Here is a 280,491-nt window from a genome sequence, read left to right as displayed (position 1 = left end):
GATAAGCTCAGAGGTCTCAGGGGGGAGGGCGAGAGCCCCGGAGGTTTTGAGGAAAGAAATGGGGCATTGTATTACAAAGGGGCACTGTATATACCCGAAGGTGAATTGAGGGGGAGAGTACTCAAGCAGTTGCATGATAGCCCCACGGCGGGACATTTTGGGCAACACAAAACCATGTGGTTGGTTACCAGGGAATTTTGGTGGCCTAAGGTGAGGGAAGATGTAAGGGAGTATGTAAGAGGGTGTGACCAATGTCAGCGAGCCAAAGGGGAAAGAAGGGCGCCGGCAGGGTTATTAGAACCTTTACCCACACCAGAACGGCCTTGGGAAGCGATATCAATAGATTTTATGACGGATCTGCCAAGGTCCAAGGGGAAAACAGCCATCATGGTAGTAGTAGACCTGTTAACTAAGATGTGCCATTTTGTAGCATGCTCACATGCAGTCACAGCGGAAGAAACGGCGAAGTTGTTTGTGGAACATATCTTTAGGTTGCACGGGGCTCCCTCGAGGGTGATCTCAGATCGAGGCAAACAATTTACTTCCAGGTTCTGGAGGAAGCTCATGAGCTTGCTACACGTGGAAGTTAATTTTTCAACTGCCCGGCACCCTGAAACCAACGGGCAGGCGGAAAGGGCAAATGGCATTCTTCAACAATATCTTAGGTGTTATGTCAATGACAGAGAGAACGATTGGGTCGAAAAGTTGGCGTTGGCAGAATTTGCCTACAATAATGCGGAGAATGTGTCCACAGGGATGAGTCCCTTTTTGGCTAATTACGGGTGTCACCCCAGGGCATTTCCAGGGGAAGGAGGGGAGAGATGGAGCGTTCCAGCGGCTGAACATTTTGTAGAAGAGATGGAAGCCATCCATCAGCAGCTCCAGCTCAACTTAGAAAGGGCCAAGGCACAATATAAGAAGCAGGCAGACAAGAACAGAAGGGAAGGTGAAACCATAAGGGTGGGGGATCAAGTGTGGTTGTCAACCCAAGGGTTGCCGTTCAAAGGGGGTTGTAAGAAACTGAGGCCCAGAAGATTGGGACCCTTTGAGGTGATTCAGCAGGTCAACCCGGTAGCTTTCAAACTCCGATTACCCAACCACATGAAATTGCACCCAGTGTTCCACAGGTCGTTACTGTCACCATACAGGGGGGGACGTGAAGGGGAGCACGTCAGGGGACCAGCCTTGGAAGAGAGGGAACGCCGCAACCATGTAGCGGAAATCCTCGATTCCAGGTGGAAGGGTAATCAGGTGGAGTATTTGGTGGCGTGGGAAGGGGAACCGGAGTCAGAAAACACCTGGGTAAGTGCAGAGGAAGTCAATGACGAGGTTTTAACAGAAACGTTCCACCAAAGGTTCCCGAGGAAACCTCAGCCTATAGCAAGGTTTAGGAGGGAGTATTTCGGCACCACCGATGAGGAAGAGGAAATGGAAGGGTTCGCGGAGTCGGAGTTGGAAGATGGAGTGGACTCTGATGACGAAGAGTACCTAGAGAGTAGGAACAGCAACAAGTGGAAGGAAGTGTTCGCGACGTCGGAAGATGAGGGAGGTTCTTTCAGGGGTTTTACCTCCTCACCGCCAGTAGGAGAGGAGACGGGAGGGGGTGAAGGGGGCCCTGGAGGGGAGGTGGATGTCAGGGAACTGACATCTAAAGCGCCGCAGGTGCAAAGGCTCCCTGAGGTTGAGAGAGCAGTAGCAGCGGAAGAGGGAACCAGTAGAGGGCGAGCAAGAACTCCAAGGGAAAGTGAGTCGGAGGGATGGCTCAGAGACGCTTCAAGCGAAACCAGTGGGGAGGTCTCAGGACCTCCTATAGGGACACCCACACCTCGACGGAAACTGTCACGCCGAGAGGCCAGACGACGTGTTTCCGTTAAGGAGCTTTTATGTTGGAAACGTTTCCGAAAGCAGCCACTTTCGGATTCTACTAGTGATTGACGCAGCCATGCTGGAGGGGCTCCGTCACAGGCAGAGGTTTGAAAACCTGATCAAACTCTGAGGGACTTGCATTTTACGCACAAGCAGCTCATCGTCCCATCACAGGCAGCTTAGGCAGTATGTGTGAATCCCCCAGAATCGCTCAGTGGCCTTCACAGCCGAGTGGGCTTTGAACCTGGAGCTCTATAGTAATTGCAATATTTTAACCCAGAAGTTGGAAAACTCTGGCCTCCAGGCCCCTGTCTCCAGCCAGCCACCATGTGCTTCAGCAGGCTACATCCCCTCCATCATAAACCTGCCCCACATCCTCCTTGAGGGCCTTCGCCCCAGGTGTCCTCAAGCTATAATACCATGGAATAGCATCTAACACGGGGATTAGGCTCCGAACTCAGCGCCTAAGGCAAAAATTTCGTATAGTCAAAATTACCCTTGGAAATCCCTTAAACTGCCCATAAAGCACACTGCGGTACACACCTGTATACGATGAGGATGAAACAATGAAGAGGGCCGCTGTACACACTCGGGCGATTTGTCTTTCTGTTCTCCTGACATCACTGCAGAGGGGTCACAAGGGTCTGATGCCGATCCGGCAGAAAACGGTCCAGGCTTGCGTGATGGAGAGTGAGTCACACACAAGGCGGTTGGCTCTATGTCCGCGCGAAGAGTCGGTTGCGAGGGCTCATCCGCTGCCGGTTGTTTTTTTGAGAACAACATGGCGACCGGCAACTGCTGCTGCTGCCTCTTCAGCTGCTCAAACATTTCTCGGTAGGGCCTCAAGGCTTCCGCGATGCCATGTGTGATTTTGAGGCTCTGCTCCATGGAGGGATCGTATTCCGAAATCAAATCGTTCAAGCGCTTTGCCGCTTGAAACACCTCGGCAAATTTGGGAAGGTTCCAACTTGCCGGCTCTTCCTGCTCGTCATCTTCCTCTTCCGATTTTATCAGGTCCTCGGGCTCTTCGCTAGCCGACGTTCCTCTATGGCCCTCGATTAATTCTTCTATTTCTTCCTCAAGGATGTCGCTGAAGCCATCGCCGCCCAACTGCCTGGCCACCCGAACGATACGCTCCACTTCGTGGTGAATGGTTGGGAAACCCCTGAAATCATTCACACATTTCTTCCACAGGTTTCGCCAACACGCATTGACCGTTTCCGGCTCGATCGCATCCGCGGCTTGTTTGACATAAGTGATGCAATCGGCGATGTTGAAGGACTTCCAACGCTCGGCCGCGCTGAGGCTGGGATCGGCGTCTAGAGCGTTGCAGACCCGTGAGAACATAAGACTTGTGTACTTGGCCTTGAAGCAGCGAATTACGCCTTGGTCGAGAGGCTGGATGGCGGAGGTGGCGCTATGGGGCAGAAAGACAACTTCGACGTCGCTATGCGCAAACCGGACTCCCTCAGGGTGGCCAGGAGAATCGTCGACAATCAGCAACACCTTAAAGTCGATTCCTTTCTCCTCGAGGTACCGCTTGACCTCCGGAACGAAGCATCGGTGGAACCAATCCAGGAATATTGCTGCCGTCACCCAAGCCTTTTTGCTCGATTGCCAGAACACAGGCAGGAGGTGTTTGTCCTTGCCTTTTAGGGCACGAGGATTTGCAGAACCACAGAGCAGGCCGGGCTTTATTAAATGCCCGGCTGCGTTGCAACAAAACAACAACATCACACGGTCTTGGGCCGCCTGTCTTTCTGCTTTCGAAATGTACGTGCGGCTGGGCATTTTCTTCCAGAAGAGCCCCGTCTCGCCAGCGTTGAAAACTTGTTCCGGGAGATATCCCTTTTCTTCTATCAGTTTCTTTAACTGTTTGGAGTAGGGTTTCGCTGCTTGTTTGTTGGTGGGGGCAGCCTCGCCAGGGCTGTGCCCGTTTTTCAGGTTGAAGCGGTTCCTGAAGCTGTTGAGCCAACCTTGGCTGGCTTTGAACTCCTTCTCGTCACAAGGCGAGGTAAGAGGCTTGAACAGCGCGTACAGGTCAAGAGCTTTTTCTCGCATTGTGTTGCCGTCGACGGGAAGGCCTTGGCCGCTCATGTCTTCCAGCCACAGGTACAAGGCCTTTTCCGCCTTCACCAAAGTCTGATCGCGAACCTGGCTCGTCACCTTAGCCGTGATGGGAGCACCCGAGGCCACGGCTTGACGGATTTCTCTCTCTCGAACTTTAATGGCACGGATGCTGGATTCATTGCGGCCGTATACGCGGGCCACTTGGGAGACGGACATGCCGGTCCTCAATAAATCCAACACGGCCACTTTCTCCTCCAGTGTCGGAACAGATCGCTGCTTCTTGCGCTGCCCTCCGGGTGACCTGCAGGCAGCTAGCTTGCGTTTAGGGGCCATGGGATATGATGAATACTGTCCTTGAAGGACGGCGTGCTCGGCCAGGAAATCGCACTCGCGCTCACCCCAAGACGGCTCACTAGATGGAACCGCCCACACTTGGCTCTGACAGTCGCCCACGCCTTGTTTCGACAGGTACATGGAGTTGAATTCGTGCGCGTTAAATGCGCTTATGACGTCGCTCCACTGTAATGCCTTTTGCTCGCCTGAATAGAGGACGGAAAGATGCCTTGTATGGAACGTAGATGGACATCTGTTGGCCCGCCCACTTTTAACTTTGGCTCCACCCACTTTGTCCCTGGCCACACCCTCCACTGGCATGAGGCCCCCAGAAGGCTGCCACAAGGGAATATGGCCCTTCGCTAGAGGGTCTTCCCACTTGTGTTCCATGGGGCACCCCACAAATGCTCCACAGAGGCCTAGAATCCCTTTTAGGGACGGGGCAGAAATCCCATTCTGTTCCCATTTAAAGCCAAATTTATGCTTCCTGAGACAGTATGAGAACATAAGACGCAGCCACCCTTTGAAATGCACACTTTGAAATCCACTGACGTTTAGAAAAAGGAATATATGAGGTAAAGGTGGGCATAATAATCAATACGTTTGCGAAAATAGCATGCCAAAATGCAACACAGTGGCTTGCAAAAATGGGTAGGTTGGTCAAAACGGCGGGCAAATTTGTGTCTTATTAGGAGAAATAATTTCCAAGAGGATTTTTTTTTTTTAAAGAAACGAAATTGGCAGATTTGCTGCAGGAATGTGGAGAACGAAATTGAAGGTCAGAAAAATAAGAAGAGAAGCAAAATTGCTGTGTCCTCCCATTCCTAATCGCAGTAGATGTGGTCACACTCTCAGGCACTTGGAGGGGGAGGGATAGGAAATGAAACCGTTTCAGGCAACTGCTAATTGTTGAGGGTCGGGGGGTGGAATAACCAACTTATCCCAAGCCCCTTACCTGTGTGTGTGTTGGAGATCACGGTTTCATCCAGCCCCTGAGAATCAGGCACCCACATGTCTTCCCCTTGCTCTAGCCGGGAAATGAGGTCAGGCTTGAGGACTGGAAATCCTTCTTGGGAAAGAACAAGGGGGGAAATCAAGGTCACAATTGGCTGACTGGGTTTATATATATATATATACAGTATGTGTGTTTTTGTGTGTGACTAAGCCTATTTAATCTTTCATTTTGCCTGGCTGCAAATTTTAATTTTTATGCAATTCACTCTTTCCATTAAACAAAACAACAGCAGAAAAGGAAGCTTACACACATGTACTATTTTCTCCCCTTTCTCCCTTCCTTTATTTCCTTTCATTACTTCTTTTCTTTTCTTCTTCTTTACTGAGGATTAACTGCAAGTTATGCAAAGGGAGAGTTTATGCCAAGTCAACTTTGCTGATACAGTCTACGTATAAAAACTCTGTATACGCCTAAAGGTAAAGGGACCCCTAACCATTAGGTCCAGTCGTGGCGGTTGCGGTGCTCTTCTCGCTTTATTGGCGGAGGGAGCCAGCATACAGCTTCTGGGTCATGTGGCCAGCATGACTAAGCCGCTTCTGGCGAACCAGAGCAGCACATGGAAACGCCATTTACCTTCCCGCTGGAGTGGTACCTATTTATCTACTTGCACTTTGACGTGCTTTCGACCTGCTAGGTTGGCAGGAGCAGGGAACGAGCAACGGGAGCCCACCCCGTCGCAGGGATTCGAACCGCCGACCTTCTGATCGGCAAGTCCTAGGCTCTGTGGTTTAACCCACAGCGCCACCCATGTCCCCTCTGTATATGCCTATTTGTCGCTTAATAAGAAAACAATCCATACGCTCTTATAAGGGAAGCCCTTAGCTCAATGGAACAGCATCTGCTTTGAATGCAGAAGGTCACTGGTTCAATCCCCAACATCTCCACTTATGGCTGGGAGATATCGGGGCCTCTGGAGAACTGAAATATTGCCTGAAATACTGGAGAGCTTCTGCCAGACAACACTGAGCGAGGTGGACCCGTCATCTGACTCAGCATAAGACATTTTCCTTTGCTTTCAGCCATCATTTCAGGATGAATGAATGTTTAGCCATAATTTCAGAATGAATGAATGTTTAGCCATAATTTCAGAATGAACGTTTGGCTGTGCAAAGCCAAAATAATTCAGAAAATGCATTTACATTCTTAGGCAGACCGCAAGGATTACCCTATACACCAGCATTCCCAAACCTGGTGCCCTTCAGATGGTTTGGATTATAGCTCCCATCAGTCCCAGCTAGTGTGGCGAATGGTCAGGGATGATGGAAGTTGTAGTCCAACGATATGGTAGGCCAAGGCTGCTCTACAACCTTGGTTACGCTTTCCATTTTAAGATTTTATCAAGGCACCGCCACCTTCCTTACCCAGCGAGGACACATTCCCATAATTCTCCAGCATGACCTCCCGGTACAAGGCCCTTTGGACCGGGTTCAGCAGAGCCGCCTGCCCTTCTGTGAAATATACGGCCACGTCTTCAAAGGTCAACGGGCCCTGCAAGAACAAAGCCAAATCTGAGGGACCCGAGGTGGCAGACACGGTTCCCCCGCTTCCCAATTCTTCCTCAAAACAACCCTGCGAGGTAGGTTAAACGGCTGAGACGCAAGGACTGGCACCAGGTCAGCCTGTGAGCTTCATGGCAACTTGAATTATTAAAGGTAAAGGTACCCCTGACCGTTAGGTCCAATCGCGGACGACTCTGGATTTGCGTGTTCATCTCGCTCTATAGGCCGAGGGAGCCGGTGTACAGCTTCCGGGTCATGTGGCCAGCATGACTAAGCCGCTTCTGGCAAACCGGAGAAGCACGGAAACACCCTTTACTTTCCCGACGGAGCGGTACCTCTTTATCTACTTGCACTTTGACATGCTTTCAAACTGCTAGGTTGGCAGGAACAGGGACCGAGCAACAGGAGCTCACCCCGTCGTGGGGATTCGAACCACCAACCTTCTGATCAGCAAGCCCTAGGCTCTGTGGTTTAACCCACAGCGCCACCCGCATCCCTGGAGACACTTATTTTCCTCACAGATCAGTGGTTCCAAGAGTTTCCTCGGGTTGCTTGTTAAACCAGTCTGGGAAGTGCAGCTCTGGGAAGGGAACTGGGGTCTCCTTGCAGCTGTCTGCGTCCTTAACAAAGTAGAGTTCCCAGGATCCTTTGGGGAAGACACAACAGTTTAAAGTGGTATGATACAGCTTTAAATGCATAGTGCAGACGGCGCCCAAATGATGTGTGCCACATTCTACACTTAGCTGACCATAAAACGCCCTCCTATCAGATGTCGAAGAGATAAACAACTACCTGACATTTAGAAGACATCTGAAAGCAGCCCTGTTCTGGGAAGTTTTTAATGTGTGACATTTTAATGTATTTTTAATCTTTGCTGGAAGCCGCCCAGAGTGTCTGGAGAGACCCAGCCAGATGGGTGGGGTACAAATAATAAATTATTATTATTATTATTATTATTATTATTATTATTATTATTATTATTATATAAAAGCACTTTGCTTAGAAGGCACCCCTTATAAATTTATACGCCTTCCTCTCTTTCTTCCCTCCCCTCCTCTCTCTACCAGCCTTTCCTGTTTTCGTTCAGCGCCAGCCCTACTGTCAAGCAGTGAGACAAGGTGCTTCAGTGGGCAGATGCCAAGGAGTCTTGGCATGTCATTGCAGGACAGAGCTGTGTGGCCCATTTGGCCTGCCCTGGACCATCCAAGTCCATATTTTGCCCTCAGGAAAATACTGTCCCGTCATACTTCAAGTCTGTGTAAGCATCATACATTTAAAGGCGCACTGCTTCCCCAAAAGAACCCTGGGAGTAGGGCAGGGCGATATCTGGTTTTCAACACACATCACCAGCTGAACTACGCAGTGGCGTAGCGTGGGGGGTGCAGGGGGGGCCGGCCGCACCGGGTGCTACATCTGGGGGTTAGGGTTAGGGGGCGCAAATTACTTGCCTTGCCCCGGGTGCTGACAACCCAAGCAACGCCACTGGAACTACGTGATATACCAATATATCACGATGACTTAAATCAGGATGGAACTGTGAAGAGTCAAACGGGAGGGCTGGGCGATCATCTGGTTTCCAACACTGTGATATATCAGCAGCTATATCACGATATATAATGACATCTGAAGGTAGCCCTGTTTAGGGAAGCTTTTAATATATAATAAGTTATTGTATTTTAGTGTTTTGTTGGAAACCGCCCAGAGTGGCTGGGGAAACCCAGCCAGATGGGCGGGGTATAAATAAATAATAAATTATTATTATTATTGTTATTATTATTATTATTTCTGAAATAAGGATGGAGCTCTGCAGAGGCACTAGCCGGCTTCACGGTTTTCCGTATCCTCATCCAAAAATTTCCTACCTGAGCTGACTCCACCAGAGTATTTTCTCCTCTCCCTTCGGAAAAAGGGGAAGATCCAGGTTCAACTGAGGACGTCATTCGGTACTCTGAGGGATCTTTAAAAAAAAAAAAAGATTTCTGTTATTTGCAGGTTAGGGGAACTGAGCTGCATTTTATGGATTAAGAATATGCAAGAATATGCCCCTTACTGGATCAGGCCATATCCTGTTCTCACAGTGGCCGACCTGGAAAACGCAATGGGAAGCCTACGAGCAGAACCTCAGTGCAACAGCCCTCTCTCCCTATTTGTGAAAAATGAATCTCTCAAAAAGTATTTTGCAAATTTCAAAGTGATATTTGATTTCGGGGCAAGGTGGGAGAGAGAATCAAAAACTCAGTCCTCTACATTTTCACGAAAGCAGTGAATTATGGATGTATTAAGTATGACTTAATCAGCTGCCACATTTATAAACGGTTCTGTAAGAACTGTATATGACGGTATATTACAGCAATATACAACTGTATGTGGGAATTGGAAACTGGGGAAAAAGAATTCATACTTTCTTGTGGCACCTTAAAAACAGATGGGTTTACAAGCTTTCAACAAAACAGAGCCGAGCAGTTCTATCCTGTTTCCACTTGCTATTTTTATTTAGTCCACTCCACTTGGTTTATTTAACCAGATGTTTTGGGACTACAACTCCCATCATCCCTAGCTAACAGGACCAGTGGTCAGGGATGATGGGAACTGTAGTCCCAAAACATCTGGAGGGCCAAGTTTGGGGGTGCCTGATTTAAACCAACGACTTGTACATCGACCACTAATAATGAATCATGTGTTGCAGATATTCTTGCAAATTTATCGTGCTATTTTTGCGATATACAAATGACATTCAGAGACCTGGTCTTTTCAGTTATACTGTTTATTATTCTTATGATCCTTGTTTATAAAATCCAGTAAAAAGTTACTTTTTTAAATAAAAAACAACCAACTGGGTTTCTATGCCACCACCAAATTTTGCGTGCAACTTGTTTTGCTGGAACAGATTAAAACATCTCCCTCTTTTCCAAACAAAAAAAATTCCTTCCAGTAGCACCTTAAAGACCAACTAAGTTAGTTAGTTCTTGGTATGAGCTTTCGTGTGCATGCACACTTCTTCAGATACCATGGTATCTGAAGGGCCGAGTTGGCGGATGCCTGGTTTAAATAAACCAAGTGGAGTGGATTAAATAAAAACAGCATGTGGAAACAGGTATCTGAAGAAGTGTGCATGCACACGAAAGCTCATACCAAAAACTAACTTAGTTGGTCTTTAAGGGTATCTGAAGAAGTGTGCATGCACACGAAAGCTCATACCAAGAACTAACTTAGTTGGTCTTTAAGGTGCTACTGGAAGGAATTTTTTTTGTTTTGACTATGGCAGACCAACACGGCTACCTATCTGTAACTGAACCTCTTTTCCAAATTAAGGCCCAGCCAGATGCGGACGGAGGAATGTCCTGGCTTGCTTTTCTGCCTTTTAAAAGCAGGCTGGTCTTCAGAAATCAGTAAGGGAAGCTTTCCACGCCGGGGAAATAAAACGCAGGCAACTTCCAGCAGCCCCAGCCTGCTGCTGCAGCAGGAGCACAGGAGCAGAGGCTGGTCGAAGAAGCTGGCAACCTGGGACAAGAGCTTGCAATTCTCCTCGCCCCCCATTCCTCTCCTTCAGCTGCAACTCACCGGCGCCAGGACCCATCCGGAGCAGGCAGGACCCCCTTTGCATCTCCAGCGCTTCCCCACCACCTGCCTTTGTGCTCCGAAGCTGGGCAAAGGCAAGGGAGGAAGCCCGCCAGCAGGAAAGGCCAGGGCATGCTGGGGATTGTAGTCCCCGCGCCTCCCGGCCCCTTGGAAGGCAAGGGCTTCTGGGAATTGTAGTACGCCATGCGCATTGGTTTGGAATCAAAGTGCTATCTGATGATGATGATTATTATTATTAAACCAACAACTCTCTTTTTCTTTTTTGGGGGAATTTTGCAAATGCTTGCTTGTTCTGCAAGGAATTTTGCAAATGCTTGTTTGTTCTGCAATGTTTGTTGTGCGAGGAATTGATATCTTAGTGTGTCAGCACCCATTTATCTGAAACTCTTGGCTGGCATTATGAGTGGTGTCTGCTTTTTAAATATAGTTTTTGTTTAAGGTAAAGGTAAAGGTAAAGGGACCCCTGACCGTTAGGTCCAGTCGTGGCCGACTCTGGGGTTGCGGCGCTCATCTCGCTTTATTGGCCGAGGGAGCCGGCGTACAGCTTCCGGGTCATGTGGCCAGCAGGACTAAGCCGCTTCTGGCGAACCAGAGCAGCGCACGGAAACGCTGTTTACCTTCCCGCCGGAGTGGTACCTATTTATCTACTTGCACTTTGACGTGCTTTCGAACTGCTAGGTTGGCAGGAGCTGGGACAGAGCAACGGGAGCTCACCCCGTTATGGGGATTCGAACCACCGACCTTCTGATCGGCAGGCCCTAGGCTCTGTGTGGTTTAGACCACAGCGCCACCCGCATCCTAGTTTTTGTTTAGGCAAGCCTTAATCAGAAATGTAATTTCATTATGCCTTTTTGGTTCCGTTTAAAACAACGACAACCCTGTTTATCTGTTTTGATATTATTATTATTATTATTATTATTAATAATAATAATAATAATAATAATAATAATAACAATATTTTTATAATAATTCTTATTATAATCTTTTTTGTTTAACAATTTCAAATAAACATTTTGCAAACCTGGAAATATCCAATGACTTCCCTTCTTCTCTTTCGATGGTTCATTTTACATATCTTACATCCCTGCATATTTTACAATAATCATTCAAATCAATTTTCCACTATTATATCCATAAAGAATCATTTACTCTGTTGAATTTATCTTAATGCTGCCGTACACAACTATTTTCCATATACTCAATAAACATTTTCCAGTCTTCTTTATGAATGTATGTTCTTATTGCTCTCTTATTCTATAGATGATAATATGATTATTCTTTTAAGTCTGTTGGTTTTTTTGCTTCCCTCTTACAGATATTTTATGTAAACTGCCTAGAGACTTTTTCTTTCTGTCAATTAAGCGATATTTAAATTTTGTTGAACAACTTAGATAATAAAAATATATAATATGATGTGTGTAATGAGCTGATCTGGTTGCCTGGAGGCCATAATGGGCCAACAAATTAAGAACCTATGAATGTTGTTGTCAGCATCTGTCTGTCTTGAGAGACAATGGAGTGTCTCTCCATTGTCTGCTGTGATTGCAGTGTAATAAAAAAATTAAGGTCTTATAAATATAATAAATGTTCATAAATGTACCAACCAGGCACATACATGGGTGTGTGGACCACATGTCTGGAGCAGCACGGGAGGACCGTCCTGAAACAATTTTGAGTCCCAAACTGACCAAATGTTTTCTCTGCAAGGAGGGAGGGGGTGAGGGAACCTTCCCATTGTCTCAGGAACTTGGTAATCACCATCTCAAAGGAATGGGCAGACTACCAAGAAAGGCAATCAGATAAGGCAATATCAGAAAACCTGGCAGACAGGAAAAACAACAACATTCAAATTTCTTCCTTCCAGTAGCACCTTAAAGACCAACTAAGTTAGTTCTTGGTATGAGCTTTCGTGTGCATGCACACTTCTTCAGTGTATCTGAAGAAGTGTGCATGCACACGAAAGCTCATACCAAGAACTAACTTAGTTGGTCTTTAAGGTGCTACTGGAAGGAATTTTTTTTGTTTTGACTATGGCAGACCAACACGGCTACCTATCTGTAATTCAAATTTCTGTTGTAGACCACCTGCTCTGTGATGTAGGTATGAGGTTTGGGGGGGGGGGGCTTGAGCTCCGGGGCAGGGAATTAAAAATGTCTATATAAGGGCAAGCACACCTTTGTTCTGGGTCCTCCTCCTTTCCTGTGTGTGAGGGGAGCACCCTGTTGCAACAGCTTTAATAAAGATCAGGCTTACTAGCTGCTTTGCTTCTCAATATTCTCTGGTTGGCCTCTGTTATTTTCTCCTATCGATAGGGAACCCACTTAAGGACTCTATATGGGCTCTTGGATACCCCATAAGGGAAGAAGGACAGATTTTGTTTACAACAGCAGCACCAAAGTGATCTCATTGGGGCGCAAGCCTGGGCAGTGCGTCTGGAGGTCCTGGGCTGCCCAGACGACAGGCCTCACTGATGTGCTCCAAAGGGAAGCAGAGAAAGACGTTTGGCACCAGCTTGGCTGCATGAGTTCCTGGAAGGAGGCACACAAGGTGACGGCCAACAGTGTCAGGGTCTCCAATCTAGATTGGTGTAGCGTTTACATTACTGGCGAGCAGACTTCAAATCCTTCATGGCTTCATTACTAGAGCTCTCCTTATCCAGACTCCACAGGGACAGTTGCTGCTCTTTTAATCAGACATGGATTTAACATTCTTCTTTTTTTACAGAGAGAGGCAATAAGGATGACTGTCCTCCGAGCCCAAAACACCTCCTAGCCTAAGGACTCCCAATGAATCTCGCCTCTTCACAACCCCCTGATGACTCGGCCAAGTGAGCAAACATGGCTGTTTGTTCCACAAATAATTGGGGGGGGGGTGAACTTCTGCATTATCCGGAAACTTCAGTGATCCACACTGAACAATTATAGTTATCAGGGAATCCTGATTATCACTGTCTACATGGTCCCTGCTCCTGCCAACCTAGCAGTTCGAAAGGACGTCAAAGTGCAAGTAGATAAATAGGTACCGCTCCAGCGGGAAGGTAAACAGCGCTTCCGTGCGCTGCTCTGGTTCGCCAGAAGCGGCTTAGTCCTGCTGGCCACATGACCCGGAAGCTGTGCGCCTGCTCCCTCGGCCAATAAAGCGAGATGAGCGCCGCAACCCCAGAGTCGGCCATGACTGGACCTAATGGTCAGGGGTACCTTTACCTTTACTTTTACACCTGCCATATATTCCTGAAGGGCGTCTCTCTAACTTTGGGTTATAAGGATGCAAAAAGAGCTCTGCTGGAACAGGCTGAAGGTCTACAGGCCAACATCCTGTCCTCCCGGGGGGCCGACAACCCCCTCCCCACTTGTGATTCTCAGCAATGGGCATTCAGAGGCATCACTCCCCCCCCCAAGAGCAAAGGTGGAAAACAGTCATCCTCCATGAACCTGTCCTAAGGCCAGCCAAATTTGTGACCTTAATTCGTTTTTGTGGCAGCAGATCCCACTGTTTAACGATGCAGCGTGTGAAGAAGTCCCTTCTCATGTCAGTCCTGAATCTTTAAAGCAGGAGTCAGCAAACTTTTTCAGCAGGGTGCCGGTCCACTGTCCCTCGGACCTTGTGGGGGGCCGGACTATATTTTTTTAGTGGTAGGGGGGTAATGAACAAATTCCTATGCCCCACAAATAACCCAGAGATGCATTTTAAATAAAAGGACACATTCTACTCATGTAAAAACACGCTGATTCCCGGACCGCCCGCAGGCCAGATTTAGAAGGTGATTGGGCCAGAATAATGATAATAATAATAATAATAATAATAATAATAATAATAATAATATAATTTATTATTTATACCCCGACCATCTGGCTGAGTTTCCCCAGCCACTCTGGGCGGCTCCCAATCAAGTGTTAAAAACAGTACAGCGTTAAATATTAAAAACGTCCCTGAACAGGGCTGCCTTAAGATGTCTTCTGAATGTCAGGTAGTTGTTTATCTCTTTGACATCTGATGGGAGGGCGTTCCAGAAGGGTGGGCGCCACTACCGAGAAGGCCCTCTGCCTGGTTCCCTGTAGCCTCACTTCTCGCAATGAGGAAACCGCCAGAAGGCCCTCGGCGCTGGATCTCAGTGTCCGGGCTGAACGATGGGGGTGGAGACGCTCCTTCAGGTATACAGGACCGAGGCTGTTTAGGGCTTTAAAGGTCAGCACCAACACTTTGAATTGTGCTCGGAAACGTACTGGGAGCCAATGCAGATCTCTCAGAACCAGTGTTATGTGTTCCCGGCAGCCACTCCCAGTCACCAGTCTAGCTGCCGCATTCTGGATTAATTGGCGTTTCCCCGTCACCTTCAAAGGTAGCCCCATGTAGAGCGTGTTGCAGTAGTCCAAGCGGGAGATAACTAGAGCATGCACCACTCTGGCAAGACAGTCCGCGGGCAGGTAGGGTCTTAGCCTGCGTACCAGGTGGAGCTGGTAGACAGCTGCCCCGGACACAGAACTGACCTGCACCTCCATGGACAGCTGTGAGTCCAGAATGACTCCCAGGCTACATACCTGGTCCTTCAGGGGCACAGTTACCCCATTTAGGACCAGGGAGCCCCCCACACCCGCCTGCCTCCTGTCCCCTGGGCCATCTGGCCCCTGGGCCTTAGTTTGCCTACCCATGCTTTAAAGGTATTTTTTAGCCTGGTGGTGGGAGCGGGATCAGTCAGGGCAGGCATCGGCTGTGGCCCTTGTCATAGCACAGTGGCCCCCGGCAGCTGCCAAAGAATGTCAGCAGCACCCAGAGCTCTTCTCAAACTGCAAGCATCACCCAGCAGATTTCACCAAGCTTTTACCTGGCTCTGGTTCCTGCAAGAACATCTTTTCTCCTTTTTCTGATTGGAACGCAAGGTCCAGTTTGGGAATCAGAAGCCCCTCTTGGGTTGGGGAGAGAGAGAGAGAGAATGGTTATTATTTGCAGAATCTGGATCCAAGTAATATTCATGGAATTTAGTCTTTCTGGACAATGGACACATTCCTTTTCAAGATTTTATCCCCCTTCTTTAAAAAAAAGAAAAAAAGAGCAAGAGATAAATATGAAAAGAACAACAGAAAATTAAACAGTTACACACTGCTGTGCTAGAACTCGTATTTATTTCTTAGTTGATTGACATGCAGAACAGGGCTTATGAAGTAGTGGCATTTATTTTGGTTTGTGGTTTTCAATGGGTGATATAGACTTATGGACTAAGTTGTTGCATTTTTATCTCCTTATATAAGAATAAAAAAGAAAAATAAACAGATTGTTTTCATAAACAGTGTCCCAGCGGAGTGTATTTAAATCATTCAGTACACACAGATGTACATGCGTGGATACATACATTCACCCAAAGGACACATTTTTATTGTTTATGGGACACAACCTAGCCAAAATGAAGCATCTTAATTAAAATGTTATGAATACCACAACTTACTAGATACGTCTGTGTTTGTGTGTAATCAAAAGCATGGGAAGCAATCAAGGAGCATTCGGTGCTACTTAAGAAAACATTCAGCAAATGCAAAGACCTGGGGACATTAATAATAATAATAATTTATTATTTGTACCCTGCCCATCTGGCTGGGTTTCCCCAGCCACTCTGGGCGGCTTCCAACAAAGATGAAAGATACACTAAAATGTCACATATTAAAAACTTCCCTGAACAGGGCTGCCTTCAGATGGCTTCTGAATGTCAGGTAGATGTTTATCGCTTTGACATCTGATGGGAGGGCGTTCCACAGGGCGGGCGCCACTACCGAGAAGGCCCTCTGCCTTGTTCCCTGTAACTTGTCCTCTCGCAGTGAGGGAACCGCCAGAAGGCCCTCGGAGCTGGACCTCAGTGTCCGGGCAGAACGATGGGGGAGGAGACGCTCCTTCAGATATACTGGGCCGAGGCCGTTTAGGGCTTTAAAGGTCAGCACCAACACTTTGAATTGTGCTCGGAAACGTACTGGGAGCCAATGTAGGTCTTTCAAGACCGGTGTTATATGGTCTCGGCGGCCGCTCCCAGTCACCAGTCTAGCTGCCGCATTCTGGATTAGTTGTAGTTTCCGGGTCACCTTCAAAGGTAGCCCCACGTAGAGTGCATTGCAGTAGTCCAAGCGGGAGATAACCAGAGCATGTACCACTCTGGCAAGACAGTCCGCAGGCAGATAGGGTCTCAGCCTACGTACCAGATGGAGCTGGTAAACAGCTGCCCTGGATACAGATTTGACCTGTGCCTCCATGGACAGCTGTGAGTCCAAAATGACTCCCAGGCTGCGCACCTGGTCCTTCAGGGACACAGTTACCCCATTCAGGACCAGGGAATCCTCCACACCTGTCCGCCTCCTGTCCCCCAAAAACAGTACTTCTGTCTTGTCAGGATTCAACCTCAATCTGTTAGCCGCCATCCATCCTCCAACCGCTTCCAGACACTCACACAGGACCTTCAACGCCTTCACTGGTTCTGATTTAAAAGAGAGGTAGAGCTGGGTATCATCCGCATACTGATGAACACCCAGCCCAAACCTCCTGATGATCTCTCCCAGTGGCTGCATGTAAATATTGAAAAGCATGGGGGAGAGGACAGAACCCTGAGGCACCCCACAAGTGAGAGCCCAGGGGTCTGAACACTCATCCCCCCCCACCACTTTCTGAACACGGCCCAGGAGGAAGGAGCGGAACCAATGTATGACAGTGCCCCCAGCTCCCAGCCCCTCTAGACGGTCCAGAAGGATGTTATGGTCGATGGTATCAAATGCCGCTGAGAGATCCAGCAGAACTAGGAAACAGCTCTCACCTTTGTCCCTAGCCCGCCGGAGATCATCAACCAGTGCGACCAAGGCAGTTTCAGTCCCATGATGAAGCCTGAATCCCGACTGGAAGGGATCCAAATGGTCCGCTTCTTCCAGGCGTGCCTGGAGTTGTTCAGCAACCACTCGCTCAATCACTTTGCCCAAGAATGGAAGATTTGAGACTGGGCGATAATTGGCCATCGTGGCCGCATCTAAAGATGGTTTTTTAAGAAGCGGTTAAATAACCGCCTCTTTCAGCGGGTCTGGGAAGGCTCCCTCACAGAGGGAAGCATTCACCACCCCACGAAGCCCATCGCCCAGTCCTTCCCGGCTAGCTTTTATAAGCCAGGATGGGCAAGGATCCAGGAGACAGGTGGTTGGCTTCACTCGTCCAAGCAGCCTGTCCACATCCTCGGAGGTAACAGATTGGAATTGATCCCACACAACTTGACTAGACAGGACTCTAGCACTCTCCCGCCCTGGCCCTGCTCCCACGGTGGAGTCTACTTCTTCCCGAATCTGAGCGATTTTACCTGCAAAAAACTTTGCAAAATCATTGCAGGAGATCATGTGGCCCGTACTGGGCCCCGATGTCGCAGGTGGTTCCGCTAAATTGTGAACCACCTGAAAAAGTCTCCTGCTGCTGTTTTCTGCAGATGCAATAGAGGCGGTGAATAAATTCTTCTTCGCCGTCGCTATCGCCACTTGGTAGGCTCGACGTTGAGCTCTAACCTGTGTCCGGTCAGATTCGGAATGAGTTATCCGCCACCGGCGCTCTAGCCGTCTCAACGATTGTTTCATTGCCCTCAGATCCGTGGAAAACCATGGGGCTGTCCGGGCTCCATGCAATCGGAGAGGGCGCTTTGGAGCCAAACAGTCAATAGCCCTGGTTAACTCCACATTCCAGCGGGCCACCAGGGAATCGGCTGAAAGGCCATCAACATGGGATAAAGCATCCCCTACCACTCTCTGGAAACCATTTGGATTCATTAAGTAACGGGGGCGGACCATCCGAATTGGTCCCACCTCCCTGCAGAGGGGATGGGTCGCAGAGAAGTCCAGTTGCACCAGGAAGTGATCTGACCATGGCACTTCTTTCGTTTCACTTTTACTTAGTGTCAGATCACCAGCATCCATAGAGGTAAACACCAGGTCCAAGGCATGTCCGCGGCTATGGGTTGGGCCAGACTTATTCAGGGACAGCCCCATGGGGGCCATGCTTTCCACGAAGTCCCGAGCGGCCCCTTGTAAGGTCGTGTCGGCATGGATGTTAAAATCCCCTAGGACAACCAAGCTAGGTGTCTCCAGGAAAACATCCGTCACAACCTGAAGCAGCTCGGGCAGGGAATCCTTGGTGCAGCGGGGAGGTCGGTACACCAAAAGGAATCCTGTACTGCCCCTATTGCCCAACTTCCAGAACATGCACTCGGAAAACTGGGTCTTCCCAATAGGACGTCTGGTGCAAACTAATGACTTCCTAAAAATCACTGCAACCCCCCCTCCCTGCCCACATGACCTGGGTTGCTGTGCGTAAGAGAAACCTGGTGGACAAGCGGCGGCAAGGACAGGCCCATCTGCTTCATCCAACCAAGTCTCTGTTACACATGCCAGGTCAAGTCCTCCATCCATGATCAAGTCATGGATGGCAGTGGTCTTATGAATCATTGACCTGGCATTGCACAGCAGCACCTTCAGGTCATGTGGGTATCCCTTGCTGATTCTAGTATCCATCCGGTCAGGACCAGACCCGGAGGCAGGCATAGTCCTCAGACAACGACTAAACCTGCCTCCTCTGTAACTCCTCCTTCTACCCGTGATCACCGAGATCGGTTGTCCCAGTGCACCCCCCCCCCCCTGTGGAACATGCCCCAGCCATTTTTTAGGCTGGGACCTACTCCCCAGCAGCCCTGACCCCTCCCCTTAAGAACAAAATAACACCTTTAAAAAAACAAAAACAAATAAAACAATACAAACAAAAAACAATAAAAAATACAAAAACATAAAATCAAACAAATTATCAGGCCCAATAAACATCCATCCCACCCCCCACATACAAAAAATTCAAAAGAAAAATTTTAAAACATTTTAAAAGCACTCTGCACCCCTCCAGCAGTAACAGCAACTGTCCTAGTGAGGCCAGTCAGGGCCAACCCTGGGCCAGGTGGTAAGTGGCAGGAAGGAGCAGGGCCCCCGGACACTCACACAGGAGAGTCCTCCTGGGCAGCAGAGCGCAGCAGGAGAAAGAGAAAGATCACGTGGTGACTGAGTTTTTGAGTCATTTCCAGGAAGGGAAACTCCCAGTAGCTGAAAACTGAGAAAACGAAACTTAACTCTGGTCTTCAGAGCGAAGGAGCCATGGCTGCTGCAGGGGGTCACATCCAGCGTCTCCACGATGAAGCCACTTGCTCCATCTGCCTGGAATATTTTAAGGATCCAGTGATCATCGTAAAGTGTGGGCACAACTTCTGCCGATCCTGCTTGATCCAGTGCTGGGGGGAATCCCAGGCAGAGGCTTCCTGCCCTCAGTGCAGAGAAAGAGTCCAGAGAAGGAGCCTCGTCTCCAACAGGCAACTGGCTAACGTGGCAGAAATAGCCCAGAATCTCAGCCTTCAAGAGGGAAAGGAGGAAGGAGGGAAAGGAGGAGTCTGCAAGAAGCACCAGCAGCCCCTGAAGCTCTTCTGCAAAGTCCATGAAGCCCCCATCTGCCTGGTGTGTCGCAGATCGAAGCAACATAAAAATCACAAGGTGACTCCTCTGAAAGAGGCTTTGGAGGAATACAAGGTAGGAGATCCCTGGATCTTGAGGGGGAGAAATAGCTGTGGGTTCTTCTTGGGAGGTTTTCTTCTTAATTCTTAAGTAGGCATGGCATGAATTGGTGGTGGTTTATTTTAGGAGTCATTCCGTAAAGAAACAGAAAAGATGATTGTAACTTTAAGAACTTTTTCTGGCTGTGGTTTTCTAGGCTGAAGAGGTACAGCTGGTGATGAGTATAAAAGGAGAAGTTGCAGTTTGAATTTGCCTGCAGAGAGAGAACACCCACATGCTTTGTGTTTTTGTATAGCTGTAATAAAACCGTTGTTTTAGTGTTTTACACCGGTCTCGTGGTTCTGCCACCAGAAGAAAAACCGCCACCAGAAGAAAAACAGCCAAATGTGCAAAACAGAGAGCAGCAAGGGATCAGTTGCGGAGGGGATGGTGCAGGATCCTCCCCCCAAGTATCTGCTGGAAGCAGATTTAGGAGTGGTGGGGTGGAAGCTCCTACTGGTGGGGAGCACGCTTATTCTGGGGGTGCTGTGGGGCCTGTGCAATGAGGTAACAGCCGGGGGGGCTGAGGATCTCCTCCCATCCCAAATGGCAAAGGACTCAGTGATTCCAGAGTAGCATCTGCAAAGACTAGGGGGAAAGATGACTTTGCCATGACAACTCAGAATTGGGCCTGTGCTATTATACTGTATATAAAAAATAAAATCCTCATTCTGCATCCTGCCTTAGCCCTTCCTCCTCCTCTTCCTCCTCTTCCCACTTCTCCCTGGGACCTCAAGATGGGAAGTCAGGCTAGAACTTTCCTCAGAGAAGTTCAAAGGAGCAAACATGGCTGCCTTTGCTCCTCTCCAGACTAGTTACAGTGGTACCTTGGGTTAAGAACTTAATTTGTTCCGGAGGTCTGTTCTTAACCTGTTGGTGCGCGATTTCCGTTCTCATCCTGAGGTAAAGTTCTCAACCCAGATTTTTCGCTCCATAGGGCGCACCGGACCATAGGGCGCATCCAGTTTTTAGGGGGGGAATCAAGAAAAATAATATTATTTCCACCCCAGCCCCAAAGAGCAGCGTACAGGATGCGCGCAACCTCTCCCTGCTGGAGGGGTTGCGCGTGGCTATGGCACAAGCCAAGGCAGCCAGAGGGATCCATCCCGCTGGCTGTTTTGGATTCCTCTTTAGCCCCACGCAACCTCTCCCTGCTGGGAGAGCTGCGCTGGGCTAAAGAAGCCATAGCCCCATGCAGCCTCTCCCTGCCGGAGGGGCTGCGCGTGGCTATCCCTGAAGCCTGGAAAGCGAGAGGGGTTGGTGCGCACCAACGCCTCTCGCTCTCCAGGCTTCAGCGAAAGCAACGCAAAGCCTTTGGAACATGGAGGGAGTGCTCCCTCTGCACTTCAGACGCTTAGTGTTGCTATCGCTGAAGCCAAGGAGCCTGCATTTGCTCCATAGGACGCACACACATTTCCCCTCAATTTTTGGAGGGGGTAAAGTGCGTCCTATAGAGCGAAAAATAAGGTACTTTCGGGTTAGCAGAGTTTGTAACCTGAAGTGTTTGCAACCTGAGGTACCACTGTAGTTGCACTAGAAAACATTCCCATCCCAGTTCTGCCGTGCTTCTCAACCCGTGTGCTGTGGCCCCTGGAGTGCCCTGAATGATGCTCATGGGTGCTGCTGGCAACCCTGGCCTCTGTCCCTCTTTCCTTCCCTCCCTCCTCGGATGCCATAGCTGCCTCCCAAAGGCTTGCGCAGCTCTTTGTTGCAGCAGCCCTGGTTACAAGCTCCGCTGGCGAATGGTGCCTCTGGGGCTGGCCAGGGGGTGATGGCTGCCAGGAGCTGAGGCGGCCTCGGAGGAAGCAAGCAAACTGGCAAGGGGCCCTTGCTGGTGGGAAGGGACAGACAAGTCCCAGGCTCCTGTGGGGCAGCGGGGGCAGCTCAGAGAGAGCACTCCGCAAGGGAGGGTGTTTGAGAAAGGGTGAGGGGCTGCAAGCTCCGCAAGCAAGGGGGGACCTAACTGGGATCCTGAGCCCCACAGGGACACCGCAGAAAGAAGGTAGTTGGTCAAGGGAGCCAGGGACCCAAAAAGGTTGTACTTTTATTTCCTCCAGTAAACTACTTTGCTATTATAGCAAGGCCATTGGACCCAAGAAGCCTGTATAATATTCATCTCCTCTCTGTGTCTCAAGCAAACCTAAGCTTCCCTTTTTCTTTTCAGGAAGAGATCTGCCACCGCTTGGAGATTCTGAGGAAAGAGAGAGAGGAAATTCTGGCCTATCAAGCAGCCCTGGACAAGGAAAGCAAAGACCTCCTTGTAAGTGCCACTCTTATTACTAGGGAGGGAACAAGCACTTGAAGAATTGAGTCAGGGCTGAGGAGGGATGCGGAAATCTGCCCATTTCAACTTCCCCCCATTTCTCCTTTTTCCATATCAGTTTGTTTGTTTATTTATTATTATGAAAATGAATAAAATGCTAAGGTGGCTACCTTCTTGTACAAATAATTTGATACGTACTTTATCCTCATAAATACATTTGTGAACATTACCTGGCTGAGTCAAAATAGCTAGGAAAAATGCTCCTTGCTTTAGGCTGTCGCTCTCTGTGAAATAGAAGTCAACAGAAAATTCAGTGGAGAGGGCCTCCCCTCAAATTAAAGGTTTACTTCTTTAGTAACTGGAGGTTTCATGTCTCTGAAAGTGTCCTCCCTGTGGAATTCTCACAATTCTCTTCCTGATGTCTTGAAGGCTGAGCACCTTCCACACTCAGACCTCCTCTTTTCTTGCAGAAATTAACAGAAACGGAGAGGCTGAAGACTGTGGAGAAGTTCAGAGAACTGCGCCGGTTCCTGGAAGAACAAGAGAAACATCTGCTGACTCATGTGGAAGAGGTGGAGAAGGAGATTGCAGGGAGAAGGGATGAGCAGCTGGCCAGACTCTCCAGGAAACTCTCCTCTCTTGAGAGGATCATCCAGGAGATGGAGGAGAAGAGTCAGCAGCCAGCGAGTGAACTCCTGCAGGTAAGATGGTGGCAGGAACAGCCCAAGGCTCCAGGAAAAGGCTGTCTCCAATCCTTCATGTGCCCCTTTCATGCATGCAAGGAGTGCAGGGACTCAGTTGATGGAGCCTCTAGTCAGTTTGTAATGGACAGGAACACCTGAGAGACCTGGGATGCTTAACTCACCTGAATGCAGACTAGAGATTCATCTGTGTTCTTGATGGAACAGGAGCTGATCTTCTGCTCTTTGCTGATGCTTTGTCTCCGAATGCCTTTCAGCTGTGGGGGGCTTCGTCTAGGGTGCGTTCAGGCCTCCTTCCGACATGAGCCAGTCTCTTGACCAAGCTTCTCTTCCCGTTTCCTCCACAACTTCTGGATGCAGATCGGCCCCAAATGGTGCTCAGTCACAGTGACCAAGACAGCGGGACTCATCCAGACTGCTGCATGTCCCACCCCTTTCCTCCAGGAAAACCCACTGTTTACTGCTGAATTAGAGCAAACCTCAGCCAGGTTTTCTCCAGACTGACGTTTGCTTTGATGTTGAACTAAGGAGCAGGTTTTTCTTGGGGGAAAGAGGCAAGGCAAAGACAAAACCTGGACTCGTGTTTTCTGGGCACAGGAAAAGCAGAAGTGTGGATGAGCCCAAAGAAACACTGAGCTGTTTTATTACCCCTTTGGAGGCATTTTATGCTGCAGGTGCTTTTTAAATTTCCAGGTGGAAAATAGCATTTGAAATTTGGGAACTTCTATGGAAGACAGTTTAGGACAGTGCCCTGGTAGGATTATCCTGTAGGCTTACTTACGTCTGAATTGCACAATGCAAACTGGATTAAAGTTATTAAATTATAATCTAAGACTAGAGATGGTGTGAATTGTCTCTTGAACCCACAAATGTGAAATTTCCCTAAAATGCTGGTGGGTTTTCATAAGTATTTTAAAGAAAAATGGCAAACTGATGTGGAAATGTGGAGATCTTGAAATCAGAACAGTTAATAATTTCAGAATGGAAAAATAAAACCTGTGAGAAACCAAAACTGGCTGATTCAGCCATCCCTACCCAAAACCTTGGCATGTGCCAGGCAGACTGACATCCGAGGGGCAGGGTCTGAGGGGGTCTTCCTAGTGTGGCCTGTGGTGTGCAGTGAATTCCCTTCTCTTTTTCCCTCTAGGATGTGAGAAGGACCTTGCAGAGGTAAGTGGATCTGGCTCATTTCCATTAGCATCACTCTTTGAAGCTGAGATGCCAGAACCTCAGACATGGCCCTCCAGGGGCTGCAGGGGGGAGACTGTAGGACTCACTCCCTGAGGCATCTCACAGGTAAAAGCAGGGACCCCTCTTCTGAACTTGTAGCCCCCCGATTCTCCCTCCAAGGATCAAGGTCAACTGCCTCCTCCCTCCCTCCCTCCCTCTCTCCCCACATCCCTTCACAAAGGGATGGGGGCTCTTTTCTTTCCCTTGAACTTTCTGTTCATGGACTTTGTGGTAATTTCAAACATCTAGAAGAGAAAGTGCCAAAGATGCTTGGGAAGAGCTCAGGATGTACCAACAGATTTCAATGTCCAACTAGAAGCCCCCCAACTCTGCAAACTCATCCCCTTTGAGGCACTGAGGGAGGGAAGGTCTGTTGGTCTAGAATGGGTGGGTTATTTTTCTTGGGAGCGTTTCCAGCATGAGAGGCTGAAGGTGGAGAGAGGGGGTGAAGGGAGGGTGGAGGTGGTTCTCCTTGACCACTGGGCAGCTTTGGACATCACTCACATCCTCTGGAGAAGCTCAGGGTGGGAGGGATTCCAGGCATTCCACCTCAGGAGTTTGGTTCTTAAGTCCTGGGACCTTCCCAGAAAGTTGTTAGGGGGTAGCAGAGTTTGAAGCCATGGGAGCCCTCCGGTGGTGTCGCTTGGGGTTACATCTTGTCCCTTGTGCTGTTGAGCATCCTTATGAAGCCACTGACAGCCGTCCTCAGGGGTTTTGGACTGAGGTCTCATCTGTGGTAGAAATAAATCTGTTGGGTAATAAACTTCCACTTTGTTCATGTTATTGAATTCTCCTGCAATAATTAGGGAGATGGGGCCACAATGGGGCCATTCGTTGTTTTTCTTTTCACCAGGTATGAGGAAAGAGAGAGTCCAGAGGAGCCACTGGCTTTCCCTCCAGAGCTGAGGAACAGGATCTTGGAATCCTGTGAACTAAATCACCTTGTGGAGAATACAATGAAACAATGGAAAGGTAATGAAAACTGGCTGCCAGGATTTCACACTGGGAATTCTATTACTTCTTCAGAACTGAACATGCCAGGCTCTTATTGCATGGAATTGAGTAACCCCAGGATACCTTCCTTCTTGGGGCTCCAGCCTTCATTTCCTGTCCCCCAGAATGGCCCATGTATATTGTGACGCTGGATCCTGTAAAGAAAGCCTGGAGCAGAGTGTAGAGCAAAGTCAGGATTTTTTCCTCCCATGTGCATCTGTTTACAGTTATACGAAACCTCCTTTTCCTTGTGGGTCCCTCTCAACCCAATCTGGGGTTGTCCTTTTGGAGGTTCTCCTGCTCTGAATGGAGTCAAAGGGCATTAAGAAGCCCCCTTCTGCCTGAGAGCTCTGCCAATCCTTCCTCATCAAACTTCACTTCTTACGTTTCACAATGTTGTTTTTAGTTTTTTTCTCTCCCCCCCCCCTTTACTTTGTCCCAATTTCAGGGACAAAGTTCAGAGACCAGCAGGATTTATGCTGAATGTTTTTATTATGCTATTTGGAAGCTTGCTTTATGATTGCTGTGTTTTAAAGCTTTAGTTATTTTCATAGATTCTTCCTATGATTTTCTTGTTTTTAATTATTTTTCTACTATTTAATAATAATACTAGAATTTAAGGATGCTACATTATGAAGTGTTACTTTCGTACGGAGATTTATTTCAGGTGGAAGAGTGTTGGCCTTACACTTTATATCTTTCTGCTTCCTCAGATGCTCTGCTATTCTGTGAACAGATTCAGAAAGGTAAATTTCCAGGAGAGGAACAATTTCACAGGAGGCATGGGGACTGATATTTCATGGGTGTTGAACCGTCTGTTCTGCAGACTTTGGGACCCCCTTCAATGGCGTCACTCAGGGTAACAGTCCTCTAGAGGTGTTTGGGTTCCTTGTCTATCCCATGAATGAACTGGGAGAGGGTTTGAAGGCTCGGACTGGGGGCAGAGCTTGGCCCTGCGAAGAACCTGCTCACCAGTCTGAGTTCCATTTCTGCCTATAGACCAGTGGTGGCCAACCTTTTAGGGACCGAGTGCCCAAACTGCAACCCAAAACTCACTTATTTATCGCTAAGTGTCAACACAGCAATTTAACCTGAATACTGAGGTTTTAATTTAGAAAAAACAACTCATACATTAACAGCTTTGATCTTAAAAGAAATTCACAATAACATAGCTTCAGAAAAGAAACAACTTTTTACTGAAAGGTAAAAGTTTGTATTTGGCAGGCTTTTGAACAATTAATGTGATTTTTGCTGTTGTATGCATGTTGATAATTTATCTAACCTTGCCTCATACTTTGTAAGTTTGAGAGCAACACATGCAGCACTCAAGTCATCTGTTAGTCTGTTTCTGGTGTCAGATTTTATATAATTCAAAGCTGAAAACAGCTGCTCACAAACATAAGATGATCCAACCAAAGTAAGGAAAGCAATCCCAAGTACTCTGATTGATTTAAAATTATTTGGCAAATAATTCCACACTTTAAGGATTTCATTTTCAGAACTATCTGTGCTGTCTTTTGTCATTCTTTCTATCTTCTCAAGTGTTTCACGCAGGTCACAAAATTTATTTTTCCAGACAGACTATTATCCTGGTTTCCCCCTCAATTTTATAGATTTTGCTTTATTTCATAAAATTTATATACTGTTTGATTGTGGGGAAAAGCACAGAGCATTAGACTCAGATCTAAGGCACCTGGCTAAACTAATCTGCAGCAGAGAATCGCAACAGAGCAGCATCTTAAGCTAGCGACATCCTGCATAAAACCCTTCTCTTGTGGCTGAACTACAAGGACGCTGGCTCAGCTACAAGATCTTGACAAAGGAGTCTAGGAGGGCAAGAGTTAACATCCCCCTGCCCTTAAGGAGAGTCCATATGTGCATGCTTAACAGTTTAATAAATCGTTCTGTGCACAAAGATGTGAACATGAGCCCAAATACTGTCATGTGGCAAGCAAGGGAGCAATATGTATTATTAATGTTATTTTGTTGTTGAAAATTAAGAAGATTGCTACTGGCAATACATCACAGCTTCGAAAGCCTACATAGAGTATTTCAAATGAGAGTTGTCAGTGATCCATGGTTAAAAGAAGAAGTTGGCAAATGTGTCCTCTTTTGTGCTCTTCAAAATAACCCTACACTTGCCCATCACGACTGCCTTAGCCCCTAACTTTTGAGTTGTAAACCCTTCCCTCGTCTTATGGTTTATATTAAATCCAAAAGAGAAGCATGGAATAAGCAGTCCTTTGTAAAATTGCCCTGCCATCTGCCTCCTCTTCCTTGGTGGCAAGGCCTAAACTTACAATATGGCAGGGAGGAAGGCAAGGAATAAACAGGCTCTCCACTTAACACAATTTTCACTTGTGGGCACGAGGGCCCAGAACGTGACCCCCACAAGGGGAGGCCTATATGTGTTTTTATGTTGTATTTTTATGCTGTGAACCACCCTGACCTATGGATGAAGGGCAGTATGCAAATGTGATTATTATTATTATTATTACAGGGGGGTCCTCATCTCCCAGCCCAACCCAGAGGTCCCCAAAGGCCAATTCCCACAGAGATTGTCAGAGGAAAGCAGCTTCTCTCCTCTCCTGCCTCCTCCATTTTTCCCCTCTTTCCCCTTAGATAACACAGAAAAGATGAGTAAAAGGGTTCCTGGGTGGTTTTTCCCCTTAGAAAATGCCTGGGTTGAGAGGAGGGCAGGAACAATACACATCGGCTATAAGAAAGTGAAGGGAACTGATTTAAAATCAAACAAGGAAGATATTTATTCTGTTGAAAGTCTGCAAGGAGTCTCACTCTTGCATGTGATCCAAAGAAATCCCATTCATCTGAAAGGGAATCTGGGTTTTTCGGGATTATTATTATTATTATTTTTTATTATTATTAGGATGTCCATTTCTCTCAGCTGACTCTGCCTAACCTTCTCTCTCCCTCATCTTCTTCCCAACAGCAAATGTCACTCTGGATCCAGACACAGCCCATCCCCAACTCATCCTGTCCGAGGATCGGAAAAGCGTGAGATTGGGAGAGAAACCTCAAGCCCTGCCTGACAATCCTGAGAGATTCAACTTCTTCTCTTGTGTGTTGGGACGTGAGGGATTCACAGCAGGCAGACATTTCTGGGAAGTGACTGTGGGAAGTGGGGGATGGTGGGCTTTGGGGGTCGCCAGGAAGTCTGTGAGGAGAAAGGGCAGCTTCTCCATATTCCCTGAGGGAGGGATCTGGGCTGTGGGGAAGTGGGGAGGGATGTACTTTGCCTGCACCTCCCCTGTTTCCTTTCTTCTGTCCCTGAGGGAGGAGCCCAGGAGGATCCGGGTGACTCTGGACTATGAAGGGGGACGTGTGTCTTTTTATGACGCTGACTCAGGAGCCGAACTCTACACGTTCTCAGGAGCCTCGTTCTCTGGAGAGACCCTCCTGCCTTTCTTTGATCTGGAGGGAAATTATAAAACCCACCTCAGTATCTCCTGAGGAGACGAAATCTGCCTCTCGGGCCCAGCAGGAGTTTCTCTCCAGACCACAGTGACTGACGTAAAAACCATTTACCCGCCAAGAGCAGGTTGGGCAGTTTTCCAAGGGCCCTTTGAGAGGATTCATTCCAGTCAAAATCAGCAGAAATAACAGAACAAAAATGGGTTGCTCTTGCTTTGCATTTTCCTTCCTTTTCCCAGAATTCCCTCTGCAGCTCACTTCTTAAAGAGACAGTCACACTTTTCGGAGTCCTAATAAATTTTCTCACCTTCAATCTTGTTTTCCTTTTGAGATGTCTGATTTGGCTCTTAATCCCAGGGTTGTGGGTCTGAGCCCCAGGTTGGGCAAATGTTTCCTGCCCTCAGGGGGTGGGACTAGATGATCCTCAGGGCCCCTCACATTTCTGCAATTCTAGGAAACCTTCCTCTCCCCAGAAGACCTTATGCAGCTGTGAAAATGCATGCATCGTTGGATTAATAGAGGACTAAAAATGAACCCCTTGACCCATGTCACACAGGATAGCTCCTTGCTCTGGAAACCTCAGACGGGAAGAAAATGTAAAAGAAATTGAACAAGGCATGAGCTTCAAATATCCTCTGCAAATACAGCCTCACCTTCTTTACACTTTGTCAGAAATAAACCCCATTGCATTGAGTGGGGCTTCTCACCTGTTAAAATTAGTGTTTAGGGTTGATGCATTGACGTTCCTTATTTACAAGCCGGATTCTGTACTGCATATCAGGGGCATCAAATGGGGTGTCCTCTGGATAGTGCTGGACTCTTAATCTAAGGGTCACCAGCTGGAGCATCACGTTGAAAATAGCATGCGTGCAGAATTTCATGTCTGTTGAAAATAGCGTCCGGGCAGAATTTTCAAAAATTGGTTAAAATGTCCAGAAAAATCCAGACATATGGTGGCTTGAATCAGCAGTGTTGTGGTTTTTTTGGCAAATTTCCTAAAAAAGTAGCTTTAAAACATTCTCTTTTTTTACGGGGAGATCTTGCTCAACAACATCTGTGTCCGGTAGAGTTGAGTAGAGTTGAGGCAAACATCCCCCACTCAGGTTCTGCTGTCCCGGAAAACGCCATTTAAAGATGGACGCCCAAGACCCCCCACACGCTCCCACTTCTGATATTGCAATGCCAAGCCTTGCAAATTCACAGCCCCCAGTCCCATCCCTAAGCAGCTGCTGACAGACAGTGTAGTGTAGTGGTTAGAGTGTGGGACCAGGACCTGGGAGGCCAGGGTTCAAATCCCTGGACAAGAGAGTTGGTTTCCAGGTGGAAAAATCTAAACTAGAAACAGAATTGCTAGAATCCAATACTAAGACTTTGTCTAAAATGTATAATCTGCTGTTAAAATGGAATACAGAGGATGAGACGGTTAAGTCTGCAATGATCAAGTGGGCACAAGATGTGGGTCATAATATCATGAGTGCTGACTGGGACCAGTTATGGACCACCGGTATGAAATTTACAGCATGTAATGCTTTAAGGGAAAATATTATGAAAATGGTATATAGGTGGTACATGACCCCAGTCAAACTTGCAAAAATTTACCACTTGTCTGATAACAAATGTTGGAAATGTAAGGAGACTGAAGGTACATTCTTTCACCTCTGGTGGACGTGCCCAAGGTTTAAGGCTTTCTGGGAGATGATATATAATGAATTGAAAAAGGTATTTAAGTATACCTTTCTGAAGAAACCAGAGGCCTTTCTCCTGGGCATGGTCGGCCAATTGGTGCCAAAGAAGGATAGAACATTTTTTATGTATGCAACAACAGCAGCAAGAATACTCATCGCAAAGTATTGGAAGACACAAGATCTACCCACTCTGGAAGAATGGCAGATGAAGGTAATAGACTATATGGGACTGGCAGAAATGACCGACAGAATCCGAGACCAGGGAAGAGAGACGGCGAAAGAAGATTGGAAGAAATTTAAGGACTATCTTAAGAAACATTGTAAAATTAATGAATGATGAAACGATGTTGGTTTAGATACTATGTGGTTACTAGCTGTAATGGGCATGAAAAGGAAAAGATGCTGTCCCGCTTCTTTTACACGAAGGGGGGCAGATACATCCCAGCAGCCCTTGAAGTTTTTCAAGCAAAACCTCTGGCGCAGTTACTGTACGGGGCACAAATCTGGACGGGGAACCACTGCTCCAGTCTTGAAACTGTTCAGTCTAAATTTCTAAGGCAGATATTCGGCGTCCCCTCCTGTGTTCCAAACGCAGCATTACGACTCGAGGCCTGCCTTCCATCTGTGGAAACTCGGACCTGGCAGAGAACATTCAACTATTGGCTTCGTCTTAATCTGAATCCACCTGGTCTACTGCCTCTAGTAATGCAAGACCCTCACAAAAGCAAGTGGTTCAAAACTGTGCATCAAAAACTCCTTACATGCGGTCTGCATTCACAGTCCCTACTATCAATGGGCCTCATTAAAGCAAAGAGTCTAATAGGCCAGCGCCTGAAAGACATTGAACGACAAAACAACCTGATTATCTTAAAGAATCTGTGCCCATGGTATACCTACTTTCCCCCTTCTCATTTTGACTCTCCAGCTTCATATTTGTTTAAACTAACCATCCCAAAATACAGACGTGCCTTTACATTGGCTAGATGGGATGTTCTTCCCTCTGCTGTACTCGAAGGTCGTTACCAAAAGACTCCATTTGAAAAACGACTTTGCCCATGTGGAGATGGTAACACGGAAACAGTGTCCCACGTCCTTCTATCTTGCCCCCTTTACAAAGACCTAAGGAATGAGATTATTACTCCACTCATTCTCTCCAACCCCGGCCGTTCACCAGACATTACACTGTATTTTCTATTATCTGATACGGATAGTCAGATAACAGAGAAGGTTGCGAGGTACATCAAGAGAGCTGCGAAATTGAGGGCCACCATCTGAGTGACAGACTTGTTCATCTGACGGACCTCCTTTTGCTTGTTCTTTTCTTCCTTTTATCCCTATTTTCACTTTTAACTCTTGTATAGCTGTGGCCTGTTGGCTTTGCTAATAAAGTTTTGATTTGATTTGATTTGAAAAGAAAGGTAAAGATCTAAACAAGATTAAAGGAAAGGATTTGCTGAATTTATACTAGAAGTTGGAATACAGAAAGGGAAGGTATGAGGAAGTGGGGGAAGTAAGGTTGAAGAAAATAAGGGAATGAATTTATACTTGGTTTTTTGTTTGTTTGTTTGTTTATGCTTTGTATGTTGTTTTGTCTATGTCTGTAAGGTTTTTATTGTTGTTTTATTATATGTGAAACTTTAATAAAATTTTCTTAAAAAACAAACAAAAAAACACAAATCCCCACTCGGGCATGAAGCTCATTGGTGACCTTGGGCCAGTCACGGGCTCTGCCTAGCCCAACTCACAGGGTGGTTGTTCTGGAGATTATAAGAGGAAGGGGAGAACCTGGAGCTCCTTGGCGTAAAGCTGGGATATAAAGCACTCCATTGTGGGCCCCATTTTATGGAACTCCCTCCCAGGTTGCAGTCAGACAGGCCCTTCTCCCTGTTGAACCTACTGAAGACATCATCATCATACTTGCAGGCTTATTTTATATTTTCCACTCTTTTTAATTGTATGGAATCCTTTGCGCACTGCTTAGAGACAATGGCAATCAAGCTGTATAGAAATGGTTGAGACAAATTAAACGGGGCTGGGAAGTTGCTCAGTGATGGGGCATATGCGCTCTGCACATGCTCAGGTGTGCTTTGATCCTTAGCTCGTCGTTACATTCACCCTGCTCAAGGGAACACCTCACTTACCTTCAGCCACTTCCAGTCCCTCAGGAGGAAGCAAGGAACAGGGGTGAATTGGGAGCGTCATTCCGTTGGCTGTGAGGGACAGAAGAGAGGAAGACGACTGGCTCAGGGACAGGGCACAAGCATTGCAGGAAGATCCTGCTCTCCATCCATGGCACCTCCAGTTAAAAAGCAGCCAGATAGCAGACGATGGCAAAAGTCCTCTGCTGCAAGACCCCCTGAGAGATGCCACCAGTCAAGACTGGGTGTTGGCCAGGTGCTTTGCAGACTTATTTTCTGGGTCCTGGGGTGCTTCAAGCAGGAGCAGATACACATCTTGGGTGGCATTCAATGAAACGTATGCCAACTCGAGGTTTAGGACTAGCACAAGGAGACTTTGCCCCCTTCCTCCCCTTCCTGCACACCCAGATCTGCCAGGTAAGGTCGGGGGGAAACCCAGAACAGATTTGGGGAGAGGAGAGGGGGAGAACGTTCCGCCACACAAGGAAGGCTCTTCAGAGTCTCAGGAAAACAGGATGTCCATCCCACTCAAGTGCCAGGTTGACAGAAATACGCACAGACGGAGGTGTTCTGGGAGTCTGATATGCAATTAGGACATTCTCTCACCCTGGAGAATCTGCCAAAATCTTGAACCTGCTTAAAGGTCCTCTGGAAGACCTCCTCCCAATGCCTCCCTTTCCTGCAGGAGTTTTACCCAACAAACATTTTTAAAAATAAAGCCTTACCCAGCAAAATCATGTCCTCATCGCATTTCAGTGCTGTGGTGTCCATGTCCCCATCTCATTTCAGTCCACATAGCTTTGTCTCTGGGGGTTGTCTGGTGAAGCCCCACCTGTCTCAGGGGGCCTGGTGGCTGTCCCCTGAGACGGCATCTGAAACACAGGGAGGAAGCCCTAAGCCAAAGTCCCTCAGCCGCATCCTAGTTCCCCTGCAGTAATGGTTTTTGCAAAAGACAGTGCAGAAAATCGACATGCTTGTGGGGAAAACGACTGCCAGCGCTGAGCACCCTGCTAGCGAATTTCCCACAGGCTACCAGTCAGCTCCTGGGCCACGTTCAAGGTCCCATATCCCCCAAGACCAGGTGACTTGAGAGAGGGGCTTATGCCTTATACACCACGAGATCCCTGCAGTCTGTGGGAGTGTCTCTTCTGCACATCCCCAAGATCTCAGAAGCCCTTTTGCACAGTGACTCTGAGCAGGGCCTTGAGAGTGGCTGCCCCTCTTCTCTGGAATATTGTTCCTGTTGAGATGTGAAAGACGCCCAATCTCTGCACTTTCTGGAGACATTTTTGCTCCAACAGGCTGGATAAATGGCCTTTTAGCACAAGGGTCCACTTGTTATGGTTTTAAACAGTGCTTGGCAGGGGGTTGGACTCGATGGCCCTTGTGGTCTCTTCCAACTCTATGATCCTATGATTCTTTCTTAAAATTGTTTAGATGTACTCTCATTTCCCTACACATATTAAAATACTGCCCCTCAATGAGCCCAGACTTAGATTCACAAAATGTTTAGGGGTATGCGTACCCCTGCATCCCCCAGAAAAAAGTACTGGTTTTAAATGTATTTGCTGTTCTTGTGATTTAAAACTGTTTTCTTTCTTTTTTTTTGTATAATATTTTTATTGCTTTTTCCCAGGGTCAAATACATCGTCAATAATCCAGCAAAAGCGATTTTACAGAAAAGAAGAAAAGGAAGATTATAAAAAGAAAGGAGTTCATATTTTACAAACAGTTTTTCATAATCCACCGGACTTCCCCACATCCTCCACCCCCTGCATCCTTTGCAATAAAGAAAAAATAACAGCAAATTGATACCTTGTTTCCTGTGTTTTTGTACTTTCATCTAATTGTATTTTAGATTTAGGGTATTTGTTATTAGCTCACTTTTCCATCGGTCCTAAGAGTAAAAACTTTACTCTAAACTTTAGTCATTTCACAATCATAACTTAGTTTCCACCATGATCAAAATTTAAATTCTGAAGCTTGTTGACCCAAAACTTAGCAAATTCTCAACATTCATATAGCTTATAATATTTTTGTAAATAGTCCTTAAATTTTTTCCAGTCCTCTTCCACTGCCTCTTCTCCCAGGTCTCGGATTCTGCCAGTCATTTCGGCCAGTTCCATATAGTCCATCAGTTGCATATGCCACTCTTCCAGCGTGGGTAACTCCTGTGCCTTCCAGTATTTGGCTAGAAGAATTCTTGCTGCTGTAGTTGCATATAAAAAGAAAGTTCTATCCTTCTTTAACACTCTCTGGCCCACAATGCCCAAGAGGAAGGCCTCTGGTTTCTTGTGAAAGGTATACTTAAATACCTTTTTCAACTCATTATAAACCATTTCCCAGAAGGCCTTCACCTTCGGGCATGTCCACCAGAGGTGAAAGAATGTTCCTTCAGCCTCCTTACACTTCCAACACTTATTATCAGACAAATGGTATATCTTTGCAAGTTTGACTGGGGTCATGTACCACCTATATATCATTTTCATAATGTTTTCTTTCAAGGCATTACATGCCGTGAATTTCATACCGGTGTTCCATAACCTTTCCCAGTCTTCAAACATGATGTTGTACCCAATATCTTGAGCCCATTTTATCATGGCTGATTTAACTATCTCGTCTTGAGTGTTCCATTTAAGCAGCAAGTTATACATTCTTGAAAGCACTTTCGTCTTAGGTTCAAGTAGTTCTGTCTCTAATTTCGATTTTTCCACCTGGAAGCCAATCTTTTTATCTTTTTTAAAAGTCTCTTGAATTTGGGCATAATGTAACCAGTCTCGCACCTTATCTTTTATTTTTTCTAAACTCTGCAACCTCCAGTTATCTCCAACTTTTTCTATTATCTCCCAATATTTTGCCCAGCCACTCTCCATATTAAGTAGTTTGGGGGCCTTAGCCTCCGTTGGTGATAGCCACCTCGGCGTCTTATTTTCAAGTAAGTCCTTATATTTGGTCCAGACAATAAACAAAGCTTTCCTGACAATATGGTTCTTAAACAGTTTGTGAACCTTTACCTTGTCGTACCACAAGTATGCATGCCATCCAAAAGCGTTATTAAACCCTTCCAGATCTAGGACATCAGTGTTTTCTAATAAAAACCAGTCCTTCATCCAGCAGAAGGATGCTGCCTCATAGTATAACATTAAGTCCGGCAGGGCAAATCCCCCTCTTTCTTTTGCATCTGTTAATATTTTAAATTTTATCCGGGGCTTTTTGCCCTGCCAGACAAATTTCGTAATGTCCTTCTGCCACTTTCCAAAACACTCCACTCTGTCCACGACCTGCAGGGTTTGAAACAAAAATAACATCTTTGGCAATACATTCATCTTTACAGCTGCAATTCTTCCCAACAAGGAAAGTTTTAATCTTGACCAGATTTCTAAATCCTTTTTAATTTCTGTCCAACATTTTTCATAGTTGTCTTTAAATAAGTTCAAATTTTTTCCAGACAAATTAACCCCCAGGTATTTCACTTTTTAAGCCACAATTAACTCCGTTTCCTTCTGAAACCCATCTATTTCTGAAGAGGTCAGGTTTTTCACCAAAACCTTTGTTTTTTGTTTATTCAGCCTGAATCCCGCCACCCGACCAAACTCATAGATTAATTCTAAAACTCTTTTTGTACTAGGCTCTGGCTCCTGTAATGTTAAAACTAAATCATCTGCAAAAGCTTTCAATTTATATTGTTTTCCTCCGACCTGTATTCCTTCCACCAGCTGATCCTTCCTGATCATATTCAGCAATACCTCCAGGACAGAAATAAATAACAGAGGTGATAAGGGGCACCCCTGTCGTGTTCCTTTTTCAATTCTAAACTCTTCTGTCACCACATTGTTCACTATTAATTTAGCCTTTTGCTCTGAATAGATTGCTTCTATACCATTTTGAAACGCCCTTCCCACTCCCATCCCTTCCAAATTTCTCTTCATAAATTTCCAAGATATATTGTCAAAGGCCTTCTCTGCATCTATAAATATTAGCACTGCTTTCGTATTCATATTTGTCTGCAATAACTCCAAAACATCAATGATATTCCTGGTGTTGTCAGACAAATGTCTACCAGGGAGAAAGCCTGCTTGATCTTTATGAATTACTTCATTTAAAACTTTCTTAAGTCTACTTGCCAGGATATCAGCAAAAATTTTATAATCCACATTCAGGAGTGAGATAGGACGATAATTCTTAAGTTGAGTCTTTTCAGATTCCAATTTTGGTATCAAGGTGATGAATGCTTCTTTCCACGATTCCGGCGCCCCCTTCCCCTCCATAACTTGATTACATACCTCCATTAATGGCTGGGTCAAATAGTCTTTTAAAACCTTATAGTACTTGGAGGTAAGTCCATCTGGGCCTGGGGATTTGCCTAATTGCATATTCTGAATGGCACTTTCGATTTCCTGTTGTGTTATTCTATAGTTCAGGGTTGTTTGTTTGTCTTGAGATAATTTTTCCAGTCCGTTACTTTTTATGAATTGATTTATCTCTGCCTCTGCCTGTGGGCCTTGGGTAAACAATTTTTTAAAATATCTCTGGAAACACTTTCTAATTTCTTCTGGTTTCTGAATACTTTCCCCATCAACCTCTAGATTGGTGATGAAGTTCAATTTATGTCTCTTTTTCAACTGCCATGCTAATAATTTTCCACATTTATTTGCTGATTCAAACGATCTTTGTCTCATTTGTTTAATTTTCCATTCAACTTCTTGATTTATCAATTTCGCATATTGTGCTTGGTGAAACTTAATTTCTCTTAACACTTCTTTTGACTTTGGATTGAGTCTAAGCTTCTTTTCACCATCTCTTATCTTCTCTAATATCCTATCTTTTTTCCCATTCCAGAGTTTTTTCTTGATAGAATTTTGTTGGATCAGGAACCCCCTCATAACTGCTTTACTCGCGTCCCAGATTGTTTTCTTATCCACCGAAGTATTCAAATTGATTTCAAAATAATCCTTCAACGTTTTTTGGGCCTTCTTCACAATCTCCTGATCTCTAAACAAAGTGTCATTCATTCTCCATCTGAAGGATCCAGCCGGCGTAAGTCTCAAGTCCATTTTCAAGGCGTTATGGTCGGAGCAGGTTTTAGGGCAGATCTCTATTTTTTTAGTCTTAGGTGCCAGTCCTCTAGTTATCCAGATTTGGTCGATTCTTGTCCATGAAAGGTGGGCCTCAGAAAAGAAAGTCCCTTCTTTACCTAGTGGGTTTTTTGTCCTCCAAATATCAATCAAGTCCATATTGTCTGTCAATTCAAAAAAGGTTTTGGGTAGTCTGCCATCTTTAGACAAATTTTGGTTTTGTGACTTATCCATGTGGGTGGAGACAACCCCATTCATGTCTCCCATTAAAATGATGTTAGTATAGTCTATATGATCCAGCATTATCTCATGCAGCTTTTTGTAAAACTCCGATTTCCCCTCGTTTGGTGCATATACTCCTACTACCAAAAAATTTTCTCCTTGTGTTTGTATTTCAATTGCCAAGATTCTACCTTGTTCATCTTTAAATATAAACTTTGGTGCTAGGTTCTCCTTTGCATAGATCACTACTCCTCTTTTCTTGACTTTGTCTGAAGAAACGAATTCTTGGCCTAGTCTTTTATTAATTAAAACTCTCCTATGGAGCCTAGTCACATGTGTTTCTTGTAAACAAATAATGTCCAATTGTTCCTTTCTCAATATATGAAAGATCTTTTTTCTTTTCTCAGGGGAATTTGCACCGTGAATGTTCCAACTAAATAGCTGCAGAGACATCTTGAATCAATTTGTCAGCCAATAGGGGTGTCTTTCTTGTCGTCAATGTCTGGAGGTGGGAACGGTGTTGAGCCAGACGGAGGTGGTGGCCAGGCACCTGCTACTCCTTTCCGAAGGTCCTCCCCGTAATCGTTCAGGAACTTTTCTTGGTCCTCTGCTGATCTGATTCTCACTTTTTTTCCTTTTGATACTGAAGGATAGTCCTTGAGGGAATTCCCACCTATAAGGAATTGTGTTGTTTCTCAATAGACTTGCGAGGTCTTTATATATGGTTCTTAAATCCAACAGTTGTTTCGGTATATCTCTGAAGATTTCTGCTGTCCTTCCCTGGATCACCAATGTATTTTTGAAATGAAGGCCGAGTATGTTGTCTTTTTCTTGCTTGGATCTCAAAATGACCAAGCAATCTCTTGGTTTATCCTTCTTAGACACTCTTCCCAGCCTAAAAGCGGTGACGATTTTAAAGTCCTTGTCTTCTGCAATACCCCAGAACTTTGATATTTCTGCCGTCAAGTAGCCGATCAGATCTTCTTTCTCAAGTTCTGGTATATTCCTAAGCCTAAGATTGCTTTCCCGGTTTTTCAATTCTGCCATGGACAGATAGGCTTGCTGTTCGTTGATCTGTCTGCTCAGTGGTCTTACTTCTCCTCTTACTTCCTCTATTCTCTTTTTATTTTGGTCTGCTTTTAAATTTGCTTCTTCAGCTAGTTTACGATTTTCTGCTGTTGTTGATTGGAGATTTCCGATTGCCTGTGTGTTTTGAGCAACTTGGTCAGTCAGTTTATTAATTGTAGCTGTCACTTGGTCAAACTTAGACGCCTGTTCATCTGCTTTTTTATTTAAAGCAGCCAGCTGGTCCAATATTTCTTTAGATACTGGGTCCAGCCCTCCTGCGGCCATGTCCCTAAAAGCTGGCTGTTTGGGTTCTCCTTCTTGCAGACCTGTAACAATTGGGACAGATGATCTGCGAGGCTGCACAGGCAGAGTTGATTGCAATAGCTCAGTTTGTTTTGCTTTTTTGGCAGCCCTTGTTTTTGCGGCACCGCTCATTCCACAGCTGTCCATGTATCAAGGTCAAATTGTAAATCCCATGGGAAAGACAAACCGAAACATAAACATCCAGGCAGAAGACTTGCAAAAACAATCAGCAGTTCCCAGAGACTAGGTATTCCACAATCCAGTAGGGGGAGCTCCCCAAAAGTTTAGGAGGAAAAAAGTAGAAAGTTTCCACCATTAAGTTCCCAAATTTAAAAGTTAAAGAAAAACAAAACCCAAGGGGTAAAGCCTTCAAAAGTTCACTTTAAACTTGCAGAGAATAAATGTTCTTAACAGTGGTGCATGCAACAGTTCCTTATTTGTAACCTCAAAAGTAGCCCCAATGTAGCATTAAAACTTTATACACAGTTACTGCAATCTGGTGGTTCTTTTGTATCCAGACAGTCCGAGAGCTGGGTTTTGCAACTTTGTAATCCACAATAACAAGGGGAACGAGGTCGCAGTCTATATCCACTTATAAAGAAAAGTTTGTTGGCTTTTATATACTTCAATCCGAATTTGCAAGGTATACTCCAACTTCTTTTAAAGCCCCTCTCAGCGCTTCAGCTTTATAGCTCTTTGCTTGGTATTTTAAACAGAGCCGGAAGACGGACTTCCTTTTAACGTCTCCCGCTTTCAGCCGAATTTCAGAAATTTAGATTCACAAATCTCAAAAATCTTACTCACGAGTATGTTGTTTCAAATCGAATGTTCAAGGAAGAAAGGTCAGCGCTCATCAGCAGCAGCAGCGCGGCTTCACTTCCGCGGAAAGAGCGATGAACTCACAGCACCGCTACCCCCTCCACGTTCCGGAGCCCCTTACGGGGTCCCTTCTTCGTTTCCGAGGTCGCTCTTGGTGCCCGCCGAGTCCCACGACCACAGGCTCACTCTACCTGTGGGTTTTCTTAGCGGGTCTCCGCTTTGCCGTAGCGGACGACCCTTTTCCGCGGAGCCCCTCTTCACTATACGAAGAGGACCGCCATTGCTGTTTCGCGCCGCCTCCGGAAGTCCGATTTAAAACTGTTTTCAACTGTGTGTAAATTGCCTTGAAACAGTAGTTTACTGATGGTTTAGTGATGGTAATAATAATGATGGTTCTCTTGGCAGATTCCTGTAGCCCAGATACTTCCAGTGGCTCCCAAATTTGGGTGGGGGCCATTGCCTCTTTTGGTTCTATAAACACAAACCCTGCACCCCCCACCCCTACCCTATAAAAAGCCCATAAAAAGGTTGGCAAGACTAAAAGCATCTATTTCAATCCAAAGTTTTTTGCCAGCATGCTAAAAACGGATAAAGTTAGAATCAGCAGCTAGACTTTTAGGACTTCACGGAATCAGGTCCCCCTTGTGGGAATACGCCTGGGGGCACACGCACCCCCCCGGGATTAGACAAACCTCTCCGGGCGTCTTCCTGATGCAGCGCCGCCCCGGGAGGTTTTCAAATATTCATGACGCGCAGTAGTGACACCGATCAAAATAATATGCGCACTCTATCAGCAGAGTATAGCAGAAACGATTGTGGAGCATGAGTGTAGCATTCTAAGTATTTATTAAGCAATATATACAGGACAAAGCAACCATGGCGTCCTCTCAGTTCTTCTCCAAGAGAGAGGTGGTGGTGGTGGGGAACCGTACAAAAGTACAGTACAGTGGTACCTCGGGTTAAGAACTTAATTTGTTCTGGAGGTCCGTTCTTAACCTGAAACTGTTCTTAACCTGAAGCACCACTTTAGCTAATGGGGCCTCCTGCTGCTCCACGCTACCGCCACACAATTTCTGTTCTCATCCTGAAGCAAAGTTCTTAACCCGAGGTACTATTTCTGGGTTAGCGGAGTGTGTATCCTGAAGCGTCTGTTACCTGAGGTACTACTGTACAGCGGAAGAGATAAGACTGACTTCCATTCTCACACTTTCCAAGCCTAGAAAGTAAACACAGACATGTGATATAGCAATCACACATCCAGCAATGGAGGAGCGAAATGCTGACACCCCTTGCTAAATCAAAACTCCCGTCCATTTAGGGCAGCAGCAGATTTTCTCCAATTCAAAAATGACAAGGAAGCCTATGAATGAAAATGTTACAGTATGAATACCACAACTTACTAGGTACCTGTGTGTTTGTGCTTGTGTGTCAAAGGCATGGGAAGCAATCAAGGAGCAGTCACTGCTACTTGAAAAAACATTCAGGAACTGATCTTTAAAAAAAGATCACGTGGTGACTGAGTTTCTGAGTCATTTCCAGGAAGGGAAACTCCCAGCAGCTGAAAACTGAGAAAGTGAAACTTAACTCGGAGCTTCGGTGCGAGGGAGCCATGGCTGCTTTTGAGGGTCACATCCAGCGTCTCCATGATGAAGCCACTTGCTCCATCTGCCTGGATTACTTCAAGGATCCAGTGACCATCCCAGAGTGTGGGCACAACTTCTGCCGATCCTGCCTGATCCTGTTCTGGGGGGAATCTCAGGCAGAGGCTTCCTGCCCTCAGTGCAGAGAAAGAGTCCAGAGAAGGAGCCTCATCCGCAACCGGCAACTGGCAAACTTAGTAGAATTAATTGAGAATCTCAGCCTTCAAGAGGGAAAGGAGGAAGGAGGGAAAGGAGGAGTCTGCGAGAAGCACCAGGAGCCCCTCAAGCTCTTTTGCAAGGAGGATGAAGCCCCCATCTGTGTGGTGTGTGACAGATCCAAGGAGCACAAACACCACGATGTGATTCCTCTGGAGGAGGCTTCCGAGGAATACAAGGTAGGAGATCCCTGGATCTTGAGGGGGAGAAATAGCTTTGGGTTCTTCTTGGGAGGTTTCCTTTTTAATTCTCAGGTCCAAAGTAGGCATGGCATGAATTGGTGGTGGTTTATTATGTAAAAAGCAGCCCAGGGGAAGCCTGAGGTCTGGGATTTGAAGATTTGAACTGGTACCATGGCGGGGAGAGAAAGGGTTAACCTCATCCACATTCCCCAGCAACACTACAAATGTAAATTGCACATACAGTGGTACCTCAGGTTACATACGCTTCAGGTTACAGACTCCGCTAACCCAGAAATAGTTCCTCGGGTTAAGAACTCTGCTTCAGGATGAGAACAGAAATCGCATGGCGGCAGCGGGAGGCCCCATTAGCTAAAGTGGTGCTTCAGGTTAAGAACAGTTTCAGGTTAAGAACGGACCTCCGGAACAAATTAAGTTCTTAGGTTAAGAATGGACGTCTGGAACGAATTAAGTACTGTACTTAACCCGAGGTACCACTGTATACAACTAAGTAGTGTCTCCTTTGGCTAGCAGGATGCTTCCTCATTGCCCTGCAAAGCAGATAGCAGCCAGGGATCAGCTGTGGGGGGATGAGGGACTGGTGGCTAGGAATTACCAGATGGTGCAGGATCCCCCCCCCAAGTATCTGTTGGAAGCAGTTTTGGGAGTGGGGAGTGGAAGCACCTACTGGTGGGGAGTTTCTGGGGGGTGCTGTGGAGCCTGTGCAATGAGGTTTCAGTGGGGGGGGGGGCTGAGGATCTCCTCCCACCCCAAATGGCAAAGGACTCCGTGGTTCAGAGTAGCATCTGCAAAGACTAGAGGGAAAGATGACTTTTCCATGACAACTCAGAACTGGACCAGAACTATTATATATATAAAAAAATTAAAATTCTCATTCAGCTTCAGAAGAAACTTTTAAAAATGCATTTTTATCTCTTAACAAAAATTCACTTGTTCTACTATAATGCCAGCTCTGCAAGCAAGGGGTGACCTAACTGGGATCCTGAGCCCCACAAGGACACCGCAGAAAGAAGGCAGTTGGTCCAGGGAGCTGTGGACCCCAAAAGGTTGAAAATTTCTGGACTTTTATTTTCTCCAGTAAACTACAGTACAGTGGTACCTCAGGATGCGAACGGGATCCGTTCTGGAGCTCTGTTCGCATCCTGAACAGAATGTAAGATGTGATAGCGTGTCTGCGCGTGCACTTATCGCGTATCGCCGCTTCCACGCATGCGCACGTTGTCATTTTGACCGTCTGTGCATGTGCGAGCGGCGAAAGCCTGAAGTAATGTGCTCCATCGCTTCTGGGTCGCCGTGAAGCGCAACCCGAAAGCCCTCAACCTAAAGCGTATTTATCCCGAGGTATGACTGTATTTTGCTATTATAGCAAGGCCACTGGGCACAAGAAGCCAGCATACTATTCACCTCCTCTCTGTGTGTCTCAGTCAAACCTGAGTTTTTCCTTTTCTTTTCAGGGAGAGATCTGTAGCCGCTTGAAGATTCTGAGGAAAGAGAGAGGGGAAATTCTGGCCTGTCAAGCAGCCCTGGACAAGGAAAGCAAAGACCTCCTTGTAAGTGTCTCTATTGTTACTAGGGAGGGAACAAGCACTTGAAGAGTCGAGTCAGGACTGAGGAGGGATGGGGAAATCTGCCCATTTCAGCTTCTCCCCATTTCTCCTTTTTTCATATCAGTTTGTTTATTAATTTATTGTTCTGAAAATGAATCAGATGTTAGGGTAGCTACCTCCTTGTATAAATATTTTGATATGTACTTTACCCTCATAAATCCATTTTTTGTGAACATTACCTGGCTGGGTCAACCATGAAAAATTCAGAGGTATGAATTTCAAAGGGCTGTTCTGTTTTGGTCCCCATATTTTTCCAGCAATTGTAAAGTAGGTAAGTTCACCTCTGAATGCAGCTAAATTGAGTTTATTTCCCATTGTCACTTATTATGTGAAAAGCAGTGAAGGAGAAGCCTGAGGACCTGTGAGCTGAGAGGGTGGAAGCAATTCAATACAAATCCTGATTTACCATAAATATTACTAAAGAGATGTCTTTCTAAATGTGTGCTCTTGTTCATCTTTAGGAAACTGAGGCCACTTTGAACATTTAAAGAAAATGGGGGAGCTATGGGGATAAACTCTGTACTTTGCCCTCCTCTTCCTATGTTTCTGTTGCCTTCCTACACCTAAATGGCCGCAGTCTAAACTGAGGGGTGTTTTACGTCCATGGATGTTCTCTGAACAATTTAGAATTCTGGTTATGCCATGCTCAAAAACATGCAGGCAATATCTATGGCTAGAAAAAAGGCTCCTTTAGGCTGTAGCCCTCTGCAAAATAGAAGTCAACAGAAACAGCAGTTTAAAATCAGAAGTGTCCTCCCTGTGGAATTCTCATAATTCTCTTCCTGATGTTTTGAAGGCTGAGCACCTTCCACACTCAGACCTCCTCTTTTCTTGCAGAAATTAACAGAAATGGAGAGGCTGAAGACTGTGGAGAAATTCAGAGAACTGCGCCAGTTCCTGGAAGAACAGGAAAAACATCTGCTGACTGACATGGAAGAGGTGGAGAAGGAGATTGCAGGGAGAAGGGATGAGCAGCTGGCCAGACTCTCCAGGAAACTCTTCTCTCTTGAAAGGATCATCCAGGAGATGGAGGAGAAGAGTCAGCAGCCAGCGAGTGAACTCCTGCAGGTAAGATGGTGGCAGGAACAGCCCAAGGCTCCAGGAGAAGGCTGCCTCCAATCCTTTATGTGCCCCTCTCATTTATGCAAGGAGTGCAGGGGCTCAGATGATGGCTCCCCAAATCAACACAGACTGTGGAAACTTCACATTGGACTGCAAGCATCTGGCATTGTGTGCCTCCCCATTCTTCCTCCAGACTCTGGGTCCTTGGTTTCCAAATGAGATGCAAAAGCTGCTCTCATCAGAAAAGAGATTTGGGGAGCCATGTCATCAGCTGGTGTTGGTCTACTGTGCTTCGTTAAGTCCAGGGTCAACGCAGCCGTCTACCAGGAGATTTTGGAGCACTTCATGCTTCCTTCCACAGACGAGCTTTATGGGGATGCTGATTTCATTTTCCAGCAGGACTTTGTCACCTGCCCACACTGCCAAAAGTACCAAAACCTGCCCATGGGATTACTGTGCTTGATTGGCCAGCAAACCCGCCTGACCTGAATCCCATAGAGAATCTATGGTGCATTGCCAAGAGAAAGATGAGAGACATGAGACCAAGCAATGCAGAAGAGCTGAAGGCTGCTATTGAAGCTTCCTGGTCTTCCATAACACCTCAGCAGTGCCACAGGCTGATAGCACCCATGCCACGCCGCACTGAGGCAGTAATTGATGCAAAAGAGGACCAAACCAAGTACTGAGTACATATGCATGCTTCTACTTCTCAGAGGTCCAATATTGCTCTATTTGCAGTCCTTGTTTTGCTGATTTCATTTAATATTCTAATTTTCTGAGATTGTTAATTTGGGGTTTTCATCAGCTGTACGCCATGATCATCACAATTATAACAAAGAAAGGCTTGACATATCTCGCTTTGCATGTCATGAGTCTATCTCATATATTAGTTTCACCTTTTAAGTTGAATTACTGAAATAAATGAACTTTTCCACAATATTCTAATTTTCTGAGTTTCACCTGTAAACTATCACATTTTTAAAATGTCTGATAGCCAGGTTCCACTACTTTTCACAGGCTGGGAGTAGTGGCTCCTTCCGATGGTACCCACTATGGAATTAGACTTGAATAAAGTTTGTGTTGTGGATATGCTACTTCCATAGTTTATCATATTCAGCAATACCTCCAGGACAGAAATAAATAACAGAGGTGATAAGGGGCACCCCTGTCGTGTTCCTTTTTCAATTCTAAACTCTTCTGTCACCACATTGTTCACTATTAATTTAGCCTTTTGCTCTGAATAGATTGCTTCTATACCATTTTGAAACGCCCTTCCCACTCCCATCCCTTCCAAATTTCTCTTCATAAATTTCCAAGATATATTGTCAAAGGCCTTCTCTGCATCTATAAATATTAGCACTGCTTTCGTATTCATATTTGTCTGCAATAACTCCAAAACATCAATGATATTCCTGGTGTTGTCAGACAAATGTCTACCAGGGAGAAAGCCTGCTTGATCTTTATGAATTACTTCATTTAAAACTTTCTTAAGTCTACTTGCCAGGATATCAGCAAAAATTTTATAATCCACATTCAGGAGTGAGATAGGACGATAATTCTTAAGTTGAGTCTTTTCAGATTCCAATTTTGGTATCAAGGTGATGAATGCTTCTTTCCACGATTCCGGCGCCCCCTTCCCCTCCATAACTTGATTACATACCTCCATTAATGGCTGGGTCAAATAGTCTTTTAAAACCTTATAGTACTTGGAGGTAAGTCCATCTGGGCCTGGGGATTTGCCTAATTGCATATTCTGAATGGCACTTTCGATTTCCTGTTGTGTTATTCTATAGTTCAGGGTTGTTTGTTTGTCTTGAGATAATTTTTCCAGTCCGTTACTTTTTATGAATTGATTTATCTCTGCCTCTGCCTGTGGGCCTTGGGTAAACAATTTTTTAAAATATCTCTGGAAACACTTTCTAATTTCTTCTGGTTTCTGAATACTTTCCCCATCAACCTCTAGATTGGTGATGAAGTTCAATTTATGTCTCTTTTTCAACTGCCATGCTAATAATTTTCCACATTTATTTGCTGATTCAAACGATCTTTGTCTCATTTGTTTAATTTTCCATTCAACTTCTTGATTTATCAATTTCGCATATTGTGCTTGGTGAAACTTAATTTCTCTTAACACTTCTTTTGACTTTGGATTGAGTCTAAGCTTCTTTTCACCATCTCTTATCTTCTCTAATATCCTATCTTTTTTCCCATTCCAGAGTTTTTTCTTGATAGAATTTTGTTGGATCAGGAACCCCCTCATAACTGCTTTACTCGCGTCCCAGATTGTTTTCTTATCCACCGAAGTATTCAAATTGATTTCAAAATAATCCTTCAACGTTTTTTGGGCCTTCTTCACAATCTCCTGATCTCTAAACAAAGTGTCATTCATTCTCCATCTGAAGGATCCAGCCGGCGTAAGTCTCAAGTCCATTTTCAAGGCGTTATGGTCGGAGCAGGTTTTAGGGCAGATCTCTATTTTTTTAGTCTTAGGTGCCAGTCCTCTAGTTATCCAGATTTGGTCGATTCTTGTCCATGAAAGGTGGGCCTCAGAAAAGAAAGTCCCTTCTTTACCTAGTGGGTTTTTTGTCCTCCAAATATCAATCAAGTCCATATTGTCTGTCAATTCAAAAAAGGTTTTGGGTAGTCTGCCATCTTTAGACAAATTTTGGTTTTGTGACTTATCCATGTGGGTGGAGACAACCCCATTCATGTCTCCCATTAAAATGATGTTAGTATAGTCTATATGATCCAGCATTATCTCATGCAGCTTTTTGTAAAACTCCGATTTCCCCTCGTTTGGTGCATATACTCCTACTACCAAAAAATTTTCTCCTTGTGTTTGTATTTCAATTGCCAAGATTCTACCTTGTTCATCTTTAAATATAAACTTTGGTGCTAGGTTCTCCTTTGCATAGATCACTACTCCTCTTTTCTTGACTTTGTCTGAAGAAACGAATTCTTGGCCTAGTCTTTTATTAATTAAAACTCTCCTATGGAGCCTAGTCACATGTGTTTCTTGTAAACAAATAATGTCCAATTGTTCCTTTCTCAATATATGAAAGATCTTTTTTCTTTTCTCAGGGGAATTTGCACCGTGAATGTTCCAACTAAATAGCTGCAGAGACATCTTGAATCAATTTGTCAGCCAATAGGGGTGTCTTTCTTGTCGTCAATGTCTGGAGGTGGGAACGGTGTTGAGCCAGACGGAGGTGGTGGCCAGGCACCTGCTACTCCTTTCCGAAGGTCCTCCCCGTAATCGTTCAGGAACTTTTCTTGGTCCTCTGCTGATCTGATTCTCACTTTTTTTCCTTTTGATACTGAAGGATAGTCCTTGAGGGAATTCCCACCTATAAGGAATTGTGTTGTTTCTCAATAGACTTGCGAGGTCTTTATATATGGTTCTTAAATCCAACAGTTGTTTCGGTATATCTCTGAAGATTTCTGCTGTCCTTCCCTGGATCACCAATGTATTTTTGAAATGAAGGCCGAGTATGTTGTCTTTTTCTTGCTTGGATCTCAAAATGACCAAGCAATCTCTTGGTTTATCCTTCTTAGACACTCTTCCCAGCCTAAAAGCGGTGACGATTTTAAAGTCCTTGTCTTCTGCAATACCCCAGAACTTTGATATTTCTGCCGTCAAGTAGCCGATCAGATCTTCTTTCTCAAGTTCTGGTATATTCCTAAGCCTAAGATTGCTTTCCCGGTTTTTCAATTCTGCCATGGACAGATAGGCTTGCTGTTCGTTGATCTGTCTGCTCAGTGGTCTTACTTCTCCTCTTACTTCCTCTATTCTCTTTTTATTTTGGTCTGCTTTTAAATTTGCTTCTTCAGCTAGTTTACGATTTTCTGCTGTTGTTGATTGGAGATTTCCGATTGCCTGTGTGTTTTGAGCAACTTGGTCAGTCAGTTTATTAATTGTAGCTGTCACTTGGTCAAACTTAGACGCCTGTTCATCTGCTTTTTTATTTAAAGCAGCCAGCTGGTCCAATATTTCTTTAGATACTGGGTCCAGCCCTCCTGCGGCCATGTCCCTAAAAGCTGGCTGTTTGGGTTCTCCTTCTTGCAGACCTGTAACAATTGGGACAGATGATCTGCGAGGCTGCACAGGCAGAGTTGATTGCAATAGCTCAGTTTGTTTTGCTTTTTTGGCAGCCCTTGTTTTTGCGGCACCGCTCATTCCACAGCTGTCCATGTATCAAGGTCAAATTGTAAATCCCATGGGAAAGACAAACCGAAACATAAACATCCAGGCAGAAGACTTGCAAAAACAATCAGCAGTTCCCAGAGACTAGGTATTCCACAATCCAGTAGGGGGAGCTCCCCAAAAGTTTAGGAGGAAAAAAGTAGAAAGTTTCCACCATTAAGTTCCCAAATTTAAAAGTTAAAGAAAAACAAAACCCAAGGGGTAAAGCCTTCAAAAGTTCACTTTAAACTTGCAGAGAATAAATGTTCTTAACAGTGGTGCATGCAACAGTTCCTTATTTGTAACCTCAAAAGTAGCCCCAATGTAGCATTAAAACTTTATACACAGTTACTGCAATCTGGTGGTTCTTTTGTATCCAGACAGTCCGAGAGCTGGGTTTTGCAACTTTGTAATCCACAATAACAAGGGGAACGAGGTCGCAGTCTATATCCACTTATAAAGAAAAGTTTGTTGGCTTTTATATACTTCAATCCGAATTTGCAAGGTATACTCCAACTTCTTTTAAAGCCCCTCTCAGCGCTTCAGCTTTATAGCTCTTTGCTTGGTATTTTAAACAGAGCCGGAAGACGGACTTCCTTTTAACGTCTCCCGCTTTCAGCCGAATTTCAGAAATTTAGATTCACAAATCTCAAAAATCTTACTCACGAGTATGTTGTTTCAAATCGAATGTTCAAGGAAGAAAGGTCAGCGCTCATCAGCAGCAGCAGCGCGGCTTCACTTCCGCGGAAAGAGCGATGAACTCACAGCACCGCTACCCCCTCCACGTTCCGGAGCCCCTTACGGGGTCCCTTCTTCGTTTCCGAGGTCGCTCTTGGTGCCCGCCGAGTCCCACGACCACAGGCTCACTCTACCTGTGGGTTTTCTTAGCGGGTCTCCGCTTTGCCGTAGCGGACGACCCTTTTCCGCGGAGCCCCTCTTCACTATACGAAGAGGACCGCCATTGCTGTTTCGCGCCGCCTCCGGAAGTCCGATTTAAAACTGTTTTCAACTGTGTGTAAATTGCCTTGAAACAGTAGTTTACTGATGGTTTAGTGATGGTAATAATAATGATGGTTCTCTTGGCAGATTCCTGTAGCCCAGATACTTCCAGTGGCTCCCAAATTTGGGTGGGGGCCATTGCCTCTTTTGGTTCTATAAACACAAACCCTGCACCCCCCACCCCTACCCTATAAAAAGCCCATAAAAAGGTTGGCAAGACTAAAAGCATCTATTTCAATCCAAAGTTTTTTGCCAGCATGCTAAAAACGGATAAAGTTAGAATCAGCAGCTAGACTTTTAGGACTTCACGGAATCAGGTCCCCCTTGTGGGAATACGCCTGGGGGCACACGCACCCCCCCGGGATTAGACAAACCTCTCCGGGCGTCTTCCTGATGCAGCGCCGCCCCGGGAGGTTTTCAAATATTCATGACGCGCAGTAGTGACACCGATCAAAATAATATGCGCACTCTATCAGCAGAGTATAGCAGAAACGATTGTGGAGCATGAGTGTAGCATTCTAAGTATTTATTAAGCAATATATACAGGACAAAGCAACCATGGCGTCCTCTCAGTTCTTCTCCAAGAGAGAGGTGGTGGTGGTGGGGAACCGTACAAAAGTACAGTACAGTGGTACCTCGGGTTAAGAACTTAATTTGTTCTGGAGGTCCGTTCTTAACCTGAAACTGTTCTTAACCTGAAGCACCACTTTAGCTAATGGGGCCTCCTGCTGCTCCACGCTACCGCCACACAATTTCTGTTCTCATCCTGAAGCAAAGTTCTTAACCCGAGGTACTATTTCTGGGTTAGCGGAGTGTGTATCCTGAAGCGTCTGTTACCTGAGGTACTACTGTACAGCGGAAGAGATAAGACTGACTTCCATTCTCACACTTTCCAAGCCTAGAAAGTAAACACAGACATGTGATATAGCAATCACACATCCAGCAATGGAGGAGCGAAATGCTGACACCCCTTGCTAAATCAAAACTCCCGTCCATTTAGGGCAGCAGCAGATTTTCTCCAATTCAAAAATGACAAGGAAGCCTATGAATGAAAATGTTACAGTATGAATACCACAACTTACTAGGTACCTGTGTGTTTGTGCTTGTGTGTCAAAGGCATGGGAAGCAATCAAGGAGCAGTCACTGCTACTTGAAAAAACATTCAGGAACTGATCTTTAAAAAAAGATCACGTGGTGACTGAGTTTCTGAGTCATTTCCAGGAAGGGAAACTCCCAGCAGCTGAAAACTGAGAAAGTGAAACTTAACTCGGAGCTTCGGTGCGAGGGAGCCATGGCTGCTTTTGAGGGTCACATCCAGCGTCTCCATGATGAAGCCACTTGCTCCATCTGCCTGGATTACTTCAAGGATCCAGTGACCATCCCAGAGTGTGGGCACAACTTCTGCCGATCCTGCCTGATCCTGTTCTGGGGGGAATCTCAGGCAGAGGCTTCCTGCCCTCAGTGCAGAGAAAGAGTCCAGAGAAGGAGCCTCATCCGCAACCGGCAACTGGCAAACTTAGTAGAATTAATTGAGAATCTCAGCCTTCAAGAGGGAAAGGAGGAAGGAGGGAAAGGAGGAGTCTGCGAGAAGCACCAGGAGCCCCTCAAGCTCTTTTGCAAGGAGGATGAAGCCCCCATCTGTGTGGTGTGTGACAGATCCAAGGAGCACAAACACCACGATGTGATTCCTCTGGAGGAGGCTTCCGAGGAATACAAGGTAGGAGATCCCTGGATCTTGAGGGGGAGAAATAGCTTTGGGTTCTTCTTGGGAGGTTTCCTTTTTAATTCTCAGGTCCAAAGTAGGCATGGCATGAATTGGTGGTGGTTTATTATGTAAAAAGCAGCCCAGGGGAAGCCTGAGGTCTGGGATTTGAAGATTTGAACTGGTACCATGGCGGGGAGAGAAAGGGTTAACCTCATCCACATTCCCCAGCAACACTACAAATGTAAATTGCACATACAGTGGTACCTCAGGTTACATACGCTTCAGGTTACAGACTCCGCTAACCCAGAAATAGTTCCTCGGGTTAAGAACTCTGCTTCAGGATGAGAACAGAAATCGCATGGCGGCAGCGGGAGGCCCCATTAGCTAAAGTGGTGCTTCAGGTTAAGAACAGTTTCAGGTTAAGAACGGACCTCCGGAACAAATTAAGTTCTTAGGTTAAGAATGGACGTCTGGAACGAATTAAGTACTGTACTTAACCCGAGGTACCACTGTATACAACTAAGTAGTGTCTCCTTTGGCTAGCAGGATGCTTCCTCATTGCCCTGCAAAGCAGATAGCAGCCAGGGATCAGCTGTGGGGGGATGAGGGACTGGTGGCTAGGAATTACCAGATGGTGCAGGATCCCCCCCCCAAGTATCTGTTGGAAGCAGTTTTGGGAGTGGGGAGTGGAAGCACCTACTGGTGGGGAGTTTCTGGGGGGTGCTGTGGAGCCTGTGCAATGAGGTTTCAGTGGGGGGGGGGGCTGAGGATCTCCTCCCACCCCAAATGGCAAAGGACTCCGTGGTTCAGAGTAGCATCTGCAAAGACTAGAGGGAAAGATGACTTTTCCATGACAACTCAGAACTGGACCAGAACTATTATATATATAAAAAAATTAAAATTCTCATTCAGCTTCAGAAGAAACTTTTAAAAATGCATTTTTATCTCTTAACAAAAATTCACTTGTTCTACTATAATGCCAGCTCTGCAAGCAAGGGGTGACCTAACTGGGATCCTGAGCCCCACAAGGACACCGCAGAAAGAAGGCAGTTGGTCCAGGGAGCTGTGGACCCCAAAAGGTTGAAAATTTCTGGACTTTTATTTTCTCCAGTAAACTACAGTACAGTGGTACCTCAGGATGCGAACGGGATCCGTTCTGGAGCTCTGTTCGCATCCTGAACAGAATGTAAGATGTGATAGCGTGTCTGCGCGTGCACTTATCGCGTATCGCCGCTTCCACGCATGCGCACGTTGTCATTTTGACCGTCTGTGCATGTGCGAGCGGCGAAAGCCTGAAGTAATGTGCTCCATCGCTTCTGGGTCGCCGTGAAGCGCAACCCGAAAGCCCTCAACCTAAAGCGTATTTATCCCGAGGTATGACTGTATTTTGCTATTATAGCAAGGCCACTGGGCACAAGAAGCCAGCATACTATTCACCTCCTCTCTGTGTGTCTCAGTCAAACCTGAGTTTTTCCTTTTCTTTTCAGGGAGAGATCTGTAGCCGCTTGAAGATTCTGAGGAAAGAGAGAGGGGAAATTCTGGCCTGTCAAGCAGCCCTGGACAAGGAAAGCAAAGACCTCCTTGTAAGTGTCTCTATTGTTACTAGGGAGGGAACAAGCACTTGAAGAGTCGAGTCAGGACTGAGGAGGGATGGGGAAATCTGCCCATTTCAGCTTCTCCCCATTTCTCCTTTTTTCATATCAGTTTGTTTATTAATTTATTGTTCTGAAAATGAATCAGATGTTAGGGTAGCTACCTCCTTGTATAAATATTTTGATATGTACTTTACCCTCATAAATCCATTTTTTGTGAACATTACCTGGCTGGGTCAACCATGAAAAATTCAGAGGTATGAATTTCAAAGGGCTGTTCTGTTTTGGTCCCCATATTTTTCCAGCAATTGTAAAGTAGGTAAGTTCACCTCTGAATGCAGCTAAATTGAGTTTATTTCCCATTGTCACTTATTATGTGAAAAGCAGTGAAGGAGAAGCCTGAGGACCTGTGAGCTGAGAGGGTGGAAGCAATTCAATACAAATCCTGATTTACCATAAATATTACTAAAGAGATGTCTTTCTAAATGTGTGCTCTTGTTCATCTTTAGGAAACTGAGGCCACTTTGAACATTTAAAGAAAATGGGGGAGCTATGGGGATAAACTCTGTACTTTGCCCTCCTCTTCCTATGTTTCTGTTGCCTTCCTACACCTAAATGGCCGCAGTCTAAACTGAGGGGTGTTTTACGTCCATGGATGTTCTCTGAACAATTTAGAATTCTGGTTATGCCATGCTCAAAAACATGCAGGCAATATCTATGGCTAGAAAAAAGGCTCCTTTAGGCTGTAGCCCTCTGCAAAATAGAAGTCAACAGAAACAGCAGTTTAAAATCAGAAGTGTCCTCCCTGTGGAATTCTCATAATTCTCTTCCTGATGTTTTGAAGGCTGAGCACCTTCCACACTCAGACCTCCTCTTTTCTTGCAGAAATTAACAGAAATGGAGAGGCTGAAGACTGTGGAGAAATTCAGAGAACTGCGCCAGTTCCTGGAAGAACAGGAAAAACATCTGCTGACTGACATGGAAGAGGTGGAGAAGGAGATTGCAGGGAGAAGGGATGAGCAGCTGGCCAGACTCTCCAGGAAACTCTCCTCTCTTGAGATGATCATCCAGGAGATGGAGGAGAAGAGTCAGCAGCCAGCGAGTGAACTCCTGCAGGTAAGATGGTGGCAGGAACAGCCCAAGGCTCCAGGAGAAGGCTGCCTCCAATCCTTTATGTGCCCCTCTCATTTATGCAAGGAGTGCAGGGGCTCAGATGATGGCTCCCCAAATCAACACAGACTGTGGAAACTTCACATTGGACTGCAAGCATCTGGCATTGTGTGCCTCCCCATTCTTCCTCCAGACTCTGGGTCCTTGGTTTCCAAATGAGATGCAAAAGCTGCTCTCATCAGAAAAGAGATTTGGGGAGCCATGTCATCAGCTGGTGTTGGTCTACTGTGCTTCGTTAAGTCCAGGGTCAACGCAGCCGTCTACCAGGAGATTTTGGAGCACTTCATGCTTCCTTCCACAGACGAGCTTTATGGGGATGCTGATTTCATTTTCCAGCAGGACTTTGTCACCTGCCCACACTGCCAAAAGTACCAAAACCTGCCCATGGGATTACTGTGCTTGATTGGCCAGCAAACCCGCCTGACCTGAATCCCATAGAGAATCTATGGTGCATTGCCAAGAGAAAGATGAGAGACATGAGACCAAGCAATGCAGAAGAGCTGAAGGCTGCTATTGAAGCTTCCTGGTCTTCCATAACACCTCAGCAGTGCCACAGGCTGATAGCACCCATGCCACGCCGCACTGAGGCAGTAATTGATGCAAAAGAGGACCAAACCAAGTACTGAGTACATATGCATGCTTCTACTTCTCAGAGGTCCAATATTGCTCTATTTGCAGTCCTTGTTTTGCTGATTTCATTTAATATTCTAATTTTCTGAGATTGTTAATTTGGGGTTTTCATCAGCTGTACGCCATGATCATCACAATTATAACAAAGAAAGGCTTGACATATCTCGCTTTGCATGTCATGAGTCTATCTCATATATTAGTTTCACCTTTTAAGTTGAATTACTGAAATAAATGAACTTTTCCACAATATTCTAATTTTCTGAGTTTCACCTGTAAACTATCACATTTTTAAAATGTCTGATAGCCAGGTTCCACTACTTTTCACAGGCTGGGAGTAGTGGCTCCTTCCGATGGTACCCACTATGGAATTAGACTTGAATAAAGTTTGTGTTGTGGATATGCTACTTCCATAGTTTATTTGACATGGTTCAGACTGATCAATGCATTGTTTTCAGTGACAGTCTGTAGCAGCTGAAGCTGTGAAATGTGCTTGTTGTTGTTTAGTGGTTCAGTCGTATCCGATTCTTCGTGACCCCGTGGACCAGAGCACGCCAGGCACTCCTGTCTTCCACTGCCTCCCGCACTTTGGTCAGACTCATGTTTGTAGCTTTGAGAACACTGTCCAACCATCTCGTCCTCTGTCGTCCCCTTCTCCTTGTGCCCTCCATCTTTCCCAACATCAGGGTCTTTTCCAAGGAGTCTTCTCTTCTCATGAGGTGGCCAAAGTATTGGCGCCTCAGCTTCAGGATCTGACCTTCCAGTGATCACTCAGGGCTGATTTCCTTAAGAATGGATGCGTATGATCTTCTTGCAGTCCATGGGACTCTCAAGAGTCTCCTCCAGCACCATAATTCAAAGGCATCAATTCTTCAGCGATCAGCCTTCTTTATGGTCCAGCTCTCACTTCCATACATCACTACTGGGAAAACCATAGCTTTAACTATACGGGCCTTTGTTGGCAAGGTGATGTCCCTGCTTTTTAAGATGCTGTCTAGGTTTGCCATCGCCTTTCTCCCAAGAAGCAGGCGTATTTTAATTTCGTGGCTGCTGTCACCATCTGCAGTGATCATGGAGCCCAAGAAAGTAAAATCTCTCACTGCCTCCATTTCTTCCCCTTCTCTTTGCCAGGAGGTGATGGGACCAGTGGCCATGATCTTCGTTTTTTTGATGTTGAGCTTCAGACCATATTTTGCACTCTCCTCTTTCACCCTCATTAAAAGGTTCTTTAATTCCTCCTCACTTTCTGCCATCAAGGTTGTGGTATCTGCATATCTGAGGTTGTTGATATTTCTTCCGGCAATCTTAATTCTGGTGAAATGTGCTAGGGGCAGGCATTTTTGTTGTTGTGAATTCTATTCCTGTAAACAACCTTATCTGACGAATAGTACGCAAAATCTCTTAACTGGTATTTGAAGCTTACAGTATGTGTTAATGAGATGAAAGCAAACTAACCGTGGCTCCATTGAGGAAATGTTTGATATACATTGACTTTTAGTGGGTTGATTCATTTTCCACATTGATCAAAAGGTTGACAACTCAGGGGAACCTTTCCTTAAAAAGGTCGACAACTCTGGGAAAGGGGGGGCACCGGAGGGATCTTTGCACCCTGGTGCGGATATGCCCTGCTTGTCCCACCCCTTTCCTCCAGAAAAACCTTGCTGTTTACTGCTGAATTAGAACAAACATCAGCCTGCTTTTCTCCGGACTGTTTGCTTTGATGTTGCACCAAGGAGCAGGTTTTTCCTGAGGGAAAGCGGCAGGGCAAAGGCAAAACCACTTGGACTCGTGTTTTCTGGGCACAGGAAAAGCAGAAGTGTGGGTGCGCCCAAAGAAACACGGAATTTTTGGGACTTCCGGGTTGGCGCCATCGGCAAATGGCGGAGCTCCTCTGATCTCCAGAGGAACTAGCTCCGTGAGATCGGGTCCCGCACTGCGGCGAAAGCGGGGACCCTCCAAAAATCACAGGCGGGTGAAGCCTGTGAACTTGGGGTTTGGCGGGCACCATTTGCGACCCCCCTACTCGTGGGGAGACCTCGATTTTTCGGGTCTCCGGAGCGAGATAGGGCGAGCGGTGCGGTGCTGCGAACAGACTGCTTCTTTCACGGAGTGAAGCCGCACAGCCGTTGCCGGAGAGCACTGACTTTTTCCTATGGACAATTTGATTCTAAAAGCAACTACCCGTGAGTAGAACAAATCAGAAGATTTTAAAAGAAAATAGGGTCAAAAAGGATTTTAATTTGAATTGGAGGATATAAAAGAATTAATTTGGCAGCTACGCGGGAAGGCTCAAATAGGAAGTCCACCTTCCGCTTTTTGTATATAGATCGAAACAAAGACCCTACAAGCTAAAATCCTGAAAGGTTTTGATAAAGGTTTTAATATTCATCGTTTTAAAATGCAAACCCCCCTTTTGAAGAAGTAGGGGGGAAACTTTGAATTTAACAAGCTCTATGAAATCAAAAAACCACAGCTCTGAGCCTGGGAACGGGCTGCCTTTGAAATTTGGAGACTTATTTTAAAAGATTTTTTTTTTTGTTAGAATGGACTTGACAATCAGTAAAAATACAAAGTCTCTTCCGTCCTCTTCTGTTTTTCAAGATGGAGAAAAGTAACTTAAAATTGATACAAATGGAAACTGTGTCCCTCTAGTGGGAGAACTTTGATACTGTTGCAGGAGTGAGTGCCAGCTGGAAAGATAACACTCTGGGAAACTAGAGACTGACCTTGAAACATTTAAAATGTTGCTTACTGAAGAAATTGTGAACTTATTGTTCAAGATAAATCACTCGCTGGAAGAACTACATAAGAAACTCAGTGACAGGATTTTAAAAACTGACAATTGGGAACAGGAAACTCCTGAGCACAGACAAGAAATGAGCACGAAGACTAATTTGTCACAGGAATCTACTTTGGCTGCGGCTGCTGCTACAGAGTCCGAAACATCACAAGTGAGAATGTCAGTCCCACAGAAACAAATTGAGGACTACGAATTGAGGATGCTTAAGACTGAATTTGGTGAAAGTCCGATTTTGAAAATTGGATCCTGGTCTGGCATGAAGATGGAAAGTTGGCAAGATTTTACTACACAAGAACTTGCAGACTGTTGGTGTCGGGAAGAAGTTGGGGGTCTGGGGGCTCTTGGACTTGGAGACATCTTGAAATATGACTTTGGTTTTGGCCATGAAGGTTTAGCTGGACTGTTCAAAAGTGGCGTGAAGATGGAAAGTTGGCAAGATTTTACTACACAAGAATTTGCAGACTGTTGGCGTCTGGAGGAAGTAGGGGATCTGGGGGCTCTTGGACTTGGAGACATTTTGAAATATGACTTTGGTTTTGGCCATGAAGGTTTGGCTGGATTGCTCAAAAGATGCGATTGCAACATCAGGATGGAATTTTCCTGTGATCTGTTATTTGACATCAAGGAACATTAAGAAAACCCGCAGAAGGGGCCTGGAGGGGACTTAAGAGCATCAGACATTAGATTTCCTGATTGAAGGACTACAGGGAATTGACGGATAGGACTGGCAGTGTCTGAAACCAGGGGGGGAGCTGAGGGAAGAAGATTGGAAATTTAAAGTTCTTTTTAAAGTATATATTAAGTTGAAGGTTTATATGAAACTAACAAAAATTTCTTTTGAGGGATAGAAAAACGGAGGATTGACACTTCATGGATTTAGCAGAAATGTTATCAGAAGTTAAGTACTTTTAAGCTTTAGCTTTAAGGTTAAAATAAGGTTAAGAAAACTATGTTATGTATAATTGAGATATAAGAGAAAGAAAGAGGGAAAGGATTTGTTGAAACTAAGGAGGGAGGTGTGAGGAAGTCGAGGAAATAAGTGAAGGAAAGTAAGGTTGTGTTATTGAAATGTTTTTTCTTTTTTCTTTTTTTCTGTATTGTGTTTGTGGTTTGTTTTCTTTTTTGTTGTGTTTTCTGTCTGTATTGTTAAAATGTAATAAAGAGTATTAAAAAAAGAAAAGAAACAGGGAATTGTTTTATTGCCCCTTTGGAGGCATTTTATATTGCAGGTGCTTTTTTATTTCCAGTTGGAAAATAGCATTTGAAATTTGGGGACTTCTGTGGAAGGCCATTTGGGACAGTGCCCTGGTAGTATTATCCTGTAGTCTTGTTTACGTCTGAATTGCACAATGCAAACTGGATTAAAGTGAATAAATTATAATGTAAGACAGTAGATGGTGTTCAGTTTCTGTTAATTGATTCTCATGGGAAACTTGCAGATTCTGGCTTCAAACAATTAACTCAAGGCAGTGTCAATTTACTCTTGGCAGAAAGCCCAGGTCAGCTTGACCTAGAAACTGCTTACTCTGATTGGTTAACGACCAGCATTCAACTCTTAACTAGGGATTGCTAGCTCAGTTTGATGTGAGGTGTGTTAGGAGTAGAAGTGCTGTGTATGGTTTTGAGAGAGAGAGAAAGAGAGGATTTATTTTGCTTTTATTTGAATGCAGAAACTCTGCTGGTTTTATTTTCTCCTTTTTAATAAATCCTGTAAATAGTTATTCTGAGTCTAGCTGACTAGTCATTACTGCCGCAACTAGCTTCTTCGCTGTGCAGGAAAACTCTGCTACGTTTGGGCTAAAGCCAATAGGGCTATGCCTGACACTTCAAAGTTCCATGAGGTTATGGGCATTGTGCTGCCAGCCTGAGTTGCGGTGGTGTCAGCATCAACGGCATTGGTTCCAGTAGTTCCAGAAGTTGTTGTTCCTGGCTGGTTCCTGACCGTGGTGAGCTGGTGACGCAGCGGACAGAAGGACAACAGCTGCAGCGTGTGAGTGCTGGGTGCTGTGGTTCCTGTTCTCTCTCTCGGTGGTCGTGAGTAGCTGGTTCCGGGTTCCAGGGACATCGCTCTCAAGATGGCCTCACAACCAGTTCAGATGGCTTTTGAGCGTCTGAATGACTCCAATTACTTGCTGTGGTCGGAACGCATGCAGGCAGTGCTGCAGAGGGATCGTCTCTGGCAAGTGGTGAGTAAGTTTCCTGCGAAGCCTGATGATGAAGACCTCGATAAAGACCAAAGAGCAAGGGCCACAATTGTCTTGGGGCTGGAAGATTCCCAGTTGCCGTATGTGAGGGGAATCAAGACAGCTAGAGGTGTGTGGCAAGCACTTAAAGAACTCCATGTGCGTGAGACAGCGGTTTCCAAGCTGTAAGACAGTAGATGGGGTGGAATCTTCTATTGAATCCATAAATGTGAAATTCCCTTAAATGCTGGTGGATTTTCATAAGGATTAAAAATAATTGCAAACTGATGTGGAAATGTGGAGAACTTGATATTGGAAAAATTCATAATTTCAGATTGGAAAAATAAAAGCTGTGAAAAACCAAAACTGGATGATTTAGCCATTCCTACCCAAAACCTTGGCGTGTCCCAGGCAGACTGACTTCCGAGGGCCAGGGTCTGAGGGGGTCTTCCTAGTGTGGCCTGTGGTGTGCAGTGAATTCCCTTCTCTTTTCCCCTCTAGGATGTGAGAGGCACCTTGCAGAGGTAAGTGGATCTGGCTCATTTCCATTAGCATCACTCTTTGAAGCTGAGATGCAAGGACCTCAGACATGGCCCTCCAGGGGCTGCGGGGGGAGACTGTAGGACTCACTCCCTGCAGCACCTGACAGGTAAAAGTAGAGCCCCCTCTTCTGAACTTGTAGCCCCCCAATTCTCCCTCCAAGTTTCAAGGTCAGCTGCCTCCTCCCTCCCTCCCCACATCCCTTCACAAAGGGATGGGGGCTCTTTTCTTTCTCTTGCACTTTCTGTTCATGGACTTTGTGGTAATTTCAAACATCTAGAAGAGAAAGTGCCAAAGATGCTTGGGAAGAGCTTAGGATGTACCAACAGATTTCAATGTCCAAGTAGCATCTTGTCCAAGTAGCAGCCGCCCAACTCTTGGCAGCTTTGGACATCACTCACATCCTCTGGAGAAGCTCAGGGAGGGAAGGGTTGCAGGCATTCCACCTCAGGGGTTTGGTTCTTCCGTCCTGGGACCTTCCCAGAAAGTTGTTAGGGGGCAGCATAGTTTGAAGCCATGGGAGCCCTCCGGTGGTGTCGCTTGGGGTTACATTCTGTCCCTTGTGCTGTTGAGCATCCTTACGAAGCCACTGACAGCTGTCCTCAGGGGTTTTGGACTGAGGTCTCATCTGTGGTGGAAATAAACCTGTTGGGACATAAACTTCCACTTTGTTCATGTTATTGAGATCTCCTGCAATAATTAGGGAGAAGGGGCCACAATGGGGCCATTCATTGTTTTTCTTTTCACCAGGTATGAGGAAAGAGAGAGTCCAGAGAAGCCACTGGCTTTCCCTCCAGAGATGAGGAACAGGATCTTGGAATCCTGTGATCTAAATCACATTGTAGAGAATGCAGTGAAACAATTGAAAGGTGATTTCTATTCCTTCAGAACTGAACATGCCAGGCTCTTATTGCATGGAATTGAGTAACCCCAGGATGCCTTCCTTCTTGGTGCTCCAGCCTTCATTTCCTGTCGCCCAGAATGGCCCATGTATATTGTGACGCTGGATCCTGTAAAGAAAGCCTGGACCAGAGTGTAGAGCAAAGTCAGGATTTTTTCCTCCCATGTGCATCTGTTTACAGCTATACAAAACCTCCTTTTCCTTGTGGTTCCCTGTCTGCACAATCTGGGCTTGTCCTTTTGGAGGTTCTCCTGCTCTGAATGGAGTCAAAGGGCATTAAGAAGCCCCCAGTTCCCCCTCTGCCTCCTGCTCAGGCTTCTTTCTCAGCCGTGGAGCCAAGGCCTGAGCCGTCTCCTCCTCAGACGTCCCCCTGCAGCTGCCATATCTAGGGCTTTGGCCTTCAAGATCTCCTGAGAGTTCCCCCATTGAGAGTGGAAGCAAGAGCACATGAGCCCCGAAGAGCACAACTATGCTTGTGAAGAACCTTAAAGATTTGTAGAAGGTTTGTGAGGAAGGAGTTCCCTTTGCCTGAGAGCTCTGCCGGTACTGGGCTGTTGTTTCACAAGTTTTGCTTTAATAATTCCCCCCACCACTTTACTTGGGGAAGATGTGAAGGCTGCCTCCATCTCCCCTCTGCCTCCTTTTACGGGATTCCTCTTGCTCTGCCTCCCCTCCAGTCCTCCAATGTAGTGCCCAATTTAGGGACAAAGTTCAGAGACCAGCAGGATTCATGCTGAATATTTCTATTTTCTTATTTGTAAGCTTGCTTTATGATTGCTGAGTTTTAAAGCTTTAGTTATTTTCATAGATTCTTCCTATGATTTTCTTGTTTTTAATTATTTTTTCTACTATTTAATAATTGTACTTGAATTTAAGGATGCCATGTTATGAAGTCTTACTTTTGTATGGAGATTCATTTCTGGTGAAAGAGTGTTGCCCTTACACTTTATATCTTTCTGCTTCCTCAGATGCTCTGCTATTCAGAAAACAGCTTCAGAAAGGTAAATTTCCAAGAGAGGAACAATTTCACAGGAGGCATGGGGACTGATATTTCATGGGTGTTGAACCGTCTGCTCTGCAGACTTTGGGACCCCCATCAATGGCGTCAATAACAGTCCTCTAGAGGTGTTTGGGTTCTTTGTCCCATGAATGAACTGGGAGGGGTTTGAAGGCTTGGATTAGGGGCAGAGCTTGTCCGTGCAAAGAATCTGCACACCAGCCTGAGTTTCACTCCTGCCTATAGACTAGTATCCTGGTTTCCCCCTCAATTTTATAGATTTTGCTTTATTTCATAAAATTTATATACTGTTTGATTGTGAGGAAAAGCACAGAGCTTTAGCCTTAGATCTAAGGCACCTGGCTAAACTAATCTGCAGCAGAGAATCACAACAGAGCAGCATCTTGAGCTAGCGACATACTGCATAAAACCCTTCTCTTGTGGCTGAACTAAAAGGACGCTGGCTCAGCTACAAGATCTTGGAGAAGGCAAGAGTTAACTTCCCTTCCTTTAAGTAGAGTCCATACATATGTGTCAAATAGTTTAATAAATTATTCTGTGCACGCTGTGGTGTTTGCCCTCCTAGGTGTGTGACATCATACTGGGTCATAAGGAAAGGGTTAACTAAGTGTAAAATGATTAACCAATAGGAACCCAAGGGGAGGAGTTAAAGTTAGAGTTAAGAAGTCAGTCTGGAGTTAGAGAAGGGAGAGGAAGGATAAGTCTGTGGGTTGGGCTAGTTTGATGTGAGAGAGTGAGAGAATCTGTTAAGAGGAGTCAGTTAAACAGTTGGGATAATCAGTTAGAAGGTATTAGAAAGGTATAGGCTGGTAAAGAAACTAAGGTTAAGAAACTGACAAGAAAAATTATCTGAAACCATCAACTTGTTAATGCTTATAAAATAAACTTGTTTATTTGGTTTAATGTTAACAACCGTCTGGACTCTGTGTGTACCCAAAAGAAACGGGTTGGTGGCAGTGGGGAAGCAATCACAGTGGTGGCACAGGGATCAATAGACCGTCAAACGTCCGGGGACCCTGTGTGATTGCCACACACACTTATGTTCACAAACATGTGAATATGAGCCCAAATACTTTCATGTGGCAAGTGAGGGAGCAATATGTATTATTATTGTTATTATTCTTTGGTTGTTGAAAGTTAAGAGCATTGCTACTAGGAATATATCACAGCTTCTATAGCCTACATAGAGTAAAAAGGTAAAGGGACCCCTGACCATTAGGTCCAGTCGCGGACGACTCTGGGCTTGCGGAGCTCATCTCGCTTTATTGGCCGAGGGAGCCGGCGTACAGCTTCCGGGTCATGTGGCCAGCATGACTAAGCCGCTTCTGGCGAACTAGAGCAGCGCACGGAAATGCATATAGTACATAAATACATAGAGTAGGGGTATTTAAAATGAGAGTCATCATAGCGATCCATAGTTAAAAGTAGAAGTGTCCTCTTTCTTGCTCTTCAAAATATGGCAACCGTGGCACTGTGGGTTAAACCACAGAGTCTAGGACTTGCCGATCAGAAGGTCGGTGGTTCGAATCCCTGTGACAGGGTGAGCTCCCATTGCTCGGTCCCTGCTCCTGCCAACCTAGCAGTTCAAAAGCACGTCAAAGTGCAAGTAGATAAATAGGTACCGCTCTGGCGGGAAGGTAAACAGCGTTTCCATGCGCTGCTCTGGTTTGCCAGAAGTGGCTTAGTCATGCTGGCCACATGACCCGGAAGCTGTCTGTGGACAAACGCCGGCTCCCTCGGCCTATAGAGCAAGATGAGCGCCGCAACCCCAGAGCCATCCGCAACTGGACCTAATGGTCAGGGGTCCCTTTACCTTTACACTCGCCTATCATGACTGTCTCAGCCCCTGACTGGTAACCTTTTGAGTTATTCCCCCTTCTCCCAGGGAACTAGTCTTATGGTATATATTAATTCCAAATGAGAAGCTTGGAATAACAGTCCTTTGTAAAATTGCCCTGCCACCTGCCTCTTCTTCCTTGGCGGCAAGGCCTAGACTTCCAAGATGGTTGGGAGGAAGGAGAGACCAAGTGGGTGAGAGAGATGGAGAGCAGGAATAAACAGGCTCCCCACTTAACGCGATTTTCACTTGTGGGCACAAGGGCCCAGAACGTGACCCCCGCAAAAGTGAGGTGAGGCCTATATGTATTTTTATGTTGTATTTTTATGCTGTGAACCACCCTGAGACCTATGGATGAAGGGCAGTATGCAATTATTATTATTATTATTATTATTATTATTATTATTATTATTATTATTTATAACAGGGGGGTCCTCATCTCCCAGCCCAGCCCAGAGTTCCCCAAAGGCCAATTCCCACAGAGATTGTCAGAGGAAATCATCTTCTCTCCTCTCCTGCCTCCAATTCTCCTCTCTTTCCCCTTAGATAACACAGAAGAGATGAGTAAAAGGTTTACTGGGTGGTTTTTCCTCTTAGAAAATGCCTGGGTTGAGAGGAGGGCAGGCACAATACAAACGGATTGAACATAAGTGGAGAAAACTGATTTAAAAACCAACAAGGAATATATTTATTCTGATGAGAGTCAGGTGTCTCAGTCTAGCATGTGATGCAAAGAAATCCCCTTGATCTGAAAGGGAATCTGGGATTTTTGGGTGTTATTTATTTATTTATCAGGATGTCCATTTCTGTGTCTCAGCTGACTCTGCCTAACCTTCTCTCTCCCTCATCTTCTCCCCAACAGCAAATGTCACTCTAGATCCAGACACAGCCCATCCCAGACTCATCCTGTCGGAGGATCGGAAAAGCGTGATATATGGAGACGAAGAGCAAGCCCTACCCGACAATCCTGAGAAATTCAGCCACGAGATTTGTGTGTTGGGATGTGAGGGATTCACAGCAGGCAGACATTTCTGGGAAGTCAAAGTGGAAAGTGGGGAATTGTGGGCTATGGGGGTTGCCAGGATGTCTGTGAGGAGAAAGGGCCTCTACTACTTCAGTCCTGAGGAAGGGATCTGGGCTGTGGGGAAGTGGAAAGGCAAGTATGTGGCCTGCACCTCCCTTGTTGACTCTCCTCTGTCCCTGAGGGAGAAGCCCAGGAGGATCCGGGTGACTCTGGACTATGAAGGGGGACGTGTGTCTTTTTATGACGCTGACTCAGGAGCCGAACTCTACACGTTCTCAGGAGCCTCGTTCTCTGGAGAGACCCTCCTCCCTTTCTTTCGTCTGTGGGGAAATTATAAAACCCACCTCATTATCTCCTGAGGAGACGAAATCTGCCTCTCAGGCCCAGCAGGAGTTTCTCTCCAGACCAGAGTGACGGACATAAAAAACATTTACCCGCCAAGAGCACGTTGGGTAGTTTTTCAAGGGCCCTTAGAGAGGATTCATTCCAGTCAAAACCAGCAGAAATAACCGAACAAAAATGGGTTGTTGTGGCTCTGCGTTTCCTTTCCTTTCCCCTGAATTCCTTCTGCAGCTTACTTCTTAAAGACACACTTCTAACAGTCCCAATAATCATATTTTCCTCACCTTCAATCTTTTTTCCATTTTGAGATGTCTGATTTGGCAGAGCACGAGGCTTTTAATCCCAGGGTTGTGGGTTTGACCCCCATGTTGGGCAAAAAATTCCTGCACTGCAGGGGGTGGGACTAGGTGACTGTCAGGGGCCTTCGCGATGTGTTTAGGGTTAATGCATTGACATTCCTTATTTACAAGCTGGATTCTGTATATCGGGGGCATCAAATGGGGTGTCCTCTGGATAGTGCTGGACTCTTAATCTAAGGGTCACCAGCTTGAGCACCACATTGGGCAAAGATTCCTGCATTGCACAGATCTGGACTAGGTGACCCTTGTGGTACCTTCCAACTCTGCAATTCCATCATTTTAAGTTGGTTGCCATCCAATGGCAGTGAGTTCCATAGTTCAATTATGTGCTGCACAATGAGGGACTTCCGGTCTCTTGCTGTGAGAAATGGCTGCCTCCCACCCGAATGGACTCCAGCTGTGCTAGTAATTCAGGGTTGATATGGGGGTAATTAGCCCTGGCAGACTTCCCAGGGTGGGGGAGGACTGTCTCACAGACCCGCAGATTACCAGTGATCTTTTGGCTCGCATCAAGGTGCGAGCAGCAGGGACGCTAGGTCTAAGAGCACAGCATGGCTGGCACTCTCCAGAGCCACTCCTACACGCAGGAGACACCTGTTTTTTAAAATAATAATATTCGGACAAAAAACAGGCATGTTCCAGATGGAGGAGAAAAAAAGAAAAAAACTGCTAAATTATACAGTCATTGGATGTTGAATTTTGGACTTTAAACAGACTCTCATCTTGAAATGTGGATTAAGGAGGTGAGCAACCACTATCTTTTCATACTTACATCATGATTTGGCGAAGCTCAGCCAGAAATAAATTAATTACTTAAACGAAAACACAACTGGCGAAAATTATTATTGAATGCATGATAAACAGCCCACAATGGAAAACTTTAATGAGAAGTTGGCAAAACAAGATCAGATATGGCAGCCCGGGCTGAAGACGGAAACAAAATGGTGATTATTATTGCGCAGTTTAAAAAAAATATGAATTCTTATGGAAAAGAGCTACTTTGGACTTGGGGTGTATTTCGTTCTAAAATATATCAGCTTGTATGGATTATCTTTATACATGATTGTGGACAGAAATTGTGGACAGAAGGACAGAGAGCGTTGGATCTCTGCCAGCTCTTCTAGGGCCATGAGGAGCTGGGGGGATTTAAAAAATCTTCATATAATATACTGCTGGGAAGCATGTCCCACAATACAGCAATATATGCAGACATATACGGACACCAGCTCATTAAAAGACATCAGAGAGAATTTGTTGATTTGCCATTTATAAACTTTACTTTTGGAACGAGGTCCGGTGCCTTTAATGAGAATTTGATGAACAAATGAGAGATAAGAGGACTGAATACCAAATAATTGGACAGAGAATAAGATGATTTTTTAAAAAATGCCTCTTGTGGGTTAGCAACATGGAAACTTTGCTACAATAGGTGCTAGCCACAGAAACAACGGATGGTCAGACTGAGAATAAGGATTGATAATATTAGCTTTGAATTTGAAAAATACCGAAAATGCAGAGACATGAATGAGGATGATCATCTCTAGACATCTGGAACATGGGAAGTCCCAAGAAAATTTCTATAATTGGAATATATAATTGGTGTATTGTTATTATTGTAATTTGGATTGATTTGCTTTAATTTGTTACTAATTGGAAGATTGTTATTGAAAATGAATAAATTATTTAAAAAAAAAATGTGCTGCACAATTATCTGCTTTTATCTGTCCTTTTATCTCCCAACACTCAGCTTCTTGGAGGGCCAGGACGTCTAGTGCTATGAGAATCTGGAGTGTGGAGCGAATGTGCCCCTGCCTCCCTGCCTCCATCATGGGGACCAGAGCAGGGGGTGCATAGTTTGTCCCCTCCTGGGGCAGGAACAGCGGTGTAGGAAGGGGAGTGTGGTGTGTGTGGGCCGCTCCGGGTGTCCTCACTGAGGGAGGTGACAAAATTCCAGCTGCTCTCCCTGCCCGTCCATGTCCCGCCCTCGCTCGGGTGCTGTGTGTGTGTCCGTGCGGCCATGCTCAAAGCTGTGCTTCTCACGGGGCAAGGCATCCTCCACTGGGCTTCTCCATCTTTCCCCTGCTGTTGCTTTAAAGCCTTTCCCTCAAACTCATGACGCGCTAAGGGGGCTTTCCCCCATGTGTCTTCTTCTTTGCCTTCCTCACTGTATTTTTTTTTTGGGGGGGCCACTCCATTTCGTTTCCTGCCTTCCCCCTGCTACCACTTCCCCCTCACGCCGCCTCCAGAGCTCTAACACCCAGAAGGCAAGGCGGCTTCAGAAACGGAAGCCTACTCCTGTTAATGCAGCCTAGAATAGCATTAGCTGTTTTTGCTGCTGCATCACACTGTTGACTCATGTTCAGCTTGTGGGCCACCAAGACCCCTAGTTCCTTTTCACATGTACTACTAGTAAGCCAGGTGTCTCCCATCCTATATGCCTCTTGCTTGTAGGATGGGAGACAGAGAGGGACATGTGCAGAAAGCAGCCCATTCTAATTTACCGTATTTTTCGCTCTATAGGACGCACCCAACCATAGGACGCACCTTGTTTTACAGGGGGAGATCAAGAAGAAAAAAATTTCTCCCCCTGTCTGCCCAGCGCCCCTTCAGCAAATCGGCAGGAAAAATGGAGCCCCTTCCATTTCTCCTCCCGCTTAGCTGAAGGGGCGCTGCGCCCTAGCTGAAGGGGCACCTACCCTTCAGCGAAAGGAACCCGAAGCCTCCAGAGCCTCCTGCTGCACTCCAGAGGCGGCTATCCGGAGAGCGAGAGGGGTCGGTGCACACCGACCCGTCTTGCTCTCCAGATAGCCTCGAGTTCCTTTCGCTTGTGGGGCTGGCGGTGGGAAACAAAAATTGGGGTGTGTGTGTGAGGAAATCCAGATGGGGAAAGGAAATGGCTGAGGTGTGTGTTTGTGTGACCAGCATTGAACTGAGGCTGTGAGGTGGTTTCAGGTTTCAGGTACTCAGGTCAGCTGGGAAGGGGCAACATACAACAGTTTTATTTCCAGCATACTGCACACATATTTCTCCATGATCACTGCAGATGGTGACAGCAGTCACGAAATTAAAAGACGCCTGCTTCTTGGGAGGAAAGCAATGACAAACCTAGACAGCATCTTAAAAAGCAGAGACATCACATTGCCAACAAAGGCCCATGAAGACTGGATTTCATGCTCTTTATTCAGCTTATAGTGGTGAGGAGGACTGGAAGTTCCCCCAGGATCTCTGCTTTATATACATTATTTACACAATGGGCCCCACATGATTGGCTAATTCCGGGATTCTCCTGTAGGCCAATCAGGTTGTGGATTCACTTCCACCTGGAGCTGGATTGGGTAGCTCCTGCGGACCAATCATACTGCTGCAATGTTCTAGGACCAATCAGACTGCTGCATTCTGAACCCTATAGTTCTAGGACCAATCAGACTGCTGCATTTTGGATCCTATTGTTCTAGGACCAATCAGACTGCTGCATTTTGGATCCTATTCAACTCAGTACATAACAGCCTGTATAGTTAAAGCTATGGTTTTCCCAGTAGTGATGTGTGGAAGTGAGAGCTGGACCATAAAGAAGGCTGATCACAGAAGAATCAATGCTTTTGAATTATAGTGCTGGAGGAGACTCCTGAGAGTCCCATGGACTGCAAGAAGATCAAACCTCTCCATTCTGAAGGAAATCAGCCCTGAGCTCTCACTGGAAGGACAGATCGTGTAGCTGAGGCACCAATACTTTGGCCACCTCATGAGAAGAGAAGACTCCCTGGAAAAGACCCTGATGCTGGGAAATATGGAGGGCAGAAGGAGAAGGGGGGCGACAGAGGACGAGATGGCTGGACAGTGTTCTCGAAGCTACCAGCATGAGTTTGACCAAACTGCGGGAGGCAGTGGAAGACAGGAGTGCCTGGCATGCTCTGGTCCAGGGGGTCACGAAGAGTCGGACACAACTAAACGACTAAACAACAACAAGCACACATATTTGGGGAGGGGTGTTTGTGTGAGGTTGGGCTCTGCTAAGTAGCGTTCGCTGTCAATGTGACATCTCAAAGTAGGCCTCCCCATCCCAAAATTTGAACCCGTGTCAACTATGCTACACAGGCTTAGCAAGTCCTCCTTCATTGGCCTTGATCGCTCAACAGAAGGAGAGGTTTGCACAGGGCCCTTGACTTTTAGAGAACATGCTGCATGCAGGAGGGTTTGCTATAACACACAAACAAAAATGCCACATCTAACAGCATAGGGAGGAAGAGAGACAGGATTGCCAAATGATGGAAGCATGCCTCCACGTCAGCAGCCCGATAAATGGGGGGAAAGACACCTATATCAGCCACCACCCAGAGCAGCTCTTTGCACCTCTTCCCTGTTCAGAATGGAAGGGAAGGCGGGCATCCAGTCCTGGCGTCCAATGGAACTTTGTCATATTGAAAGGGGGCGTGTTCACTGCAGGAGAGGCGGAGTCAGTACAAACAGGAAGTGACTAAAAGCATCTCTTTCAATCCGAAGTTCTTTGCCAGCATGCTAAAAGTGGATAAAGTTAGAATTAACAACTAGACTTTTAGGACTTCACGGAATCAGGTCCCCCTTGTTGGCATACTCCTGGGGGCACACGCAGCCCCCGGGATGAGACAAACCTCTCCGGGCATCTTTCTGATGCAACGCAGTCCCGGGATGTTTTCAAATATTAATGGTGCAAAAGAATATGCACACTCTATCAGCAGAGTATAGCAGAAACTACCGTGGAGCATGAGTGTAGCATTCTAAGTATTTATTAAGCAATATATACAGGACAAAGCAACCATGGCGTCTTCTCAGTTCTTCTCCAAGAGAGGCGGGGAGAGAAACAATACAGAAGTACAGTACAGTGGAAGAGATAAGACTGACTTCCATTCTCACACTTTCCAAGCCTAGAAAGTAAACACAGACATGTGATATAGCAATCACACATCCAGCAATGGAGGAGTGAAATGCTAACACCTCTAGTTAAATCAAAACTCCCGTCCATTTAGGGCAGCAGCAGATTTTCTCCAATTCAAAAATGACAAGGAAGCCTATGAATGAAAATGTTACAGTATGAATACCACAAGTTACTAGGTAACATTGTGTGTTTCTGTTTGTGTGTCAAAAGCATGGGAAGCAATCAAGGAGCATTCACTGCTCATAGCTGTCAATGTTTCCCTTTTTTCAAAGAGAAATTCCCTTATTCCAGATAGGATTCTTCGCAAGAAAAGGGAAAAAGTTGACAGCTATGTCACTGCTACTTGAGAAAACATTCAGGAACTGAAAATATATTTTTAAAAAGATCACGCGGTCACTGAGTTTCTGAGTCATTTCCGGGAAGTGAAACTCCCAGGGGGTGAAAACTGAGAAAACGAAAGTGAGGGAGCCATGGCGGCTGCTGCAAGGGGTCCCATCCAGAATCTTTGTGACGAAGCCACGTGCTCCATCTGCCTGGATTACTTCAAGGATCCAGTCACCGTCGCAGAGTGTGGGCACAACTTTTGCCGATCCTGCCTGATCCTTTTCTGGGGGGAATCTCAGGCAGAGGCTTCCTGCCCTCAGTGCAGAGAAAGAGTCCAGAGAAGGAGCCTCATCCGCAACAGGCAACTGGCTAACGTGGTAGAAATAGCCCAGAATCTCAGCCTTCAAGAGGGAAAGGAGGAAGGAGGGAAAGGAGGAGTCTGCGAGAAGCACAAGGAGCCCCTGAAGCTCTTCTGCAAGGAGGATGAAGCCCCCATCTGCGTGGTGTGTGACAGATCCAAGGAGCACAAACATCACAATGTGATTCCTCTGGAGGAGGCTTCCGAGGAATACAAGGTAGGAGATCCCTGGATCTTGAGGGGGAGAAATAGCTTTGGGTTCTTCTTGGGAGGTTTTCTTTTTAATTCTCAGGTCCAAAGTAGGCATGGCATGAATTGGTGGTGGTTTATTATGTAAAAAGCAGCCCAGGGGAAGCCTGAGGTTTGGGAGGAGGGAGTTGAAGTCTTTCTCTCTTCCAGGGGGACAAAGGGATCTTCCCTTGAAATACTCACAGCAAATTCAAAGAATTGTACTGGGACCGTGGGAGGGAGAGAAAGGGTTAAGCTCATCCACACACCCCAGCAAGGCTGCAAGGGATCAGCTGGGTGGGAGAGGGGAGGAGTGGTGGCCAGGAATTGACCAGATGGTGCAGGATCCTCCCCCAGGTATCTGTGGAAGCAGATTTAGGAGTGGGGTGTGTGGAAGCACCTACTGGTGGCAAGCATGCTTATTCTGGGGGTGCTGTGGGGCCTGTGCAATGAGGTTTTGGGGTGTGTGCTGAGGATCTCCTCCCATCCCAAATGGCAAGGGACTCAGTGATAACAACAACAACAACAATTTATTATTTATACCCTGCCCATCTGGCTGGGCCTCCCCAGCCACTCTGGGCGGCTTCCAAAACAATATTAAAATACCATAATACATCAAACATTAAAAGTTTCCCTAAACAGGGCTGCCTTCAGATGTCTTCTAAAAGTCTGGTAGTTGTTGTTCTCTTTGACATCTGGTGGGAGAATTGGTCAGAATTGGACCTGTGCTATTATACATAAAAAATAAAACCCTCATTCTGGATTCTGCCTCACCCCTTCCTCCTCCTCCTCTTTCGACGTCTTCCTGGGACCTCAAGATGAGAAGTCAGGCTGGAAGTCTCTTCAGAGAAGTTCCAAGGAGCGAGCATGGCTGCCTTTGCTCTGCTCCAGACTAGATAACTTTCCCACCCCAGTTCCACAGTGATTTTCAAGCAGTGTGTTGTGGCACCTGGGGTGCCTTGAATGATGCTCAGGGATCCCGCTGGCAACACTAGCCTCTGTCCCTCCAGCTCTTTGTTGCAGCAGCCCTGGCTACAAGCTCCGCTGGCGAATGGTGCCTCGGGGGCTGGCCAGGGGGTCTTGGCTGCCAGGAGCTGAGGCGGCCTCCGAGGAAGCAAGGAAACTGGCGAGGGGCCCTTGCTGGTGGGAAGGGACAGACAAGTCCCTGTGGGGCAGCGTGAGGAGGTACCCTTCTTTGGGGCTCAGAGACCCATAAGAAGGACTCCTAAGGAGAGGGGAGAGGAGGCTGAGAGAGCTCTCCGCAAGGGAGGGTGTTTGAGAAAGGGTGAGGGGCTGCAAGATCTGCAAGCAAGGGGGGACCTAAATGGGATCCTGAGCCCCACAGGGACACCGCAGAAAGAAGGTAGTTGGTCCAGGTAGCCATGGACCCAAAAAGGTTGTACTTTTATTTCCTCTAGTAAAGTACAGTGGTACTTTACCTCAGGATGAGAACAGAAATCGCGTGGCGGCAGCAGCGGGAGGCCCCATTAGCCAAAGTGGTGTTTCAGGTTAAGAACGGACCTCCAGAACAAATTAAGTTCTTCACCCGAGATACCACTGTACTTTGCTATTATAGCAAGGCCACTGGACCCAAGAAGCCTGTACAGTGGTGCCTCGCAAGATGAAATTAATCCGTTCCACGAGTCTCTTCGTTTTGTGGTTTCTTCGTCTTGCAAAGCACGGCTATTCGCGGCTATTAACGGCTTAGCAGCTTTAAGAAAAAGGAAACAAACTCGCAAGACGTTTCGTCTTGCGAAGCAAGCCCATAGGGAAATTCGTCTTGCGGAACGACTCAAAAAACGGAAAACTCTTTCGTCTTGTGCGTTCTTCGTCTTTCAAGGCATTCGTCTTGCGAGGTACCACTGTATAATATTCATCTCCTCTCTCTGTGTCTCAAGCAAACCTAAGTTTCCCTTTTTATTTTCAGGGAGAGATCTGCCACCGCCTGGAGATTCTGAGGAAAGAGAGAGAGGAAATTCTGGCCTATCTAGCATCCCTGGACAAGGAAAGCAAAGACCTCCTTGTAAGTGTCTCTGTTGTTACTAGGGAGGAAACAAGCACTGGAAGAATCGAGTCAGGACTGAGGAGGGATGGGGAAATCTGCCCATTTGAGCTTCTCCCCATTTCTCATTTCTCCATATCAGTCTGTTTATTAATCTATTATTCTGAAAATGAATAAGATGTTAGGATAGCTACCTCCTTGTATAAATATTCTGATCTGTACTTTACCCTCATACATACATATTTTGTGAACATTACCTGGCTTCGTCAACCTTGAAAAATTCAGAGGTGTAAATTTCAAAAGATTGCTCTGTTTCAGTCTCCATATTTTAGTCCCCATCACGTTTCAATGCAGTTAAATTGCATTTATTTCCCCTTGTCATTTATTATATGAATAGCAGTGAAGGAGAAGCCTGAGGACTTGTGAGCTGAGAGGGTGGAAGTGGTTCAATTCAAATCCTGATTTACCATAAATATTACTAAAGAGTTGTCTTTCTAAATGTGCGCTCATGTTCATTTTTAGGAAACACAGGCTATTTTGAACCTTTAAAGAAAACAGGGCAGCTATGGGGATGAACTCTGCACTGTCCTCCTCCTCCTGCTGTTTCTCTTGCCTTCCTACACCTAAATGGCACAAGCCTAAACTGAGGGGAGTTTTATGTCCCTGGGTGATCTCTGAACAACTTCGAACTCTGGTTATGCCATGTCCCAAAACATGCAGGGAACATCCATGGCTAGAACAAATGCTCCTTCCTTTAGGCTGTAGCTCTCTGCAAAATAGAAGTCAACAGAAACAGCAATGGAGAGGGCCTCCCCTCAAAATAAAGGTTTACTTCTTTAGTAACTGGAGGTTTCATGTCTATTAAAAATCGGAAGTGTCCTCCCTGTGGAATTCTCACAATTCTCTTCCTGATGTTTTGAAGGCTGAGCACCTCCTCTTTTCTTGCAGAAATTAACAGAAAAGGAGAGGTGGAAGACTGTGGAGAAGTTCAGAGAACTGCGCCAGTTCCTGGAAGAACAAGAAAAACGTCTGCTGACTCATGTGGAAGAGGTGGAGAAGGAGATTGCAGGGAGAAGGGATGAGCAGCTGGCCAGACTCTCCAGGAAACTCTCCTCTCTTGAGAAGATCATCCAGGAGATGGAGGAGAAGAGTCAGCAGCCAGCGAGTGAACTCCTGCAGGTAAGATGGTGGCAGGAACAGCCCAAGGCTCCAGGAGAAGGCAGCCCCTTTCATGTATGCAAGGAGTGCAGGGGCTGAGTTGATGGAGCCTCTAGTCAGTTTGTTATGGACAGGAAGACCCAAGAGACCTGGGATGCTGAACTCACCTGAATGCAGACTAGAGATTCGTCTGTGTTCTTGATGGAACAGGAGCTGGTCTTCTGCTCTTTGCTGATGCTTTGTCTCCGAATGCCCTTCAGCTGTTATGCGGAATTGTGAACAACCTGATACTGGAAAAATTCATAATTTCAGAATGGAAAAATAAAAGCTGTGAGAAACCAAAACTGGCTGATTCAGCCATCCCTACCCAAAACCTTGGCATGTGCCAGGCAGACTGACATCCGAGGGGCAGGGTCTGAGGGGGTCTTCCTAGTGTGGCCTGTGGTGTGCAGTGAATTCCCTTCTCCTTTTCCCTCTAGGATGTGAGAAGGACCTTGCAGAGGTAAGTGGATCTGGCTCATTTCCATTAGCATCACTCTTTGAAGCTGAGATGCAGGAACCTCAGACATGGCCCTCCAGGGGCTGCAGGGGGGAGACTGGAGGACTCACTCCCTGCAGCACCTCACAGCTAAAAGCAGGGCCCCCACTTCTGAACTTGTAGCCCCCCCGATTCTCCCTCCAAGGATCAAGGTCAACTGCCTCCTCCCTCCCTCCCTCCCCACATCCCTTCACACAGGGATGGGGGCTCTTTTCTTTCTCTTGCACTTTCTATTCATTGACTTGGTGGAGATTTCAAATATCTAGAAGAGAAAGTGCCAAAGATGCTTGGGAAGAGCTCAGGATGTACCAACAGATTTCAATGTCCCAGTAGCATCTTGTCCAAGTAGCAGCCGCCCAACTCTGGGCAGCTTTGGACATCCCTCACATCCTCTGGAGAAGCTCAGGGAGGGAAGGGTTGCAGGCATTCCACCTCAGGGGTTTGGTTCTTAAGTCCTGGGACCTTCCCAGAAAGTTGTTAGGGGGCAGCATAGTTTGAAGCCATGGGAGCCCTCCGTGGTGTCGCTTGGGGTTACATCCTGTCCCTTGTGATGTTTAGCATCCTTACGAAGCCACTGACAGCCGTCCTCGGGGGTTTTGGACTGAAGTCTCATCTGTGGTAGAAATAAACCTGTTGGGAAATAAACTTCCACGTTGTTCGTCTTATTGAAATCTCCTGCAATAATTAGGGAGATGGGGCCACAATGGGGCCATTCATTGTTTTTCTTTTCACCAGGTATGAGGAAAGAGGGAGTCCAGAGAAGCCACTGGCTTTCCCTCCAGAGCTGAGGAACAGGATCTTGGAATCCTGTGATCTAAATCACCTTGTGAAGAATACAATGAAACAATGGAAAGGTAATGAAAAATGGCTGCCAGGATTTCACCCTGGGAATTCTGTTACTTCTTCAGAACTGAACATGCCAGGCTCTTAGAATCATAGAATCATAGAGTTGGAAGAGACCACAAGGGCCATCGAGTCCAACCCCCTCTTATTGCATGGAATTTAGTAACTCCAGGATCCCTTCCTTCTTGGGGCTCCAGCCTTCATTTCCTGTCCCCCAGAATGGCCCATTGTCAGGGAACTGACATCTAAAGCGCCGGAGGCGCAAAGGCTCACTGAGGGTGAGAGAGCAGTAGCAGCGGAAGAGGGAACCAGTAGAGGGCGAGCAAGAACTCCAAGGGAAAGTGAGTCGGAGGGATGGCTCAGAGACGCTTCAAGCGAAACCAGTGGGGAGGTCTCAGGACCTCCTATAGGGACACCCACACCTCGACGGAAACTGTCACGCCGAGAGGCCAGACGACGTGTTTCCGTTAAGGAGCTTTTATGTTGGAAACGTTTCCGAAAGCAGCCACTTTCGGATACTACTAGTGATTGACGCAGCCATGCTGGAGGGGCTCCGTCACAGGCAGAGGTTTGAAAGCCTGATCAAACTCTGAGGGACTTGCATTTTACGCACAAGCAGCTCATCGTCCCATCACAGCAATCCGAAAGTCTCCGAAAGCCAGCTTGTGCAGGGAGAAGCATCATGAGCAATCCAGCCGGAACCGGGGAAGCAGGAGCAGCTGGAGGAGGTCCAAGCCTGGAAGAAAGGTACAGGGCGTTGGAGATCCAGTTGGCGCTGCAAACGGCGAGGCTTGAGGAGAGGAGGGCTCAGGATGCAGAAAAGGGAAAGGAGAAAACCACCCCGCTCGCCAGAAAGGTGCCAGGATTGGTGCAGAAATTCGGGGGGGATCCCAGGAACTATCATGCCTTTAGAACAGAGATGCAATACGCTCTAAACTTGCAGTTTGATGACTTCCCCGATGAGGAATCGCGAGTGGCGTATGTGATTGGCCATCTCGAATCTGGGGCGAAAGATTGGGTTAGACCCCTGATGGCAGCGAATAATGAGATCTTAAAGGACACGAGGAAGTTTTTTCGTGCCATGGACCTGATGTTTTCCAGCGATATTGAGCAGGGGGTGGTGCGAAGGCAGTTAATGGCTTGCCAGCAAGGAAGCAGATCTGTCCGTGAGTACTGGACTGAATTTACCATGTTGATTCACAAATTGGGGTGGGACCTATCGGCGGAGCCCATCCAAATGCTTTTCGAAGAGGGGCTTTCTTCAACCGTCAAAGATGAGCTTTCCCGGGGCCCCAGGGCGGAGTCTATGGACCAGTTAACCAAATCTGCGCTGGCCATAGGAGCGCGCCAGGAGGCGAGGGCTATGGAAAAGCGGGAAGGGAAAGGAGACCGTTGGAGGGAGTTCCGCATTCCAGACATTCCAGAGCCACCTTTCCCGCCGGCAGAGCCGATGGAAGTTGCAACAGCGCGGGCGCGCGCAGTTTCAAATCCCAGTGAAGGGCGGAAAAAGGAGGGAAAGAGCGCCAAGAGATGTTATCTCTGCCAACAGCCAGGGCACTTTGCCAGAGTTTGCCCACAAAGAAAGGAATGGCAAGGGATGGCAGGAGCTGTTGGGGGAAAGGAAGAGGAAGGCAAGGAGCAAGTAAAAGCCAACGCCTGGCTGCCACCGTTGGGGCACAGCAGCCAGGCCAAAGAGCAATGAAAGTGCCCATGCCAGAACCCCCCAGACCCGCTTTAGTGATAGAGGTGTTACTAGAACTGCCAAACGGACACCCACTAAAGGTCAAGGCGCTTTTGGATTCAGGCAGCTCCTGTAATTTCATGAGTAAGGAGTTTGCAGCTGAGCACCAGATACAGACTATCCCTTTAAGTAACCCCTTGCAGGTGACTACGATTGACGGCAGAGAGCTGTTGGGGGGAGAAGTTAGCCAACAGACTGTGCCGATGATAATGAGAGTGGCAAGGCACACCGAACAGATAGCGTTTAATGTGGCCATCCTGGGAGGAGCGCCCATCATTTTGGGGATGAGCTGGCTGGCGCTACACGATCCGCTAGTGGGCTGGCATCAGAGGGTGGTCTCCTTTGGGTCAGCGCATTGCCTAGAACACTGCAAGGAGGGGAAGGTTTCGGGAGGAGACAGAGTCACCCTAGCGGGGATGGAAGTGATGGACAAAGGGAAGGTGCCCCCGCAATACGCAGATCTGAGCAACGTATTCAGCGAAAGGGAAGCAGACAAACTGCCACCGCATAGACCCTTTGACTGTCAAATCAACCTACTCCCAGGGGCCCAACTCCCAGTAGGCAAGCTGTACGCCATGTCAGACAGGGAGATGCAGGAGCTGAGGGAGTTCATTGACAAAAACTTGAAGCGAGGTTTCATCAGAGAGTCCCGAGCGGTGGGGGGCAGCCCAGTGTTCTTTGTGGACAAAAAGAACACAGACAAACCGAGACTGGTGTGTGACTTCAGGGCCCTCAATGCAGTGTCGGAGCCCCTGGCTTTCCCTATGCCCCGAATTGATGACATTTTGACCAGAGTAAGGAAGGGAAAGATTTTTACAAAACTGGACCTGCGGGGGGCGTACAATCTGATACGCATAAGGAAGGGAGATGAATGGAAGACCACCATGTTTACCCCGTTGGGAGCCTTTGAATACCTCGTTATGCCCTTCGGTCTACAAGGGGGCTCCGCGTGTTTTCAAGCTTTTATAAACCACGTTCTGGGACCTTTGCTCTACAAGAATTGTGTGGCCTTTTTAGACGACGTGTTGGTGTATTCGGAAAATGAGGAACAGCATGTGAGGGACGTTCGAGAAGTGTTGGGCAGGCTGCAAGCCAACCAGCTGTGGGTGAAACTGGAGAAGTGCCAGTTTCATACCAAGGAGGTGGAATTCCTGGGGTACCGCTTGTCAGACAAGGGATTGGCCATGGATCCAGGCAAGGTCCAAGCGGTACTGGAATGGAAGACACCGAAGACCAAGAAGGACGTGCAAAGATTCTTGGGATTTGGGAACTTTTATCGGAAGTTCATCAAGAACTTTGCCCACTTGACGGCGCCCATCACCGACTGTCTCAGCAGCAAGAAGAAATTTGTTTGGACGGCAGAGGCGGATCGAGCCTTTGAAGAACTGAAAAGGGCTTTCGCCTCGGAAGAACAACTTCTGCATGTGGATTTACGAAAACCCATGAGAGTGGAAACAGATGCATCCGACCGGGCGGTAGGGGCGGTCCTTCTTCAACCGGGGAGGAGTGCGTCGGAGTGGAGACCGTGTGCCTTCTTCTCGCGGAAGCTGAATAAGTCCGAGAGGAATTACACGGTGTATGACAGGGAACTACTTGCCATTCACGAAGCATTCCGGAGGTGGAGACATTTATTAATTGGGGCACAACACAAGGTGCAAGTGTGCACCGACCACAAAAATTTAGAGTATTGGAGAACAGCTCGAGTGCTCAACCAACGACAAGTGAGATGGGCACAGGAATTCTCCAAATTTAACTTTGAGATTTGTTATGTGCCAGGCCCAGAAAACGTCAGGGCGGACGCGCTCTCACGCAAACCAGAATATTGGGAAGGGGAGGGGGTGATCGAAGAGAGACATGTCATCCCGGAGGACCGCTGGGTGTGTGGGGCGGCGATGGTGGGGCAACGAGAACTGGTGGAGGAAACGGAAAATGATGAATATGCCCAGGATAAGCTCAGAGGTCTCAGGGGGGAGGGCGAGAGCCCCGGAGGTTTTGAGGAAAGAAATGGGGCATTGTATTACAAAGGGGCACTGTATATACCCGAAGGTGAATTGAGGGGGAGAGTACTCAAGCAGTTGCATGATAGCCCCACGGCGGGACATTTTGGGCAACACAAGACCATGTGGTTGGTTACCAGGGAATTTTGGTGGCCTAAGGTGAGGGAAGATGTAAGGGAGTATGTAAGAGGGTGTGACCAATGTCAGCGAGCCAAAGGGGAAAGAAGGGCGCCGGCAGGGTTATTAGAACCTTTACCCACACCAGAACGGCCTTGGGAAGCGATATCAATAGATTTTATGACGGATCTGCCAAGGTCCAAGGGGAAAACAGCCATCATGGTAGTAGTAGACCTGTTAACTAAGATGTGCCACTTTGTAGCATGCTCACATGCAGTCACAGCGGAAGAAACGGCGAAGTTGTTTGTGGAACATATCTTTAGGTTGCACGGGGCTCCATCGAGGGTGATCTCAGATCGAGGCAAACAATTTACTTCCAGGTTCTGGAGGAAGCTCATGAGCTTGTTACACGTGGAAGTCAATTTTTCAACTGCCCGGCACCCTGAAACCAACGGGCAGGCGGAAAGGGCAAATGGCATTCTTCAACAATATCTTAGGTGTTATGTCAATGACAGAGAGAACGATTGGGTCGAAAAGTTGGCGTTGGCAGAATTTGCCTACAATAATGCGGAGAATGTGTCCACAGGGATGAGTCCCTTTTTGGCTAATTACGGGTGTCACCCCAGGGCATTTCCAGGGGAAGGAGGGGAGAGATGGAGCGTCCCAGCGGCTGAACATTTTGTAGAAGAGATGGAAGCCATCCATCAGCAGCTCCAGCTCAACTTAGAAAGGGCTAAGGCACAATATAAGAAGCAGGCAGACAAGAACAGAAGGGAAGGTGAAACCATAAGGGTGGGGGATCAAGTGTGGTTGTCAACCCAAGGGTTGCCGTTCAAAGGGGGTTGTAAGAAACTGAGGCCCAGAAGATTGGGACCCTTTGAGGTGATTCAGCAGGTCAACCCGGTAGCTTTCAAACTCCGATTACCCAATCACATGAAATTGCACCCAGTGTTCCACAGGTCGTTACTGTCACCATACAGGGGAGGAGGTGAAGGGGAGCACGTCAGGGGACCAGCCTTGGAAGAGAGGGAACGCCGCAACCATGTAGCGGAAATCCTCGATTCCAGGTGGAAGGGAAATCAGGTGGAGTATTTAGTGGCGTGGGAAGGGGAACCGGAGTCAGAAAACACCTGGGTAAGTGCGCAGGAAGTCAATGACGAGGTTTTAACAGAAACGTTCCATCAAAGGTTCCCGAGGAAACCTCAGCCGATAGCAAGGTTTAGGAGGGAGTATTTCGGCACCACTGATGAGGAAGAGGAAATGGAAGGGTTCGCGGAGTCGGAGTTGGAAGAGGGAGTGGACTCTGATGACGAAGAGTACCTAGAGAGTAGGAACAGCAACAAGTGGAAGGAAGTGTTCGCGACGTCGGAAGATGAGGGAGGTTCTTTCAAGGGTTTTACCTCCTCACCGCCAGTAGGAGAGGAGACGGGAGGGGGTGAAGGGGGCCCTGGAGGGGAGGTGGATGTCAGGGAACTGACATCTAAAGCGCCGCAGGTGCAAAGGCTCCCTGAGGTTGAGAGAGCAGTAGCAGCGGAAGAGGGAACCAGTAGAGGGCGAGCAAGAACTCCAAGGGAAAGTGAGTCGGAGGGATGGCTCAGAGACGCTTCAAGCGAAACCAGTGGGGAGGTCTCAGGACCTCCTATAGGGACACCCACACCTCGACGGAAACTGTCACGCCGAGAGGCCAGACGACGTGTTTCCGTTAAGGAGCTTTTATGTTGGAAACGTTTCCGAAAGCAGCCACTTTCGGATACTACTAGTGATTGACGCAGCCATGCTGGAGGGGCTCCGTCACAGGCAGAGGTTTGAAAGCCTGATCAAACTCTGAGGGACTTGCATTTTACGCACAAGCAGCTCATCGTCCCATCACACCCATGTATATTGTGAGGCTGGATCCTGTAAAGAAAGCCTGAACCAGAGTGCAGAGGAAAGTCAGGATTTTTTCCTCCCAGTTATACGAAACCTCCTTTTCCTTGTGGTTCCCTGTCTGCAAAATTTTGGCTTTAATGATTCCCCCCCCCCACTTTACTTGGGGAAGATGTTAAGGCTGCCTCCATCTCCCCTCTGCCTCCTTTTACGGGATTCCTCTTGCTCTGCCTCCCCTCCAATGTAGAGCCCAATTTCAGGGACAAAGTTCAGATACCAGCAGGATTCATGCTGAATGTTTTTATTCTGTTATTTGTAAGCTTGCTTTATGATTGTTGTGTTTTAAAGCTTTAGTTATTTTCATAGATTCTTCCTATGATTTTCTTGTTTTTAATTATTTTTCTGCTATTTAATAATAATACTAGAATTTAAGGATGTTACATTATGAAGTGTTACTTTTGTACGGAGATTTAATTCTGGTGGAAGAGTGTTGCCCTTACACTTTATATCTTTCTGCTTCCTCAGATGCTCTGCTATTAAGAAAACAGTTTCAGAAAGGTAAATTTCCAGGAGAGGAACAATTTCACAGGAGGCATGGGGACTGATATTTCATGGGTGTTGAACCGTCTGTTCTGCAGACTTTGGGACCCCCATCAATGGCGTCACTCTGGGAAACAGTCCTCTAGAGGTGTTTGGGTTCCTTGTCTGTCCCATGAATGAACTGGGAGAGGGTTTGAAGACTTGGACTGGGGGCAGAGCTTGGCCCTGCGAAGAACCTGCACACCAGTCTGAGTTCCATTCCTACCTAGGTGGCAAACCTTTTAGGGACCGAGTGCCCAAATTTATATACTGTTTGATTGTGGGGGAAAAGCACAGAGCATTAGACTCAGATCTAAGGCACCTGGCTTAACTAATCTGCAGCAGAGAATCCCAACAGAGCAGCATCTTAAGAGAGTCCATATGTGCATGTTTAACAGTTTAATAAATTGTTCTGTGCACAAAGATGTGAACATGAGCTCAAATACTGTCATGTGGCAAGCAAGGGAGCAATATGTATTATTGTTATTTTGTTGTTGAAAATTAAGAAGATTGCTACTAGCAATACATCACAGCTTCGAAAGTGAGGGGAGGCCTATATGTGGTTTTATGTTGTATTTTTATGCTGTGAACCACCCTGAGACCTATGGACAAAGGGCAGTATACAAATATAAATTATTATTATTATTATTATTATTATTATTATTATTATTATTACTGGGGGTCCTCATCTCCCAGCCCAACCCAGAGCTCCCCAAAGGCCAATTCCCACAGAGATTGTCAGAGGAAAGCAGCTTCTCTCCTCTCCTGCCTCCTCCAATTCTCCCCTCTTTCCCCTTAGATAACACAGAAGAGCTGAGTAAAAGGTTTCCTGGGTGGTTTTTCCTCTTAGAAAATGCCTGGGATGAGAGAAGGGCAGGAACAATACACATCGAATATAAGAAAGTGAAGAAAACTGATTTAAAAACCATCAAGGAAGATATTTATTCTGTTGAAAGTCTGCAAGGAGGAGTCTCAGTCTTGCATGCGATGCAAAGAAATCCCCTTGGTCTGAAAGGGAATCTGGGGGTTTTGGGGTGTTTTTTATTTATTTATCAAGGTGTCCGTTTCTGTCTCTCGGCTGACTCTGCCTATTCTTCTCTTTCCCTCATCTTCTCCCCAACAGCAAATGTCACTCTGGATCCAGACACAGCCCATCCCAGGCTCATCCTGTCGGAGGATCGGAAAAGCCTGAGTAGGGGAGAGAAACGTCAAGCCCTGCCTGACAATCCCGAGAGATTCAGCGACTGGCTTTGTGTGTTGGGACGTGAGGGGTTCACAGCAGGCAGACATTTCTGGGAAGTCATTGTCGGAAGTGGGGAATGGTGGGGTTTGGGGGTCGCCAGGAAGTCTGTGGAGAGAAAGGGCTATTTTGATTTCAGTCCTGAGGGAGGAATCTGGGCTGTGGAGAAGAGGGGAGGGGAGTACTGGGCCTGCACCTCCCCTGTTTCCTTTCTTCTGTCCCTGAGTGAGGAGCCCAGGAGGATCCGGGTGACTCTGGACTATGAAGGGGGACGTGTGTCTTTTTATGACGCTGACTCAGGAGCCGAACTCTACACGTTCTCAGGAGCCTCGTTCTCTGGAGAGACCCTCCTCCCTTTCTTTCGTCTGTGGGGAAATTATAAAACCCACCTCATTATCTCCTGAGGAGACGAAATCTGCCTCTCAGGCCCAGCAGGAGTTTCTCTCCAGACCAGAGTGACTGGCATAAAAGACATTTACCCGCCAAGAGCAGGTTGGGCAGTTTTCCAAGGGCCCTTTGAGAGGATTCATTCCAGTCAAAATCAGCAGAAATAACCAAACAAAAATAGGTTGCTCTTCTTTTCATTTTCTTTCCTTTTCCCAGAATTCCCTCTGCAGCTCACTTCTTAGAGAGACAGTCACACTTTTAGGAATCCTAATAAATTTTCTACCTTCAATCTTGTTTTCCTTTTGAGATGTCTGATTGGGCAGAGCATGAGACTCTTAATCCCAGGGGGTGAGACCAGAGGACCCTCAGGCCCCTCACACTTCTGCAATTCTAGGAAACCTTCCTCTCCCCACAAGACCTTATGCAGCTGTGAAAATGCATGCATCATTGGATTAATAGAGGACTAAAAATGAACCCCTTCACCCATGTCACGCAGGATAGCTCCTTGCTCTGGAGACCTCAAATGGGAAGAAAATGTAAAAGAAATTGAACAGGGCTTCAGCTTCAAATATCCTCTGCAAATACAGCCTCACCTCCTTTACACTTGGTCAGAAATAAACCCCATTGCCTTGAGTGGGGCTTCGGCCCTGTTATAAATGTGTTTAGGGTTGATGCATTGACGTTCCTTATTTACAAGCTGGATTCTGTACTGTATATCGGGGGCATCAAATGGGGTGTCCTCTGGATAATGCTGGACTCTCAATCCAAGGGTCACCAGCTGGAGCGCCATGTTGGGCAAAAGATTCCTGCATTGTTGGCCATCTCTGCCTCCAGTGGCAGTGAGTTCCATAGTTCAATTATCTGCTGCACAATGAAATGCTTTTATCTGTCCTGGGTAGGACAACACTCAGCTTTCTTGGGGGGCCACGAATTCTAGAGCTGAGGGAATCTGCAATGTGGAGATAATGTTCCTCTGCCTCCCTGCCTCCATCATGGGGACCAGAGCAGGGGGTGGGCAGTTTATTTGCCCACCCGTGCAGCCCGCCCGGGTGTCATCACTGAGAGGGGTGACAAAATGCCAGCTGCTCTCCCTGCCCGTCCATGTCCCGCCCTCGCTCGGGTGCTGTTTGTGTGCCCGTGCGGCCATGCTCAATGCTGTGCTTCTCACGGGGCAAGGCAGCCTCCAATGGGCTTCTCCATCTTTCCCCAACTGTTGCTTTAAAGCCTTTCCCTCAAACTCATGATGCGCTAAGGGGGCTTTTCCCCATGTGTTTTGTTCTTTGCCTTCCTCCCTGTTTTTTTTTTGGGGGGGGGCTCCTTTTCGTTTCCTGCCTTCCCCCCTCACCACGTTTATTAACAAAACTAAGGGTTCGTTTTAGGCAGTTTGCTAGGTAAAAGAAGAAACATAGTCCATAGAAGCAGCATGGGCTAGTAGTCTCTTTCCTAGGAGTCTGAAGCAATGTTCTGTCAGAGGATACAGTTCAACTTTCAAGGATGATCAAATTTATTATTTTAACTAACACAACAGTTTTATTTCCAGCATACTGCACTCATATTTAGGGAGGGGTGTTTGTGTGAGGTTGGGCTCTGCTAAGTAGTGTTCGCTGTCAATGTGACATCTCAAAGTGGGCCTCCCCATCCCAAAATTTGAACCCGTGTCCACTATGCTACACAAGCTTAGCAAGTCCTCCTTCACTGGCCTTGATCGCTCAACAGAAGGAGAGGTTTGCACAGAGCCCTTTACTTTTAGAGATAATGCTGCATGCAGGAGGGTTTGCTAGAACACACACACACACAAATGCCACATCTAACAGCATCAGGAGGAGGAGAGAGAGGATTGCCTAATGATGGAAGCATGCCTCCACGTCAGCTGCCCGATCTTTGCACCTCTCTCCTGTTCAGAATGGAAGGGAAGGCGGGCATCCAGTCCGGGCGTCCAATGGAACGTGGGCATATGGAAAGGGGGCGTGTTCACTGCAGGAGAGGCGGAGTCAGTACAAACAGGAACTGAATAGGAATAGCAAAGAGTCTTTTGTGCATTGTGGATTTTTGAGGGGATATTTACAGAGAATTTTTGCAGGCACCACAGGAGGTTCCAGTGGGTATACCAGCACCCTCAGGCTGCCACATCAGCAACCCCTGACTTAAATGAACATTTCTGGCACTCATTTTCCACTGTGTCCTTGTACCTAAACAAGGGGTGGATCTCAAATCCATCTTTCTCCCTCCGCTGTGAGCACGCCTATATCATAGGGCTGTCATACATATGAAATTTCCCAGAATTTGTCTGCTGAAAACAGCGTCCGGACAGAATTTTCAAAAATCGGTTAAAATGTCCAGAAAAATCCGGACATGTGGCAGCTCGAATCAGCAGTGTTGTGGTTTTTTTGGCAAATTTCCTTAAAAAAAAGCTTTAAAACATTCTCTTTTTTGCGGGGAGATCTTGCTCAACAACATCTGTGTCTGGATTTTCGCTTTTTGGAATATAGCAACCCTACTATATCGTGTCCGCAGTGTGCGACTCCACCCGTGTCTGAGGAGGCTGCATTTTCCCCGCAAGCTCTCCTTTCATCCGGAGCATGTAGAGTTTCTCCCCCGTGTGGAGTCTCTGATGAGCAATGAGGCTCTGGCTCCGGTTGAAGGTCTTCCCGCAGTCCGAGCAGATGTACAGCTTCTCTCCCGCGTGCGTCTTCTGGTGCGTGATCAGGCTCTGGCTCCGGTTGAAGGTGCTCCCGCAGTCCAAGCACTTGTACGGCTTCTCTCCCGTGTGGATTCTCCGATGAGTGATGAGGTTCTGGCTCCGGTTGAAGCTGCTCCCGCAGTCGGAGCACTTGTACGGCTTCTCCCCGGTGTGGATGCTCCAGTGCCGCGTGAGGTTCTGGCTCCAGCGGAAGGTCTTCCCGCACTTGGAGCATTTGTACTGCTTTTCACTCATGTGGGTTCTCTGATGTGTGGTGAGGCTGCTCCTCCAGCTGAAGCTCCGCCCACAATCTAAGCAGGTATACGGCTTTTCGCCCGTGTGGCTTCTCCAGTGTCTTTTGAGGCTTGACTTGAGACGGAAGGCTTTCCCGCAGGCGGAGCAGGTATAAGGCTCGTCTCCTAAGAAAGCATCGTGGCCCGTGGCATCACTCGGGCTTTCCTCACACACGGCGGGCACGTCCCTGCTCTCTCCTGTGGGGATTCTCGGTTGACCTCCAATACCACCTGCCTGGGGAAGTACAGAGTTCTCTCTCCGCCTCTGCGTCGTTCTTTCTTTCCGCTTGTTTGATCCACGTTGATCTCCTGAGCTTTTCTTCAGCTTTCGAAGCTCAGCCTCCTCCAAATGCACCCCATTCATGTGTTCGTCACCTGCTGAAGTAGAGAGATAATAAACAAGGTGGGGAAAGTAGAAAGGAAGAGATGGATTATGGCGATATAATGAAGAAAAATGTGACAGGAAAGGTTTGGGCAAGAGAATAATACTGTCTTCTGTTGACGTAATACCTCATAAAAGAACATAAGGCCTTATACTCAGGGCTTGTCCATACTTTGGCTTATCCCATACCAGCAAAGCATAGGTCTCAGCAGTTTCCCACTATTCCCATGCTTTCTAGCCACAACTCTTGAGTGGTTTTGCGCATGCCCCACTACTTTCCACCAAGAAAACCCTCTTTAGTAATAAGTCGGAGCAAACATGTGGAACGCCCTCCCACAAGATGTCAAAGAGAACAGTATTTAAGAAGCCCACTGAATCAGGCCAGTAGCCACCTAGTTCAACATCCTGTTCCTACAGTGGCCAACAAGATGCCTCCGAGTATCCCACACAACCTTTGTGCAACAGCCACACTCTCCCCACTTGTGATCCTAGGCAACTGATATTCGGAGGCATGTTGCCTCCAACAGTAGGACGCAGCTAGCTTGGCTAGTAGCCCTCTCCTCCATGAATTCGTCTAATCTTGTTATGATTATGAGAGAGCGAGAGAGAGAGAGAGAGGAAAAAACCCTTTTTCTCTACCCACTTTCTCCTCACCATGTGTAATTTTATACAGTCAAACCTCGGATCCTGAATGTCTCCGTTTTGGAATGTTTCGGCTCCCACATGTCGAAAACCCAGAAGTAAATGTTCCAGAACATTTTGGAAGCCAAATCGGCTTCCGGAACAGATTACGTTCGACAACCAAGGTTTGACTGAACAACTACAGTGGTACCTCGGGTTAATAACTTAATTCGTTCCGGAGGTGCGTTCCTAACCTGAAACTGTTCTTAACCTGAAGCACCGCTTTAGCTAATGGGGCCTCCTGCTGCCTCTGCGCCGCCGCTGCACGATTTCTGTTCTCATCCTGAAGCAAAGTTCTTAACCTGAGGTACTATTTCTGGGTTAGCGGAGTCTGTAACCTGAGGTACCACTGTATATCTTGTCTACTCTTATTTGTCTTTTCTCCTAAAGTAAAAAGCCCCAAATCATAAAATCATAGAATTGCAGAGTTGAAGGGACCAACTAGAAATCATCTAGTCATTTGCCCGAATGTGGGGCTCAAACCTATGACCTTGAGATTAGCTAGTGTACCGACTGAGCTATCAAGTTGTTGCAATCTTTCCCCATGATCTTTGCTCCGTTGCCTTGACTCATTTTGGTTGCCCTTTTCTGAACTGTCGCCAACTCCACAATATCCCTTTTAGGGTGAAGCAACCAGAACTGGACAAAGGATTCCAAGTGCAGTCACTTTAGACATTCCCCCCGAGTAGGAACCCCCAAATTAAAGCCCTGCCTGGCTCTTTGTAGTAAGCAATGGATTGTAACAACAGGTCCTTACTTGGGGAGCTGGAATCCCTTTCATCCTCCTGCTTGATCTCCCTGTGGGACTGGCTCTGTGAGGTTTCCAACAAAGCCTGTTCATCGTCAGGGAAGCTGACTGTGATCACGTGAAAGTGCTCCTGAAACAGCAAACAAGGAATAGTTAAATTTGTATAACTCTCAGCCATCGTGCATTCCTGGTCTGGGAAACGCCCAGTAAAAACGTGAAAGCATTTTGAAGCAGTAGCAAAGGGGATGTGTTAGAGCTGCCTGTGAGCTACCAGCCCAATTCATGGGTTTAGTACAAAGCCCAAAATGGTTTGGGGCCTAAGGGAGGGAGTCCCACAATATCAACCTTCCCGGGCTCTACAATCAGCAAGGAAGGCCCCATTGGCAGTGCCGCCTCTGGCTGCCACCCAGTTCGCATTGGCCCATGACAGGGCCTTCTCGGTGGGGTTCCCCATCTGTGGAATGCTCTCCCTGGTGAAGTGCCTCCGTCTCCCTCATTGTCGACCTTCAGGAGCAATTTAAAGGAAGTTTAAGGAAGTTAAACTTGCTTTAAGTGTAAGGAAGCCCGTTTCTCAGCTGATCAAGGCAATTTGAGATGGTGATATGTTATAGCTTCCCAAATGCTGCCAACACAGTGCAGGCAGGCAGAGAACAGTGAGGCAGACGCTGTGCTGGCAGTGGCTGCAATATATCCCCAGTTCAAAAAGTCTGAAACCAGTATCGTGGTTTGACCATCATACCGTTTAATTGCAATATTGCCCAGCTCAAACTACTACCGGAAAAGCTTCTGGCCTAGAGAACCCAAGGTTCCCAGGCTACTCCGAGAAAGGCCTTGGGCCTAGATGCCAGGCTCCAATGCCAGGACAGGCAATGTCCTTATGCCCATTTCGAACTTCTCTCCTTTGCCCTTCACCTGTTCTTCCTCTTTCTTAGCATCTTGCTGCCTCAGCAGGAAATCCTCTGCCAGGTCTACCGCCTGGGAGCAGGTCTCCGGGCCACGCTCCTTCACCCAGCTCTCCATTTCCTGAGGGAGGACGGCCAGGAACTGCTCCAGGATCACCAGCTCCAGGATCTGCTCCTTGGTGTTCCTCTCCGGCTTCAGCCACCGGTGGCAAAGATCCCGTAGCTGGCTGCAAACCTCTCGAGGGCCCTCGGCCTCCCGGTACCTGAGCTGCCTAAAGTGTTGGCAGGGTACATCTGAGCTGACGGCGGCCTCCTCGCTCAGGATATCATGTCTTTCTCTCTTGTGGCCTTGCACCATGGAGTCCTGTTGACTCGGTTTCTGAGCGCATGGCAGGATTTGGGCCAATCGCTCTGCTGCAACTACTTTAGCATCAACGCAGAGAACAGTTTCTGGCAGCGGTGGGATTCCCTGTCTGGAGCAAGGGGCCCGATTTGTCTTCATGAACTCCTGCAACTGAGCTTCATAATGGTGTGACCAGAGACCCACATCTGGTTCTGCTTTAACAGATAGGGCTGTCCACTGACGGCGAAGAGCTTCTCCCATTTCCTCTGATTCCGGCTGGGGGGCAGCTGCCAGCTCATCCTGGGTCTCCTTTTTAAGTCCCATCTGTGCATCCTGAAACTGGAGGCCAAAGGCTGACGAGGATTCATAATCTGTAGTCATTTTCCTCCGACGGGGGGAGAGCCAAGTTGAGGTCAACCTTCAAATCTCACAGAAGGAGGCAACCTGCGCCTGAATCAGAGCCTCCTGAGATACTTTCTTGAAGTCCGTAACTGGAAGCCCTTTCACCTGAGGGAGAAAGAACACAGACAAACAGGAGTTAGACAGTATATTTGCAGGGCCTGTGGCCCTTGAGAAGCTGCTAGACTACGACTACCACCACCCCTGGTCACCCCTGATGGTTAAAGATAAAATAACTGAGCATATAGAAGACCAATTCTTGCTGAAGCAGAAACAGCATGGCTTCTACAAGGAGATGTCCTGCCTTGTGAAGTTTTTAGAGTTATTTGAGAGTGTCAGCAAGCACACTTAGGCTTTCAAAAAGCTTTTACCAAGGCAACTCATCTAAGACTCCTGAGTAAGCTTAGCATAATAATAATAATAATAATAATAATAATAATAATAATAATAATAATAATAATAGATGGCTCCCTATGAAGGATCTTGAAGCAATTTCACAATACTGTACTATATAGATATATTGTGCTTGGGCTATTTCTCATGCATATTTATAAAGTTAAAATGATTTCTGCCTATGAACAACTGCATATCCAAAAACAATTAAAAACCCTTACATATATAAAAGTGGATTTGAAATCCAACACAGGCACAGACTGGTATGATGATGATGACAATGACAATAATAATTTTATTATTTGTACCTCACCCATCTGATTGGGTAGTGATTTGTGGGAGGGAGGTTGGCAAATTTTTAGGTAGCATTCAGAAGGGAGCAACTGGACAGGGCAAGTGGAAGAAAGAGATCTCCTCCAAGAAAGATTGGGCTGAAAACAGAAACGATGGGAAGAAGGGAGAGTAAAACTGATGGTCTTACTGGGGAAGATAATTGGGAAAGTGATAGTAAACACTTTATTTATTTACGCATAACAAAACTGTGTCTTAAAGGTAAAGGTAAAGGGACCCCTGACCATTAGGTCCAGTCGCATACGACTCTAGGGTTGCGGTGCTCATCTCGCTTTATGGGCCGAGGGAGCCAGCATACAGCTTCCGGGTCACGTGGCCAGCATGACTAAGCCACTTCTGGCAAACCAGAGCAGCGCATGGAAATGGTGTTTACCTTCCCGCCTGAGTGGTACCTATTTATCTACTTGCACTTTGACGTGCTTTCGAACTGCTAGGTTGGCAGGAGCAGGGACTGAGCAACGAGAGCTCACCCTGTCGCGGGGATTTGAACCGCCGACCATCTGATCAGCAAGCCCTAGGCTCTGTGGTTTAGACCACAGCCCCACCTGTGTCCCTTAAGCTGCGTCTTACTCCTACTTTAAAAAATGGCAGTGTCCAGGGGAGGGGAATATCTGTGCCACATTAGCGGTGGGGAGCCTCCTTTTACAGCAGCAGTCTATCCCCAAATATTAGGTGCCGGGGGTTTAAACAAGGGCAGACGAGCCATTTTCATAAGAACCTAAGAAGAGCCCGCTGGATCAGGTGTGACCCACCTAGTCTAGCATCCTGCTCTCACAGTGGCCATCCAGAGGCCCCACTGGGAAACCCGCAAACAGGATTCAAGCACAAGACCACTTTCCCCTCCTGCGGTTTCCAGCACCTGGGATCCAGAAACACCGCTGCTTCCAAATCTGGCAGTGTAGAGGAGAGCCCTCTCCTCCACGGAAAGCCGCCTAGGTTGGTGGTCTTCACTGCCTCCTCCATAGCTGTCAACTTTTCCCTTTTCTTGCGAGGAATCCTATTCAGAATAAGGGAATTTTCCTTTTAAAAAGGGGGAAAGTTGACAGCTATGGTCTCCTGTGGGAGGGAGTTCCGAAGTTTAACGATGTGCTGCAGTTGGGAAGTCCGTCCCAGTTGGGAAGTCAGAGGAGGACCTCTGACCTGCTCTGCGCGCCGTTCCCACGTGCACTGCAAGGTTTGCTCCCTTAAGGGAGAGGATCTAGGGGAGAAAGGGGGTGCTTCCCTCCTGCACCCCAGCCGAGCCCCCAGCCCACCCCCTGCCTCTCCTCCTCTGCACCCTGCGCCTTTCCAACACCCTCCACCCCCCCAAGGTCCCTTTATTATTGAACTCGGTGTCAGCTGCTCACCCTGCTCAGAGCTGCAAAGGAGCCATTTCCACCCCTCCAGCGAGGAAGAGGAGTCCATTACTGACCTCCCTTTCCGCCCGCCCCCACCAGCTTTATGGAGCCTCTCTAGGAATCGGATTCTTTGGATTTAACCATTATAGACCCACTTGCAATTCCCTCCGCCCCCCCCGCCCCCATCCCTGCAAGTGATGCCTCCCGGGCCGAATTTCAGGGCTTGTTTGCACATGGATATCCAATGGGAGGGTGCATAAGAACATCGGGTCCCCGGAGTCTAAAATTCCCAAACTTGCACCCCTGCAGTGATTTAAATATTTATTTTATTTTTAAAAAGCAAAACGCATGCAACTTTTTTTAATAAAAAAATGTATTAAAAAAATCATTTAACATCATTATTACAAAATATAAGCAAACTATTGCAAATACACACATCCATACTGTATATATTTCAAATAAGCACATATATATATGAAAAAAGAAGAAATGAGAAGAAAAGAAAAAATAAGAAAAAGAAAAGAAGATAAGTTGGAAGAATTTCTTCCAAGTTTATTCTACAAATAGCTCAACATGAAAAAAGTAATAAAATTTCATTGGTTAGCTTCCATCGCTTACACTGCACTTCCTATATACATTTTAAGCAAGATTGTATCTGTCATTCCGTATTTTTCCCATACATTCTCACACAAATATTGTAATCAATAAGTTTTCTAAATCTTTCATAAATCTATTCTAAACATGCAACTTTTTTTGATGGAGGGGGTTTGGTCTTTTTTTATGTGAGGCTCCCATGACACTGTCAGCTGCATAGTAGGCAAACAGATTTTTAAAAAAGAAGAAAGAAATACAGAAAACAGGGGGAAAAAAGAACCTCACATTTTATTGATGGGTGTTGTTAAAAACTGTTTGCAAATTAGTTACATATAATATTTCTTTTTTTATAAAAGTTTTTTATTTAAACTTTTCAAATTTATACATTTCATTAGTTTTACAATCAATTTAACATTTCAAAATTTGACTTCCTTCCCTCTCTTTCTGCGGTTCCTTACATTTATTTTTTAATTCATTTAACTTGCTCATTTAATTATCTATTGTAAGTATATATCTTCTGTAAATATTCAATAAACCATTTCCATTCTTTCATAAAAAGTTTGTTATATTGATTTCTTATTCTTCCAGTAAGTTTTGCCATTTCTGCATATTTCATAAGTTTTTGTATCCATTCTTTACTGGGATGCATATATTTCTACAGCCGTTGCCAAGAAAAAGTAAAATACAATAAAATGGAGAATAAAGGGAAATATATCTAGCTATTTAATATGATATTTTGTTAGTGCAGTGGTATCTCGGGTTACAGACGCTTCAGGTTACAGACTCGGCTAACTCAGAAATAGTACCTCGGGTTAAGAACTTTGCTTCAGGATGAGAACAGAAATCGTGCTCCGGTGGCAGCAGTGGGAGGCCCGACTAGCTAAAGTGGTGCTTCTTGTTAAGAACAGTTTCTGGTTAAGAACGAACCTCCGGAACGAATTAAGTTCTTAACCCGAGGTACCACTGTATTATTGTGATAGTTTTCCTTTTATTGAATCTTGCTAGTTCCCCAAGAAGCCTGGGGCAGCAGTGCCCTCTCTGCCTACCTGCCTCTCCCTCTTCACACACAAACAATTTATCTTCACAACAACCTCAAAAGGGTGGTTAGACTTTAAGGTAAGGGCTGGCCCAAGCTAATGCAGTCAGCATCATGGCTGAGTGGGAATTTGTTAAGGGCATCTCAAGTTCCTAAATGCTGGAAAATTACAAGGATATCCAATGAAGCTGAATGTTGAAAGATTCAGGGGCAGATAAAAGAAAATACTTCTTTATGCAGCTCTTTGTCAAACTATGGAACTCCCTGCCACAGGGATAGCTTTGAAAGAAGATGAGACAAATTCATGGAGGAGAATGAATGGACTATGCAGAATTAGACAAATTGACAGGAAGGATTCGAAACCTGCGGGACCAAAGATTCTTAGAGGACTGGAGTAAATATTTGAACTATTTGAAAAGCAACTGTAATAAACAGATTACGCTAGTAGAACTGCAAGATGTTTTGTAAGGAGGATTATGCGAAATATTGCAAGGAAGATTATGAAGAGAATATTAGTTAAGGATAATTAAAAGTAATAGAGAAATTAAGAAATGCAGATAAAGAATGGAAAATCTTCAGAGGTAGTTGACAGAAGTCTAAAAAAATTGTATAAGATAAAAATGTATGTTAAATGACTTGGAAATGATATGTTAAAAAATTAATTAAAATGTACATACTGTATATATTTTAAAACATAATGGAGGAGAGGCCTATCGATGGTTACTAGATATAAAAGCTTTGCTCTGCCTCCACCAGTGTTTTCCAAACTTGGGTCTCCAGCTGTTTTTGAACTACAGTTCCCATCATCCCTGACCATCGGTCCTGCTAGCTAAGGATGATGGGAGCTGTAGTCCAAAAAACACCTGGAAACCCTCCAAGGTTGGAGACACCAATGCTTCTGCATGGCAACTGCTGGAAACCACAGGAAGTGAAACTGCTTGAACCCTGCTTGGTGTTTGAGACCAGGATGCTGGACTAGATAAGCTATTGGCCTGATTCAGAGGCTCTTTTATGTCCTTATGTAGAGCAGCTGATCTACAAGGCCAGCTTAAGCAGTATGTGGACTGAGAACTCCCAGAAGCGCAAGCTGGATTTCGAAGGGGCAGAGGAACCAGAGACCAAATTGCAAACATGCGCTGGATTATGGAGAAAGCTAGAGAGTTCCAGAAAGACATCTACTTCTGCTTCATTGACTATGCAAAAGCCTTTGACTGTGTCAACCACAGCAAACTATGGCAAGTTCTTAAAGAAATGGGAGTGCCTGATCACCTCATCTGTCTCCTGAGAAATCTCTATGTGGGACAAGAAGCTACAGTTAGAACTGGATATGGAACAACTGATTGGTTCAAAATTGGGAAAGGAGTACGGCAAGGCTGTATATTGTCTCCCTGCTTATTTAACTTATATGCAGAATTCATCATGTGAAAGGCTGGGCTGGATGAATCCCTAGCCGGAATTAAGATTGCCGGAAGAAATATCAACAACCTCAAATAGGCAGATGACACAACCTTGATGGCAGAAAGTGAGGAGGAATTAAAGAACCCTTTAATGAGGGTGAAAGAGGAGAGCGCAAAATATAGTCTGAAGCTCAACATCAAAAAAACGAAGATCATGGCCACTGGGCCCATCACCTCCTGGCAAATAGAAGGAGAAGAAATGGAGGCAGTGAGAGATTTTACTTTCTTGGGCTCCATGATCACTGCAGATGGTGACAGCAGCCGCAAAATTAAAAGACGCCTGCTTCTTGGGAGAAAAGCAATGACAAACCTAGACAGCATCTTAAAAAGTAGAGACATCACCTTGCCAACCAAGGTCCGTATAGTAAAAGCTATGGTTTTCCCAGTAGTGATGTATGGAAGTGAAAGCTGGACCATCAAGAAGGCTGATGGCCGAAGAACTGATGCTTTTGAATTATGGTGCTGGAGGAGACTCTTGAGAGTCCCATGGACTGCAAGAAGATCAAACGTATCCATTCTGAAGGAAATCAGCCCTGAGTGCTCACGGGAAGGACAGGTCATGAAGCTGAGGCTCCAAGACTTTGGCCACCTCACCAGAAGAGAAGACTCCCTGGAAAAGACCCTGATGTTGGGAAAGATGGAGGGCACAAGGAGAAGGGGAGGACAGAGGACGAGATGGTTGGACAGTGTTCTCGAAGCTACCAGCATGAGTTTGACCAAACTGCGGGAGGCAGACAGGAGTGCCTGGCGTGCTCTGGTCCATGGGGTCACGAAGAGGTGGACACGACTAAACAACTAAACAACACCACCAGCTTCCTCCAAAGAAAGAAGGGAAGAGAAAGAAAGGTGCACATAACCGGAAGATTCCGTTGGTGTTTTACTTCCCCCGTGCGCTCTCCATTTCCTGTCCTCTCTAGGAATCTCTAGCTCAGGCCCTTTAACCCCTTTAGTACCACAGCTGAGTCGATGGTGGGGTTGCATTGCCTTGGGCAAAGCGGGGCAGTAGGGGAACTTCCAACATGGGCAGAACTTGTGCTTGGGACAGATGAGGTGCCCAGCTTTTCAGAGCCTGCGTCATGGCAGGCAGGAATATGAAGGGTCCGGTGGGTCCTCTGAGCATATGCAAAGTGCATTCATTGCCCTTGGGGAGGTGCCGCGCGGCTCAGTGGAAGAGCACGCGGTTTGCATGCAGGAGGTCCAGAGTTCAAGCCCCAGCTTCTTCCAATATGTAATTGCTGCATTTGCAGGGGGGTTGGACTAGATGACCCTGGGGACCCATCACCGCTCTGTGGGGATTTGCACAGCTGAGTTCCTCTGATGAAAATGGGGACATCCTACTCCATACCCTCCAATATTTCCCTTGATAAAATGTGTGTTTTATAAGATCGTGAGGCTAAAGTTGTGCCTCTGGTTGGTTGGGGTTTTTGTGTGTGTGTTTTTTTTACAGGCACATGAAGGGTTACATTGTGAGTGTTTTGGTTCCTAGAGAGACTGAGAAGTTGGGGGTGAAGGGGAAATAAATGAGGGCTGCCCACTTCCTGTTCTGGATGTTCCCCACCCTCTCCAGCCCCTCTGTTGCAGGATACAGCCGGACCAGAAAGAGGACAGCCTCTGTGGGGCTGAAGCAGATCCAGCGCAGTGGGGCAGGATGTGCTGTGAGTTGCATGTGGAGGGGGAAAGGGGAAAGTTTCTAAATGTGCAAGTGGTGCAGAGCAGATGCAAACCCTTGCCCTCTGCCACTTCCGTTCACTTTTGACCTAGATCTCTGATAAAACGGATTTTCGTATGTTTTCCTGTACATGCGTTTCCCTGTACACCACCTCTGTCTACAACTACAGAGTCTCCTCCTCCTCCTCCTCCTCCTCCTCTTCTTCTTCTTCTTCTTCTTCTTCTTCTTCTTCTTCTTCTTCTTCTTCTTCAGTATTTTAGTATTTTATTTCTCCTTCATAAATGCTACGGTTTGCCATTGCATCTTTTTGGCATTTGGGGATGGGAATGGCACTTTCGTGCAATTGGGGTGGATGGGGGGTGAGATAGGGAAAAGTGAAGAGGCAGTGGTTCGATAGAGGATTCTTGCAAAAGTGGGGAGGCTTTTAAGAAGAACGTCTCCCCCTTAATACACATCGAAGTTGTGCCATAGAACATCCTGATACAGTAGATGGATATTTTTAATCAGCCACCAAGCATTGCAATTTGTGCACAAAGAAGAGACATATATGAAGGCAGCTAAGCAGACAACGCTGCCCAATTTAAATTAAAAACCACACAAAACCGAAAGCTCATCGTAGTGACCCTTATTTCTAACAGCAACTCCTAGAAATTTTGCGGGTTTTGCTTATCTTGGTCCACAACGAGGGAAAAAGTCACACAATAATCAACCGGACGTCCTAGTTGAGATAATAATGGGGTGGTAGGTTAGCACTTTACACAAAACTCTGTTTTGGGGTTTGGTTTTTTTTTTTTTACTTAAAAGTTAAATTTGATGTTGTTTCCTAAGGAGTGTCAGGGGTGTGAAACAGCAAAGGTTACTTCAGGTAGGATTGTGAGCAAGCATAAAATTATGGAATTAACCAGGTGTGTAAGCGAATGGATTCAAAGGAAGAAGAGGTATTACCGAGAATCACTTATCTAATAAGAACACTGGGAGTGTGATTTCTTTTATTTATATAAATATATATATGTTCCTTCTTTTTGTGCCATATGGTTAGAGGAAAGAACTTGGTTTATTGCATTTGTACCTCACCTCTTCCTGCAAGGAGCTAAAGGTGTGGCCTACATGGGTTCTCTTCCTCCTCATTTAATCCTCACAACGACCCTGCCAGGTAGGTCAGTCTGAGAAGCAATGAATGGCCCAAGGTCACTTAGTGGGTTTCATGGCTGTGGGGTAATTTTAACTCTGGTCGCTGAGGTCCGAGTCTGATAGTCGAACCACTAACAGCTCGCATCATCCCTGACCTCTGGAGGGCTGCATAGGTCAGTCACGCTGAGTTGGAGTGCTGGACTAGGAAGAGGGAGACACGAGTTCAAGTCTCCACGTGGCTGTAAAGCTCATTGAGCGACCTTTAGCCTCTCACGTTCTCTTTCAGCCTAAAGAGTACTTAACTGGGTTGTTGAGAGGATAAAATGACAAAGGAGATGAGCATTGGTGCATCTATGGACTATGTAGGGCCATTGGTCCATCTAGCTCAGAACTGAAATGTTCTTCCCATGATGTTGCGCAGGTGCTAGATCCAGACAGCAGGCCCAGTTTAGCAAAGCGCTTTTAACTGGTACCCTTGCCCAAGGGCCTGAGGCTTTTCAAAGCTTGCCAATTATATTTGCCGTTGTGCACGTAGAAAAAGAAAAGGTTCAGTCTAGCTGCACAAGCTCTGATCATGAAGAAAGTGACTGGAGGAAAGGGAAAAGTTGAATGAGCACACTCGGAAAAAAGGCAAGGCCTTCTCAGTAGTGGCACCTACCCTGTGGAACACCCTCCCATCAGATGTCAAGGAAATAAACAACTATCTGACTTTCAGAAGACATCTGAAGGCAGACCTGTTTAGGGAAGTTTTTAATGTTGTTTTTCGCTTTATTATTGTTATTATTCTGGTGGGAGCCGCCCAGAGAGGCTGGGGAAATCCAGCCAGATGGGTGGGGTATAAATAAATTATTATTATTATCAACATGGAAAGCCATCTTATCTCGAGCCCTGCATGGAGATGCCAAAGATTGAGAACAGGATCATGCAAGGCAGATGCTCAGCCTGAAGGCAAGGCTTAAAATATGGTTTCTCTTTCAGAACGACTCAACAGCCAAAGCAGCTTGGTTTGGCTTATTTATTCCACCTTTTGTCTTCTTCCTTAAGGGAAAAGAAGTTCCTTTCTTGCTGGCTGGAAATTTTGCTGAATCCAGCATAAAGTCACAATTTGACCGGAGTGACTTGCAGACCATCGACAGATCCTGCTGGTGTGTCCTGGAGGAATCAGCCTGGCGGATGAAAACATGAGATGCGCTTATTTTAAAGGAGGTGTGACTGATGGCAAGGTCCTCCCTGGCACCACCTGTGGTACATCCACAAAGGCACAAGTCTCTCACATATTGGATAAGAAGGAGTAAACTCTTTGTTTAGCTCTTTTTTTAAGGAGAAGGCTACAAATATTCTGTTTGTTTGTTTAAGGCCTGCAGGTCTCGATGTGGGAACATTTCAGAACCCTTCTCCTTCCAGTGATGGGCTTTCCAGCTTAAAATAACACTTTCTACGCTCTCTGTGGACATTGCCTCCGGTGTTCCAACTCCGTCGGACAAAATGGCTGCCGAGCTGAGGGCCGGCCGAGTCATGAGTCTCCCTTTGCAGAACGTTCTAGAACACGAGGCGATCCCTGGCGCGAAACTGAGGGAGGGATCCCAAGCGGGGCTTCTGGAATCCGAAGGGGAACGGGTGGTCCCTCGCGTCATCCAGGTTGGGACCATCGGGGAGCTTCTGGGCTGGGTGGCCCCCCAAGAGTTGACCCAGGGGTCTGAGGAGGGCTTGGCGCAGCGCTGGGAAACTCAGTGGCAGGAGGTCCTAAAGGCCGTGCAGCCCCTTCCCTCTGGGTGGGGAAGCCAACAGCCGTCGAAACCGTTGCTGTGGGGCTCTTGTGAGGCCGTGACGGTTGCTGGCCAGTGGCCCAGCGGAGATGGAGTCGCTCAGCTTCTGGTGGGCAATGGCAGAGGAGCTCCAGGAGCCTTTAGCAATCCGGTCGCTGGAGAAAACAGGACGTTGGAGAAAGAGGCCGTGGGAAAGGACGACACTGGCACCGACGCGCAGGGCAGACATTTCGGGCAGTTTGGCTACCAGGAAGCCGAGGGACCCCGAGAGGTTTGCAAGAAGCTCCGGGAGCTCTGCTGGCAGTGGCTGAAGCCAGAGAAGCACACCAAGGAGCAGATCCTGGAGCTGGTGATCTTGGAGCAGTTCCTGAGCATCCTGCCTCCGGAGATGCAGAGCTGGGTCAGGGCCCGTGGCCCTCAAGCCTGTTCCCAGGCGGTGGCCCTGGCTGAAGATTTCCTCAGACGCCAGCAACCAGAGGCTGAGGTAAAGGAGAGAAAGTTCTAAGATTTTATTTTAAATTGTTTTTATTTGATTTTCAAAATGTAAAATTAGAACAATCCAAATGTATATCCATATACGGTGGTACCTCGGATTACATACGCTTCAGGTTACAGACTCTGCTAACCCAGAAATAGTACCTCGGGTTCAGAACTTTACCTCAGGATGAGAACAGAAATTGTGCAGCGGCAGAGGGCGGCCCCATTTGCTAAAGTTGTGCTTCAGGTTAAGAACAGTTTCAGGTTAAGAATGGACCTCCGGAACGAATTAAGTTCTTACCCCGAGGTACCACTGTACAGAGATTACTCTGAATATCGAGACTTCCCCCCAAACCTTCCATGGGTCCTATTGTCAACATTTACAACTGTGTATTATTCCATAGTCTATATTTTGCATCACTCCATATTGTCCATAATAATTGTTTCATTACAAGTGAGATTAAAATCCTGTTTATGTTTTCATCTGCTTGCAGTGGTCTCCTAAATAAGTTTTTGAAAAATCCCACTCTTTTTTAAAGTTTTTGTCCTCTTGCTTCCTGAGCTTTCCAGTCCAACAGTTTAGTTTGCCATTCCTCTCTGGTTGTTGTTGTTTGGTCGTTTAGTCGTGTCCGACTCTTCATGAACCCATGGATCAGAGCACTCCAGGCACTCCTGTCTTCCACTGCCTCCCGCAGTTTGGTCAGACTCATGCTGGTAGCTTCAAGAACACTGTCCAGCCATCTCGTCCTCTGTCGTCCCCTTCTCCTTGTGCCCTCCATCTTTCCCAACATCAGGGTCTTTTCCAGGGAGTCTTCTCTTCTCATGAGGTGGCCAAAGTATTGGAGCCTCAGCCTCAGGATCTGACCTTCCAGTGAGCACTCAGGGCTGATTTCCTTAAGAATGGATAGGTTTGATCTTCTTGCAGTCCATGAGACTCTCAAGGGTCTCCTCCAGCACCATAATTCAAAAGCATCAATTCTTCGGCAATCAGCCTTCTTTATGGTCCAGCTCTCACTTTCATACATCACTACTGGGAAAACCATAGCTTTAACTATGCAGGCCTTGGTTGGCAAGGTGAGGTCTCTGCTTTTTAAGATGCTGTCTAGGTAGGGACTCTTTCCATCTCTGGGCTAGTAACATCCGTGCGGCAGTTGTCGTATACATAAAAAGTCTTCTTTGGAATATTGGTAGCTATAATTCCTAATAGAAAAGCTTTTGGCTTTTTAACAAAAGTTATTTGAAACATTTTTTTCATTTCATTATATATCTTCTCCCAGAAAGCTTTTATCACCTTACACGACCACCACACATGACAAAAGGTGCCTTCTTTTTCTTTACATTCCCAGCAAGTATTTGCACTAGTTCTATACATTTTTGCTAACTTACCAGCGGTACATCATTTTCATATAATTTTCTTTCAGTGTACAGCATGCTGTAGATTTCAGATCCGTTTTCCATAACCTTTCCCAATCTGCCATCTGGATATTATGTCCCAAATCCTTTGCCCAGTGTATCATTGCTGATTTGACCTGGTTGTCTTTTGAGAAAGTTTTAAGATTTGATCTTCCTCAGGGTGAGCCTGAGAAGGGTTCGCCCTCCTGACTCCGAGGCATTGACTTGACAGGAATCCTCTCTACTCTTTTAGGCACTGGGGAGACACGAGGAGGAGGTGATTGTGGTCTCCCCTGAGGCCGAGTGGTCGCCATTGGAGGGCAGCCTGGGTCCCAACTCATTGGGTATGTATGAATTGTATGGATCCCATTGATCCCATTTAGATTGTTTGCTCTCCAGTCTTGTTTGTGGGCTTCCCATGGAGGCATCTGTTTTTATTTTTATTAGGTATTTTGTGGTTTTATATCTTGATTTTATTCTGGGGAGGGTGGAGTATAAATCATCACCATTATTATTATTATTATTATTATTATTACCGCCCTGAGACCCCCGGGTATTGGGCAGTATATAAATTCTAATGATGATGATGATGATTTCTTGGCAGAAGAGACAAGCCATAGAGAAGGAAACAGCTAGAGGAATCTAGGAAAATGCTAGCTGCTAGAGCAAAGTAAATAGAGGCATAACTGACCAGAATAGCAGAGCAAAAGGCCTGTGAAAATTGTGCAGCTCATCCAATGAGATAAAGAGAGTCAGATTTCTCTGAGCTTTAGAAGCTAAAATGAGAGAGGGTGTTTAAGATGTCACGCAAATGCTCCGTCAAAATGTGGCCCTGTGGAAGCAGCATTGGTGTCCAGCAGAGCTCTTTTCTATATTTTAAAATACTGTGCAGTAAAATCCAGCCTGATCCTTCTGTTTCCTTTTCCTGTCCAGGGAAAGTGAACCTGGATGGCTATGCGGTCTCAGCTGGAGAAACAACTCTGAATGGGAGCAAGCTGGGCCCTTTCCAGCGAGGAAGTCCCAGGCTACCGGTGATGCTCGGGACGTTATTGGGGCGGCCTGGTTCCCTCGAAAGCAGCTGTGATCTGGAACAGGAGAATGAGACGGAGCCGCTGGAGAGGTGGGACGAAGCCACGCTCTGCAGCGAGGGGGTCTATGAGACCGTTGTGCGCTTGGAAGAACATGGCCACTGGTGCCTCGAATGTGGGGAAAGCTTCCAGGATGCGTGGCAGCTGGATAGACACCAGAAGACCCACACTGGCCGCAAGCGTCCCGAGTGCCCGGAATGCGGCAAAAGTTTCCGGGATATCTCACATGTCCTCCGGCACCAGACAGTCCACACCGGAGAGAAGCCGTATTCCTGCTCCGAGTGTGGGCAGAGCTTCACCCAGAAGCCGGCCCTCAACAGACATCTCAGAAAACATCTGGAAGAAAAGAACTACACAGGTACGTACGCCGTAATCAATTCTGCGGGAGCCACAAAAGATGAATATGAGGGAATAGAATCTGCACACACACAAAATATAAAGCTTTTCAATAACTGCACAAACCCTGCAGCTCCATCCAGATTATTGAAACGATGCAACTTACAATAGAAGATGTAATACAGTGGTACCTTGGTTCCTGAACGGCTTGGCTCCTGAACAAATTGGCTCCCGAATGCCGCAAACCCAGAAGTGAGTGTTTCGGTTTGCAAAAGTTTTTCGGAAGTCGAACGTCCAATGTGGCTTCCGATTGAGTGCAGGAAGCTGCTGCAGCCAATCGGAAGCTGCACCTTGGTTTTTGAACCGTTTTGGGAGTCAAACGGACTCCTGGAACGGATTAAATTTAAGAACCAAGGTACCACTGTATTTGGATTCCAACTTTGGTGTGTTGATATAGTTAATAGTGTTTGTTGTGGGGGAGGAAGGGAAAAGGAGATTGTTAGCAGCTTTGAGACTCCTTAGTGTAGTGATAAAGCGGGATATCAAATCCAAACTCCTCCTCCTCCTCCTCCTCCTCTTCTTCTTCTTCTTCTTCTTCTTCTTCTTCTTCTTCTTCTTCTTCTTCTTCTTCATATTCCACAATAATATGAAACCACGGGACTTCCCGCAGGATCATCAGGGGCATTCAAATCTCCGCATTCTGCTATGAATAATTGCAAGGGACAAAGTGATTCCCTCTTGCTGTGTGAGAGATAAGGAAATGTCTCTTCTAATATTATCTTAAGAAGAGGAATTCCTTCTGTGTGTGTGTGTGTGTGTGTGTGTGTGTGTGTGAGAGAGAGAGAGAGAGAGAGAGAGAGAGAGAGAGAGAGAAGCAGAGTGCCTCTCCTAAAATGACAGTGGAAGAAGTATTAGAAGGAGGAATGTCTGTTCTCAGATGTTCCTGATACAGTCCTCATAAGATATTGTATTAAACATAACCTTCACAGAAAAACAAAATCTGCTGCCCAGTTAATAAGAGATACCCTTTTTAGCCTATCGAAAATATTTTTATCTGTCCTTCTGTCTGTCTGTCTGTCTGTCTGTCTGTCTGTCTTTTATCTAATCTACTGTATTTACTTACTTAATTGCTTACTTATAAGCAGGCTCGTACTCAATAATTCTCAGAAACCTAAAAACCAGTGCAGTTTTGAAAGGTTCATTCTGCAACCTTGATTCAAAATGGCATCCAATTGTAGAGACACATAGACAAAAAAACCCTGCTTCTTGATCTTGGGAACCATCATGCAACATTTGTTTGTGATCTCTTAAGAGGTGTCTAAATAAACAGCAAACGAGTAACTTTCCAAAACATGTGGTAGTTTTCAATCACGTATGGTACACACACGCCGCTTGGCACCATAGTTTCCAACTGGTGTCTAAGGAATCAGAAAAGTTTTGCATTGGTTAAAATTCACGTAAGCAAATGACCTTATTTAAACCTTGCGACGCTCCTCCCTCGTGCGGAATCTCATACCGCTCCCCGCCTCTGGCCAAACAGGTGTCAGCATCACCGTCCGACCCCCGAAGACGCTTGTGGGCCGCAAACGCCCCGAGTGCCTAGAGTGCGGGAAGAGTTTCCGGGACATTTCGCAAGTCCTTCGCCACCAGACGGTCCACACGGGAGAGAGACCGTACAGCTGCCTCGAGTGCGGACAAAGCTTCACTCAGAAACCCGCCCTCAACAGACACCAGAGGAAGCACGTAGAAGGCAGCCACGGTGCAGGTATGGGGCTGGGCTTACCCTCTGGGACCACAGCTTCCAGCCAGAGCCGGATCTGGGCAAAGACCCCCTTTCAATGTATCTCCCTCCTCGCTGCCACTGATGCCGCCCCTTCCCTGTTAGGACTATTCACAGCACCTGCTTTCTGGGGTTTTTTTTTTGAAGTGGGGATGCCAGAGATTGAACCGGGTGTGTGTGTGTCAACCTGAATAACAACAACAATTTATACCCCACCCATCTGGCTGGGCTTCCCCAGCCACTCTGGGCTGCTCCCAACAGATTATTAATAATAATAATAATAAAGCAATAAAAATATCAAACATTAAAAACTTCTTGATACAGGGCTGTCTCAGATGTCTTCTGAAAGTCAGGTAGTTGGTTATTCCCTTGACATCTGATGGGAGGGCATTCCACAGGGCGGGCGCCACTACCGAGAAGGCCCTCTGCCTGGTTCCCTGTAACCTCACTTCTCGCAGGGAGGGAACCGTCAGAAGGCCCTTAGCGCTGGACCTCAGTGTCTGGGCAGAACGATGGGGGTGGAGATGCTCCTTCAGGTATACTGGACCAAGGCCATTTAGGGCTTTAAAGGTCAGCACCAACACTTCGAATTGTGCTCAGAAACGTACTGGGAGCCAATGTGGGTCTTTCAAGACCGGTGTTATATGGTCCTGGCGGCCACTCCCAATCAACAGTCTAGCTGCTGCATTCTGGATTAGTTGCAGTTTCTGGGTCACCTGCAAAGGTAGCCCCACGTAGAGCGCATTGCAGTCCAAGCAGGAGATAACCAGAACATGCACCACTCTGGCGAGGCAGTCTGCAGGCAGATAGGGTCTCAGCCTGCGTACCAGATGGAGCTGGTAGACAGCTGCCCTGGACACAGAACTGACCTGCACCTCCATGGACAGCTATGAGTCCAAAATGACTCTCAGGCTGCGCATCTGGTCTTTCAGGAGCACAGTTACCCCATTCAGTACCCCATCCACACCTGCCCGCCCCCCTGTCCCCCCAAAACAGTACTTCTGTGGTGGAGATTTGGTCTCTTGAGAGTTTTCAGAGCCCTCTGCATCGTCTCGATGGGTCAGCTGGTGTGATACGCTGCTAGGTGCAGCAACTGAACATAAAACGGTGGATTAAGTAGAGAGGTGGATCCAGCGTTTTGTGGTGGGTTAGAGTTTCAGAGTAGGACCTGAGTAACCAAGATTCAAATCCCCACTTACTCATGAAGCTTGATGGGTGACTTTGGGCCAGTCACACACAGGCACGCTCTCCTTCTCTCAGCCTAACCTCCCTATTATTTTTTTTGGAGAAAAAGGTGAGATATAAATTCAAATAAATAAACCAAAGAGCTGGAATCATAGAATCGAAGAGTTGAAAGGAACAGCCGTCCCATACGGGGATCAAACTTGCCACCATGCCATTATCAGCACCATGCACTAACCAATAAGTCTCACTAGTGCAACAAGATTTCCCCCTGTCCATGCATGCACACAAACACCCCAAAATGGCTCTGTAGGATTGGCAGAGCCCACCCAGAACAGCGTGTGGAGGGAGAAGAAACGCCTGCACTGGTAGAATGAAAGCCATTTGCATGCTTTAAGAGGTTTGAAAAGGTCTTAGACAAATAATGATAACAACATGTTATAATAGTATAACAGATACAAAAACTTCTGGAATACAGTGGTACCTCCGGTTATGAATGGGATCCGTCCTGGAGGCCTGGCCATATCCCGAAGATTTCGTTACTGAAGGACCCACTTCTGCGTATGCGTGAGGTGCGCAGAGCGCTTATGCGCAAGCGGCAAACCCACTTCCGGGTTTGCCGCGTCCGCAACCTGAAGTTTACATTACCTGAAGGTAATGTAACCCGAGGGTCCACTGTATACAGACATGGCAAATCTTACCAGAAGAATAAGATCAAGATACAGTGGTGCCTCGCAAGACGAAATTAATTCGTTCCGCGAGTCTTTTCGTCTTGCGATGTTTTTCGTCTTGCGAAGCACGGTCCGTCGCAACTGCACCTCTTCAAGCGGCTTTAAGAAAAAAGGGAACAAACTCGCAAGACGTTTTCGTCTTGCGAAGCAAGCCCGTAGGGAAAATCGTCTTGCGAAGCAACGCAAAGACCGAAAAACCCTTTCGTCTTGCGCGTTTTTCATCTTGCGAGGCATTCGTCTTGCGAGGTACCACTGTAACAAATTTTGAATAAAAGAATGTAAATGGTTTATTGAATATTTACAAATAAACTGTAAACAGATAAAGACATTGACAGGATTATTGTAATAACCTGCAGTTTTGAAGTAGATGAATAAATGAGTAAATTAAGTTAATTTGGAATATGTAGAAAATACAAAAAATAAATTTAAGGAACCGCAGAAAGAGGGGGAAGGAAGACGAGTTTTGAAATGTTAAAATGATTGTAAGATTATTGAAATGTATAAAATTGAAAATCTTAAAAACAGTAACAGAGACACTTACTTGCAGGTGCAACATTTGGGGGTGTGCATTTGTGAAATATATTAATTTCTTCAATCCTTTCCCTAGCACAAGACATGACATCTGCTTGGATTCTCTCTTTCCCCCTTCCAGGTGACGGAAAAGTGTCTTCAAGCCAGGAAAAGGCCTGCCTGCAGCCAGGATCCTTGCAGCCCAGCCCGTCAGCAGCATCCCAAGAGAGCGTCGCTGGCACCTTCTCCAGCGGATACTGGCCAGCGGGGGACTCTCCGTGGGGAGCTGCCCCAAGCCGGGTTGGGGCTGCGACCAAAGCTGCCCGAAAAAAGGTGAGCCGCAGGGGGCAAAAAAACCACTGGTGCTTCCTCTGCGCAAAAGGTTTCCGGGACAAGGCGGACTTGGTGAGGCACGAGAGGATCCACACAGGTGAAAAGCCCTACTCGTGTCTGGATTGCGGGCGGCGGTTCAGCTACACGTCGAGTTTGTACAAGCACCAGCTCATCCACCGCCAGCCCATCAATCTAGAGTTGAAACCGGTGACCCGGGAGGACTTCAATCACGGGCAAAACGGTGTTGCGCACCCCCAGGCGGCTGGGGAGGAAGGGGCGTTGGGCAACGGCGTGAAGGTCGAGGACTGCGAAGGGGAGCCTTACGCTGGGAATGGGGTGCTGTTAGTAGGGGGTGCGGCAGAGAGGTGAAGCACTTTTTGACATTTTTAACAGGCACAGTCGAAACCTCCTGGCTGAAAAAAACAAGCAGAGCAGAGACAGCTGCCTGGGCCAGGGGGGGGGGTGATGAATTTCTCCTTGAGAGATGGGGTGGTCCCTGGCTGCTTGAAGGAGGCAGTGGTCAAAAGATGGTTCGGAAACTTCAGCTGGTGCAGAATTCAACGGCCAGGTTGCTCAGCGGGGCAAGGCAGTTTGAGCCCATCACACGACGATCCTAGCCTGTCCGCATTGGTGTCCTGATCCACCGGCCCAAAGGGAGTGGTGGGGTGCAGGGATACCAAAGAAGGGTGTCAAAAACATCAGTTTTCGGGTTTTATTAAAAGAAAGGTGTAGGGTTGCCTTCATTGCAGGGGGTTGGACTAGATGACCCAAGGGGTCCCTTCCAACTGTACAGTTCGACTTGCAGCAAATCATTCGGCCAGCCTTTAGTTTCCAGGCCCGATTCAAAGTGCTGGTTCTGACCTGGAAAGCCTTAAACAGCCGAGGGCCACAGTACCTCAAGGACTGCCTCTGCCCTTATGAACCAACCCCGGACCCCATGATCATAAAATGAGGCCCTTCTTTGTGTGCCTCCTCCACACGAGGTCAGGAGGGTGGCAACACGGGAACGGGCCTTTTTTCTGGTGGCTCAGCTGGCACCTTCACTACATCTTTAGGTGCCAGGCAAAAACATTTCTCCATAACTAGGCCTTTAGCTGATTAACATTCGATGGCCTTTTGAATGCATTTGTGTGATGGTCCAATCCCCTGTAATGCAGGAATCTCAAACTAGATCATACATGACCGATGGCCATGCAACCTCTGCTTTGAAACCTCCAAGGATGGAGAGTCTCTAGCGCCTCTCACGGAAATCTGCTCCACTGTTAGACAGCTTTCATTTTATTAATGCGTTTTGCGTTCTCAATTTGTATTCTTATCTTGTGAACTGCCCTGCGATCTCCGGAAGAAGTGTGGCAATTCAGACAATAGCAAATATAAATAATAAATAAAATAGCCAGCTCAAGAGTCTCCTTCGGTTTGCTCCCACCACCTGCAATGTACATATTGTGTAAAGAGGGTTTCGTATGCTTAATGATAATGATTACCGTTAATAATATTATGGACAATAACACTGGACTTCAGTGACCCCCCTGCTTTCAAGTATTTGGACTGTGGGGACCCTAGCCACAAACATTGTCTTATTTCTCGTTTTAAATAAAAGTATAAACTAACTGCGGATCACAAGTGTGTGTTATTTCTAGAAATAAACCCCTTATAAATGCCTTGAGGGAGATTGCTTAAGTGACCTTCTATTATTGATTGACAGCCTTTGGTCTTATGTACCCAGGACGTCACTACAGTTTGCGGGCAATTTCCAAAGATCTCAGAAGCCTGTACCTTCCAGAAAAAAAGTGAACACATTTTTGTTCCTACAAGCTCTTGCAGCTGGGTGAATAGGATGGCAGGCCTTAGGGGTCCATTTCCTATTGTTTTTCCATTTGTCAGGGGTTTTTTGAATGCTGTTTTTATTATATTTCGTACATCACCATGGGACATCTGCGGATGACAGGGCTTTGCTGATTCTCCAGTGCAGCCGAGAATGCCTGTTTCAATCTGCTTTCAGTTTGTTGCTGGTTTTATCTTCTGAATGTATTGAAGAGTTGCTTTTACTAATATTTTTGCCGTTCTGTTCTCTCTGTGAACCGCTTTGAGATTGGCGCGTTTTTTTTAACAGCCTAGCGGTGGACAACTTTCAGGAAATAAAGAATATCTCACTTTGAAAAGTGCCAAATTCTCGGGAGGGCTTAATAATAATAATAATAATAATAATAATAATAATACAGTCATACCTCGGGTTACAGACGCTTTGGGTTGTGTGATTTCGGGTTGCGCACGGCGCCAAACCCGAAAGTACTGGAATGGGTTACTTCCGGGTTTTGGCGCTTGCGCATTCGCAGAAGCACTAAATTGTGCTTTGCGCATGCGCAGAAGTGCCGAATTGCGACCCGTGCATGCGCAGTGGGTTGCAGATGCTGCAGGTTGCGAACATGCTTCCCTCACGGATCATGTTCGTAACCCGAGCCTCCACTGTAATAATAATTTCTCCCCCGCCCATCTGGCTGCGTCTCCCAGCCACTCTGGGTGGCTCCCAACAGAATATTAAAAACATGGTTAAACATCCAACATGAAAAGCTTGCCTAAATAGGGCTGCCTTCAATTGTCTTCTAAAAGTCAGCAAGTTGTTTATTCCCAATTTTACACTGGAAGTGAGCGAGGCTGCCTGCCATCTCCCTCTTGCCCTGAACTGATGGGACTTGAGATGCTCTCTTGCGAACTGAGACTTCGAAGGGCTTTCCACCTGGAGCACAAGTCCAGCTGCCTCTTTGCGTTTTTAATACCCTGCCTTTTCTCCAAGGGGCTCATAGTGGCCTCTGCTGCTCTCCGCTTCCACAGCTACCATCACAACAACCCTGTGAGGTGGGCCAGCTTGAGAGGCCGCCAGCAGCCACAGGTCGCTCCCTGATCAGTACTTTTGGTTTAGATGGGGGCACGAGACTCTTAATCTCGGGGTCATGGGTTCGAGTCCCACATGAGGCAAGAGAGTCCTACATTGCTGGGGGTTGGACTGGATGACCTTCGGGGTCCCTTCCAACTCTAGAATCCAACCATGTTGACATACAAGTCTGCTTCGCCTTCTCATTCTTTTGGTCGGGCACCATTGCTTTACTGGTGTGCCAGTAAGCGAGTACATAGAAAGGGAAACTAAAAATAAATAATTTGTTCCCCAGGGAGGAACAAACTACACCTCCCAGAATCCTTTGGGTCTGGGAAAAGGGAAGAAGCGAAGGACTAGGCCATCGCAATCATAAACTGAGGTTGGTAGTGCAATAGCTCAGCAAACAAGCATTTGGGTTTCCTCAAACACTGCACTTCAATTGGAAGAAAGCAGAGCTCAGGTGAGGCTGGATTGTAAGCGAGTAAATAGAAAGGAGGGGGCGTGAGCAGCCTTTCCCAGAGCCCAAAGGCATATTTTGGGAGGAAAAGACTACACCTCCCAGAATCCTTTGGGTCTGGAAAAAAAGGGAAGAAGCGAAGAACACGAGGACATTCCTTTTTGTGTGGGTTTTTTGCAGGAGGCGTCCGGCCATCGCGATCTCTGGGGTGCAAAGAGGTTTTGCAGGGGAGGCTGAAGGTGGGAGCAGGAAGGAGTCTTTGCTGGCAGAGGCGCCCTTCGCAAGCAGCTGTACACGGGTGAGAGGGCACCGTCTGAACCCTGCAACACGTGAATGCCGGTGAGGGGGCGGGGCAGGAAAGGGCGGCGGGAAAGATGAGCCATTTTGGCTTTTCCCATTGCACAGGTAAGTTTGCACGTTGCATCGGGGTGAAAGAGGAGGAAGGGGAGATTCTGGGGAGCAGAAAACTCACTCATTCCTCTTTGAAATGAAACGGTAAAATGTTAAATTTTGTAAAATGGAACATTACCAGAGGTAACTAGCAATATGAAACATAGTAATAGTAGATGATAAAGATGCATCAGTGCTGTATACTAGCGTGTCGCGACACACAGTTTGGAAAGCTCCGCTATACAGCGTTAAAGTCTCGCATTGAATATAAGTGATCTGAAAAAAGGACTTTTACAATCTGAAAACGGATACAATGTATGGACTTTTTTGGTAACCCAAGAAAACCTTGAATAATCATCCTAATAAAAGCAACCCAAAGAATGAAGTTGCAAGCATCTATGGCAGGCATGGCCAGACTTGGCCCTCCAGATGTTTTGGGACTACAACTCCCATCATCCCTAGCTAACAGGACCAGTGGTCAGGGATGATGGGAGTTATAGTCCCAAAACATCTGGAGGGCCAAGTTTGGCCATGCCTGATCTATGAAGAAGACCGAGATTCCCATTCTGCGCTTGCCACCAAAGGTGTTCCTGAGGTGCTGCAGTTTTTGCTGAGGGCGTTTTGTCATTACAAAGACCGCTAACCTTTGAGGATATCTCTGTTTATTTCTCTAGGGTCGAAAGGGCCCTCCCTGCTGGACGTTGCCGGAGAGCAAGGGAGGCCATGCTGGAGAATGAGCGGGACGTGGCCTCTCTGGGTAAGGAGCCTCCTTCCTTGAGTCTGAAGCAGTTTCTTCTCACTCTTCCTTTGGGTTGGAGGGGTAGGTGGGGAGCAGATTTGTTCCACAAGATGTACTTTATTCTTTTTTTATATATATAGAATATTAATTAAGATTTTACAAAGACATAAATACAAAAATCCATAAAAAAGAAAAAGAAAAATACAAAAGAAAAAAGAAAAAAATAAGAAAAATAATAATAACAAATCCATTTTTTTTAACTTTAAACTCATTAGCTTGTTTCCTTGACCTCCTCTCACCTCCCCTTTTTGTGTTCCCATTTACATAATCAAATCAGCAGATCCTTACCCTCTTTCATTTATCTTAACTCTTTATCTTAACATATTATAACTCAATATTTTCATCCATTATCAATTCATTTTTGCATATTCTTATTAGCTTTGTTGCTAATGCCACTTATTTTCAATCCAACATCATTTTAACATTCATTAATTTTACAGTGTTTCTGCAGATAGTCTTTAAATTTCTTCCAGTCTTCTTCCACCAACTCTTCTCCCTGGTCTCGGATTCTGCCAGTCATTTCCGCCAATTCCATATAGTCCATCACCTTCATCTGCCACTCTTCCAGGGTGGGTAGATCTTGTGTCTTCCAATGCAAATGTATTTTATTCTTAAGGCCATCCATTTTGATCCCGACTTTTTCCCCTCCGAGGAGCGCAATGTGGGGCACACGGGTCTCCCCCCCCCATTTAATCCCCACAACAAGCCCCAAATGGCCTTGTATACCTGAAGGAGTGTCTCCACCTCCATCACTCTGCCTGGACACTGAGGTCCAGCGCCGAGGGCCTTCTGGCGGTTCCCTTAATGCAAAAAGTGAAATTACAGGGAACCAGGCAGAGGGCCTTCTCGGTAGTGGCACCCGCCCTGTGAAACACCCTCCCAGCAGATTTCAAGGAATTAAAAAAACTATATAAGCTTTAGAAGGCAGCCCTGTATCAGGAAGTTTTTAATGTTCAATGTTTTATTATGTTATTATATGTGCTGGAAGCTGCCCAGAGTGGCTGGGGCAACCCATTCAGATGGGTGGGGTACAAATAATAAAGTATTCTTATTAGTAATCTAGCGTAGGTGTGGAGAACTCAGACTGTTGTGTGGCTGTAAGGTAGGATTCTGTGCAAAATGAAAAATGCTGGATGGGCAGGGAATAATAAGAATAAGAATAAGAATACAGTGGTATACCTCTTAACCTGAGCTATTATTTCTGGGTTAGCGGAGTCTGTAACTTGAAGCATATGTAACCTGAAGTGTATGTAACCCGAGGTACCACTGTAATAATAATAATATGAAATTTACGGCATGTAATGCCCTAAGAGAGAATATTATGAAAATGATTTATAGGTGGTACATGACCCCAGTCAAGCTTGCAAAAATTTACCGCTTACCTGATAATAAATGTTGGAAATGTAAAGAGACTGAAGGTACACTCTTTCACCTTTGGTGGACATGCCCAAAGATTAAGGCTTTCTGGGAAATGATATACAATGAAATGAAAAAGGTATTTAAATATACCTTCCTGAAGAAACCAGAGGCCTTTCTCCTGCGTATGGTTGGCCAATTGGTGCCAAAGAAGGATAGAACATTCTTTATGTACGCTACAACAGCAGCAAGAATACTCATCGCAAAGTATTGGAAGACACAAGATCTACCCACCTTGGAAGAATGGCAGATGAAGGTGATAGACTATATGGGACTGGCAGAAATGACTGGCAGAATCCGAGACCAGGGGAGAGAGACAGTGGAAGAAGATTGGAAGAAATTTAAGGACTATCTTAGGAAACATTGCAAAATTAATGAATGTTAGAATGACGTTGATTTAGAAATTATGTGGTTTCCAGCTGTAATGGTTAAGTAAAAAGAAAAGAAAGGTTAAAAACTAAATGAAAAATAAGGGAGAGGATTGCTGAATTAATAATCAGAAATTGGAATACAGAAAGGGGAGGTATGAGGAAGTTGGGGAAGTAAGTTACAAGAAAATAAGGGATTGAAATTATACTTGTTTTTGTTTGTGTTTGTTTGTATTGTTGTTTAGTTTTGTTTTTATATAATTTTTGAAACTTTAATAAATATCTTTTTTTATAAAAAAAATAATAAACAGTTTTGTGAGGTAGAGTAGCCCTAAGAGCGAATGACTGGACCAATATTTCCTGATGAGTTTCATGGCTGAGGGGGATTTGAATTCTGGTCTCCCAGATTCCAGTCTGGCACTTTAACCACTGCGCTGCACTCTGGCTGTGCAAAATAGGTTTGTTGGCATGTGAGGGACTCCCACCAGCGTAACAGCAACAGTCTGGAAGCGCCAGCCATGTTCCCTCCCTGGGGTCCTGGCAGTGCAGTCCTGACCCCCCCCCCACCCTGCAGCCATCTTCAGCCGTCCTCCCTTCTCCTTCCAGCACAGACCAACCGGCCACCTTGCCCCACACAAACATGCAGCCCCCTAACCCAAGGTACTGTTTAGTTATGGGTTCTTCCTCAGAAAAGTTTGAGAGAGAGCTTTGGATGACCGGCCGCTGGGGATAGTTTGGGCCATGAAACCGAATGCTTCCTCCACGCTTCCTTCTCCTCACTTCTTCTTCTTCTTCCTCCTTCTCCCTTCTTTCCCGCATAGCACTGCCGTTTCCCCAGACGAGCCTCGTCCCCAGCGCAGAGCAAGCGGAAGAGCCCAGGAGGCCACAATATCAGATCTCAGACGGAACAGGGGCTGCCATTTTGGACACCAGCTCAGGTGAGGCAGTTTGGGTGGGATGCCGAGTCCGTTCAGAGTTTCTCCTCCCTTGATGAGAATTGGCAAGAAAAATCTTCTCTGTTACTTCATTCATAGGGTTGGTAAGGATCCTGTTGTGTTAAAGTTGCTTCTCCCACAGATCCGGCCACCGTTTTTCCTTTCCCCACCCCTGTCCTTCCTCCTCAATTTACTATTTTTAAGAACATGAAAACTTAGAATCTCGACCTTCTCACAATCTCTGCTTTGGTCTGTCCTGCATTTTCCAAGGTTCAGCTTCAGGGGGGGGGGCTCTGCCTTTTTGCACGATGCAAGAGGGAGAGAAACTTCACTTTCCCCTTTACACCTCTGCCCTGTCCTCCCTCCACCACCTTTGCTCTTCCTCCTCTAGCTCTGCTGCCTGCTGAGTCCCTCAGGCCCAGAAGTTAGGAGGATCAAGGAGAGGAAGAAGAAAGTGGGGAATGAGAGCAAACTGCTCTGTGAGCACATTTGGGTTTTTTTCTTTAAAGCGTCTTCTGTGGGCACCACCCATTCCGGTGATTCCTCCCTGGACTGAGAGCAGGTACCTTTGAGGGCATCATTGTTCGAAGGGATTTGGGTGGAAACCTGAACAAGTAGAATTTCGCTTGAGCCTCGAAAAGGACCTAGAGCTGAAAGAAGTGGGGAAGAGAGTCCCTTTCCATCTTCCTTTTCCTCCTACTTCTTCAATTTGGATTCTGAGGCTATTTCAAGGTTACCAGATTTTTCCCACCAATTAATCCAGGGTCACTTTTCAACTTCCTACTAAATAGCTGGATTTTGTCAGGGGACTGACTTGTATATCCGAGGACTTTCCCTGGGAAACGGGGACGTCTGGTAACCTTAGGCTACTTCTCTGCCATCTTCAAACCCTGATTCCGCTTTCTTCACTCTCTCAGCAGGAAGCTCAAGGAGGAAACACTTCTGCCCAGAGAGTGGCCGATGCTTTGCCTTCGGATTGGCTCTTGCTAGACACCAGAGAATCCACACAGGGGAGAAGATCCAGGAAAGCTCTGAGCGTGGGGAATGTTTTGGTCAGAGTTCAGAGCTTGTGAGCCCTTTGGAAACCCCTATGTCTTTGGAGTTCAGGAAGGTTCTTGCTCATCAGCCCATCGTTCTGATCCACCGGAACGTCCATGCAGGAGGAGAGAAGTCATATCGCTGCTTGGAGTGTGGGGAAGGTTTTTCCCAACTCTCAGATTTTGTGAAACATGAAAGAGGCCACACAGGAGAGAAACCCCACAAACACGGCAGGAGTAGGATCCAGTTCCCCAAGAGATCACAGCTTCATGGGCCCCATAAAGTCCACACAGGAGAGAAGCCCCACAAATGCAGTGTGTGTGGGTTATGCTTTTCTGTTAGGTCAGAACTTGTTAGCCATCAGCGAACCCACACTGGAGAAAAACCCTATGAATGCCCAGAGTGTGGGAAATCATTTGCTCACAAGTCAGTCCTTGTGGTCCATCGGAGGCTCCACACAGGAGAGAAGCCCTATGAATGCTGGGAGTGCGGGAAATGTTTTCCTCAAAACGCACAGCTTTGGAGCCATCGGTTGGTTCACACAGGGGAGAAGCGGTATAAATGCTTTGAATGTGGGAAAAAGTTTGCTTCCCGTTCCAGCCTTGCAACCCATCAGAAAACCCACACAGGAGAAAGGCCCCATAAGTGTCTGGAGTGTGGCAAATGTTTCCCCACAAAAGGAAGTCTCAGGCGACACCAGAGAATCCACACAGGAGAGAAACCCTATGAATGTAGAGAGTGTGGCAAATGTTTTCATGAGAAAGCTAACCTTCTGAGCCATCAGACTGTTCACAGTGGAGAGAGGCCCCATAAATGTGCGGAGTGTGGGAAAAGCTGTATTTCAGCATCAGAACTTGTAATCCACCGGAGAATCCATACGGGAGAGAAACCGTTTGAATGTGTGGAGTGTGGGAGATGGTTTTCCCAGAAACAACACCTCTGCAGACATCAGAAGGTCCATACGGGAGAGAAACCCTACAAATGCATGAAATGTGGAAAATGCTTTGCTGGCATATCAGACCTTCGTGTACATGACAGGATACACACAGGATTGAGGCCATATGAGTGTGGAGAATGTGGAAAACGTTTTTCTACTACATCATCTTTTATTATTCATAAGAGAGTCCACACAGGAGAGAAACCATATAAATGTTTAGACTGTGGAATGTCATTTACTTTATCAGGAAGCCTTAGGGGGCACCAGAGAACCCACACAGGAGAGAAACCCCACAGATGTTTGGAGTGTGGGAAATGTTTTTCAAGGAGGGACACTCTTGTGATCCATCAGAGGATCCACACAGGAGAGAAACCCCACAGATGTTTGGAGTGTGGGGAATGTTTTTCAAGGAGAGACACCCTTGTGATTCATCAGACAACCCACACAGGAGAGAAACCCTATAAATGCTTGGAGTGTGAGAAATCATTTCCTCAGAAGTCACCCCTTGTGATCCATCAGAGGATCCACACAGGAGAGAAACCTTACAGTGTGGGGAATATTTTGATCAGTGGTCAGCCCTCGTGGCACACCAGAGTGTCCATCCCAAAAGGAGGACGGACAGACATTAGGAGTGTGGAATATGCTTTGTAAAGAAATGAATCTTTTATCAACATTGGTGACTCCACGAAGGAAATAAATTGCAAGTGTCTGGAGTGTGGGAAAAGATTTGCTCCTCATTCGGACCTTCAAAGGCACCAGAGAATCCACAATAAAGGGAAACCCATTAATGTTTCGAGTGTGAGAAATGTTTGGCCTGGAAGCCGCAGGCTGGGGCTGCATCAGGGAGTCCTCACAGGAGAGAAACCACAAATGTACTTTGAGTATGTGTATTGCCAGATAATTTCAGAAAGCGGTGTCTCCTGATCTCAGTGTAATGGTAACTTTAAATCCTTATATATTTACAGTGGTGCCCCGCAAGACGAATGCCTCGCAAGACGAAAAACCCGCAGGACGAAAGGTTTTTTCGGTTTTTGCGTCGCTTCGCTAGACGATTTTCCCTATGGGCTTGCTTCGCAAGAAGAAAGCCCATCGGGAAATCTCTGGGGACCTCTTTTAAATGCTGGCGGTGGGGAGCAAAGCCTTTCCCCCCCCCGGCCTTCAGAAGAGGTCCAGGAAGGCCGGCGTGGGCCGAAAGGCTTTGCTCCCCACCGCCAGCATTTTAAAAGCGGTCCGGGATAGCAGGGAAGCGATTCTCCGCTCTCCCGGGAAGGCAGGCAGGGGGAAGCAAAGACTTTTGCCCCCCGCCGGCCTTCAGAAGAGGTCCAGGACCTGTTCTGAAGGCTGGCGGGGGGCAAAAGTCTTTGTCCCCCCTGCCTGCCTTCCCGGGGGCTTTTAAATCGCCCCAGGACAGCGGAGAATTCCTCCGCTGTCCCGGGGCGATTTTAAAATGCTGGCGGGCGGCAGCGTTTTAAGATCGCCCCAGACAGCAGAGAAGTCCTCCGCTGTCCCGGGGTTTTTAAAATGCTGGCGGGCGGCAACGAAAGTTTCGCTGCCGCCCGCCAGCATTTTAAAATCGCCCCGGGACAGGGGAGAAGTCTCCGCTGTCCCGGGAAGGCGGGGGGGGGAGCAAAGACTTTCGCCCCCGCCGGCATTCAGAAGAGGTCAGGGGACAGACTGTCCCCGGACCTGGTCTGAAGGCGGTTTCCATAGGAATGCATTGATTGATTTTCAATGCATTCCTATGGGAAACTGTGCTTCGCAAGATGAAAAACTCGCAAGACGAAAAGACTTGCGGAACGAATTAATTTCGTCTTGCGAGGCACCACTGTATCTGTACATATAATGAGGACTTTTCCATAGATCTAATTGTATGATGAGGACTTGGCATCAACCAGAGGTCTAGCCAGCTAGCCTGATAAGGAGTCAACTAGCAGACAGGCCTGTCTTGACCCAACCATGGAACTGGAAATTAGACATTGATTTTGGCCCACCGCTGTGAACAGAGGGAGTAACTTTGCTCTGTGACAACGGAGGAGATAATGGAGGATGGCAACAGAACTTAACGAGCCAGCCTGCTATTAGATCATGCTTGGAAGCCTCCATATAAGGGCTCAGCGACAGCAGCTCTGAGTCCCGCGTTCGAGTTCTGCTGGTGAATGTCAACGTTGGCCCTATTGAGGGAAGGGAAGGATCTCCTGCTTCCGGGGTCTGCAGCAAATGAGATGAACCATGAACTTCGCTTTTGCAGTTATCTCCATAATATCCTTTTGATCTTGTATCCTAAGCATCCCTCATTAGTGAGTATGGAACATAGATGTTAGACTGCTAGAATAATATTTAGAATTTATGGAACCCCATTAACTTTGTTTTAAAAAGGGCTGTCTCAGGTATCTAACTGTTGGAGATGCACTAGGGATAATGTTTCTCTAAAACATATGTTTTTTTCATTGTCCTATAACTGAAACTATGAACAGAACTGTACGGAACAACCTTATATTTACTGAGCAAAATATCCTCTTGAATTATATACCCAGCACATGGAACCTTACAAAAGGATTATACGAGTGGACTCTCCGTGCCCTGACCGCAGCAAAAGGACTGATACTGATGAATTGGAAAAATAAAAATGCGGCTCCCTTCTACGATTGGATTGAAAAGTTATACAAACTCGCAACATATAAACGACTTGCATATAAATGCAGACTTGCCATGGACAAGTTCAATGACATTTTGGATCCGTTTTTACAAATATTGTAATAGGTAAGGTCTGGTGAAGTACAATAACAACCTTGTAAAATATAGTTTGGGGTTTTTCCAACTCTCCCCCCTTTATTTTCCCCTCTTACACGGTTTCTGTTTCTCTTTTTCTCTCTCTCTTATTTACTTCTCACCATGTTTAGTGCACGTATCATTTTGTACTTTTCAACATTCAGTAAAGATTATTTTTTTAAAAAAGTTAAGACTGCTTATTTGCCTTCTCTTTGCTTAAATTCATAAAAACTTCTTCCTGTTCCTTCTTCGCCTCTAAAGAGTACATTGAGGTGGAGAATTCAAAAATGTTTTAAGCCATGAGCAAATTATTCCCTTCACTCCTCCCCTCTGAAACATAACATTTTTTTATCATGGAAGACAAAAAGCCTCCCAAAAATCTTTGGAATGTGAAAAATCCCACTTCCTCCCCCCCTAAAAAATGTTCATTTATTGATAATCAAAGGAGTGCATACAAAAATCTCCAAGTCAGAAAAACACTCTCAGTGAATTCAGCCTGATGCAATCTCACTTTATGCAAGTTTAGCAGGAGGCCCCCCCCTTCTTTACATCGTAATGCACAAGCACCACACACACCTCCCACTTTCCCCGGCCTGGAGAAAAGAAAGCCTTCCGTAAATAAGGAAGCGCTAGAACCCCTTATTTTCATGAAGTCTCCCTTAACATTCCACCTCGCCCTATCTTTATTATGAGTAGACCGGCCGCCGGAACTCTAGGTCAATCGGCTGCCGCTTCAGCCAATCAGCGTTACCGGACAGCGCCCCTTGCGGCGGCCACGCAGGTACTGCAGGCAGCGGGCGCTCGCTTTCTCCGTCTTTGACAGCTCTCAATACAAAGTCCAATTGACCGTGACTGATTTAATCAAAATGTTGCAAGCCGCTTCCGGAAGGCGAAAGTGCTTTGAACTTCCAGGACAGTATTCTTCGTAAATTCACCAAAAATCAACCGTACATCGGATTTTCACCGGACCACTTTTATTTTGCTTCATATTACAAGGGCTATCAAAGGGGGGTGTCCTGATACCAGTCAGCCATAATCCCTTGACCGAGCAGGCACGGTACTCTGCGACCCTTCCCCAGTTGGCATGACAACCTTGATAGTCATCTTGATGGGCTCAGAGGAAAGACTATCAAGGACACAACAAACTGCATACGTTAGTGTATTCTGCACAGACTCTGACAAAAGGCCCGTGACTGGATTCCCCTCAGGGGGCAGGAAACTGCGCCTTACCCTTTGTCTCCTGTGAATGACTCATGTGGGGGAAGAAAGAGGGCTCTGGCCAGGTGTCAAGGTACTCAGATTACCTGCGCAGCCTCTCCTCGACCCCTCCTATTTTTAAAACAAAATAAAAAAAATTCCTTCCAGTAGCACCTTAAAGACCAACTAAGTTAGTTCTAGGTATGAGCTTTCGTGTGCATGCACACTTCTTCAGATACACAGAATTTTTTTTATTTTTTATTTTTTGTTTTGACTATGGCAGACCAACACGGCTACCTATCTGTAACTTCCTATTTTTAATGTAGTCATGATGTAAATATTATGTTTTTCTAGGAGTGTAACCTAGGGGATTAGGAGCTGATAAAAGTTGGGGTCTTCTTTTCTTCTGGGCTTCCATCTTGCTTCACCTTGTGGGCGGTGGGAGTCCTGTCGCGACAGTCTTCTCAATAAAGACCAAGCCTCCAGGCTGCTGATTTGCTTCAAAGGTGCTCTGGTTGGTGTCTTGATCTTGTCCAAGGGAGCCCTCGGTTTTTCCAGTAACACAAGATAAGTAAGAAGAACAAAACAAGAAATGAAAGGAAGGGAAGAAAAAACGAAAGAGTAAGACTACTAACATACTAAGTACATTGAAGTTTGAATTTCAAAGCATCATAAATAAATGTACATTTTCCATTTTGCTGATGGTGTTCCTTTTACTGATATTTTTACCATTCTGCTTTGAGGTTAGTTTCTTGAATGGTCCAGTGGAGGACAACTTTCAGGAAACAAATAAACGAATAAGATCTCCTCGGTTTTGAAAAGGGCCAAATTCTCCTCCTGACAACCTTGATGGGGCTTAAGGCAGTTTTACACTGGAAGTGAGTGAGGCTGCCCGGCATCTCCCTCTTTCGCCTCTTGTGAACTGAGAGGGGATTGCAGAGGCCCAAATCCGCTTATTTCTGTCTTATTTCTGCTGGGTGAGCCTTAGCCGGAAGGCAGGACCCCTCTGCACCAGCCCAGCTGCACTTCTCCCCCCGCCTTTTCCCCAAGGGGCTCAGGGCGGCCTCTGCTGCTCTCCGCTTCCATCACAACAACCCTGTGAGGTGGGGCAGCTTGAGAGGCCGCCAGCAGCCACAGGTTGCTCCCTGATCAGTACTTTTGCTTTAGATGGGGACTCTTCATCTTAGGGTCACGGGTTCGAGTCCCACGTGAGGCAAAAGAGTGCTGCGTTGCCGGGGTTGGACTGGATGACCTCGGGGTCCCTTCCAAGTCTAGAATCCAACCACGTTGACATGCAAGATGGTTTCATCTTCTCATTCTTTTTGCTGGGCACCACTGTGACGTGTTAGGCGGTGCAGAGAGGTGTGCCAGAAGGTGAGTCAATAGAAAGGGAAAATAAAAATAAAGGAGCACCCTTCCTCGGAGCCCCCCCAAAGGCACTATTTCCCCCCCTTCACAGGGGGAACAGACTACAAATCCCAGAATCCTTTGCATCTGGGAAAAGGGAAGAAGCGAAAGGGCAGGACATCTCAAGAGGTCCCTGTTTCCTCTGGCCAGCCCCCATTTGTGTGGGTCTTTTGCAGGAGGCGTCCGGCCATCTCGATCTCTGGGGTGCAAAGAGGTTTTGCAGGGGAGGCTGAAGGTGGGAGCAGGAAGGAGTCTGTGCTGGCAGAAGCGTCCTTCGGAAGCAGCTCTACACGGGTGAGAGGGCACCATCTGAACTCTGCAACACGTGAATGCCGGTGAGGGGGCGGGGCAGGAAAGGGCGGCGGGAAAGATGAGTCATTTTGGCTTTCCCCATTGCACAGGTAAGTTTGCACGTTGCATCGGGGTGAAAGAGGAGGAAGGGGAGATTCTCGGGAGCAGAAGAAGGGATCACTTTCGCCTGTTTATTCTTCTTTGAAAGCTTTGAAATGAAATGATAAAATGTAAAATTATGTAAAAGGCAATGGTAACCTGAGATAAATATGAATATGAAACGTAGTAATAGTAGATGATAAATATGCGCCAAGAATGGAGTGCCAAATGGTATTAATTGGTATAAAGCCTATAAAAATAACTGACACAAAATGAAATGAAAGCTTGGTGGTAGATTGTGCATATTTTGAATTTAAAAATCTGGACATTAAGAAAAATCAGATAACATTATAATCCCCTTTTTAAGAAAGAAAAAGTTTGCAATTGGAGTACCCCCCTGAATATTTTAAAGTGTTCCCAAATGTCCTGTATATCCTGGGGGTGGGGGGTGTGGAAATCTCAGATCCTGGGGCCAAACGGGGGTCTAGCTGGACTCCTCATTCCCCCCCCCATGCCAGCCCCATCTCTCTAGGGTGCTTCAGCCCTGCTCTAAGTCGGGTGCTTTTGCCTGGCTAGAATATGCCATCGATTATTCCCCTGACCTGCTTGGCTGGAGTTGTGTGTGCATGTAAATAGACCTCTGGTTTCTGTGGGGCTGGAATGTATCCCACGGGTTGTGTGTATTTTACTTCCTTGCATTCATACCCCACCCATCCTGCCAGGAGCTCAAGGTAGCTTGCATGTTCCCCATCTCCCCATTTCTTCCCCACAACAACCCTGTGAGGGAGGCCAGGCGGAGAGACAGTGACCGGCCCAAGATCACCCATTGGGCTTCATGGCCAGGTGGGGATTTGAACCCCGAACTCCCAGGTCTCGGCACAGAACTCTAACCACTACACCACATTGCCATGCTTCTTGGTATTAGACGGGGGTCTTTTCCCAGCCTCTCTTAGATAGACCATGAATTGGACTTGGGGGGATCTGCTCTGCCAAATGAGCTAAGGCTGCTCTCCCATCTCTTTTTTATTTTTTTTGGAAATATTTAATTTTCAAATATTACAAATTCTTTTAAAATACAGTTATAACTACTCTCTCATATCCGTTGACTTCCCATCCACCCTGCCATGGTGTTTTCTTATTCCCTTACAAGTCTGCAATGATACTTTTATTACAGTGGCACCTCAGGTTACATACGCTTCTGGTTACATACGCTACAGGTTACACACTCCGCTAACCTAGAAATAGTGCTTCAGGTTAAGAACTTTCCTTCAGGATAAGAACAGAAATTGGGCTCCGGCGGCGCAGCAGCAGCAGGAGGCCTCATTAGCTAAAGTGGTGCTTCAGGTTAAGAATAGTTTCAGGTTAAGAACGGACCTCCGGAACGAATTAAGTACTTAACCTGAGGTACCACTGTATATCCATTCTGGACTTAACCATCCTGGGGTCCTTACCTTTTTTTATTATTATTAACTCTAATTTGTTCACTGCAGTCAACCCCAGGAAACAGCCATAGGCTGGGGACCTGACCTTGGGTTGCAAAAAGTAAAAAACAGAACACTCTGAAAGCTGAGCTTTTTTAAAAAACAAACCCCAAAGTTTTTTAGATTTTTTTTTATAAATATGTAAAAAAAAAACACCTCAATTTTTAATCAAATATTTTTTTCAGTGTCAATGAAAACTATTAAATGCGTAGAAAAAGAACCTACCCACGTGATGCTGAAACAAAAACCTTGCACATCCACTGTGTAAAAGAATGAAAGTCTACTATCCCCCTTCTCTCTCTCCCCAAACCTTATACTGCAAGCAAAAACGTTTTCAGGTGGGTGACACATTTTTTAGACATGCATAATTTGCGACGCAGTAATTCGGTTTCCCTAGCAAACCGGAGGTTAAACTAACCCCTTTCCAGCCCCGGTAGGAACGTGGGGAGTGTCTAAACGCCACAACTACACACTGCAGCTGACACACTAACGTGTCGCGACATTAGTGGCAAAAGTCCAGTACTGAGCATTAAAGTCTCACATTGAAAATAAAGGATCGGAAGAAAGAACTTTTATGATTTGAAAACGGAGACAACTTGTGCACTTTTTTGTTAACCCAAGAAAATCAATAATAATAATAATAATAATAATAATAATAATAATAATAATAGAATGTAGTTGCAAGGATCTATGGGGAAAACCGAGATTCTCTCCTCACTTGCCACCAAAGGCATTCCTGAGGTGCTGCAGTTTTTGCTGAGGGCGTTTTGTCATTACAGAGACCGCTAACCTTTGAGGATATGTCTGTTTATTGCTCCAGGGTCGAAAGGGCCCTCCCTGCTGGACGTTGTCCGAAGAGCAAGGGAGGCCATGCTGGAGAATGAGGGGGACGTGGCCTCTCTGGGTAAGGAGCCTCCTTCCTTGAGTCTGAAGCAGTCCTTCCGGGACATTTTCTTGTCACTCTTCTTTTGGGGCGGAGGGGTAGGTGGGGAGCAGATTTGTTGCACCAGAGCTGCAAATGTACTTTATTCTTAACGCCATCCATTTTGATCCCGACTTTCCCCCCTCCAAGGAGTGCAACGTGGGGCACATGGGTCTCCCCCTCATTGAATTCCCACAAGAAGCCCTAAACGGCCTGGGCCCCATATACCTAAGGAGCATCTACATCCCATCATTTAGCCAGGACACTGAGGTCCAGCTCTGAGGGGCTTCTGCCGGTTCCCTCAACGTGAGAAGTGAAGCGATAGGGAACCAGGCAGGGGCCTTCTTTGTAGTGGCACCCTCCTGTGAAACACCCTCCCGTCATATATCAAGGAAATAAATAACTATATAATCTTTAGGAGCCCTGTATCAGGAAGTTTTTAATGTCGGACATTTGATTATGTTTTTATATGTTCTGGAAGCTGCCCAGAGGGGGTGGGGTGACCCAGTCAGATGGGTGGGGTTCAAATCAAAAAGTATTAGCCTCCCAGGTCCTAGTCGGGCACTTTAACCACTGTGCTGCACTCTAGCTGTGCAAAATGGGTTTGCTGGCATGGGAGGGACTCCCACCAGCGTAACAGCAATACTCCAGAAGTGCCAACCAAGTCCCCTTCCGGGGGTCCTGGCAGTGCAATCCTGACCCTTCACCCCGCAGCCATCTTCAGCCGTCCTCCCTTCTCCTTCCGGCACAGAGCAAAGGACCACCCTGCCCCCCGCAAACACGCAGCCCCCTAACCCAAGGTATTGTTTAGCTATGGGTTCTTGATTAGCGGTCGTTGGGGATAGTTTGGACCATAAGGCCGAACGCTTCCTCACATCTTCTTTCTCCTCTTCTTCCTTCTTCTTCTTTCCCGCATAGCACTGTCGTTTCCCCAGACGAGCCTCGTCGCCAGCGCAGAGCAAGCGGAAGAGCCCAGGACGCCACAATATCAGATCTCAAACGGAACAGGAGCTGCCATTTTGGACACCAGCTCAGGTGAGGCAGTTTGGGTGGGATGCCAAGTCCGTTGAGAATTTCTCCTTTGCGAAGAAATGGCAAGAAAATTGTTCTCTGTTACTTCATTTTAAAAAAGCGCTTCCACTGGTTATACATCATGCAGTGGGTGTTGGGGGGGGAGGGGAGAAGTGGTACAACCTCCGTCTCTCACGCATCATCTGCTCCAATGATTTCAGTCTGGATTCTGAAGCTACTTCTCTGCCATCTTCAAACCCCGATTCCACTTTCTTCACTCTCTCAGCAGGTATTTCAAGGAGGAAACACTTCTGCCCAGAGAGTGGCCGATGCTTTGCCTTCGGATTGGCTCTTGCTAGACCCCAGAGAATCCACACAGGGGAGAAGATCCAGGAAAGCTCTGAGAGCGGGGAATGTTTTGGTCAGAGTTCAGAGCTTGTGAGCCATTTGGAAACCCCTATGTCTTTGGAGTTCAGGAAGGTTCTTGCTCATCAGCCCATCGTTCTGATCCACCGGAACGTCCATGCAGGAGGAGATAAGCCGTATCGCTGCTTGGAGTGTGGGGAAGGTTTTTCCCGACTCTCAGATTTTGTGAAACATGAAAGAGGCCACACGGGAGAGAAACCCCACAAATATGGCGAGAGTAGGATCGGGTTCCCCAAGAGATCACAGCTTCATGGACCCCATAAAATCCACACAGGAGAGAAGCCCCACAAATGCAGTGCGTGTGGGTTATGCTTTTCTGTTAGGTCAGAACTTGTTACCAATCAGCAAACCCACACTGGAGAAAAACCCTATGAATGCCCTGAGTGTGGGAAATCATTTGCTCAAAAGTCAGGCCTTGTGGTCCATCGGAGGCTCCACACAGGAGAGAAGCCCTATGAATGCTGGGAGTGCGGGAAATGTTTTCCTCAAAACGCACAGCTTTGGAGCCATCGGTTGGTTCACACAGGGGAGAAACGGTATAAATGCTTTGAATGTGGGAAAAGGTTTACTTCCCGTTCCAGCCTTGTAACCCATCAGAAAACCCACACAGGAGAAAGGCCCCATAAGTGTCTGGAGTGTGGCAAATGTTTCCCCAAAAAAGGAAGTCTCAGGCGACACCAGAGAATCCACACAGGAGAGAAACCCTATGAATGTAGAGAGTGTGGGAAATGTTTTCATGAGAAAGGTGAACTTCTGAGCCATCAGACTGTGCACACCGGGGAGAGGCCTCATAAATGTGTGGAGTGTGGGAAATGTTTTATTTCAGCATCACATCTTGCAATCCACCAGAGAATCCATACGGGAGAGAAACCCTACAAATGCATGGAATGTGGAAAATGCTTTTCCCAGAAACAACACCTCATGCAGCATGAAAAAATCCACACTGGGGAGAAACCCTACAAATGCATGGTGTGTGGAAAATGTTTTGCCAGCAAATCACACCTTCATGTACACCAGAGAATCCACACAGGAGTGAGACCATATGAATGCGGAGAGTGTGGGAAATGTTTTTCCTGTTCATCAAATCTAATTATTCATAAGAGAGTCCACACAGGAGAAAAGCCATATAAATGTTTAGACTGTGGAATGTCATTTACTTTAGCACATAGTCTTAGGGGGCACCAGAGAACTCACACAGGAGAGAAACCTTACAAGTGCCTGGAGTGTGGGAAATGTTTTTCAAGAAGAGACACCCTTGTCTCCCATCAGAGGATCCACACAGGAGAGAAACCCTATAAATGCTTGGAGTGTGAGAAATCATTTCCTTCGAAGTCACCCCTTGTGATCCATCAGAGGATCCACACAGGAGAGAAACCCTATAAATGCTTGGAGTGTGAGAAATCATTTCCTCGGAAGTCACAACTTGTGATCCACCAGAGGATCCACACAGGAGAGAAACCCTATAAATGCTTGGAGTGTGAGAAATCATTTCATCAGAAGTCATACCTTGTGATTCACCAGAGGATCCACACAGGAGAAAAACCTTACAGGTGCTTGGAGTGTGGGAAATGTTTTTATCGGTCACAACATCTTCACAGACACCAGAAAGTCCACACAGGAGGAGAGCTTCCCAATGTGTAGAGTGTGGGAAATGTTGAAGGTGGAAACCTTCAAAGACTCCATGTGGAATAAAGAGCATATAAATGTTGGGAGTGTGGGGAATATTTTGATCAGTGGTCAGCCCTCGTGGCACACCAGAGTGTCCATCCCAAAAGGAGGACGGACAGACATTAGGAGTGTGGAATATGCTTTGTAAAGAAATGAATCTTTTATCAACATTGGGGACTCCACGAAGGAAATAAATTGCAAGTGTCAGGAGTGTGGGAAAAGATTTGCTCCTCATTCGGACCTTCAAAGTCACCAGAGAATCCACAATAAAGGGAAACCCATTAATGTTTCGAGTGTGAGAAATGTTTGGCCTGGAAGACGCAGGCTGGGGCTGCATCAGGGAGTCCTCACAGGAGAGAAACCACAAATGTACTTTGAGTATGTGTATTGCCAGATAATTTCAGAAAGCGGTGTCTCCTGATCTCAGTGTAATGGTAACTTTAAATCCTTATATATTTACAGTGGTGCCCCGCAAGACGAATGCCTCGCAAGACGAAAAACCCGCAGGACGAAAGGTTTTTTCGGTTTTTGCGTCGCTTCGCTAGACGATTTTCCCTATGGGCTTGCTTCGCAAGAAGAAAGCCCATAGGGAAATCTCTGGGGACCTCTTTTAAATGCTGGCAGTGGGGAGCAAAGCCTTCCCCCCCCCCGGCCTTCAGAAGAGGTCCAGGAAGGCCGGCGTGGGCCGAAAGGCTTTGCTCCCCACCGCCAGCATTTTAAAAGCGGTCCGGGATAGCAGGGAAGCGATTCTCCGCTCTCCCGGGAAGGCAGGCAGGGGGAAGCAAAGACTTTTGCCCCCCGCCGGCCTTCAGAAGAGGTCCAGGACCTGTTCTGAAGGCTGGCGGGGGGCAAAAGTCTTTGTCCCCCCTGCCTGCCTTCCCGGGGGCTTTTAAATCGCCCCAGGACAGCGGAGAATTCCTCCGCTGTCCCGGGGCGATTTTAAAATGCTGGCGGGCGGCAGCGTTTTAAGATCGCCCCAGACAGCAGAGAAGTCCTCCGCTGTCCCGGGGTTTTTAAAATGCTGGCGGGCGGCAACGAAAGTTTCGCTGCCGCCCGCCAGCATTTTAAAATCGCCCCGGGACAGGGGAGAAGTCTCCGCTGTCCCGGGAAGGCGGGGGGGGAGCAAAGACTTTCGCCCCCGCCGGCATTCAGAAGAGGTCAGGGGACAGACTGTCCCCGGACCTGGTCTGAAGGCGGTTTCCATAGGAATGCATTGATTGATTTTCAATGCATTCCTATGGGAAACTGTGCTTCGCAAGATGAAAAACTCGCAAGACGAAAAGACTTGCGGAACGAATTAATTTCGTCTTGCGAGGCACCACTGTATCTGTACATATAATGAGGACTTTTCCATAGATCTAATTGTATGATGAGGACTTGGCATCAACCAGAGGTCTAGCCAGCTGGCCTGATAAGGAGTCAACTAGCAGACAGGCCTGTCTTGACCCAACCATGGAACTGGAAATTAGACATTGATTTTGGCCCACCGCTGTGAACAGAGGGAGTAACTTTGCTCTGTGACAACGGAGGAGATAATGGAGGATGGCAACAGAACTTAACGAGCCAGCCTGCTATTAGATCATGCTTGGAAGCCTCCATATAAGGGCTCAGCGACAGCAGCTCTGAGTCCCGCGTTCGAGTTCTGCTGGTGAATGTCAACGTTGGCCCTATTGAGGGAAGGGAAGGATCTCCTGCTTCCGGGGTCTGCAGCAAATGAGATGAACCATGAACTTCGCTTTTGCAGTTATCTCCATAATATCCTTTTGATCTTGTATCCTAAGCATCCCTCATTAGTGAGTATGGAACATAGATGTTAGACTGCTAGAATAATATTTAGAATTTATGGAACCCCATTAACTTTGTTTTAAAAAGGGCTGTCTCAGGTATCTAACTGTTGGAGATGCACTAGGGATAATGTTTCTCTAAAACATATGTTTTTTTCATTGTCCTATAACTGAAACTATGAACAGAACTGTACGGAACAACCTTATATTTACTGAGCAAAATATCCTCTTGAATTATATACCCAGCACATGGAACCTTACAAAAGGATTATACGAGTGGACTCTCCGTGCCCTGACCGCAGCAAAAGGACTGATACTGATGAATTGGAAAAATAAAAATGCGGCTCCCTTCTACGATTGGATTGAAAAGTTATACAAACTCGCAACATATAAACGACTTGCATATAAATGCAGACTTGCCATGGACAAGTTCAATGACATTTTGGATCCGTTTTTACAAATATTGTAATAGGTTAAGGTCTGGTGAAGTACGATAACAACCTTGTAAAATATAGTTTGGGGTTTTCCCACCTCTCCCCCCCTTTATTTTCCCCTCTTACACAGTTTCTGTTTCTTTTTCTCTCTCTCTTATTTACTTCTCACCATGTTTAGTGCACGTATCATTTTGTACTTTTTCAACATTCAGTAAAGATTATTTTTTTAAAAAAGTTAAGACTGCTTATTTGCTTTCTCTTTGCTTAAATTAATAAAAACTTCTTCCTGTTCCTTCTTCGCCACCAAAGAGTACATTGAAGTGGAGAATTCAAAAATGTTTTAAGCCATGAGCAAAATATTCCCTTCACTCCTCCCCTCTGAAACATAACATTTTTTTATCGTGGAAGACAAAAAGCCTCCCAAAAATCTTTGGAATGTGAAAAATCCCACTTCCTCCCCCCCTAAAAAATGTTCATTTATTGATAATCAAAGGAGTGCATACAAAAATCTCCAAGTCAGAAAAACACTCTCAGCGAATTCAGCCTTTTACAATCTCACTTTATGCAAGTTTAGCAGGAGACCCCCCCCCCCTCATTACATCGTAATGCACAAGCACCACACACACCTCCCACTTTCCCTGGCCTGGAGAAAAGAAAGCCTTCCGTAAATAAGGAAGCGCTAGAACCCCTTATTTTCATGAATTCTCCCTTAACATTCCACCTCGCCCTATCTTTATTATGAGTAGACCGGCCGCCGGAACTCTAGGTCAATCGGCTGCCGCTTCAGCCAATCAGCGTTACCGGACAGCGCCCCTTGCGGCGGCCACGCAGGTACTGCAGGCAGCGGGCGCTCGCTTTCTCCGTCTTTGACAGCTCTCAATACAAAGTTTCCGAGTTCAATTGACCGTGACTGATTTAATCAAAAGATTGCAAGCCGCTTCCGGAAGGCGAAAGTGCTTTGAACTTCCAGGACAGTATTCTTCATAAATTCACCAAAAATCAGCCGTACATCGGATTTTCACCGGACCACTTTTATTTTGCTTCATATTACAAGGGCTATCAAAGGGGGGTGGCCTGATACCAGTCAGCCATAATCCCTTGACCGAGCAGGCACGGTACTCTGCGACTCTTCCCCAGTTGGCATGACAACCTTGATAGTCATCTTGATGGGCTCAGAGGAAAGACTATCAAGGACACAACAAACTGCATACGTTAGTGTATTCCGCACAGACTCTGACAAAAGGCCCGTGACTGGATTCCCCTCAGGGGGCAGGAAACTGCGCCTTACCCTTTGTCTCCTGTGAATGACTCATGTGGGGGAAGAAAGGGGGCTCTGGTCAGGTGTCAGGGTACTCAGATTACCTGCGCAGCCCCTCCGCGACCCCTACTATTTTTTTAAAAAAATAAAAAAAATCCTTCCAGTAGCACCTTAAAGACCAACTAAGTTAGTTCTAGGTATGAGCTTTCGTGTGCATGCACACTTCTTCAGATACACAGAATTTTTTTTATTTTTTATTTTTTGTTTTGACTATGGCAGACCAACACGGCTACCTATCTGTAACTTCCTATTTTTAATGTAGTCATGATGCAAATATTATGTTTTTCTAGGGGTGTTGGGGTCTTCTTTTCTTCTGGGCTTCCATCTTGTTTCACCTTGTGGCAGGTGGGAGTCCTGTCGCGACAGTCTTCTCAATAAAGACCAAGCCTACAGGCTGCTGATTTGCTTCAAAGTTGCTCTGGTTGGTGTCTTGATTTTGTCCAAGGGAGCCCTCGGTTTTTCCGGTAACACAAGATAAGTAAGAAGAACAAAACAAAAAATGAAAGGAAGGGAAGAAAAAACTAAAGAGTAAGACTACTAACATACTAAGTACGTTGAAGTTTGAATTTCAAAGCATCATAAATAAATGTACATTTTCCATTTTGCTGATGGTATTCCTTTTACGGATATTTTTACCATTCTGCTTTGAGGTTAGTTTCTTGAATGGTCCAGTGGAGGACAACTTTCAGGAAAGAAATAAACAAGATCTCCTTGGTTTTGAAAAGGGCCAAATTCTCCTCCTGACAACCTCGATGGGGCTTAAGGCAGTTTTACACTAGAAGTGAGTGAGGCTGCCCGGCATCTCCCTCTTTCGCCTCTTGTGAACTGAGAGGGGATTGCAGAGGCCCAAATCCTCTTATTTCTGTCTTATTTCTGTTGGGTGAGCCTTAGCCGGAAGGCAGGACCCCCCTGCACCAGCCCAGCTGCCCTTCTCCCCCCGCCTTTTCCCCAAGGGGCTCAGGGCGGCCTCTGCTGCTCTCCGCTTCCATCACAACAACCCTGTGAGGTGGGCCAGCTTGAGAGGCCGCCAGCAGCCACAGGTCGCTCCCTGATCAGTAAAAGGTAAAGGTAAAGGTACCCCTGCCCGTACGGGCCAGTCTTGCCAGACTCTGGGGTTGTGCGCCCATCTCACTCAAGAGGCCAGGGGCCAGCGCTGTCCGGAGACACTTCCGGGTCACGTGGCCAGCGTGACATCGCTGCTCTGGCGAGCCAGAGCCGCACACGGAAACGCCGTTTACCTTCCCGCTGGTAAGCGGCCCCTATTTATCTACTTGCACCCGGAGGTGCTTTCGAACTGCTAGGTTGGCAGGCGCTGGGACCGAGCAGCGGGAGCGCACCCCGCAGCAGGGATTCGAACCGCCGACCTTTCGATCGGCAAGTCCTAGGGGCTGAGGCTTTTACCCACAGCGCCACCTGCGTCCACTTTTGGTTAAATGGGGACTCTTCATCTTAGGGTCACGGGTTCGAGTCCCACGTGAGGCAAAAGAGTGGTGCGTTGCCGGGGTTGGACCGGATGACCTCGGGGGTCCCTTCCAAGTCTAGAATTAAAGCATGTTGACATGCAAGATGGTTTAATCTTCTCATTCTTTTTGCTGGGCACCACTGCGACGTGTTAGGCGGTGCAGAGAGGTGTGCAAGTAGGTGAGTAAATAGAAAGGGAAAATAAAAATAAAGGAGGCCCTTCCCCAGAGCCCCCCAAAGGCACTATTCCCCCCCCTCACAGGAGGAACAGACTACAAATCCCAGAATCCTTTGCGTCTGGGAAATGGGGAGAAGCGAAGGGGCAGGACGTCTCAAGAGGTGCCTGTTTCCTCTGGCCATCCCCATTTGTGTGGGGCTTTTGCAGGAGGCGTCCGGCCATCGCGATCTCTGGGGTGCAAAGAGGTTTTGCAGGGGAGGCTGAAGGTGGGAGCAGGAAGGAGTCTTTGCTGGCAGAGGCGCCCTTCGGAAGCAGCTCTCCACGGGTGAGAGGGCACCGTCTGAACCCTGCAACACGTGAATGCCGGTGAAGGGGGCGGGGCAGGAAAGGGCAGCGGGAAAGATGAGCCATTTTGGCTTTCCCCATTGCACGGATAAGTTTGCACGTTGCATCGGGGTGGAAGAGGAGGAAGGGGAGATTCTCGAGAGCAGAAGAAGGGATCTCTTTCACTTGTTTATTCCTCATGGAAAGCTTTGAAATGAAATGATAAAATGTAAAATTATGTAAAAGGCAATGGTAACCAGTGATAAATATGAATATGAAACGCAGTAATGGTAGATGATAAATACGCACCAAGAATGGCGTGCAGGAAACCACTTAAGCAAAATGGTATTAATTTGTATAAAGCCTATAACAATAACTGACAAAACGAAATGAAAAGAAAGCTTGTGGTAGATTGTTCATATTTTTTAATTGAAAAATCTGGACATTAAGAAAAATCAGATAACATTCCCATCCCTTTTTTAAAAATGAAAAAAGTTTGCAATTGGAGTACCCCCCCCCGAATATTTTAAAGTGTTCCCAAATGTCCTGTATATCCTGGGGGTGGGGTGCGTGGAAATCTCAGATCCTGGGGCCAAATGGGGGTCTAGCTGGACTCCTCATTCCCCCCCCATGCCAGCCCCATCTCCCTTGGGTGCTTCAACCCTGCTCTTAAGTCGGGTGCTTTTGTCTGGCTAGAATATGCCATTGATTATTCCCCTGACCTGCTTGGCTGGAGGGGTGTGTGCATGTAAATAGACCTCTGGTTTCTGTGGGGCTGGAATGTATCCCACGGGTTGTGTGTATTTTACTTCCTTGCATTCATACCCCACCCATCCTGCCAGGAGCTCAAGGTAGCTTGCATGTTCCCCATCTCCCCATTTCTTCCCCACAACAACCCTGTGAGGGAGGCCAGGCGGAGAGACAGTGACCGGCCCAAGATCACCCATTGGGCTTCATGGCCAGGTGGGGATTTGAACCCCGAACTCCCAGGTCTCGGCACAGAACTCTAACCACTACACCACATTGCCATGCTTCTTGGTATTAGACGGGGGTCTTTTCCCAGCCTCTCTTAGATAGACCATGAATTGGACTTGGGGGGATCTGCTCTGCCAAATGAGCTAAGGCTGCTCTCCAGTCTCTTTTATTTTTTTTGGAAATATTTAATTTTCAAATATTACAAATTCTTTTAAAATACAGTTATAACTACTCTCTCATATCCGTTGACTTCCCATCCACCCTGCCATGGTGTTTTCTTATTCCCTTACAAGTCTGCAATGATACTTTTATTACAGTGGCACCTCAGGTTACATACGCTTCTGGTTACATACGCTACAGGTTACACACTCCGCTAACCTAGAAATAGTGCTTCAGGTTAAGAACTTTCCTTCAGGATAAGAACAGAAATTGGGCTCCGGCGGCGCAGCAGCAGCAGGAGGCCTCATTAGCTAAAGTGGTGCTTCAGGTTAAGAATAGTTTCAGGTTAAGAACGGACCTCCGGAACGAATTAAGTACTTAACCTGAGGTACCACTGTATATCCATTCTGGACTTAACCATCCTGGGGTCCTTACCTTTTATTATTATTATTAACTCTAATTTGTTCACTGCAGTCAACCCCAGGAAACAGCCATAGGCTGGGGACCCGACGTTGGGTTGCAAAAATTAAAAAACAGAACACTCTGAAAGCTGAGCTTTTTAAAAAAACAAACCCCAAATTTTTTTTAGATTTTTTTTTTTTGCAAATATGTAAAAAAAAAGTTCAATTTTTAATCAAAGATTTTTTTTCAGTGCCAATGAAAACTATTAAATGCGTAGAAAAAGAACCTACCCACGTGACGCTGAAACAAAAACCGTGCACATCCACTGTGTAAAAGAATGAAAGTCCACTATCCCCCTTCTCTCTCCCCCCAAACCTTATACTGCAAGCAAAAAAGTTTTCAGGTGGGTGACACATTTTTTAGACATGCATAATTTGCGACGCAGATACATCAGCTGTGTATCTGAAGAAGTGTGCATGCACACGAAAGCTCATACCAAGAACTAACTTAGTTGGTCTTTAAGGTGCTACTGGAAGGAATTTTTTTGTTTTGTGACGCAGTAATTCATTTCCCCAGCAAACCGGAGGTTAAACTAACCCCCTTCCAGCCCCGGCAGGAACGTGGGGAGTGTTTAAACGCCACAACTACACACTGCAGCTGACATAGTAACGTGTCGCGACATTAGTGGCAAAAGTCCAGTATAGAGCATTAAAGTCTCACATTGAATATAAAGGATCGGAAGAAAGAACTTTTGTGATTTGAAAACGGAGACAACTTGTGCACTTTTTTGTTAACCCAAGAAAATCAATAATGATAATAATAATGATAACAACAACAACAACAATAATAATAGAATGTAGTTGGAAGGATCTATGGGGAAGACAGAGATTCTCTCCTCACTTGCCCCCAAAGGCGTTCCTGAGGTGCTGCAGTTTTTGCTGAGGGCGTTTTGTCATTACAGAGACCGCTAACCTTTGAGGATATCTCTGTTTATTTCTCTAGGGTTGAAAGGGCCCTCCCTGCTGGACGTTGGCCTAAGAGCAAGGGAGGCCATGCTGGAGAAGGAGGGGGACGTGGCCTCTCTGGGTAAGGAGCCTCCTTCCTTGAGTCTGAAGCAGTCCTTCCATTTTCTTCTCACTCTTCTTTTGGGGCGGAGGGGTAGGTGGGGAGCAGATTTGTTCCACAAGAGCTGCAAATGTACTTTATTCCAAATGCCATCCCTTTTAATCCCAACTTTGCCCCCTCCAAGGAGCGCAATGTGGGGCACACGGGTCTCCCCCTCATTTAATTCCCACAAGAAGCCCTAAACGGCCTGGGCCCCATATACCTAAGGAGCATCTACATCCCATCATTTAGCCAGGACACTGAGGTCCAGCTCTGAGGGGCTTCTGCTTTGTAGTGGCGCCCTCCTGTGAAACACCCTCCCGTCATATATCAAGGAAAGAAATAACTTCCCTGTATCTGGAAGTTTTTAATGTCGGACATTTGATTATGTTTTTATATGTTCTGGAAGCTGCCCAGAGAGGGTGGGGTGACCCAGTCAGATGGGTGGGGTTCAAATAAAAAAGTATTAGCCTCCCAGGTCCTAGTCGGGCACTTTAACCACTGTGCTGCACTCTAGCTGTGCAAAATGGGTTTGCTGGCATGGGAGGGACTCTGGGCAGTACTCCAGAAGTGCCACCCAAGTCCCCTTCCGGGGGTCCTGGCAGTGCAGTCCTGACCCCCCACCCTGCAGCCATCTTCAGCCGTCCTCCCTTCTCCTTCCAGCACAGAGCAAAGGACCACCCTGCCCCCCGCAAACACCCAGCCCCCTAACCCAAGGTATTGTTTAGTTATGGGTTCTTGATGAGCGGTCGTTGGGGATAGTTTGGACCATAAGGCCGAAAGCTTCCTCACTTCTTCTTTCTCCTCTTCTTCCTCCTTCTCCCTTCTTTCCCGCGTAGCACTGCCGCTTCCCAAGACGAGCCTCGTCCCCAGCGCAGAGCAAGCGGAAGAGCCCAGGACGCCACAATATCAGATCTCAGATGAAACAGGGGCTGCCATTTTGGACACCAGCTCAGGTGAGGCGGTTTGGGCGGGATGCCGAGTCCGTTCAGAGTTTCCCCTCCCTTGCTGAGAATTGGCAAGAAAAATGTTCTCTGTTACTTCAATTTAAAAGGCTCTTTCACTGGTTATACCTTATGCAGTGGGTGTTGGGGGGGGGAGGGGAGAAGTGGTACAACCTCCGTCTCTCACGCATCATCTGATCCAATGATTTCAGTCTGGATTCTGAAGCTACTTCTCTGCTATCCTCAAACCCCAATTCCGCTTTCTTCACTCTCTCAGCAGGAAACTTGAGGAGGAAACACTTCTGCCCAGAGTGTGACCAATGCTTTGCCTTCAGATTGGCTCTTGCTAGACACCAGAGAATCCACACAGGGGAGAAGAATCAGGAAAGCTCTGAGAGCGGGGAATGTTTTGGTCAGAGTTCAGAGCTTGTGAGCCCTTTGGAAACCCCTATGTCTTTGGAGTTCAGGAAGGTTCTTGCTCATCAGCCCATCGTTCTGATCCACCGGAACGTCCATGCTGGAGGAGATAAGTCGTATCGCTGCTTGGAGTGTGGGGAAGGTTTTTCCCAACTCTCAGATTTTGTGAAACATGAAAGAGGCCACACAGGAGAGAAACCCCACAAATATGGCAAGAGTAGGATTGGGTTCCCCAAGAGATCACAGCTTCATGGACACCATAAAGTCCACACAGGAGAGAAGCCCCACAAATGCAGTGCGTGTGGGTTATGCTTTTCTGTTAGGTCAGAACTTGTTACCCATCAGCGAACCCACCCTGGAGAAAAACCCTATGAATGCCCAGAGTGTGGGAAATCATTTGCTCACAAGTCAGTCCTTGTGGTCCATCAGAGACTCCACACAGGAGAAAAGCCCTATGAATGCCCAGAGTGTGGGAAATCATTTGCTCAAAAGTCAGGCCTTGTGGTCCATTGGAGGCTCCACACAGGAGAGAAGCCCTTTGAATGCTGGGAGTGTGGGAAATGTTTTCCTCAAAACACACATCTTTGGAGCCATCGGTTGGTTCACACAGGGGAGAAACGATATAAATGCTTTGAATGTGGAAAAAAGTTTACTTTCCATTCCAGCCTTGCAACCCATCAGAAAACCCACACAGGAGAAAGGCCCCATAAGTGTCTGGAGTGTGGCAAATGTTTCCCCAAAAAAGGAAGTCTCAGGCGACACCAGAGAATCCACACAGGAGAGAAACCCTATGAATGTAGAGAGTGTGGGAAATGTTTTCATGAGAAAGGTGAACTTCTGAGCCACCAGACTGTGCACACCGGGGAGAGGCCTCATAAATGTGCGGAGTGTGGGAAATGTTTTCTTGTACCATCACATCTTGCAATCCACCAGAGAATCCATACAGGAGAGAAACCCTACAAATGCATGGAATGTGGAAAATGCTTTTCCCAGAAACAACACCTCAAGCAGCATGAAAAAATTCACACTGGGGAGAAACCCTACAAATGCGTGGAGTGTGAAAAATATTTTACCAACAAATCACACCTTCATGTACACCAGAGAATCCACACAGGAGTGAGACCATATGAATGTGGAGAGTGTGGGAAATGTTTTTCCTGTTCATCAAATCTAATTATTCATAAGAGAGTCCACACAGGAGAAAAGCCATATAAATGTTTAGACTGTGGAATGTCATTTACTTTAGCACATAGTCTTAGGGGGCACCAGAGAACTCACACAGGAGAGAAACCTTACAAGTGCCTGGAGTGTGGGAAATGTTTTTCAAGAAGAGACACCCTTGTCTCCCATCAGAGGATCCACACAGGAGAGAAACCCTATAAATGCTTGGAGTGTGAGAAATCATTTCCTCGGAAGTCACAACTTGTGATCCACCAGAGGATCCACACAGGAGAGAAACCCTATAAATGCTTGGAGTGTGAGAAATCATTTCATCAGAAGTCATACCTTGTGATTCACCAGAGGATCCACACAGGAGAAAAACCTTACAGGTGCTTGGAGTGTGGGAAATGTTTTTATCGGTCACAACATCTTCACAGACACCAGAAAGTCCACACAGGAGGAGAGCTTCCCAATGTGTAGAGTGTGGGAAATGTTGAAGGTGGTAACCTTCAAAGACTCCATGTGGAATAAAGAGCATATAAATGTTGGGAGTGTGGGGAATATTTTGATCAGTGGTCAGCCCTCGTGGCACACCAGAGTGTCCATCCCAAAAGGAGGACGGACAGACATTAGGAGTGTGGAATATGCTTTGTAAAGAAATGAATCTTTTATCAACATTGGTGACTCCACGAAGGAAATAAATTGCAAGTGTCTGGAGTGTGGGAAAAGATTTGCTCCTCATTCGGACCTTCAAAGGCACCAGAGAATCCACAATAAAGGGAAACCCATTAATGTTTCGAGTGTGAGAAATGTTTGGCCTGGAGGCCGCAGGCTGGGGCTGCATCAGGGAGTCCTCACAGGAGAGACCACAAATGTACTTTGAGTATGTGTATTGCCAGATAATTTCAGAAAGCGGTGTCTCCTGATCTCAGTGTAATGGTAACTTTAAATCCTTATATATTTACAGTGGTGCCCCGCAAGACGAATGCCTCGCAAGACGAAAAACCCTCAGGACGAAAGGTTTTTTCGGTTTTTGCGTCGCTTCGCTAGACGATTTTCCCTATGGGCTTGCTTCGCAAGAAGAAAGCCCATCGGGAAATCTCTGGGGACCTCTTTTAAATGCTGGCAGTGGGGAGCAAAGCCTTCCCCCCCCCGGCCTTCAGAAGAGGTCCAGGAAGGCCGGCGTGGGCCGAAAGGCTTTGCTCCCCACCGCCAGCATTTTAAAAGCGGTCCGGGATAGCAGGGAAGCGATTCTCCGCTCTCCCGGGAAGGCAGGCAGGGGGAAGCAAAGACTTTTGCCCCCCGCCGGCCTTCAGAAGAGGTCCAGGACCTGTTCTGAAGGCTGGCGGGGGGCAAAAGTCTTTGTCCCCCCTGCCTGCCTTCCCGGGGGCTTTTAAATCGCCCCAGGACAGCGGAGAATTCCTCCGCTGTCCCGGGGCGATTTTAAAATGCTGGCGGGCGGCAGCGTTTTAAGATCGCCCCAGACAGCAGAGAAGTCCTCCGCTGTCCCGGGGTTTTTAAAATGCTGGCGGGCGGCAACGAAAGTTTCGCTGCCGCCCGCCAGCATTTTAAAATCGCCCCGGGACAGGGGAGAAGTCTCCGCTGTCCCGGGAAGGCGGGGGGGGGGAGCAAAGACTTTCGCCCCCGCCGGCATTCAGAAGAGGTCAGGGGACAGACTGTCCCCGGACCTGGTCTGAAGGCGGTTTCCATAGGAATGCATTGATTGATTTTCAATGCATTCCTATGGGAAACTGTGCTTCGCAAGATGAAAAACTCGCAAGACGAAAAGACTTGCGGAACGAATTAATTTCGTCTTGCGAGGCACCACTGTATCTGTACATATAATGAGGACTTTTCCATAGATCTAATTGTATGATGAGGACTTGGCATCAACCAGAGGTCTAGCCAGCTAGCCTGATAAGGAGTCAACTAGCAGACAGGCCTGTCTTGACCCAACCATGGAACTGGAAATTAGACATTGATTTTGGCCCACCGCTGTGAACAGAGGGAGTAACTTTGCTCTGTGACAACGGAGGAGATAATGGAGGATGGCAACAGAACTTAACGAGCCAGCCTGCTATTAGATCATGCTTGGAAGCCTCCATATAAGGGCTCAGCGACAGCAGCTCTGAGTCCCGCGTTCGAGTTCTGCTGGTGAATGTCAACGTTGGCCCTATTGAGGGAAGGGAAGGATCTCCTGCTTCCGGGGTCTGCAGCAAATGAGATGAACCATGAACTTCGCTTTTGCAGTTATCTCCATAATATCCTTTTGATCTTGTATCCTAAGCATCCCTCATTAGTGAGTATGGAACATAGATGTTAGACTGCTAGAATAATATTTAGAATTTATGGAACCCCATTAACTTTGTTTTAAAAAGGGCTGTCTCAGGTATCTAACTGTTGGAGATGCACTAGGGATAATGTTTCTCTAAAACATATGTTTTTTTCATTGTCCTATAACTGAAACTATGAACAGAACTGTACGGAACAACCTTATATTTACTGAGCAAAATATCCTCTTGAATTATATACCCAGCACATGGAACCTTACAAAAGGATTATACGAGTGGACTCTCCGTGCCCTGACCGCAGCAAAAGGACTGATACTGATGAATTGGAAAAATAAAAATGCGGCTCCCTTCTACGATTGGATTGAAAAGTTATACAAACTCGCAACATATAAACGACTTGCATATAAATGCAGACTTGCCATGGACAAGTTCAATGACATTTTGGATCCGTTTTTACAAATATTGTAATAGGTAAGGTCTGGTGAAGTACAATAACAACCTTGTAAAATATAGTTTGGGGTTTTTCCAACTCTCCCCCCTTTATTTTCCCCTCTTACACGGTTTCTGTTTCTCTTTTTCTCTCTCTCTTATTTACTTCTCACCATGTTTAGTGCACGTATCATTTTGTACTTTTCAACATTCAGTAAAGATTATTTTTTTTAAAAAGTTAAGACTGCTTATTTGCCTTCTCTTTGCTTAAATTCATAAAAACTTCTTCCTGTTCCTTCTTCGCCTCTAAAGAGTACATTGAGGTGGAGAATTCAAAAATGTTTTAAGCCATGAGCAAATTATTCCCTTCACTCCTCCCCTCTGAAACATAACATTTTTTTATCATGGAAGACAAAAAGCCTCCCAAAAATCTTTGGAATGTGAAAAATCCCACTTCCTCCCCCCCTAAAAAATGTTCATTTATTGATAATCAAAGGAGTGCATACAAAAATCTCCAAGTCAGAAAAACACTCTCAGTGAATTCAGCCTGATGCAATCTCACTTTATGCAAGTTTAGCAGGAGGCCCCCCCCCTTCTTTACATCGTAATGCACAAGCACCACACACACCTCCCACTTTCCCCGGCCTGGAGAAAAGAAAGCCTTCCGTAAATAAGGAAGCGCTAGAACCCCTTATTTTCATGAAGTCTCCCTTAACATTCCACCTCGCCCTATCTTTATTATGAGTAGACCGGCCGCCGGAACTCTAGGTCAATCGGCTGCCGCTTCAGCCAATCAGCGTTACCGGACAGCGCCCCTTGCGGCGGCCACGCAGGTACTGCAGGCAGCGGGCGCTCGCTTTCTCCGTCTTTGACAGCTCTCAATACAAAGTCCAATTGACCGTGACTGATTTAATCAAAATGTTGCAAGCCGCTTCCGGAAGGCGAAAGTGCTTTGAACTTCCAGGACAGTATTCTTCGTAAATTCACCAAAAATCAACCGTACATCGGATTTTCACCGGACCACTTTTATTTTGCTTCATATTACAAGGGCTATCAAAGGGGGGTGGCCTGATACTGGCCAGCCATAATCCCTTGATCGAGCAGGCACGTACTCTGCGACCCTTCCCCAGTTGGCATGACAACCTTGATAGTCATCTTGATGGGCTCAGAGGAAAGACTATTAAGGACACAACAAACTGCATACGTTAGTGTATTCCGCACAGACTCTGACAAAAGGCCCGTGACTGGATTCCCCTCAGGGGGCAGGAAACTGCGCCTTACCCTTTGTCTCCTGTGAATGACTCATGTGGGGGAAGAAAGGGGGCTCTGGTCAGGTGTCAGGGTACTCAGATTACCTGCGCAGCCCCTCCGCGACCCCTACTATTTTTTTAAAAAAATAAAAAAAATCCTTCCAGTAGCACCTTAAAGACCAACTAAGTTAGTTCTAGGTATGAGCTTTCGTGTGCATGCACACTTCTTCAGATACACAGAATTTTTTTTATTTTTTATTTTTTGTTTTGACTATGGCAGACCAACACGGCTACCTATCTGTAACTTCCTATTTTTAATGTAGTCATGATGCAAATATTATGTTTTTCTAGGGGTGTAACCTAGGGGATTAGGAGCTGATAAAAGTTGGGGTCTTCTTTTCTTCTGGGCTTCCATCTTGTTTCACCTTGTGGGCGGTGGGAGTCCTGTCGCGACAGTCTTCTCAATAAAGACCAAGCCTACAGGCTGCTGATTTGCTTCAAAGTTGCTCTGGTTGGTGTCTTGATTTTGTCCAAGGGAGTCCTCGGTTTTTCCGGTAACACAAGATAAGTAAGAAGAACAAAACAAAAAATGAAAGGAAGGGAAGAAAAAACTAAAGAGTAAGACTACTAACATACTAAGTACGTTGAAGTTTGAATTTCAAAGCATCATAAATAAATGTACATTTTCCATTTTGCTGATGGTATTCCTTTTACGGATATTTTTACCATTCTGCTTTGAGGTTAGTTTCTTGAATGGTCCAGTGGAGGACAACTTTCAGGAAAGAAATAAACAAGATCTCCTTGGTTTTGAAAAGGGCCAAATTCTCCTCCTGACAACCTCGATGGGGCTTAAGGCAGTTTTACACTGGAAGTGAGTGAGGCTGCCCGGCATCTCCCTCTTTCGCCTCTTGTGAACTGAGAGGGGATTGCAGAGGCCCAAATCCTCTTATTTCTGTCTTATTTCTGTTGGGTGAGCCTTAGCCGGAAGGCAGGACCCCTCTGCACCAGCCCAGCTGCACTTCTCCCCCCCGCCTTTTCCCCAAGGGGCTCAGGGCGGCCTCTGCTGCTCTCCGCTTCCATCACAACAACCCTGTGAGGTGGGCCAGCTTGAGAGGCCGCCAGCAGCCACAGGTCGCTCCCTGATCAGTAAAAGGTAAAGGTAAAGGTACCCCTGCCCGTACGGGCCAGTCTTGCCAGACTCTGGGGTTGTGCGCCCATCTCACTTAAGAGGCCAGGGGCCAGCGCTGTCCGGAGACACTTCCGGGTCACGTGGCCAGCGTGACATCGCTGCTCTGGCGAGCCAGAGCCGCACACGGAAACGCCGTTTACCTTCCTGCTGGTAAGCGGTCCCTATTTATCTACTTGCACCCGGAGGTGCTTTCGAACTGCTAGGTTGGCAGGCGCTGGGACCGAGCAGCGGGAGCGCACCCCGCCGCAGGGATTCGAACCGCCGACCTTTCGATCAGCAAGTCCTAGGCGCTGAGGCTTTAACCCACAGCGCCACCTGTGTCCCTTTCCCTGATCAGTACTTTTGGTTAAGTGGGGACTCTTCATCTTAGGGTCACGGGTTCGAGTCCCACGTGAGGCAAAAGAGTGGTGCGTTGCCGGGGTTGGACCGGATGACCTCGGGGGTCCCTTCCAAGTCTAGAATTAAAGCATGTTGACATGCAAGATGGTTTAATCTTCTCATTCTTTTTGCTGGGCACCACTGCGACGTGTTAGGCGGTGCAGAGAGGTGTGCAAGTAGGTGAGTAAATAGAAAGGGAAAATAAAAATAAAGGAGACCCTTCCCCAGAGCCCCCCAAAGGCACTATTCCCCCCCCTCACAGGAGGAACAGACTACAAATCCCAGAATCCTTTGCGTCTGGGAAATGGGGAGAAGCGAAGGGGCAGGACGTCTCAAGAGGTGCCTGTTTCTTCTGGCCAGCCCCCATTTGTGTGGGTCTTTTGCAGGAGGCGTCCGGCCATCGCGATCTCTGGGGTGCAAAGAGGTTTTGCAGGGGAGGCTGAAGGTGGGAGCAGGAAGGAGTCTTTGCTGGCAGAGGCGCCCTTCGGAAGCAGCTGTACACGGGTGAGAAGGCACCGTCTGAACCCTGCAACACGTGAATGCCGGTGAGGGGGGCGGGGCAGGAAAGGGCGGCGGGAAAGATGAGTCATTTTGGCTTTCCCCATTGCACGAATAAGTTTGCACGTTGCATCGGGGTGGAAGAGGAGGAAGGGGGGATTCTCGAGAACAGAAGAAGGGATCTCTTTCACCTGTTTATTCCTCATTTAAAGCTTTGAAATGAAATGATAAAATGTAAAATTATGTAAAAGGCAATGGTATCCAGAGATAAATATGAATATGAAACGTAGTAATAGTAGATGATAAATACACACCAAGAATGGCGTGCAGGAAACCACTTAAGCAAAATTGTATTAATTTGTATAAAGCCTATTAAAATAAATGACAAAAAATGAAATGAAATGAAAGCTTGGTGGTAGATTGTGCATATTTATAATTTAAAAAATCTGGACATTAAGAAAAATCAGATAACATTATAATCCCCTTTTTAAGAAAGAAAAAAGTTTGCAATTGGAGTACCTCCCCCCCTGAATATTTTAAAGTGTTCCCAAATGTCCTGTATATCCTGGGGGTGGGGTGTGTGGAAATCTCAGATCCTGGGGCCAAACGGGGGTCTAGCTGGACTCCTCATCCCCCCCCATGCCAGCCCCATCTCCCTAGGGTGCTTCAGCCCTGCTCTAAGTTGGGTGCTTTTGCCTGACCAGAATATGCCATCGATTATTCCCCTGACCTGCTTGGCTGGAGGGGTGTGTGCATGTAAACAGACCTCTGGTTTCCGTGTGGCTGGAATGTATCCCATGGGTTGTGTGTATTTTACTTCCTTGCATTCATACCCCACCCATCCTGCAAAGAACTCAAGGTAGTTTGCATGTTCCCCATCTCTCCATTTCTTCCCCACAACAACCCTGTGAGGGAGGCCAGGCTGAGAGACAGTGACCGGCCCAAGATCACCCAGTGGGCTTCATGGCCGGGTGGGCATTCGAACCCTGAACTCCCAGGTCTCAGCACAGAACTCTAACCACTACACTCATACAAATTCCTTTAAAATACAAGCGTTACTAATTTCTCATGTCCGTTGACTTCCCATCCACCCTGCCATGGTGTTTTTTTATTCCTTTACAAAGCTGCAATGTTACTTATATTATATCCATTCTGGACTTAACTGTTCAGGGTCCTGTACCTTTTTTATTATTATGAACTATAATTTCTTAAACTACAAATTCTCATCTGCTACTATACTCCAAATCGTGCGTACATGAACATAACCATGATGTTATTAGTTTTCAAAATATTTTCATTCTTCAGGAATCTCATTTTCTCATTTTGTTCTCAAACTCTGGGTCCTCTTCACCCATCTCTTGCAACCCATGCAGCTGCCTTAAACTTGTGACACCAAGATGAGAACGGCCATAGCTGAAGAGCAGGATCCGTCCCTTCAAGACAGAGCTTCCTGGGCTCAGTCACCATCATTTCCCGTGAACAGAATCAAGTTGCAGCCATCTATGGGGAAGAACAAATTGAGATGGCTAAACTGACCCCAAAAACCTCACTGCGGTCAACCCCAGGAAACAGCCATAGGTTAGGTTTACAAAAAGTAAAAAACACAACTCCCTGAAAGCTGACCTTTTTTTAAACAAACCCCAACGTTTTTGAGATTATTTTTTTTACAAATATGTAAAAAAAAAACCGCAATTTTTTAACTCAGGTTTGTCAGTGCCAATGAAAACTAATATATGAATAGAGAAATAACCTACCCACCTGATGCTGAAACAAAAACCTTGCACTTCCAATATGTAAAAGAATGAAAGTCTACTCGCCCCCCTTCTCCCCCCCCCAACATTATACTGCATGCAGCAGAGCTTTCCAAACTTTTCATGTTGGTGACACACTTTTTAGACATGCATAATTTCGCAATGCAGTAAATCAGTTTTGAATTGTTTTGTGATGCAGTAATTCAGTTTCCCTAGCAAACCAGAAGTTAAGCTAGGCCTTTTCCAGCCCTGGGAGTAACATGAAGAGTGTTTAAACGACACACCTACACACTGCAGCCGACACACTAATGTGTCGCGACACACAGTTTGGAAAGCTCCGGTACAGAGCATAAAAATCTCACATTGATTATAAAGGATCGGAAGAAAGGACCTTTATGATTTGAGAACAGAGACGATGTATGCACTTTTTTGGTAACCCAACAAAATCTTTAATAAAAACAAACAAAGAATGAAGTTGGAAGGATCCATGGGGAAGACCGAGATTCCCACTCTGCTCTTGCCCCCAAAGGTGTTATTGAGGTACTGCAGTTCTTGCTGAGGGCATTTTGTCATTACAGAGACCACAAAGCTTTGAGGAAGGGTCCTCCCTGCTGGACGTTGGCCTCAGACAAGGGAGGCCATGCTGGAGAATGAGCGGGACGTGGCCTCTCTGGGTAAGGTCCTTGAGTCTGAAGCAGTCCTTCCGGGACATTTTCTTCTCACTCTTCTTTTGGGGTGAAGGGGTAGGTGGGGAGCAGATTTGTTGCACGAGAGATGCAAATGTACTTTATTCCAAATGCCTTGCATTTGGATCCCAGCTTTTCCCCCTCCAAGGTGCTCATGCGTCTCCCCCTCATTTAATCCCCACAACAAGCCCTAAACGGCCTGGGCACCATAACCCTAAGGAGCATCTACATCCCATCATTTAGCCAGGTCCAGCTCTGCGGGGCTTCTGCCGGTTCTCTCAACATGAGAAGTGAAGCAATAGGGAACCAGGCAGAGGGCCTTCTTTGTAGTGGCACCCGCCATGGTAAACACCCTCCCTTCATCCTAGTCAGGCACTTTAACCACTGTGCTGCACTCTAGCTGTGCAGAATGGGTTTGCTGGCATGTGAGGGACTCCCACCAGCGTAACAGCAGAAGTCTGGAAGCGCCAACCAAGTCCCCTCCCTGGGGTCCTGGCAGTGCAGTCCCCACCCCAAATGCCTTTATTCCAAATGCCTTGCATTTTGATCCCACCTTTTCCCCCTCCAAGGAGCTCAAGGTGGGGCGCACGGGTCTCCCCCTCAATTAATCCCCACAACAAACCCTAGACAGCCTTGGCCCACTATACCTGAAGAAGCGTCTCCAGCCCCATCGTTGAGCCTGGACACTGGGGCCCACCTCCTCCGAGGGTCTTCTGCCGGTTCCCTCACTGCAAGAAGCAAAGTTACAGGGAACCAGCCAAAGGCAGCCTTCTTGGTAATGGCTCCCTCTCTCTGGAACGCCCTCCCACCAGATGTCAAGGAAATAAACAACTATATAACCTTTAGAAGACGTTTGAATGCAGCCCTGTATCGGGAAGTGTTTATTTTTGAGGGACTCCCATCAGCATCACAGCCACCGTCGGGAAGCCCCAACCATGTTCCTTCCCTGGGGTCCCTGGCATTGCAGTCCCCACCCCCCACCCTGCAGACATCTTCAGCCGTCCTCCCTCCTCCTTCTGGCACAGAGCAAAGTGTTAGGATATTTCCGTTCCACCTTAAAAGGGAGCAGGCTTTGTGAGTCACAGAGTCTGCGTATTTCCTGTTCACAGGAAGTTTATGTTGTGTCTATGCTTTCGTTTCTCTCTCTGTGCCTGAACACGCAAGCAGGCAGTCATGTTTTTTCCTTTGTTCTGACCAACGCTGAATAAAGTTATAAATAATGCTCTCCTTAGTGCATCTTTCGCTGTGCGAATTCTGCTGATAGAGTGTGCATCAGCTCTGGAATGTGGCAAGCTATTTCTGGAGCTCCTGTCACTAATTGCTGATACTGTATCTACGGGAGATCGATGGACGTCCGGAGGCGACGTGGAGTCATGATGGCTGATGTCTCCCTGGCAGTATCCCAGCACGAAGGACCACCTTGCCCCCCACAAACACCCAACCCCCTAACCCAAGGTACTGTTTAGTTACAGGGTCTCCTTCCCCATAAATGTTTGAGATGAGCGGTCATTGGGGATAGTTTGGACCATAAGGCCGAACGCTTCCTCACATCTTCTTTCTCCTCTTCTTCCTTCTTCCTTCTTTCCCGCATAGAACTGCCGTTTCCCCAGACGAGCCTCGTCCCCAGCGCAGAGCAAGCGGAAGAGCCCAGGAGGCCACAATATCAGATCTCGGATGGAACAGGAGCTGCCGTTTCGGACACCAGCTCAGGTGAGGCAGTTTGGGTGGGATGCTGAGTCCGTTCAGTTTCTCCTCCCTTCATGAGAATTGGAAGAAAAATGTTCTGTTACTTATTTAATAAATAAAAATAGCTCTTCGGTTAGTTATACCATATGCAGTGGGAGGCCGGGGGAGAAGTGGTACAACCTCCGTCTCTCACGCATCATCTGATCCAACCCTCTCAGGTTGGATTCTGAAACTACTTCTCTGCCATCTTCAAACCCTGATTCCGCTTTCTTCACTCTCAGCAGGTATTTCAAGGAGGAAACACTTCTGCCCAGAGTGTGACCAATGCTTTGCCTTCGGATTGGCTCTTGCTAGACACCAGAGAATCCACACAGGGGAGAAGATCCAGGAAAGCTCTGAGCGTGGGGAATGTTTTGGTCAGAGTTCAGAGCTTGTGAGCCATTTGGAAACCCCTGTGTCTTTGGAGTTCAGGAAGGTTCTTGCTCATCAGCCCATCGTTCTGATCCACCGGAACGTCCATGCAGGAGGAGATAAGTCGTATCGCTGCTTGGAGTGTGGAGAAGGTTTTTCCCAACTCTCAGATTTTGTGAAACATGAAAGAGGCCACACAGGAGAGAAGCCCCACAAACACGGCAGGAGTAGGATCGGGTTCCCCAAGAGATCACAGCTTCATGGACCCCATAAAGTCCACACAGGAGAGAAGCCCCACAAATGCAGTGCGTGTGGGTTATGCTTTTCTGTTAGGTCAGAACTTGTTACCCATCAGCGAACCCACACTGGAGAAAAACCCTATAAATGCCCAGAGTGTGGGAAATCATTTGCTCAAAAGTCAGGCCTTGTGATCCATCGGAGGCTCCACACAGGAGAGAAGCCCTATGAATGCTGGGAGTGTGGGAAATGTTTTCCTCAAAACGCACATCTTTGGAGCCATCGGTTGGTTCACACAGGGGAGAAACGATATAAATGCTTTGAATGTGGAAAAAAGTTTACTTTCCATTCCGGCCTTGTAAGCCATCAGAAAACTCACACAGGAGAAAGGCCCCATAAGTGTCTGGAGTGTGGCAAATGTTTCCCCACAAAAGGAAGTCTCAGGCGACACCAGAGAATCCACACAGGAGTGAAACCCTATGAATGTAGAGAGTGTGGGAAATGTTTTCATGAGAAAGGTGAACTTCTGAGCCATCAGACTGTGCACACCGGGGAGAGGCCTCATAAATGTGCGGAGTGTGGGAAATGTTTTTTTGTACCATCACATCTTGCAATCCACCGGAGAATCCATACGGGAGAGAAACCCTACAAATGCATGGAATGTGGAAAATGCTTTTCCCAGAAACAACACCTCAAGCAGCATGAAAAAATCCACACTGGGCAGAAACCCTACAAATGCGTGGAGTGTGAAAAATATTTTACCAACAAATCACACCTTCATGTACACCAGAGAATCCACACAGGAGTGAGACCATATGAATGTGGAGAGTGTGGGAAATGTTTTTACACTTCATCACATCTTATTTCTCATAAAAGAGTCCACACAGGAGAAAAGCCATATAAATGTTTGGACTGTGGAATGTCATTTACTTTAGCACAAAGCCTTAGGGGGCACCAGAGGATCCACACAGGAGAGAAACCTTACAAGTGCTTGGAGTGTGGAAAATGTTTTTCAAGAAGAGACACCCTTGTGAAACATCAGAGGATCCACAGAGGAGAGAAACTCTATAAATGCTTGAAGTGTGAAAAATACTTTGCAAGAAAATCAGAGCTTAACATGCATCAAAGGATACACACAGGAGAGGAACCTTACAAGTGCTTGGAGTGTGGGAAATGTTTTCGTCAGAAAGGGAATCTTTTGAAACACCAGAGAACCCACACAGGAGAAAAACCCTACAAATGCATGGAGTGTGGGAAATGTTTTTCTTGGTCATCACATGTTCGCACACACCAGAAAGTCCACACAGGAGAGAGGCCTTACCAATGTGTAGAGTGTGGGAAATGGTTTTCACAGAGTGGAAACCTTCGAAAACACCAGAGACTCCATATGGAATAGAAAGCATATAAATGTTGGGAGTGCGGGGAATGCTTTGCAAAGAAATGAATCTTTTATCAACATTGGAGACTCCACGAAGGAAATACAATGCAAGTGTCTGGAGTGTGGGAAATGAATTGCTGCTCATTTGGACCTTCAAATGCACCAGAGAATCCACTGAAAAGGGAAACCCATTAATGTTTTGAGTGTGGGAAAAGTTTGGCCTGGAAGGGGCAGTTTGGGGCTGCATCAGGGAGTCCACACAGGAGAGAAACCACACCAACGCTCTGAGTATTTGTATTGCCGGAAATTTTTTAGAAGGAGGTGTCTCCTGATCTCGATGTAATGGTAGCTTTAAATCCTTTTAATTCTATCTGTACATATAACGAGGGCTTCCCCATGAATTTATCTATATGATGAGGACTTGGCATCAAGCAGAGGTCTAGACAGCTGGCCTGATAAGGAGTCAACTAGCGGACAGACCTGTCTTGACCCAACCATGGAATTGGCAGTTAGACATAGAATTTTGCTCACCGCTGGGAACAGAGGGAGTAACTTTGCTCTGTGACAACCACAAAGATAATGGAGGATGGCAACAGAACTTAAAGAGCCCACCTGCTATTAGATCGTGTTTAAAAGCCTCTATATAAGGGCTCAGCGACAGCAGCTCTCTAAGTCCCGCGTTCGATTTCTGCTGGTGAATGTCAACGTTGGCCCTATTGAGGGAAGGGAAGGATCTCCTGCTCAAGGGGTCTACACCAAATGAGATGAACCATGAACTTCGCTTTTGCAGTTATCTCCATAATATCCTTTTGATCTTGTATCTTAAGTGTCGCTCATTAGTGAGTGTGGAACATAGATGTTAGACTGCTAGAATAATATTTAGAATATACTGGACCCCATTACCTTTGTTTTAAAAAGGGCTATCTCAGGTACCGTAATCTAACTGTTGGAGATGCACTAGGGATAATGCTTCTCTAAAACGTATGTTTTTTCATTGTCCTATAACTGAAACTGTCAACAGAACTGTGCGGAATAACCTTACATTTACTGAGAAAAATATCCTCTTGAATTATATACCCAGCACATGGAACCTTACAAAAGGACTATACAAGTGGACTCTCCGTGCCCTGACCGCAGCAAAAGGACTGATACTGATGAACTGGAAAAATAAAAATGCGGCTCCCTTCTACAATTGGTTTGGAAAGTTATACAAACTTGCAACATATAAACGACTTGCATATAAATGCAGACTTGCCATGGACAAGTTTAATGACACTTTGGATCCGTTTTTACAAATATTGTAATAGGTTAAGGTCTGGTGAAGTACAATAACCTTGTAAAATATAGTTTGGGGTTTTTCCACCTCTCCCCCCTTTATTTCCCCCTCTTACACAGTTTCTGTTTCTTTTTCTCTCTCTCTTATTTACTTCTCACCATGTTTAGTTCAAGTATAATTAAGTACTTTTTGAACTTTCAATAAAGATTTTTTTCAAAAGAAAAAAGTTAGACTGCTTATTTGCCTTCTCTTGCTTTGCTTAAATTAATAAAAGCTTTCTTCCAAAGAGTACATTGAGGTAGAGAATTCAGAAAAATGTTTTTAAGCCATGAGCAAAATATTTTCATCACTCTTCACCTCTGAAACATCTTATCTATAGTCATGAAGTATGTGAAAATTCCTACTTCCCCATTTAAAATATTTTATTTATTGAAAATCAAAGCAGTGCATACAAAAAACTCCCAAGTCAGAAAAACACGTGTCAGTGAATTCAGCCTGATGCAATCTCACTTTATGCAAGGTAAGTATGAAAAACAAAACAAAAAATTAAAGGATGGGGAGAAAAAATTAATGAGTAAGACTACTAGCAGCCCAGGGGAAAGGGACCGCCGACGTCCTACCGCTGCCTGCTTACAAAAATTAAATGTTCTTTCATTTCTGCCTCCTCTCCCACACCTCTTTCACGCCAATGCCCCTTGCAAAGGAGAGGGAAGAGGCGACCCTCCCTCTAGTGATCCCAAAGATCAAAGTCTGACACGCATCTCCCTGCATTCACATGTTACAGGAGTCAGGCACAGCTTCTCCATGAAGATCTCCCAAGCCTCATCCTTTGCATGCAGGAAAGGGCTCAGATGCACAAGACCCGGAAAGATCCGTGTCTGGAGCTCAAGTCTCCAGCAGGGACCTAGCAAGCTCCTGGCAGCTGCGGATCTCCCTTAGTCCGCGGATATTCCTCCCTTAGTCCAGCATTTCCCCCGTCTGGAAGCAACGCTCAAGTCATCTCCCTTCCTGCGAAAGAGCCTTTCTCCTCCAAAGCCTAGCAAGGAAAAGCTCCTTCTGCCTCTTGCCCCGCAAAAGCCCCTGATCTCGGGGACTGGCGAGAGAAAAAAGCAAAAGCCCCTTCGCCTTGTGGGACTCCCCACTCCTGGGCTCCTTTCCTTCTCAGACGCAAAGGCTTCTGGGAGATTTAGTTTCAGGCTTTGGCCCTGAGCCCCAGGCAGGCTGAGATTTTGGGGTTGTGGGAGGGTGCTTTAGAAAAACAACAACCCAGTAGGGTAACTGCCCCTGAAGGACCAGGTGCGCAGCCTGGGAGTCATTTTGGACTCACAGCTGTCCATGGAGGCGCAGGACAATTCTGTGTCCAGGGCATCTGTTTACAAGCTCCATCTGGTACGTAGGCTGAGACCCTATCTGCCTGCGGACTGTCTCGCCAGAGTGGTGCATGCTCTGGTTATCTACTGCAATGCGCTCTACGTGGGGCTACCTTTGAAGGTGACCCGGAAACTGCAATTAATCCAGAATGCGGCAGCTAGACTGGTGACTGGGAGTGGCCACCGGGACCACATAACACTGGTCCTGAGAGATCTGCATTGGCTCCCAGTACGTTTCCGAGCACAATTCAAAGTGTTGGTGCTGACCTTTAAAGCCCTAAACTGTGGGATGTGAAACACAAGAGCAGTCAAGTACAACATTCCTAGAGTGAACATGTTTGCGCATGGGGAGGGATGTTTGTCCAGCCAGAGGTAGACTTCCTGTTTCCCTCTGGGCTGGGACAGACTTCCTCTACATGTGCTAGAGGTGGGTGTGGCCTCACCTGTGCAGGTAATGATATAAACGGCCTTGGTCCTGTATACCTGAAGGAGTGTCTCCACCCCCATCATTCTGCCCAGACACAGGTCCAGCGCCAAGGGCCTTCTGGTGGTTCCCTCATTGCGAGAAGTGAGGTAGTGGTAGTGACGCCCACCCTGTGGAACACCCTCCCTTCAGATGTGAAGGAAATAAGCAGCTATCTTCTCTTTAAAAGACATCTGAAGGCAGCCCTGTTTAGGGAGGTTTTTAATATTTAATGCTGTATTGTTTTTAACACTTGACTGGAAGCCGCCCAGAGTGGCTGGGGAAACTCAGCCAGATGGGCGGGGTATAAATAATAAATTATTATTATTATTATTATTATTATTATTATTATTATTATTATTATTATTATTATTACACATTCGTGGGCTGTTGGAAAACACCAGAAATCACCATCGCATTCTGCAACAAAAAGAATCTTAGGCAGCCAGCCTTTCTCAACTTAGCCTACCTCCCAGGTCTGTCGTGATGATGTCCAATGTAGGCAATCGAAAGCTCTTTAAAGGAAGGATGTGGCAGAATATGTTTAAATAAGCCAGAATGACCTAAGAAGAGCTGGGCTGGATCAGGCCAGCGGCCCATCTAGTCCCCCATGTTGTTCTCGCAGAGACCAGCTGGGTGCCATGTTGCAGCCTCTCCGATTTCCTCTCAACCCTCAGAAGGGCGCAGGAGGTTCGGTCTGCCCTCCATCTTGTCCCCCTTCCTCCAGTCTAGGACAGATGGGACGGTCCGTGAGGCTTCTCTGAAGTGCAAAATGACAACGGATGCAATCCTGCCAACCTCTTAAGTCCTAATTCACTCAACGGGGGCTTCCTTCCATGGACTCGCTGCTACGGCCCGTGTTCATGGAAGACAATCTTACCCGGCTACGAGTGATCGCCAAAGAAGAAGGCAACGTCTAGGAAAGTGAGGTTAAGAGGGCTGCAGCTGAAGGTCACAGGAGGACTCTCAGGAGGAATCCTTTCCAGCTTGGGAGTCAAAATGCAGTCAATCAGGGATCATTATGCCCAGTGCAACAACAACAATGCCCAGTGCTTTTTTTCTTTAAAAATGTTAGGGGTATTCTCATTTTCCTGCTCATATTGAAATACTACCCCCCAATGAGGCCAAACTTAGACTCACAATTTTTTTAAAAAATGCTTTATTGGTTTCAAAACCGTACAACGAAATTTTTCAGTAAATGTTATAAACAAAATAGAAATAAACAGTTCTTCATTCAATGTTTGATACTTGTTTGTACACTATTTTGTAATTAAACTTGACATCCGATCTTCCCATTATGTTCTCAAATTAAATTCTTTAGAACCGCACATTGACTTTGTTTCTCCTTGCTATTTAACTTACATTAGATTTTGTAAAATTGTCCTTCTTAAAGCAGAGAAGCTCAATCAAAACCTGCTAACGGACAGTGGCGTAGTGTGGGTTGTCAGCACCCGGGGCAAGTAATTTGCGCCCCCTAACCCGTGGATTTTAGCACTCGAGTGCGAGCGCGCCCCCCAGATGTTCCATCCGGCCCCCCCTGAACCCCCACACTACGCCACTGCTTCAGGCCCCCCCAATAAAACATTTGAGGGGGCCAGTCCCCCAGTTGATGGGCATTGCCAATGTGATCAACTATGCAGGGCGGGACAAGCAAACAATCACACCCTAGGCCAACCCCAACCTCTCTCACCACCAAAGGAACACAAGTGAACAACACAAGCAACGCTGACACCAAACTCTACATACATTAAACATAATAGAAACACCGCCACCCGACCCCACCCCCATCCATCTTCCCTCTCTCCACCCCCTTTCTGTTTTCTTTCTTTTTTCTTCTCCCCCTAATGCCTCAACAAATGAAACAGATTTGTAAAAACGCTACGTGGAAGAAGAAGAAGAAGAAAAAAACGAGGCACTACACTTCTGTAAAACAAGAAAATCCTTAATAAAAAATATTTTTTTAAAAAAAAAACTATGCAGGGCGGGGTTTACTTGCCTCCCCCCCCCCCCCAAGATCATACTGTATTCACGTTGGCACCCCTGATGAACTTCTGCCCCGCAAGCCTTTGCACCTCCGCGTCTCCTTTCCTCTCTCTATGTAAGAGGGTGAAGGTCAGGCTGGCAGCGCAAATAAGGGCCCCGCTGCTGAAGGCCTCGCCTGCCATGACCTCCTGGTCCACGGGCAGGGCAAGAAAGTGCCTTTTCATTGGGGGGGGGAGTCTTAAATTTCAAACCATTATTATTATTATTATTATTATTATTATTATTATGAATATCTAATGTGCGTGGTTTCTCTACCTCCACCGACGACTCGCCACGTGTGAGGAGGAAGGCGGGCTCCCTTCACCTCCCCGCCCCCTCAAGGGACAGCCAGCGAGGTTCTCCTCAGAGCCTTTTCCCGCCGCCCCCTCGCAAGGCAGCCCTGAAGCCGAGCGCGGAGTGAGGGGCGGGGCCCGGCGGAGTCTCGCTGCTCCCCAACGCCTCTCGAGGCGCCATGAGGGGCGCCGCGTCAAGGGCGCCCGCGGGCGCAGCGGCAGCTCCTGTCAGGGCACGAGGAGGGCCCGGCGCCTCTCCGCCACCCACCCCGTCCGCCCGCCCGCCCATATCCCGCTCAGGAGGGGCCGGTGGGCTGGCAAGCGCCTCACAGCAGCAGCGCCAGTGAGGGAGAGAACTCCGCCTCCCCCCGCCGCCGCCGCCTCTTCATCCCCAGCAGCAACTTCCTTGCCCGGGTCCCCGCCGCCGCCGCCGCCCCTCCTCTCCTCCTGGGGACGGTGCTCTGGCTCCTCAGCGGCAGCTCCCGAGCCGTGTCCCCGCGGCGCCTCCGCTCCCCCGGGCTCCCCTTCGCCGCCGGGCTCCTGCTGCACCACTTGGGGGCAGCGCCCATGGCCGGGGCTTCCTCCTTCCCGAGACATGGGGCTCTGCTATAGCCTGCGACCGAGGCTCTTCGGCGACTCCGGAGGCGGCGAGCGCGCCCCCCCCAGATGAAGGCCAGCCCCCCCTGCACCCCCACGCTACGCCACTGCTAACGGATTTATCATTTGACAATATTATTTGACATAGACAAATATCCCATTCTCTAGTAATTTTTTTCATCTGAGATATAACCTCGCTGATAAATCTCGCTAATTCAGCATATTCTTAATTTACTTTGCCAATCCGATCCAGTTTGGTTGGGATATCCTCTCCCTTCCATCCTTTCGCAACCAGATTTCTGGCAGCCACTGTGGCGTACATAAGTACTCTCTTCTACTTTTTTGGGAATTCCATTTCCCGTAATTCCTAGCAGGACAGCCTTTGGTTTTCTTAGGGAGAGAGCATTTGAACATTTTCTTAAGTCAATTGCAGGTCATTTTCCAGAACTGCCTACTCTTATTACAGTTCCACTACATGTGGAGCTATGTACCTTCAGCCTCCCTGCATTTCCAGCAAATATTTGTCCTAGATCTAGGACATTTTTTGATTCACAAAATGTTTAAGGGCATGCGTAACCCCCACGAGCCCCCAGGAAAAAAAACCCCACTGATTATACTGCAAGGGGTTTCCAACACACCTTTGGCTGGCGAACTAGTCTCAGCTTCATCTCCTACACGTTGTTGTGCCATGTTGTGTCATGGAGCTTTTCTGATATGGGCAGGGGAAATTCTCTTTGTCTACCATCCTCATCCAACCTTGTATAAATTGAAGATCTGGAATCATTTCCTTCAATTGCCATTTCCCGAAAGTCCACCCTTTCTTTCTTCCTTCCTTCCCTCCATCTCTTCCCTTTTCACTCCGATGCAGAGCAAATTGACACCAAGGGAAGAGCCATCCCGACAATGATGCTGCGGAATAGAATGGAGCATCTCCTGCTCCCCGCTGCCCCTTCACAAGTTGCAAGATACAAAGTCACTGGAATGTGCTTTGATAAGAGAGAACACTAGGAAGCTCTTTTATTCCTTTTTTTTTTAATAATAAAATAAAATTCATTCTAGTTGCACCTTAGAGACCAAGTAAGTTTGTTATTGGTATGAGCTTTTGTGTGCATGCACACATCTTTTTAATTTATTTTTATTTTGTTTCGACTACGGCAGACCAACACGGCTACCTACCTGTATCTTTTTTAATAAGTATTTTTATTAATTTTCACAATTAAACCAAATCATCACAGATGATAAAAATGGAAAAAAAAATTTCAAACAACTGTATTCACATAGTATTAAATCCACATTATGGGATTGACTCCCTCCCCCTGGTTCCTTATGTTATCTCAATTTATGCATGTCAATCATCCAAGTTTAAACATTCTCCATAATCTTACAAGTGTTTTTAAAATCCTGCTAATGTATTAACTTCCTTACAATGCTTTCGTACATATGCAAGAAACATTTCCCGTTCTTTTTAATATTTGTGGTCATCTTGATTTTTAAGTTTCCCAGTTAATTTGGCCATTTCCGCATACTCTGTTAACTTCATTTGCCATTCCTTTTTCCATTGTGGGGCTAACAATATCTGTGAGGCCGTTGAACAAACTCTTATATTCTTTAGGTATATCCATTCCTGTAATACCTAAAAGAAAAGCTCCTGGTTTTTAAACAAAGGTTGTTTTTAACATTTTTTCTATTCATTATATATCATTTCCCAAAAAGCTTTAATAACCTTGCAATGCCACCACATATGATAAAACGTACCTTCTGCTAGGAAGCTTTTAAGGTGGAGATGGGAGATGTAATAAGATTAAGATTGCCGGAAGAAATATCAACAACCTCAAATATGCAGATGTCACAAAAAAGTGAGGAGGAATTAAAGAACCTCTTATTGAGGGTGAAAGAAGAGAGCACAAAATATGGTCTGAAGCTCAGCATCAAGAAAACTAAGATCATGGCCACTGGTCCCATCACCTCCTGGCTCCATGATCACTGCAGATGGTGACAGCAGTCACGAAATTAAAAGACGCCTGCTTTTTGGAAGAAAAGCGATGACAAACCTAGACAGCGTCTTAAAAAGCAGAGACACCACCATGCCAACAAAGGTCCATACGTATAGTTAAAGCTATAGTTTCCCAGTAGTGATGTATGGAAGTGAGAGCTGGACCATAAGAAGGCTGATTGCTGAAGAATTGATGCTTTTGAATTATGGTGCTGGAGGAGACTCTTGAGAGTCCCATGGACTGCAAGAAGATCAAACCTATCCATTCTTAAGGAAATCAGCCCTGAGTGCTCACTGGAAGGTCAGATCCTGAAGCTGAGGCTCCAATACTTTGGCCACCTCATGAGAAGAGAAGACTCCCTGGAAAAGACCCTGATGTTGGGAAAGATGGAGGGCACAAGGAGAAGGGGACGGCAGAGGACGAGATAGTTGGACAGTGTTCTCAAAGCTACCAGCATGAGTTTGACCAAACTGCAGGGGGCAGTGGAAGACAGGAGTGCCTGGAGTGCACAGGGGGTCACGAAGAGTCGGACAGGACTAAACAACAACAATGAGATTGAATTGTTAATAAGATCAAGCACATTCCTTATGGCAAACATGTCATTGGGCATTCCAGTGACTGTTGGCATCCTCCTTGATGAGCAAAGAAAAATGATTAGAGCTGAGTTTAATGAAATGGGGAATGAAAGCGGACTAGAGAAGGATGAAATGCTACATTTTTGTATATATATTTTGTACAGATTGCTCTTGGAATGGCACACAAGAGACGAACAGGTCAAATCTGTAATGATACACTGAGCAAAGGACTTGGGGCACAACATTCAGATTGCAGGTTGGGAAAAGTTATGGAAAACGGATTTGAAATTTAGGGCTGAAAGAAAACTATATTAAAATGATGTACCGGTGGTAGTTGACTCCTAGTAAGCTAGCAACAATGTATAGAACCATTACAAATACCTGCTGGAAATGTAAAGAGAAAGAAGGTACCTTTTATCATATGTGGTGGCTGTGCGAGGTAATAAAAGCTTTCTGGGTGATGATATATAATGAATTAAAAAAAATGTTTAAAATAACTTTTGTATATATAAAAAAAACCAGAAGCTTTTTTATTAGCAGGAAAACCTTTTATGCATGTGACAAGAGCCACACGGTTGCTCCTAGGCTAGAGGTGGAACGAAGACAAAATCCCGCCCAGAGAAGAATGGTAAATCAAGCTGTTGGACAACGCCAAAATGGCAAAACTGACTGGAAAGTTCAGGAACCAAGAAGACAAAAACTTCAAGAAAGAATGGGGAAAATTTATAATTTATTTAGGAGACTACCGTAAGCAGACGAAAACATTAGCAGGATTTTAATCTCACTTGTAATGTAACAAATTCGATGGATAATATAGATTTGATAATAATAAGCAGTTGAAAACGCTGACATTAGGACCCATGGAGGGGATGGGGGTGTCTCAAGATTCGGAGAAAACTCTATATATGGAAATGTATTTGGTTTTGTTGTAAATCTGTATTTGAAAAATCAAATAAGAACTGAGAGAGAGAGAGAGAGAGAGAGAGAGAGAGAAGGATGAAATGGAAAATGGAAACAAAGAGGACACAGAGACTTCAGGGAGCAATTTCGATAAAGGGTTGCCAGAAAATGGAAAAGCTCTTCGCAGAGGTGAGGAATGAAAAAGTATAATTGTTGTGATGTCGGAGGACTGGAATGAAGCCATGGATGGAGAAATTAAGAGACACCCTGAGCCAGCAGAGAGAGAGAGTTGAGAGAGAAAGGTCTCTGTCTACAACCTGGAAATTCAGTTAATGAATACACAATAAAAAAAAGGATTGTGGCATACTATTTTAATATATAAATAGAATAAACTCTTGTGTGGACAAAGATGGAAAGATATTTTAACATTTACTATGGAGGAATGGTTGAAGTTAATAGAGGTAAAGTTCATATGTTTGTTTAGAGGAAAATGATTGCTGAAATTTATTAATAGCAATAATTAGAGAACCTCCTTTGGACTTTTTGTTTATAAAGGAATATGAACTAATCAGATACATTTGGAATAGAAGACTGGGAAAATATTACCTAACAGAAAGTAGATCTGTTGGATGTCATTCTAGGGTGAATATTTTTAATAATTTATTTTATGTAACAGACAGGCGGGAGAATCATAAGTCGTTTTCTCTTTTCTTTTCTTCTATATTGTTGTTTTCCTTTGGTATTTTCTCTTATCCATCTCTCTTTGTTTCTGTTTTTTATTTAGATTTGTTTCTTTTATCTTATTGTATTATTAAAAATCTGTAAGAAAATCTTATTTAAATAACATTTCTTGCACTCCCAACATTTATATGCTTTCTATTCTTTACGGAGTCTCTGGTGTTTTTTAAGGTTTCTCTGTGAGAAACATTTCCCACACTCTACACACTGGTAAGGCCTCTCTCCTGTGTGGACTCTCTTGGGTATAAGAAGCTCCAACTTTTCAGAAAAGCATTTTTCACACTCCAAACATTTGTAGGGCTTGTCTCCTGTATTGATTGTCCAAGGGATTATGAGATATGCTTACTAAGGTTCCGATTTATTATGATTTCTCTCGTGTCTACGAAGGTTCTTACTCTTGGTAAATAATTTTCCACACTCCATGCATTTGTAGGGTTTATCTCCTGCATGGCTTTTCTGATGGATCATAAGCCGCCATTCGCTAGTAAAACATTCCTCACACTCTGTGCATTTATAGACAATCTTTCCTGTGTGGATTCTCTGATGTTTCAGAAGACCGTCTCTTCTCGAAAAGAATTTCCCACACTCTGAGCATTTGTAGGGCTTCTCCCCCGTGTGGGTTCTCTGATGAAGCACAAGACAGTGTTTCCTAGAAAAACATTTCCCACATTCCAAGCATTCATGGCATCTATTTACTGTATGCTTTTTCTGGTGCCCCTTAAGGGTATGTGAATGAGAAAATATCATTCCACAGTCCAAACATTTATATGGCTTTCTTGGGTGAATTCTCTTATGTCTCATAAGACGTGCTGAAACAGAAAAACATTTCCCACAATCTTCACATTTATAAGGCCCCTCTCCTATGTGCACTCTCTGGTGTTCATCAAGGTCTGCTAGGCTGGTAAAGTGTTTTCGACATTCCACGCATTTGTAGGGTTCCAAATTAATATGATTTCTCTCGTGTCTACGAAGGTTATTACTCTTGGTAAAGACTTTTCCACATTCCGTGCATTTGTAGGGTTTCTTTCCTGCATGGCTTTTCTGATGGATGATAAATTGTGATTCGCTGGTAAAACATTCCTCACACTCTGTGCATTTATAGGATATCACACCTGTGTGGACTCTCCGATGTTTTACAAGACTGTCTCTCCTTGAAAAGCATTTCCCACACTCTGAGCATTTGTAGGGCTTCTCCCCTGTGTGGATTCTCTGATGAGTCACAAGACCTTCTCTCCTAGAAAAACATTTCCCACATTCCAAGCATTCATGGCATCTATTTACTGTATGCTTTTTCTGATGTCCCTTAAGGGTATGTGAATGAGAAAATATCATTCCACAGTCCAAACACATATATGGCTTCCCTGGGTGGGCTTTCTTATGTCTATTAAGATGTGATGAAGTAGAAAAACATTTCCCACAATCTCTACATTCATAAGGCCCCTTTATTGTGTGCACTCTCTGGTGTTCATCAAGGTCTGCTAGGCCGGCAAAGCATTTTCCACATTCCCTGCATTTGTAGGGTTTCTCTCCTGTGTGGATTCCCTGATGGATTTCAAGTTCTGACGGCGAAACAAACCTTTCCCCACACTCCGCACATTTATGTGGCCTCTCTCCACTGTGATCCGTCTGATGGCTCAAAAGGGCAGATTTATCAAGAAAACATTTCCCACACACTGTGCATTTATAGGGTTTCTTTTCTGAGTGGATTATCTGGTGTTGAACAAGATCTGATTTTGTGGGGAAGCGTTTCCCACACTCCAAGCACATATGAGGCTTCTCTCCTGAATGGGTTCGCTGATGAATAACAAGTTGTGGCCTACAAGAGAAGGATGACTCACAATCACTGCATTTGTGGCATTTCTGTCCTGTGGGGATTTTCTGGTGTACAAGAAGCTGTGATCTCCAGAGAAAACTTTTCCTGCACCCATCACATCTGTGGGGCCCTGTGTGGATTCTCTGATGTTTCACAAAAACTGATCGGCTAGGGAAATTTCCCCCACACTCCAAGCATTTATATGGTTTATTTCCCGAGTGGCCCTTCCGATGGATCACAAGGACAGTGTGCTGAGCAAACGATTTGCCACATTTCATGCACTTATAGGGTTTACCCCCCTTATAGATCTGCTGACGTCTCACCAGTTGCCGCCGTCTAGAAAAGCTCGTCTCAGACTGTAAGTATTTGTGTCGTTTATCTCCTGTGTGGACTCTCTGGTGTTCAGAAAGCTGCAATTCCTGAGGGAAACATTTCCCACACTCCAAGCATTTGTACGGTTTTATTCTTGCGTGGGCTCTGAGATGCTTCACAAAATCCGAGAGTGGGGAATGTTTCTCTCCACACTTCCGACAGTGATAGGAGTTGTCTGCTGCATGGACCTTCCGATGGAGCACAAGGACGGATCGATGAGAAAACGCTTCCCCACACTCTGCACACTTATGGGGTTTTTCTCTTTGGCGGATACTTGGGTGGCTCAAAAGCCCTGAACTCTGACCAAAACATTCCCCACTCTCACTGCCGTTCTGGGCCTTCTCTCCTGTGTGGATTCTCTGGTGTCTGTCAAGAGCCCACGTGGAGGCAAAGCTCTCGCCACAGATTGGGCAGGTATAATTTCTGCTGGTGTCATCTGCTTAGAGAGAGAGAAGGGTAGAAAGTTAGTCTGAGTCTGGAAGAGAAGGAACCACACAATACAAACTGAATAATGGTTGTTCTATGATATGCAAGATATGAAGCCTGAACCTGTGAAAGCTCTCACAACCCCCCATAATTTACATTAAGTGTAGCCAGGGGTAGGCCCACAGCCTCTCTGTTCTCCACACAAAGTGGCCTCACTTTAGTCATCTGTCTTTCTGTCTTACGATACCCAAGGCGGTTTACAAGCTGAAGAAACAAAGAACGTACACCATAACAATCTAATGTGATAATAAAACATAACTTTAAAATAAGCAACCCACATCAAATAAATTAGCATTCAACAATCACTAGAATAGTATAAAATAATATTAAATATGATAATAGTATGAAAAAATTAAAAATTATTATAATATTATAAAATATAATAGTATAAAATAATATTAAATATTAAATATCAGCATATAAAAATTAAAAGAAACCCACTCTTAACAATTACAATAAATAACTTCCAAGCTACAATCATTAACACAACAGCAAGCCACAGTGCATAACATAATACAGTGGTGCCTCGCAAGACGAAATTAATCCGTTCCGTGAGGCTCTTCGTCTAGCGGTTTTTTCATCTTGCGAAGCAAGCCCATTGACAGCTTAGCGGATTAGCGCTATTAGCGGTCTAGTGGCTTTTAGCGATCAGCTGATAAGCGGCTTAGCGGCTTAGGAAAAGGGGGGGAAGGGGGGAAAAACCCCGCAGGAACTCGCAAGACATTTTCGTCTTGCGAAGCAAGCCCATAGGGAAATTTGTTTTGCAAAGCGCCTCCAAAACGGAAAACCCTTTCGTCTAGCGGGTTTTCCGTCTTGTGAGGCGTTCGTCTTGCGGGGCACCACTGTAGAATAAAGAAATTGAGAAGCAGAGACTGGAGGATGGGACAAGGCAGGTGGAAGGCCTGGCCTGATGAAGTCTCTCCCTCTCAGAAGTGGCTTTTCAGGATGTGCAAGTGAGGATGTGCAAGGCTGCCATCCAGATCACCTTATCATTGGGGTCAAGTTCCCAGCAGCATTTTTGATGTTTCTCGCTGGCATTCCACGAAGGTGACTAAACTTCCAAACTTTTCCAAACACAGCTTTTTTCAGCTGTGGCCCCGACTTGGTGGAACGCTCTGTCACAAGAGACTAGGGCCCTGCGGGACTTGACATCTTTCCGCAGGGCCTGCAAGACAGAGCTGTTCCACCAGGCCTTTGGCCAAGGCAAAGTCTGACCTCCTCCTTTGGTAATCCTCACAGAACTCTAGCCCAATGGTTGCCATTAATTTGATTTTGAATTGATTTTAGAATGAATTGTTTTTAGAATGCTGTGTTACTTTTATTGTTGTTAGCTGCTCTGAGCCCGGCTTCGGCTCGGGAGGGCGGGATATAAATTATATTATTATTATTATTATTATTATTATTATTATTATTATTAAACCTTGTCATGAGGTAGTGATAGGTTGTTACAATCCCACGCCACACCTTGAAAGCTACATTGAGCCATACAAGGAAGGTGTGAGTGCATGGCGGACTTTGGGCTTTGAAATTTCAACACCGCTCCGTGAAACGCCGAAATTCGGTGCCCCAAACAACTCTCCCCTTCCAATGTTCCTCATTGTTGTGGTGCCCCCAGCGGCTCCCTCTTGGCTTGGTGTTCCCCTTAACCTGCCTTTGGTGAGTGTGACACTCTCCTCTGGCACAGTCTGGCATAATGTCACTGTCTGCATAAATTGCTCCTTATTTCTTCTTTCCAGAAGATTCCCCGGTGCACAATGACCTCTGGATTCCTCTTTAACAACAACAACAACAAATTTATTACTGTATTTTTCGCACCATAGGACGCACCGGACAATAGGACGCACCTTGTTTTAGAGGGGGGAGAACAAGAAAAAAAAAATCTCCCCCTCTCTGCCCAACGCCCCTTCAGCGAAGCGGCAGGAGGCGCTGCGCAGAGAGGGGGAGAATTTCCCCCCTCTTGTTTTCCCGCTCTAAAACAAGGTGCCGTTCAGGCGGCTACCTTGGAAGCCTGGAGAGCGAGAGGTGGTGGGCTTCAGGTTCCTTTCGACCTGCTCTTTGGGGCTGGCGGGGAGAAGCCCACCACCAGCCCCCAAAAGCAGGTCAGGGCGCAGCGGAAAGGCGCAGCGGAGAGGCTGCTGCCATAGTTGCGGGTCACTTCTCCAGCTGGGAGAGGGTCGCGGGGGGCTTCTTTAGCCCCGCATGCGCTCTCCCGGCTGGAGAGGTGACACACAGCTATAGAGGCTCCTGCCGTAGCCGCACGTCACCTCTCCAGCCGGGAGGGGGTCGCGGCTATGGCGTCTTCGCTCCATTGGACGCACACACATTTCCCCTTCATTTTTGAAGGGGAAAAAGTGCGTCCTATAGAGCGAAAAATACGGTACTTATACCGTGCCCAACAGGGTGGGTTTCCCCAGCCACTCTGGGAGGCTCCCAACAGAGGACTAAAAGCAAAATAAAACTTCAAACATTAAAAACTTCCCTACACAGGGCTGCCTTCAGATGTCTTCTAAAAGTCAGATAGCTGCTTATTTCCTTGACATCTGATGGGAAGGTATTCCACAGGGCATACGCATGTGAAAACCATTTAGTCGCTGACCTACCTGGACTGGCTGGGCGACAGTAGGAGTGCTCCAGCAATAACATCGCTCCCAGGGAAAGGCACTTCTGCATCGTTCTTCTTGGCTTTCAACTGACGGCTTGGCGGAGGATCACGATGGATGTGGGGCCGCCTCTTTTTACCACCCTGTATGAAAATAGAACTTTCAGTAGTGGCCTCTCATTCGCCTATGGGATTAATAATAATAATAATAATAATAATAATATACTTATACCCCACCCATCTGGCTGGATTTCCCCAGCCACTCTGGGTGGCTCCCAACAGAATTAAAAGCACAAGAAAATATCAAACTTTAAAAACTTCCCTAAACAGGGCTACCTTCAGATGTGTTCTCAAAGTCAGATAGTTGTTTATTTTCTTGACATCTGATGGGAGGGCAGGCGCCGAACATTTTGAATTGCACCAACACTTTGAATTGTGCTCGGAAACCTACTGGCATTTGACTGACCAGCAAGAAGACCTTGGGGTCATAGTGAACAGCTCAAAGATTTTGGCCCAGTGTGTGTACGGAGTCTGAAAAAGGCAAATTCTCCATACAATATCATAGTGCCATTATACAAATCTATGGTCCAACAGCATTTGGAATAATACAGGTCACCGCACATCAAAAAGCATTTGGGGCTTTTCAGAAAAGCAAAGTGAGAGGTGACACGATAGAAATTTATAAAATTATGCATGGCATAATTTTAGTGGAAAGGGTGAAGTTTAGTGGAAAAGGTGAAGTTTCTCCTCCTCTCTCAAAACACTCTTGTTTCAACTTGTTCGGACCATTGTGTGTCTCACCAATCGTTAGGGTTGCCATATTTCAAAAAGTAAAAATCCAGACACAAGTTTTTGAGCTTTTTTTCCCATGGAAATTCACCAAATTCTACACTTCTGACATGGGTTGCTGTACTTCTGGATTTTTCCGGACATTACAGCAATTTCCACCCGGACACCATTTCTGACAGCCGGATCCTGGCTATTTCCAGGGAGTTCCAGATCCATGGCAACCCAACAATCCTGTCTGCCAATCTACCCACCACCCTGCACAACCAGAAGCTTCTTATGGGAAGTCTGTTATGTCCTGAAAATCCCTATTGTTTTCCTGCCACCACCAGTGCAGGATTAAACCCTGTGGAGGCCCCATGGCAGTCAAAATCTCGGGGGCCCTCTTGTAAATGGTATCCTAATAAGTTTTTGATTTTACCAACCAGCAATTTAAGTAAGCCAATTTTGATCCACTTATTTTGATACAATTATTTCCAATGATACTGCTGCAGTCTAATAGAGCATCCACCGATTTTAGGAACAAACGTCCAAGGGGACTTCACCTCCCCCTTTACTCTCACATACACACCTCACTTTCCATGAAGGTTTTCAAGCAGAGGTTGTAATGTATGATTTAGCTGAATTTGGCACTACTATGGCAAAAGAAAATACAAAATAGGACACAAACAAAAAAACCCAGAAATGCAATCATCTGACTTCGGGAGGGTGGAGTAAGGGCTCTGGGATGGTACCAGAGCCCTGGCAACGCCCTATCTATCTATATATCTATCTATCTATCTACACACACAATTATTTGTGCCTTTTTCATTACAAGCTTTCGTATTCCATTGATTTACTCACACAACCATGGTCATCGACTTCCCTTCCCCCTTCCAGATTCCGTACTCTCTAATTCTACCACTCCCTGCTCTTTCCCTCACACATCCGCTTAGGAAAGCATGTGTCTGAGCAGTTTCTGCCTTGCCCCACTCCTTTCCAGGGGAAAACTTGCTCTTTAGGATAGGTTGGATCAAAGGCCAATATAAAAAGCAAAAGAAACACCAGAATTACAATTATCTGGCTTCGGGGAGGGAAGAGCAAGGGCTCTGGTACGGGGCCAGAGCCCTGGCACTGCATTCTCTTAATATATATATTATCTTAATATATATATATTTATGCTTTTTTTATTACAAGTTTTCATATTCTATTCAATTTACTCACACAGTCATGGTCATCGACTTCCCTTCCCCCTTCCAGATTCCGTACTCTCTAATTCTACCACTCCCTGCTCTTTCCCTCACACATCTGCTTAGGAAAGCACATGTCTGGGCAGTTTTCCCCTTGCTCCGCTGCTTTCCAAGGGAAAAACTTGCTCTTCAGGGATAGGCTGGATCAAAGGTCAGTCTGGGGGAAATCTGAATTGCCGCTTGCTCCTCTAACTGAGCAGGAAAGAGCAGTTTTGGAGGTTAGGTGGGGGCCAATAGTGTGGATAAGCTCTTAGACGCATACCTCCCCTCTCCTACTTCTCACCCACATTCACACATTACATGAGTCAGCTGCAGCTCCTCTTCTGTAATAAGCTCCCACAGGAAACCCTGCAAGTGACCTCTGTCTTGCTCCAATGTGCTTTTCCTTATCACAGCAATCCTGTTCCGCCTCTTCCCCTTCCTGCCAAGAAAAGTACCTGAGGGCTGATGGGAGAAAGTAAAAGTGCATTGCACTGTGGGGCTTCTTAAGCCTTCTTTCTTACCCAGACCCAAAGCCTTCTGGGAGATGTAGTTTCTTCCAGTGTTTCTCAAATTTGGGTACCCACCCTACAAAGTCTCATCATTCTTTACCACTGGTTCTGCAAGCAAAGGATTATGGTAGCTGTAGTCCAACAATAACGGGGGACTCAAGTTTGATATACAGTACAGCACGATATAAGGAGATTCCAACTAGACTTACGAAAGAACTTTCTGATAATAAGAGCTGTTCAACCGTGGGAACGGTCTCCCTCGGGAGGTTGCAGAATCTCCTTCCTTGGAAGTTTTTAAGCAGAAGTTGGATGGCCATCTCTCATGGATGCGTTAGCTGAGATTCCTGCATTGCAGGGGGTTAGACTAGATGACTGTTGGGACCCCTTCCAGTCCAAATATTCTATGATTCTATTAAACAAAAGCAGCACAATAAATATAATTATCTGGCTAAAGGAAGGCAGAGTGAGGGGCTCTGGGATGCTACCCGAGCCCTTGCACCACTCATTCATTCATATATACATTATAAATAACATTACAAGAGTTGGCTGCAGCTTTGTTTCCCAAAACTGCCTAAGGGCATCCTGCAAGCGACCCGTCCAATGTGCTTTTCCTTATTACAACAATCTTGTTCTGCGTCCTCTCCTTCCCACCAAGAAGATTCCTTGAAAAGGAGGGCTGAGGGAGAAAGCACAATCCCATTGAATTCTGGGGCTCCCCAGTCCTTGTCTTCTTTCTTATCCAGACCCAAAGCCTTCTGGGAGATGTAGTCTCTTCCAGTATATATCAAACTTAGGTACCCACCCAACCAATGTTAGACTACAAACACCCATCATTCCTGACCACTGGTCTTGCTAGCTAGGGATGATGGGAGTTGTAGTCCAAAAACACCAGGGGATTCAAGTTTGAGAAAAAATGCTTGCAGCTGAACCCTAGGTAAGCTGTTAGGTATGGGATCCGGGAAGGTGCTTTTTTAAAAATACACAACTTAAAACTGTAGAGTGTTGAAGAACAGGTGCTGTATGTTTGTTCAATTGCACTTTAATTGCTTCTTTTATTTCTTATTTTTAATCCTATTTTTTATATTGCCTTTTACAATTGAATGGGTTAGCTGAGTTTCTTGCATTGCAGGGGGTTGGACTAGATGACCGTCGGGGCCCCTTCCAATCCAAAGATTCTATTATTCTATTAAACAAAAGAAGCACAAGAAATATAATTATTTGGCTTAAGGAAGGCAGAGTGAGGGGCTCTAGGATGCTACCCGAGCCCTTGCACAACTCATTCATATACAGTGGTACCTTGGGTTAAGTACTTAATTCATTCCGGAGGTCCGTTCTTAACCTGAAGCTGTTCTTAACCTGAAGCACCACTTTAGCTAATTGGGCCTCCCACTGCTGCCTCGCTGCTGCACGATTTCTGTTCTCATCCTGAAGCAAAGTTCTTAACCCGAGGTACTATTTCTGATTATGGGATGCGGGATGGTGTATTTTTAAAAAACTGAACTTAAAACTGTAGAGTGTTGAAAAACAGGTGCTGTATGTTTGTTCAATTGCACTTTAATTGCTTCTTTTATTTCTTATTTTGAATCTTATTTTTTATATTGCATTTTATTGCTATTACAATTGGAATTCCATGGCACAAGAAAAGACAATATAAGAAGCAAAAGAAACACCATAATTACCATTATCTGGCTTCGGGGAGGGAAGAGCAAGGGCTCTGGTATGATGCCAGAGCCCAGGCACTGCATTCTCTTAAAAAAAATATGCTTTTTTCCATTACAAGTTTTCATATTCCATTCAATTTACTCACACAATCATAGTCCTCAACTTCCCTCCCCCGCTTCCATGGTTCTAGATATCTACCCATTACAACTGCATATTCCAATGGCTCCATTGCAGGGGGTTGGACTAGATGACACTGAGATCCCCTTCCAACTCTACAATTCTTTGATTGTACAATTCAGCCTCTCCCCACTCTTTCCCTCACACATCTGCTTAGGAAAGCGCATGACTGGGCAGTTTCCCCCTTGCTCCTCTCCTGCAAGCATTGTTTCTCAAACTTGAGTCTCCTGGTGTTTTTACACTACAACTCCCAAAAACTTGCTCTTTATGGGTAAGCTGGATCAAAGGCCAATCTGGGGAAAATCCGAATGGCTGCTTGCTCCTCTGAGCACGAAAGAGCAGTTTTTATGGGGGGATTCAATAGTAAGTGTGAATAAGCCCTTAGACCCGTATCTTCCCTTTTCATACACCTCCCCCTTTACTCTCACATACACACCTCACTTTCCATGAAGGTTTTCAAGCAGAGGTTGTAATGTATGATTTAGCTGAATTTGGCACTACTATGGCCAAAGAAAATACAAAATAGGACACAAACAAAAAACCCCAGAAATGCAATCATCTGACTTCGGGAGGGCGGAGCGAGGGCTCTGGGATGGTGCCAGAGCCCTGGCAACGCCCTATCTATCTATATATCTATCTATCTACACACACAATTATTTGTGCCTTTTTCATTACAAGCTTTCGTATTCCATTGATTCACTCACACAATCATGGTCATCGACTTCCCTTCCCCCTTCCAGATTCCATACTCTCTAATTCTACCACTCCCTGCTCTTTCCCTCACACATCCGCTTAGGAAAGCATGTGTCTGAGCAGTTTCTGCCTTGCCCCACTCCTTTCCAGGGGAAAACTTGCTCTTTAGGATAGGTTGGATCAAAGGCCAATATAAGAAGCAAAAGAAACAGCAAAATTACAATTATCTGGCTTCGGGGAGGGAAGAGCAAGGGCTCTGGTATGGTGCCAGAGCCCTGGCACAGCATTCTCTTAATATATATATTATCTTAATATATATATATTTATGCTTTTTTTTTCATTACAAGTTTTCATATTCTATTCAATTTACTCACACAGTCATGGTCATCGACTTCCCTTCCCCCTTTCCAGATTCCGTACTCTCTAATTCTACCACTCCCTGATCTTTCCCTCACACATCTGCTTAGGAAAGCACATGTCTGGGCAGTTTTCCCCTTGCTCCGCTGCTTTCCAAGGGAAAAAATTGCTCTTCAGGGATAGGCTGGATCAAAGGTCAGTCTGGGGGAAATCTGAATTGCCGCTTGCTCCTCTAACTGAGCAGGAAAGAGCAGTTTTGGAGGTTAGGTGGGGGCCAATAGTGTGGATAAGCTCTTAGACGCATACCTCCCCTCTCCTACTTCTCACCCACATTCACACATTACATGAGTCAGCTGCAGCTTCTCTTCTGTGATAAGCTCCCACAGGAAACCCTGCAAGTGACCTCTGTCTTGCTCCAATGTGCTTTTCCTTATCACAGCAATCCTGTTCCGCCTCTTCCCCTTCCTGCCAAGAAGAGTACCTGAGGGCTGATGGGAGAAAGTAAAAGTGCATTGCACTGTGGGGCTTCTTAAGCCTTCTTTCTTACCCAGACCCAAAGCCTTCTGGGAGATGTAGTTTCTTCCAGTGTTTCTCAAATTTGGGTACCCACCCTACAAAGTCTCATCATTCTTTACCACTGGTCCTGCAAGCAAAGGATTATGGGAGCTGTAGTCCAACAATAACGGGGGACTCAAGTTTGATATACAGTACAGCAAGATATAAGGAGATTCCAACTAGACTTACTAAAGAACTTTATGATAATAAGAGCTGTTCAACCGTGGGAACGGTCTCCCTCGGGAGGTTGCAGAATCTCCTTCCTTGGAAGTTTTTAAGCAGAAGTTGGATGGCCATCTGTCATGGATGCGTTAGCTGAGATTCCGGTATTGCAGGGGGTTAGACTAGATGACCGTTGGGACCCCTTCCAGTCCAAATATTCTATGATTCTATTAAACAAAAGAAGCAAAATAAATATAATTATCTGGCTAAAGGAAGGCAGAGTGAGGGGCTCTGGGATGCTACCCGAGCCCTTGCACCACTCACTCATTCATTCATATATACATTATAAATAACATTACAAGAGTTGGGTGCAGCTTCGTTTCCCAAAACTGCCTAAGGGCATCCTGCAAGCGACCCGTCCAATGTGCTTTTCCTTAACACAACAATCTTGTTCTGCGTCCTCTGCTTCCCACCAAGAAGATTCCTTGAAAAGGAGGGCTGAGGGAGAAAGCTAAATCCCATTACATTCTGAGGCTCCCCAGTCCTTGTCTTCTTTCTTATCCAGACCCAAAGCCTTCTGGGAGATGTAGTCTCTTCCAGTATTTATCAAACTTAGGTACCCACCCAACCAATGTTAGACTACAAACACCCATCATTCCTGACCACTGGTCTTGCTAGCTAGGGATGATGGGAGTTGTAGTCCAAAAACACCAGGGGATTCAAGTGTGAGAAAAAATGCTTGCAGCTGAACCCTAGGTAAGCTGTTAGGTATGGGATCCGGGAAGGTGCTTTTTAAAAAAACACGACTTAAAACTGTAGAGTGTTGAAGAACAGGTGCTGTATGTTTGTTCAATTGCACTTTAATTGCTTCTTTTATTTCTTATTTTTAATCCTATTTTTTATATTGCCTTTTACAATTGAATGGATTAGCTGAGTTTCTTGCATTGCAGGGGGTTGGACTAGATGACCGTCGGGGCCCCTTCCAATCCAAAGATTCTATTATTCTATTGAACAAAAGAAGCACAAGTAATATAATTATTTGGCTTAAGGAAGGCAGAGTGAGGGGCTCTAGGATGCTACCCGAGCCCTTGCACAACTCATTCATATACAGTGGTACCTCGGGTTAAGTACTTAATTCATTCCGGAGGTCCGTTCTTAACCTGAAACTGTTCTTAACCTGAAGCACCACTTTAGCTAATGGGGCCTCCCACTGCCGCTGCGCTGCTGCACGATTTCTGTTCTCATCCTGAAGCAAAGTTCTTAACCCGAGGTACTATTTCTGATTATGGGATGCGGGAGGGTGTATTTTAAAAAAACTGAACTTAAAACTGTAGAGTGTTGAAAAACAGGTGCTGTATTCAATTCAACAATTCAACCTGTATTCAACAGGTGCTGTTCAATTGCACTTTAATAGCTTCTTTTATTTCTTATTTTGAATCTTATTTTTTATATTGCATTTTATTGCTATTACAATTGGAATTCCATGGCACAAGAAAAGACAATATGAGAAGCAAAAGAAACACCAGAATTACCATTATCTGGCTGCAGGGAGGGAAGAGCAAGGGCTCTGGTATGATGCCAGAGCCCAGGCACTGCATTCTCTTTTAAAAAATATGCTTTTTTCCATTACAAGTTTTCATATTCCATTCAATTTACTCACACAATCATAGTCATCAACTTCCCTTCCCCCCTTCCATGGTTCTAGATATCTACCCATTACAACTGCATATTCCAATGGCTCCATTGCAGGGGGTTGGACTAGATGACACTGAGATCCCCTTCCAACTCTACAATTCTTTGATTGTACGATTCAGCCTCTCTCCACTCTTTCCCTCACACATCTGCTTAGGAAAGCGCATGACTGGGCAGTTTCCCCCTTGCTCCTCTCCTGCAAGCATTGTTTCTCAAACTTGAGTCCTCTGGTGTTTTTACACTACAGCTCCCAAAAACTTGCTCTTTATGGGTAAGCTGGATCAAAGGCCAATCTTGTGGAAATCTGAATGGCTGCTTGCTCCTCTGAGCACGAAAGAGCAGTTTTTATGGGGGGGATTCAAGAGTAAGTGTGGATAAGCCCTTAGACCCCTATCTTCCCTTTCCGGCTTCTCACCCACATTCACCTGTTACACAATTCAGCTGCAGCTTCTGTGATGAGCTCCCAAAGGACACCTTTCAAGCGACCTCCATCCTGCCCCAAGTGCAGCTTTCACAGAAAGGCTTTCCCCTCTAAAGTCCTATTGCAAACCCCTTGTTTTTCCTCCTCCACTTCCTGCCCTGATAAGGAGACTCAGGGGAGAAAGAGCCCATTGCATTGTGGGGCTTCCCACGCCTGGCGTTCTTTCTTTTCCAGACCCAAAGCCTTCTGGGAGATGTAGTATCTTCCAGTGTTTCTCAATCTTGCTCCTGTTTTTTTGGACTACAATTCCCATAATCCCTGGTCCCTGGTCCTGCAAGCAAAGAATGATGGGAGTCGTAGTCCAACAACACCTGGGGACTAAAGTTTGATATACAGTACAATATGATATAAGGAGATTCCAACTAGACGTACGAAAGAACTTTCTGATAATAAGAGCTGTTTGACCGTGGGAACGGTCTCCCTCGGGAGGTTGCAGAATCTCCTTCCTTGGAGGTTTTTAAGCAGAGGTTGGATGGCCCTCTGTCATGGATGCGTTAGCTGAGATTCCTGCATTGCAGGGGGTTAGACTAGATGACCCTCGGGACCCCTTCCAGTCCAAAGATTCTATGATTCTATTAAACAAAAGAAGCACAATAAATATAATTATTTGGCTTAAGGAAGTAGAGTGAGGGGCTCTAGGATGCTACCTGAGCCCTTGCACCATTCATTCACTCACTCATTCATATATATGTTATAAATAACATTACACAAGTCAGCTGCAGCATCTCTTCCCTAAACTCCCTAAAGACACCCTGCAAACACCCCCTAATTTTCCTTATCACAACAATCTTGTTCTGCGTCCTCGCCTTCCCACCAAGAAGATACCTTGAAAAAGAGGGCTGAGGGGAGAAAGAAAAATCCCATTGCATTCTGGGGCTGCCCAGTCCTTGTCTTCTTTCTTATCCAGACCCAAAGCCTTCTGGGAGATGTCGTCTCTTCCAGTATTTATCAAACTTAGGCACCCACCCAAACAATGCTAGACTACAAACTCCCACCATTCCTGACCACTGGTCTTGCTAGCTAGGGATGATGGGAATTGTAGTCCAAAAATACCTCAAGTTTGAGAAACAATGCTTGCAGCTGAGCCCTATGTAAGCTGTCATTTATGGGATCTGGGAGGGTGTTCTTTTTTAAAAAAAACAGAACTTAAATCTGTAGACTGTTGAAAAACAGATGCTGTATGTTTGTTCAATTGCATTTTAATTACTTCTTTTATTTCTTATTTTGAATCTTATTTTTTATATTGCATTTTATTGCTATTACAATTGGAATTCCATGGCACAAGAAAAGACAATATAAGAGGCTAAAGAAAAACCAGAATTACAATTACAGTGGTATCTCTGGATGTGAACGGGATCCGTTCCAGAGCCCCATTCGCATCCCGAGTAGAACGTAACCCATGACTGTGCATCTGAGCATGTGCGGGTCATATTTTGCCTCTTCCGCGCATGCGCGTGACGTCATTTTGAGCGTCTGCGCATGCAAGAGCGGCAAAACCCGGAAGTAATGCATTCCGTTACTTCCGGGTTGCTGGCGAGCATAACCTGAAAACACTCAACCTGAAGCATATTTAACCCGAGGTATGACTATATCTTTCTTCAGGGAGGGCAGAGCAAGGGCTCTGGTTTGGTGCTAGAGCCCTGACACTGCATTCTCTTTTTAATTTTTTTTAATTGTGCTTTTTCCATTACAAGTTTTCATATTCCATTCAATTTACTCACACAATCATAGTCATCAACTTCCCTCCCCCCTTTCCATGGTTCTAGATATCTACCCATTACAACTGCATATTCCAATGGCTCTATTGCAGGGGGATGAACTAGATGACACTGAGATCCTCTTCTAACTCTACAATTCTTTTGATTCTACAATTCAGCCTCTCCCCACTCTTTTCTTTACACATCCGCATAGGAAAGTACATGTTTGGGCAGTTTTCCCCTTATCCCACTCCTTTCCAAGGGAAAAACCTGCTCTTTAGGTTGGATTGAAGACCAAACTGGGGGAAATCTGAATTGCTGCTTGCTCCTCTAACTGAGCACAATAGAGCCGTTTTGGGGGTGGGGTATTCAAGAGTAAGTGTGGATAAACCCTTAGACCCGTATCTTCCCTCTCTTGCTTCTCACCCGCATTCAGCTGTTACAAGAGTCAGCTGCAGCTTCTCTTCCGTGATGAGCTCCCAAAGCGCCCTGCAGTGCGGGAAATGCTTCTACCAGAGAGCCTGTTGCATTGTGGGACTTCCCACGCCTAGCGGTCTTTCTTATCCAGACCCAAAGCCTTCTGGGGGATGTAGTATCTTCCAGTGTTTCTCAAACTTTCCCCTCCCTGGTTTTTTTGGAAATACAATTCTACCATCCCTGACCACTGGACCTGCAAGCTAGGGATTATGGGAGTTCTAGTCCAGCAACACCTGGACTCAAGTTTGATATACGGTACAATATAGTATAAGGAGATTCCAACTAGACTTACGAAAGAACTTTCTGATAAAAAGAGCTGTTCAACCGTGGGAACGGTCTCCCTTGGGAGGTTGCAGAATCTCCTTCCTTGGAAGTTTTTAAGCAGAAGTTTGCGTAAAAATGCTTTGTGTTGAGACCCAAGTAAGCTGCTGTTTATGAGGAACTGGAAGAGTGCTTTTTTAAAAACTATTTAAAACTGTAGTGTTGAAAAACAACTCAAATCACAGCATTCGGCAACAAAAAGGAATCAAACCACCTCAGGATAATATAAAACACAACAATGAATTATGTAGACAGGTGGTGTGAGTGGGTGTCTGTGTGGGGGGTGAGCCTGAAGTACAAAACGTGTGTTCCGTGTTCAAATTAAGGCTTAAAACGGGAGGGCAAAGCTGTGACCACAACCCAGGCAGAAAACTTTGTTCCTGGCATCATCTGCTCACAGAGGAAGAGAAAGGGGAAGACAGGGTTTGTTTCTGAACCTGGCACTGTAGAAACCTCAGAACAAAGGAACATAGGAATCTGCCTTATCCTGATTCACACATTTGTGTCACTTGAAACCAGATCACATGAAAATTGCTGGTGGCCTTGGAGGACCACTTAATGCCTTTTCCATCTGTTGTAGCAACTGTAATGCACTGTGGTAGATGCTGCATGTTTGTTTAATTGCATTTTTATTTCCTCTTCTGTTTCTTCTATTGAATCTAATTTCTCATATTACATTTTATTGGTATTACAATCGGAATTCCACAGCACAAGGAAAGACAATATAAGAAACAAAAGATGAACCAGCTTCAGGACAGAGGAAGGGCTCTAGTATGGTGCCAGAGCCCTGGCACTGCATTCTCCCCCTCTCTCTTTCTGTCTCTCCTTTTATGCTTTTTTTCCATTACAAGTTTTCATATTCTGTTCAACTTACTCAGACAATCATAGTCACTGACTTCCCTTCCCCCCTTTCATGGTTCTAGATATTAATGCATTACAACTGCATATTCTTATTACTCCATAATTTCCCCTCTCCCTCTGCATTACATCTTCAAATACTTTAAACTGCTGAATTTACTCCAACCCTGCTAATGCTTTAATCTGTTTGACATGATTTTTCAGATATTCTGCAAACATTTTTCACTCCTCCTTAAATACTTCACCTTCCTGGTCTCTTTTTCTATAATTCATATTAGCTAATTCCACACGTTCCATCAATTTCATTTGCCATTCCTCCTTCGTTGGCGTTGTTCCCTCTGTCCATTTCCGAGCATATATAATTTGGGCTGCTGTGATTGCATCAAGTAACAAATCATTTTGATCTGTGAGGACATCCTAATATTCCTAATAAGGAGATTTCTGGTCTTTTTATATAAGTCCTTTAAAACACTCCCCTCCATTTCATTATATATCATCTATATTGTTATAGATCATCTCCCATAAATCCTTTGCTGATTTACATGTCCACCACATATGATGAAATGTACCCTCCATTTCTTGATACACCAGAAATACAATTAAAATCAATATTTCATACAAACCACCACAGACCACAATTTGGGAACCCTTGTACTAGAGTTTGGTGTCCGCCCGCAAAAATGGGCCTGTTTAAACAATATGCTCCTAAAGATCAATGGTGCTGTGATTTTCAAGTACTAAACTTGGTGCGCATGCATTATGGGCTTGAGACTGGAGGGCAAAGCGGAAGTCAGTCTGGTCAGAAATGTTTCTTCCTAGCATTATCTGTTGGGGGAGAGAGAGAGAGAAGAGAAAGCAGGGTTTGCTCCTGAACTTGGTGCAGAAGGAACCTCAGCAATACAGTCTGAAGGGAGGCCAGGATTTGTTATGTGAAATAAGCTTTCTTCCTCGGGTGACAATAAAACGTTCTTGTTAAGCCGGGATGTTTTGCTTGGTGTCCGGGCAGCTGGTGAAAGAACTGAGGATTATTTATTGAGGTTTTAAATAATTTATAATGGCTCCTTTTCCTGATTTTATTCTCTTGTGCTGTATTCCACTTGAAGATGAGTGCCTTTTCCATAATTAAATTCTGGACATTTCCTTGAAGCTCATTTGAGATAATTTATTAAGGAACAAAATGCCATTGCACCAACCGGCTGTTAGAACAAACCAACCCAAAACTAAACATCACACACAAACAAATACAGGGCTGAATGGAATACATCTTCAATTCATTACGGTGTCACTTACCCAGGCTTTCCCACAGTAGGGTAGGCATGTGTGTGTGAGAGAGAGAGAGAGAAGAGAGAGAGAGAGAGAGAGAGAGAGAGAGAGAGAGAGAGAGAGAGAGAGAGAGAGAGAGAGAGAGAGAGATAGGATGGTGCAAGCCAGAGGTCAGCAACCTAAGGCCCATGGGTTCCAGCCCATGAGCTTCCTAGAACCGGCCCACGGCCGTTCCATGGATTGGTGTGGGGATTCCATGCTTTATTCCATGCTTCCCCCCCCCCCCCACGGCACCATTTTTTTTCTCGCTGCGGGGACTGACTTCTGGGTTGGAAGAGCGCCGGAAATAGCATGTGAGCATGCACACGGGTGTTGCTCCGTCCTGGAAGTGCACCAGAAAAAGCGTGTGTGCACGCGTATGGGAGTGCCTGCACACTCTATTTCCGGCGCACTTCCGGGACAGAGGAACGCCCATGCGTATACGCACACGCTATTTCCAGCGCTCTTCTGACCTGGAAGAGCGCCGGAAATAGCTTGAACGTACGCACAAGCACGCTCTGGCCCACTGAGAGGTCTGCTGGGGAGTGGACCAGCCCCGCCTCAAAAATGTTGCTGACCCCTGGTGTAAGCAGATGTCACCTGATGGAACAGCTTTTAGTTTTTGTAAGAATTGGAATATCTGTTCTCAGTGCTTTTTTTCTTTTAAAAAAATGTATAGGCGTACTCTCATTTTGACTCAGGAAAACCACGATTTTATAGTTCCAATCGGGGGAAATGAATACAGTAAATGGGCAAAAGTACAAAGATTCACAAAATGTTTAGGGGTATACATACCCCTGCGTCCCCCCCAGAGAAAAAGGACTGTGTGTTCTTATCCAGAACCAAAGAACAACGCCGATTCAAAGGCAGAATTCAGAAGCATGGTACAGCTAATGAGGAAAAACAATGATATAGTGACAAAAATCAGGACAACACGAATACAACAAGCTGGGACAGGCTTCCCCCAACATTGAAAGAGGCAGGCCTAATCTGAGACAGTTCCTGGATTAAGGGCTTCTCCAGATGTCATTAAAGGACCTTCATGAGAAAGGACTTTTAGCTACAAAGGCCTTGTCCCTCCTCTGTTTCTGCTTGTCTAAGGAAAAGTTTGGATGAAGGCAGGAGGGAGAGGACCTCAACACCTGCGAATTAGGTGTAAAGGAAAGCATGGGGAATAACAGTTTTAAGCAAGCTGCTAGTGTCTGACCACAACTGTATATTTTCATGCATTGCAGTTGGAACTGTCTGCTTTGTGGCTTTTTGCGGCCCTGGTTTTGACAGCATTTTAAAATGCCGGCCGGTTTGCTTTTGATCTGCAGGGGAGACCCTGTGCTTGATTGATCACGTCCCTCCAACATAATCACTTTCCTTCGATCAACATGGGCTCTTGAACTTAACCATAACCACAGCGTGGACTCGTTTCCTTCCGCAAATGTATTGGGGAGAGGGGAGCGGACACCAGTGGTGTAGCGTGGGTTGTCAGCACCCGGGGCAAGGCAAGTAATTTGCGCCCCCTAACCCGTGGATTTGCACCCCCTAAACCGTGGATTTGCGCCCCCTAACCCTAACCCCCAGATGTTGCGCCTGGTGCGGCCGGGCCCCCCTGCACCCCCCACGCTACACCACTGGCGGACACAACCCACTTTCAGTACTGCTCGCACCTGAAAAAGGGCAAACTGCTTTGCTCCCATTTCGCACAGGCACCCAGAGCTTCCTTCTGAAATCCGGTAACTGTTGGGTGAGTGGTTGCCCTGCGTTGGTTCACCATAATGCAAAAGCTTGTGTCCCCAACCCCACACCAAGGTATCTGGTTGGCCACTGTGAAAACAGGATGCTGAACTAGATTTTGTGCAAATAAAAGATAACGGAAGAGGAGATTGTGGGAGAGATACCTGATGTGAGAGAGGGGGATGACAACAGGAGAAATACGTCTATACTTTACACATCCAACCTGCAAATGTCTATGTCCTAAGTGACATTTTACACTTATTTTCAGCTGCTTTTGGTTTTAATGTGAAAAGGAGTTCTGTCCCATGGGGAGGAATCCATACAGCTCGAAGGGCCAGAGGGCCCCGAACTCAGCAGGGATGGCTCACTGTGTTTTGAAGTAAATTCGCGTTCCCATCTAAGAAATGGAGGAGGGATGTCTATGACGTCCGGAGACCAAAGTTACTTCACGGCACCACTGAGGAAAATCTGCCCCTTGTTCCAAGCTGCTTCAGAAAGGGCCCTTTTCTGTGTGGATTCTCCGATGTGTAAGAATGTTCTCCCAACCAACCAAGAGGATTCGAATGGCGACTGTCATCACCTCAATGCCTCAATTTCAGGAGTAGACAGCAGGCCTGGTTTGATCCAGCAAGACTCTGTTTCTCTCTTCTGTATTTATCCTTATATTTGGTAAGCCCCAAATTACAGCAGAAACCTTCTCCAACATCGGTCTCGAATGATTCTGAAACGTGATGAATTTGGCCCAAAACTTATTACACTTTGGGAGCAGGGTTTTGTTTTTTTAAAAAAGAGGAAACATTCATAAGGTGTCAAGCCCTGCGTGGGTTTTCTGATGATGCATGAGCTTATCTTTCTGGGGGAAGGTTTTTTGGCACTTTGAGCATTCATGCGGTTTTGATTCCGCATGGGTTCTCTGGTGTCTTACCAGCTTCTCCTTCTGGAAGAAGCTTTTCCCACACTCAGAACACGCGAATGGCTTCTCCCCTGTGTGGATTCGCTGGTGCCGGATCAACTGGGCACTCTGGCAGAAGCTTTTCCCGCACTCGGGGCACCCGTAAGGCTTCTCACCTGTGTGCATCCGCAGGTGAATGTCAAGGTATGACTTCCTGCTGAAGTTCTTCCCGCACTGAAGGCACTCGTAAGGCTTCTCGCCCGTGTGCATCCTCTGGTGTCTTATCAGCTGTCCTCTCTGGCAGAAGCATTTCCCACACTGTAGGCAAGCGTAGGGCTTCTCTCCCGTGTGGATTCTCTGGTGTCGGATCAGCTGCCCGCTCTGGCAGAAGCTCTTCCCGCACTGCGGACACTCGTAAGGCTTCTCGCCCGTGTGGATTCTCTGGTGGGTGACGAGCGAGGACTTGTTGCTGAAGCTCTTTGCGCAGTGCAGACACTCGTATGGCTTCTCGCCCGTGTGGATTCTCTGGTGGGTGATAAGATGCGACCGCGTGCTGAAGCTCTTCCCGCACTGCGGGCACTCGTAAGGCCTCTCCCCCAAGTGGATTCTCTGGTGTGCAAGAAGGTTCTCCCTCTGGCAGAAGCTCTTCCCGCACTCAAGGCACTCGTAGGGCCTCTCGGCCGTGTGGATCATCTGGTGCACGATGAGCCCCGATTGGTGCTCAAACGCCTGCCCGCATTTGCGGCACATGTGGCACTCCTCTCCTGCGCCGATCGCGCCGGCGTTATCAGCCACGGCGGTTTCCACCTCCTGGATGGAGATGCCCCACATCTTCACAGCCCGCTGCCACTGCTGCCTGTTGGACTTGTAGCCCTGATCGAAGGCATCAGACTTCACAGAAACGTCCCTGAGGGAAACCCCCAGGAATCTCCCGTCAGAACTGATTGACCTAGGGCCATCTTGATGCATCCTGCCCACCTCGCTCTCACTGGCAGTGCCGTCGCCTGAAGAGATTAGAGAGACAAGAAGACACAGGCCGTGATATCACTCCATCTGACAGGAGAGGAGGAAAACAGAAGGTACCATGGAGGCAGAACAATGGACTCCATCCTACCGCTTCAAAACAAAGGTGGCAAGAGTTTTGAGGAGATAGGATGAAGCCCGTTGCGTCTGACTGGAATATTTCTTCTCAAACTCTGAGGTTTGGGTTGTGAGTGTTGCTGCTTTTTAAGACAAAACAGCACCATTTACACACAAGATATTAGGCTCAGGGGAACTGCAAGGTTTAGTGAGGTGTAGACACACAGAGAGAAAAGCTTTACAAATAATAATAATAATAATAATAATAATAATAATAATAATAATAATTTATTATTCATACCCCGCCCACCTGGCTGAGTTTCCCCAGCCACGCTGGGCGGCTCCCAATCAAGTGTTAAAAACAATACAGCATTAAATATTAAAAACTTCTCTAAACAAGGCTGCCTTCAGATGTCTTTTAAAGATAAGATAGCTGCTTATTTCCTTCACATCTGAAGGGAGGGCGTTCCACAGGGTGGGTGCCACAGAAAAGGCTCTTTGTCTGGTTCCCTGTAACCTTGCTTCTGGCAGCGAGGGAACTGCCAGAAGGCCCTCGGCGCTGGATCTCAGTGTCCCGGCAGAACGATGGGGGGTGGAGATGCTCCTTCAGGTATACTGGGCCAAGGCCGTTTAGGGCTTTAAAGGTCAGCACCAACACTTTGAACTGTGCTCGGAAACGTACTGGGAGAAAAACAACCCAGAGGAGGCCCTAACCCAACAAACACCCCCTGAGCTGTGGCGCTCCTTCCTTTTGAATACTTACTTTCACAGTACTCGGCTGCCAGGAAAATGTCATCCTGAGATCCCCCTGGGAAAACTTGAGGCGCGTCTTCCAGATGAGGGATCCCTTCTCCCGGAGGAGGTTCTTCTTTGATCTCATTTGCAGCTGTGACACAGGGAAAGAGAAAGACCAGGAGTCCCTCTTTCAGAAAAGGGAAGAAACTTCAGAAAACAGGGAGGGTTCTAGACTGCGCACAACCCATACGGCAGTGGAAACACCGGAAAGTATATTGTAACCCTGGCTGGATCTAGAGACATCAAAGAAGCGTTTCAGCTAAACACGTTGTAAACTCATACAGGGAAATTGCGTTGGGAAAGACGGGACTCAACAACGTTATCTGGTGTCACGGTGTTATACTGCATATACAATACATATAAAAGGCTTTTTTCTTTACCAATCCAGCTGAGTCCCCAGGGTTTCCCAAATGTGGATCTCCTGTTGTTTTGGACTACAACTCTCATCATCCCTAGCTAGCAGGTTCCATGGTCAGGGGTGATGGGAATTGTAGTCCAAAAACAACAGGAAATCCACATTTGGGAAACACTGCTGTAACCCGGGGAGGTGTAAGTGGCCTGGCACAACTGTTTCTGAAGGCAACCCTGTTTAGGGAAGTTTTTTATGTCTGATGTTTTATCGTCTTTTTTAATATTCTGTTGGGAGCCGTCCAGGGTGGCTGGGCAAGCCCAGCCAGATGGGGTATAAATAATAAATTGTGGTGATGATGATGTCCACCATTGTGTGTGGCCTTTCATAGAAGCAGGCCTTCACTGCTCTCCTAAGCCTGACAGTGGTTAATGCTGGATTGTGTTGAACTACCTGTTTTCCTAGCCTCAGTTCCTAATTCATGGGATTGTTCCCTGTACATGGTACATTGTTCCATTTACTGCAGTACGCTGGGAGGATCCCAATATCCTGTTTGCCTGCCAGCCCAGATCATGAAATCCCTGGTGCCCAGTGCAGGTAATTTAGGAACTGCACCTCATGGATATAAGTCCTAGCATTTGACCTAGAGAGCTGAGCTTTGGATGTAGGCCAGAAGGTTGCCATCAGATTTTGTGCAACCCATTGGCCAGCTTGAGGTCTCTCTGTCTCTTTGTAGCTGAAGGGAGGTGTCGCCATCGGCTTGCTTGGTACGTTGTTACTCTTGCGAATGATTTTGCTGCTGTTTAATAAATCTGAAGACTTATAGAATCATAGAATCCTAGAGTTGGAAGAGACGACAAGGGCCATCGAGTCCAACCCCCTGCCAAGCAGGAAACACCATCAGAGCACTCCTGACATATGGTTGTCAAGCCTCTGCTTAAAGACCTCCAAAGAAGGAGACTCCACCACACTCCTTGGCAGCAAATTCCACTGTCAAACAGCTCTTACTGTCAGGAAGTTCTTCCTAATGTTTAGGTGGAATCTTCTTTCTTGTAGTTTGGATCCATTGCTCCGTGTCCGCTTCTCTGGAGCAGCAGAAAACCACCTTTCTCCCTCCTCCATGTGACATCCTTTTATATATTTGAACATGGCTATCATATCACCCCTTAACATCCTCTTCTCCAGGCTAAACATGCCCAGCTCCCTTAGCCGTTCCTCATAAGGCATCGTTTCCAGGCCTTTGACCATTTTGGTTGCCCTCCTCTGGACACGTTCCAGTTTGTCAGTGTCCTTCTTGAACTGTGGTGCCCAGAACTGGAACTTCTTCACCGCTTATATCACACATTTACTTCCGAACCCCTGGGGGGAAAGGAACCCCCTTGCCTTTGGCAAGGCCTTCAAAGCACATTACTTCCCACAAAATGTGAGGGGTCAACTCCAGTACCACCCACAATTCTTAAAAGGAAATAATGTGCTTCTAATATGCTTTAAAAGGTCCAGCACCGAGGGCCTTCTGGTGGCTCCCTCACTGCAAGACGTGAGGTTACAAGGTAGAGGGCCTTCTCGGTAGTGGCACCTGCCCTATGGAATGCCCTCCCATCAGATGTTAAGGAAATAAGCAACTATCTTGTCTTTTAAAAGTAAGAAGGCAGCCCTGTTTAGGGAAGTTTTTAATGTTTAATGCTGTATTGTGCTTTTAATATTTGGTTGGAAGCCACCCAGAGTGGCTGGGGAAACCCAGCCAGATGGGCAGGGTACAAATTATTATTATTATTATTATTATTATTATTATTATTATTATTATTATTTCTTATTATGTATACACAGCCCAGGGTCAAACTTAAAAACAATGAATCTTGAGGGGATCATCTTCCTGCACTCTTTAATACAGTGGTACCTCAGGTTACATACACTTCAGGTTACATACGCTTCAGGTTACAGACTCCGCTAACCCAGAAATAGTGCTTCAGGTTAAGAACTTTGCTTCAGGATAAGAACAGAAATCAGGCTCCGGCGGTGCACCAGCAGCAGCAGCAGAAGGCTCCATTAGCCAAAGTGGTGCTTCAGGTTAAGAACAGTTTCAGGTTAAGAATGGAACAAATTAAATACTTAACCTGAGGTACCACTGTATGTGCAATTTTTTGTACAGCTTACTTGGTCAGAGAACTCCACTGCAAAATTTGGGGAGGTGCAAATTTAGAAAGATATCTGTGTTTCAGTTTATGTATTGCTTCAGAAAGTACGAGAGAATATAATTTCTCCCTCATCTGTCACTGAACTACAGGGGATTCCTCAAAGGCCTAGGAACATGGGAAGATACCCTATGTGGATTAGACCATTTGGCCATCCAGTTCTTACTGCCAACTGTACTGCAATCCAGTGTTGCAGGCAGAGGCCTTTTTCTAGTCCTGCTCCTTGGGATACTTTGAGTGGAGATGGACCTCCGGTACTCTGTATGCTTATCGTCACAGAGCTATGTCTCACTCACAGAACCAAAAGGGTACAGTCACTCCAATCACCTGGGCAGGAGTCCCAGACAACTCCACAGTCTCCATTTGTTGCACTGAAAGATGTGCTTGGGTTGTTTTGGTGATGGCAAATACAACTCTGAGTGAGGACATTACTTCCAAAATCAGCCAAAACAATTTCTGAACTCTTTGGAATTATAAAATAACTCCTCAAATTGTTTGGGTGTGTTTTTGAAATATAAATATTATTTAGATCTACATATAGTGCACATGATTGATGCTTTTGAATTCTGGTGCTGGAGGAGACTCTTGAGAGTCCCATGGACTGCAAGAAGATCAAACCGATCCATTCTGAAGGAAATCAGCCCTGAGTGCTCACTGGAAGGTCAGGTCCTGAAGCCGAGGCTCCAAGACTTTGGCCACCTCATGAGAAGAGAAGACTCCCTGGAAAAGACCCTGATGTTGGGAAAGATGGAGGGCACAAGGAGAAAGGGACGGCAGAGGACGAGATGGTTGGACAGTGTTTTCGAAGCTACCAGCATGAGTCTGACCAAACTGCGGGAGACAGTGGAAGACAGGAGTGCCTGGCGTGCTCTGGTCCAGGGGTCACGAAGAGTCAGACACGACTAAACGACTAAACAACATAGTGCACATGAGAATAAATTTTGGCAACCTCACCAGCCCTTAGAGGGGATTATAAAATTTTTTAGGCATGAATGGTCCCATCACACAGGTGAGCAGTTACCTGCAAAACCTCCTTTTCCTGTTTCCTCAGGGTCTTGAGTGAATAAATATTCCTTTCCTTCTGGCCAGGGGACGGGGTCTGGTTTGGGAATCAAAAGTCCTTTACAGAAGGGAAGAAAACACAGGAAGTTAAGGAGTGATTTCTGTCATCTCAAGTCATCTAAGTTAGAAAAACGCGTCCTTGACCTGCTACTTTTCTATCTACGGGGAAATATTTCCCTGTTTTTAAAAAAGATGAAGGAACACTTAAAAACATGCCACTGCGGAGCTGCAATTCCCAGAGTAGCTTAACAACCAGTCCCTCTCTACCAGGGAATTCTGGGACTTGTAGCTCTGTGAGGGGAATAATACTTTTATTATTTATATGCTGCTAATCTGACTATATACCAAAACCCTCAACGGTCTCCTATCTTTCAGTATATGTTGGAGGACAGAGTGGAAAGCTGAGCAGAAGGGGAAATCAAATGAGAGAAAAAAGGGTGCGGCCAGCCAGAATTCCAAACTGAAGTCTACTCTGCTGCAACATTTTATCGCAGGTTCCACTTATAAGCTAAGAAACGGAACGGACATACAGTCGTACCTTGGTTTCCAAACAGCTTAGTTCTTGAGCGTTTTGGCTCCCAAACGCCGCAAACCCGGAAGTGAGTGTTCTGGTTTGCGAACTATTTTTAGAAGCCGAACGTCTAACGGGCCTTCCGCGGCTTCCAATTGGCTGCAGGAGCTTCCTGCAGCCAATCAAAAGCCGCACTTTGTTTTCCAACGTTTTGGAAGTCGAACGGACTTCCGGAACGGATTCTGTTCGACTTCCAATGTACAACTGTACTAGGGTCAATTCTATTTTTAAAGAGGAGACTATCCCTGATAAATAGTCGTGGTTGACATACATGGAAGACACAAGCTGCTCTTTCCCTCCCCCTTGCTCCCTTACAGGTTACTTCAGAGCAGATTCTTACCCAATGAGGCCATATTCCCATAATTCTCCAACGTGACCTCCTTGTACAGAAGTCTTTGGTTCAGATCCAGCAAGGCCCATTCTTCCTCTGCAAAGTAAACCGCCACCTCCTCGAAGGCCAACGGTCCCTGAAATAAGGAAAATGTTGCTTCCTCAACGCTTGATGTCTATTATTATTTATTAGTATTTATTGCCTTTATATCCCCGCAGGAACTCAAGTGGATGTAATTGGTTCACACACACCCCCAGCTCATCTCCTGTTGTTATCATATAATTATAGAGTTGGAAGGGGATCCCAAGGGTGATCTAGTCCAACCCCCGGCAATAGAGGGGATCATCACCTCAACAACCCTGTAAGGTGGGTTAGGCTAAGAGACAGTGACAGGCCTAAGGTTGCCCAGTAAGGTTCATGGCTGGGATTACCCAGGTTCTAGTCCGACACTCTAACCCAGGGGTCAGCAAACATTTTCAGCCACTGTCCCTCAGACCTTGTGGGAGGCCAGGCTATATTTTGAAAAGAAAAAATAAATGAATTCCTATGCCCCACAAATAACCCAGAGATGCATTTTAAATACAGTGGTACCTCGGGTTACAGATGCTTCAGGTTACATACGCTTCAGGTTACAGACTCCACTAACCCAGAAATAGTACCTCGGGTTAAGAACTTTGCTTCAGGATGAGAACAGAAATCGCGTGGTGGTGGCAGTGGGAGGCCCCATTAGCTAAAGTGGTACCTCAGGTTAAGAACAGTTTCAGGTTAAGGAAGGGCCTCCAGAACGAATTAAGTTCTTACCCAGTGGTACCACTGTAAAAGCACACATTCTACTCATGTAAAAATACCAGGCAGGCCCCACAAATAACCCAGAGATGCATTTTAAATAAAAGCGCACATTCTACTCATGTAAAAACACGCTGATTCCTGGACCATCTGAGGGCTGGATTTAGAAGGCGATTGGGCCGGATCTGGCCCCCAGGCCTTAGTTTGCCTACCCCTGCTCTAACCACTACACCACACTGACTTTCCCAGGAAGGATGCAAGAATTCTCCTTGTTAGTTTACAAGAGAGGTGGGGAACCTGTTTTGACCCAATGGGACAGACCCTTATTAATCTCCATCCCGCTCCATTGGCCAACTTTGACAGGTGGGTGGGGCAACCCATCTGATGTCATTGTGATGTCGGGTGGTTGACAGGTGGGTTGTCCCGCCCGCCAGTCCAAGGCCCTTGGCACGGCTCCTCCCAGGCTCCTGGCAGTCAGTTGCCCAGGAAAGTATAAAGACAAGGAAAAGTTTCTTACTGCCCTTTTTTACTTCAATATTACAGAGAGAGGCTATAGAACCCAGTCTCTTGGATAATGGCGTTGTCCTGAGTGAATCTCCACCCCACCACCCACCGCCGGTCTCTTCCACTTCCTTGTTCGTCATTCTCATCATCTCCTCTACAGGTTCCACTAAGTGCGCTCTGCCTTTGAGCTCTTTGCTCTCCTACTTCTAAGGCTCACCGGGTTCTGGGAGATGGAGGTTCTGGGATGCTTTCTAATGACACCATGTCAGGATAGGGAGGCAGTCTCCACCATTCATCCTCTGCCCAGTCCCTGACAGGAGGCAGAGCATGGGCATCAGGGCTAGTAAGACGCTTTGAGATTTGTTTTACTGCAAAGTGATAAATAAATGCAATACAGGGGTACCTCTGGATGCAAACGGGATCCGTTCCGGAGCCCCATTCACATCCTGAAGCAAACACAATCCACGTCTGTGCGTGCACGGGTCACAATTCGCTGCTTCCGCTCATGCGCATGACATCATTTTGAGCGTCTGCGCATGCACGAGCAGGAAAACCCGGAAGTAACATGATCTGCTACTCCTGGGTCGCCGCAGAGCGCAACCCAAAAATGCTTAACCTGAAGCTACTTCAACCCGAGGTATGAGTATAGAGTCGTACCTTGGATCCCGAATGCCTTGGAACTCGGACGTTTTGGCTCCCGAACACTACAAAACCGGAAATGAGTGTTCCGGTTTGCGAACGTTCATTGGAACCTGGACGTCCAACAGGGCCTCCGTGGCTTCTGATTAGCTGCAGGAGCTTCCTGCAGCCAATCAGAAGCTGCACTTTGGTTTCCAAACGTTTTGGAAGTTGAACGGATTTCTGGAATGGATTCCGTTTGACTTCCAAGGTACGAACCAGAAAAAAAGCGTGCGCATCCAACATCTGGCAAATTCTCAACCACATGGCAAACCACCTCAACCACATCTCTATTCCCTCTTCCTCGCCTTCCCTCCCCAACCGCCGCAACTCCCATGTTGAAGCCTCACCTGAGTTGGATCCGGAGCAGGATAAAGAGATGATCCACAGGAAATCAGAGGCCGTGCCCCACCTGCTACAAGGCGGGAAGGGATGGGAGAAGCAAAATGGGAGACAGGTCACCATTACATTCGTTTCATTTATTCAAAACATTTCTCAGGTCTCCACTCTTCTAATTCTACAATTATATTATTCTATTATTGTTTAGGGGACGCAGGTGGCGCTGTGGGTTAAAGCCTCAGCGCCTAGGACTTGCTGATCGAAAGGTCGGCGGCTCGAATCCCTGCGGCGGGGTGCGCTCCCGTTGCTCGGTCCCAGCGCCTGCCAACCTAGCAGTTCGAAAGCACCTCCGGGTGCAAGTAGATAAATAGGGACCGCTTACCAGCGGAAAGGTAAACGGCGTTTCCGTGTGCGGCTCTGGCTCGCCAGAGCAGCGATGTCACACTGGCCACGTGACCCGGAAGTGTCTCCGGACAGCGCTGGCCCATGGCCTCTTAAGTGAGATGGGCGCACAACCCCAGAGTCTGTCAAGACTGGCCCGTACGGGCAGGGGTACCTTTACCTTTACCTTTATTATTGTTTAAGGCAGTGTTTCCCAACCTTTGGTCTGCAGCTACTTTTGGACTACAACTCCCATCATCCCTAGCTAGCAAGACCAGTGGTCAGGGATGATGGGAATTGTAGTCCAAAAACAGCTGCAGACCAAAGGTTGGGAAACACTGGTTTAAGGGACGCGGGTGGCACTTTGGGTTAAACCACAGAGCCTAGGACTTGCCGATCAGATGGTCGGCGGTTCGAATCCCCACGACAGGGTGAGCTCCCGTTGCTCGGTCCCTGCTGCTGCCAACCTAGCAGTTCGAAAGCACGTCAAAGTGCAAGTAGATAAATAGGTACTGCTCTGGCAGGAAGGTAAATGGCGTTTCTGTGCACTGCTCTGGTGCGCCAGAAGCGGCTTAGTCATGCTGGCCACCTGAGCCGGAAGCTGTACGCCGGCTCCCTCGGCCAGTAAAGCGAGATGAGCGCCGCAACCCCAGAGTCGGCCACGACTGGACCCAATGGTCAGGGGTCCCTTTACCTTTTTATTATTGTAAAACTGCTCTGGAATTGTGGCTCTGGGAACAGAATAGGGGTCTTCCCAGGATCCTTTGGGGGAAGCCATGATGGCATGAAGCAGCTTTAAATGTAGGTTGTTTATGTTTAATGTTATACACAAATACCTAGGCCTATGCCCCCTTGAATTCATGACTGAAAGAAACAAAACCTTTGTAAACAAGCTGCTTTTGTAAAGTCTCATCCATCCCATAACTCCTTACCAAGCAGACTGGCATCTTCATTCTCCTCCTCCTCCTCCTTGCATAAAGGTCCTGGCTGAGTACCCAAAGGTGAGAGGAGACCCAGAGCAGTCTCCCTTTTTTCCTCCTCAGGTACCTGGAGCAACAGAGAGGACATAAGAGCATCAGAAGAGTGTTTTGGATCAGACCAGTTGGCACCTCTAGTCCAGCATCCTGTTCTTACTAGATGCCTGTGGGCAAGGACCCCTTTGTTCAGGGCAGAGTGACGGAAGTTAGAAGGAGCACCAAAAGGAAACAGTGCTATTCTAGCCAGGAGTGAGGAAACCTATAAGCACCTCCGGATGTTGCTGGACTACAACTCCCATCATCCCAGACCATTGACCATGCAAGCCGCAAAGGCTGATGGGAGTTGGAGTCCAGCAACACCCAGAAGGCACGGGGCTGGCAAAGCTTGTTTTAGAGGAGTTTAGAGGGCAGGTTCTGTTGCCGTTGATAATAAATGGGCAGCCAGAAAATGTCACGAGTATTGAGTGAGCAGGATCCCATTTAATGGGTATTGATGTTTTGCTTGAATTGTTTAATTTGGCAGTTTGATGGCCTTTTGTATACAGTGGTACCTCAGGTTACAAACGCTTCAGGTTACAGACGCTTCAGGTTACAGACTCCGCTAACCCAGAAATAGTACCTCGGGTTAAGAACTTTGCTTCAGGATGAGAGCAGAAATCGCACTGCGCAGCAGCAGTGGGAGGTCCCATCAGCTAAAGTGGTGCTTCAGGTTAAGAACAGTTTCAGGTTAAGAACGGACCTCCGGAACGAATTAAGTTCTTAACCTGAGGTACCACTGTACTGCTCTGCAAAAAAAAAGAATTTTTTTAAAAAATGATACATGCCCCTTCAGATATTCAGTGGCCTCACCTTCTGTTCCCATCCCTGAAGCTCATCCTCTTCCTGGCTCAGCAGGAAGTCCTCTGCCAGGGCCACCGCTTCGGCACAGCTCTCTGCGCCCCCTGCCTTGACCCAGCCCTGCATTTCCTGAGGCAGGACGGCCAAGAACTGCTCCAGGACCAGCATCTCAACCATCTGCTCCTTGGTGTGCTTCTCCGGCGTCAGCCACTGACAGCACAGCTCCCGGAGCCGCCTGCAAATCTCTCGGGGTCCCTCCATCTCCCGGTAGCAGAAGTGTCTGAAACGTTTACGCTGGATTTCGGCGCTAATGTCCGCCAGGACAGTTCCCCTTTCCACCTTGGCATCGCCCCTCCCTCTGGCATGCAGGCTCTTTGGGACTTCCGCGCTGAGATCTGGCGAGATCTGGGTCAACCTCTCCGCTCTAGGAAACCGGTCACTTTGGGCTTCCTCTCCGATGGAGACCTTATCACCCCATCGAAGCTGCAGATTATGCCATCCTGCTTGAGGCAGCTGCAGGCCCCTCAAAAAGTCATGCCACTGGATTTCTCTGTGTTGGGCCAAACCTTCCTCAGGTTCCTGTTTAATCTGTAGCAGTGGTGGATCTTTGGAAAAGCCTTGGGCCGTCCCAGCTTGCACAAAATGGCGGCCTTTGTCTCCTTGTTCTTCTCCAATTGAATAATCTGGTGCTTCTGCCTCTTCCAATTTAATTCCTGCTGGCAACTCGTGAGCAAATAAAGGCTGAAATTGGAAGCCTACAATTGCCATCCCTGACCCTCCAGACATCGAAGAGGCCTCTTTCACCTCAACGGAGCTGGATCTACAGATTTGCTCCGTGCCTCTTAACTAGAGGGAGGCTGCTTCGGCCTTGTAAAAAGCAAAATCTTTAGGAAAGGCTGCAGAGCTAGATCTTTAGAGGATAGAGACAGGTCACCCAGAAGGTGGATTCATTCTCAAGTCAGGGGACAGGCTTCTCCCTAAAGAAAAGAAGACATAAGCATATTGGATGAAGAGTTCTCCTGGATCAGACCTGTCTTGTCCACCATCTTGGAAAATGCCAACTCCCTGGGCCGGATGTAACTAGGAAGGCAGGCAGGTTGAGTCAGTCAGAGGTTGGTGGGGCAGTGCCCCATTTGCCCTAGGGCCTCAAGGACCATCCTCCATTGCTCTTTCTTCTATACAACTATTAAAGGCACAGGACCCCTGCTCTCTTTTTCATCTGACTACCCCTCTTTAGAGAGACGCGGGTGGCGCTGTGGGTTAAACCACAGAGCCTAGGGCTTGCGGATCAGAAGGTTGGCGGTTCGAATACCCGCGACTGGGTGAGCTCCCATTGCTCAGTCCCTGCTCCTGCCAACCTAGCAGTTCAAAAGCACGTCAAAGCGCAAGTAGATAAATAGGTACCACTCCAGCAGGAAGGTAAACGGCGTTTCTGTTCGCTGCTCTGGTTCGCAAGAAGCGGCTTAGTCATGCTGGCCACATGATCCGGAAGCTGTACACCAGCTCCCTCAGCCAATAATGCGAGATGAGCACCGCAACCCCAGAGTTGGTCACGAGCGGACCTAATTGGTCAGGGGTCCCTTTACCTTTATCCCTCTTTAGACAGACTTACCTTCCATCAAGAGGCATCTCCCTGCCCCCCTTCTTTCATTTCAGGGAATCCCTGAAAGCAAAGTTGTGCAGAATTCCCTACAAGCTGCATTTGATGTTAAAATTAGAACCCACCTCCTCCTGGTTGCTTTAGTTAGAAGGGGCAGGGGGCTAAATAAACACGTGTGGCTTATTCCATTGTGTACACATTAGAGAAGACTCTTATTTTGCTCCTGCTTAAAGGATCTAAAACCTGGGATAGCTCAGTCGGTAGAGAATGAGACCCTTAATTTCAGGGTTGTGGGTTCGAGCCCCATATTGTGCAAATAATAATAATCCTGTATTGCAGGGGGTTGGACAAGACAACACTTGAGGTCCCTTCTAACTTTAAAATTCAGCAACTCAGACCCTTACAATCATCCCTGACAACACCCCCACAAAAAAAATTGTAGAAACAGCATTAGGTCGCCACCTTCCTTCCCTCTGCCATGTTCTTGTGCAGCCTGAGAGACACAGAAATTAAGCAAAGGGACATTTTTTCCTGACACCCTCCTCTAAATTTTGCCTCCTAACGTGTGTGAATATTATTGCTGCCACCTTTCCACCCCGTCTCACTCCTGTACCTATTACAGCAGCCAGAGACACCGAAAATAAACAAGGGGGACATTTGTTTCCTGACACCCCTTCCCCCAATTTTCCCACCTGAACTGCAGCATCAACATTAAGTTGCCACCTTTCTGCATCTACCATGCTCCTGTGTTCATTTACAGCAGCCAGAGGCACGGAAAATAAACATTTTCTCCTGACATCCACACTCCGCACAGTTGCCACCTGTGTTGTGGGAACAACACTGAGTTGCCACATTTCCTCCCTGTGTCAAGCTCCTGTGCTTTCCCCCCCAGCAGCCTGAGACAACAAGAAATAAACCAGAGAATCTCCCCTGTCTTCGTGGTCGTGGTTTGCCTGCTTTATTTGACAAAAACAACAAAAGCAAACCGTAATCATAAATCTTTGCACCCCAGTGGAGTTTCTACCTCTCATTCTGTTTAATTTAAGACGCAACTCCCCAAATGTGAGCAATAGATGCAAACAAGAGTATTAATAATGACTACATCCTTGCAACCTCATGCAAGGACCGGGGTGAGAGAGCATCATCTCTGCTCCTTACAGGCCCCTGTTCAGATGCCTTTTCTCCCTCTTTTTATTCTTCCATTCCTTGCAGATGAAATATTCCCTTTGTCCAAAAACAGCCACCCGCCTCCCCCCCTTTCTTTCAACTCACCCCTCCAGCACGCCCTGCAAGCAGCACCTCTGCCCCTTTCCAAAGATCCCTGTGTGTGTCTCTGAGCAAAGGAGGCCTCTGCATCCCCAGAAGGGAGGGAGAGAAGGAGGCAGAATAAGAAGAATGGCAATAACAACACAGGAAGGTCCTTTTGGCCTCCCTCCTTCTCGGGAGCCTTTCTAGGAAGCTGGGCTCCATCTTCTCCTTTTTCTTAACCCTTTCCAAAGGCAGAGTGTATACGCAAAGGTGCGCATAGTGAAAGCTATGGTTTTCCCAGTAGTGATGTATGGAAGTGAGAGCTGGACCATCAAGAAGGCTGATTGCTGAAGAATTGATGCTTTTGAATTCTGGTGCTGGAGGAGACTCTTGAGAGGCCCATGGACTGCAAGAAGATCAAACCGATCCATTCTTAAGGGAATCAGCCCTGAGTGCTCACTGGAAGGACAGATCCTGAAGCTGAGGCTCCAATACTTTGGCCATCTCATGAGAAGAGAAGACTCCCTGGAAAAGACCCTGATACTGGGAAAGATGGAGGGCACAAGGAGAAGGGGATGACGGAGGACGAGATGGTGGGACAGTGTTCTCGAAGCTACAAACATGAGTTTGACCAAATTGCGGGAGGCAGTGGAAGACAGGAGTGCCTGGCATGCTCTGGTCCAGGGGGTCACGAAGAGTCGGACACAACTAAATGACTTAACAACAACAAAGGCAGAGTAGGAGGCAAGCAGGGAACTGCCGCTGGAGGGAGAAGGAATCGATTTCACATCATGGTTCAAAACTGCACCAGGGACATTAGGAATCTACCCATAGCTGTCAACGTTTCCCTTTTTTTTAAAGGGACATTCCCTTATTCCGAATAGGATTCCTCGCAAGAAAAGGGAAAAGTTGACAGCTATGAATCTACCTTAGGCCAAGTCGGACTGTTGGTCCATCTAGCTCAGGATGTCTGCTCCTGTGGCGTAGCGTGGGGGGTGCAGGGGGGCCGGCCGCACCGGGCGCAACATCTGGGGGTTAGGGTTAGGGGGCGCAAATCCACGGGTTAGTGGGCACAAATTACTTGCCTTGCCCCGGGTGCTGACAACCCACACTACGCCACTGGTCTGCTCTGACTGGCAACAGCTCTCCAGGGCAGGAGACTCTTTTAATCTCAGGGTTGTGGGTTCGAGACCCAGGTTGGGCAAAATGATTCCTGCATTGCAGGGAGGGGGTAGGTCTAGATGACCCTCGGGGTCCCTTCCAATTCTACAATTCTATTATTATTTGTTCTTACCCTCTCAGGGCTATGGTTCCCATAGAGATTTAGTAAGGGGGAGCCATGACTGTTTAAAGTGGCATTATGCTGTTTTCAAATAATCAGAGTTGCAGAATTTGAAGGGAGCTCAATGGTCCTGTAGTCCAACCCTTGCCTTGCGATGCAGGAATCTCTACTGAATCATTCACGACAGGTGGCCCTCCAACCTCTGCTTAAAAACTTCCAAAAAAGGAGAGTCCACCATCTTCCGATGGAGTCCGTTCCACCGTTGATCAGCTTTTACAGTTCAATTCTGAGCACCACAATTTAAGGAGGATATACAAAATGAACTGGACTCCTTGGCAGGTTTTGAATAAACATACACAAATTTATTGGTTGATAACATTGTTAAGTTATCAGACGGCACAGCGATTCTTCAAACAGCTCTTGTTTATTCACAGGCCAGAACAGAACTGAACTGAAGGGTTCAGCCAGCCTGCTTATATAGAGCTCCACTAGAACACAACAGTAACCACTTTCTGTAACTATCCAATCACTGAACGTCCCTATCAATCCCTTATTTGCAAATGTGGACCTGATTGAAAACTATCTACAGTATCCCCCTGCTGGCCCAGGGTGAGAACTTCAGTACATAATAAACATGATAGACAACACAAGGATATGTATAATTTTATAACATGCAGAGAATAATATGTGCAGAGAAATCAGAGAGAGTTGCTGAGGGAAGTCTCTGGGGGGGTGGGGGGAAAGGGGGGAAATAATGTATGTGACTATATGATTTGATAATTTGTTATGTTGAAATTGCTTAATAAAAATATTTTTTTGACAAAAATTAAGGAGGATATTGACAAGCCGAAACAGGTGCAGAGGAGAGCAACCAAGATGATCAGTGGTTTGGAAACCAAGCCTTATGAGGCATGTTTGAAGGAGCTGGGTGTGTTTAGCCAGGAAAAGAAGAGACTGAGAGGAGATACGAGATCTCAAGGGCTGTCACATGGAAGAGGGAACATGCTTGTTTTCTCCTGCTCTGGATGGCGGGACTCGAACCCATGGCTTCAAGTTGCAGGAAAGGGGAATCCAAATAAACTTCAGGAAGAAATTTCTGGTGCAGATGAGGCCTAGCATGTAGTGTAGGCTGAGAATTAATGATTTCCTAGAAACGAGTGACTTTTCAGAATAAACACCATGGCTTTTAAATTAGGGACAAACTGGAAAACAGGGTAAACAATGCACGTTTATCACTGAATCACAGAGCTGGAAGGGACCCAAGGGTCATCTAGTCCAACCCCCTGCAATGCAGGAATCTCAGAGAAAGCATCCCTGACAGGTGGCCCTCCAACCTCTGCTTAATAAACCTTCAAGGAAGGAGAGTTCACAACCTCCAGAGGGAGACATTTCCACTGTCAAACAGCTCTTAACGTCAGAAAGTTCTTCCTGATGTTTAGCCGGAATCTCCTTTCTTGTAACTTGAAGCCATGGGTTCGAGTCCTACCCTCCAGAGCAGGAGAAAACAAGCTTCCACCATCTTCCATGTGGCTGCCCTTGAGATATTGGAATACGGCTATCATCTCTTTAGTGCTGAAGGAAAAAATGAGTGACTCCATCTGTACATTAGCAGAAGAGTGTGTATTGCTGTCATTTGTTAAGGGTGTTGAGTGTTGTCAGGAGACACCCCCCCCCAATTCCCCCCACAGAGCTACAATTCCCAGAGTTTCTTGGGAAGAGGGACTGACGGTTAAGCCACCCAAGGAATTATGACTCTGGGCAGGGAATAGGGCGCCTCCCTAAGCTCTCTGCACCCTTGACAAATCATCATCATCAAACCTTTATTGGCATCACTTACAAACATTCAGAATAAATAGGCCAATGCGATCTCATCGCCATTTCAACAGTACAGTCATACCTCATGTTACGTTTGCTTCATGTTATGTTCCTTCAGGTTACATTCCGTGGCAACCCGGAAGTACCAGAAAGGGTTACTTCCGGGTTTCGCCGCTTGTGCATGCGCAGAAACGCTAAATCACGCTTTGCGCATGCGCACAAGCACCAAATTGCGCTGCGCACCTGCGCAGATACACTGCTTCAGGTTGCACTCTTTTCATGTTGCAAACGGGCCTCCAGAACGGATCCCATTCGCAACCAGAGGTACCACTGCACAGTCATTTGCCAAAGGGAAGAAGAGGCGAGCAATCTATTTCACCTCTGTGGGACTCCAGCAAGGGCAGGGTCCTGTAGCATAATTTGGCGGCAGAAAATCAAAAAGAGGAACTTGGCTACTGACTTGGTGAGCTCCTGGTCTCTCCCCTGTAATAAGAAGCGTATAACCTCTGTCTCTGGTTTCCATGTTGCGATACACAGGGGGTCTAAGAATTGTTGGCGGAGATAGTCATATATTTTGCAATTAAGGGCCATGTGAGCTAGAGTTTCCACCAGGTGGGCATCACATGGGCAGATCCTGTCTCCTTCTGCCATACCCGCAAACCTACCCCAAAGGAGGTTAGAAGGATTACAATTGAACCTAGCCAGCGAAAAAGCCCTTTTTTGCGGGTTAAACTCTCGAGTAACAAAAGAGAAAAGACACAATGACTTACTAGAACCGAGACTGCATTTCGCACTAACTTTTTATTTAAATAACGGATGAGAACACGACAGTTATTTTCTACTCGCAAAAACAAGGACGTGGAATATCGGTTTTGCTCAACAGAAAAAGGAAGGTTATTTATATAGAAAGAGGCTTAAAACAAACATAGCCACTCAAAGGTTCCAGAAATGAGAAACTTTCTCCAATGTTATACAGTGGTACCTCAGGTTACATACGCTTCAGGTTACAGACTCCGCTAACCCAGAAATAGTGCTTCAAGTTAAGAACTTTGCTTCAGGATGAGAACGGAAATTGTGCTCTGGCGGCACGGCAGCAGCAGGAGGCCCCATTAGCTAAAGTGGTGCTTCAGGTTAAGAACAGTTTCAGGTTAAGAACGGACCTCCAGAACGAATTAAGTACTTAACCCGAAGTACCACTGTATATGAGTTAAAAACAGAATTATAGAGTAGGGAGGGCCATATGAGGTATGTGTCCGTCGTGGGACTATCAGGCCTCGTGGGCACCTTTGGGATTTTTGCAGTGAGCATCACTCCCACTGGTCAACCCAAAATAGTCATCTGCTTTGCCTCACTTTGTCTCACTTTTCCAAGGGATCTGAGCAAAAGTCTGTCAAGGAGAAGTTATCTGAGCACAAAGAAATGAAAGAGGAACTGGGAAAGAGCGTCACTTTTTCAACTTCCTCAGAGGGCTTGTGGGCACAAGGGGACGACTTCAAGGGTGTCCTTGCGCCCACGGGCCCCTTGTTGGCAACCGCCGATGTATCCCACGCATGCTCAGTGGGGGATCTTCAATGCAAGATGCAGCTACAGCATTCTAGCCTCTGCTTACAAACCTGCAGCGCCTCCTGAGGCGGTGAGTTCCACTGGTGATCATCTCCCAGACTCAACCCCTGGTATCACCGGGGAGAGCTGAGAAAGACCCCTGTCTGAAAGCAGAGCTTCTGTCAGCCAGCATGGACCATAGTGAGCTGGAAAAACCGAGTGTATAGTATTTTGCATGTATGAGAGATGTGCTGCCCCTTCCCCAAACCTCTGGAGGGCAACATTTTTTAAGAACGCTCAATCAAAAGTATGTGTCTCTCTCATAAGAGCCAAAAGTAAGAGAGAAACCAGTTTGAACGTGAAATAATAACAACCAGCATGGCTAATAATCTTCTGTACTAAACCTGATTCTCCGTGATCCTTCCAGGTGAATCAAAGAATCTAATGAGATCTTACTGTATGTTTCCTCTCAGACGATACGGAACAAATTTCCATATTTTTGTAACCATTAAAATAACACTGTCACTTTGGAGGCATCGCCGCCGGCGGTATTGAACTCTGGGTGGTCCTGCTTGCTTTTCTGCTTAGCAGAGAAATGGGGCTGCCCCCAAAATCTGTTGATTTTTATTGATTTAATAACATGTGCATACCACTTAACTTTAAGAAATAAGGGCAGTGCGGGTTCCCGGCCCCCACCCCCAGTACACCGTGCGAGGTTCCTAAGTGTGCAGAAGCACGTTAATTTGTAAGCTAAAAGAAAAAGGATATTAATAATAAAAACAAGAACCTGCGAGCTTCCAGGCCCTGTGGAATGTTGAGGGTGTCTGCTGAGGGTTTGGAAATGGAGGGAAATGTGGCCTGCAAGATTCCCTAATGGATTATCTTATATATTGCCTCCGACGGCGGGCAGCAGTCACGGAGAGTGGATTTGCTCCACCCCCTTTGTAAAGCCGCCCCAGTTGGTGGCCACCTTGTGGCAGTGAGTTCCACAGTTTTTAACTATGTGCTGTCTAAAGAAGTGCCTCCTGAAAATTCTAATGTTCAGCTTTATTCGATGTCCCCGGTGTGATGAGGGGGGAGAAAAACTCCTCCCCATTTGCTTACTCTATATACCATACATAATTTTATACATCTCCATCTTGTCCCCTCCCTCCCTTTCCTTCCCCACCTTTTCCCTAAACCAAAAAACGCTGCAACCTCTCCTTGCAAGTTAGCTGCTTCAGCCCCTTGGTCATTTTGGTTCCCCATTTTTGTACTTTTTCCAGCTGTACAACATCCTTTTGGAGGGGGGAAAAAAGAAAACAGGATATTTCTTTCCTACACTTCAGAAGCTTCCAGCTGCCCTGAGAGGAATGAAGTGCTCATGCTCAACGCTGGCAAGTTAACTTTCCCTTCCTGGCAGTCCTTGGACATGGCTAAAAGTCCCCTCTTGAATGAAGCACAGAATAGGAGCAGTCCCTTCTCAGTCTCCAATTGTTATTGCTTCGTTTAGTGCTCTTTAAAAGTATTTTTTACCCTGCTCTTTAGCTAAAAAAAAAAGGGCTCCCTGAGCAGGTTTAGCACGATCGTCCTTGCTCTTTGATCCGCAATTTTTCTATTTAAAAAAAAAACACGACATGAAAGGAAAAAGGATTGGGAGGGAGAAGGAAAACAAGCAGCCCAGGTACCAGTTCTTCGTTTGCAAAGTACTTCTAAGTGTTCTTTCTAGGAGGTTGCCATGATGTTCTTATTTCATTTCCACCTCCCAACAGCCCTTGGCTCATAGCCCAGGCTTGTGCAGGCTGCCCAAATGGTGTTTCGCAAACCACAAGAGGGCCACTCCCTGCCCCGAGGAGCTTACAATCTAAAATTCCATACGCGTGAAACCACAGATGGGAGAGGGAGGAAAGAACAAAGGAAGTTGCATTTATGTAATGCATTTAAGACTTAGTTGCTATAGGCAGGGTGTAGGGACTACAGATGAGGCGTGGAACCTGTGCCCAGATGCTGCTCAGCTACAACTCCCATCATCACTAGCTTTCAGCCGTGCTGCAATTTTTCTTAAAAACGAAAAACACGACACGAAAGGAAAAAGGATTGGGAGGGAAAAGGAAAACTACAAACCCCGGAGCTGATGGGAGATGGAGTCCAATGATATCTGAAGAGCCACAGGCTCACCCTCTGGACCAGGCATAGGCAAACTCGGCCCTTCAGATGTTTTGGGACTACAACTCCCATCATCCCTAGTTAACAGGACCAGTTGTCAGGGACGATGGGAGTTGTAGTCCCAAAACATCTGAAGGGCCGAGTTTGCCTATGCCTGCTCCGGACTAAGGGGATGTTTCAAAGGTTATACACACACTACACATTCAAAGAAAATGACGCCTCTACAAAGAATTGTGGGAAGTGTAGTTTACCCCTCACAGACCTACAATTCCCAGCACCTGTAACAGCCTACAGTTCCCAGGGTTCTTTGGGGGAAGCCTGTGTGCTTCAAACCTGTTTTCCATGTATGGTGTGTATGCAAACTTCAAAGCACATTCTCCTTGCCTCAAAGAATTCTGGGCATTGTAGTTTTCTTCAGCGCTGTTGGGGATTGCTCCTCTGTAAGCGGAAAACTACAGTGCCCAGAATTCTCTGAGGCAAATAATGCGCTTCGAACTTGTTTCAAAGGTTTATGTAGCATGTATACAGACCCAAACTCCATGGAAAACCTTTTCCAAGAACAAAGCCTAATATTACAGGTACGGAGGCCTCCTTTGTCCGATCCTTACTTGCCACATTGAAGTGCTAGTGATGCAAGACACTCAACCAAGATATTGTGTAAACAGAGATACTGCAACTTCCTTCACACGAAGATCAGGTGGCTACTCCTGGGTTCCTGTCTTCATTTTTCTTCTTTTATTTCTGATTCCATTTTCAACTGGGGAAAAAAGAATGCCGTATAAGAATTATATTAATACCATCAACAAGTAAAAGAAAACCATGCATGAGTATGTCATTTTAGGGGGTGAAATATAATTTTTGCCAATTTCTTCAGAGAATGGTCTTTAAAATATGTTTTTGGGTGTGAGGCATACAAATCTGCTATTATTTTTGTGACTTGACTACATTTAGCTTGGCAAGCATACCTTTGATGAAGAAGCCCACAAGCTGCTTTCAGAAAAGCAAAGGATTTTAAATTTACCTTCTGAAAATGTCAGGTAATTCTATATTATTATTATTATTATTATTATTATTATTATTATTATTATTATTATTATTATTACTATTATTAAACTGCAAGTATTTGGCAACCATTTTTAACTATTTCTATGCAATTTTACACACATTTTACCTATCAGGCAAAACTAAACTGTATTAATTTAACCAAAACATCTATCAAATTCCCAAGTCATGTTAAAACTTTTAAGTACCCCTCATTTTTGGAATTTGAACATTCTAGACACCCCAACACAAGAGTCATTGAAGCACATGTCTCATACGAACAAGGTTAACAGACCAACCTGTTGAAGAATAGAAACCAGATACATTTTACCTACAAAGGTGTGGAGAAAGTAGAAGGGGGAAAGCTTTTTCTCCGTCTCTCATAATACGAGAACTCGGGGACACCCAACGAAGCTGAGTATTGGAATATTTGGGACGTACAAAAGAAGAGAAGAAGAAGAGTTTGGATTTGATATCCCGCTTTATCACTACCCGAAGGAGTCTCAAAGCGGCTAACATTCTCCTTTCCCTTCCTGCCCCACAACAACCACTCTGTGAGGTGAGTGGGGCTGAGAGACTTCAGAGAAGTGTGACTGGCCCAAGGTCACCCAGCAGCTGCATGTGGAGGAGCGGGGACGCGAACCCGGTTCCCCAGATTATGAGACTACCGCTCTTAACCACTACACCACACTGGCTCAATCACTTGCCAGGCTCCTCACTTGCCTTGAGATAGAAAGAGCAACTCTCGTGATGAATCGGGTGCTGTACCACCGGGATGCCATGGATCCTGGAAAGTGGCCGCTTTGGGGCAAAACACACCCCGCACTCGAGACACTTGAAGCGTTCGTCTCCTGTGTGCGTCCCCTGGTGGTAAACAAAGGACGACCTGTCGGAATAAGACTTCCCGCACTCCAGGCACTGGTAAGGTTTCTCTCCCGTGTGGGACCTCTCGTGGCAAACGAGGGACGAACGGAAGGAGTACGATTTCCCGCACTCCAGGCAGGTGTACGGCTTCTCCCCTGTGTGGACCCTCTCGTGGCATATGAGGCCCGACTTGTCGGCAAAGCTTATCAGGCACTCCACACACTGGTAAGGCTTCTCGCCGGTGTGGGTCCTCCGGTGGCAAACCAGAGACGAACGACTGGCAAAGCTCCTCCCGCACTCGAAGCAGTTGTACGGCTTCTCTCCCGTGTGGCCTCTCTCGTGGTACTGGAGCGACGAGCGGTCGGCGAAATCCTTCCCGCACTCCAGGCACTTGAAGGGTTTCTCTCCGGTGTGGCCTCGGTAGTGGTAGGTGAGGGACGAGCGGCCCGCGAAACACATCCCGCACACCGAGCACTTGTACGGCTTCTCCCCCGTGTGGATTCTCTGGTGATCGTCAAGGTTCGACTTCCGGGAAAAGTACTTCCCACAGGCCAAGCACTTGAAAGGTTTTTCTCCCGTGTGGACCCGCCGGTGTTCAATGAGAAGGCCCTTGTGAGGGAAACACTTCCCGCACTCAAAGCATTTGAAAAGCTCCTCGTGGACTCTCTGGTGACCGACGAGCTTCGACTGCTGCGCAAAGGACATCCCGCACTCCATGCATTTGTGAGGCTTCTCGGTCATGTGGAGTCTCCGGTGACCGGAAAGATTCCCTTTCCGAGCGAACGACTTCCCGCACTCCAAGCACTTGTAAGGCTTTTCCCCCGTGTGGATGCGCATGTGCGTCGCCAGGGTGGACTTGAAATCAAAGGACTTCCCGCACTCCAAGCATTTGTGAGGTTTCTCTCCCGTGTGGATTCCTTGATGGCCGACGATGACTGTTTTGATGTCCAAACCTTCCTCGGACTCGGAGGACTGAGAAGCTTTCTCAGCCACGTGGACTCTGTGGTGCGTCAAAAGCTCTGAAAACCCAGGGAAACATTTCCCGCAATCCACGCATTTATACGGTCTCCATGTCGAGTGGCATCTCCGATGTTCAAGAAGGACGGACATGTCAGAGAAGCATCTTCCACACTCCGGACACACGTTTTTCTTCTTCAAGTCTCCTGTTGGGAGAAAACACACCAGCAAAATTTACTCTTCGAGTATGGAAGGAAAAGCTTCACCTAAGGATTATTAGTACTCAGCTGAAATCCTTGGCACACTGAATTCCCTGAGGCTTCCTTCTCAGCAGTGGTGCTAGTAAGTAACTTTTTGTTACGGGCTTAATCTAGATCAGGGTTTCCAGATCAAGTCTCCAGCTGTTTTTGGACTCCAATTCCCATCATCCCTGACCACCAGCCCTGCTAGCCCTGCTAGCTAGGAATGATGGGTGTACTAATGCGAGAGGCCTTTTTTTCAGATGACAAATAAAAAGGACAGTGTTGAGAATGGATTAAATACTTACTTACTTACTTACTTACTTACTTACTTACTTATTTATTTAAGCGCTGCATCCTGATTTGGTATTTGGTATTTGTTTCCCTGCCACTCTTTTTTCAAAATGGCTGGAGGGGGTGGGGAGATTATTGCCATTACAGTGGTACCTCGGGTTAAGTACCGTATTTTTCGCCCTATAGGACGCACTTTCCCCCCTCTAGAAATGAAGGGGAAATGTTTTGCGTCCTATGGGGTGAATGCAGGCTTTTGCTGAAGTCTGGAGAACGAGAGGGGTCGGTGCACACCGACCCCTCTCGCTCTCCAGGCTTCAGGAAGCTATCCGCAAGCCTGCGGAGCCCGGCGGGAACTCCCGCGGGGTCAGAAGGCTTGTGGATAGCTGCCTGCACCCTGAAGCCCGGGGAGCGCGGCACTGTGCACCCCGGGCTTAGGGCAGCTATCTGCAAGCCTGCGGTGCCCGGCGGGAGTTGAGCGCAACCTCGCCATCGCTCCCGGACCCCCAGCCCCGAGGCTAAAAACGAAGCCAAGACAGCTAGCAGGATCCATCCCACTCGCTGTCATGGCTTCTTTGCTCTTTGGGGCTTGGGGGGGGGAATAATTCCCCCCCTTTATTTCCCCCCCTAAAAAATAAGTGCACCCTATGGGCCAGTGCGCCCTATAGGGCGAAAAATACGGTCCTTAATTCGTTCCAAAGGTCCGTTCTTAACCTGAAGCACCACTTTAGCTAATGGGACCTCCTGCTGCCACTGCGCCGCCAGAGCACGATTTCTGTTCTCATCTTGAAGCAAAGTTCTTAACCTGAAGCACTATTTCTGGGTTAGCGGAGTCTGTAACCTGAAGCGTATGTAACCCGAGGTACCACTGTATTGCAGATCTCAGAGCAGAGGTGTTCATGCAGGCAGGGTCTCACTCCTGCCACCCACTTGGATGCTGTCTCACCTGAGGTTGCCTTGAGCGCCTCTTCACCCAGGCGCCGAAGATTAGCCACCCACGGCTCTTTCCCTCGCTCCAGCTGGCAAATCAGGGCCGGCTTGGGGTCTTCAGATCCTCCTTGGGAAATCAGAAGAAGGGGGAAAATCAAGAGGGATTTGCCTGAACTCCCATACCCATAAAAATTTCATTCATTTGCTATGTTCACACAGGTCAGGGGTGGGGACCTGACATTCCCAGGGCCACATGCCTCTGGTGGGCGTGGCCAGAGGCAAAAGTGGGCGGAGCAATTGATGGAAATTTTACTTTCACACAATAGGCTGGTTGCAGCAGCTAGACCGGTGACTGGGAGTGGCCGCTGAGACCACATAACACCGGTCTTGAAAGACCTACACTGGCTCCCAGTACGTTTCCGAGCACAATTCAAAGTGTTGGTGCTGACCTTTAAAGCCCTAAATGGCCTCATTCCAGTATACCTGAATGAGCGTCTCCACCTCCATCGTTCTGCCCGGACACTGAGGTCCAGCTCCGAGGGCCTTCTGGCGGTTCCCTCACTGCAAGAAGCCAAGTTACAGGGAACCAGGCAGAGTGCCTTCTCCGCAGTGACGCCCGCCCTGTGGAATGCCCTCCCACCAGATGTCAAAGGGAAAAACAACTACCAGACTTTTATAAGACATCTGAAGGCAGCCCTGTTTAGGGAAACTTTTAATGTTTAATAGATTATTGTATTTTAATATTCGGTTGAAAGCCGCCCAGAGTGGCTGGGGAAACCCAGCCAGATGGGTGGGGTACAAATATTATTATTATTATTATTATTATTATTATTATTATTATTATTTCTTCTGCACACAATTGTTATTCAGAGGCATTTACTGGCTCTGAAAGTGGAAGTGGGACACGGCCATCATTGTTTTCAATCATTAAAAAACAATTACACCAAACTCCTCTTAAATAAGAGGGGAAGGGGGAAGGCACTGATCAATATATGTTTTTATTTTACTTGCAAAAAATTCTCTTGCCCCAACGTTAAACAAATACCATGAGATGAACAGCGTAAAGTCAACAACTGCATTCATAATAAAAGTGCAAAAAGCATCGCAGAATAATAGATCCGCTTGATGCATCAAACATAGCTGGATCCCTCCACAGGGAAAGTGTGGGTGAACAGGTGAGTTTTGAGCAGACACCTGGATTCCAGTCGTGCAAATGACTTCCAGCTGTCCATTTGGGAGGGCATTCCAACTGGCCAGTTTAACTAGATCCAGAAGAGGCAGGAGGATTGGAAACCTTCTGTAGAATATTTAAAGCATCATTGTAAACATGTAAAAACACAGGTAGGATCTGAATGAAGAACTGCAGTAAAATGAGTATTTGGGAACAAGTGGAAAGCATAAAGGTAAGGGGTAAAGGGACCCTTGACCACTAGGTCCAGTCGTGACCGACTCTGGGGTTGCGGCGCTCATCTCGCTTTACTGGCCGAGGGAGCCGGCGTACATCTTCTGGGTCATGTGGCCAGCATGACTAAGCCGCTTCTGGCGAACCCGAGCAGCACACGGAAACGCCGTTTACCTTCCTGCTGGAGCGATACCTATTTATCTACTTGCACTTTGACGTGCTTTCGAACTGCTAGGTTGGCAGAAGTAGGGACCGAGCAACGGGAGCTCACCCCGTCGCGGGGATTCGAACTGCCAACCGTCTGATCGGCAAGCATTATATTTGTAAACCTTCGAAACTTACAAATAAGAATTGAAAAGGGTGGGGTCTGCATTCCAAGGGACAGAGGCCGCCACACTAAAAGCCCTGGACGTAGCAGACATAAGGCAAAGCAAACCTCTGCTCGATATGACATCAACAAAGTCTTGTGGCCGAAATGGGAAAGGAGGCTGCTTACCCAACGAGGTGACGTTCCCATAATTCTCCAGCATGACCTCCTTGTACAAGGACCTTTGGGCTGGATCCAGCAAAGCGGCCTGGCCCTCCGTGAAATATACGGCCACATCTTCGAAGGTCACCAGCTCCTGCAAGGACAAAGAGAACTCAGCCAGGTAGCCAAGCCCCAAAATCCCTGTAAGTGGCAAATGCAGAAGAAAATCCTACGGGTACTAGAGGGGACCTGCAAGTGGGTTAAACACCTGTTTGTAGAACTATAAAAAAGGTAAAGGGACCCCTGACCAGTTAGGTCCAGTCGTGGCCAGGCTGGGGTTGCGGCGCTCATCTCACTTTATTGGCCAAGGGAGCCGGCGTACAGCTTCCGGGTCATGTGGCCAGCATGACTAAGTTGCTTCTGGCGAACCAGAGCAGCACACGGAAACGCCGTTTACCTTCCCACCGGAGTGGTACCTATTGATCTACTTGCACTTTGACGTGCTTTCGAACTGCTAGGTTGGCAGGAGCAGGGACCGAGCAACGGGAGCTCACCCCGTCACAGGGATTTGAACCGCCGACCTTCTGATCGGCAAGTCCTAGGCTCTGTGGCTTAACCCACAGCGCCTAAAAAATCTATACTTCACTGTAAAACACAGGAAAATCAATGAGTGACATTGGAATCAATTGCACAACAGTCTCCAGCTCACAAATCGGCAATAAAACTTTTTTTGTTCCGTTTTACCGTACGATTCAGCAGCGATATCGTAAAAGCCAATTTTTGTAAGGTCGCAAATTTAAGCCACACTTTAACTTTTCACAGTCAGAATTTGGAGGGGGAAAAAGTGTGGCTTATATTCGGGCCAATAAAAGTACCTGATTTGCACTTCACACCCATCCTTTGTAGTTCTCCAAGCAAACGGTAAGTACAAAAATGTGAATATCGGAAGAAATTGTGCATAAAAATGCAGCCATTATTATTATTATTATTATTATTATTATTATTATTATTATTATTATTATTTACAACCACCACTTGCCATTCACCAGCAGGTCCCAGGGCGGGTTATGACAATTTAAGATTCAGAATCTGAAACAACTAAAACAGATTGTGGTCATGGAAACAGGGTAGGCTCCAAAAACACCTCAGGTGTCTAAGGCCGGGGTAAAGAGGTGCGTCTTCAGCATTCACCAAAATCTGAATACTGAGGTGTCGGATGCACCTCTGTGGGGAGGGAGCCCCACAATTTAGGAGCTGCCACAGAACATCGCCTCGCCTGGGACGCTGCCACTCTGAACTTCTCAACAAGATGGAAGAACCAAGAAGAGGCAGGAATGCCTCTGGATACCAGTGCTGGAAATTCCATTGATTCCAGAACAAAACAGAGCCATATTATTATAGACATCTCTTACCTGAACTGGATCTGTTTCGTTCATTTTCTTTCCGGTGGAAGGAGAGGATAATCCAGTTTGAGTCTGGTCTATAGTTCTGTACCCTGTGGGCTGAAGAAAAGCAATGAATTTCAGAGCGATGCTTTCCCCCAACATCATATATATGGATTGATAAAGATTTATTACACGGTGGGTTACAACAATGTAATACAGAGTTATTAAAACAAACAGAACCGTGGAGTTGGAAGGGATGATCCAATCCAATCAAACCCTCTGCAATGCAGGAATCTCAGCGAAAGCATTCCTGGCGGATAGCCATCCAACCTCTGCTTTAAAACCTCCAATGAAAGCCAGTCCACCACCTTCCAAGGAAGTCCATTCAACTGCTCTTACCGCCAGAAAAGCTCTTCCTAATGTTTAACCGTAATCTCTTTTCTTGTTTTTTTGAACCCACTGGCTCCACCCTCTAGAGCAGCAGGAAACAATCTTGCTCCATGTTCCTTGCGACAGCCCTTCAGACGGCTATTGCATCACCCCACAGTTTTGTCTTCTCCAGGCTTATTCAACTCCTTCAACCATTCCTCATAAGGCTTGGTTTCCAGACCCTTGTTTGCCCTCCTCTGCACATGTTCCAGTATGTCAATGTCCGTAAATTTTGGTGCCCTGAACTGGACACGGTATTCCAGGTGTGGTCTGACTAAGGCAGAACAGAGCGGGCCTATGACTTCTCTTGATGCGAGTGGCGCTGTGGTCTAAACCACTGAGCCTCTTGGGCTTGCCCATCTGAAGGTCAGCGGTTCGAATCCCTGCGACGGGTTGAGCTCCTGTTGTTTGGTCCCAGCTCCTTCCAACCTAGCAGTTCGAAAGCACGCCAGTGCAAGCAGATAAATAGGTACCGCTCCGGCGGGAACGTAAACTACGTTTCCGTGCGCTGCTCTGGTTCGCCAGAAGCAGCTTAGTCATGCTGGCCACATGACCCGGAAGCTGTCTGCGGACAAACGCCGGCTCCCTCGACTAGTAAAGCGAAATGAGCGCACAACCCCAGAGTTGTCCACAACTGGACTTAACGGTCAGGGGTCCCTTTACCTTTTATGACTTCCCTTGTTCTGGACACTAGACTTCTGTTGATGGAGCCTAGAACAGCATTAGCTTTCTTCACCGCTGCATCACACTGTTGACTCATGCTAAACTTGTGGTCCACCAAGACCCCTAGATCCATTTCACATGTATTACTGGCAAGCCAGGCAACGGTGTCCCCCGTCCTATATTTGTGCATCTGGTTCTTCCTGCCTAAACGCATGGCCTTACATTTGTCCCTATTGAAAGAAGACGGCTACAATCATTTTAAAAAGCAAACCAATCGCTAGAATAAAGCCGTTCCAAGCAAACAGAAGTCTCCAGCTTCAGAAAAAGAGGTTGGTCCCATTAAAAGAAGTTCCTTAACTGTCCAACCGTCTCCAGTAACAAAACGAAACAAAAGCTGGTTCAGGCCGTCTGGAGTGAATGGGTGGTTTTCAACGCTAGCGGATTGTGCAACACGCTCCTTACACAATAACAGCACATTAACGGTGGATTTGTTCTGCATGACTGCTGCCTGGAGGGGGGCTGCAACTCCACAAAAAACGGGGAGCGGAAACATTTGTGGAATGAAAAGCGACAGCATTTCAGCAGGAAGCTACGGAATATGCATCAACTGCAAATTGGAGCAGCGCAACCACCTCCAAACAACTGCAAGTGTATAGAGTTTTGGGGGTGGGGTTGTGTGTGGCCTTGCCCAGAGCATCAGGAGGAAAATCACCACAAAAGCACGATCAAAAGGGTGTCTTGCAAAGGGCCTCATATGGCAAATAACTTGCAGAACCTTGGATGCTATTCACTGCAACTTGGCTGAGGGGTTGCCAATTGCCTCCCCCTCCCCCAAGCAGATAATTATGCTTTATATATGAAGCAAAATATAAAGACTCCCCATTATATTATTTACCAGATCTCAGTGAATAAAGCTATTTCTCTCCAGGTAAGAAAAATCGAATTAAAAAAGAAAGAAAAAAGCAGATTTGGGCTAGAGTCTGTGAGCTAATGTGGTTTTCTTTTTTTACAAAGGCAACAAACAAAACAACAAACTAAAATGCATAATGAAGAATAAACATAAAGGGAAGGGGAATAACAAGTTTTAAAAGCTGAAGAAATAATGTACAGTGGTACCTCGGGTTAAGTACTTAATTCGTTCCGGAGGTCCGTTCTTAACCTGAAACTGTTCTTAACCTGAAGCACCACTTTAGCTAATGGGGCCTCCCGCTGTCGCCACGCCGCGATTTCTGTTCACATCCTGAAGCAAAGTTCTTAACCTGAAGCACTATTTCTGGGTTAGCGGAGTCTGTAACCTGAAGCAGTATGTAACCTGAAGCGTATGTAACCCGAGGTACCACTGTATAGCATAAAATATATTTCATGGCGGGGTACAAAGTTCAAATTTATTGCAAAATATATCAGGAATTCATAAAACGTCACCAGATAAAATCACATGTGCCAACCATGAGATTGGTTGGTCCTATAAACCACAAACAGCCCCACAACCTGAGGCAAAATATGAGGGTCCCCATTACTATTATTATGATTTATTAAATTTCTATACTGCCCTTCATCCCAGGATCGCAGGACGGTTTATAATATAAAAACATAAAAAGGCGCTCCATAATAACAAGGAAAAACAATATGTGCAGCAATTGCCTTTGGCAGCACATATCTTATAGGATCAGTTTTTCAGAAACGGCAATGGGCACAGCTTTTTAAAACCACATGCTGAAAGAGTAGCAAGATGCAGCCTTCCACTCTTGAGAGATCACTAAACAAGCGGGAGGTATCAAATTAATTAATTAATGCTGCGATTCCTGCATTGCAGGGGGTTGGGCCAGATGACCCTCAGGGTTCTCCTGCCCAACCCCAATTCTAACTGCTGACAAATAGGTTCAGCCTTAGCACCCTCAAAGATGGATAAAAGGCGTAACTGAGCATCCCAAGTGACCCGTTTGCCAGTAACAAGGGGGTTTCCTTACCCACGGTGAAATACCGTAGTACAGAGTCTCCAATGGCAAGCGGCTTGCCTGCCCGTAGAATCACAGAATTGTGGAGTCGGAAGGGACCCCAAGGGTCATCTAGTCCAATCCGCTGCATTGCAGGAATCTCAGCTAAAACATATGTGACAGATGACCACAAAGTAAAAAATAAAAATCAGCACTTGGTCGTGGCTTTGCCTTAAGGGATCTCTCCCCGCTCCCTTCTACCTTGTTATCATGGACGCTTTTTTAGCTGCGATTCCTGCATTGCAGCGGGTTGGTCTAGATGACCCTCAGGGTCCCTTCTGATTCTACAATTTTTTTTTAATAATATTTATTAAGTTTTTACAAATAGAAGTTTAAAAAACACAAACACACAAACAGACAAAAGACAAAAACCAAAATTTAAAAAGAAAAATTAAAAAAGAAAAATCACTCTTTCAGATATCGTACCACTCATTAACTTATTTTCATGACTTCCGCGCACCTCCCTTTTTTGTATTCCATTTACCAATTTGTTCAGCAAATTCATACCCTCTTATTTTTCCCTTAGTTATTTCCCCTCATATATTGTAACTTCTAATCATATTGCTAGAACCACTTCGTTTCATTCCAACGTCATTCACATTCAAAACTTTTACAATATTTCTGTAAATAAATTTTAAATTTCTTCCAATCTTCTTCCACCCTGATTCTACAATTCTGTGATTCCGTGACAGGGTCCCCATCTTCTTTTACGCTGATGTATATCCAGTCAAGTTTCGAATCCCCCCCGACGGGGTGAGCTCCTGTTGCTCAGTCCCAGCTCCTGCCAACCTAGCAGTTCGAAAGCACGTCAAAGTGCAAGTAGATAAATAGGTACCACTCCGGCGGGAAGGTAAACGGCGTTTCCATGCGCTGCTCTGGTTCGCCAGAAGCGGCTTAGTCATGCTGGCCACATGACCCGGAAAAACTGTCTGCGGACAAACGCCGGCTCCCTCGGCCTTTAAAGCGAGATGAGCGCCGCAACCCCAGAGTCGTCCGCGACTGGACTTAACAGTCAGGGGTCCTTTACCTTTATATCCAGTCAGACCATGGGTCCATTGAGCTTCAGTGTTGCCTGCTCAGGCTGGCAGAAGCATTTCAGGGGGTTTCAGGCAAGTGTCTCTCCAGCTTTACCCAGACAGGCCAGAGATTGGACCTTGCACCTTCTGCATGCAGAGCAGCTTCCAAGGCCCTCCTGCTCCCCCAAGCAAGGTGGAGGCTCGTTATTATTATTATTATTATTATTATTCCACTGCATGTAATTTAAGGCAGGCTCCTGCAAGGGGGGAGCGCACCCCTCTCCCCCATTTATTGCAGGCACTTACAGCAGGACAAGCTCCCTCCCTCTCAACCCCCAACCTACCCCAGATCTGCCCCCCCCCCCACCGCTTCCCAGCACTCACAGGCTGTGCAGGATTCAAGCAGGCAAGATCCAGAGCCTACTTCTCCAATGCACCCAAAGGAAGCCCCTGCAAGCAAGGAGGGTCCTTACAGCCCCCGGGGTGTGGGGCTGCAGGACCCCGATTTCCCAACAAAGCTGCTTCCCCTCCAGGAAGACATCGCCCCCCCCCCCGCCAGTGACCTCACCGCAGCAGGATCCCCTCCCCTCCTTTGAAAATGGGGATGGAGAAAAAGGCATTGTGTGCAAGGAATGCTGGGACTTGTAGTGCTTCTCCCTCTACCACCCTTTCCTGATCCAAAGCTTTATGGGATTTGTAGTCCTTTCTGATGTATGGAAGTGAGAGCTGGACCATAAAGAAGGCTGATCGCTAAAGAATGGATGCTTTTGAATTCTGGTGCTGGAGGAGACTCTTGAGAGTCCCATGGACTGCAAGAAGATCATACGCATCCATTCTTAAGGAAATCAGCCCTGAGTGATCACTGGAAGGACAGATCCTGAAGCTGAGGCTCCAATACTTTGGCCACCTCGTGAGAAGAGAAGACTCCCTGGGAAAGACCCTGATGTTGGGAAAGATGGAGGGCACAAGGAGAAGAGGACGAGATGGTGGGACAGTGTTCTTGAAGCTACCAGCATGAGTTTGACCAAACTGCGGGAGGCAGTGGAAGACAGGGGGGCCTGGCGTGCTCTGGTCCACGGGGTCACGAAGAGTCGGACATGAATGTGCTGCAGGTGGCAGCACTATTGGAGCGCAAGATGTTGTGACGAGTGGAATGCTGCTTGGGGGCAGAAACACTTTTTTAATTAAAAGATTATTAATTATTATTAATGCTAATTTATATTTATATTAAATCATTTCAGCATATTACATTATACAGATAAAAAATATGAAACGTCCCACCCTAACCCAGATAGCAATACATACACAACCAGGGCTTTTTTTTCCTTAAAAAAATGTTTAGGGGGTACTCTCAGTTTGACTCAAGAAAATCACCATTTTATAGTTCAAATCTGGAAAAGTAAATACAGTAAATGGACAAAATTAAAAAGATTCACAAAATGTTTAGGGATATGTGTATCCTTGTGTACCCCCAGAAAAAATGTACTGTACATAACTGCGACCTCATAACATTAAGTTCTTATCGCAAACAACTATTTGTGCAGAAGGCAACAGTTTAACCAAAATGACTTATAACATGTGGGGAGTCCTCTTGTTTTTGTTTATAGCCACACGCGTTATAACAATAATGATTTATTCCTTGGCCTTCACCCTAAGTTCCAGGTTGGTCACAACAATTTTAAATTCAATTAATTCACAAGACCCTTAACAACTGCGGTACCGGATACCTCAAGGCCCATCTGCTCCCTTATATCCCTTCTGGGAATTATAGGGCCAGAACTATCTAATTTGTACTTATGGAATATGCAGAAATGGCAAAACTTACTGGAAGAATAAGAAATCAAGATAACAAACTTTTTATAAAAGAAAGGAAATGGTTTATTGAATTTTTACGGATAAATTGCAAACAGATAAAAACATTGTAATAACCTGCAGTTTTAGAATATATATTTAAAGTAGATGAATAAATGAGCAAATTAAATGAATTTGGATATGCAGAAGATATTAAAAAATAAATTTAAGGAACCACAGAAAGAGGAGGAAGGAAGTCAAGTTTTGACATGTTAAAATGATTGTAAAATTAATGAAATGTATAAACCTGAAAAGTATATATATTTCATTAAAAAAAATTTAAAATGCTGCGCCATATCCATATCCATATGCAATGGCAGGATTCAGCCCCGCTTCTTAGCTAAATCATACAGCCGAGTCTCTCAGACGCTGAAGTTGAATTGCTATAAAGTATTCCAACCAGCACTTCCTCTCTGTCAGCCAATCCCCGCCTCAGACTCCCAATCTTAGCCAATCAGACTCCTCAATTGCAAACGGGCGCCGCCCCCGGCAGCCCAAAGCGTTGCTGGGAGTTGTGGTTTTCCTTTTCCCCGGCAACCTTTCCAGGCGCAAGGGTTGCTGGGATCCGTAGTCTTTGCCTTCGTCTTGCTCGCGGGGTCTGCGTTTCCTAGAGAGGCTCTACGGAGCGAAGAGGAGGCGGAGGAAGGAGCGTCACTTCCGGGCCTCCCAAGCCTACCGTGGGAAAGTGGCCCTCGCCTTTCCCACGGGTGCAGGATGAACGACTCCAGCGGGGCTGGTGAGTTGAGGGTGGGTTATATATATATATATATATATATATATAGTGGAAGTGAAGGAGGTGAGGACAGGTGACCCCACCTAGGCCCGAAGTCACCCCAGGCCTCAAAACCAAATTTCCCCTTTGGAATGAATGGATGAATGAATGAATAAATAAATAAATAAATAAATGAGAGTCATCTTGGCCAGTAGCCATTGAAAATCCTCCTTGAATTTGCCTAACACGTTTAAAGCCAGCCAAGATAGCAGCCCACCCCAACATTTTGTGGTAGCAAGATGGGAAGGTGCAAGAGAAGGGCCCCCTTCTGAAGCCGGATCTCCCTTCTCCAGGTAGCACCAGACCCGAGGTGGTTGTCTCAGACTCGCAACTCCCATGAGTCTCACCCAGCATAGACAACGGTCAGGGATGATGGGAGTTATAGCTCAGTTGGTAGAGCTGCGGGTTGTAAGTTCAAGCCCCACATTGGACAAAAGATTCCTGCATTTCAGGGGGTTAGACTAGATGGCCCACGTGGTCCCTTCCAACTCTACAATTCTATGACATCTGGAGGGCCACAGGTTTCCATGCCTTTTGCTTAAAACATACCTGTGTCTTAAGAAGTTAGATTGGCTTCAACCAGAGCCAGGGCCTTTCCAGCTCTGGTGGAACGCTCTGCCTTATGAGACCAGGGCCCTGCAGGATCTGATTTCTTTCCGCAGGGCCTGTAAGACAGAGTTGTTCCGCCTGGCCTTTGGCTTGGAGCCAATTTGATTCCCTCCCTCTCTTTCCCCCCCCCCCTTTTCCTTCTCCTCCTGCGATGAGGCTACATTTTAATATTTTAATGTTGTATTTTATTTTTGTTTTTAAGTTGTAATCATTCATCTTGTTTTTATTATTGCTTGTAAGCCGCTCTGGGCCCGGCCTTGGCTGGGGAGGGCGGGGTATAAATAAAATTATTATTATTATTATTATTAAATGAATGAATGAATTTGTGCCCTATTTTGAAGGTCCTGTTTCTTCCTTGCTGTCTTAAATTGTCACTCTCTATATGTGTATTTGCCAGCAGATGTCATTTGGGAGAATGAGGAGCAGAAGGACAGAACATCCAGGATGTCACAAGAAAGGATGGTGACCATGGAAGTGGAAATGAAGATTGGGAACCCAGATGAACCACATAGACGGGATGAAACCCTACCAGAGGACGGCAGGAAAGAATCCACTGCTTTTCAAGGTGGAGTTCTCCCAGATGTTCAGGAGATGATAGACACTGAAGAGGACAGGAATAAATGTATCACATGTGGGAAAGTATTCAGAGACGACTCAAACCTTAAGCGGCATCAGAGAACCCACACAGGAGAAAAACCCTATCAGTGTTTGTACTGCGGGAAGAGTTTTAGCCGGAACACAAACCTTGCTTCACATCAGAGAACCCACACAGGGGAGAAACCGTATATGTGTTCTGTTTGTAGCAAGGCTTTTTGTGATAAATCGAGCCTTAACCGACATCAGAGAACCCATACAGGGGAGAGACCGTATGAGTGTGACGAGTGTGGGAAGAGCTTTGATCTGAGCCAGTCTCTCATTAGCCACCAGAGAACCCACACAGGAGAGAGGCCCTATAGGTGCTCAGAATGTGGGAAGACTTTCAACCGGAGTCAGAACCTCCGTAGCCACAAGAGAATCCACACGGGAGAGAAACAGCACAAGTGCTTGGAATGCGGGAAAAGTTTCAGCCGCAGCCAGAACCTTATGAGGCATCAGAGCAGCCACACAGAGGATAAACTGTATAAATGCCATGAGTGCGGGAAAAGCTTCCGTCTCAGCCAGTCCCTTATAAGTCACCAGAGAATTCACACGGGAGAGAAACCATATACGTGCTCCCAGTGCGGGAAAAGCTTCAACCGGAGCCAGAACCTTATCAGCCATCAGAGAATCCACACTGGAGAAAAACAGTACAAGTGTTCAGAATGTGGGAAAAGCTTCAACTGGAGCCAAGATCTCCTCCGTCATCAGAGGATCCACACAGGAGAGCAACCCTATTGCTGCACGGAATGTGGGGAACGTTTCAATCGACGGGAGAATCTTATCAGACACATGAGAATACATCTGGGAGACACCACTTAAGTTGTAATGAGTAGGGTGGGGGGAAGTGAACAGAAACCAGTTCCTTATCGTTCATCTGACAATCCACTTTTATTTTTAAAAGCATGCCATTAGAGAAATCTATGGTGCGACTGCATTTCAAATAGTGTGTACAGTTCTAGTTGTCTCACCTCAAAAAGGATATTGTGTAGTTGGGAAAATTTCCGAAAACAGCAACCCAAATGATCAAGGGAATGGATTGACTTCTCCGCCCTGTGTCAGAATTTGGATTGTAAGCTCCTGGAGGACAGAGACCTATCGTCTTAATATTACTATGTAACGAAACATGCACAACAGCATTTCTATTCCATCGTAAGGCAGAATATAACATTCACAACAGCTTGATTAAGTGTGTGACAAGAAGTGGTTTTAAACATGCCTTGTTTTCTTGTTGGATATTTTTTGCTTCACTTAATATTTATTAAACTGATACCCCCCCCTTTATTTCTGAATGAGTCTATATGCAATGCATTGCTAGCAACAGGAGATTTACTCAGAAAATTCTACTACCCCCATCATTCACTCATCACTGAGGTCCAGCTCCGAGGGCCTTCTGGCAGTTCTCTCCCTGCGAGAAGCCAAGTTACAGGGAACCAGGCAAAGGGCCTTCTCAGTAGTGGCTCCAGCCTTGTGGAACTCCCTCCCATCAGATGTTAAGGAGATAAACAACTATTTGACTTTTGGAAGACATCTGAAGGCAGCCCTGTTTAGCGAAGTTCTTAATGTTTGATGTTTTATTGTGTTTTTAATATTCTGTTGGGAGCCTCCCAGAGTGGCTGGGGAAACCCAGCCTGATGGATGGGGTATAAATAATAAATTATTGTTATTATTATTAAATCCCATTGTTCTTGCTTCTACACCTGTCTTTGCCAATCTGGTGGCATCCAGATGTTTCAGACTACAACTCCCATCAGCCCCAGGCAGCAGGTGAATTTGCCTGATTTTTTATATGACTGAATCATAAATTGCACTGTGCATTTAAAATTGCACTGTGCATTTAAAAACCACTCTTCTTCTTCTTCTTCATTCCTGGTAATTCACTAGTAATACAGTGGTACCTAGGGTTACAGACGCTTCAGGTTACAGACGCTTCCCCCCCTTTTTTTTTAAACTGTCAGTATGTTTATTTTTCTTCCATAGTGGTAATTTTTCTTCAATTACAATGTTTATTTTTTGGCCATAAAAAATGTTACTTGGCGAAACCTTTTAAAAGCAAACAAACAAAACCTCACAACTCAATTTCTTAGCACAGTTAAAAAACAACAACTTCCCCCCCAAAACAGTTATTCTCTCATTTCTCCATCTTCTTCTTCCACACCCCTTATATAAAGGGCATTATTGCGCCTTATCAGAACTTCACCAAGGTGTCCAGATAATGCACCATCAATATATTCTTCTCTATCTGCAAGCTGCATGCTCAGGTAGCTTCCCACTCAGCCCGTTTAGGAAGGGCTTTGGGTGGAGAGGCAGACTCGTCGCAACCAGACCAACCTAAGGGCGGCTGCGGCAACAACAGAAATCACTCGCAGGCAGCACGTGTGCCCGCCGAAGCTCTCAAAAGAAGAAGCTGCCCATGCATTCCTAAAGAAAAGCGAGTCCTCCAAGGGGCGCATCCTCAGCGCCGGCCACCTTGGGAGCGCGCCCGCGCGCGAAGAGTTAAAACGATAGAGCTGCGGCGGCGGGGAGGAGAGGCTCCCGGGGAACGTTCTCTGCCCATCCTTAGTTCAGGAGAGGGAGGCTGGGACAGAGCGGAGGCCCCTCGCTGCTCCCTCGCCCTCCCGGCCCGGAAGACCCAGCGCCCGGCCGGGGCTCCTTGCAGAGCGGAGGCAGCTGCGCCCGGGAAGCCGCTCCGCGAGGTCAGTTGCCAGGAGGGACCGGCGGGCTTCTCCAAGCCGCCCGGGCGTCGCTCGGGGGTGTTGCGGGCAAAGGGGTCCGGGAGGGGGAGAAGAGGGGCGGGGAGGGGCGCCCTTGACAGCTAAGCCAGATCCAGGAAGGTGGGTAGCCCTGCGCCCCGCCCCCCCGCCAGGATTTTTGCAGTCCTCCTCCTTTTAGGAAAGAGGGGCTGGGGGGGGGGGAAGGATGTGGCCTTTGCATTCCCGCACAAAACCCTTCTGCCGATTCTTGTTCCCCTGCACAAAACCCCTCTCCCGATTCTTGTTCCCCCGCACAAAACCCCTCTGCCGATTCTTGTTCCCCTGCACAAAACCCCTCTGCCGATTCGTGTTCCCCCGCACAAAACCCTTCTGCCGATTCTTGTTCCCCTGCACAAAACCCCTCTGCCGATTCGTGTTCCCCCGCACAAAACCCTTCTGCCGATTCTTGTTCCCCTGCACAAAACCCCTCTACCGATTCTTGTTCCCCTGCACAAACCCCTCTACCGATTCTTGTTCCCCTGCACAAACCCCTCTACCGATTCTTGTTCCCCTGCACAAACCCCTCTACCGATTCTTGTTCCCCCGCACAAAACCCCTCTACCGATTCTTGTTCCCCTGCACAAAACCCTTCTGCCGATTCTTGTTCCCCTGCACAAACCCCTCTACCGATTCTTGTTCCCCCGCACAAAACCCCTCTACCGATTCTTGTTCCCCCGCACAAAACCCTTCTGCCGATTCTTGTTCCCCTGCACAAACCCCTCTACCGATTCTTGTTCCACCGCACAAAACCCTTCTGCCGATTCTTGTCCCCCGCACAAAGCCTCCCTGCCGATTCTTGTTCCCCCGCACAAAACCTCCCTGCCGATTCTTGTTCCCCTGCACAAAACCCCTCTGCCGATTCTTGTTCCCCCGCACAAAACCCCTCTGCCGATTCTTGTTCCCCCCACAAAACCCCTCTGCCGATTCTTGTTCCCCCGCACAAACCCCTCTGCCGATTCGTGTTACCCCGCACAAAACCCCTCTGCCGATTCTTGTTCCCCCGCACAAAACCTCCCTGCCGACTCTTGTTCCCCTGCACAAAACCCCTCTGCCGATTCTTGTTCCCCCGCACAAAACCCCTCTGCCGATTCGTGTTACCCCGCACAAAACCCCTCTGCCGATTCTTGTTCCCCCGCACAAAACCTCCCTGCCGATTCTTGTTCCCCCGCACAAAACCCTTCTGCCGATTCTTGTTCCCCTGCACAAAACCCCTCTGCCGATTCTTGTTCCCCTGCACAAAACCTCCCTGCCGATTCTTGTTCCCCTGCACAAAACCCCTCTGCCGATTCTTGTTTCCCCGCACAAAACCCCTCTGCCGATTGCGGCAAGAGGCGACCGTGCAGGTTGCTGCCTCGATGAGCTTGCAGTGCGAAGGGGTAGGAGAGGGCAGAGGGCAGAGGCAGGAAATGGACAAACGGACAGGAAAGCGGTCCGGGAAAATGCATTTATTTATTAGATTGCAATCCCAGCTGCCCCTCCCTGCCAAAGAGTTTGAGGCGGCAGCATTTATGCTTTCCCTGCCATTTTCGTCTCTGTGGAATCATAGAGTTGGAAGAGACCCCAAGGGCCATCTCGTCCAACCCCCTGCAACAACTCTGCAAGGTAGGTCGTCCCACGACAACCCTGGGAGGTAGGTTAGGCTAAGAGACTGTGACTGGCCCCAGGTTACCTGGTGAGTTTCGTGGCCAAGCAAGGATTTGAACCCGGGTCTTCCAGGTCCGGGTCCAGTGCTCTAACCACGATTCCACCACTGGCTCTCTTTCAGCTACATGTGTTTAGGCTTGGTTACAGTAAGGCATGAGGACTAAGAGATGTTGTCCCCCTTTGCGGCTTTCCCCCCCTTCTGAAAAGAGCCCCTCTCCACCCGAAAGGTCCCACCATTTCAGAGCAGCCTTAGGCTGACTTCAGTCTTGTTATTGTTACTCTTTCCCCAAAACTGGAATCCTGTGTTATCCTAATACACAAAAGGCCATAGCTCAGTGGTAAAAGTTCTGCTTTGTGTACAGAATATCCCAGGTTCAGTCTCCCAGTGGAGCTGGGAGATATCCCTGCTTGAAACCCTGCAGAGCTGCTGCCAGTCTGGGTTGACAGTATTGAACCAGATGGACTGGTGCCCCCATTCACTAGTAAGGTAGTTCCTAAGTTTCCTGGCCACATTCTCAGACCCAAAGAGGAAGCAAGCAAATATTCAGGATCTGTTTATAATTGTTGCTGTTAATTATTATTTTTGTTCTATTTATTGTTTAACATGACAACACAATCCCTGACTGAAAGCCTGCGGTCTAATAACCCACCTGAAAACTTGTGGGTTAGGCCAGGGGGTGGCTCTCTATGACCTTGAGGGCCCTGCACTAACCCTGCAACTTGGTCTGTAAAAGGACCCAGAAATAGCAAGTGTAGTAGGAACTGGTTTGGCCACATCTTTGGCCAGGATTTTTCTCCTGTGTTTTGATGGATGGTTATTGGCTGAATGGCCTTGAGAAGGGCCCAGGGAAAGATGGGGCTGTGACTCACCCCAAATAATCTTGGAAACTGCAGTTTCCCCCCTTGCAGAACTGAACTTCAGTTCCCAGCACTCTTAACAGTTCCCAGAAGTCTTTGGTGGTGGTGCTATAAAAATGTTAAGGTGCACACACATAGTAGATACACACTCTGTTTAAAACCAATCCTTTACCCTTCAAAAATTAGGAAGTATTTCCGAAGAAAAATGCACTTTTACACAGAGCCATCTTGGCTCATCTTGGAAAACCTCTCCCAATAGTTCTTCCCACTTGCAAATCCTTCAAATCCTGTGAATAGATAAACTTCTTGGAATGAATGGGCTTCCCCTCTGCAAAACCTGTCTGGCAAGTATTTGTTAAAAGCAAATCTTTTTAAAGATGTCCAAAGAACATCTGTGTACCAGTAGGTGTAGGTCTAAGAAATGGATTCAAGAACTAAGGTGTCTACCATTTCTATGGACTTGGCAAGCTTGATCAGGTATCTTGACATACAGGAGATAAGCCATACTCTCAAATTTCTATTGTAAACCACCTCTAAGGCTTTCAGCTTTCAGCTGTACACAATTATTTCCCAAATATTCAATATACCTTTTCCAATCTTCTCTAAACGTATGTTCTTCTTGTTTTCTTATTCTATATGTTAAGTCTGCAGGCTACGCATATTCTGTCATCTTAAGTTGCTGTTCTTCTTTAGTTGGGACCTCGCTCGTTTTCCATTTTGGGGCTAACAAAACACAGGCCACAGTAGTAGCATACATAAACAACCTTTTTTGACAGCCGGGAATTCCAGTCTGAATTATCCCCAACTGAAAGGACTCTGGGGTTTTTTTGGGAAAGTACTTTTGAACATTTTTTTCAATTCATTATGGATCATTCCCTAATACTCTTTTACCCTTTTACAAGTCCACCTTGGAATCTTTCTGTTTTGGCTAATCAGTACTGTGCTACTTTTGTTTGGAATTGTTCTACTCGTTCTACTTGTTTTTATAATTGTGTACACCATTTCACTCGCTTTTAATTGTATGGTTATGTTGTTGTAACCCCCCCAGGACCTTATGGTGAAGGGTAGGAAAGGAATCTCAGACACACACACAGAGAGAAATATTATTCCGAATAGCATCTTTCATCTTCAAGGTTTTGGGTTATCATCGCTTTGCCTTCTGTTGCTGTGGCATAATTTGTATTTGAGAGGCATATTCAGTGAGCATAGGCAGATATTTTAGCACTTATGTGCCGTTTTCACGTCAATGTTGTAAAGTACAGTGGTACCTCAGGTTACATACGCTTCAGGTTACAGACTCCGCTAACCCAGAAATAGTACCTCGGGTTAAGAAATTTGCTTCAGGGTGAGAACAGAAACCGTGCTCTGGTGGCACAGCGGCAGCAGGAGACCCAATTACCTAAATTGGTGCTTCAGGTTAAGAACAGTTTCAGGTTAAGAGCAGACCTCCAGAACGAATTAAGTACTTAACCCAAGATACCACTGTAGAATCATAGAATAATGACAACACAATCATGAATTTGATATGTTCTTTATGTTATGTCCTTTAGTGCTTACATGGTTTTGATGCTGATTCTGTTTAACTTCTAGTGGTATAATTAGGCACTTTTATTTATTATTTATTTCTTTATAATATTTATAGCCTGCCCTTCCTCTGTACGAATACCAGGGCGGGGAACGGAACATAAAATAATAACAGCCAACTGCGTCATGAAATGGACAACAATGCGTGCTAAAATACACCAAGCAAATAAGGGCCAGCTGAAAAGAGCAAGTTAAACAAGCATCCACTTAAAAAAAAACACCTTAAACTTGATATACTGTCGATTCAACCTGTTTGATTAATGTTATGCTGTAAATGCATCAAGAGCAATTTTAGGAGAATTAATCCAACAAGGGAAGCATTTCAGTGCTACAATGCATTTTTTTTAAATGCTGGTTTTTACCTTGTAAAATTTAAGGTTTAAATTTGCCCCTTCAAGAGCTACAATTCTCCAGCTTCCCAGGAGAAAGGGATTGTTTGTTAAACCACTTTGAGAATTGTAGTTCTGTGAGGGGAATAGGCGTCCCCTGACAATTCCCAGCTCCCCAAACAAACTACAGCTCCCAGGATTCCTTGGGGGAAGCCAGGAGTGTTTACTGTTTTAAATGTATGGCCCAATTAATGTTTACTCGGACTTCAATCCCCCTGGGTTCAGTGGGGCTTACTCTAAGTATGTAAATCAGGGGTGTTGTGGTAAGCTGTGCCTTCGGATCCCAGACTCCAGTTCCCATCATCCCTGACCATCGGCTCTGCTCGCAGGGGCTGATGGGAGTTGGAGTCCGGCAACATCAAGAGGCCTCCTGGTTGGGGAAGGCCGATATATAGCATGAAACCTGCTCAACTGTTAAAAAAATTGTCTGCATTTTGTTTTTGTTTTTTTAAGTAATATTTTATTAGATTTTAGGAATAAAAGATTTAGAAAAGTACAAAAATACAAAATCACAAAATACAAAAATACAGACATTAAAGCATAAAAAAGAAAGAGATAAAAATAAAAAGGCACATACAAGAAAGAAAAGAAAAGAAAAAAACAAAAATCCCTCTTTTTTTAGTTTCTCATCTTTGATTAACTTATTTTCCTGACTTCCTCACATCTCCCTTTTTTGTATCCCTTTTAAAATTTGATTCAGCAAATTAATTAAATTTAATTATTTAATTTATCTATTTATCTGTTATAAGTCCAATCTTAACCTTATTACTAGAACCCCTTCAATTCAAATCAATACCATCAACATTCAAAAATTTTACAGTGCTTCTGTAAATAAATTTTAAATTACCTCCAATCTTCTTCCACCAACTCTTCTCCCTGGTCTCGGATTCTGCCAGTCATAAAATTGTCTGCAATTCGCTCTTCCTTTGCCTCCTCAAGTTGAGCTGTCCTGATTAAGTTTCCTAACCAATTCCAGTTGCTCAGCTGGAGCAACACTCTGTCACGCGACAGAAGGATTTCTAATAGAACTGCAACCCATATTTCCAGACATTTAACTTTGTTTATTTGTATTTTGTTATGATAAATGTTCATAACTGTATATATAAACCACATGTCTGAAACCCCACTTTAAAAATCCTGGAACCATTTTTAGGAACGGCTAAGGGAGCTGGGCATGTTTAGCCTGGAGAAGAGGAGGTTAAGGGGTGATATGATAGCCATGTTCAAATATATAAAAGGATGTCACATAGAGGGGGGAGAAAGGTTGTTTTCTGCTGCTCCAGAGAAGCGGACACGGAGCAATGGATCCAAACTACAAGAAAGAAGATTCCACCTAAACATTAGGAAGAACTTCCTGACAGTAAGAGCTGTTTGACAGTGGAATTTGCTGCCAAGGAGTGTGGTGGAGTCTCCTTCTTTGGAGGTCTTTAAGCAGAGGCTTGACAACCATATGTCAGGAGTGCTCGGATGGTGTTTCCTGCTTGGCAGGGGGTTGGACTCGATGGCCCTTGTGGTCTCTTCCAACTCTATGATTCTATGATTCTATGATTTTGTCCCTCCCAAATTGACCTCAAATATTTCTCAGCAAGGTCAAAGGAAAGTGGAAAAGCCTCCCCATTGTCTTTTCGTTCACAAATCCTGTCTTAAGGGTATGTCTGTGTATGAACAGGGTGAGCCTGTGACCTGGCTCAGGAACTAAGTATTTATCATTACGAAAGGCTGGCCAGGCTCCCCAGGTGACCATTAATAGGTAACCTGCCAGACAGGAGATAAACAACGCACTCAGATTTCTGTTGTAGACCGCCTTTTCTGTGATGGAGGTATGATGTATCTGGAGGGTGGTTTTGGTCTACACCCCTTCTGTGATGTATGTATGGAGGGGTGGTCTGGAGCTCCAGGGCAGGGAATTGCAAAATGGATATATAAGGCCTTGTGTGCCATTGTTCGAGGTCCTCCTCATCCTCTCTCCTGTGTGTGGGGGGGAGCACCCTGTTGCAACAGTCAATAAAGATCAGGCTTACTAGCTGCTTTGCTTCTCAATTTTCTCTGGTTGGCCTCTGTTATTTTCTCCTACCGATAGAGAACCTACAAAATGACTCTATATGTGCTCTTGGGTGCCCCATAAGGGGAAAGGAGCAGGGTTTTTTTTACTTATATCAACCCTGTTCTGAAGCAAGAAGTGGGTTTTCTTTGTTTTCAAATGATTTATTTGTTGCTTTACTATCAAGGGTTCCTTGCCTTGCCCTTCACTGCAAGGTCCCTCAGGAAGGTTATAACAATACAATCCAAGGTTATAAAAATGCAATTAAAAACTGCTCCAAGCAAAACACAGTACAGTTTATAGTTTCAATAAAAGAGGTAAACTGGAGGCTTCGCAACAAAGGTGATGGTTGGAATTGCACAATCTTGGTCAATAATGTCAGGAGAAGCATTCTTACTGCAAACATTCTTACGTCCTAATTCTCTAGGACATGGGGGTTAAATCATGCCAGAAATGTCTTTAAAAAGCTCCAAAACTCAAAAATTCTTGTAGCTTTTACTAAAAAAAGCCCAACAATTTTGCTTCCCCTAAAAACACAACCCAAAAAATCTCATCCACTTTTGGGTTTTTGTTAATAAGGCTCAACAATTTTGGTGGTTTCCTTAAAAAAGTCTTTGAAATATATATAATATAATAATATAATACTTTATTATTTATACCCGGCCTATCTGGCTGGGTTTTTCCAGCCACTCTGGGCAGCTCCCAACCGAATATTAAAAACGCAATACAGCATTAAACATAAAAAACTTCCCTAAACAGGCCTGCCTTCAGATGTCTTTTAAAAGTAAAATAGTTGCTTATTTCCTTGACAACCCTATCAAGGGAGAGTGAAGACGGGAAGCTTATTTTAAGATGAGGCTTGTCCTCTCCATTTCCCCAGAGGTCTTTTTAATTGAATAAAAGTGACATTTCCCCACAAAATATTCTACTGCCTGGATCATCAGGGTTCAAGAGATGGAAACTTTTAACCAATTAAAGGGTGGGTTAATAATAATAATAATAATAATAATAATAATAATAATAATAATTTTTATTCATATCCTGCCCTCCCAAGCCAAGGCCGGGCTCAGAGCGGCTTACAGGCAATAATAAAAACAAGTTGAATGATTACAACTTAAAAACAAAATTAAAATACAACATTAAAACATTAAAATGTAGCCTCATTGCAGGAGGAGAAGGAAAGGAAAAAAGAGAGGGAGGGAGGGAATCAAATTGGCTCCAAGCCAAAGGCCAGGCGGAACAACTCTGTCTTACAGGCCCTGCGGAAAGAAATCAGATCCTGCAGGGCCCTGGTCTCATGAGACAGAGCGTTCCACCAGGCTGGAGCCAGAGTTGAAAAGGCCCTGGCTCTGGTTGAGGCTAATCTGACTTCTTTAGGGCCCGGGACCACTAGGGTGTTGCTATTTATGGACCTTGAGGCTCTCCGTGGGGCATACCGGGAGAGGCGGTCCCGTAGGTACGAGGGTCCTAGGCCGTGAAGGGCTTTAAAGGTCAAAACCAGCATCTTAAATCTGACCCTGTACTCCACTGGGAGCCATTGCAGAAAAAGAAAAAGGTTCAAATTAATCTAAGCAGTTAATTGACTGAATGTTGCTCCCTTCGTTTCCACAGGCTGTTTGCTTTATTTTATTTATTTGAAAATATTTATATCTTGCCTGTCTTCCAAGGAGCTCAAGGTGGTGTAGACAGCCAGCTTCCCCACTTGGTTTTTGGCCCTCATGACCATCCTGTGAGGTAGGTCAGGCTGAGGGCAATTGTGACTTGCCCAAGGTCTCCCACCGAGCTTCATGGCTGAGTGAGGATTCGAACCCGAGTCTCTCGAGGACTTGACTAGCACTCTGCTGGGTACCTTCACCTGTCTCTCTGACACCTGTGTTTCCTCCCTTCAGGGAGAAAATGCCAGCCGCTTCCGTATGACCTTCATCTCTCCCAAGACGAACAACAAAAATTCGTCCCGCGCGCCCTGCGGAACGGCCCGTTTCACCGCGATGTAACTGCAGGCCCCAAATCCCAGGCCTTCCCAATTCCGTCGCAGCCGAGGGCAGAAGGAGGAGAAAAGGTCTGTAGCGGGACAAAATGGCGGCCCAACGGAGAGATGCGTTGCCTCTGGATCTCCAGTTCCGGGCTGGGCTGGAACGAGGGGCGAATTTAGCCCTGAAAATGGAAGACGCGGAGCCGGTGGGCTTGAAGCAAGAGGTGGACTTGGAGGGGCAGGGTGCCAGCCCCAGTGCCGCCCAGACGGGGCCCGACAGGCAAGGCCCGAGATGGAGAGGACCGCAGCACATCAAACAAGAACCAGAGGACGGGATGTCGTCGCAGCAGTGGGAGGCACAATGGCAGGAGTTTCTGGGCGGGGTGCAGTCTCCTCGCTCGGGATGGGGCCCCCGACAGCTTCCGGGCAGCACCTCATGGGGGGACATGAAGGCACCCGTGGCGCATTTTGACGGGGGAGCCATGACCAGCCACCGGCCCGCGGAAGGGCTCTTCGTCCCCCCGCCGGCCGGCTTTGACGGGACAGGGCCGCCGGCCGGCCGAGATCAGAGGAAAGTGAAGGAGGAGATGGAGAGCAGCGAGGACCCCGCCGGCGCCGAGACGAACCGCCAGCACTTCCGGCAGTTCCACTACCAGGAAGCCGAGGGTCCCCGCGAGGTCTGCAGCCGCCTCTGGGACCTGTGCCAGCAATGGCTGAAGCCCGAGAGGCGCACCAAGGAGCAGATCCTGGAGCTTTTGGTGCTGGAGCAGTTTCTGACTGTCCTGCCCTCGGAGATGGAGAGCTGGGTCAAGGAATGCCGCCCTCACAATTGCGCCCAGGCGGTGGCCCTGGCAGAGGATTTCCTGCAGAGGCACCAGGAGGAGGGCAGGCAGGACCAGAAGGTGAGGAGATCCGCTTCCAGACGGGGTTGGGCCACATCTGCACAGTACATTCAAAGCCCTCTTAATACCACTCGAATCATTGTGGCCTCCTCCAGAAGCACCCTGGGAACTGCAGTTTGTTCAGGGTGCTGAGAGCCGTTAGGCGATCCCATTCCCCTCACAGCGCTACAATTCCCAAAGTTCTCTGGGAAAAGGGATTAAGCCACTCTGGGAATTGTAGCTTTGTGCGTGTGTGTCTCCTAACAACTCTCAGCACCCTTAAGAAACACTGGTTGTCGTTTTCTCTTTTAAAGCACCGGGTGAAAACTTTCCGTTTTACCTCAGTCCCTTGGTTTGAAAGGTTTTTAAGTATTTGTGGCCTCTTTTAGTAGGGAAGGATCTGTAAGACCTGTCTTTTACTCGTGCAGCTGTGGGTTTTTAAGCTTTGGCTGTGTTTTCTCATAATTGATGTTAGCATTTCTGTTGCGCCTGTAAGTCACGGAGCCATTTCCGCGAGGAAAGCGACTAAATGACGACAACAAACAAACTACAGTTCCAAAGAGCCTTTGGGGGAAGCAGAACCATCCCAAGACATTTTGCTGCCCAAAGTTAATTAATTATTATTTTTATTAAAAAAAAGTTAAATTGCTAATTAATGGTTTTGAGTTAACCGTGGGCCTCAGGGTGAGCATGGTTTCTGATTGTACTAAATTGCTCGTGTTAATGAGAACGAAAAGGGATTGTGGAGATGTCTAATCTCTTCAAACTGAGTGAACGGGCAATAAAATGTCAAATGCAATTCAGTGCAAACTATATATACTCATAGGGGCAAAATGTTGTTGTTGTTGTTGTTACAGTTTATTAACTGCCCCTCTCCTTAAGGTCCCAGGGTGGCTTACAACAAATAAAACATACCATTAATATTGAAACACAAGATTGCACAACACTAGAAGCCCGTTTAAAGCAACTTCGAATTACAAAAATACAAAATACAAAAATAAGGATGCTGACCAGGAACTGAGCAGGAGCATTTACAGTAAATAGCTCGATGAAGGGTGCGGCAGCTGTGGGGAAAGACAAATTCCACGTAAGGGATCATGAGGAGAAATTGGAAATAAAACTGCCGCTCTCATGACACTGTTAAACAAATCCGTGGCAGTTCTGGTCTCCTCACCTCAAAAAGGATATTGTAGGTCCAGAATAGGGCAACTGAAATGATGAAGGCGATGGAGCAAAGATTTTGAGGAAAGGGTACAAGGTTTGGGGTTTAGAGAAAAGGTGGAAAGTAATAGGAGACATAGTAAAGGTGTAAAAACTTATTCATGGTGTGAAGAATGTGGATGGGGAGACACACACACACCCCTGTAGCACTAGACCTCGTAGGTCAGGCATGTGCAACTGGACGTCTGTGGTAGATAGTGGTAGATCTCGGCTACCCTAAAAAAAGCTCAATAACTTTGACCTGATCTGACCTGATCACTGCCAGTTTTTAATTCTGTGAGTACTGGATTTTTCGCTCTGTAGGACGCACCGGACCCTGGGACGGAGCCCTCTGTCTCGCTGTTCTGGCTTGGGAACAGCCTTTCTAGCCTCTGCAGGGCAGCGGGGTGAAGGCACCCCGCTGCCCTGCAGAGGCTTTGCGCAGCTAACCCCAAGCTAGAACAGCGAGATGGAGAGCCAGTGTGGTGTAGTGGTTAAGAGCGATAGACTCGTAATCTGGGGAACCCGATTCGCTTCCCCGCTCCTCCTCATGCAGCTGCTGGGTGACCTTGGGCCAGTCACACTTCTTTGAAGTCTCTCAGCCCCACTCACCTCACAGAGTGTTTGTTGTGGGGGAGGAAGGGAAAGGAGATTGTTAGCCGCTTTGAGACTCCTTCGGGTAGTGATAAAGCGGGATATCAAATCCAAACTCTCTCTTTCTCTTTCTTTGTTCTGGCTTTGGACTTAGCGGTGCAGCCTGCATTCGCTCTATAGGATGCACACACATTTCCCCTTAATTTTTGGAGCGGAAAAAGTGTGTCCTATAGAGCGAAAAATACGGTAGATTGCAGTCTCTTGGGAGTTGGCCACCCCTGTCTTAGGTGGACCATGAAGCTAAAGTCCCTCTTCACACAGTGAATTTGCTGCCACAAGAGGCAGCGATGGCCTGGGAATAATTCGGCCACTTGCTCGTTGAGGCACTCTCCCCGCATCTGGGCTCCATCTGAGGCGGAAGGGAGGGGTATAAATTCACTAAATAATAACGACAAAGCAAAATAAAATGCTTGCTGCTGTTTTCAGGGCCCAGGGATGTTCCATGTGGTGACCGTAAACTTCCCCGACGCTGAGCACGCGGCGAGCAGGAGCGCAGAAAGGCAGCTTGGGAGGCCCGTCAAGGAGGAAGTCGAAGAAGACGGCCACTCCGTGGGTAAGGGCTTCTCCTGACCGAGGAGCAAGGTGCCTCACCTGTAGCCTGTCAGATGCTGCTGGAGCACAGCTCCCGTCGTCCCTGAACAACAGCCAGGCTGGCTGGGGGCTGATAGGAGTTGGCGTTCCGGAACGAGGAACCCAATGTCTTCCAGGCATTGTTGGACTCCAGCTTCCGTAATCTCTGGCCATCTGAAGTGCCACTGTTAAGCCATTCCTGCTGTGTAGATTTGCAGAGTCGGAAGGGCCTCCAAGGGCCATCTAGTCCAACTCCTTGTGATGCAGGAATCTTTTGCACAACATGGTATTTGAACCCATGACTCCGACTGAGATAACCTGTGTGTGTGTCAAAACTCAGGAGTCTTGAGACCTGGTTTATACCAAACGTGCGGGTGGGTTGCACCGTATTTTTCACTCTATTGGACACACCAGACCATAGGAGGGGGAGAATAGGGGAATTTTTTTTTTCCTTGTTCTCCCCCTCTAAGTCAGGGTGCGTTCTGTGCATTCAAGGTTCATTCACCCGAAGCCTCCAGAGCCCAGCGGGAGTTCCCGCTGGGCTCTGGAGGCTTTGGGTTCCTTTGACGTGCTCTTTGGGGCTGGCGGGGGGGGAGCGCTGCTCCAGACCAGGTCGGGGAACAGCGGGAAGGCAGCGCTCCGCCTCCCGCTGTCCCCCAAGCTTGTGGGGCTGGCGGTGGGGAGAAGCGCTGCTTTCCCCACCGCCAGCCTCCAAACCAGGTTGGGTTTGGAGGCTGCTATCCGCAAGCCTGGAGAGTGAGAGGTGTCGGTGCGCACTGACCCCTCTCGCTCTCTAGGCTTCAGTGAAAGCCTGCATTCCCTCCATAGGACGCACACACATTTCCCCTTCATTTTTGGAGGGGAAAAAGTGTGTCCTATAGAGCAAAAAATGCGGTAAGTTTATTTCGGAGTAAACACTTCGAGCCAGAGAGGGGTTCAGATGGGCACGCTTTTCCCATTTGTAGATCGTTCGTGGCTGTTGGGGAATAGGCCTGCCCAGACCTTGACCCTTAAGAAGATGCAGAACTCCACATTGCCATGAGAAGCCATTGGATTTAGACCTCGCTGCACCCAGTGATGGATACTGGGGTCTCCAATTTCAGCAGCGCCCAAATTCAGTGCTCCCCTAAAAGGGTAACAGGGCTTAGTGAGCGGGGAGAGTCTGTGGCAGAGAGAAGCCCGGAATCAGAGGCAGAAGCTGAACTGGAGGAAGAGGGAGGCCAAGAGGCAGTGATGGGCCAGGCTGGTGGAGGGTCACAGGTGTCTCCCCATCGTGCTGCAAAAAGATTCCTTTCCCCCTGGTCTCCCAGAACCAGGGGAGGCATGAAGCAGGGGAAGCAAAGGCAGCCACGCAGCCACAGTCTCCGATTGCTTAGAGAGAACCCTGGAGAGGAGGCACAGACCTTCAGCCTCGGCAACTGCTCCACGGGGCCAAGACCTGAGTTGCTGTGCTGATTAGGCCCGACACTCATGTGTGGATCCTGTTTTGCTAATAAAGGGTTTTGCTAATATAGGGACGCGGGTGGCGTTATGGTCTAAACCGCTCAGCCTCTTGGGCTTGCCTATTAGAAGGTCGGCGGTTCAAATGGGTAAGCTCTCGTTTCCCTGTACCGGCTTCTGCCAACCTAGGAGTTTGAAAGCATGCTAGTGCAAGTAGATAAATAGGTACCACTGCGGCGGGAAGGTAAACAGCGTTTCCATGCGCCCTGGCTTCCGTCACAGTGTTCCATTGCACCAGAAGCGGTTTAGTCATGCTGGCCACATGACCCGGAAAGCTGTCTGTGGACAAACGCCGGCTCCCTCAGCCTGAAAGCGAGATGATCTTTGCACCCCATACAGTGGTACCTCGGGTTAAGAATTTAATTCGTTCCGGAGGTCCGTTCTTAACCTGAAACTGTTCTTAACCTGAAGCACCACTTTAGCTAATGGGGCCTCTTGCTGCCGCCGTGCCGCCGGAGCACGATTTCTGTTTTCATCCTGAAGCAAAGTTCTTAACCTGAGGTACTATTTCTGGGATAGTGGAATCTGTAACCTGAAGCGTCTGTAACCTGAAGCATCTGTAACCCGAGGTACCACTCTAGTTGCCTTTGGCTGAACTTAATTGTCCAGGGGTCCTCAGTGTGATTTATTGCTGACTCGCTCTTGTCCGACCCCCGTGGGACATCTAGTCCAACCCCCCACGATGCCTGCTCTCTGCAGGGGTACACAAACCTAACTTGTTTTCGGATTTTCTTGTTTTCTTCCAGCAGATGATGGGCAAATCAACGAGAATGAGGCCAACAGGTGGAAAACCCTTCAGGGAGCGGAATCTCACGGGCTCTCAGCAGACGGAACGGAATCCACTGGCCGTTTCCGTGAGATGGAAGAGAGCTACAAGGGTCAGAGCGGGCCAGAGGGGCATCACGAGAACGGCCCAGAAGGGGCCACCGCAGAAGGGACTCCGCCGGGAGAGAAGCAGTCGCTGTGCTCCAACTGCGGGGGGAGTTTCAACCCCAGCTCGGGGTTCCTCGGGCCGGAGGGCTTCCCTCCGGGGGCCAACCCCTACAAGTGCTCCGTGTGCGAGAAGAGCTTCTGCCAGGTGGCCAAGCTGATCGCCCACGAGCGCCTGCACACGGGCGACTGGCCCTACAAGTGCTCCTTCTGCGGGAAGAGCTTCAACCGCAGCTCGGACGTCTCCCGGCACGAGAGGATCCACACGGGCGAGAAGCCCTTCAAGTGCGCCACGTGCGAGAAGTGCTTCAGCCAGAGGTCCAAGCTGATCGTGCACGAGCGCTTCCACACGGGCGACAAGCCCCACACGTGCTCCTACTGCGGCCGCAGCTTCCACCAGAGGTCGGACCTGGTCAAGCACGAGCGGATCCACACGGGCGAGAAGCCCTACAAGTGCTCCGACTGCGGCGGCAGCTTCCACCGCAGCTCGGACCTGGTGAAGCACAAGTGGATCCACACGGGCGAGAGGCCCTACAAGTGCTCCACGTGCGAGAAGAGCTTCCGCCAGCGCTCCGCCCTCCTCTACCACGAGAGGACGCACACGGGCGAGAAGCCCTACACCTGCACCGCCTGTGGCAAGGGCTTCAGCTGCAAGGCGCACCTCGTGCTCCACAAACGGACCCACACTGGCGAGAAGCCCTACAAGTGCAACTTCTGCGGGAAGAGCTTCACCACCAGCTCGTACTTCGTGAAGCATCAGAGGATGCACCTAGGGCAGGAGGCCTTGCCCGTGCTCTGAGCTGCTCTCGGAAGACTTCCCCAGAGCAGGAGGACCACCGCGGGACGTGTCTCTCAACGGGGCTGGACCAAGGATCAGGCCGCAGGTGGGAAGCTTCGTCTTTGAATGCTCTCACCGTACGTTTATTTTTTAAGGACATCACCCCGTGTGTAGAAAGCTAGCATCTCAGGGCCTTTCCCCTGACATGCTAGGTTTCTTACGTGCAAGAATTGAGAGCAAGAGAGAGAGGAGCAGTCAAGCGTTCCATTCTCTACCTGCAATCGGAAATGGTGCGGGAAAGCTGCTGGTTGTGAAGACTGGATTTTATGTTTGCGAGAGGCGAGAAATTATTTGAGGCTAGGCAAGGTGGGGGGGGACCGCCGAAGTCTCGCCGCTCGTGGGAAAATTAGTTGCATTTGCTTTCCTGAGGAGCAGAGAATAAAAATAAAAGCACATGCCTCATTGAGCGGACTCGTTTCATAAAGACAGTGGAGAGAGGGAGAAAGGCTACTCAGTTTCCCCAGGATATGAGGTTCAATTTCAAAGTATGATCCGTTAGCAAGTGTTGTAGGAGAGACACCTACCCCCACCCCGCTTGAGAGCTGCTGCCAGTTAAGTCAACACCACCAAGCAAGACGGAGCAGGTGTAAAGCAGAACCCTAATAAATTATTTGCCGAGCACCTAAAAGCCTAGGCAGTGTACAGAACGCAGACGAGACCTTGCCCCAAGCAGGGGTGCCATCTTGTATAGGCAAAACAAACACTGCTCTATACCAAAACGAACATCCAGATTGGAAGGAGAGAAAGAAAAGGAGGATATTGGAATTAAAACCTAACTTTAAAGGCAATTCCGATAGGTTCAGGACTGGCAAAAAAAAAAAGAGGAGACACCTTCACGCAGGAAATGGTGAACTTGTAACGGAACCAGCTGTCGAAAAGAGGCGGTGATGCTTAGATGGATTTTAAAAAAGAAAGAAAAAGATCAGACGGATTCAGGGAGGTCAAGTCTGCCGATGAAGGCAAAATGCGGAACCTCCATTTTCAGTTGCAGTATACCAGATGCTGGAGAGAAACCCCTGGGGGTGGGGAGTTGGTGTTTCCCGCCCGGCTTGGTGAGCTTCCCAAAGATGCCAAATGGGCTTCTTAGGGACTGATCTGGAAATGAGCCCAAAAGCTTTAACACTCAGGACTTAGCGCCAAGGTTCTCCTGGGCTTGGTGAGCCCTGTTCCTAGGGGAGAGTTGCAACCCGTAAACGTGTAAATAAGGTGTTGGCGTGCGCCCCTTTTCCCCTGCAGCTCAGAAGCAAAAGGCAAGGCTTGTGCGCTTCCTGGAAGTGTCCGATTGGCCGCTTTGGGGAACAGGACTCTGGGAGAGATGGGCCCTTTGGTCTGGCTGGCAGCTTCTCCTTCTGCTCTGGCTAGAGAGAAATTTGGGGGGGCGAGAGGGCTTTTGTGAGCAGTGAGCCTCCAGGTCCAAAAGCAGTCTACCTCTAAAAACCAGCAGCTGTGGGGTGGGAGAGGAAGTGCTGCTTCTTCTGGTCTTGGTTGGTCACAGCAGGACTGGATGGATCTTTGGCGTGATCCAACAGGGCTCTTAGGTTTCCTCCCATCTGGTATTGGACAGATAGTTTTGAGTGCTCGTCCCCTACATTACGGGCCGCATCAGGGGTAAGGAACCTTTTCCAGCCTCACGTTCCTTTCTAGGCAACCTTCTGGTCTCAGTGGTGGGCGAGGCCGGAAGCAAATGAGGCCAGAGCGGCAAATTCACATTTTCCCCTTTGCACAATAGGTTAGTTTCTCCACACCTTCACAGACCCTTCTCTTCTTCCCTGTCCAGAGGCAGTTTGGGGATGATGTTCCCTGTCCAGCAGAAACTCTCCAGAAGGGTGTGGAGTGAGGCTGGTGTTGGTCTAGAGACACTCCCAAGGGCCACATAATGAGGCCTCAGGGGCCACATTGATCCCCCTTTCCCTGCACCCAGACTCCTGTTTGTCATCCCTGGGATATGGGACTTGGCCCCCAAATCCTAAAAGGGAGGAGAGGTCTTCCTATCTGAGCCACGCCATACATTTGGAGAACATGGCTTCCTTCCCCAAAAATCTTTGGAACCAGTTTGTTAAGGGTGCTGGGAATAATAGCTCCGTTAGTGGTAAACTATTGTTCCAAGGGACGCGGGTGGCGCTTGTGTAAAACCTCAGCGCCTAGGACTTGCCGATCACATGGTTGGCGGTTCGAATCCTCACGGCGGGGTGCGCTCCCATCGTTCGGTCCCAGCGCCTGCCAACCTAGCAGTTCGGGTGCAAGTAGATAAATAGGGACCGCTTACCAGCGGGAAGGTAAACGGCATTTCCGTGTGCTGCTCTGGTGCCGGTTCACCAGAGCAGCTTCGTCACGCTGGCCACGTGACCCGGAAGTGTCTGCGGACAGCGCTGGCTCCCAGCCCATAGAGTGAGATGAGCGCACAACCCTAGAGTCTGGCAAGGCTGGCCCGTACGGGCAGGGGTACCTTTACCTTTACCTTTATTGTTCCAAGGATTTGGCATGGGGCCCTGCTGTGTGCTTTAAATATCCAGTATGGCTGTGGCCTTTATCTCAGCTTGCAAAGATCCTGCCACTGTTTATCCTGGGGGAGAGTCCTTTTACAGTGCAGTCCTACACCATGTCTACTCAGACATGGCCCCAGCTGCACCATACACTTTTAAGCAGTTGGGGATTACCCCCAAGATATCCTGGGAACTGTAGTTCATTAAGGGTGCTAAGAGTTCAGGCAGCTAACAGATTGAGGTTGAATCCTGACAAGACAGAATTACTATTTTGGGGGGACAGGGTGTGGGGGATTACCTGGTCCTGAATGGGGTAACTGTGCCCCGGAAGGACCAGGTGTGCAGCCTAGGAGTCATTTTGGACTCACAGCTGTCCATGGAGGTGCAGGTCAATTCCGTGTCCAGGGCAGCTGTCTACCAGCTCCACCTGGTACGCAGGCTGAGACCCTACCTGCCCGTGGACTGTCTTTCCAGAGTGGTGCATGCTCTGGTTATCTCCTGCTTGGACTTCTCCAATGTTCTCTACGTGGGGCTACCTTTGAAGGAAACTACAACTAATCCAGAATGCGGCAGCTAGACTGGTTACTGGGAGCAGCCACTGAGACCATATAACACTGTTCCTGAAAGGCCTACATTGGCTCCCAGTATGTTTCCAAGCCCAATTCAAAGTGTTGATGCTGACCTTTAATGCCCTAAACAGCCTCAGTCCTGTATACCTGAAGGAGCATCTCCATCCCCATTAGCCCAGACACTGTGGTCCAGCGCCGAGGGTCTTCTGCCGGTTCCCTCACTGCGAGAAATAAAGTTACAGGGAACCAGGCAGAGGGCCTTCTCAGTAGTGGTGTCCGCCCTGTGGAACTATTTCCATGTGGAAACAAACAACTATCTAATCCCCGTGATGGGGTGAGCTCCCATTGCTCGGTCCCTGCTCCTGCCCACCTAGCAGTTTGAAAGCACGTCAAAGTGCAAGTAGATAAATAGGTACCACTCCGGCAGGAAGGTAAACGGCGTTTCCGTGCGCTGCTCTAGTTCGCTGGAAGCGGCTTAGTCATGCTGGCCACATGACCCGGAAGCTGTACGCCGGCTCCCTCGGCCTGTAGAGCGAGATGAGCGCGCAACCCCAGAGCCATCCGTGACTGGGATTAACGGTCAGGGGTACCTTTACCTTTACCTTTAAGATGGCAGCTCTGTATAGGGAAGTTTTTAATGTTTGGTGTTTCACTGTGCCTAGTGTTTTAATTTGCCAGAAGCTGCCCAGAGTGGCGTATAAATTATAAATTATAGTAATTATTAGGAGACACAAAGCCCCCCTCACCGAGCAACAATTCCCGGAGTGGTTTAACAATTGGTCCCCCTTCCCAGTGAACTCTGGGATTTGTTGTTCTGTGAGGGGGGATAGTGGGGTCTTCTGACAACTCTCAGCAACCTCAACAAACTACATTTCCCATGATTCTTCGGGGGAAGCCATGACTGCCTCAGGTGTCATGATACTGCTTTCAATACATAGTGGTACCTTGGTTTCAGAACACCTTACAGTATTTTATGAAAAACTTGGATTAAGAATGCGGCAAACCCGGAAGTAGGTGTTTTGGTGCGAACTTTGCCTTGGAAGCAGAACATGTTCTGCTTCCTGTTGCGTGTGTTCCATTTGTAAATTGAGTCCCTCGCTGCTATGGGAAAGCACGCCTTGGTTTAAGAACGCTCTGCTTTAAGAACGGACTTCCAAGGTACCACTGTATAGGGCAGATGGCACTGAGTCTCCAGGCTGCCGGTTCATAACACTAAACATGTATACGAATCATAGCATCGCTCCGAAAACTCATTTCATGTGATCCTGAATGCCTCTCGTTTGCCGAATTGTCTGTTTAAAAGGCCACGGTAGGTGGGTGATGTATTGTCTAAATGGAATATGTACGTGTCTTTATATTTTGTTTAGTTTTTTATTTGCAAATATGCATGGGTAAAAAAAATTTTTTTTTTTACTGTCCTTGTGGTTTGGGATGCTATGTCTATATGCCTGTATATAGTATATGCTTGTACACTTATGTATGCCTTGACGGACTCCGTATGTGTTAAATTGTCAACAATGCCATTCAGGTACCCATGATTTCTTAACCTGCGGCTATGCAACTCTGGAAAGTTCATTTGCAGCGTTCTCCATTCCACCACGCCCCTGACTTTGCCAAAGAACTCTTTGCCTTACTCTAGACTTTGCAACTTGTCTGCAAAAGTTATGAATCCTCATCAGAGGAAGAAAGAATAAGCTGTCCAAGCAGACTTGTGTTAGCCGCACAGTACCAATGGCCTAGATTGTGGGTGAAATCTCTTCTAATTTTACAAAAGCTTCCCAGTCTATTTGCCCCAGGCAAGTAGTTATTTCTTTCTCCTTCCTTAGTTGACACCCTACTGAATTTTGCTCACATACGTTGGACTATGAACTCTGTCTGGCTCAGAGGGGATTCTGCAGTCACTCCACCTGGAACCATTTTCTGGCGCCCAAAATATATTTATGTGCAATGCATGAATACCTCTATAGATCTCCTGCATCTTTTGGCTGTGTGTGTGCTATTTTATTTTAGCAGCTGCTCCCCGTAAAGGAAGCCCTTGTTTAACGGATATCCATCAACGCTTCTTTCCAGGAGAGAAAATCTGGACCTTTTCCTGTTCTTGCTTTGATATCAATGCTTTATTTTGCATTGCCTTCTTAACCAAACCAATGCCATCTTGTTTGCACCAAGAGATTCCATTTTGAGGACGCAAAGTTCTGTTTACAAATGGAGGCCATCGATCTTAGGGAAGAGATCAGCCATTGCTTCTCCAAGCCTTAAGTCATTTTCAGTTTGATTTCCGGCGGGTCGAATCCTGGCAGAGCAACGGCACAAGAGCTGCCACACACCTGTTGTCCGGCTGATCTTCCTTACCTTTATTTTTAATCCCACTTTCCCACCCCCAGAAAGAAAAATATATGCTTGATGTTACCCCAAATCTGCATGATTAATTAAGCCATTGAACTCACGGGAGGGGAAGGATTTTCTCGGGATTTTCTAAATGCCACGGATGCTTAGCTGAGATTCCTGCCTTGCAGCGGGTTGGACTAGATGTTCCTCGTGAGTCCCTTCCAACTCTACAATTCCGTGATTCTGTGATCGCGGGCACCTCCCCAGCTGGAGTTTATTGACCTTAAGCAATGGTGTTTTGGGAACGCTTGGGATTCTTCGTCCGGCTCTTATATGGCGGGACTTTGTCTGTGAAACGCATGCAATGTGGACAGCCCTTCTCTGCTTTCCGACTCGAGTGGTAAATTACACTCAAAAGATCCAATACCCTGCCGTCTCTGGCTGGGAACAACCGAAGGCAGCGCTAGCTAGTGGTTTCAGTGTTGATGATTATCGTCTCGTCTGCCAGTTGTGTGTGCCTGATGTGCTATATTTCTTAAATAAATATTCTTTTGATTTAATAATGCTAGAGAGTTTTTGTCCCGGCTGTTCAGGGGCTCTGCCCCAAGTCCTTCTATAAGAAGAGTACTAGAGACAGCTGCTACATTACCTTGATATCTCACCTTTTCTCCAATTAGGTCCTCATAGCAGCAGCAGCAGCAACCCTGTGAGGTAGGTTAGGCTGAGAGTGAGTGACAGGCCCAAGGTTACCCAGTGAGCTTCCTGACTGAGTGGGGATTCGAACTCTAGTCTCCCAGGTCCTAGTCCTGCACTCTAACCACTGTACCACACTGGCTTTTTAATGCAGCATTTGTCCTAATTAACTTGCAAGCTTACACAGTGGTGCTTTTTTCCTGCAAGGTCATCGTTGCAGAAAAACAGTGCATTGGGGGTGGTTTTATACAGCACCATTTGCACATCGTTCCATTTTATTAATTGTTCTGTGTTATTGCTCTATTGCCATCTGAAGGGGCCCTCTTGCCCAAGAAGCAACAGTGAAGTCTTGGGGACCCTCCAAGTGTCCGTATTTTCCAGGGACAGACCTGGATTTACTGAAGCCGTCCCAGTTTTGGATTTGATCCCAGAATGTTCCGCTTTTCCCTGGGACGTCCCTCTTTTTGTCAGAGAAGTGTTAGAGGGTACAGAGTTATGCGACCCTGGAGCCCAGGAGATAAGTAACTATACAACCTTTAGAAGACATCTGAAGGCAGCCCTGTATAGGGAAGGTTTTTAATGTTTAATGTTTTATTATGTTTTATATATGTTAGAAGCTGCTCAGAGTGGCTGGGGCATCCCAGTCAGATGGGCGGGGCATAAATATTATTAATATTATTAGAAAAGGGCATTCTTATTTTCATCGGAGTAATGTTGGAGGATATGCCACCCCCTCTGGCCCAGCCAGGTGTCCCTGTTTTTTATCAGCCAAGGGGGCAAGGGTTCAGAGACATAAGCTATTTAGGAAAGCTCAGTTGGTAGAGCATGAGATTCTTAAATCCCAGGGTCATGGGTTCTAATCCCGTTGCCTTGATGATCCTCATGGTCCCTTCCAATGTTACAATTCTATTCTTTCTTTTCTTTTTTAACAAGTTCTGCTTCACAATGCAAAGCTATCAATGCAGTGTACTAGAAGGTTAAAAGTGAAATGAAATTCAAGTTCTAAACCCAAAGCCATTCCTACACATGCTAAAAACAATGAAAGCATTTCTACAGATGTACAATTGATGTTTTAGAAAATGACTAGGCCAAAGACGTCGGGGAAACCACTTTTAACAAGGGGCACCTAGAATTCATGAGCCCTGGGCACCTGTTTAATATCAGCTGGGAATTAAATAATAATAATAATAAATTTTTATTTGTATCCCGCTCTCCCCAGCCAGAGCCAGGCTCAGAGCGGCTAACATCATCTAAATAAGACAATATGCATAATACAATATACAATATGCAAATAAAATAATGTTCAACATTCATTAAAACAATATAGAATAATATTAAATATCAGCATTTCAAAATTAAACAGAAATCTACTCAACAGTTACAACAAGTAGTTTCTAAAATCCAATCAATAAAACAACAGCAAACCACAGTGCACAACATAATACAATACAAAATGAGGAAGCAGGCAAGGCAGGTGGAAGGAGGCCTTGCCTGATGAAGTCTCCCCCCTCACAGTTCTTCCTGCAGGCATAGCTTCCTTATGAAGAATCCCAGGGCCGGAGGGTGGGGCAAGGCAGGTTAAAGACATTGTTCGGGTGCCTGATTATTGTCTTCCAAAGCAACTACTCTAATCCAAACTTAAAAATGGAAAGTGTAATGCTGGTGGTCAACAAAAGAGGTTTAAAGACTCTCTCAAGGCAATTTTTTAAAAATGTAGTATAAACACCAACAATTGGGAAACACTGCCCTGGGAGTGCTCCAATTGGAGAACAGCCTTTACCAATGGTGTCACGGGCTTTGAAGAAATTCGAACTCAGGACCCAAGAAAGAAACATGCTAAGAGGCAGGCACGCTTGGCAAACCCTCACTGTGATCAATTCTCTCCCAGAAACCTATGTCCCCACTGTGGAAGGTTGTGTGGATCCAGAATTGGCCTCCACAGTCACTTACGGACTCACTGTTTAGACCGTGTTCGTTACTCGGTTACAAGTGATCACCAAAGAAGCAGAAGAATAAACTAGATCATGAAGCAAGGGATGCTACAAACCTTCAAATTGCATGGGAATCTGGCCACCCAATTTAAGATCACAAATGGGAGGCAAACCCTCACTATGATCAACTCCCGCCCGGAAACCAATGTCCCCACTGTGGAAGAACGTGTGGGTCCAGAATTGGCCTCCACAGTCACTTACAGACTCATTGTTAAAACCATGTTTATGGAAGACAATCTTACTCAGCTACAAGTGATCACCAGGGGAGGAGGAGGAGGAGGAGGGTCAGCACAGTCTGGAGCATCGGGAACCTTTTCCACACTGGGAGCATTGATACAGCCTCTCTCCGGTGTGGATTTGCAGGTGACTCACCAAATTGGTTCTCTGGCTGAAGCTTTTCCCACAATGGGAGGACTTGTGCAGTTTCTCCTCAGTGTGGATCCTCCGATGCCGCATTAGCGTTGCTCTGTAACTGAATAATAATAATAATAATAATAATTTATTATTTATACCCCGCCACTCTGTGCAGCTTCCAACAAAGTATTAAAATACAATAATCCATCAAATATTAAAACTTCCCTAAACAGGGCTGCATTCAGATGTCTCCTAAAAGTCTGGTAATTGTTTATTCCCTTGACTTCTGATGGGAGGGTGTTCCACAGGGTGGGTGCCACTACTGAGAAGGCCCTCTGCCTGGTTCCCTGTAACTTGGCTTCTTGCAGTGAGGGAACCGCCAAAAGGCCCTTGGCACTGGACCTCCGTGTTCAGGCAGAACAATGGGGGTGGAGATGCTCCTTCAGGTATACTGGGCTGAGGCTGTTTAGGGCTTTAAAGTCAGCACCAACACCTTGAATTGTGCTCGGAAACATACTGGGAGCCAATCAAGCTTTTTCAAGACCGGTGTTATGTGGTTTCGGCGGCCGCTCCCAGTCACCAGTCTAGCTGCTGCATTCTGGATTAGTTGCAGTTTCCGGGTCACCTTCACAGGTAGCCCCACTTAGAGCACATTGCAGTAGTCCAAGCGGGAGATAAGTAGAGCATGCACCACTCTGGTGAGACAGTCTGCAGGCAGATAGGGTCTCAGCCTGCGTACCAGGTGGAGCTGGTAGACAGCTGCCCTGGGCACAGAATTGACCTGCGCCTCCATGGACAGCTGTGAGTCCAGAATGACTCCCAGGCTGCGCACCTGGTTCTTCAGGGGCACAGTTACCCCATTCAGGACCAGGGACTCCTCCACACCAGCCCGCCCCCTGTCCCCCCAGAACAGTACTTCTATTTTGTTAGGATTCAGCCTCAATAGTTAGCCATCATCCATCCTCCAACAGCCTCCAGACACTCACACAGGACCTTCACTGCCTTCACTTTTTCTGATTTGAAAGAGAGGTAGAGCTGGGTGTCATCCGCATATTGTTGAACACCCAGCCCAAACCCCCTGATGATCTCTTCCAGCGGCTTCATATACTGTTGAAAAACATGGGGGAGAGGACAGAACCCTGAGGCACCCCACAAGTGAGAGCCCAGGGGTCTGAACACTCATCCCCCACCACCACTTTTCTGGGCACAGCCCAGGAGGAAGGAGCGGAACCACTGTATGACAGTGCCCCCAGCTCCCAGCCTCTCTAGATGGTCCAGAAGGATGTTATGGTCGATGGTGTCAAAGGCCGCTGAGAGATCCAGCAGAACTAGGAAACAGCTCTCACCTTTGTCCCTAGCCTGCTGGAGATCATCGACCAATGTGACCAAGGCAGGTTCAGTCCCATGATGAGACCTGAATCCCGACTGGAAGGGATCCAAATGGTTCGCATCTTCCAGGCGTGCCTGGAGTTGTTCAGCAACCACCCGCTCAGTCACCTTGCCCAAGAATGGAAGGTTTGAGACTGGGTTGAGTTGGCCCTATTGGCAGCATCTAAAATATTTTTTTAAGAAGCGGTTTAATAACCACTTCTTTCACCGGATCTGGGAAGGCTCCCTCACAGAGAGAAGTATTCACTGGTTTGAACATTTTGACAGGTTTTCATTATTTTTTCCTTTTGCAAGACAGTAGGTACATTTTACACTAAAAAAGTTACATTTAGTACAGAGCATTCAGCAGGGAGACAACAAAAAACTAACATTAAAGAAAGTAACATTAGTACAGAGACGGTGAACACAATTATAATATCTCACAGGGGCTGGAAAAGGATTCGATACCGCAGACTCTACCGTGGTTTTGAGCATCACAGGGAGCAATGCAGGGGGGCAGACAAGTGGGGAGACTTTACTGATAGCAAATATTTATTCCCTTATTGATACTGAGGAGAAGAAACCTTTGTTCAACTCAAAATTCTTACAACACAATCAAAAAGCATTCGCTGCTCCTTGAGAAAACATTCAGGAACTGCAAAGCACTGGAGACATATGTTTTTTTTAAAAAAAATAAAGATCACATGATCACTGAGTCATTTCCAGGAAGGGAAAATCCCAGTAGCTGAAAACGGAGAAAGTGAAACTTAACTCGGATCTTCGGTGCGAGGGAGCCATGGCTGCTGGAGGGGGGTCACATCCAGCGTCTCCGTGATGAAGCCACTTGCTCCATCTGCCTGGATTACTTCAAGGATCCAGTGACCATCCCAGAGTGTGGGCACAACTTCTGCCGATCCTGCTTGATCCAGTGCTGGGGGGAATCTCAGGCAGAGGCTTCCTGCCCTCAGTGTAGAAAAAGAGTCCAGAGGAGGAGCCTCGTCCCCAACAGGCAACTGGCAAACTTCGTAGAAATAGCCCAGAATCTCAGCCTTCAAGAGGGAAAGGAGGAAGGAGGGAAAGGAGGAGTCTGCGAGGATCACCAGGAGCCCCTGAAGCTCTTTTGCAAGGAGGATGAAGCCCCCATCTGTGTGGTGTGTGACAGATCCAAGGAGCACAAAAACCACGAGGTGATTCCTCTGAAGGAGGCTTTCGAGGAGTACAAGGTAGGAGATCCCTGGATCTTGAGGGGGAGAAATAGCTTTGGATTCTTCTTGGGAGGTTTTATTTTTAATTCTCAGCTCCAAAGTATGAATTGGCATGAATTGGTGGTTTTTTATTTCATTAGAAGCAGCCAAGGGGAAGCCTGAGGGCTCCTGGGATGACTGGGAGGAGGGAGTTGAAGTCTTTCTCTCTGCCAGGGGGACAAAGGGATCTCCCTTGATATCCCTGAGTAGCATCTGCAAAGACTAGATGGAAGTCTGTAAGCAAGGGGTGACCTAACTGGGTCCCAGAGCCCCACAGGGCTGGCACAGAAAAAAGGTAGCTGGTCCAGGGAGCCATGGACCCAAAAATGTTGAAAACCACTGGATTTTTATTTCCTCGATAAAACTACTCTGCTATTATAGCAAGGCCACTGGGCGCAAGAAGCCAGCATACTATTCACCTCCTCTCTGTGTGTCTCAATCTAACCTGAGTTTTCCCTTTTCTCTTTAGGAAGAGATCTGTCGCTGCCTGGAGTTTCTGAGGAAAGAGAGAGAGGAAATTCTGGCCCATCGAGCAGCCCTGGACAAGGAATGCAAAGCCCTCCTTGTAAGTGCCACTCTTATTACTAGTGAGGGAACAGGCACTTGAAGAGTCGAGTCAGGACTGAGGAGGGATGGGGAAATCTGCCCATTTCAGCTTCTTCCTATTTCTCCTTTTCCATATCAGTTTGTTTATTCATTTATTATTCTGAAAATGAATTAGATATTAGGGTGGCTACCTCCTTGTATAAATATTTTGAAATGTACTTCACCCTCATAAATACATTTTTTGTGAACATTACCTGGCTTGTTCAACCTTGAAAAATTCAGAGGTATGAACTTCAAAAGACTGCTCTGTTTTCAGTTTCCATATTTTTCCAGCAATTGTGAATTAGGTAAGTTCACCTTTGAATGCAGCTAAATCGAGTTTATTTCCCATTGTCATTTATTATGTAAAAAGCAGTGGAGGAGAAGCCTGAGGAATTGTGAGCTGAGAGGGTGGAAGCAGGTCAATTCAAATCCTGATTTACCATAAATGTTACTAAAGAGTTGTCTTTCTAAATGTGTGCTCTCCTTCATCTTTAGGAAACTCAGGCCATTTTGAACCTTTACAGAAAACAAGGGAGCTATGGGGATGAACTCTGCACTTTCTCCTCTTCCTCCTCCTCCTCCTCCTCCTCCTGTTTCTCTTGCCTTCCTACACCTAAATGGCACCAGCCTAAACTGAGGGGTGTTTTATGTCCCTGGGTGATCTCTGAACAACTGTGAACTCTGGTTATGCCATGCCCCAAAACATGCAGGGAACATCCATGGCTAGGAAAAATGCTCCTTCCTTTAGGCTGTAGCTCTCTGCAAAATAGAAGTCAACAGAAACAGTAATGGAGAGGGTCTCCCTTCAAAATAAAGGTTTACTTCTTTAGTAACTGGAGGTTTCATGTCTATTAAAAATCCTCCCTGTGGAATTCTCACAATTCTCTTCCTGGTGTCTTGAAGGCTGAGCACCTTCCACACTCCAGACCTCCTCTTTTCTTGCAGAAATTAACAGAAACGGAGAGGCTGAAGACTGTGGAGAAGTTCAGAGAACTGCGCCGGTTCCTGGAAGAACAAGAGAAACGTCTGCTGACTCATGTGGAAAAGGTGGAGAAGGAGATTGCAGGGAGAAGGGATGAGCAGCTGGCCAGACTCTCCAGGAAACTCTCCTCTCTTGAGAGGATCATCCAGGAGATGGAGGAGAAGAGTCAGCAGCCAGCGAGTGAACTCCTGCAGGTAAGATGGTGGCAGGAACAGCCCAAGGCTCCAGGAGAAGGCAGCCCCTTTCATGTATGCAAGGAGTGCAGGGGCTGAGATGATGGAGCCTCTAGTCAGGTTTGTAATGGACAGGAATACCTGAGAGACCTGGGATGCTGAACTCACCTGAATGCAGACTAGAGATTTGTCTGTGTTCTTGATGGAACAGGAGCTGATCTTCTGCTCTTTGCTGATGCTTTGTCTTCGAATGCCTCTCAGCTGTGGGGGGCTTCGTCTGGGATGCGTTCAGGCCTCCTTGACATGAGCCAGTCTCTTGACCGAGCTTCTCTTCCCGTTTCCTCCACAACTTCTGGGTTGATCCCCTTCCCCATGGATACAGATTGACCCAGAATGGTGCTCAGTCACAGTGACCAAAGAGCAAGACAGAGGGACTCATCCAGACTGCTGCTTGTCCCACCCCTTTCCTCCAGGAAAACCTGCTGTTTACTGCTGAATTAGAGCAAACCTCAGCCAGGTTTTCTCCAGACTGACGTTTGCTTTGATGTTGAACTAAGGAGCAGGTTTTTCCTGAGGGAAAGAGGCAGGGCAAAGGCAAAACCACTTGGACCTGTGTTTTCTGGGCACAGGAAAAGCAGAAGTGTGGATGAGCCCAAAGAAACACGGAGTTGTTCTATTACCCCTTTGGAGGCATTTTATGCTGCAGGTGCTTTTTTTTACTTCGAGATGGAAAATAGAATTTGAAATTTGGGGACTAGGGACAGTGCCCTGGTAGGATTATCCTGTAGGCTTACGTTTGTCTGTAGGCTTATGTTTGTCAGTTTGCACAATGCAAACTGGATTAAAGTTATTAAAATATGGAAATGTGGAGAACCTGAAATCGGAACAATTAATAATTTCAGACTGGAAAAATAAAATCTGTGAGAAACCAAAACTGGCTGATTCCGCCATCCCTACCCAAAACCTTGGCATGTGCCAGGCAGACTGACATCCGAGGGGCAGGGTCTGAGGGGGTTCTTCCTAGTGTGGCCTGTGGTGTGCAGTGAATTCCCTTCTCTTTTTCCCTCTAGGATGTGAGAAGGACCTTGAAGAGGTAAGTGGATCTGGCTCATTTCCATTAGCATCACTCTTTGAAGCTGAGATGCAGGAACCTCAGACATGGCCCTCCAGGGGCTGCAGGGGGGAGACTGGAGGACTCAATCCCTGCAGCACCTCACAGGTAAAAGCAGGGCCCCCTCTACTGAACCTGTAGCCCCCCAATTCTCCCTCCAAGGATCAAGGTCAGCTGCCTCCTCCCTCTTTCCCCACATCCCTTCACACAGGGATGGGGGCTCTTTTCTTTCTCTTGCTCTTTCTGTTCATGGACCTTTTGGTAATTTCAAACATCTAGAAGAGAAAGTGCCAAAGATGCTTCGGAAGAGTTTAGGACATATTTCAGTGTCCAACTAGAAGCCCCTCAACTCTGGTAACTCAGCTCCTTTGAGGCACTGAGGCAGGGAAGGTCTGTTGGTCTAGAATGGGTGGGATCCTTTTCTTGGGAGCGTTTCCAGCATGAGAGGCTGAAGGTGGTCTTGAGTGGGGGGTGAAAGTCTAGTTGTTGATGCCTCTGGAGGGAGAGTCCCATGGGGCATGAGGTTGCGTCCTTCCTGGGTGAGAGAGGGGGTGAAGGGAAGGTTGAGCATGTTCTCCTTGACCGCTGGGCAGCTTTGGACATCCCTCATATCCTCTGGAGAAGCTCAGGGAGGGAGGGATTCCAGGCATTCCACCTCAGGGGTTTGGTTCTTAAGTCCTGTTACATCTTGTCCCTTGTGCTGTTTAGCATCCTTACGAAGCCACTGACCAGGGCTTGGAGGTGGGTGTCAAGAGCTGAAGCTGAATCCTGAAAATTACCTGTTGTGAAATGAACTTCAACTTTGTTCATGTTATTGAGATCTCCTGCAAGAATTAGGGAGAAGGGGCCACAATGTGGCCATTCATTGTTTTTCTTTTCATCAGGTATGAGGAAAGAGAGAGTCCAGAGAAGCCACTGGCTTTCCCTCCAGAGCTGAGGAACAGGATCTTGGAATCCTGTGATCTAAATCGCCTTGTGGAAAATACAATGAAACAGTGGGAAGGTAATGAAAAATGGCTGCCAGGATTTCACACTGGGAATTCTGTTACTTCTTCAGAACTGAACATGCCAGGCTCTTATTGCATGGAATTGAGTAACCCCAGGATACCTTCCTTCTTGGTGCTCCAGCCTTCATTTCCTGTCCCCCAGAATGGCCCATGTATATTGTGACGCTGGATCCTGTAAAGAAAGCCTGAACCAGAGTGTAGAGCAAAGTCAGGATTTTTTCCTCCCATGTGCATCTGTTTAAAAAGGTAAAGGTAAAGGTACCCCTGCCCGTACGGGCCAGTCTTGACAGACTCTGGGGTTGTGCGCCCATCTCACTTAAGAGGCCAGGGGCCAGCGTTGTCCGGAGACACTTCCGGGTCACATGGCCAGTGTGACATCGCTGCTCTGGCGAGCCAGAGCCGCACACGGAAACGCCGTTTACCTTCCCGCTGGTAAGCGGTCCCTATTTATCTACTTGCACCCGGAGGTGCTTTCGAACTGCTAGGTTGGCAGGCGCTGGGACCGAGCAGCGGGAGCACACCCCGCCGCAGGGATTCGAACCGCCGACCTTTCGATCGGCAAGTCCTAGGCGCTGAGGCTTTTACCCACAGCGCCACCCGCGTCCCGTGCATCTGTTTACAGCTATACAAAACCTCCTTTTCCTTGTGGTTCCCTGTCTGCACAATCTGGGGTTGTCCTTTTGGAGGTTCTCCTGCTCTGAATGGAGTCAAAGGGCATTGAGAAGCCCCCAGTTCCCCCTCTGCCTCCTGCTCAGGCTTCTTTCTCAGCCGTGGAGCCAAGGCCTGAGCCGTCTCCTCCTCAGACGCCCCCCTGCAGCTGCCATATCTGGGGCTTCAGCCTTCAAGATCTCCTGAGAGTTCCCCCATTGAGAGTGGAAGCAAGAGCACATGAACCCCAGAGGGAACAATTATGCTTGTGAAGAACCTTAAAGATTTGTAGAAGGTTTGTGAGGAAGGGTTTCCTTTTGCCTGAGAGCTCTGCCAATCCTCCCTCATCAACTTTCACTTCTCCTTATGTCTCACAATTTTGGTTTTAATGATCCCCCCCTTTACTTGGGGAAGATGTTAAGGCTGCCTCCATCTCCCCTCTGCATCCTTTTACAGGATTCCTCTTGCTCTGCCTCCCCTCCAGTCCTCCAATGTAGAGCCCAATTTAGGGACAAAGTTCAGAGACCAGCAGGATTCATGCTGAATATTTTTATTCTCTTATTTGTAAGCTTGCTTTATGGTTGCTGAGTTTTAAAGCTTTAGTTATTTTCATAGATTCTTTCAATGATTTTCTTGTTTTTAATTATTTTTTGTACAATTTAATTAATATTCAATAATTGTGCTTGAATTTAAGGATGCCACGTTATGAAATGTTACTTTTGTATGGAGATTTATTTCTGGTGGAAGAGTGTTGCCCTTACACTTTATATCTTTCTGCTTCCTCAGATGCTCTGTTATACAGAAAACCGATTCAGAAAGGTAAATTTCCAGGGGTGGAACAATTTGACAGGAGGGATGGGGACTGATATTTCATGGGTGTTGAACCGTCTGTTCTGCTGATTTTCGGACCCCCATCAATGGCGTAGCTCTGGGTAACAGTCCTCTACTGGCGTTTGGGTTCTTTGTCTGTCCCATGAATGAACTGGGAGGTTGAAGCCTTGGATTGGGGGCAAAGCTTGTCCCTGCGAAGAACCTGCACACCAGTCTGAGTTCAATTCCTGCCTATAGACAATTATCCTCGTTTTTTGTTTAATTTTATATATTGTGTTTTCTTTCATAAAATGTATATACTGCTTTCTGGTAGGAAAAAGCCTCAGAGCCTTACAATATCTTACAAAAGCCCTTAAGGAGAATCCTGCAGGGTCAGTCCAATGTCCATCTTGTCGAGTTCTCATGTATAAGGAATAAGTGTGTTAAAAGGGGCACCCGCAAGCACCCAGTCCCTCCTCCACCTCCTGCCAGGCTGGTCTCCCAGCAGCAGAGCCAAGGCCTGAGCTGCCTCTTCCTCAGAGTTTCAACCTCACCAGCCTTTTCTCGTGCTTCAGCCATCCCCATCTCCTCAGAGTTCCCACAGTTCTTTTGAGATCAGCCCCATTCCAGGAGGGGGGACTTCCCATTGCACGAGACCCTTAGAAGTACAGTGCAAAGCTCTGCCAATTTTCCCTGTGCAATTTGGTTTGTCAGCATACTTGGAAATTCCAGTTTCAACAGCTTTTCCCGTCCAGTTTACTTGGGGCAGATGTTAAACCTTTCTTCATCCATCCAGCTCAGATCCCCATTTCATTTGTGGATTTTGAATGGTTGTATTCCCCCATTTTCTAGTATGGTTTACCATTTCTGATTTTCCCATGAAATCATGGAATAGCAGAGTTTGAAAGGATCCCAAGGATCATCTAGTCTAATCCCCTGCAATGCAGGAATCACAGCTAAACTCGTTAGTTGTTTTAATTCCTTAGGCCTAGTGATATTACATTCTCAAGAATTATATTTTGGAGAATAATTAACATCACTACTTAGGCCTACAGTTGTCGTCTTTGCATGATTTCATCTTTTGCTTGAAATAAGGAAACAACATAGGCTATGTTATGGTGATGTTTTGTAAATATACATATATATTTTTAGCTACTGCATTGTAGCCTGTTAAGCCTGTCTTTTTGCTTCCTCAGATGTTCAGTCATTCAGAAATCTTCAGAGAGGTAAATTTCACATGAAGACCCCAATTCACAGGATGGGAGGGACTAGTGTTTCATGGGGGTCAAGAGTCTCTTGTACCACAAAGGAAGAGAGGGTGGACTTGAAGGTGCAGAAGGTGGGGGGGGGGGGAGAGAAACTGCCCAGAAGGATCAGCTGGAGGAGGGAAGAGTTTCATTCCTGCCTAGAGAGAATTGGGTTGCTTTTCCATGTGACCTTTTTCTCAGACAGGTCCTCTATTTTCATGATTAAAATTTCTCCCCTGGGCGGATTTTTAAAATTTGGCAAAATGTCTCAAGTTGCTTGGTTTGGTTTACAGTAACCCGTGAAAATTTTTCTAGTGCATTAGACTCAGATCTAAGGCACCCAGCTAAGCTAGCCTGGAGCAGAGAATTGCAACAGAGCAGCATCTTAAGCTGGCCACATCCTGTATAAAACCCTTCTCTTGTGGCTGAACTAAAAGGACGCTGGCTCAGCTACAAGATCTTGGAGGAGGAATCTGGAAGGGCAAGAGTTAACATCCCCCTGCCCTTAAGGAGAGTCCATATGTGGGGCAACCCCACACTTGCCTGTCATGACTGTCTAAGCTCCTAACTGGTAACTTTTTGAGTTATTCCCTCTTCCCTCCATGGAACTAGTCTTATGTTATATATTACATCCAAAAGAGAAGCATGGAATAAGCTGTCCTTTGTAAAATTGCTGTGCCACCTGCCTTTTATTTTCCCCAGACTTCCAAGATGGTGGGGAGGAAGGCAAAGACAGGCCAAGTGGGTGAGAGCGAAGGAGAGCAGGAATAAACAGGCTCCCCATTTAACACAATTTTCACTTGTGGGGGGCACGAGGGCCCAGAACGTGACCCCCACGAAAGTGAGGGGAGGCCTATATGTGGTTTTATGTTGTATTATTATGCTGTGAACCACCCTGAGACCTATGGATGAAGGGCAGGAATCAAATGTGATATTATTATTATTATTATTTATTACAGTGGGGTCCTCATCCCCCACCCCAACCAGAGGTCCCCAAATTCCCTCAGAGATGGTCAGAGGAAAGCAGCTTCTCTCCTCTCCTGCCTCCTCCAATTCTCCGCTCTTTCTCTTTAGATAACACGGAAGAGATGAGTAAAAGGGTTCCTGGGTGGTTTTTCCTCCTAGAAAATGCCTGGGTTGAGAGAAGGGCAGGCACAATACACATTGAATATAAGAAAGTGAAGAAAACTGATTTAAAAACCATCAAGGAAGATATTTATTCTGATGAGAATCTGCAAGGAGGAGTCTCAGTCTAGCATGCGATGCAAAGAAATTCCCCTTGGTCTGAAAGGGAATCTGGGTTTTTGGGTGTTATCTATCTATCATCTGTCAGGATGTCCGTTTCTGTCTCTCAGCTGACTCTGCCTATTCTTCTCTTTCCCTCCTCTTCTCCCCAACAGCAAATGTCACTCTGGATCCAGAAACAGCCCATCCCCAACTCATCCTGTCGGAGGATGGGAAAAGCGTGAGATTGGGAGACAAACCTCAAGCCCTGCCTGATAATCCTGAGAGATTCAACAAGCGGCATTATGTGTTGGGACGTGAGGGATTCACAGCAGGCAGCCATTTCTGGGAAGTGACTGTGGGAAGTGAGGGAGAATGGGCTGTGGGGGTTGCCAGGGAGTCTGTGGAGAGAAAGGGGTACTTCTCCATATTCCCTGAGAGAGGGATCTGGGCTGTGGGGAAGTCGGGAGATGAGTACTTGGCCTGCACCTCCCCTGATTACTCTCTTCTGTCCCTGAGGGAGAAGCCCAGGAGGATCCGGGTGACTCTGGACTATGAAGGGGGACGTGTGTCTTTTTCTGACGCTGACTCAGGAGCCGAACTCTACACGTTCCCAGGAGCCTCGTTCTCTGGAGAGACCCTCCTCCCTTTCTTTCTTCTGTGGGGAAATAAAACCCACCTCAGTATCTCCTGAGGAGACTAAATCTGCCTCTCAGGCCCAGTTGGGAGTTTCTTTCCAGACCAGAGTGACTGACATAAAAGACATTTACCCGCCAAGAGCACATTGGGCAGTTTTCCAAGGGCCCTTTGAGAGGATTCATTCCAGTCAAAATCAGCAGAAATAACAAAAGAAAAACGGGTTGCTCTTGCTTTGCATTTTTCTTCCTTTTCCCAGAATTCCCTCTGCAGCTCACTTCTTAGAGAGACAGTCACACATTTAGGAGTCCTAATAAATTTTCTCACCTTCAATCTTGTTTTCCTTTTGAGGTGTCTGATTTGGCAGAGGACAAGACTCTTAATCTCAGGGTTGTGGGTCTGAGCCCCACGTTGGGCAAAGGTTTCCTGCACTGCAGGGGGTGAGACTAGATGACCCTCAGGGCCCCTCACAACTCTGCAATTCTAGGAAACCTTTCTCTCCCCACAAGACCTTATGCAGCTGTGAAAATACATGCATCATTGAATTAATAGATGACTAAAAAATGAACCCATTCCCCCACATCAGGCAGGATAGCTCCTTGCTCTGGAGACCTCAGACGGGAAGAAAAAGAGAAAAAAATTGAGCAGGGCATCATCTTCAAATGCCCTCTGTAGAAACAGCCTCACCATCTCCACATGTTGTCAGAAGTAAACCTCCTTGCATTGAGCGGGGCTTCTGCTCAGTTAAATGTGTTTTGAGTGGATGCATTAATGTTCCTTATTCACAGGCTGGATTCTGTCTATCGGGGGCATCAAATGGGGTGTCCTCTGGATAATGCTGGACTTCAACTTCCCTCCAACCCATCCAGCATGGCCAGGGGACAGAGAGGATGAGAGTTGCAGTCTGGCAGCTTCCGCAAGGGGCCCCATGGCCTGTGCTGCCCCATACATTACGCAGGGCACCTTCCCTTTGCTCCTCAGCCCCACCCCAAATACACAGTGCTCCCCCAAGGAGCGTCATTTCGGCACCAGGTGCATCTGATTTCTATTCTGGGATACTAACAGCTGGAACACCACATGCCTGTGGACTTGACCCCTCTCAAAGATCAGGCAGGACTCACTCTGGGATACTCCACTATCAGGGCCACTGAGTACTGACCGCTGCAGCCTGCTCTCCTTTCCCTGCGTTTCCCACGGGGTGGTGGCACATGATGGAATAAATACACCTCCCCCACCCACCTGCCTAAGGGCTGCCTCCCCTTGCTCCACCCCCTACATGATGTTGGCCTTGTTTGTGTGTCATCGTACGTTTCCCTGTGAGCCTCCACTCACCCTGTGGAAGGAAGGACACAAAAGTGTCCCATTTGGTCCAGCGCCCAAGAGGGGCCACCCAGACGCCTGTGCAAAACCTGCAAGGAGGACCAGAGAGCAAAAGCAGCCTTGCCCCCCCCCCCCTGCAGCCTCCAGCAACCGATCTTTACAAGCATGGGCGCCAACTTGAATAAAAATATTATTGGCGGGGGGAGCAGATAAGCCCTAATCCTCTCCACCTTCGGCTTGGTTTTATCCCTCGGTCCCCTCCAGCACCTTCCCCTGCTCCTTGGTGGTGGCACGCACCCCTTGCCCCGGGCACCCTGAGCTGGGGGTCTGGCCCAATGCCCACCCCCACTGCTGACAGGCAGCACCACGCAGCCCCTTCCACACCACCCTTGTTCAAAAAAGCAGCCCTCGTTACAAATGGGAGGGGCCAAAGGCCACGTTGGGAACCCCAGGGAGAAGCTGACTGGAGTGGCCACTTTGCCTAGAATGGACAATGCCCCCCAAAAACACACTCACACACACACACAAATATTTGCTGTCTCCCTAACACATTTCTCTTGCATTGGCAGTCAGAATGCAGAAAAACAATGGGAGCACTAAGCATGTTCAAGAATGCTGTTTGAAGGCACACAACACAGTGTGACTTAAACTGACACAATGGATGAAACATCTAGGCTTAGATTGGACCCTTTTTAAAGTAGGCCATGCTGGGAATAGGCATACATAGAACTGAGCAAATGCCAATACAGTGGTGCCTCGCAAGACGAAATTAATTCGTTCCGCAAGTCTCTTCGTCTTGCGACTTTTTCGTCTTGCGATGCACGGTTTTCCATAGGAATGCATTGAAAATCAATTAATGCGTTCCTATGGAAACCGCCTTCCCCCGACCTCTTCTGGCGGGCGGCATTTTAAAATCGCCCGGGACAGCGGAGGACTTCTCCGCTGTCCGGGGCGATTTAAAAGCCCCTGGGAAGGCAGGCAGGGGGGACAAACACTTTTGCCCCCCGCCTGCCTTCAGAAGAGGTCCAGGACAGGCTTCGCGGACCTCTCCGCAAGCAGCGGGAGCGCTCCTTGCGGAGAGTTGCCAGCGCGCCCAGGCTTCGCGGCCCCGCCGCCGGGCTTCGGGACATCGTTCCGAAGCCGGGCGGCGGGGGGAGGCTTTCCCGCCCCGCCGCCGGGCTTCGGGACATCGTTCCGATGCCAGGCGGCGGGGGGAGGCTTTCTCGCCCCGCCGCCCGGCATCGGGACGATGCCCCGAAGCCGGGCGGCGGGGGGAGGCGTTCCTGCCCCGAAGCCGGGCGGCGGGGGGAGGCTTTCCCGCCCCACCGCCGGGCTTCGGGACATCCTTCCGATGCCGGGCGGCGGGGGGAGGCTTTCTCGCCCCGCCGCCCGGCATCGGGACGATGCCCCGAAGCCGGGCGGCGGGGGGAGGCGTTCCTGCCCCGCCGCCCGGCATCGGGACGATGCCCCGATGCCGGGCGGCGGGGGGAGGCTTCAAAAGCCGTCCGGGGGCTTTTAAATCGCCCCGGACAGTCCCGGGGCGATTTAAAAGCCCCCGGTTAGGCAGGCAGGGGGGGCAAAGACTTTTGCCCCCCACCCGCCTTGGGAAGAGGTCCTGGACCTCTTCCGAAGGCGGGCGGGGGGCAAAAGTCTTTGCTCCCCCCTGCCTGCCTTTCCGGGAGAGCGGAAAAGGCTGCCTTCCCGCTCTCCCGGAAAGGCAGGCAGGGGGGAGCAAAGACTTTTGCCCCCCCGCCCGCCTTCGGAAGAGGTCCAGGACCTCTTCCCAAGGCGGGCGGGGGGCAAAAGTCTTTGTCCCCCCCTGCCTGCCTTCAAAAGCCGACCGGGATAGCGGGAAGCGCTTCCCTGCTATCCCGGACCGCTTTTAAAATGCTGGCGGTGGGGAGCAAAGCCTTTCGCCCCCGCCGGCCTTCCTGGACCTCTTCTGAAGTCCGGAGGGGGGGAAAAGGCTTTGCTCCCCACCGCCAGCATTTTAAAAAAGGTCCCCGAGATTTCCCTATGGGCTTTCGTCTTGCGATGCAAGCCCATAGGGAAAATCGTCTAGCGAAGCGTCGCAAAAACCGAAAAACCCTTTCGTCTTGCGGGTTTTTCGTCTTGCGAGGCATTCGTCTTGCGGGGCACCACTGTATTGCATGAGGTTGCAGAGCAGAGAGAGAGAGAAACCAATAAGGGTTATTCTATCGCTGCGGCACAGAGCTGCCTTGGGCTCTTCCGCAACCGTCACCTGGTAACAGTCACTCCATCACTGTTTCTACCCCAAATGGTCATTATAACTTGAAGAACTAGTACTGAGATTGCTCCTTTCCTCCTCCCTCCCTATTCCCCTTTCCTTTTATGTCACCTCTTTTAGCTTGTTTTTCATTGATCTGTGAAACTGCATTCTTATTTCACCACAAACAGATGCTTATGTTCAAAGAAATTGGTTTGAGAAGCACATTCACACTAAATCAAGCATTGCTGCAATCCATAGTGATCCGTGGAGAAGAGAAACAAACTGCTCTGACTGTAAAAACACAGTTTAAATCATGGCAAGGTGTTGTGAGGAGGTGCTAGCAACATGGGTCCCTATTGCTGGTGAAATGGCTTATTCCCACCTCACCCCACTTTTTATCCCCAGAACAGCTCTGTGAGGTTGACTGGTATCAGGAAGAGCAACTGGTCCAGGGGACTCTGAATTCCTAAAGCTAAAAAGGGACTTGAACCCAACTCTCCCCAAGCCCAAGTTTCTAGGCATCTGGTTGTCTCCCCCCTCTCTGCCACCCAAAGTCAACAAGGGTCAGGTGAAAAGTTATGCATTTACCTACTTGCACATACTGTTGTTGCTGTTTAGTCGTGCCCGACTCTTCGTGACCCCCTGGACCAGAGCACGCCAGGCACTCCTGTCTTCCACTGCCTCCCGCAGTTTGGTCAAACTCATGCTGGTAGCTTCGAGAACACTGTCCAGCCATCTCGTCCCCTGTCGCCCCCTTCTCCTTGTGCCCTCCATCTCTCCCAACATCAGGGTCTTTTCCAGGGAGTCTTCTCTTCTCATGAGGTGGCCAAAGTACTGGAGCCTCAGCTTCAGGATCTGTCCTTCCAGTGAGCACTCAGGGCTGATTTCCTTCAGAATGGATCGGTTTGATCTTCTTGCAGTCCATGGGACCCACCTTATTTTGGTGACAGTGTTTTGAATTGCTTTTAATTACTGTCTTTAATGGTTGTAACCGGGCGGTAAAGGGCTAATTCATTGCAAGAATAAGAATAAGTGGGGAGCTTTATCCTCCAAGTCACACTCCAAATTTAATTTCTTAACATGCTAAGCAACTGCTTCTTTCGCCCAGTGGAGCAAGCAGTTTGCATTCTTTTCTCCATTTTCTCTCTGCTCAAATCACAAAGGCTTCGTTTTCTGGTGTTCTCTTATGTTGCACAGATGGTCGGAGATTCTCCCACCATTGGGGCTTTAGCATGGCTCTAACACCGATCAGATGTTTGGAAGCTGTGGCTGGATGGTTACGTGGGAGCCGGTTGAAGTTAAATCCTTTGAAGACAGAGGTCCTCTGGCTGGGACAGGACGATATGGGATTGAAGGGGCAACTCCCATCTCTTGCAGGGGTGCAATTAGTGCCAGCACCGTCCATTATGAGTTTGGGTGTAATCTTTGATAGCTCCCTCTCCATGGAGGCGCAGGTTACAGCTATAACAAAGGCGGCATTTTTTCATCTCCGCCAAGCTAAGCAGTTGGCTCCTTACCTTTCTCGCCCTGACCTAGCCACTGTGATCCATGCAACGGTCACCGCAACAAAAATGGATTATTGTAACTCGCTCTACATGGGGCTGCCCTTGAGACTGACCCAGAAACTCCAGCAGGTGCAAAATGCCGCGGCGCGACTCCTTACGGGGTCCTCGCTGCGAGATCACATTCACCCGGTGCTATACCAGCAGCACTGGCTTCCGGTGGAGTACAGGATCAGGTTTAAGGTGCTGGTTTTAACCTTTAAAGCCCTATATGGCCTAGGACCCTTGAACATACGGGACCGCCTTTCCTGGTATGTCCCACAGAGGAACTTACAGTCTTCAAATAAAAACATCCTGAAGGTCACAGGCCTCAGGGAGGTTAAGCTGGCCTCAACTAGAGCCAGGGCTTTTTCGGTTGTGGCTCCAATCTGGTGGAACGCTCTGTCACAAGAGACTAGGGCCCTGCGGGATTTGACATCTTTCCGCAGGGCCTGTTCCACCAGGCCTTTGGCCAGGGCGCAGCCTGACTCCCTCCTTTGGCAATCTTTACAGAACTTAAGCTAATGGTTGCCATCAATTTGATTTTAATTAATTTGTATAATGGAATGTTTTTAGAATGTTGCACTATTTTATTGTTGTTAGCCGCCCTGAGCCCGGCTTCAGCTGGGGAGGGCGGGATATAAATAAATTATTATTATTATTATTATTATTATTATTATTATTATTATTATGTTATTGCTCTATTGCCATCTGAAGGGGCCCTCTTCTGCAAGAAGCAACAGTGGAGTCTTATGGAACCTCCCAGTGTCCATATTTTCCAGGGACAGACCTGGATTTACAGAAGCCGTCCCAGTTTTGGATTTCATCTCAGAATGTTCCGCTTTTCCCTGGGACGTCCCTCTTTTTGTCAGAGAAATGTTGGAGGGTACGCTGGTGCTGTGTGTCCTTTGTCTCTTAACAGGGTGGGTTCTCTGGTGGGCAGCAGTTTTCTTTAGGTGCTTCTCACCACCTGTCCCAGAAACGGATCCATCCTCTCTCTCCTCTGAGCGGCTTTGCTGTGGATGCTCCAGTCTGAGCTGACCCTACAGAGCATTTTCACACTCAGAACTCCAGGAAACATCGTCCTTTTCTTCTCATCCTCTCATTGAGGAGCTCTCATAAGGATCTCGAAGGGAGCGATTCCCTTCGATGTCAACACTCGTCCATCCTTCACCTGCTGGAGATACGAGAACATCCCCCAAAAACCAACTAATTTTCCGGTCTAGAGAAACACAAAACTAAAAAGAGAGTATTCACAACGGGAGCTCACCCCGTCGCGGGGATTCGAGCCGCCGACCTTCTGATCGGCGGGGTGATCGGCAGAAGAGACGGGGTGAATACTCCCCTTCCACCCGTTAAAAGACCTTGTAGGAAATCTCTCAAAGGGACAGAGAACACCACAGAACTGTCTGAGCTCTGGACATCTCCTTTTGCCTGCTTGTTGAATCAGAGAATCTGTGACTCCAATACTCACCTGCCCTCCCAGCAGCAGGCAAGCTGAGAAGCAGAGCTCACTCCCTCAGCTCTGCTGTAACAGACCAGAGCCATCAGGCCTCTTGCTCTCACCTGCAGGCAGAAATTCCTTCAGTGGGAGAGATAGGAAATTCAGGATTCGGGCGAATTTCACCAGTTTCACTGCCCCTGAACTCCCTGAACAGATACATAGCAATGTTCAAAACCCTGCTTCCTACCACAGTGCTGCGAGGCGCCGGGGTGAAATCACTGAGGCAGTTTCACCCCAGCCCTGCAAGTAAGCCGGAGAAGCATCAGGGCTCCCTCAGCTGGGGGGCGGGAGCACTTTAAGGGAGTCCCCAGCTCGCTTGCAGAGTGGGATGGTGGATTCACTCAGTGGTATATCGCTGGTGAAACCGCCACCACTCCTAAGCTGGAGGGTGTCAAGAGCGGCTATGATTTCATCTGCAATATATTGCTGAGTGAAGCCGCCATTGCAGTCTGCCCCTTCTGCCGGTCCTGGGCGATGTATCAATACATCGTCCAGGCCTACTGCTGAGGAGGATTAGACCTGAGGTACAGAGAGTTGGTGGCACTGTGGGTTAAACCACAGAGCCTAGGACTTGCCGATCAGAAGGTGGGCGGTTCGAATCCCCGCGACGGGGTGAGCTCTCCTTGCTCGGTCCCTGCTCCGGCCAACCTAGCAGTTCGAAAGCACCTCAAAGTGCAAGTAGATAAATAGGTACTGCTCCGGCAGGAAGGTAAATGGCGTTTCCATGCACTGCTCTGGTTCTCCAGAAGCGGCTTAGTCATGCTGGCCACATGACCTGGAAGCTGTATGCCAGCTCCCTCGGCCAATAAAGCGAGATGAGCGTCGCAACCCCAGAGTCAGCCACGACCTAATGGTCAGGGGTCCCTCTACCTTTTTACAGAGAGTTGGTTAGGAAATGTAGAATCCAGACCCAAGACTTACCCAGCAAACTGGCTTCTTCTTCATCTCTTTCCTGCTTGATCTCTGTGGCCAGCAGCCTCTGGTCAGTGTCTGATGCGGCCTGCCAATCCACCGTGGAGACGTTCACTGCTGCCTGGTCCTGAAATGGTGCTGACACCTGAAATAGCAACATGGAGTCGCTTTTGAGATGGCAGGGACAGGCCTTAGGAGGGTTGAGCTCTACCGGCAACATTATGATCCTACAGCAGTCTACTGAGAAGTAGACTCCTGAGTCTGTGGAAGCAGACATACTCCAAGTCAACCCTGCAGGTACCACACAGATGAGGAGATTTCACCCCTCCCATACCCAAGAATCTCCTGATCATCTCCTGAGGTCTCTGCTGACTCTACAGAGAGGAGGAGCAATGTACTGCTCTCTACTTAATTAGTCAAGTGAGTGAGTCTCTGTGTGTGAGAGAGAGAGTCAGTCAGCGTGTTGGAGAGTGAGTGCAAGAGATAGTATTTAGAGATAAGATTGCTGCTAAGAGCAGCTGCAGGCACTCAGAGTAGCATTGATGTATGCTCAGAATATTTAGCTCTGTATATAGTTTGTATTATAGCTGTAGTTATAGAATAAAAGCTGATGCTTCACAGAGCTGCTCTCCGAGTGGTTTATACTCTGCAAGACTCTGCAAAACGCTGCTGCGCAATGACTGCATTATTGAGACAGTGAATCCGGTGCTCTCAGCTCCAAGCTGTGAGTCCACAGCACTGTGACCAGTTCCTGTGGGAAAGGAGGTCTCTGGCAGTGCTACCCAGCTCGCCTAGCCCAGTCGGGGTTGAGGTGCATGAGTCCAGTTGGTGCACTGGCTCAAGGGCGATGCTGACAACAGACCCATCTTATCCCAGTCAGCATCTGTATTGGATCAAATCCGCACTTTGGACTATGCTGAAATGGCAAAACTCACCGGAAAGCTCAGGAACTAAGAAGACAAAAACTTCAAGAAATTATGGGGGGGGGGAAATATAATTTATTTAGGAGACCACTGTAAGCAGATGAAAACATTAGCAGGATTTTAATATCGTTTGTAACATAACAAACACTTTGGACAATATGGACAGATACAAAAATTAGATTATGGAATAATATGCAATTGAAAATGTTCACAATAAGACCCATGAAAGGGATGGTGGGAAGTCTTGAGATTCTCTATATACGGATGTGCATTTGTTATAAATTTATATTTGCAAAACCAAATAAAAACGATTTCGGATCAATCCGCACTTTCTTTTTAAAGCCCTCTTATGCCACTTTAAAGGAACGCGGGTGGCGCTGTGGGTTAAACCACAGAGCCTAGGATTTGCCGATCAGAAGGTCGGCAGTTCAAATCCCCGCAACGGGGTATGCTCCCATTGCTCGGTCCCTGCTCCTGCCAACCTAGCAGTTCGAAAGCACTTCAAAGTGCAAGTAGATAAATAGGTACTGCTCCAGCGGGAAGGTAAACAGCGTTTCTGTGTGCTGCTCTGGTTCGCCAGAAGCGGCATAGTCATGCTGGCCACATGACCCGGAAGCTGTACGCCGGCTCCCTTGGCCAGTAAAGCGAGATGAGCGCCGCAATCCCAGAGTCAGCCACGACTGGACCTAATCGTCAGGGGTCCCTTTACCTTTATGCCACTTTAAACTTTTCCCCTCCTATAGCTACAACTCTCAGAGCAGATTAATAATCAAACCCTCTTTCCAGGGAACTCTGGGAATTGTAGCTCTGTGAGGGGGATAAAGGCTGTTTCTTAACTACTCTCAGCACCTTTAACAAACTACAGCTCCCAGGATTCCTTGGGGGAAAGCCATGACTGTTTGAAGTGGGATAAGGATGCTTTAAATGTATAATGCAGATGGGAGTTTCACACATACCGACCGACAACCTCACCTCTTTCCCTTGCCTCTGGGTCTCCTGCTGCACCCGAAGGAACCCTTCGGCCAGAGTCACCTGGGAGCAGGTCTCGGGCCGCACTCCCTCACCTTGCTCTGGATCTCTGGCGGCAGGATGGTCAGGAAGTGCTCCAGGACCAGCAGCTCCAGGACCTGCTCCTTGGTGTGCCTCTCCATGTTCGGCCACTGGGAGCAAAGCTCCTGGAGTCGGCTGTAGGCCCCACTGGGCCCCTCGGCCTCCTGGTAGCAGAAGCCCCTGAAGTGCTGGTGCTGCATTTCCCTCCTCAAGGCGTCCCTGCGCAAGATGGCTGCCTTCGATTTCCCATAATCCTCTCTGTCTCCAGTCTCCAGCCTCTGAAAGGCCCGCTTCTCTGTAAAGACATCTATTATGCATCTGAAACTATATGTACAGTACTGTATTAATTCAGAATTTAAATAACATGAACACGCAGGGATGAAAAATTTGTATGAGTCACCCCATAACAGAGGCCTGTTTTATCCTTTTCCTTACACAGTGGTACAATGTCCTCTTGAACAAGTTGCACAGCTGCAAGAAGTATTTATAATGACTGAGTTGGATGAATATATATATATATTTTTTAAAAAATCTTAATCATTATTCAGGGATTATTTAACAGCTTCATTCACGGATTGTGGCATCACATGGGGGAGAGCCTGGCAAGCGCATCGGTGGCACACTGTGGGTGCCACGATAACCCATGGGTGCCACCCTGGAGAAGCCAGAGGGAGGTGATAATACAGTGGTACCTCGGGGTTAAGAACTTAATTCGTTCCGGAGGTCCGTTCTTTTTTTTTTTATATAAATTTTTATTGAAGTTTCCACAAATTTTAAACACAACAAAACAACACAATAACAAAGAAAAAAGAAAAAAGACAATATAGAGTATAGAAACAAAAAACACATATAAGTTCAAATTTTAATTTCTTACGCCTTACTTTCCCGACTTCCTCATACCTCCCCTTTCTGTATTCTAATTTCTGATTAATTTATCAGCAAATCCTTCCCTTACTTTTAACTTAATTTTAATATTACTCATTTTCATTAAATTACCCCTTATCGCTTTTAACCCCTTATTTTATAATCCAGCGTCATTCTAACATTCATTAATTTTACAATATTTCCTTAAATAATCCTTAAATTTTTTCCAATCTTCTTCCGCCGTTTCTCTTCCCTGGTTTCGGATTCTGCTCGTCATCTCTGCCAAACCCATGTAGTCTATCACCTTCATCTGCCATTCTTCCACGGTGGGTAGATCTTGCGTCTTCCAATACTTTGCGATGAGTATTCTTGCTGCTGTTGTAGCATACATAAAAAATGTTCTGTCCTTCTTTAACACCAATTGACCGACTATGCCCAGGAGAAAAGCCTCTGGTTTCTTAGGGAAAGTGTACTTAAAAACCTTTTTCAGTTCATTATAGATCATTTCCCAGAAAGCCTTAATCCTTGGGCACGTCCACCAAAGGTGAAAGAATGTTCCTTCAGTTTCTTTACATTTCCAACATTTATTTTCGGGCAAGTGATAGATTTTTGCAAGCCTGACTGGGGTTATGTACCACCTGTAAATCATTTTCATAATATTTTCTCTTAAGGCATTACATGCCGTAAATTTCATCCCGGTAGTCCATAACCTTTCCCAGTCAGCAAACATTATGTTATGACCAATATCCTGTGCCCACTTAATCATTGCAGATTTAACCATTTCATCTTGTGTATTCCATTCCAACAGCAAGTTGTACATTCTTGACAAATTCTTAGTACTGGGTTCTAACAATTCAATCTCTAATTTTGATTTTTCCACCTGGAAGCCAATTTTCCTGTCAATTTTAAAAACTTCCATTATTTGATAGTAATGAAGCCAGTCTCTCACTTTCCCTTTTAGTTTCTCAAAACTTTGCAATTTCAATCTGTCCCCTTCTTGTTCCAAAATTTCACAATATCTCGGCCATTTGGCCTCCATATTAAGTTTCGGAGGTCCGTTCTTAACCTGAAACTGTTCTTAACCTGAAGCACCACTTTAGCTAATGGGGCCTCCTGCTGCCGCTGTGCCACCAGAGCACGGTTTCTGTTCTCATCCTGAAGCAAAGTTCTTAACCTGAGGTACTATTTCTGGGTTAGCGGAGTCTGTAACCTGAAGCGTACGTAACCTGAAGCGTATGTAACTCGAGGTACCACTGTACTGAGCTAGGGAGAGCAATGGCCTGGCAGGATCCAGCATTTGCTGCACAAATTTGCTGGTTTAATCTTCAGAAATGACAGCTGAAAGGATCCCAGGCCAAAGCTATGTAGGTGCAGCAAACAAAGGAGCTCTGACTAACCTTAATCTCCTTTGGTGAAGCTGGTGAGGTTTTCTCATGACACCCCCTGCGAAAGCTATGGGGAGAACTACAGGGCTCAAGTGCCAACCACCTTTAAACCTATGTGAAAGCATTTATAAACCACTTAATCTCTTATTCTGGTTTTTTTTTTAAATCTCTTAAACGGTCCACAATATAAAATCAATAAACCACAGCATTAATAACACAACACAAATGGTGTAAAAGCATATGAAAACAAGGAAAAATTCAGGGAATTCCTCTCTTTTTTTTAGAATCTGTGGCTAGCCACCTTCCCTGGAAGGAGTTAAAACCAATAAGAAGCTCTGGTTGCCAGAGAGGACTGAAAAGGGGACTGTAAATAGTGCAAAGTCCCTTCCTGTTCTCCTTCCTTCACCCCCCCACCCCCTACTCTATTCCCGGGATCATCTACCTTTTGAATTTTTGCACCTTCGGCTCTTGAGTTAATGTGATGCTGTCTTAAGAAGTCTTTGCAGCAGGTCTCAAGTGCAGGTAATTTTTCAAAAAAATAATATTATTATTTTTAAATGCTTGGGTGGGAGTGCCCTGTTCATTTTTGCGGGTGGGGAGGAGGAGAAAGAAAAGAAATTAGGACCCCACCCTCAACTCAGGCGGTTCCCCTCTGGCGGATTTCTGAAAAGGCGTTTTGGTGTTAAAAATTTAGATTTAGATTTAGATTTAGATAAATTTATTGTCATTGTCCGTATATACACAGTATACACAACAACGAAAATCAAACACCCAAAGACCGGATTCACACACACATTTGCACGCATCTCCAACACTCTCATCCCATTCAGACATAATCTATAAAACATAACATAATCCAGAATATAACATAACCTATTAAAGGCATAGCATAACCTAAAACCTATCTCATTCCTTACTACTTCCTGCTTGCTATTTCTTACAAGTTCTAAAAACTTAGCAAGGCGAGAGAAAGCACAACTGGAATGACTGCAATGGGTCCTAGCAAGGAAACATAAGGGGAAAAATATAGATACACACACGGGGAGGGGGCTTTCGTTGCACTAAGGGGGTGGGAGACCCCATACCTTCCTAGATCAAGGGTGATGAGGAGAAATTTAAAAGCAGTTTATGGCAAGGGTATAACCACAGACTTCAAGATCCCTAGCTGCATTCAAACTATACATCTGAAGCACATTTTCTCCACCCCCATCCCTGAAACCTTGGAATAGTGGTTTGTTAAGGGTACTGAGAAATGTAATTCTTTGGGGTGTGTGTGTGTGTTAAACTACAGTTCCCAGGATTATTTGTGGTTGTGTGTGTGTGGTGTGTGCTTTAAATGTTCCAGAGGTCTGTTCTTAACCTGAAACTGTTCTTAACCTGAAACTGTTCTTAACCTGAAGCACCACTTTAGCTAATGGGGTCTCCAGCTGCCGCCGCGCCGCGCCGCCGGAGCCTGATTTCTGTTCTCATCCTGAAGCAAAGTTCTTAACCTGAAGCACTATTTCTGGGTTAGCGGAGTCTGTAACCTGAAGCGTATGTCACCCGAGGTACCACGGTACACAGCTTGGGTGTCTCCAGACAAGGCACTTTATTGAGCATTCATCCCGATTCGTTGGCAATTTAAAGAGCATTCATTTGAAGGTTTGATGATGTTGTATCAAAGCGGGAAGCGGGTTCAGCTGTAATTCTGCAACCTGAATTTACCAGTACAGTGGTACCTCGGGTTACATACACTTCAGGTTACAGACTCCGCTAACCCAGAAATAGTACCTCCGGTTAAGAACTTTGCTTCAGGATGAGAACAGAAATCGCACGGCTGTGGCATGGTGGCAGCAGAAGGCCCCATTAGCTAAAGTGGTGCTTCAGGTTAAGAACAGTTTCAGGTTAAGAATGGACCTCCGGAACGAATTAAGTACTTAACCCGAGGTTCCGCTGTATGTGATTAGAAGCCACCTGCAAAGTTCCTTGGTGCTGTTTCAGAGCTGTGGAAAGGGAACTGACAGGTAATCCTGGTACCGATTTCTGAGGATTGCCCCCCCCATAGACTTCCACTGTGCAGCTTAAGTTTTATCACCTTTTTTGCCAGCGAAACCGATTCTGGGTTGCCAGGTCACGTGACCGAGCTCAACAAGTTTATGATCAGAGTAAGTTCCCCAGAGTAAGTCCCTCAGATTGCCCTGTTTCTTCTGGGTCTACGCTGGCATGAGCCCCGACTAAGATGAGATAGGAGACTTATGTCTGGCTGAGCCGGGAACCAGCTGGCTGAGCCAGAAATCCGCTGGAGCCTCAGCTGCTCAGCCCAGCAGATCTGAGCACAGGATTGTGCCCTGATTCAATAAAATTCTGTTCACAAGATCAGAAGCACTAGAATGAAAGTTGAAAGCTTAGGTAATAAATGTTGGAAATGTAAAGAAAAAGAAGGAACTTTTTATCACATGTGGTGGAAATGTAAAAAAAGTGAAAATCTTCTGGGAAATTATTTATAATGAGATGAAAAAAATGTTGAAATATACATTTATTAAGAAACCAGAAGCATTTTTACTTGGCATTGTAGGAGATGATATAAATAGAAAGGATTGTAAATTGTTTTTATATGCAATGAAGGCAGCAAGAATACTATTGACACAAAACTGGAAGCAAGAAGAATTACCAACGAAAAAGGAATGGAGGATGAAACTGATGGACTATGTAGAATTAGATAAACTAACAGGAAGGATTCAAAACCTGCAGGATTCAAAACCAGAGATTCTCAGAGTAAATTTACTCTGGAGTAAATTTACGGACTATTTGAAAAGTAATTGTGATGAACAGATTACGCTAGTAGGTTTGCAAGAAGTTTTGTAAGGTGAATTATTAGAAATATTGCAAAAAAAAAGATAATGAGAAGAATTATTAGTTAAAGATATCTAATGGTAATATGAAATTAAGAAATGCATAATAAGTGATAAGTACAGAAATCATCAGAGGTGTTGACGGAAGTCCCCAAAAAATTGTATAAGATGAGAAGTGCTGTTGTATGAATGTTAATTAATATGTTAAAAATTAATAAAAATGTATAAATCAAAAGAAAGTTGAAAGCTTAGTTTCTTTCCCTTTCTGACAGGAATAGGAGGAAATCCTTCAAATTTCCGGAGAACAAAGAGCTCTTCAGGCTGTTTGGAGTAGTCCTTTGGCGACATCCCCTACGCACTGAAAACGCGTGGCAGAATATATTTCTGTGGCATTTGCAGAAAACAGTTGGCATGCACTGAAATCCTGCAGGAGGCGGAATTATTTGCTCTCTCCTTGCCCTGCGGTCCGAGGCTGCGCTGGAGCAAAGGGGCCGGATCCCGAGGTGAAAATGGAGGAGCAGGAATTGGAGACGGGATCAGGAAGAGCAGGACAACCCCCTAGCATCCTTCAAGCGGGGACCCTCACGCAGAGTCCCAGAGAGGTGGCACCTCTTCAACGCATGAAAGAGGAGCCGGAAGAGGGCCTGTCCTCTCAGCGCTGGGAAGCCCAGTGGCAAGAGTTCCTCAAGGCCGTGCAATGCCCTCAGCCTGGATGGGGGAGCCCTCTTCTTCTTCCACATCCTGCGCCAGCAGGCCGCACAACAGCTCCTCTGCTCCCTGGCAGCTTGGAAGGACGGCTTCAGAGCTTCAGGCATTTCTCCTACCAGGAAGCCGCAGGCCCACGGGAGACATACAGTCGGCTGCGGGAGCTTTGCTACCAGTGGCTGAAGCCGGAGAGGCACACCAAGGAGCAGATCCTGGAGCTGGTCATCCTGGAGCAGTTCCTGGCTGTCCTTCCCCAGGAAATCCGGAGCCGGGTGATGGAACAAGGCCCAGAGACCTGTATCCAGGCTGTGACCCTGGCAGAGAGCTTACTGCCGAGACGGGAAGAAGGACAGCAGCAGAGAGAGCAGGTGAGCGCCTTCCAGCGATGGAATGTCCCCGTTAGTGTCCCCCTTCTGCATGAAAAGCCGGTGTTCTAGTGCCGAGCTATGGCCCTTCTTCTTTGTTTTCATTTATTTAATCAATTTTCTATACAAACATCAACTGCAAAAGACACATACCGTATTTTTTGCTCTATAAGATGCACCTGACCATAAGACGCACCTAGTTTTTAAAGGAGGAAAACAAGAGTAAAAAAAATTCTGAATCAAATGTTGTACTAAACTACAGTGGGACCTCTGGTTACGTACTTACTGTAATTCGTTCCAGAGGTCCGTTCTTAACCTGAAACTGTTCTTGAGCTGAAGCACCACTTTAGCTAATGGGGCCTCCTGCTGCCGCCGCGCCGCCAGAGCACGATTTCTGTTCTCATCCTGAAGCAAAGTTCTTAACTACCTGACTTTTAGAAGACATTGGAAGGCAGCCCTGTTTAGGGAAGTTTTTAATGTTTGATGTTTTATCGTGTTTTTAATATTCTGTAGGGAGCCGCCCAGAGTGGCTGGGAAAACCCAGTCAGATGGGCAGGAAATTATTATTATTATTATTATTATTATTATTATTATTATTATTATTATTATTTTGTACCCCTGCCCATCTAGCTGGGTTTCCCCAGCCACTCTGGGCGGCTTCCAACAAAGATTAAAAGATTTAAAATGAATTAAAATGTCACACATTAAAAACCTCCCTAAACAGGCTGCCTTCAGATGTCTTCTAAATGTCAGGTAGTTGTTTATCTCTTTGACATCTGGTGGGAGGGTGTTCCACAGGGTGGGCGCCACTCCTGAAAAGGCCCTCTGCCTGGTTCCCTGTAGCTTTGCTTCTCACAATGAGGGAACCACCAAAAGGCCCTCGGCGCTGGACCTCAGCCTCCGGGCAGAACAATGGTAATATACCATATTTTTCGCCCTATAGGGCGCACCTAGTTTTTTGGGGGGGAATAAAGGGGGGGAAATTATTTTTTTCCCCCATGCGCGGGGCTGGGGCGGGGGAAGCCTGAGCTTCCCCCGACCCCAGCCCCCAGAACAGGCTGCTATCCGCAAGCCTTGGGAGCCCGGTGGGAACTCCCGCTGGTCTCCCCAGGCTTGTGGATATCTGCTGCTCAGCGCGCCCCAGGCTTTGGGAAGCAGGCTGCTATCTGCAAGCCTAGGGAGCCTGGCGGAAAGTTGCGCCGGGCTCCCAAGGATTGCAGATATCTCCGTTGCGCTCCCCGGGTTTCGGGCTGCAGGCTGCTGTCCGCAATACTTGGGAGCCCGGCGGGAAGTTGTGTCAGGCTCCCAAGGCTTGCGGATAGCTTCCTGAAGCCTGGAGAGCGAGAGGGGTCGGTGCGCACCAACCCCTCTCGCTCTCCAGGCTTCAGCGAAAGCCTGCATTCACCCCATAGGACGCACACACATTTCCCCTTCATTTTTGGAGGGGAAAAAGTGCGTCCTATAGGGCGAAAAATATGGTAATATATATAATAAATAATAATATAAGTAATAAACTGTTGTTGTTGTTGTTGTGCTACCTCAACTAAAACTTCCACTATTGTTTCCAGGGAACAGAGAGGCTGATCCAGGAAGTGGCTGCGAATATCCCAGTGGAAGATAACGCTGTGCTGGAAATCACACAGAGGCCGCTGTGCAGAGAGGTCAAGCAAGAGGTCCAGGAGGATGTCAGCTCGCTTGGTAAGTGTAAGCAGTCCATGGATTTTAGTTGCGGCTGTGGGGTGTTCGGTGGTGCTCTGTCTCCTGCTTGTGGGTTTCCCGTGGGGGCATCTGGGTGGCCACTGTGAGAACAGGATGCTGGACTAGAGGGGTCATTGGCCTGATCTAGCAGGACTATTTTTAAGCTCTTAAAAGTAAAGGGACCCCTGACCATTAGGTCCAGTCGTGGCCGACTCTGGGGTTGCGGCGCTCATCTCGCTTTAGTGGCCGAGGGAGCTGGCGTACAGCTTCTGGGTCATGTGGCCAGCATGACTAAGACGCTTCTGGCAAACCAGAGCAGCGCACGGAAACACCCTTTACCTTCCCGCCGGAGTGATACCTCTTTATCTACTTGCACTTGGACGTGCTTTCGAACTGCTAGGTTGGCAGGAGCAGGGACCGGGCAACGGGATCTCACCCCGTCGTCGGATTCGAACCGCCGACCTTCTAATCGGCAAGTCCTAGGCTCTGTGGTTTAACCCACGGCGCCACCCGCATCCCTTCTTAAGCTCTTAACAACTAATAAATCAGGACAATGTTTGGACAGTCCGTTATAAATCCACTACTAAGGCACTAACCTACCTCACAGAATTGTTGTAAAGATAAAATAGGGAGAAAGAAAACCATATACAGTGGTACCTCAGGTTAAGAACTTAATTCGTTCTGGAGGTCCGTTCTTAACCTGAAACTGTTCTTAACCTGAGGTACCACTTTAGCTAATGGGGCCTCCCACTGCCACCACCTGATTTCTGTTCTCATCCTGAAGCAAAGTTCTTAACCCGAGGTACTATTTCTGGGTTAGCGGAGTCTGTAACCTGAAGCGTATGTAACCTGAAACATCTGTAACCCAAGGTACCACTGTATGCCACCTTGAGCTCCTTGGAGGAAAAGATGGAATATGAATGCAATGATTCATATTATTTATTGAATTCATACACTGCCCTATACCCGGAGGTCTCAGGGCGGTTCATGAAAAAGATCACAATATATAAAATAAAAATAAAAGCAATAGCCCAATAATACATACAGGTGAAACTCGAAAAATTAGAATATTGTGGAAAAGTTCATTTTTGCACTGAGGCAGTAATTGATGCAAAAGGGGCCCAAACCAAGTACTGAGTACATGTGCTTGCTTCTACTTCTCAGAGGTCCAGTATTGCTCTATTTGCAATCCTTGTTTTGCTGATTTCATTTAATATTCGAATTTTCTGAGATTGTTAATTTGGGGTTTTCATCAGCTGTACGCCATAAACATCACAATTATAACAAATAAAGGCTTGACATATCTCGCTTTGCATGTCATGAGTCTATCTCATATATTAGTTTCACCTTTTAAGTTGCATTACTGAAATAAATTTCCACAATATTCTAATTTTCTGAGTTTCACCTGTACACACACACCCAAAGAGCCACATTTTAAAAGGGTATAGGATGTTGATCAGGTCAACCAAAGGCCTGGTTAAAAAGGAACGTTTTTGCCTGCTGCCTAAAGCTTTATAATGAACTCTCCCCTGGGGGAGAGCATTCCACAGACACGGAGCCACTGCAGAGAAGGCCCTGTTCTCGTGTTGCCACCCTCCGGACCTCTCAAGAAGGAGGCACACGAAGGAAGGCCTCAGATCTCAGGGTCTGGGTAGGTTCATATGGAAAGAGGCAGTCCTTGGGGTATTGCAGTTCTGATCCATTTAAGGCTTTTTAGGTCAAAACCAGCACTTTGAATTGGGCCCAGAAACTAATTGGTAGCCAGTGTAGTCGGACCAGGATCAGTGTAATATGCTCAAAGCGTCTTGCTCCGGTGAGCAACCTGGCCGTAAACTAATCCGCCTTTTCTCTTGATTTCAGGAGCTGGCGAATGGCCTGGTAAGGATGAGAGGGAGCCACATGGAGTGTTGATGGAAGTTGCTGATCATAAGGCAGTGGAAGAAGATGATGGGAACATGGATGGGCCAGAGTGGGAGCAAGGGAACAAAGTGGAGGAATGGCCCAACAAATCCATTGCTTATGAAGGCGGCCACTTCCACGAAATCACAGTGCATCAGAGAATCCACAGCAGAAAAAGGAGGAACAAGTGCGACGTGTGTGGGAAGGTGTTCAGAGACGAAGCTTACCTTAATAAGCACCAGAGAACCCACACAGGGGAGAAGCCCTATGAATGCTCAGACTGTGGAAAGAGCTTCCGTTGGAGTTCAGACTTCTACAGGCACCAGAGAACCCACACGGGAGAAAAACCATACAAATGTTCCAACTGTGGGAAAAGTTTTCGCCGGAGCTCTAACCTCCATAGGCACCAGAGAACCCACACGGGGGAGAAATCGTACGAATGTTCAGAGTGCGGGAAAAGTTTCCGATGCAACTCAGGCCTGATGAGCCACAGGCGAACCCATTCCGGGGAGAAACCTTACGAATGTTCAGACTGTGGGAAAAGCTTCCGGCTGAGTTCAAACCTTATCAGCCACAAGAGAACCCACACTGGAGAGAAACCCTACGAATGCCCTGATTGCGACAAATGCTTCCGTCGGAGCTCGCACCTAAATACCCACAAGAGAATCCACACGGGGCAGAAACCCTATAAATGCTCAGATTGTTCCAAAACCTTTTCGGACCGATCCAACCTTCTCAGCCACCTGAGAATCCACACCGGGCAAAAGCCATACACGTGCTCGGATTGTACCAAGACGTTTTCCAATAAATCTAACCTTCTCAGCCATCAGAGAATCCACTCAGGAGAGAAGCCGTATGAATGCTTAGACTGCGGGAAAAGTTTCAGCGTGTGCCAGTACCTGACCCGGCACCAGAGGAGACACACGACAGAGAAGCTGCACGAGTGTGTGGATTGTGGGAAGAGGTTCAGTCAGAGCCAGTATCTTATCCGCCATCAAAAGCATTCACACAGGAGGACAATGGGAGTTTGCACCGTAATAGACATACAATGAACTTTACACGAGATGGGAACATTATCAATACTTGAATTGTCGGAAGAGATTGAACCTCAACACAAATCTTAATAAACACCAGAGATTCTACACAGAACTGGAAATCCTACAAATCTGTGTCACAGGGTAGTCTTCTTTTCATGCAACTCATATTCCTAATAGAGAATTCCCCGCCTTCCAGATCTCTACGTACAGCTAGTTAGAGAGAAAGATAAGCTTCTAAACACACAGCGCAGGGCTGTTGTCCACATGGTTAGTGTTTCATGGTTAGTGTTTCATGTAGCCCATTTGCCCCACTGGATACTGGAAAATCAGCCCTAGAAAGAATAGGTAGCTAGGCTCACCTTTTGGCAGTTGAAGCCTTAAAGCAGGGATAAGGAACCTGTGGTCTTTCATCTGCCGCTGGGCTCCCATCTCCCATCATGGTCCACCGGCCAGGAGATGCAGTCCAGCAACATCTGGAGGGCTTCTGGATCCCATCCTTGCCTTACGGCAGGCATGTCCAACTCCCAAGAGACTGCGATCTACTCCCACTATTAAAAAGTTGTTGAGCTTTTTGGGGCAGGGTGGGATCACACAATCGACCAGGGACGCCCCACGGTCGACCAGTAGATCTCGATTGACCGGTTGGATGGATATTTTTCCTTGTTTGTGGTTGTGGTTGTTGTTGTTTGTTTTATTTTTATTTTTGTTGAAAAGTTAATAAAATATTATTTTTTAAAAAGGAATGCAGGAATTACGTCCCATCTGCCATTTCCCTCACAGAATTGCAGGGCCGGCCCACCCATGAGGCAAGGTGAGCTGATTGCTTCAGACAGCAGGATCCACAGGGGCAGCTAATCCAGCCTCCATCATGCACTGCTACCTCGGTGACAGCGATGGCTGAGGCACACTCCTTGGAGGACAAATCTTCCGCCTCCTTGGCAGCCGTCTGTGGCGATCACACAGGGCCCCCGGACGTTTGACGGTCTATTGACCCTGTGCACACTACTGTAATTGCTTTCTTCTCTGCCACCAACCCGTTTCTCCTCACGGGGACACACGGAGTCCAGTCAGTTGTTAACGTTAACAAATAATCAAGTTTATTTTTAGGCATGAACAAGCTTATGGTTTCAGTTACTTTTTCTTGTCGGTTTCTTATCTTAGTTCCATAACTGTCCTATGCGTTCCTAACAACTTCAAACTGATTGTCCCAACTATCTATCTGACTCCACCTAACAATTCCTCTCATTCTCTCACCACACAACTCGACCAACCCAGACCTATAACCTCCCTCCTCCTTCTTCAACTCCCAGCACTCCACTGACTTTCACACAACTCCCACTCTCACTCTAACTCCTCCTTTCAGTTTATACTTGCCCATCACATCACACTCATTTTAACCCTTTCCTTATGACCCACCTAGGAGGCACATGTCACACCGTCCCACAGTGCTGCCTCTACTCTGGCCTCTTGGAATAGGAGGCGCTGCTAGACTCCACCCTAGGGCGGAAATGGCTGGGGGACCTCCTGGGATCTGCACCCACCTAGTGTGATTCATAGTGCCCCCCCCCCGAATAGCCTTTGATTCCCATTTCAACCATAAGGAAAGGTTGATTTTGTTCCTGATGGAGATCGCCACTCACCCCTTCTTCCCTGGCAGCGAGGGGAGACACCAAATTTGTAGTTCACCTCAGGTGCCAAAATGTCTTTGGCTTGCCCTGCAGAGCTGCAATTTGCAGAGTGGTTTAAGAGTCGATCACCCTCCTCAGGCAACTCTGAGAACTGGAGCTTAGTGAGGGGCGTAGGGGTTCTCCAACAACTCTGCCTCCTTCACTGTAGCTCCCAGGAGTTTTCCGGGGAAAGCCACGGATGTTTAAAGTGGTATCGGCGTGCTCTGAATGTATGCACAGATTGGGGTCACACACAGAGACATTTCAAGGCTCCATTCAAGGTTGGAGACGAAACCTGAGATGGGCCATCTGTGGTCCTTGTTCTCGTTCGGCCCACAGAGATAGAGGGGCAGAGAGAGCATGAGATATTTCGTGCGGGGGCTTCAAAGAACTCTGCCCCAAAACCATCTGATTTATAGCTACCGTATTTTTTGCCCTATAGGACGCACTTTTTCCCCTCCAAAAATGAAGGGGAAATGTGTGTGCGTCCTATGGGGCGAATGCAGGCTTTCGCTGAAGCCTGGAGAGCAAGAGGGGTCGGTGAGTACCGACCCCTCTCGCTCTCCATAATAATAATAATAATAATTTATTATTTGTACCCCGCCCATCTGGCTGGGTTTCCCCAGCCACTCTAGTTACCACTCTAGTTCAGGAAGCTATCCGCAAGCCTTGCAAGCCCGGCGGGAAGTCCCAAAAGCTCAGGGGACGGCGGGGAGGCGGAGCGCTGCCACTCCGCTATTCCCCAACCTGGTCTGGAGGCTGGCGGGGGGGAGAAGCAAGCTTGTTTCTCCCCATCGCCAGCCCTCAAGCTCGGGGGACAGCGGGGCAAGCCGCTGCCCCACGGAGGCTAGAGAGGCTGTCCTTGAAGGCAGAAGAGGGAGACGGAGCGCTCTGTCTCCCTCTTCTAGCTTGGGGATGGCTGCGTAAACCTGGGGGGAGGAAATAAAAAAAAATTCCTTGATTTCCCCCCCCCCAAAAAAAACTAGGTGCATCCTATGGGCCGGTGCGTCCTATAGGGCGAAAAATACGGTAACTAGCCTGTTCACCTACATGCCTTGCCCAGCGAGCTATGTGCAGATTATTTATCAGCTAGCCACCTCTTCCCATGCCGCAGGTTCTCCAAACAATGTCTAACACCAAAAAAGGTCATTATCACTTCCTTCCAACAGATTAAAGGCTGTTCAAGAGATGGGGGGGGGAGCAAACAGAGACAGGAAGGAATGACCATGCTAGATCAACTAACACCTCAAAATATAATTGTCTTCCGGATAGATCACCCATTAACCAAATGCATCAGGTCTATGAGCATTTTGTCTTTCATCCAGGCTGGTGCACATTTTGTGAAATGGAAGCTCTCTCTCCCAGGCTGCACTATCCTTGGAAGGCTGGGTTACGATATGGATGCAATGCAGCTGCAAAGTGCTAGCTTGAAAAGTAAACATGATGGGAATGTTGGGACTGCCCGTGGGAAACAGAGGGACAGTCAATTCACAGTGCGAAGCACCGGAATTAGCTCAGAGTGTAATATGAGCTCTTCCGTTTATTCCTGTCCAGGAAGTGTTTGCCACTAGACTGCTGGAGCTTGAAGAGAGCAGTCATGTTTTTTGTAATGCTGCAAAGACAGAAATAAAGGCATGTAAATACGTTTCTGTCTATCTCTTTCCCCTGCCCAGGGGGGGGGCAGGAAAGAGGGGGGTGTTCTTCTCACGGTGAGAAGGATCGCCTATCGAGACCTAGCCTGGATCTTGCTGGGGAATGCAGCCAGGGAGGTCAACAGGAGATCAAGCCGGGTGCCTGGGAGAGTTGCCAGTTTCTCCTGATATGGGCTTGATTTCCAACAGGGTGAACCTGTGGCCTTTCAAATGGTGCTGGACTCCAACTCCCATCATCCCTGGCCATTGGCCATGCTGGTTGGGGCTGATAGGAGTTGGAGTCCAACCAAACCAGTGGAAAACCAAAGGTTTTCCCCTCCCTGTAATGCCTGGAATGTTTAATTTTGTGTCAACCATGTACAACCACGATCCCTTACTTGAATAAATACGCTGTTGTGTAGTTTGAAGTGCTGGGGGAAATTCAGGGTGGAATGGTCCGTTTGGAAACAGGACAAAGGCCTGCATCTTTAAAGAAATCTGCCTCATAATTCCTATACAATACTCAAAAGGAGTTTATTCTGCGGTAACCCAGAACTCATCTGGAGTCAGTCTTTTGGCTACCACACTTTTAAGGAGGATGAAGACAAATTGGAAGAAGCTCAGAAGACAATGAGGATGCTTGAGGGATTTGGAAACAAGCTCTGTGAGGAAAAGACTGAGGGATAGCATCTCCCCTATATATGTGAAGAGGGCAAAAACTTGTGCCACATCTGCAACATACATTTAAAGCACTATCATATCACACTAACTATCATGGCTTCCCGCAAAGAATCCTGGCAAGTGGTGTTTGTTCGGTGTGTCGAGAATTGTTAGGAAAACCCTCATTTCTGTGAGGGAAATAGGGATTTCTCTCACATACAAGATGGCTCCCAAATGGCCACCTATTCTCCCAGTGACCAGAGCGAGCAAGATGGTAGCCTCATGCGCCGCCTCAGACTATACTAGCAGCCACCGATTTCTTTTTCATTCACAGCCATCCACAATTTGGCGGCCATCACCACAGCTTGTGTCAGCAAATGCCAT

At 46.8% G+C, this 280,491-nt stretch overlaps 13 protein-coding genes, 2 long non-coding RNA genes and 2 pseudogenes across 49 annotated transcripts in view; 10 read left to right on the top strand and 7 right to left on the bottom strand.

The window, feature by feature from the left end:
• Window positions 1-11,217, bottom strand: part of LOC309364418 (tigger transposable element-derived protein 1-like) — a 16,091-nt gene extending 4,874 nt beyond the window's left edge. The window contains exons 1-5 of one of the 3 annotated variants that reach the window (XM_081901657.1): window positions 10,345-11,217; window positions 8,646-8,740; window positions 6,646-6,772; window positions 5,225-5,335; window positions 2,410-4,475 (exon numbers count right to left, since the gene is read on the bottom strand). In XM_081901657.1, coding sequence (XP_081757783.1) covers window positions 2,410-4,475; window positions 5,225-5,335; window positions 6,646-6,772; window positions 8,646-8,740; window positions 10,345-10,387 — 2,442 coding nt within the window. In that variant the 5' untranslated portion in view covers window positions 10,388-11,217. Of the gene's footprint in view, window positions 1-2,409; window positions 4,476-5,224; window positions 5,339-6,645; window positions 6,773-8,645; window positions 8,741-10,344 lie in introns of all 3 variants that reach the window. The other 2 variants (XM_081901656.1, XM_081901658.1) reach the window with 2 other exon arrangements.
• Window positions 11,218-19,382: 8,165 nt separating this feature from the next.
• LOC309364842 (zinc finger protein RFP-like) lies at window positions 19,383-28,881 on the top strand. Of its 2 annotated transcripts, XM_081902793.1 has the most exons (7): window positions 19,384-19,925; window positions 22,114-22,209; window positions 22,683-22,913; window positions 24,061-24,083; window positions 24,997-25,115; window positions 25,850-25,882; window positions 28,087-28,881. In XM_081902793.1, the coding sequence occupies exons 1-7, from the start codon at window positions 19,500-19,502 to the stop codon at window positions 28,605-28,607; spliced, it is 1,449 nt and encodes a 482-aa protein (XP_081758919.1). In that variant the 5' UTR covers window positions 19,384-19,499; the 3' UTR covers window positions 28,608-28,881. The 2 variants fall into 2 exon arrangements, with proteins under 2 accessions (XP_081758920.1, XP_081758919.1); XM_081902794.1 differs by lacking the exon at window positions 25,850-25,882 and having other exon boundaries at window positions 19,383-19,925.
• A 12,518-nt stretch (window positions 28,882-41,399) lies between these two features.
• Window positions 41,400-65,756, top strand: LOC309361241 (E3 ubiquitin-protein ligase TRIM11-like; annotated as a pseudogene). Its single transcript, XR_014173447.1, has 9 exons — window positions 41,400-41,913; window positions 43,389-43,484; window positions 44,379-44,804; window positions 50,968-51,502; window positions 52,978-53,073; window positions 53,968-54,198; window positions 60,364-60,386; window positions 61,153-61,271; window positions 65,021-65,756. The product of XR_014173447.1 is annotated as an E3 ubiquitin-protein ligase TRIM11-like (transcript).
• Window positions 65,757-71,237: 5,481 nt separating this feature from the next.
• Window positions 71,238-84,449, top strand: LOC309364869 (zinc finger protein RFP-like). The gene is made up of 6 exons (XM_081902831.1): window positions 71,238-71,694; window positions 73,633-73,728; window positions 74,656-74,886; window positions 75,345-75,367; window positions 76,139-76,257; window positions 83,670-84,449. The coding sequence occupies exons 1-6, from the start codon at window positions 71,266-71,268 to the stop codon at window positions 84,188-84,190; spliced, it is 1,419 nt and encodes a 472-aa protein (XP_081758957.1). The 5' UTR covers window positions 71,238-71,265; the 3' UTR covers window positions 84,191-84,449.
• A 1,210-nt stretch (window positions 84,450-85,659) lies between these two features.
• Window positions 85,660-92,777, bottom strand: LOC309364697 (uncharacterized protein). Of its 2 annotated transcripts, none has more exons than XM_081902475.1 (4): window positions 92,692-92,777; window positions 89,870-90,709; window positions 88,967-89,087; window positions 85,660-87,524 (listed from the first exon to the last, which is right to left on the bottom strand). In XM_081902475.1, the coding sequence occupies exons 2-4, from the start codon at window positions 90,581-90,583 to the stop codon at window positions 86,671-86,673; spliced, it is 1,689 nt and encodes a 562-aa protein (XP_081758601.1). In that variant the 5' UTR covers window positions 90,584-90,709; window positions 92,692-92,777; the 3' UTR covers window positions 85,660-86,670. The 2 variants fall into 2 exon arrangements, with proteins under 2 accessions (XP_081758601.1, XP_081758602.1); XM_081902476.1 differs by having other exon boundaries at window positions 85,660-87,521.
• A 4,503-nt stretch (window positions 92,778-97,280) lies between these two features.
• On the top strand, window positions 97,281-109,187 carry LOC309364490 (uncharacterized protein). Of its 4 annotated transcripts, none has more exons than XM_081901897.1 (7): window positions 97,295-97,424; window positions 99,614-99,775; window positions 99,926-100,819; window positions 102,458-102,548; window positions 103,138-103,650; window positions 105,169-105,393; window positions 107,974-109,187. In XM_081901897.1, the coding sequence occupies exons 3-7, from the start codon at window positions 100,055-100,057 to the stop codon at window positions 108,531-108,533; spliced, it is 2,154 nt and encodes a 717-aa protein (XP_081758023.1). In that variant the 5' UTR covers window positions 97,295-97,424; window positions 99,614-99,775; window positions 99,926-100,054; the 3' UTR covers window positions 108,534-109,187. The 4 variants fall into 4 exon arrangements, with proteins under 4 accessions (XP_081758022.1, XP_081758024.1, XP_081758023.1 ...); XM_081901895.1 differs by having other exon boundaries at window positions 99,614-99,814; XM_081901896.1 differs by lacking the exon at window positions 99,614-99,775 and having other exon boundaries at window positions 97,281-97,424.
• Window positions 106,682-107,962, bottom strand: LOC309365489. Its single transcript, XR_014166196.1, has 2 exons — window positions 107,863-107,962; window positions 106,682-107,265 (listed from the first exon to the last, which is right to left on the bottom strand). It is a non-coding gene; the product is annotated as an uncharacterized lncRNA (long non-coding RNA).
• A 2,138-nt stretch (window positions 109,188-111,325) lies between the features above and the next one.
• LOC309364474 (uncharacterized protein) lies at window positions 111,326-152,276 on the top strand. Of its 16 annotated transcripts, none has more exons than XM_081901842.1 (5): window positions 111,326-111,794; window positions 125,444-125,527; window positions 137,629-137,745; window positions 138,011-140,226; window positions 151,817-151,951. In XM_081901842.1, the coding sequence occupies exons 2-4, from the start codon at window positions 125,494-125,496 to the stop codon at window positions 139,789-139,791; spliced, it is 1,932 nt and encodes a 643-aa protein (XP_081757968.1). In that variant the 5' UTR covers window positions 111,326-111,794; window positions 125,444-125,493; the 3' UTR covers window positions 139,792-140,226; window positions 151,817-151,951. The 16 variants fall into 16 exon arrangements, with proteins under 16 accessions (XP_081757968.1, XP_081757957.1, XP_081757965.1 ...); XM_081901831.1 differs by lacking the exon at window positions 137,629-137,745 and adding an exon at window positions 126,464-126,580; XM_081901839.1 differs by having other exon boundaries at window positions 111,326-111,835.
• On the top strand, window positions 111,857-151,625 carry LOC309364587 (uncharacterized protein). Of its 5 annotated transcripts, none has more exons than XM_081902213.1 (4): window positions 111,857-111,991; window positions 147,676-147,771; window positions 149,377-149,493; window positions 149,751-151,625. In XM_081902213.1, exons 2-4 carry the CDS (start codon window positions 147,738-147,740, stop codon window positions 151,511-151,513), a joined length of 1,914 nt encoding a protein of 637 aa, XP_081758339.1. In that variant the 5' UTR covers window positions 111,857-111,991; window positions 147,676-147,737; the 3' UTR covers window positions 151,514-151,625. The 5 variants fall into 5 exon arrangements, with proteins under 5 accessions (XP_081758339.1, XP_081758337.1, XP_081758340.1 ...); XM_081902211.1 differs by lacking the exon at window positions 111,857-111,991 and adding an exon at window positions 134,105-134,191; XM_081902214.1 differs by lacking the exon at window positions 111,857-111,991 and adding an exon at window positions 145,142-145,352 and having other exon boundaries at window positions 149,754-151,625.
• A 9,065-nt stretch (window positions 152,277-161,341) lies between the features above and the next one.
• Window positions 161,342-177,514, bottom strand: LOC309364445 (uncharacterized protein). Its single transcript, XM_081901754.1, has 6 exons — window positions 177,402-177,514; window positions 175,651-175,850; window positions 172,716-173,031; window positions 169,709-169,908; window positions 166,995-167,137; window positions 161,342-164,344 (listed from the first exon to the last, which is right to left on the bottom strand). Exons 5-6 carry the CDS (start codon window positions 167,062-167,064, stop codon window positions 162,069-162,071), a joined length of 2,346 nt encoding a protein of 781 aa, XP_081757880.1. The 5' UTR covers window positions 167,065-167,137; window positions 169,709-169,908; window positions 172,716-173,031; window positions 175,651-175,850; window positions 177,402-177,514; the 3' UTR covers window positions 161,342-162,068.
• A 4,937-nt stretch (window positions 177,515-182,451) lies between these two features.
• On the bottom strand, window positions 182,452-196,604 carry LOC309364437 (uncharacterized protein). 3 transcript variants are annotated; one of them, XM_081901716.1, is made up of 8 exons: window positions 196,308-196,603; window positions 193,448-194,412; window positions 192,554-192,656; window positions 191,252-191,316; window positions 188,943-189,069; window positions 187,991-188,089; window positions 184,397-184,519; window positions 182,452-183,557 (listed from the first exon to the last, which is right to left on the bottom strand). In XM_081901716.1, the coding sequence occupies exons 2-8, from the start codon at window positions 194,219-194,221 to the stop codon at window positions 182,461-182,463; spliced, it is 2,388 nt and encodes a 795-aa protein (XP_081757842.1). In that variant the 5' UTR covers window positions 194,222-194,412; window positions 196,308-196,603; the 3' UTR covers window positions 182,452-182,460. The 3 variants fall into 3 exon arrangements, with proteins under 3 accessions (XP_081757842.1, XP_081757841.1, XP_081757843.1); XM_081901715.1 differs by having other exon boundaries at window positions 192,554-192,668; window positions 196,308-196,600; XM_081901717.1 differs by lacking the exon at window positions 184,397-184,519 and having other exon boundaries at window positions 192,554-192,668; window positions 196,308-196,604.
• Window positions 196,605-202,524: 5,920 nt separating this feature from the next.
• LOC309364747 (uncharacterized protein) lies at window positions 202,525-215,333 on the bottom strand. Its single transcript, XM_081902604.1, has 6 exons — window positions 215,316-215,333; window positions 210,673-210,762; window positions 209,288-209,414; window positions 207,406-207,516; window positions 204,832-206,135; window positions 202,525-203,824 (listed from the first exon to the last, which is right to left on the bottom strand). The coding sequence occupies exons 2-6, from the start codon at window positions 210,694-210,696 to the stop codon at window positions 203,789-203,791; spliced, it is 1,602 nt and encodes a 533-aa protein (XP_081758730.1). The 5' UTR covers window positions 210,697-210,762; window positions 215,316-215,333; the 3' UTR covers window positions 202,525-203,788.
• A 1,919-nt stretch (window positions 215,334-217,252) lies between these two features.
• Window positions 217,253-219,763, top strand: LOC309365004 (uncharacterized protein). Of its 3 annotated transcripts, none has more exons than XM_081903090.1 (2): window positions 217,253-217,334; window positions 218,377-219,763. In XM_081903090.1, exons 1-2 carry the CDS (start codon window positions 217,313-217,315, stop codon window positions 219,435-219,437), a joined length of 1,083 nt encoding a protein of 360 aa, XP_081759216.1. In that variant the 5' UTR covers window positions 217,253-217,312; the 3' UTR covers window positions 219,438-219,763. The 3 variants fall into 3 exon arrangements, with proteins under 3 accessions (XP_081759216.1, XP_081759217.1, XP_081759218.1); XM_081903091.1 differs by having other exon boundaries at window positions 217,264-217,334; window positions 218,380-219,763; XM_081903092.1 differs by having other exon boundaries at window positions 217,279-217,345; window positions 218,380-219,763.
• Window positions 219,764-221,144: 1,381 nt separating this feature from the next.
• LOC309364592 (uncharacterized protein) lies at window positions 221,145-238,531 on the top strand. 2 transcript variants are annotated; one of them, XM_081902233.1, is made up of 4 exons: window positions 221,145-221,311; window positions 229,774-230,758; window positions 233,018-233,144; window positions 235,411-238,531. In XM_081902233.1, the coding sequence occupies exons 2-4, from the start codon at window positions 229,961-229,963 to the stop codon at window positions 236,388-236,390; spliced, it is 1,905 nt and encodes a 634-aa protein (XP_081758359.1). In that variant the 5' UTR covers window positions 221,145-221,311; window positions 229,774-229,960; the 3' UTR covers window positions 236,391-238,531. The 2 variants fall into 2 exon arrangements, with proteins under 2 accessions (XP_081758359.1, XP_081758358.1); XM_081902232.1 differs by having other exon boundaries at window positions 235,408-238,531.
• Window positions 238,532-242,099: 3,568 nt separating this feature from the next.
• LOC309361231 (E3 ubiquitin-protein ligase TRIM11-like) lies at window positions 242,100-256,218 on the top strand (annotated as a pseudogene). Its single transcript, XR_014173446.1, has 9 exons — window positions 242,100-242,209; window positions 246,932-247,438; window positions 247,929-248,024; window positions 248,993-249,223; window positions 250,273-250,295; window positions 251,198-251,316; window positions 252,755-252,787; window positions 253,975-254,004; window positions 255,426-256,218. The product of XR_014173446.1 is annotated as an E3 ubiquitin-protein ligase TRIM11-like (transcript).
• Window positions 256,219-261,668: 5,450 nt separating this feature from the next.
• Window positions 261,669-265,415, bottom strand: LOC309365381. 2 transcript variants are annotated; one of them, XR_014166079.1, is made up of 4 exons: window positions 265,288-265,415; window positions 263,402-263,537; window positions 262,451-262,542; window positions 261,669-262,153 (listed from the first exon to the last, which is right to left on the bottom strand). It is a non-coding gene; the product is annotated as an uncharacterized lncRNA (long non-coding RNA). The 2 variants fall into 2 exon arrangements; XR_014166080.1 differs by lacking the exon at window positions 261,669-262,153 and having other exon boundaries at window positions 262,306-262,542.
• Window positions 265,416-267,639: 2,224 nt separating this feature from the next.
• On the top strand, window positions 267,640-276,810 carry LOC309364644 (uncharacterized protein). Its single transcript, XM_081902346.1, has 4 exons — window positions 267,640-268,136; window positions 270,718-271,518; window positions 273,084-273,213; window positions 275,074-276,810. The coding sequence occupies exons 2-4, from the start codon at window positions 270,955-270,957 to the stop codon at window positions 276,162-276,164; spliced, it is 1,785 nt and encodes a 594-aa protein (XP_081758472.1). The 5' UTR covers window positions 267,640-268,136; window positions 270,718-270,954; the 3' UTR covers window positions 276,165-276,810.
• Window positions 276,811-280,491: the final 3,681 nt, after the last annotated feature.

Source organism: Podarcis melisellensis (assembly GCF_964234715.1).
Source record: "Podarcis melisellensis genome assembly, chromosome: 2".
Classification (NCBI taxonomy): domain Eukaryota; kingdom Metazoa; phylum Chordata; class Lepidosauria; order Squamata; family Lacertidae; genus Podarcis; species Podarcis melisellensis.
This window is presented reverse-complemented; position numbering and strand designations above follow the sequence as displayed.

Coding starts and splice junctions, on each gene's coding strand:
- LOC309364747 (XM_081902604.1), bottom strand. CDS start 210,696: ATGAACGAAACAGATCCAGTTCAG. Junction 209,415..210,672: donor ACGAAACAGATCCAGTTCAG/GTAAGAGATGTC, acceptor TTGTCCTTGCAG/GAGCTGGTGACCTTCGAAGA. Junction 206,136..207,405: donor GGCGCTCAAGGCAACCTCAG/GTGAGACAGCAT, acceptor TTCTCCCAACAG/GAGACTTGAAGAAGAAAAAC.
- LOC309364869 (XM_081902831.1), top strand. CDS start 71,266: ATGGCGGCTGCTGCAAGGGGTCCCATCCAGAATCTTTGTGACGAAGCC. Junction 71,695..73,632: donor AGGCTTCCGAGGAATACAAG/GTAGGAGATCCC, acceptor TTTTATTTTCAG/GGAGAGATCTGCCACCGCCT. Junction 73,729..74,655: donor AGGAAAGCAAAGACCTCCTT/GTAAGTGTCTCT, acceptor CTTTTCTTGCAG/AAATTAACAGAAAAGGAGAG.
- LOC309364697 (XM_081902475.1), bottom strand. CDS start 90,583: ATGACTACAGATTATGAATCCTCGTCAGCCTTTGGCCTCCAGTTTCAG. Junction 89,088..89,869: donor CTAAGAAAGAGGAAGAACAG/GTGAAGGGCAAA, acceptor TTGCTGTTTCAG/GAGCACTTTCACGTGATCAC. Junction 87,525..88,966: donor AAGGGATTCCAGCTCCCCAA/GTAAGGACCTGT, acceptor TCTCTACTTCAG/CAGGTGACGAACACATGAAT.
- LOC309364592 (XM_081902232.1), top strand. CDS start 229,961: ATGGCGGCCCAACGGAGAGATGCGTTGCCTCTGGATCTCCAGTTCCGG. Junction 230,759..233,017: donor AGGGCAGGCAGGACCAGAAG/GTGAGGAGATCC, acceptor TGCTGTTTTCAG/GGCCCAGGGATGTTCCATGT. Junction 233,145..235,407: donor AGAAGACGGCCACTCCGTGG/GTAAGGGCTTCT, acceptor GTTTTCTTCCAG/CAGATGATGGGCAAATCAAC.
- LOC309364644 (XM_081902346.1), top strand. CDS start 270,955: ATGGAGGAGCAGGAATTGGAGACGGGATCAGGAAGAGCAGGACAACCC. Junction 271,519..273,083: donor GACAGCAGCAGAGAGAGCAG/GTGAGCGCCTTC, acceptor TATTGTTTCCAG/GGAACAGAGAGGCTGATCCA. Junction 273,214..275,073: donor GGAGGATGTCAGCTCGCTTG/GTAAGTGTAAGC, acceptor TCTTGATTTCAG/GAGCTGGCGAATGGCCTGGT.
- LOC309364490 (XM_081901896.1), top strand. CDS start 100,055: ATGGCTGCCGAGCTGAGGGCCGGCCGAGTCATGAGTCTCCCTTTGCAG. Junction 102,549..103,137: donor CCTGGGTCCCAACTCATTGG/GTATGTATGAAT, acceptor TTTCCTGTCCAG/GGAAAGTGAACCTGGATGGC. Junction 103,651..105,168: donor GGAAGAAAAGAACTACACAG/GTACGTACGCCG, acceptor CTGGCCAAACAG/GTGTCAGCATCACCGTCCGA.
- LOC309364474 (XM_081901835.1), top strand. CDS start 115,221: ATGCTTCCTCCACGCTTCCTTCTCCTCACTTCTTCTTCTTCTTCCTCC. Junction 115,408..138,010: donor CATTTTGGACACCAGCTCAG/GTGAGGCAGTTT, acceptor TCACTCTCTCAG/CAGGAAACTTGAGGAGGAAA.
- LOC309365004 (XM_081903090.1), top strand. CDS start 217,313: ATGAACGACTCCAGCGGGGCTG. Junction 217,335..218,376: donor GAACGACTCCAGCGGGGCTG/GTGAGTTGAGGG, acceptor TGTATTTGCCAG/CAGATGTCATTTGGGAGAAT.
- LOC309364842 (XM_081902793.1), top strand. CDS start 19,500: ATGGCTGCTGCAGGGGGTCACATCCAGCGTCTCCACGATGAAGCCACT. Junction 19,926..22,113: donor AGGCTTTGGAGGAATACAAG/GTAGGAGATCCC, acceptor TTTTCTTTTCAG/GAAGAGATCTGCCACCGCTT. Junction 25,116..25,849: donor TACAATGAAACAATGGAAAG/GTAATGAAAACT, acceptor CTGCTTCCTCAG/ATGCTCTGCTATTCTGTGAA.
- LOC309364445 (XM_081901754.1), bottom strand. CDS start 167,064: ATGCAGAAGTGCCTTTCCCTGGGAGCGATGTTATTGCTGGAGCACTCC. Junction 164,345..166,994: donor CTGTCGCCCAGCCAGTCCAG/GTAGGTCAGCGA, acceptor CTCTCTAAGCAG/ATGACACCAGCAGAAATTAT.
- LOC309364587 (XM_081902213.1), top strand. CDS start 147,738: ATGCTGGAGAATGAGCGGGACGTGGCCTCTCTGG. Junction 147,772..149,376: donor GCGGGACGTGGCCTCTCTGG/GTAAGGTCCTTG, acceptor TTTCCCGCATAG/AACTGCCGTTTCCCCAGACG. Junction 149,494..149,750: donor CGTTTCGGACACCAGCTCAG/GTGAGGCAGTTT, acceptor CTTCACTCTCAG/CAGGTATTTCAAGGAGGAAA.
- LOC309364437 (XM_081901715.1), bottom strand. CDS start 194,221: ATGTCTGGAGGGTCAGGGATGGCAATTGTAGGCTTCCAATTTCAGCCT. Junction 191,317..192,553: donor TGAAGATGCCAGTCTGCTTG/GTAAGGAGTTAT, acceptor CCCGCCTTGTAG/CAGGTGGGGCACGGCCTCTG. Junction 183,558..184,396: donor GGCAGCCGAGTACTGTGAAA/GTAAGTATTCAA, acceptor TAATCTCTTCAG/GCGACGGCACTGCCAGTGAG.